General features: G+C 36.1%; 2 protein-coding genes across 6 annotated transcripts; both read left to right on the forward strand.

Moving 5' to 3' along the window:
* The first annotated feature begins 4813 nt into the window (after positions 1–4813).
* On the forward strand, positions 4814–25953 carry LOC148942656 (receptor expression-enhancing protein 5-like). Its single transcript, XM_089102142.1, has 4 exons — positions 4814–4987; positions 15358–15590; positions 20127–20283; positions 25692–25953. Exons 1-4 carry the CDS (start codon positions 4852–4854, stop codon positions 25733–25735), a joined length of 570 nt encoding a protein of 189 aa, XP_088958268.1. The 5' UTR covers positions 4814–4851; the 3' UTR covers positions 25736–25953.
* Positions 25954–123723: 97770 nt separating this feature from the next.
* On the forward strand, positions 123724–243478 carry LOC148942657 (peptidyl-glycine alpha-amidating monooxygenase B-like). Of its 5 annotated transcripts, none has more exons than XM_089102603.1 (16): positions 123735–123793; positions 146703–146741; positions 148661–148823; positions 182491–182648; positions 185766–185981; positions 189269–189336; positions 192641–192807; positions 196941–197043; positions 197579–197863; positions 205938–206184; positions 212079–212380; positions 219377–219580; positions 220918–221130; positions 223334–223422; positions 231057–231177; positions 240838–243478. In XM_089102603.1, the coding sequence occupies exons 3-16, from the start codon at positions 148668–148670 to the stop codon at positions 241008–241010; spliced, it is 2502 nt and encodes an 833-aa protein (XP_088958729.1). In that variant the 5' UTR covers positions 123735–123793; positions 146703–146741; positions 148661–148667; the 3' UTR covers positions 241011–243478. The 5 variants fall into 5 exon arrangements, with proteins under 5 accessions (XP_088958730.1, XP_088958729.1, XP_088958728.1 ...); XM_089102602.1 differs by lacking the exon at positions 146703–146741 and adding an exon at positions 137675–137813 and having other exon boundaries at positions 123762–123793; XM_089102605.1 differs by lacking the exon at positions 123735–123793 and adding an exon at positions 123880–123977.
* The last annotated feature ends 36213 nt before the right edge of the window (positions 243479–279691 follow it).

Consider the following 279691-nt stretch of genomic DNA (forward strand, 5'->3'; position numbering starts at 1 on the left):
GTTCAGTTTAATTTATCAGTTCTTTCTAAAGTTGTTCGAGACAAATATAGTTTCACTACAAACAAGAGTTTGGATACTGCCTTCTTCCTTAACTGTAAATAAAAACCAAAAACCTACTGTGTCATTGGCGCTTCACTGAAAACGAATTATATTACGAATATTTTCTTTTCCAGTTCTTACAGCATTGAAAATAAAAATAAAATTAGAGTGAAATAAATTCTTGTACTAATGGATCTTTCAACAACTAATATCATTATATATCAAATATTCAATTTGATGTATTTATACTTTCCAAGACTGTTCAAGACGCATATAGTTTCATTTGCATATTCAATTTAAGTTTCACTCGTTTTAAGATTTATTTATTCATTTAGATTAATATCTATTGTATGTTTGTTTGCATTGATTGTTTATTTAATTTTTGTTCGCTTTGAGTTTCATTTGTACTTCAATAGAAAAATATCTTTTTTAGTTTTAAGCTGGATTTTTATATTCAATCTAAGCGTTACTCGCTTTAAGGTCTATTTATTCATTTATATTATTACTTGTTGTGTGTTATTTCCTATGATTGTTTATTTAATTTCTGTTCGTTTTGGGTTTCATTTATTCTTTATTAGTAATTTTTGGTCGTTTTGAGTTTGAATTTTAACAGGTATTTTTATCTGCTGAGCTTAAGTTTAAAATGGGCTTTACTTTTCTTTGGAAAACTTATTTTTCGGAAAGTTTTTTTTTTAATTAATAATTATAGAAAACACAAGGAAAACAACTTAATACGAGGCAATTTCGGTAAGAATATGCCGTCAACTTTTGCTTGCATTGTAAGAGTACCCGTGAGCTGATACATAAAGCCACTATAATCAGAAATGATTTCCCTGAACGGAATGCTAAGAATTTCTGTATTTCCCCCTGAACGGTTACGTTTTTGTGTGTTTTATTATCATTTTTTTTGTTTCTAGGAGTGATTGTATTTATCTATTGTTCTCTTCGAAAAAGTTTTATTTTCATACAGTTATGAAGTATAAAGTTGTCAAATATATTGACTTTGGCATTCAAAATTAAATTAAAAATATTGAAAAATAATCTTAGTTTTGATGTTTTACTTTGAACAAACTATTTTGATAATGCGTTACTTTTTATAAACACTGAGTCTTAAGTCATTAAATATTTTGATGTTTAATAAGAAAGTTGAAAACTCTCGATATTGTTAAAAAATATCCGTTAAACGCTTCGGCATTGCTGAACAGAACTTAATGCTGGGATTTTGTATCTTTCTTTTTGTAAGTAGGCTATTGATTTCTGTATTTTTTGTAACTACTTACTTGTCTTCATTTTCAAATACTTTTACTTTGATTAGCATACTTCTTCCATTGCCTTTACAAAATTGTTTGTCTCTAAGCTTTATTAAATAAAGAAACTAAAACAAGTTTTTTCAACTGAAAGTAAGAGGCAACATCAAAACTTAAAAAGAACAGAAATTATTACGTATATGACGGTGGTTGCTCCCCTCCTTAGCACCTCACTCTTCAAACCATAGTTTTTCGGCACTCTAAATAAATTTACATACTATTCTGATTAAACGGCCCTGGTATTTTAGGAATTGTCTTCCAAAAATTGGGACAAAATATAAACTTGACCGCAAAGACCTAGATGTTAAATAGGGGGCAACCTCTCTCTTATGCGTAATAATTTATGTTTGTTTTAAGTTTTAATGTTGTTCCTTACTTCCAGTTGAAAAAAATTTGTTTTTTTTTTATTTCTGATTGTTTTTTAAATAACACCAGGATACATGGCTTCACCTCCACTGAAAAATCCCCCTCCCTACTGAAATATCCTCTAGACAATTCAACCCGGGCGAAAATTTACCCCGGACAATTACCCTTAACATCTTCACGCGTAAAATTAAATTGGTAAAGAGAAAACAAGACATATAAAGGCATTTCGTATATGAATTCTGGCAAATTCACTCAACATAAAATTTCCTTCTTAAAATTTCACCTCTGGAAACTATCCTCTCCATTGAAAATTCACCCAGCAGAAAATTCTTCTTCCCCTCCCCACCCGAAAAATGTATGTATACTTCCCAATAACAATTAAAACAAAGGGTGGTTTTAATAACTTATGAACCTTTCCCTAGGGGCTGTAGGGGGCCATTTTATATCCAAAGACATAGTTATTGGGCCTTTCAACTATGCTGAAGAAAAAAGCAATCTCAGAATTTTGATCGAACGATTTTGGGAAAAATGTGATGTGGGAGGGGGCCTAGTTGCCCTCCAATTTTGTTGGTCACTTAAAAAGGGCACAAGAACTTTTTATTTCCATAAAAATAAGCCCTATCCCAACGTTCTAGGCCCACTGTGCCGATACGATCACGCGGGAAAAAAAACACAAAAAAAAACAAATAAACACGCATTCGTGATTTATCTTCTGGTACAAATTTCAAAATTCTTCACTTTTGCAGATATGAGCTTGAAACATCTGCAGTAGGATTCTTTGATACGCTGAATCTGATGGCCTTATTTTCACTAAAAAGGGATGTCTTCAAGAGGGTCTTTCCCCCTTTTTTCAAAAATCAGTCAAATTTTCTCAGGCTTATAGCTTTTGATGGGTAAGACTAAACTTAATGAAAGTAATATATTTGGAATCAGCATAATAAGCCAATGTTTTTGATATTTCTATTGGTATCAAAATTCCGTCTTTTAGAGTTTTGGTTACTATTAAGCCAGGTCGCAGTAAGTAAGTTACAGTTCATTACCACTAACTGTTTGATTACCCATCAAAATCCAAACAGAGATCATTGAAATGTTGATCGTTTTTTCTGCGTTGCCAAAAGTATTGTATTCATAAAACTTTAGTTTTATGACATGTAATTAAACAAACAGAAAAGAGTTTTCAACTAAAGTAAGGAACAAGTTTGAAACTTAAAACAAACATAAATTACTCTGTATAGAAGGAGATTGCCCCCTTTTACACACCTTGCTCGATAAAAAAAAAGTTTTTCAGTGCTTTGAAATTTTTTTTCTTTTTTTCCAATTGCAAATTTTCTTTAAAAATTTGGAAAAAGCCAAATTTCACAGTAAAGATTAAGAAGCTAAGGAGGAGAATGCCCCCTTCATGCAAAGGATAATCTGTTAAAATAGTTTTCAAATATGTTCCTTGCTTTCAGTTGAAAAGCACTTTTTTTATTTAACTTGTGATTGTTTTCCTAATCATATACCCAGGCCTAACCAAGATATAATTTGAGGTACCGGACCCTTAAATCCCTTGTCAATTGCTTTTAAAATGTGTAAATCAATAATTGTATTTTGATTAGTACCGTTCTACATTTAAAATTGCAATTTCTATTTTGGATAAAATTTGAATATGCTTAAAAAATCGGCAATGAATAGTAATTTTGATGAAAAGTCGTTGTTAATATTAATACTAAAGAATTTTGGTTGGACGACAAGGAGGATTATTGTTTGTATGGATGGAAATTCTGTGAGACTTTTGATTTTCTACATAACTGAAGCTATCAAAACCTCTACAATAAAATTTTCTTATCGATAAATACGTTATATATATATTTATATATATATATATTTTGGATAATATTTGAATATATATATATATATATATATTAAATACATTGGAGTATTTCATATAAAGGAAAAAGGAAAATATTACCATTGAAAATTATTGAAAACTAAGTTTCTAGCGGTATTTGCCACCCCACAGAAATTTCATGGCGGGGCTGATGATGACCTGCCTTGCCTTTTCCACCTCTGTGCTGGTAGATGTGGGAATGTAGCATATTAGCTGTATAGAGAAACAAATTAATTAATTCTTACTCCCCCTTCCTCTCTCAACATTCATCTGAAGTCTCATGATGAGTAAGCAGTTTGGCCACAAAAATATATTTTTGTAGGAATCTATCCTACCCTTACCTAAACAATGACTCACACCCCCCTCATTATAGCTGATGCGCAATTACAGATCACCAAACGTGGCATAACTTCATTAAAAATAAAGCGAATCAACTTGGTCGAACCCAGTACTACCACCTTGTGGTATTAATTCTTTTGCAACTGGGAAGCCTAAAATATAGTTATTGATTTTAAATCAATTATCTTCTCAGGATTTCATCCTCTTTGGGATAAAGTCATAGTTTGGTGCCGTAAACCACCTAAACTGTCACCCAGCCACCACTGCTGTTTTGGCGTCTGCCCCCCCCTTCTGGAAAATTTTCTGCCAGCACCGTTGTTTTACATTAATCTTTTCCCGCATATTAACAAAATTTAGTACTTTTAAAAAAATACCATGAATGTATCAGTGTGACTTGATATTCATGGATTTTAAAGTCGTTTTTGTAAGAAACAGATCTGCGTTTAATTTAAGCCCTATTTTTATTTGATGTTCCATCAAATGTGGACAGCTAATCAGCCACAAAAAACAAAGTTTTTACCATGAAGATAATTTTCTATTCTAAATTGAATAGCATAAGTATTTTTTTCCTATTTTAATTGGGTCTATAGATGCCATGCGGGAATCTTTTTACAATGTCTTCTTCTCTCAAATTCTTGATATGACTTCTGAAACTTGGGCGTCTCTTTTTTTTATTTTACACATTTGAACATTTTCAAAAGAAGAGCCTTTAGATTCTACCACTGCAAGTTTTTTCTTACCCCAGAGTGCAAGATTTGAGATTTCATCATCTTCTATGACGCGAAAGTAGTTTAGAATTTGTTAGGTGCGGTTACATTGCGCTACCTATTTATTCATTTTTATTTACTTTTGCGAGTCTGTTCCTTGCATTTGTAGAAGAAGTAAATTATACTACGTCACTTATTTCTGAGTGGGGGTAGAATACTGAAGATGGATAAAATCGTTAACCTTGTTAAACCATATTATGACAAAGTTTTACATATCACTTATGAAAATAAGAAGGTGTCTTCATATTTTGAGCTAGTTGAACAGAAATCTGGGATCAACAGAGGCTTCATTATTGCAGGTGATGTAGGCCTAGGCTAGCTCAAAGAAGACCAATAGCCTAGATGTTCTCTTGAAATCTATTTTCAACTGAATGCAGTTAAATAGTATCCAATTAGGTAAAATTCCACTTTAGCTACTTTTGGCCATCTTGGAAAGGGGTTAGGTTAGGAAAATGAAACTTTCAGGGATGGGTGTACAGGCTAAAGTATGTTCTGGGAAGATATTTTGAAGTACCCATCTCCACTCCTTCTCCCTCTAGACGGATCCTGACCTTTGACTGACCTTGACAAATATGTGAGTTATAGAAGTGAAACCTAGACAAAACAACATCTTACTGCTTAATATGCAGTACAACAAAATTGTTTTCTCTAGCTTCACGACTTCTGAAACTGCAATCCCTGTTATTTGAGTAAGTGCTTTAAAGCCATATGCAATATAAATTTTCTAAATTTTGGAAATAAACTATTTGCATATCTCTTAAAATTCTGATCAAATCATTTGAAATTGCATTGTCAGAGCTGTAAGGCTAGAGAAACAGAAACTGATGAATTGAAAATTAAGGCAGAAGATGTTGTTTTGTCAAAATTTCAATGGGTATAAGACACTGATTATGTAAAGGTCATCAATTGTCATGACCCTCTAGAGCGAGAAGGAGTGGAGGTAGGTACTTCAAAATACCTTCCCGGGACATACTTTAGCCTGTAGACCCATCCCTGAAAGTCTCATTTTCTTAACCTAACCCTTCCCAAGATAGCCAAAAGTAGCTAAAGTAGAATTTTACCTCCAATTATTCTTAGTATCAAGCCCAACTATTCAACTAGACAAGTAAAGCTATTTGTTAGGTATATTAAGAACAATCTGTGGTCAATATCTACCAAATCATATTATTGAGTCAGGAATAAAGTGAATACACCATTTGATGCCTTTTTTATGCTGATTACAAATATAATAAGCATCTATTGGAAATGAATTTCCCCCCCCCCATATAGGCTATACCTAACCTAACCCTGAATTGGCATATATAGGGGGGGGGCTGAAATTAATTTCCAATAGAAATGCTTATTATATTCATAATCAGGATAAAAAAAGGCATAAAATGTTGTATTCACTTTAGGCCTAGTCCTAACTCAATAATATGATTTGGTAGATATTGACCCAATCTGCCTAGCTGGATAGGTTAGCCTAGGCTATTTGGGTAAAATTTGGACATCCACCATGTGGCTAATATGGGAGTAAATTTAATTTGTGATGCAAATGATTGTTAGGGTAAGACACCCAGTAGTCGGACACTTTAATCACTTTGAAAACTTTTTGACATTTAAACTATTCTAATTACTGTATTATACCACATAGAAACTAAATTTTTGTATCAAAAATTTCTGAAGAATTTCTGAACAGGTAGGTTACTAATTCAAATAGTTTCACTTGTACAGCGCCTCCTATTTTTGAATCTACTAACAAGTGACAATTCTGCCTAAACTCGGACATACAAACAGCTCATTGTAAATAGTGATTAAAATAGTATAAAAGATTATGTCCAAGAATAGGCAGGTGGCCGACTACTGGGTGTCTTACCCTAATTAGATTGAGGATGCAATTCTAGGTGTATATTTACACATTAGGGGGTGGGGTAGTCTATATATTCTGTGAATATATAGCCTAGGCTCTAAGAAATTCATGAATATCTTTGAAAAACTGAAAAAACAAGCAAAGAAGTGAAGATAAAGGCTCTCCCCCTGCAAAATGTGTTAACTAGGATTAGGCTATATTATGGAGTAAGAATTGTTTTTTTAATAGGCCTATGTTTCCTTTTGTCCAGCTGGACTCCTAGGCTTAAAATACTGGTTGGCTAATTTAAAAATTTATATATATATATCACTGTCAAATTAACCATCTGGTGGTAGGCTATCCTGTAGAATTTTACTTTAGCTACTTTTGGCTATCATGGAAAGGGATTAGGCTAGGAAAATGAAACTTTCAGCAATGGTTCTACAGGCTAAAGTACCTCTACTCCTTCCCCCTCTAGAGGGTCCTGACCTTTGATGACCATTAAAAATCTTTGCATTTTAAAAGTGAAATTTTTCAAAATAGATCTTCTGCTTAGATCAAGTACAACAAAATTGTTTTCAGCTTCACAACTTTGCTCAATCCAGTAAGTTAGTTATGCCCTGGGGGTATATAAGGTTTTAATAGAAAGTGTTGTTATAGAAACTTCAAAAAGAGCCCATTCAATTGGAAATTGAAAGGGCAACTAACCCCTTCTTGCACCCATCATTTCCCCAGACACATCCAATCAAAATTTTGAGATAGCCATTGTGCTCAACATAGCTGAAAGTTCTGGAAATTAGGTCTTTGAGGATGACAAACCCCCCACAGCCCTCAGGGCAAGGATTGTGTTATGCCCTGGGTGTATATAAGTTTTTTTTTTTATAGAAAGTGTTGTTGTAGGAACTTCAAAAAGGGCTCAGTTGATTGGAAATCAAAAGGGCTTGTGCCCTTTTTAATAGTCAAGTGATTAGAGGGCAACTGACCTCCCTCTCACACCCACCATTTCCCCAAACACATCCAATAAAAAATTTGAGATAACTATTTTGTTCATTCCAGAAATCAGGTCTTTGAGAATGACAACACCTCCCCTCCCCCCATAGCCCTCCCCCATTCAATTGGAAATTGAATGGTCATTTCCCCAGACACATCCAATCAAAATTTTGAGATAGCCATTTTTCTCAATGTAGTTGAAAGTTCTGGGAATTAGGTCTTTGAGGATGACAAACAGCCCTCAGGGCAAGGGTTGTAAGTTATGCCCTGGGGGCATAAAAGGTTTTTTTTATAGAAAGTGTTGTTGTAGGAACTTCGAAAAGGGCTCAGTTGATTGGAAATTGAAAGGGCTAGTGCCCGTTTTAATAGTCAAAAGTGATTGGAGGGCAACTAACCCCCTCTCCCATGCCCAGCATTTCCCCAAATATATTCAATCAAAATTTGGAGGTAGCCATTTTGTTGAACATTGTTGAAAGAACTAGAAATTATGTTTTTCATGATGACAAACATACACACCCCCCACTGCAAAGATTGTAAGTTATGCCCTGGGGGCATATAAGGTTTTATAGAAAGTGTTGTCTTAGAAACTTCAAAATGGGCTCATTCAATTGGGAACTGAGAGGGCTAGTGCCCTCATTAATAGTCAAAAGTGGCTGGGGGGCAAATGCCCATGCCCACCATTTCCCCAAACACTTCCAATCAACATTTATATATAGCCATTTTGTTGAACATAGTTCAAGGGTCTGGGAATTATGTCTTTGAGTATGACAACCACCTCACAGCCCTCAGGGCTAAGGTTATTAGTTATGCCCTGGGGGCATACAAGGTTTTTATGGAAAGTATTGTCATAAAAACTAAAAAAAAGGCTCATTCAATTGGAAATTGAGAGGACTATTCCCATTTTTAATAGTCAAAAGTATTTAGAGGGAGAATCACCCCCTCCCACACCCATTGTTTTCCTAAACATTTTGATATGGGCATTTTATTTGATTTAGTTGAAAGGTCTGAAAATGATTGTCTTTGAGGATGACCCCTCCCCCCCCCCCATAGCCCTCAGGACAAGGGTTGTAAGTTATTCCCATGGGGCATATAAGGTTTTTATATAGTTTTTTTTTTTGTAGAAGCTTCAAAAGGTGCTCATTTGATTGGAAATTGAGAGGGCAAATGCCCCCCCCCCCCCTATGCCCATCATTTCCCAAACACTTTCAATCAAAATTTTGAGATAGCCATTTTGTTCAACATATTTGAAAGGCCTGGAAATTATGTCCCCCCCCCCCCCTACACATACATTGTATTGTCCCAAAATACATCTACTAGAAAGTTTGATATAGCCATTCGGTTCAAAATAGTCTAAATATCATATAACAAGGCTTTTGAACCAATCCTTTCACCAAATGCATCTGATTGAAATTATGAGATAGTAATTTATTTCAAAATAGTCCAAAGAGCATATAATAATGTCTCTAGGGATGACATAACCTCCAGCATCCTGGGGATAGGGTTGTAAGTTATTTAAGAAGGCATATAAGGTTTTTTTGAATGGGCAGTTATATAAACATCAGATGGGGCTTATTTGATTTGAAATTGGAAGTTATAGTGCCCTTTTCAAGAGTCAAAGTGATTTGAGAGAAAACAGTCCCCTCATCCATGCTCTGCATTTGTCTTAACACCTCCAATCAATTTTTGGAAATAACAATTTTATTCATTGTAGTTGAAGGTTTTGGAAATTATGAGTGTGAGGAAGACAACCCCCCTACAGCTCTCAGGAAAAGGGTTGTAAGTTATGCCCTTGGGGCATATAAGGCTCTTATAAAATGGGTGGTCATATATGCATTGGATTGGTAATCATAAGTTCTAGTGCCCTTTTTAAGTGTCAGTGATCAGAGCTCAGCTGCCCCCCCCCCCCCCTCCCACACACACACAAACACATTGTGAAAAAATTCTTTTAAATGTTTTCTCTTTTATAACTTTAAGAAATCAAAAATTAATATAGATTTTAAGGAATAAATATGAGCATGTGTATGTTAAACAGACAATGCACCTTCATTTGAATTTTTTTCAATAAAGTACAAATTATATTCTGGCTTTTAGAAAGCATAGGGGTTTTCAACCCTACTCATATTAGTTTCTGCTTGTTTTGAGTTTGACTCAAAACTTAATTTCTGTTCATTTTGGACTTCATTTATTTATTGATACTAATTTGTGGTAGTTGTATGCTTGGTAGATTATTTGATTCTATTTTTGTTCATTTTTGGATTAATGGAGTTCTTTACTTTTTTTTGAAAAACTCATTTTGTAGAAAAAGTTTTTTTAATGAATAACATAATAAACCCACTATGCTTCTTACAATATCTTAAAAAATCAACACCATAAAAGCAATTTGACACCAATCACATAATGGTTAGATAACAGCTTCTTGTTCTAAGGATTCAATTCAAAAATTTATAGTTTGGTGATATTGAATATCAAAATTGATGTATCTATATATCAGACTTAAAATCAAAATTGAATATTAAAACATAAATATCAATATTATAAATAATATTTGGAAATGTTTGTTTATTTCCAGCTTTTCAACCATCTACCAGTAAACGTCCAACAGAAAAATTAACATACAAAAAGTCATTGTTAATATCTATTGTAAATTTGAAATTCTATAGGGGGGGGGGCAGCTGCCCCCTTCTGTCCCCCCTTCCTGATGTCCATGTTTCTTGGGATTCAACTTACTATGGTCTGCAAGTCTTGTCTCAAAATTTTGTTACAGTTGTTTTAGAGGTTTTTTTTTTTTAACTTATTTCAGGCTTTGGAATATTTTTCATAGCAACCTGGTTTTTCTTTCTATTTTCAATTTTGTTTTTCTTATGCTAGCCATCAAATATGGCAAGGTCATTAGTATATCGTGTTCCATTTCTGAGTTTCTATGACTATAGTCCAGAATTTTTCCCACTGCTAATTGATCCACCTTGGAGTATTGACTCATAGTTGATTTGCCTCAATTCAACCTTAACAGCCTCATAATCTTTATTTTTTTTGTATCTAGTTCTTGCTTTGTGTCTTAGGGTGACTATTTTTATGACAAGGTGGCCATTTTTACCAATTGGCAGGAGATCATTTAGGCTATCCCTTGGATTTGTTCTGTGTTGTTTATAGAAAATAGATTAAGTATTATTGGTCACTATATAGTTTGGGCAAAAATGTGTGGCGTGGTCAATAGCTAGAAAGATGGAAAGATTATGAATGCAATCAAAAAGGCTTAGTGGTTGTAGAACTATAAACAGCAGGACTATATGGGAATCCCTTCCTCCACAAAAACAACAGGGAAATTAAATCTATGCAAGACTACCACCAATTGAACTTAAGCTTTAAGCATTTGCTGAATTGATTAGTTCAAGTAAACTGTCAATTTTGCACTGCTGAATGGAAAAGTTGGGAAGTTCTTCCTATAATACAACTGAATGGTGATTGTTCATTGATAGCTCAAAGCAAAGCTTAAACTGTGTCTTCCTACAATGGGAATGGATTTGGTTCAATTCCATTGACCAGTTTATCATCAGTTTTAACCTTAAAATAGTATAATTCCTCTTTAGTTAGCAACAGGATATATAATTCCCATGTTTCTGCGTATGTATTACAGCAAAGCTCATGAGAAGTATTTGGTTATGTTAAATTTGCCACCAAGATCTGACCTGGAACCTAGTGATCCAAACATTCTACATCAGCCTTCTTCTTCTGATGAAAAACAACATCTGGAATCCAAAATAAACACCTTTTAGCTTCTAACAGGTTTTTTTTCTGATGCTTCCACCACTAATACAACCTTTATATAAACCTTACACTAACCTTGCTCTTTATGCTAAAGTTTTTATTGATTTGAAAAGTAGAGTTGTGACAAAGACAAAGTTATGTCAAACTTTAGCATAAAGAGGGAGGCGTTGAGGAGGGGACAGCCCCTTTCATATATAGAATAATTTCTGTTCATTTTAAGTTTTAATGTCACTCCTTAATTTCAGTTAAAAAAAACTCATTTTTTAAATTTAAATTCTGAACATTTTTCAACTAATGCAGGTTCGAATTTGGCTCACCATGCATGAAGAATCAAAACGAAATTTGCATATTAATTTTGGCAGATTTTTTCCATATATGAAGGGTTGCCCCTCCTCAATACCTTGCTCTTTACGCTAAAGCTGTTAGCACTTTTATAAAAGCTTCCTGTTCTAATTAAACAGCCCCTGTGTTTCAGTAGCCACCTTAAAAAATTGGGACAAACAGTCAAACTTTAGTGTAAAGAGCAAGGTATTGAGCTGGGGAAAACCCTTAATATATGAAATAATTTCTGTTTGTTTTTTAAATAATGCCAGTAAATCTGGCTTCTTTTTTTTTACTGCTCCTAATTTTTTTAAATGCTCCCAAAACTGGGCCCAGTTGCCCTCCAATATTTTTGGCCACTTAAAAAGTTCACTAGAACTTTTAATTTCCATTTGAATGCACCCTCTCCCAATCTTATAGGACCAGTGTTTCAATATGATCACCCCTGGGGAAAAAAAATGAACATACATCCAAGATCTGTCTTCCAGTAAAAATAGCAAAAATTCCACATTTTTGCAGATAGGAGCTTGAAACTTCTACAGCATGGTTTTCTGATATGCTGAATATGATGACTTGATTTTAATCTAGATTCCTTGAATTTTAGGGGTGTTTCCCCCCTATTTCAAAAATCAGGCAAATTTACTCTGACTCTAAACTTTTAATGGTTAAGACTAAAGTTGATGAATATTGTATATTTGGAATCAGCATGATAAACTGATTCTATTGATGTATCTATTGATATTAAAATTCCATTTTTTATAATTTTGGTCACTATTGAGCCAAGTCACTCCTTACTTACAGTTTGTTTCCACAAACTGTTTGAAATCGGACTTTAACTAGCTCCTCAATATTGTGATTTATCTTTTATAGGTAATGAATGTGAACCAGCTGAAATTATCGAATCTTGTAAGGGGAAGTACTAAACCAATGCAATTCAATACTGGGATGGGCCTAATGATCAAATTCTACAAGTTTAGTTATGGATCAGATAGGAGCCAAGAAAAAAACTTTGACAAATTTAGTGACAGACCAGGACAAGTAGAACAACCGAATATGGTTGTTTATAAACTGCCTACAATAACAAAATTTGCGTATGTTTAATGAATTGCAATAGGAGTCCAATGGATTGTAATGAACATGTCAAATTACCCAATTTGCAAATGAGCAGAACTAGCGTGATAGAACTAATAAATTCACCAAATTCGTTCTATAGTAGCAAAAGGGAACCAAATGAACACATTAAATCACTGAATTTACAAATAGGCGGAACTAGTGCAATAGAGCTACCAAATCAGCTTGTTAAATTACTAAATTTGCAAATGAGTGGAACTACTATGATACAACTACCGAATTCAGCAAATTCGATATTGAATGAGAACCAAATGAACATGTTAAATCACAGAATTTTCAATTAGGTGGAACTAGTTTGATAAAACTACCAGATCCACATAAATTGGGTTGCAAATTGGAATCAAATACATACGTTAAATCATGCTGTATGAAAATAAATGAAAAAGAAATATTAGAAATAGGCACCATGCCATGATGCCTGCCCATTTGTGCTGAAATTTTCGCCTTTGGTTAAAATTTTACCAAATATCAAAAAAGTAGGGGTGCTGCCCCCCCCCCCCCTCGGGACGCCCCTGGTTGCAAAGCATCTGGCACATTCAAATAAAACCTACAATATGGGCTGTCCCTTTTTTCCCCTGATATTCTTCCTTTTTTAGAATCAGAGAGTTAATAAAGTATGTTAACTTCCTCCAAGAAAGAGTCAGAATAGAAGGTGCAATCTATTTCTGAGGTATTCTGTATTGTTTTGTGCTGTGAAGAGTGTGAGACCTGGCATTGAAAAAAATGGGTATCAGCCCCTTATCAGCAGAAAGAATGTTAAATGCCACCTATGTATGGAAAACTTTGTCTTGTAAAAGATCTGTTGAAGGAGACTAAATCTAATATGTGATTTTGGCATTTACTAGGCTGTCATTTAAGAAGATACAAGCAGCTGTGTGTTTCAATAATTTCTTCCACTGTATTGTCTGTTCATTTTCTCTTTAAACAAAATAAAAATTTGAAAAATTGGCAAAAACCTATAATAAGGCATCAAACTTTGGAAGAAGAAAACAAAAAAATTGTGCAAATGATAGGAAAAGTCAGAGGGTTTTGACTTTGCACCTGGTAACCTTTATCAACAGGAAAAAGTGGAAGAAAGAAACAAAACTTGATTAACAAATTAACCCATGCATAAAGAGATGAGAAAAGAAATTACTATACAACAAAAGAAGAAACTCACATTCCATTAACTATTGTTGTTGTTTTAAACAAGTCTAATATGACAATATACACCACAAACCACAAGGCAGGGTGAAGTCTAAGTTCTGCTGAACTTATCAAACGTACACAATGTATTTTATTATCTTATAGACACACAATGTATTATTTTCTTTCTGAAACATGCAAAATACAATTTCAGTGAAAGTTATTGAGCTCTTGTATGTTTTGAAAATTATAAAACAAAACACATCTCTTCAGAATCTCTCAAAATCCTTGCCTCAAAGTAACTCTCCTATCTAGTTTAAACATAAAGAATGACAAATAAAATCTCTTTTAAGTTCTCCCCACAAAGAAGATTCTTCAGATATAAGACAAGTTTCTTTACCCCTGAACTTTCGTTAAGCATAGTTGATACCAAAATAAGGAAAAATGATCAAAAGTTGGGCTTACAAATAACTTCCACATAAAGAGTTAGATCTTGGGATGAAATTTGTAAAACATGCTTTTATAAATGATTTCTGGTGAATTGTGTTAAGGAGTGTTTCTGAATTTTGCCTACTCAGTCCCAAACCAGTTGAATATGACAACTATGTCTATGATGCAATCAATGCTCAAAATAGACTGATGATCAATATGATAATTAAACTTGGGAGACAATTTATGCAATCCAAAATTATCCAGAAAATACTCCTTGGGGGGCTGAGGTTCCTGATGATAGCTAAAACAATGCTGAAGGGATCCATAACTGTTGAATCTATGTATACTAGAATCAGGATGAACAAGATATAAAAACCACTCCCCAAAACTGGAGTTATGTTTTCCTTGGGGGGGGGGGTAAATGTAGACTTTGCTGCCCCCTGCTGCACCATCAGTACTGTAAATTTTACATTTTTTGCACAAGAATATTACAATTTAAGCCTGTTTTGCTGCCCAGGGCGCTTGCCCCCTCTAGCCTCCCCCTTGATCTAGCCCTCCCCCCCCCATCACACATTCTGAAATAAAAATGTCGCATACATAGTTAAACATGCAATTCTGGGTGCATTGACTACCTGAAAACATTTTATTTTTTGGAGCAGTCAAATTGTTACAGACAAATAAATCAAATGACAATTGTTAATAAAGAAATAAAATAGTATTGGACTAATACTTCTACATTGAAGAACGCCTCTTAGTATAGGTTCATTTGTTCATAAAGTATTCCTCAGCTATAACCGATTTGACCTTTGAGTGAGAAGAAATTGCTTAAACAAGCAAATATACTTATGTCAACAAAATCTATAATTGATTTTTTTTTTTGTTTACATTAAGTTTAGTTTATCTTGTATCCATAGAATTTGTATTTGTTTTTTTTATAATTTACCATCATCTAGGACATTTCTGTTTCAGATGTAATACTATGTGGTTTTTGAATTATAGCCTTCTTGTTATCTAATGCATTTTTCTTCTAGATATCAAGCTGTCATCCTGTGCTAACTAATATAACTATTATTTTAGGTTTCTTTGCAATTCTTGCCATTTACCTAATTTTTGGTTATGCTGCCCAACTAGTCTGTAATGTTATTGCATTTGTTTATCCAGCCTATGCATCAGTTAAAGCACTAGAATCACACAGGAAAGATGATGATACTCGATGGTTGACTTACTGGGTTGTCTTTGCCCTTTTTAGCACTGCTGAGTTTTTTACTGACATTCTTCTGTCCTGGTTTCCGTTTTATTGGCTTGCCAAGGTGAGATTTTTATATCTCGTTATTCTTTTTATATTTTAAATTTTTAGTTAATTTTATTGACTAAAATATTGTCTTATTTTATTTAAATTTTGTTTTGTTTTATCATCAAACTTGGCCAAAGAAAAGTAGAATTTTAGAAACAGATCAATAGTTAGGGCACAAGATCAATTAAACTGAAGTTTAATTGGTATATTTTCATTTTCATTATTACCTTAAAATAGACTTCTTTGTTTTTGCTTTGTAAGAACAATAGGAAATATCTTTGAAGGATATTGAAGCAGGGTTGCCACTCTTATATTGAAACTCACCATTTTATCAGCCAAAAGGCATTATCAGAGGAAAAATAATTTCGTCTTCAAAAATTTCTCCACCTTTTGTACTTTATACAATGAACACATTACCAACCACTAGTATTATTCTCGTCATATAATCTCCTGATATATACTTAAATTTTCTTCATGTGTACTTTGTGACCTGGATGGTCAGTAACTTTATTGCTATCTTTACTAAAGAAGCCTAGAATTATAACAGTCATTTTGGTATTAAGGGATAGCAAAATGATAAAAGTCTTCCTTCCACACATACCTTTGAAGTTTAAAATTGGATATTTTAGACAAAGGAGATACACAATGGACTAGGACCCCAGGACACTTACTCTCTCCCCCACTTACCTTTTAATTCACTATTTGGAAAGACGTAATAGAAATAATTCAAAAATACTGCATAGTTAATACTGATAGTGAATACTTCTTTAAAGCATTACAAAGGAGATTCGGGTTCAGTAGGAATTGACCCATTTCTGAGATGATATAATTTCTGTTTGACTCTTTCTGTCTTTACTTCAGTTAATTTATTAAATTGAAATAATGATAAAACAAATGGTAATATAGAGCATGTATAAATAAAAATAAACATGCTTGATTTAACCATTCAAATGGATCATGCAATGTAAGGCATCGCCCATCAAAGGCTTTGATTGCCTAGCCAAAAACTTACCAGAAGACTACAAAAAAAGAAGTTTTGATAATGTCGAGCCAAGTTTAATTTTTCAACTACTTCCTTTGGCAAGTTGTTCTATTTCATTTTCAACTTGTAAGTGAAGGAGTGCAGCAAGGCAGTACCCAGAGGGGGTGTTAGGAGGGTTTTGACCCCCCCCCCGAAATGTTTGTCAGGCTCGTAAAAACGTAACAAAAATGAATATAAACAAATTTTGTATGCGCTTTTGTGTACCCCCCCCCCATTCAACATGGTTCTGTGGTTTTGACAGACGCTTTATTTACTTAATACAATATTTGGGCTATAGTTTGAAGGTCATTATGTACAAGTGGTATTTAACTTCTTAATTATCCTAGAGAATGTAGAATTGTTTAGAATTTGCCTCCAGATCTTGAAATCCAATGTAAATCCACTACATATGCTGGCTGGGAACCATTCAACATGGAAAGATACAAGTGATGACCATAACAATGTAAAAGAAAAACAAGAGTTGCGTGGTAATAATTGGTGCTTTTTTTTCCAAGAAGGGTGACAACCAATTGCTGGAGAATTATCAAGTTAGAGTGTTGGTGGTTCAGTTAAACCATCATGGAGATGACAGGTCATATTAGGAATGTTTTTAATGGCATATGCTTTATTGGTAAAGCACATGAGGGTTCTGTGGTTTTGACAGACGCTTTATTTACTTAGTGCTCTTGAAAAAAAATCTTTATTTCAGCCAATCTCATCCATGTGTTTTTTAATACTGTTAGTCCTAACTTGTCCTTTATGTGTCCTTACACATATACATATATATATATATATATATATATATATATATATATATATATATATATATATATATATATATATATATATATATATATATATATATATATATATATATATATATATATATATATATATATATATATATATATATATATATATATATATATATATATATATATATATATATTTGATGAATTTGGTGAAATGACAGTCTTAAATAATGGCCAGTGAATGATTTATTCATTCCGTCAAGTTAATTTTTTACTTTTTAGCCAGTTTTAAGTGTATTGTTGTTTTTGGACCCCGAAATACGAATTCGGCCCTTCAGGGCTTGTGGTAGCAGTTTTTTTTTCAAATAAATATCGTATCTTTTCTCCTAATGATTAACCCTTTGGTAGCACAGTGGATTGATGCCCTTCTTGCTAATAAAGGTCCCAGAGGTTGGTCCCACCTGCAGCAAGGCTGGTCGGCAGGCTTGCTATTTGTCCCTGTTAAAAAGATCCAGCATATGAAACGTCAATTCGATGTCCCATGCTTTAGCGATGGCCCGTGTGGATCTTCGTCCGACTCCTATCTCCTATGGTTATCTCAATAGATGGTGATCCATAAATAACTTAGTAATTGCTGTTTTTCTAGAACATTTGTTTTTATTGACAGCACATATTCAATACTGTCTAAGGCCAACCTCATTATTTAAGATAAAGAAAATGGTTGTTAAGCTCACCATAGCTATGTAAGCTTTACAATTCGAATTGTAATCAATAATTTTGATGGGACCTGTATGACATCATCCTCAGACTTGTTTAGATTTGAAAATTTGTGCCAACTAGGTAGATGAAAGTGGACCAAATGAAACCTAGCTCAACACATCTTTGATTATCCTTCACAGGCTATTTTCTTTAACCAGTCAAGACTTCTGGCTTTTATTATGAAACAAAATTCTAAAATCCATAGAGGTTGCCATAAGCGACCAGAATCTTAACAGAGACTATGGTGAGGTGAAAATGATTAAGATATTTGACCCTGTGTCAATGAAAAGGGCAAAGCAAATGCGGCCGCTGTTGTACCCCTCTTATTGACGAACATAATCAAAAGAATCCCTGTGGGCTCGTGAATACTGTCAGCAGAAATTACAGCAATATTTGAAGCCCTGGGGCATATCGAGCAGATCAATCCCCCAAGATCGTTGTATTTAATGATTCTAAATCAGCTCTCAAACTGATAAATGAATCTATTTTGAAGTACTTGCATCGAAATTGTCTTTCTTAGATGCATACCACCCCATCTCCAATAGAAATAGAAGAAGATCCGCTTCAAGTGCATCCCGTCAAGGAATCAGAGACAATGGTGAAGGTGACTCTCTTCCCTAAAAGGCAATAAAGATCATTCAGCTGACTCAGAACAGACCAACAACATTTAGAGAGTGTTTGGGAGGAAGACATCCAAAATCAGTTAAGTCTCTTCAGCTCCTATTTCACAAAAGGCAAGATTACCCCTTGCACCATAGACTTAAATGTCATGCAGTTTTCATACGGAGTATGGAATTCAAAAAAGTGTAACACCTTCAGCTAAATGTACTGCAGATGGAATTTTGCAAAATCACGTGTTTGAGTGCAAGGTAACTCAGAAAACTGCTAATCTCCTAAGAGAATCTAAATAAGATTGATATAGCTCAAAAATTTAGGTCAACAACATCTATGGCATCCATTGACAATCTGTTGACCAATAGAAACACATTTTTTGACAGACAAATTTTAAGAGTCCTCTGGGGTGATAAAATTGAGAGAAGAAGGACTTGTGGCACAAGTCCAGCCAAAATTATTGCTTACAAATCATATCATAGAGCTTGAAGTTGTATAGCTAAGGTAAACCTGAACACTAGCTTTTGTATACTGTAAATATTCTTAGGATTAAATCTAGATAATAATTTAAAACAAATTTTCTCCTTTTTATCTGTCCTGCATTTTTCTGAAATTCTCCCCTACAGGACCACCGTTGGGAGCACGCCAGGAGGAGGAGATTAGACCTCCTCAAGTTAATCAAAAACAGAACAAACAATAACATGTAAGCCACGTAGCCAGAGTTTCTTGGACCAGAAATTGGATGACTTCCTGTCATAGCACACGCCCCCCTCCTTCTGGAATAATATAAGACAAGCAACTCCTTGCGTGAATTTAGTAAAGCTCTCAAACCCTTGCTCTCCCACTCCAAGTTTAATTATCCCAAAACAATTCCCCTCTGAGTCTGTCTCAGCCTGTATATTACCTCTGTTAAAATATGTTTGCCTGCTCTGATGTCTGAAAAGGTGCTGAGAGATTCGAAACAATCGTTACTATTGTTTATTTTTACTCTATATATTATAGTGTTTTAATTTTGCAATGTTTTTGTTAAGATCTCAAAATTTAGTGTTGATTTATATGTATTGAATCATAGGTAAACACAGATTCGGCCCTTAGTGAGTGTGGTTTTGGAGGTTGTTTTTTCCTGGGTCTTTGGCATGGGGTGGTCGAGTAAAAGACACTTTTTTTCCGTTAGTTTTTTTGGTGAAGGGATATTTGAACAAATAGATTAAATCCTCCTTTCAATACCATTGTGCTCGGGTATACTTGTGATATATTTTGTCCTTTACATTATTCTTTTTCCGCTTAAGGTTTCAAAATAACAACTTTAAAGCTCTCTTTTGGAATAATATAGAAGCCGCAGAGTAACTTTTGCTAACCTTTCTGCTTATCTACAAAAGGAATTAATTTAACTTTATGCAACTTTCAGTGTGTTTTCTTAATCTGGTGTTTCTTGCCCGTTCCATGGAATGGATCCACTTTTATATATTCAAGACTTGTTCGACCCTATTTTTTGAAGAATCAAAAACAAATTGATGCAACAATATCAAATGTGAAGGATTCCTTGGACGAAGTTGCCACAAAAGGTAGTTCACAGATTATTTGCTTATATGTACTGCGTGATAATTTTGTATTCGATAGATATATATTATTTTGTGGCCAAAGAAGTGATGACGTATTTGTCTTTAGTGTGTCATCAATACAGATTTATTGATTTACATTTTCGAGCCATTCAACGAAACTTGACGGAATTGACAGCCATCCAACAGACTTGACGGAAATATGGATGAAGGTCGGTTTATAGAAACTGAGTTATTCTTTTTTATGGTGGATAGTCATTGAAATTAGTTCACTAGATTTTTACCTTCTGTGAACGTAAAGTTCACATTTAGACATTGGTAACAAATCCATAACGTTAATATTCAAGTGTGCCTTGTTGTGGGCGTAATCTGATTTTAGCTTTTTTTTTGGGGGGGGGGATTCCGTTTTTCAGAAGGAATGAATTTTTCACAATGCATATAATTTTTCCAAATTTAAAAGAATTTTTGGTATATACTTGCCTATAAATGTATCTGATGTTAATATGATTACTTTCCAAAACATTTATTTTTGTATTTAAATGCTCAAATACTTAGTTGTCGAATAGTTTCTGATCAATAGTAGCGCATCTGAGGCCGCCCTTCTGCGCAATTCTAGGTAAAAGCCGAGTTTCAGTAGCTACACATTTTAAGGAATTCCAACGAATCAAAGTAAAACTGGGGACTTTTCAATTTTTCTTTACCGGGGCTATTGAGTCGGAGTTTTAGTAAATTTTTGCTGAATAGAGTCAGATTCGGAGTAACAGAAATAATGTAAGAGCCTTAGGAATCGGAGTTATGGACACATAAAGGCATTTTTTTTTTCATAAATTTGTGCTTTTATACTATTATAAAATTTATAGCATAAATATTAGTTATTAACAGGGTTATTAAAATTATTTTTAGAGAAGAATTTGATAAAACTATGTACTTGTTTATGAAAAGGGAAGAAAAGGAACCTTTACGAAAGGGAAGTATTACAGCTTGGAGTTGGAGCTGAAGTCGGAGCAATTATGTTTTGAAGTTTCGGGAGTCGAAGTCAGAGTTGTAGTTAGTATATTGAAAATATCCGGTGTCGGAGTTCGAGTCGGTATAACTTAAAACCGACTCCAAAGCCCTAGTTTTTACTCAAATTTGTTAAAATCCGAGGATAATTTCTAGGATTTACAACAAGAATTTCTTGCAGAACCGTTTCATGGGGACGCTATTCAGTCAATTGTTTTCAGACGTTTTTTTCAGTTACAGGGTGACAATGATCAGTGAAGGTGCATATTAAATAGACCAATGTTTATATATTCACCTATATCCGCTTGCTATTTGCTTTTAAAACAAAAAAACATTAAAAATTTCTGTAAAACCTGGCAAAATTCTTTAATGCTTAGTGAATGTAACACCTAAACTAGAGAATGGTGTGTAAATAAATTATGTGGCCCCTTATATCCTGGGAAAACCCAAGAGTATTTAGCTATTTAGCTTTTCAAATAATTTTTTGCATGGTTTAAGCAAAAATTCATCAAAGAATCCAAATAAAATTTGTTTAAAATGGATCGAGTAACTTTCTTAATTGATATCAGTATTTGTCCACCGACTCGCTTAATTTAATACATCGCTTTTAGTTATATTTACTTATGACTCATGTTTTCCAATTGACATTTCAGAGGTGCAAGATAAGTTTCTAAGCAAACTTAATGTTATCTTTTTGTAGTTATTTATCACTGATTGAATCCTCTCTGTATCACTCCATCATTATGGGTGATAAATATTACAGGCCAATAGCGATAATAGAAATAGTTATTACGTAGTTATTACGTTCGTGAATAGCAATAAAGCATAAAATTGCTCTGATGGCATAGCTAGCCTTCCCTTAATAAATAAAAACACAAAAAAACACACACACACACACACAAAAACAACTCCTGCACTCGTTGGAAAGGTTTCATGTCAGTCAATGTACTTTGGCGGAATTTGAAGAGCTTCGTAAGAAATCCACTCTAGTAGTGGGAATTGCTGTTGGCTAGTTGTCATATTGTTTCTTTTTAGAGGTAGATATGCTACATTGATTCTTGTCCTCGGTATTTTCTTACACACGATAAGCTTCTTGAGTTCAGGGACCGGGCTTATGTGTATGCTAGCTGTTGTATGCCATTAATAGTTTAAAAAAATATGCAATCAATTTTTGAAATGTCAGCTAGGGATATACCCAATATATTTTTCGGGGGGGGGGGGGGGCTATCTTTGTATTCGACAACCCAACGTATTCTTTGGGGGGGAGGGGATTTTGAATAAAAAAAAATAAACGAATTGCATATAAGGAACTACAGAAAAGTTTAAAAACTCTCCAGATTTCGAGGGGACATAGACTCGAAGCCCCTCACTGTGTACGTGACTGCTATACGGAAGACTATTCATGTATACAATAAAATGCACCAACTCAGGCTGGAGCCTACCTTCATACTCCCTAATTCTACTGAATTTGAAATGTCGAATATCTGGGGAAAAGTGTATGACCTTCTTTCTGTTTTGTTTTGTATAATGTAATTGGTGACTCGGGATATCGACCGCCAGAGATGACACTTTTGGGTATTTTTCTACTAATTTTTGAAGAAGGTTAAAATGGTTCTATCTCTGATATGGTCTTGTTTCTGTTTGGTGGATAAACATATTGTAAAGAAAGTGGTGTTGTCTTCAAACATGGCCGAAATGATGTTTTATTCAAAATAACATCTTTCTCCATTATTGCAAAATTTTTCACAATTAGCATATTTTGTTGGTTTTTTTTTGGGGGGGGGAGTGCGCATACTTAGATTGTTGTTCGATAAAAGAAGCCAGTAGGATTACAACCTTTTTTATAGTGAGAAGAGTTCAATGAAAACTGTCTCAGGCTGAGCTGTGAGTCAACTTTCATGCAGGCCTTTAAATCTCTCAGTATTGTAACATGCAAGACATTTTTCAGGTGAGACAGCCTGTGATCCTTTACGAAGTATCACAGGTTAGCGAGCGATTATACATACTTTATACGATTATACATACATACTTTACGAGCGATTATACAAACTTTCTGGAATTTCTATGTTTACATCTCCCTCTTTGCCTCAATTGAAAAAGCTAACTTTTTTCATGTAGCAAAATCTTTAGACTTAAATTTTTTGTAGACTCAAGTAATGGTCCATAATGCCGAATTCGACAAATATTTGTAGGTAGTAATTATCCCAACCTACAAAAGAAAGTTCAAAGTAGGTATTTTGTTGATTTACCATCCGAGTTGCAGCGGTAGCTACCAACCTAGTAAGAAAAGATCACGTCCAATACTAAGAAATGTAATAGCCCATAACTCCTGAAAATAGCGTCAGATCAAAACAAGAAGTACACTATTAGAACCGCCTTGTCCGAAACCCTTATACAGGAAACTTTCCGTCCCTTGGCTTGAATAACGAGGAAAATATATTGACTAAAAAAAACAAGATAAGTTGCTTGAACTAATATTCTGCTTATAAGGCATTTTTTTTCCTCAGATAGCTTTGCACTGGAACATCATAGAGAGTTGTTTAATGGCTCAGTTTAAAGGAAATTGATATTGTGAAAAACTTTTTGTAATTGACAAAAATAATTTTTAAAATGTAATCGATTTCTTACCAAAAACTGCATTATTCATGTACAAGATTGATCAATGACGTCATAATTGTAGGTTGTAGCCAGGTTGTCTCTTATTATTCGAATTAAGTAAAAGCCATAGGCTTTATCCTGTTCGTAATTTTTATAATAATGAATGGACTATATCCGATATTAATTGAAGTAATTAGATAAATCATCCGGGTTGCAGTGGTAGCTAGAAACCTAGTAATAGACTATCACGTCCCATGCTAAGAAATACAATAACCCATAACTCCTAAAAACAGTGTCAGATCGAAACACAAAGAACACTATTAGAGCCCCCTTGTCCAAAACTCCTATATAGGAAACTTAGAGTCTCTTGGCATGAACAACAAAGAAAGTATGTTGGCTTGAGAAACAAGAAAAGTTGCTTGAACTGTGATATTTTGTATCGACGGGATCTTTTTTTCTACATTTAAGAGTCGAGAAACCTACAAGAGTGGAAACTGGCTCTAGTCTAGAAAAAAAAAACCTGCGCCATCTAATGCTGGGTGTTTCTTGGTAATTTTTCCGTGTACTATTAAAGGAAAATTAGTGTAATGAATGTAATTCGCAAAATTAGTGTAGCAGTAAGTGTCTGATCTCCGTTTCTTAAAAAAATACTATTACGAAGTTTGAAAAAAAATGCCAAGAAACATCAAACGCAACAATTAGTTGATGACTTTCTCTGTCGACACTAACTCCATTTTCAACTCCTGTAAGTTGCCTGTACTCTTTGGTCTACGTTACACTGTAAATAAACTTAAAATGTATTTTCAAAATTCGATTCTAATTTCCCCAAACTGTAAATATTAACTTTTACTTCTAATATCTATGAGTTCGGTTTGATCATTGTCATGCTGAGGGCATGAAAAAAAAAACAATGAATAAGAAAAAGAATAGAACTTTTAGGTATTTAGTTATACGTCAACTATAAACCTCCTTCTGACTCATAAAGCTTTTAATGTTTATTTAGTGAAAATCTCAATAGGATAATGGACGAATCTCATTTTTTTAAAAATATTTTAACTCAAAAAAGTACAATTTAAAAAATTTTGGTTTTATTTTTGTTTGTTCCAAAACTAAAGTTGATCTATGAATACCAAATTCGGCTCCAAGATTGTCACGATGCATGGATGATGATTATTATTATTATCACTTTGCAAATAGTGAATCAAAAAGAGAAGACTTGGTGATGTAAATAATTAAAAATGGTTTGTTCTGAACTTAATAGACTCAGGATATAGGCTGCATAGCTGCTTACAGGGGAACCTCACCCGAGATCAGAATGAATGGCTGCATTCCTTAAAAATGTTGCCCTAAAATGAACCTGTTTCCCCATCTCATGTCCCCCTTGGGGTATCCTTCAATACCACCTCCCCAAGATTCTGGCCCATGTGCAACTATGAGCATCCATGCTCTCCACAAATGACAGGCTGGAAGATTTTCCAGATTTGTCCCCAAAGGATGCCCATCCTCAGTACCGTTCTGGAAAAATTGTGACCTAATTGAACTTGTTCATGTTATCGGCCTCCCTCCATCCCAGGTAATATCCTCTGATGATCTCATGCCTACATACATGTGCATTAATGCTTTTGATAACGTAATTGTGGTGGGGAATCATACTTCTATGCTTAAACATTGCATGTTTGAGAAATTGGGTGGGGGAGGGAGTTGTGAGTCATAGAATAAGTATTCAACTGAGGGCATAATATAGTTGTGTGATTAATGTAAATTTGTCTAGTCGGACGGAACATTTATTAATACAGTTTTTCCCTTTTTTCTAGCGCCAAAATTCATCAATTATGAAGGTTCCAATATGTCGAACTAATGCTATACTGCCTCAACAGTCGTGCAGAACAGAAGTTGTTTGATAATAAAAGTTTTAATATTGGAATGTTGGACTGTCTTATTCAAATTATTTTAAATGAAGTTTTTATTTCCCCGTTTATTTAAGATTTTGAAATCATCTTTTATTTGGTGACTGCTGTACTTTTCTATGTGTTTATCCACCACACGCAAGTTCCTCAAAATAAATTATCAAATCAATTTATTTATTGTTAAAGCTTTAGAACTGGGATGGCTACCTGTCGTAATGCTACCGCCTAATTAAATTTTATCTGCCACTAATGTACCCTTTTCGCCCAAAAACATTCCATACACTGAAATAGAAGTTTAGTTTGTAGTCTCAAACAAAAATATACGTCTAGCTCCATAAAAAAAGCAAAGTTTTTTAGAGTAAAATATGCACAAGTTTCATTGTTGAGAAGATATTACTTAAGAGCCATACTGAGGCATTAGGGTTGAACGCATTAGGGTCCCAATAATTCAAAATTTGTCTTCAGACAAATTTTAAGTTATTGGGAGTAAATGTTTGTCACAATTCAGAAACTACTACACAAGCAATCAATTTTAAGTTAAGAATTATTTATCTTGCTTTGCAGAACAGTTGTTTCAGGGAAAAATCTTTTATTATTATTTTTTTTATTCCTAAATTTGCAGCGCCAGGTATAATCTCTTCTTTTGAAAAGGTCAATATAGAAACTTTTAGAAATAATTTTGTCGGGAAAATCATTGCAGATCAAGGTGCAACGTCAAATGAAGCTGTTCTTCAAGCACTCTGTACTTGGCTTGCTAGTTTCAGGATAATTGGGTCCTAGCTGTATGCCTTCTTGTCAGTCTTGTCAGTTGGACATTTGAGGGTACAATGCCAGAAGGTTCTAGAGAAGGAGGTGAACTTAAGTACTTGTAGAAAACAGCCATCGATGCTACATCAAATCTCACTAACAGACTGAAGAGAATCTTGGTCGCGGCGGTGGGCGATAGATACCTCCAACAAAGATTTTGGATCACCCGCCCCCGCGGTTGTCGATGGTTCAACATGTTTCCTTAAAAAATTCCAGTTTCAATTATGAAAGATTTATATTCACTCCAGCGGGAGCCATTTAAAAAATGCATGGATATACAAAAAACAAGAACATTGCATTTTATTGTTTGGTTATCCCTGAGTCTTTTGTCTTGATATCTTCGAAATTGCTTCAACCTCGAATGCTAAACAAAAAAAGTAGGAGCTTAAAAACGACACACATTGTGTGACCGGGCCTTAAACTTGCTCACGTGCTTCTATCTCCGTAGCTTTCCAATGAAACGTACTACAAACTAAAATTACACACACACACACACACATATATATATATATATATATATATATATATATATATATATATATATATATATGTGTGTGTGTGTGTGTGTGTGTAATTTTAGTTTGTAGTACGTTTCATTGGAAAGCTATGGAGATAGAAGCATGTGAGCAAGTTTAATGCCCGGTCAAACGTGCATTTTATATCAACTTTTTTAATTTTCTAGGGGACCTATCAAAAAAACATTCCTAAGTGGATTTCCCTCCTTTTGTGTATACGAATTTTTGCATAGAAAGTGTAATTAGTAGTCAAGAAAGTTTCAAGTTCTAGAAGGGAGACAAGCCAAGATATCCCCCGCGGACAACTGGTCGAGTGAATTAAAGAGGCAGGAGGCAACGGGAAATGAGTGTGTATTTGAAGATAATTGGAAGAAGAGTATCACAAGATCAAGTTTATGACCCTATGAAGGAGAAGATGCTTTAATCGAGCCAGTTAGGGTAGAAGAAGCATGGAAAAGTTTAAAAGAGATGAAGGGGTGTTCAGCACCTGGTCCTGATGGTATTCCAGCAGCTCTATGGAAGTATTGTAGAGGCGTAACATTGTATATTATTTCTTTGAAATTTACAGCAGTTCTTCGAACTGGAATTTGGCCTAGTGAATGGAACCTGGCAGTAGGAGTGCCGATTTTTAAGAAAGGGAATAGGAAACTACATGAAAATTATAGATGTATACATTTAGGTTACACACTAGGAAAGCTAATGGCGAAGGTAATAGACAACAGACTTAGAAGTTGGCTCCAGAAAACTGAAGGCTAGCCGCGGAGCAGTCAGGATTCACAAAGGGACATAGTACGATTGATCAAATTTTTACATTGAAGTGTTTAGTTGATAAGCTTATAAATAAGAAGGGAGGTAAATTGTATGTAGCTTTTTTGGATTTAAAACGGGCATGTAGGAGATTCAGTTTCAGTATTTTAAGAGAGTTTTAGGTCAGCATTTTTTAACGAATAGTTTAGTATTGAGAGGAGATCTAGGTTTATTGTCTTTAAGAAGTGATAGGCTAGTAGGATGATAAGACTATGGGAGAAAATCCTGAGTGTGCCCAGAGTAAGGATAACAAAAGCAGCATATTTAGAAGCTCTGAGGATCCCAAAGAGTGATACGGGGCCATCTCAAATAGAGAAGCTATTGGATGATTGTGGATTTTCAGAACTATGGAATGGTGGGCTAGGGATTGGATTAAAGGAAGGAGAAGTTGCAAGTAGGGTCAGGGAGAGGTTAAGGGACCATGAGATCCAGGTGTGGCATGCGCGAGTGAATGAGACCCGATCCCTGGAGTTATATGCAAAGGCTAAGGAGTAGTGGGGAGAAGAATTGTATTTTAAGGTGGGGCTTCAAAAGAGGCAGCTAAAGTTTATTATTTGTGTTAGGTCATATGGATTACCACTAGGTGAGAAAAGGAAGTATCTGGGAGGGGTTAGGCAAGCTTCTGGTCCTTACTTCTGTCCCATGTCTGCGGGAAAGAGGAAGATTTGGTTCATTTTGTGGGGAAGTGTAGTGAATTAATAGGTTTAAGGAAAGAATTGTTTGGGGTTGAGGTTTGGGAGAGAGATGAGATAACAAATTTATTAGCAAGGAAAGATATGGGAAGTATAAAGAGATTCGGAAGGTTCCTGACGATGGTATAGAGCATAGAGAAAGATTTTTTGAAGATTAGGGTGAGGGTTATATTTCACTAGCCTAGATTATACTTTTGTGCCAATTTATGTTTGTATGAAAGTGTCTGTTTTTGTGACCACGGCCCTTTGGGCTTTTGTGTCAATAAATTTTATTCTATTCTATGAGCGTGAATGTGTCCTGTATAATACAATTCAGCCAGGATTGAAGTAGTGTCACAAGGAAAAAATCAAGGAATATCTCTTCAATTTTTAATCCCAACTGCGGATCAACTCCCGAGTAAGTTCAGGTTAACTGTTTGTTATTAACCAGGCATAGGATATGTTAATTCTAGCTGAAATTTACTCTAAAAACATCTTGTAAGCTTGAAGAGTATCATATACCCATGCTAGTCTTTCAAATTGTAAGTACTGCTGTTAAAAACTAGAAGAGGGGTTGGCTGCTTATTTGCGCTCTGGTTACGACCAGACGCATACTGCTCTAAACAGGATCTTCTTCTCAATGACGAGGCCGGTTGTGAGTTTGATTTTAATTGACCCCAAATTGAATGTATTTGCTTCTGTATAACCGGCCTCCATTGAGAAGAAGATCTTGTTTAGAGCAGTATGTGTCAGCAGGAACCCTTTGTTTTCAATTACTAAGTTTAAAAATGCAATTGCAGACCTTTTTACCATGGCTGCAATAAGATATTACGGTAGAATGATCATTGCAGTGAATTTTATTTTCCTATCATAAAATGGTCTAAGGAACACCCGAGTAATCCTGTTTCAATGAAGAAATATATATCTGATGGTATCAAATACTATCGAAAAGAAATATTTAGTAAGTAGTCTGGAAGCCTACAAGAATTTGCCTGGAACATCAACTTTCGATTCAGTCCTTACGACCCTTAGAACGGTTACAGTAAAAGTCGATCGCCGTACAGGCTTCTATCAATAACACCACTCCGATGTTTGTGTGAAAGCAACATCAATAATACAAACAAGTAAATTGACGAATAAAATGAATCAAGCTCACTTTCTTCTAGATTTTTTAAGACTTGGAGCAAATTTGATAGTAAACTAAGCAACCCTGTAAAAAGTTTGACTTGAAATTTGCCCAACAGAGTAAAACTAAGTCTTAAATATCCGTTCATGTATATCCAGTAAAAACTATAACAGGATATCTTCCTCAAACTCTATGATTATTCAGAGGTGATAGGTCCTAATGGGGAATCCCTTCACCCTTTCTTATCAGGGTTGCAGAGGTATCTTTTTAAAAGTCTGAAGCATAACATTGTCTGTGCTACGTTATTTCCATAGCTCCTACACACAAAATAAGGGTCTGGGAAGGTGTTTTTGACGAGATGCTTCTACCCCCCCGTGCCTCTACGGCCTGGAAAAAAAAAAAAAAAAAAACGGGTCGAAACTACGAAAAAAGCCTAAAGGGTAAGATAAGCAGGCTAAGTTAAACATGAAAAAATGAAGACATTTTTCAAAGTTGAGATTTTTTTTCCATTCAGTAATATATCTTTGTGTCTCAGTAAGCAAGGAAGAAGGGAATGTAGGATTTTCAGAGGCAACGCTGTAGCGTTGCCTATAGTAAAGGCCATACGGATCCAGTGTTTTATTATTTTTTTCCCAGAGGCACTTCATACGGAAGGGGTCGTCGTAGAAACTTCAAAGGGGGCTCGGGCTAATTCGATTGGAAATCGAGAGTTCTAGTGCCCTTTTTAATATTCGAAAATTATTGGAGGGCAAATAGCCCCCCCACCCTCACACCCATTATTCTCCCAAATTTTGAGATTGCCATTTTGTTCAGCGTATTTCATTTCCAGATAGAAAATATGTTTTTGAGGAGGACACAACCCTCAGGGCAAGGGTTTTAAGTTATGCCCTGGGGGTATATAAGGTTTTTATAGAAGGCGTTGTCATAGAAACTTCAAAAAAGGCTCATTCGATTGGAAATTCAAAGGGCTAGTACCCTTTTTAATAGTCGAAAGTGATTGGAGGGCAGCTCGCCCCCCCCCCCCCACGCCCATCATTTCCCCAAACACAACCAATAAAAATTTTGAGATAGCCCTTTTGTTCAGCGCAGTTGATTTCCAGATAGAAAATATGCTTTTGAGGAGGACACTCCCCCTCAACCCTCAGGGCAAGGGTTTTAGGTTATGCCCTGGGGGCATATAAGGTTTTTATAGAAGGCGTTGACAAAGAAACTTCAAAGGGGGCACATTCGATTGGAAATCGAGAGTTCTAGTGCCATTTTGAATAGTCGAAAATGATTGGAGGGCAACTAGGCCCCCCCCCCAGGCCCATCATTCCCCCCAACACATCCAATCAAAATTTTGAGATAGCCATTTTGTTCAGCATAGTTGTTTTCCAGATAGAAAATATGTTTTTGAGGAGGACACTCCCCCACAACCTTCAGGGCAAGAGTTTTAAGCTATGCCCCGGGGGCATATAAAGTTTTTATAGAAGGCGTTGTCATAGAAACTTCAAAACAGGCTCATTCGATTGGAAATTCAAAGGGCTAGCGCCCTTTTTAATAGTCGAAAGTGATTGGAGGGCAACTAGCTCCCCGCCCCGCCCATCATTTCCCCAAACACATCCAATCAAAATTTTGAGATAGCCATTTTGTTCAGCGTAGTTGATTTCCAAATAGAATATATGTTTTGAGGAGGACAATCCCCCACAACCCTCAGGACAAGGGTTTTAAGTTATTCCCTGGGGGTATATGAGGTTTTTATAGAAGGCGTTGTCGTAGAAACTTCAAAAAAGGCTCATTTGATTTGAAAATCAAAGGGCTAGTGCTCTTTTTAATAGTCAAAAGTGATTGGAGGGCAACTATCCCCCCCCCCCGTGCCCATCATTCCCCCAAATACATTCAATCAAAATTTTGAGATAGCCATTTTGTTCAGCGTAGTTGATTTCCAGAGATAAAATATGTTTTTTAAGAGGACACTCCCCCAAAACCCTCAGGGCAAGGGTTTTTAGTTATGCCCTGGTGGTATATAAGGTCTTTATAGAAGGTGTTGTCGTAGAAACTTCAAAAAAGGCTCATTCGATTGGAAATTCAAAGGGCTAGTGTTCATTTTAATAGTCGAAAGTGATTGGAGGGCAACTAGCCCCCCCCCACGCCCATCATTCCCCCAAACACATCCAATAAAAATTTTTTAGATAGTCATTTTGTTCAGCGTAGTTGATTTTAAGGTAGAAAATATGTTTTTGAGGAGGACACTCCCCCACAACCCTCAAGGCAAGGTTTTAAGTTATACCCTGGGGGGCATATAAGGTTTTTACAGAAGGTGATGTCGTAGAAACTTCAAAAAAGGCTCATTCGATTGGACATCCATTTTATTAAACGTAGTTTTAAGTTCTGGAAATTAAGTCTTTGAGGATGACAACTCCCCCACAGCCCTTAGGGGGAGGGTTGTAATTAAAGGATTCTCCGAATCCTTCCCATTATTTCTTATGGAAGGGATGCTCGTATAAACTTTAGAGAGGGCTCTTTTGACTGAAAATTGAAAGTTCTTGTTCACTTTTTAAGAGTCAAAAGAGATTGGTGGGTAAATAGCCCCCCCCCCCCGTCCTCCACACCCTAAATACATCGGATAAAAATTTTGAGATAGACATTTTGTTAAAATAGTTCAAAGTTCTGATAACAAAAAACTCCGGTGTCGACACAGCCCACCAGGGCCCGGAGGTAGGCGTTGTAAGTTATGCCCTGGGGGCATATAAACAATCATTAAATAAACAATCAATGCAAACAAATATACAATATATATTAATGTAAATTAATAGATAAATTTAGTGCTGATATTAATGTAAATTAATAAATAAATTTCTGTTGGGTGGAATTTAACGCGGGGGAATTATCAGCAGGAACAGAAAATGTTCTTTGGGGGGGGGAAAGAATTTCCCCGGGGTGGGTTTTCAATTGTGAATTATTCAGGGTGGGGACGACTAAACCCATTCGATAATATTCTAAATTTTACATCTGAAAGTAACGGGAATAAAGAATCAACGGAAATGTCAGAGGTAGCACTTCAGGTTCCTGTAGACGATTTTGTTCATGTCTTGAAAAAAGACATTTTAAAAAGACAGATTATTTTCATTTGTATTACTTTCTCTGTGGCTGCTCAATTATGCATGTGAAGGGGGAAACTTCCCCCCACCTGTGTCTGCGCTAAGGTTTCAGTTTTTATCTCAAGGCTTAAAAATGAACGCAATGCGATAAAAGTATAACTCAAAATAACATATATAGAATAATATATGCACATAACGCGGAACAATTAAGCAAAATTGCATATTATGAGTTGAGGCTCACCCAAATGATGGCCCAGGGGGCTCACCATTCAACAATCTATGAAATCAATCCTGCAATAACTGAAAATATAAAGTATTTTTGAGTAGTTTAACGTTTTCCACAACTCAAACGGTCCAACATTCTACTGCCCAATGAGTCTGTCTAATTTCCTAAATCTGGAACGGAGAAGATAAGTGAAGTTCCGCCTCGTATTGGATGAATCTCCAACCTCACCCTCCCCCTCTCCTATTGTCTGCGCTAAAGTTTTTTTCTTTGTGCCAAGAACGCCGCCCCACCCCAAAGACTTTAATAAGGTAAAGTTTTGTATGGGAAGAACACTTAGTAAATCTATTATAATTATCTAATTATAAGGTTGAAATACATACTCTGTGATAGATGCAAAATTGCTTTGGCACACAAAATGATATTAAGGTCAATTCCAAATAGTCGTGATCCCTTTGTGTAAGCAAGTGAAATGGTCTAAACCCCCTTATTGTAGATATTTTTTCAATCCATTCATTTTTGTCAATCGCTCTCCACAAGTTATGCAAGCTGTCTATTGTTCATATATAAGGTTTTTATCAAAGAGGTAATTGTATAGACTTCGAAAAAAGCCTCATTCAATTTAAATTGAAAGTTCTAGATCCGTTTTTTTAAGTCAAGAATAATCGGAAAGTAAGCACCGTCCCCCCCCCATGCCATAAAAATTTTTAACTTTTTGCAATCAAAAAAGAACAAAAAATAATTAAAAAAAAACTTTCCGAAAAATAAGTTTTTCAAAGAAAAGTAGAGGCCATTTTAAACTTAAGCTCAGTAGATAAAATACCTTTTAAATTCAACCTCAGCACGACCAGAAATTACTATTAAATAATCAATGAAACCCAAAACAAACAGAAATAAGATAATCAATCGTAGCAAAAACATACAACAAGTAATAATATAAATGAATAAATATATCTTAAAGTGAGTAATGCTTAGATTGAATATGAAAATCAACTTAAAACGAAAAAAATTTTTTTTATTAAAGTATAACTGAAACTTAAAACGAACAGAAATTAAATAAACAATCAATGTGAAGAAACATACAATATATATTAATGTAAATGAATAAATAAATCTTAAAACGAGTGAAATTAAATTGAATATGCAAATATAGTTTGAATCGAATAAAAATAACTACAAACAAGAGTTTGGGTATCGCCTCACTGCAGAAGCCTAAAACCTACTGCGTCATTGGCGCTTTACTGAAAACGAATTATACTAAAAATGTTTTATTTTGTATTTAATTTTGAAAATAAATATTAAAATTACAGTAAAATTTTAAACTGATGAGCTTTCAGCAATTAATATCATTATACATCAAATATTCAGTTTAATTTACTAGTTCTTTTCAAGATTGGTCAAGACAAATATAGTTTCACTACAAACAAAATTTGGATACTACTCCCTTCTTTAACTGTAAAAACCTAAAGCCTTCTGCGTCATTGGCGCTGCACTGAAAACGAATTACTCGTATATTATAAATTTATTCTTTTCCAGTTCTTACAGCATTGAAAATGAAAACAAAAATTACAGTGAAAAAAAAACCTTGAACTGATTGATCTTTCAACAGTTAATATCACTATATATCTAATATTCAATTTTATTTTTTTTTTTATACTTTCCAAGACTGTTCAAGACTCATATAGTTTTCAGTAAGGCGCCAATGACGCAGTAGGTTTTAGGCTTCTGCAGTTGTAGCGATAAAAGAAATGTCTGAGGCAAATGTGGCAATAAATATTGACCACGTCAAATGTAATTTTATGCTTAAAAGCCGTGAACTTACACCTTATAAGTTCTCCGATAGCGCCGCTTATAGCGCTAAAGATTGTGCCATCAAGACCTGCGCCACAGCAATGGGGATTGAAGTAAATTTACGACCGCGCCACCCTCAATTATTGAGAGAAAATAAAATGTGCAGCCATATAATTGTAACCTCTTTTCCTCGAGCTATCTGGAGATCAGATTCCCTGGGAACGTACCTTGGAGACATACGACCTAATAACATGTCGTGTGACTAGATAGACATATAAAATAAAATAAACACAAAATATAAAAGCAGTGGTTTTATAGAGACCTAAATTCTCAGCTGTTGTGCTATATGTCACTTCAAACGACGGCAAATAATCACCAAATCTCTATAATAACCGCATAATAATTTGAATTGGAATGTCTGAATGTCAATATAATTCTGTCCACAATAATGAGAGCACGGAAAATACTTTTCTTCACTATATCGTAAGTCCTGATCAAGTGTTGTGGGAGCTTCCCATGATTGACCTAATTCCTGAGGTGGCCCAAACCCTCCGTCCAATAATCTGTCTTAAATATTTCCGATGATTCAAACGTTCACACCGCTCTTATAATTTAAACTTCCTTAGAAATATTGTGTGTAGCATCTTTTTTATTCCTCACTATCTTAGCGAAATCCAAAGCTGGATAGCGCCGTTCTTTGTCTGAGGCTAACTGCAATTTTTCTCTTTGCTGATTAAGGACTTTTCTTTTTTTTGAAACTTTATTTAAACTTAATTAGATGAAGTCGGAATCATCTTTAGAAAGAAGGAACTTCATTTTTGTATTTTAAATATATCGCATTTTACTCACGGTACATATTACCCTTCCCATTATTTAATGACGTCCCGTCATTAGGACTTGCTTGCCTTTGGTCTTTAGAAATGTTCGCAATTTATTAACTATTTATCCTACATAATTTTGATTGGCATTGTATTATTTCATATTTTTATTTTGGCTTAATCTGGAGTGCTAAAAATTTCCTCTATTAATTTTCTTATTTTATTCTACATCCCTATCTAAAATTCATCTACCGGATTAAGATTATTCATGGTTCTAGACTAGCTACTATACTAAAGATTTTTTTTTTGATTTTGCTGTCTATAGGGCACACTTTTTTTTATCTACGCTACATTAAATGAATAGCACGACAACGCTACACATAACTCTATCTGAACATCTAACACTACATATAAGAACGATTTAAAACACACAACATTGGGTTTACCATGTTCACTGGTAACATTAGAACACTTTCACTGGGAATATTCGCTACGCAACGTTAATGATAGGATATTGGGATTTTTGAGTTATCAAAGTTATTAGGAAGTAACATATGTAAATTCACATCTATTTCATCACCATTCATGTCCGTTTAGCGTACTCAATCCTTCTGTTGTAAATTGTGGTCCTTCACTCCTTTTTTCTTGGCAAAATTTTTAAAGCACTTACAATATAGTTTCTTCATGGAACAGTTTGACCATGATTGTGTTCACACGACAAGCTTTCTTTAATTGTCAAATGGGAAATGATACTTCCAACTACAGGTGTGGGGATATGCTATCAGAGTTCATTTTCACCTGCTTTTTGAAAGTTCATATGGAGCCTTATCATTAAGGGTCGAATACTGGGAGTGCGTACATTTTCTTCTCAGCATATTAATTTTTGGGATATTTTAAGGCACATAGAGAATGTATTTCTCGAATAAAATTGTTCATCTGTGCACTTAGGGATCACAGTTCTCTTATAAAATTGTAAGATCATGGCTTGCGTCTATTAACCTTTGCGGTGATTCCTAGGTTAATCACAGGGGAATTGAAGTTTGGATTTGGAATAGGTCGACATCAAACTATAGTGACTCCTTCAACATATTGTCTTTAACTTGTGGGAGGGGTATACTGTCACTGAGAGTTAGTCACTGGGGTTAATTTTGGTTTCTGTAATTCAATGGTGGGTTTCCAGGTCCATTTCTCAGAAATTATCTCGTAATATTATGGGATAACAGAGATATGAAATTTCCACACAGGGGGGATAGGATGGGTTCCGAGAGATGGTCGAAAGGGATTCGACGGGTGAATCTACGTCATATAAATAATTTTTGGGATCATCAAATATCATAACTATACAGTCAAATGGTTCATGTGTCCATAAGGATTATCATGGGTGATATCTAGGTACTTATATCTTGTACTGGTCGATGGGGTTCTCAGGATTTATGTGATTAATATAGTTCGATAATGCACTGGATACTGAGATTCAAATATAATGTTACCTGATACGTAATATGGTTCATGGTCGAGGAAACAACGATCAAAAGGTAACTGTAATTTTCTTAGACGTAGCTGGAATGAAAATTGGCTAGAGTCTATGGTGAATACTCTTCGTTGGTTGAGGTATGATGAAAATAGATGCTACTAGGTTGTATCTGCACTGGACAACTCAATGTAATGATCGATATCCAATATGTCATTCCACGTCCTTTTAAAAAAATAACGAGGCAGAATCACACGTTCTTTAAAATCAAGTAGTCTTAATACAAAATAAACAATACGATTAGGTGCATTTTAGGATGAAGATTACCTTACAAGATAATATAAAAAGATACAGTGATATTACTCCATAACGTTGGTTATAATAAAACGACATTATTGTCATGTTGGTTTCATGTGCATATAATTCCTATTGGGAAATCTAAAACAGAGATGTCTTCAAATTTGTTTTGAGAAAGGAAACAACGATAAAAGGCTTATTTAATTCTTCAATACTTATTTAATTCTCCCTTAGATTTAAAACAATCCTTTAAGCATAAAATACTTTACATTATTTAGTTTGAGGTCTAATTTTAAAACATATATATGCCTGGATTGTTCACGCAAATCCGTGATGTTTAAGAAACGCATGTTGGAGTGTCGTAACCGCAAGGTTTTACGTAAACGACTCGAAAATGAGAGAACAGGACATATCAAGGATGAGTGGAGACCTATATACCCACTCGTTTTTTAATGTCTTCCCTTTTTCTTGGCTTTGACGTTCTCATGGGGTTCCGGGTTTAACTTCTGCATTTCAGCCGGTTCCCCGTGTTCTTCTCTTGGTTTTCGCCTTCTTAGTCTCAGGATTTTTATATAATTATAAGTCAGTAAGAATCTCATGGTCAGGGAAATCGCGAACACGAAACATACGGTCAGTAGTATGTTCCACCAGAAATTGGTTGAGAATAATCCGTATCTATCATCCACATACGTTAATCTTTGGTCTTCATTTGTAAATAGGGGAATCTGGGAGTCTAATACTTCTCTTATTTTTGTAAGCTTTAATGTCCCTTTATTTTTTTCTATTTTGGACCATATTGAGGTTTTCATTTCCTCATTTTCTATATTGGGAATAGTGTACGACAGGTTAATTGCCATGAAATTGATTATTTTGGGACTTATTATCTTTGTGCTCGTAGTAATTAACGGCGTTCGAACAGTTGGCTCTCTAGTTACAAGTCGACATCCTTGTTTTATGGTTATCGTACCCACATCTTGGAACAGTAATTCTGTTTTGTAACTTGGGTCTATTCTTTCTGTATTATTGTAACAAGACATTGTTCCAACAGTTTCTCTTGGAACAGAAAATAACCAAAGATCTTTTCTAAGGTGTATGAATATTTCTCGCTTAGTACTTCCTATTACGACTTCTTTCAGTTAGACTGGATGCATCGTAGTAGAATGGTACAGATAGACATTTTATATTAAAGGAAATTATTCGAATTAATTATAAACAACTTTTTAATTAGAATTTGTTTTCGGGAACTGATACATGTTGAACAGACGGTATCAGACGGTTTTGATTCATGCGAAGCCATGATATATGTTGAAAAAAAATTTCTACAGCATTTTTTATAATTGTATGATTTTTACTCGTAGATTAAAAGTTTTTTAAATTATTATTCCTTTATGACGCCTATCCATTAAAATCTTTTAATCCTATACTGATTAAGTGTAATTCCATCTATCGGGTTTTTTAACCGTTCTACCCGATTGCGTCGTTACTTTCTCCTTGACTTCTTGTAGGTTTTTCTTTTTCGGTTCTGATAGCGAAATAAGATAAAACTTTTTGTATTGTTTTTTTCAAAAGTACTTGCCCTTTTAATTTCGTATGTTTCGCGTGTGAGGTGGCTAAAATCGGTTCTGATTTTTCTATTTCTTTAATTAACCTATGGTCTGATTCGCCATTAGACTTTTTGGAACTAGTTTCTGACCAGTCCGGATTAGAAGTTTAAGAGGTAGCACTTTTTGAGGTATCACCTACCCTTCCTTCGTAAATTTCTACTCCTCCGGAAGTAGAAGGTTTATTCTCTAAGTCCTCGCTTTGAGTTTTCAACTCGGGAGATTTGAAAGATTCTTGAGAGCTTTGAGAGGAATCAAGAGTTTTTGCGGGGTTCCTCCACTGTTTAAATGCCATGTCTTCAGGGGGATGGGGCATTCTTTGCACTAGAGTTTCCCTCCATGAATTCCATTGTTTAGGCTTGACCTTGGACACAGTTATATCATGAGATTGTCCTTGCCGGTCATCCTCGGGAGTTTTATTTTTAGGCAATGTACTTTGATTCTTTTTTATTGGGAAATTTATTAAATCCATAGCTTCTCGCAGATTTGTTTTAGTTGAATCTTTTGGAGGAGTTTTCTTTACATTAATACCCGGAGTTTCTACCGCTCTGTTCAATTCCTCCTGTAATGACAGGGGCCTTTCTATTGGTGTTGCAGGGGAAACCATATCGTCTGCAATTTTTTTGGGGGGACAAGGGGTCGAAATTCTGTCAGGGAAAAATTGGGTTTTTGGAAATATCGTATAATCTAGTTCTCCTGCACTCGCCGATGAAAAATTTTTCTGATCTTTTGGTGTTTTTGTTTCAGGGAAAAATCCTTGTATTAGGGATTGTTTCTTAGGAATAAATTGATTTTTCATTGGTAAAAATTATTCAAAGTTTTCTTCATCACTGTCATCTTCAAAATAATCTTGTTTAAAATTAAAAGGTTTTAGCTCTGCCAATCTTGATTTAGGGGGCTCATTTTCCAAATCTGACGAATCAGTAGAGGAGGGATGTGATACCCATCTTTCCGAAAATTTGGCTCTTTTTATTCTGCTAACATGTGCCTTGTAAGTTCTTCTGCTATAGGGGTTCTCCATTTTAAAATTATAATCGTTATCGTACTTTTTGACTATTCTGTACGGTCCAGAGTATTTGTTGGAAAGGTTTTTGCTTTCTGTTTTTGCTTCAATCTTTAGGTAGACGCAGTCTCCTTTTTGAAATCTATGCTCCCCTTGACTTTGGGTTGGTTTCTTAGCTCTTGGTTTATTTTACATTTTTCCAACTCTTCCTTAACTATTTTATAAGTTTTTTTCAACCTATTGATGAATTCTTGTTTGTAATCCTCAGAGTTATTATAATACTGCCGAGTTTCAATAATCTCTTTATACGGGATTCTAAAATCACGACCAAAAAGTAAAGAAAATGGATTATCTTTAGTTGTTTCTGAATAAGCAGCATTGATTACGTTAGTTAAATAAGGTAAGAATTGATCCCAATCATTCCTATTGTCTTTTGTATAAATGCTTAATACGTTCGAAAAAATTTCATGCCTATTTTCTACTTTACCATTAGCTTATTGGTGATACGGAGTTGTCACTGTTTTCTCTATATTAAGAAAACTCATTAAATCTTTTGTTACATTTGAAACAAAATTGCTTCCGTTTTCACTTAAAACCTTATTTAGAATGCAAAATTTTAAAAATAATTTCGCTAACGCCTTACTTGTGGCGTAAGCGCCTTGATTCTTTAATGCTTTTGCAAAAGTAAAACCAGAAAAATGGTCTATAACTGAAATAATACAAGTATGGCCTCTATTGGAAACAGGCAAGCCTCCACTTGTTCCATATAGGTCAAATGAGACAATATCGAAGGGGAATCTGGCTACCAGGACTCTTCCCATTGGAGGATTAGGATAAGCTTGGGGTTTTTTTCTTAAGTTACACGCTTCGCATGCACTTACAAATTCTTCAAGTTTTGTTATTCCCGACGGCACGTAAAAATATTGTTTTAATTTATGGAAAGTTTTCGTTACTCCTAAGTATCCACCTATATCTGAATGAAAATATTCAAAGGCAGTTATTATTAAGTTTTGTGTTAATACAGGTATAATTGAGGTTTGGTTTCTATTTGTCTCAGCAGTCACGATTCTACATAGTATTTCTTTATCATGATCATAGTAAAAATTTTCTATCTCTTTTATAATACTTTTTAATTTATCTGGTAGCGCATCGTCATTCACAAAATAATTAATTAGTTCTACACACATTTAGTCCTTTTTTTGCTTTCAGTTAATATTTTATAAGGATAAGGGACAATAGTTAGCCTTATATTCTTTTTCCGTGTGTTTGACTTTGTTTTTCTTAAATTCACGCTGGCTCTTAGCATTAATAGCGTTCACTTAATTTTCCTCATCCTCCAACGGAATATTTTCTGGGTATCTACTCAAAAAGTCGTAAGCTGCGTTTTGTTTACCTTTTAAATGTTCAAATTCGTTATCTAGGTCTTGGATTTTCATAATCCATCTAGCTAGAATGCCCGTGGGGTTTTTAAATGTGCGCAGGTATTGCAAGCTTTTATGGTCTGATCGTAGTACAAATTTTCTAGCAATTAAATAGTGTCTAAATTTGTCCAAGTGGTGGATTATAGATAATAATTCTAAGTTTGTGGCGGAATAATTACTTTGGCCTTTTGATAAAGTACTAACCGAATAGCATATAACATTTTCTATTTGTTTTTGTTTAGGCGTTCCCTCTAGAGGATTAGGGTTTTCTACCGGGATTACTTGCGAAAGGATAGCGCCAATGCCCTTTGAACTAGCATCGGTTGTGACCACAAATTGACCGTTTTCAAAATCGGGAAGTGATAATATTGGTTCAGAAGTGAGTACCTTTTTGAGACGGTCTAGGAAGGATTGAGCTTTTTGGGACCAGGTAACATTACGGCATTTCCCTTTAGTGGATTCCGTGATGGGTTTCGCAATTTGGGCGTAATAACGCAAGAATTTTCTAAAGTAGCCAGTAAGACCTAAAATTCCCCTTAATTCTTTCATAGTTCTGGGGGGTTTGAGGTTTTTAACGCATTTTATTTTATCAGGGTCTGGGGATATCTCTCCTTGTGTTACTTCTACTCCTAAAAATTTAATTCTAGGTTGAAATAAATTTACTTTTTCAGGCCGACGTTTTAAATTGCCCCGTCTGAACTTCTCGAATACCTTAGCTATTGTTGCTAAGTGTTGTCCAGTATTTTCTCCCACGCATACGACATCATCAACAAAATGAATGATATTCTTTAATCCTCTTAACAGGTGTAATAGGGGTCTACATCGCGCGCGCGAACTTCTTTTAAGTCCGATGGATACTCCTACGCGTTCATACGAACCGAGTTCAGCTGGAGGAAACACTGTTTTTTAGACATCTTTTTTGGGTATATTCACCTGATGATAACCATGGGTAACATCAAAAGGAGTAAAATCTTTTTTGTTACTTGAGATAGAGTCAAGAATTTCATATATTCTTGGTAAAGGAAATTTATTGGTAACTACTTGTTTGTTGAGGGCTCTTTAATCTACAACAAGTCTAAGATCACCATTCTATTTTGGTACCAAGACCACTGGTGCACTATACGGACTTATACTTGGGCGTATAATTTCATTTTTTCTAATTCATGGATATTATTTTTAAACCATTCTTTGTGCTTATACGGCACACGATATGGCTGTTTTGCTACGGGATTACCAGTCGTTAAAATTGAGTGTTCATGAAAAGGCATCAGTCCGATGTCATATTCAGATGCGGAAAATACATCTTTAAAATTCCATAATAATTCGCATAATTTTTTCTTAAGTTCCAAGTCCGTAATATGATCCATATTAAATTTGTTTAAGAATTGCGATTTAGTTAGAGGGTATTTGTTAATGATGCTCGTCCGGAGTTAGTTCCCATGCAAATTGGCGCATGAAGAACGACCTCCACGTGCCTCTGGATACCTGGCTAGCCACCAGAGAACCAAATGCATCTAGGGACGGTTGGGTTGGCAGCCCTCCTCCTGAAACTCCTATTGCTACGAATGGAACCAGAAATTCAGCCTCGGATATATCATCTCAAACCCCGTATCGACCTCGGACCGCCCAAGGAAAATCCCCTCTGAACATCGTTGACCAAGGTGGCACCAGTGTGGCCACCTGGACCGTCCTGACGCTGAACCACCCCGGTTTGAAGCATCTTTTAGCAAAAGAACTAAAAAAATATAATGTCACAATAGCTGGAGTCACCGAAACACACCTCCCTGGAAATGGTGAAGAGGACATAGGTGAAGGACGCACATTGTTGTGGACTGGCGGTAGCCAAAGAAGAGGAGGCGTTGCCCTAGTACTGAACAGTGCTGCACGTAGGGCCCTCCTGTCATTCAAACCAGAATTGCCTAGACTCCTGACTGCAAGACTGGATGGGAAGCACGGCAAAATAACTGTCATTACGTGCTATGCCCCCACAAACGACGCTGATGAAAAAGACAAAGACGATTTCTATAGCCTGCTTAGTTCTGAACTATCTTCTGTACCTCCCCATGACTACCTCCTCCTCCTAGGAGACATGAATGCAAGTGTTTCAAACGAATCAGGCCTGTGGGATCTCGCTGTTGAACCTGTTACAGTGGATTGCCTAAACAAGAAAGGAGAGAGGCTGCCGAATTATTATGCGGCCAACAATCTAAGGATTGTAAACACATGGGCACAGCGAACAAATCGAACCGAGTGCACCTGGTATAGCAATAACGGATTAACAAAGGATACGCTTGACTACATAATCTTACGTTGACAAGGGTTGTTGTCATCCTAGAATATCCGCACCTACCATGATACTAATCTCGGGACCACCAACCACTGGCTGGTAGCAGCCAATATTAAGCTCCGTCTCTAAGCTATGAAGAACAGCCAGTCTTCTCGGAAAATTGATGCCGGTCGCATCCAACAGGACCCCGCTCTAGCTGATCGGTACCATGTGGAGATATCCAACTGATTTGAGGCCCTTGGCCAATGCCATGATAGCGAAGTTGCATGGAAGTCCTTCAAAGAGAACAGTCTTGCGGTAGCAACTTACGTTGTTGGAATGAGGCAACGGAAGAAAAAGGACTGGATCAGTAATCACTCCCTTGCCATCATAGATCTCTGGCGAGAAGCACGTCTTGGCGGGGACATGGCTACATACAGACTGCTAAACAAAGAGCACAATTTCATGTTGCATAAAGACCGCAAGGCTTTTATTGACAGCAAGGCATCCGAACTGCAAGAGGCCGCCAAGAAAAAGGACAGTGAAGCCACCTACAAGATTCTTCGTGAGCTGTCAGGTCAGCACACTCAAACTACGCCATACCTTCGAAGCGCTATCGGTGAGAATATCTACGACCAATCACAATGCCTCCGCCAGTGGGAGGACCACTTTGAGAAACTGCTTAACTCAGATCCACCAGACCAGACGGACCATGAGCTAGCAGCTGCTGCGGCTAATACCATACCTGCTCCTGATGGTCCTGAATTTACAGCGGAGGAGATAAAAGCTGCCACCCGCAAGCTAAAGAATAATAAAGCGCCAGGAATATGTGGCCTAACATCGGAATTACTTAAAAATGGGGGTCCAGCCATGATGCTCTGGCTACAAATGCTGTTTAACCTTGTGTGGCACTCTGAAAAAATCCCCTCAGACTGGAAGAAGGGCCTACTTGTACCAATCTACAAGAGGAAAGGGAGCAAAGCAGAATGTATCAATTATCGTGGCATAGCTTTACTCTCAGTTCCTGGAAAGCTCTTCGCTATGCTGCTTCTCAAACGGGCAACAAGATACCTCCATGCCCTGCGTCGCCCCCAGCAAGCTGGCTTCATGCCAGGCAGGTCCACCACCGAGCAAATCCATACGATTAGACAGCTAGTAGAGAAAACTCTTGAATATAAGAGGAAGGCGTACATTGCCTTTGTCGATTTTCGATCTGCCTTCGACACTGTCGATAGGCAGTCACTATGGCTAATCCTCCAGTCTGCTGGCGTACCCACGAAAATCGTCCGTCTCCTCGAAGAGCTGTATAATAACACTGAAAGTGCGGTGATCGTAAATGCCTTCTGGATATTTCAAAATAAAAAACAGTGTCCAGTAAGAACGTGCCATTGCATCTGAGCTTCTGAACTATGTAAATAGACCATATTCTGAATTAAACGCAGCATGTGCAGTCATGTTGTCTAGACTGTTCTGGAATAGTTCTTTAATAAATCACCTTTGTCGACGACGTGGCGCTAATATGCGAAAAAATTAGTGATCTCAAAACTACACTGGAAACACTGGCCTCTGCCGCTGAGAATTTCGGTCTGAAAATAAATTGGTCGAAGACCAAGATAATGCCCGTTGAGAAAACGTCGTCCAACCCCCTGTCATCTGTGGAAATTTGTGGCCAGACTGTAGAGGTAGTCAAGCAGTTTACCTACCTTGGTTCAATTGTCTGCTCAAACGGAAACCTAGATGCCGAAATATCAGCAAGAGCGGCAAAAGCAAACTCTGTCTTCGGTCGCCTTCTAAAAACAATCTTCCATAAACCCAAGATCAGCCGTCACACAAAAGCACGAATATATTCTGCTTTGGTTGCCAGCGTTATGCTCTATTCTGCCGAGACTTGGTCGCTAACTCAGACACAGACGCTGAAGGTAGATGCCATCCAGACGAAACACCTCCGAAAAATCGAACGCTCCCGATTGCCCGACAGGGTACAAAATTCGGAAATCCTCCGGTCCTTCAAACTCCCACCCCTGTCCGAGCAGCTTAAGTTTGGCTCGCTGCGTTGGTATGGTCATCTGCTCCGTCTGCCTTCCCCAACATCCGCCCGGCTCATCTTCAATTTCGACCCAGCTGCAAACGGCTGGAGGCGTCCTAGGGGAAGACCACGCACCAGATGGGCGGACGTCATCCGTGATCGGCTCGCCTCCAGAAACATCAACCCGGCTGAAGTGACAACCCTCGCCCTGAACCGACCACTCTGGAGAAGACTGACGGCGCTGACGACTGGTTCCCTCTACGCTGGCGACGCTGCCGAGCAAGAGCTTTAAGTAAGTAAAGTAAAAAAAAGTAAGTATTTGTTAATTGAGGTTTTAATGCCGTTAACAAGGTTTCTTTTGGAATTCTCCCATCTATTTAAATCATTCTGCAATAAAACTTGGATTTGAACTAAACACGTCCAGTTTTTTATTGAAATTGTATCATTTTCGTGGTTATTAGCTGCCCAAATAAAACCTTCTCCTTCTTCGTAAGATATAATCTATTCCTCGCATCATATACTTTCGTGAATTTCATTTGACGGGGTCGAAAACCATATTTCGGATATGCTAACCACTGGTTCAATCATCTGTGATATTTGAATTTTTTGCATCGATTTGGGAGGGACTTTTGTTTTCCTTATCGCGAATCCGTAATATTTCTTTTTATTTTCATTGTCTATTAGATTCATACTGGCGCTGTGTTGTTCCAATGCGGTATCTTGTGGTGTCAAGTTGGGTTTTAGTATGTTTTTCCATAATTCGGCTTTTTTCTTAATTTCGTTTGATCTATACTGCCGCATATCTCTAATTTTTATTTTCGCACATTCAATACCCTTATTTTCTAAATTTACTTTATCTCTGCAATGTCTTTCAGAATAATTGGACAAGTTTCTGATTATTCTTTTTCCTCCTTGCAAGACATGAGGTTCAAAAGATTGCGACATTATACCGCCAGAAATTTTATTTATTGTTACGTTGTCTTCGTAACCTCTGTTACGATTTCTTAAGGAACAAATTTCTTCCCCTAACTTAGCCGGGTAGAAAAATGTTTCGTTCGCTACGTCTAATAGTACGCTATTAGACCTTAAAAAAATTGCGCCTATAATTGCTTCATACGGAAAATTATCGTATATTATAAAATTTGTCGAAAATATTCTATTATCCCTTTTTATGTCTAGGTGAATTGAAGCTCTTGCATCCAATTTATGCCCTGTCCCACTAGTTAGATTGGGATTATTAAATATTTTTTGTTGTCTAAAATGAGAAGGCAACACATTGAATACGCATGAGTTTATGATGTTAACCGTGGCACCGTTGTCAATAAAAGCCTTAAAGTAAACGTTCTCTACACAAAAATCATTAAATATAGGTAACTTGTTAATACTATCACTACAAGACGGTACTACTATGAGTTTGGACCTATTAAATATTCTGGGCACCCTCTGGGTCCAATTTATATTTCTGAGGGGCCTGAAACGTTTCCCTGAGGATTTATTTCATGCGTCGGTGCCTGTAATAGATATTCAGACATATGAGACTCCGTAGGCATATCTAATTGATTTACATCTGTCTGCCTTTGCCATATATTATTATGGTAACTTGGATGTCTTGCGTCGGTGTTCCTTGCTGGAGCTGACTGCCAATGCCGATGGATTGCAAAATTTTTATTTCTCGTCGGCAAATTTTCGTGATTTCTATATAGCTTTCTCGCATTATATTGTCTTTGGCGATTATTTGGGTTTTCAAATCGGTAATTTATTTGTCTATTAGGGAGAGGGGTATAAAAATTTGGTTGGTACGCGTTGTAAGGTACTGATTGGCGCAATCTTCCCTGGCTATAGCCTAGTGCACCACCGGCGCTAAAATTTGTTCTTCCGAACAAATGGTTGCCATAATTTTGCGTACTACCGACAGCAATTCTTGGTATGCGATTGGGGACATAACGGCATTCTCTCGCGATATGCCCAACACGATTACAAATATAGCATCTTATTATTGTAGGGTTATTTTCATAACTGGATTGTTTGACTGGCTGAAAACGTACTGTTTTCTGCCTAGTGGGTTCTTGTGTTTTATTTCTTTGTGGCACTGGGGAGTTATCCCTTGAAAAGAAATTGCGAAACGCCTGATCGCTCTTGAAGATTATGGTCATATTTGAGTCGGATAAGTTATTTATTTTTGCTTTACTGTTATTTGCGACCATCGTATCGACTTCGATTAATTGCTCTACCTCCTGAACTGCAAGATACAACTTATGAATGATTTTTGATATTTCCAGTTTATATAGTTTTTTGATTAGCCCATGCAAAAAGGAATTTTGTATGAAATTTTAATACAGTTCTCCATAACCTGTTCCGTATTCAGCCTGTAATAAAATGTGTATATTATCAAAACGTCCCCTTATGTTTTGTGTATAATCGAAGCATACAATTCCATGTTTTAATTTATTTATATAACTGATTTCGGTAAATCTATCTTTAAATGCCGTTAATAATTTGTCCACCGTATTTATTGGCAAGCTGGCATCGTCACCTATGGTATGTTCAATCTGCTTTAGAAAGGTTAAGGCCTGGTCTTTTAATCATAATAGAAGCATGTCGACTAACGTTTCTAGCTCTGTTTTTGTTAGTTCTACAAACTGGGCCAATTGGACATTAAATTCTTCAATATCTGATTGACCACTGTTCTGTAGGATAGACTTTGCTATTTCTATATTTTTCGCGACGAACTTTTGCGCCATTAATTGCTCTTCTAAATCCTCTGACATTTTTTTTTCTTTTGAATAATTCAAAATAAATTTATTGTTTTTTCATTTTACCTATTTCGGGGGAAGCTATTCTCTCCAATGAGATATTTTAAAGTGTTTCCTGCAGCAGCTTAGCGGTTATAGGCCTAATCACTTTACTTATATGTCTGTATCTCTCCAATAATTAAATTTAAATTACAAAGTTTGTAGCGTAATTAGTTCGCATGATTTTCTCCAATTTCCGACGTGACATTTGTAGCGATAAAAGAAATGACTGCGGCAATTGTGGTCATAAATATTGACAGCGTCAAATGTAATATTATGCTTAAAAGCCGTGAACTTACACCTTATAAGTTCTCCGATAGCGCCACTTATAGCGCTAAAGATTGTGCCATCAAGGCCTGCGCCACAGCAATGGGTAGTGAAGTAAATTTATGACCGCGCCACTCTCAATTGTTGAGAGAAAATAAAATGTGTAGCTATATAAATGTAACCTCTTTTCCTCGAGCTATCTGGAGATCAGATTCACTGGGAACGTAACTTGGAGACATACGAACTAATTACCTGTCGTGTGACTAGATCCAGACATATAAAATAAAATAAACACAAAATAGAAAAACAATGGTTTTATTGAGACTTACATGTTTAGTTGTACAGCAATGGGTCACTTCAAATGACGGCAAATAATAACCAAGGCTCTACAATAACTGCATAATAATTTGAATCGCAATGCCTGAATGCTAATATAATTCTGTCGACAATAATGAGAGCACGAAAAACACTTTTCTTCACTATATATCGTAAGTCCTGATCAAGTGCCGTGGGAGCTACCCATGATTGACCTAATTCCTGAGGCGGAGTGATCCCTCCATCCAATAATCGGTCTTAATTATTTCTGATGATTCAAACGTTCACACGGCTCCTCTAATTTAATCTTCCTTAGAAATAATGTGTGCATCATCTTTTTTATTGCCTACTATCATAGCAAAATCCAAAGCTGAATAGTGATGTTCTTTGTCTGAGGCTAACTGCAATTTTTCTCTTTGCTGATTAAGGACTTTTCTTTTTTTTGAAACTAGATTTAAACTTAATTAGAGGAAGTCGGAATTATCTTTAGAAAGAAGGAACTTTAGTTTTGTATTTTAAATATATCACATTTTACTCACGGTACACAGTGAGGCGATACCCAAACTCTTGTTTGTAGTTATTTTTATTCGATTCAAACTTGATTTTCATATTCAATTTCAGTTTCACTCGTTTTAAGATTTATTTATTCATTTACAATAATATATATTGTATGTTGATTCGCATTGATTGTTTATTTAATTTCTGTTCGTTTTAAGTTTCATTTATGCTTTAATTACAAAATATTTTTTTCGTTTTAAGCTTGATTTTCATATTCAATCCAAGCATTACTTGCTTAAGATCTATTTATTCATTTATATTATTACTTGTTGTATTTTTTTGCTATGATTGTTTATTTAATTTCTGTTCGTTTTGGGTTTCATTTATTCTTTAATAGTAATATCTGGTCGTTTTGAATTTGAATTTTAACAGGTGTTTGTATCTCCTGAGCTTAAGTTTAAAATGGCCTTTTATTTTCATTTAAAAAATTATTTTTCGGAAATTTTTTCATTGATTTTGAAAGAAAAACCTTCCTGGGTCCGTCATTACGATTTAACCAATTGCTAAACGTATCATTTGCGTAGCAAAACAATTTTGGAGCTAACAGTAAGCCTTTACATTAAAAAAAAAACAAAAACAACGCGTATGAGGGTCCTTATTTGGGGGTTACACTTATTTTGAAAATGAACCGCACCTGAATTATTTGTAAATTTCCCTTGAATTTAGCATATCTGCTCTGAATATTACAAGTTTGTAGCTTATGAGTCTTCCAGGAGGGAAAGTGTACCCCAATAGGCGAACTATGTAGTAAAACATGTAGGCGCAATGGAAGAAATATGCGATTTTTATTAGGGGATTTTAATGCCCAGATTGGCAGAAATAGGGATAGATGGTACCCTAGCCTCTGTAAATTTAGTACAGAAAAAGAAAACAGTAATGGTTACAGACTGCTGCAATTTTGTTGGTATAAAACATTATGAGGTAATAAAATGGGCCATAAATTAACATGGTATTCAGATGATGGTAAGACAGCTAACCTAATTGATTATGTTATAGTAAACAAAGACCGGCAGGATCGATCTAAGATACTAGTGTGTATAGGAGTTTTTTTACTGATGTTAAAAGTAAAGATCACCTCCAGTAGCGTCCAGGGTTAATTTAAAGCTGAACTTTAGGAAGGATAACTAACTTCTGGGAAGTTATGTCGTTGGTAGACTCCAGGATGATTGAAAGACAAATTACAAGAGCAATTGAATACTCAACAGGTGAGCTTAAAATTTGACAATGTAGAAGATGGATGGAATAATTTTAGAAAAATAGTTTGTGAAGTCGCTTGTGGTGTCTTAAGGAAGAAAGTTAGAAGCGCAGCTGGGGTTATTATTGAAAATGCTTTATGTTTAATAGAGAGAAGAAGAAGCTTGTACAAGCATTATTTGAGTGATGTATCATATGAAAATAATGTGTACAAATTAGAGAAAGCATTAAAATATTAATTAAGGAAGTCTGAAGGAATTGTCGAAGATCTGGAAAAAATTGTGTGAAAGATGTGTGACCATGGAAAAAATTGTCGAAGATCTGGAAGATGCAGTCAAACAGCAAAATAGTAAAATATTGTATTGGCACGTTAATAAATTGAGAGGGGATAGTCAATCTGGACTCGTTCCCAGTCAAAGATAGGAACGGGCCACAATTAGTGATAAGGAAAGAGTTACGAGAGATGGGCAAAACATTTTAAGAATGTGTTAAACTGGTATAGAATACAGGAAAAGATTTAGAAAACAAATAAAAAAGTTTGTGACACTTTGGGTGTGAATGAAGATTTATTTTGTGAGGAAGAATGAGTTACAGTACTAAAAGGATCAAAAACAATAAGGCCCTAGGTGCTGATAGTGTGGTAAATGAGTGTTTTAAATATGACGGTTTTTAGGTTAGAAATAAGTTACTGAAGATTATGACTGATTGTTGAAAAGGGGGAAGTACCTAGTGATTTTAGGAGAACTCGAATTCATCCCCTCCATAAGAGAGGTGATAAGAGTGAGTATGGTAATTATAGTCATTAGCCTGGTTTCTGTATGAAGCAAATTACTTGTTATGATGATAATTTTTAGACTTGGAGATGCTGTAGATAAAGTTTTATGGGAAGAACAGTGTGGTTTTAGAAAGGGTAGAGTATGTGAGTATGTGTCGACCAAATTTTCATTCTTAGATCCCTTTAGTCCTCAGTTTTATAGATTATGAGCAAGTGTCTGATTCAGCCGATAAAATTGCTTTAGGAATAATCCTATCCTTGTATTGTATGCTAGATAAATACATTAAAATAATTCCTGCTATGTACGAGAAAAAGATTGCCATGGTTAAGGTAGGAAATGAGGTTAGTAGTTAGTTTTGTATTAAATAAGGAGTTAAGCAAGGTTGCGTTCAAGTTTCTGCCTATGCAATGTTATAACTGTCAAGAATTCGGTCACGTCGCGAAATTGTGTAAGAATCCTCATAAATGTGCAAGATGCTCTGGTGATCATCCAAAATCTAAAGACAATCCGTGCAAGAAACGTATGAAATGCGGCCTATGTGGCTCAGCTGACCACCCTTCATACGCGTTTAAGTGTCCAGTCGCAGAGGCTATAATTAATAAATGACTGATTCTACGATCCGAATTTTTTTTCCTGAGCCATAATGGTAGTGTTTTAACGAAGCTACCTCTTCTAGAAAACTTCATTCAACATGAAATTAGTTTTAAGCTTTTTTTGTTCTATGTTCTATCGTTGTTTGTTCTATTCTGTTTTGTTTGTTTGAAAAATGGGGCTATTCCAAGCTGGGGGGGGGGGGTACTTGGTGAATCCTAGTTCGAAGGTAATTTGAATTTGCCCGACTCTCCGGTGAATTCCTCTTCTTGGATGAGCGACTACTTCAGCTTTAAAGTAATCCAATTGATGTTCTTAGTTTCATAAATAATTCAATAGGTCAGTATAATAAATTTACATCAAATCAACATTCTTCAACTGCTAGTAAGTATATTTCGGGTTTAGACCTAGTTTCCAAACGAGGTGGTAGTTTTTCTGTGCTTCAGCTAAATGTTTAAGGTCTTGTTCTCATTTAATGAGTTAAAACAAATAGTACGTGATGGCCACCCCGATTTTATTGGTCTTTGTGAGACTTTCCTCGCTTCGAAAACTAAATCTCTATTGCATCTCCCTTGGTATAAGATGGAATAATTGAACCGTGGTAGGGTGGCTAAAGGTGGCCTTGCTGTTTATGTTTTAGAATATCTTCAGTACTCTGTAAGACATGACCTGTCAAGAAATGAAGAAGGGATCTTCGAACCCTTGTTTATTGAGATTAAAATCGAAACTAAACTTCTGATTGTCGGTAATATCTACCGGTCTCCTGGTGGGTCTGTTCCCTCTTTCTTTCAGATTCTTGATGAGGTTTTGGAAGAAATCCTTTAAAATTCATGTGAACTTGTCATCATGAGTGACTTCAATATTAATTTTTGTGACCGGAGGTCATCTTCTTCCATGGATTTTCTCTTATCTATGCTTGCTTATGGCACATTACCTTCAGCATGTACTTCGACTCGCTTAACTGAACCTACTGCTTCTTCGCTTGATAATGTTTTTTCATCGTTGACTTTGGTGCACAATTCTGTATTGATGAGTGGTATCTCAAACCATTTACCTGTTTTTTCCGTGTAAGATTCTTCTGACTCCTTACCTAGGAGACACCAGGGAGCTGATTTCTCATCTTTAAAATTTAATGATTGGAAGTTGCCTGTTCTCAGATCGTGGTTGGCAGGTCATTGGTCGGGTATTTTTGAAAATAAATCTGATGTAGATTCACTTTTAATTTTTCTATGACTCTTTGAAAGAAATTAATTAAAAGAACTTTTTCCACAAAATAAGTTTTTCAAAGAAAAGTAAAGAACTCCATTAAACCAAAAATGAGCAAAATGAAATCAAATAATCTACCAAACGTGAAACTACCCCAAATCAGCATCGATAGATAAATGAAACTCAAAACGAACAGAAATTAACATGAGTAGGGCTCAAAACCCCTACGCCTTCCCAAAGCGAGAACATAATTTGCACTTTACTGAACAAATATAAAAGTTTTTACTTTTATAACTTTAATGAATCAAATAATATTCACATTTTGATTACTAAGTATCAGTATATTGAACTGACAATGCACATTCTTTAGTATTTTACGTCGTACATCTTTTGTACGTCGAACAAACGGCGATCTCAAAATTTAGATTGGATGTGTTTGGGGAAATGGTGGATGTGAGAGGGGTGTTAGTGATACTCTAATCACTTTCGAATATTAAAAATGGCACAAGCCCTTCTAATTTCCAATCGAATGGGCCCTTTTTGAAGTTTCTACAACATCACTATCTATAAAAACCTTATATGCCCCAAGGGCACAACTTACACCCCTTGCCCCGATGGCTCTGAGGGGGTTATAATCCTCAAAGACCTAATTTCTAAAACTTTTTACTACGTTGAACAAAATGGCAATCTAAAAAATTTGATTGGATGTGTTTGGGGGAGAGGTGGGCTTGAGAGGGGGTATGTTGCCCTCAAATCATTTACGACTATCAAAAAGGGCACTAGCCCTTTGAATTTCCAATCGAATGAGCCCTTTTTCAAGTTTCTACGACAAAGCTTTCAATAAAAACCTTATATGCCCCATGGGCATAACTTACAACCCTTACCCTGAGGGCTGTGTGGGGGGGAGTGTCATCCTCTTACATATAATTTCCGGACCTTTCAACTACTTTGAACAAAATGGTTATATCAATATTTCGATTGCATGTGTTTGGATAAATGGTGGGCTTGGAAGGGGTGTTAGTTGCCTTCCAATCACTTTTGACTATTAAAAAGGGCACTAGCCATTTTAATTTCCAATCAAATGAGTCCTTTTTGAAGTTCCTACCACAACGCGTTCTATAAAAACCTTATATGCCCCCTGTGCATAACTTACAACCCTTGCCCTGAGGGTTGTGGAGGGGAGGGGGGGGGTTGTGTCATCCTCAAAGACCTAATTTCCAGAACTTTCAACTACGTTGAACAAAATGTCTATCTCAAAATTTTGATTGGATTTGTTTGGGGAAAAACTGGGCGTGAGAAGGGGGCTAGTTGCCCTCCAATCACTTTCGACTATTAAAAAGGGCACTAGCCCTTTGAATTTCCAATCGAACGAGCCTTTTTTGAAGTTTTTAAGACAACGCTTTCTATAAAAACTGTATATGCCCCAAGGGTATAACTTACAACCCTTGCCCTGAAGGCTGTGGGGCAGTGTTCTCCTCAAAAACATAATTTCTATCAGGAAATCATCTATAATGAACAAGCCGGCAACTTCAAAATTTTGTTTAGATGTGTTTTAGGCATCGCTGGGCGCAGAAGGGATATTAGTTGCCTTCCCGACACTATACTAGTAAAAAGGGCACAAGCCACTCCAAATTTTAATCTATTGAATCTTTTTCAAAGTTTCTACGAAAACTCCTTCGATATGAACTGCCCTGGTTTAAGACCAAGAAACCAAAAAAAAAAAAAAAAAAATAAATAATAAATTCTGCCAACATCGTTCTTTACTTAGGCAGCGCTATTGCGCTGCGTAAGATTAAATTGGATACTTGTTATGCTTCCCAGTTGAATCCTGGGTTGAAGAGAACAACCCATTTGAATCCTTGTATGACTCCTTAAAAGCTGGAGGCAAAAAAAAATCTTTGGAAGGCCTACAGGTCCTCTAAGCCTTCTTCGCGTGATTATGGACTTCAAATTTTTTACGATAGTAAATTCTCTGTGTGCGGTAAAGACATTAGAAAACATGGCAAACAATCAATTCTGTTATCAGGCCATCTTGTCAGCCCCCTTCTGTCCCTTCAAGTGTTTTGATTGATGGTAAAATCGTAGTGTGAGCTGAAAGTGCAAGATGTACTTACTTTGCTAATATCTGGAAAACTACAGCCCCTTTTGTGAGTCCTTCTTTTTCTCCAAATGATTTTAGGTCTTATCTTGGACCTCTTTGTCTTAAATCAATGGCTTTGGAGCCTATCTATGAAACTGAAATTGCCAGAATTGTTAATGGTCTGAAGGGTTCTTCATCTTCTGGCCCAGACCTTATTTCTACTAAGGTTGTCAAGTTCATTCTTCCTGTCATCTTATCTATTCTTACGAGACTTGTCAATATGTCTTTTGAAAATGGTCTCTTCCCAAGTGATTTACAGCGTGCTCGTTTTATTATACTTTTTAAAGGTGGTTTACAGAATGATCCTGCTAGTTATATCTCTCTTATAAGTGTTTAGTAAAACTTTTGAAAAAGCTATGCTTTCTTCACTTCTTAATTTTCTTAATTCTAAACATTTTTTTCATTATTCCCAGCTTGGTTTCAGGGCCAAGCACTCAACTGAGCATGCAAGTGCAAATCTATTGAATTATATACATATATCTATTGACTCTGGTCTGATACCTGCTGCTCTTTTTCTCGATGTACAAAAAAACATTTGATTCAATAACACAAATAGGATAGTTTTTTGGAAACTATCCTGTATTGGAATACAAGAGAGTACTTATTCTTGGTTTCTATCATATTTATCTGGTCGAGATACCTCGATTGATCCGCTCTTTTCCAACCCCTCTGAAATAGAGTTTGGTGTTCCACAAGGATCCGTGATTGGGCCGATACTGTTTTTAATGTATGTTAATGACTTCATAAATGCGGTTAGAATCTAAAACCTACCACTTGCTGTCGTCTTTGTCAACCTTTGTCACTAATTTTAACAAGAGTCCGCCCTTCTCCGATACACTTACAGCTTTTGCGGATGACAGCACTCTTGGAACAGCCGGTAGAACTGAGCCTGATCTCAGTTCAAACATGGTTGCCCTTTCTGAAAGAGTTACTCGGTGTTTTGATGTTAATTGTCTTGCCTTAAATGTTGGAAAGTCATATTTTCACAAGAGTTTCAAGGGCTTGTTCTGGTTCAAATGAAATACCTATATCGAGGGGTTCCCTTAATAGGCCTAAGGATCATTACGTTCGATTCCTAGGCGTCTTGCTTGATGTAAATCTCTCCTTCTAGCATCATATTGACCTTATTAAAGTGAATGTCTCCAGAAGCCTCAGGATCCTTAAAAAATTTAAATACGTTTTGCCAGGGTCAATTTTTAGACTCCTATTCTACAGCCAAGTTCTTCTTACTGTTCTATTATTATGTTGTCAACTTTTCCCTCATTCACTGAAGCCACTTTCAAAATATGATAAAGCAAGGACTCTTATATGGTATTCTAACTGTTCCCTACTTAAACTCTTGCTTGACTTGAGATCTCTCAACTTTCTGTCTTGTGCTTCTTTTAATTTTTTGAGGTTTCATGGCCAGCTTCCTACTGCCCTATGTAATAATTTTTTTTTTTCTGAGCAATCGACTTATTTCCGCGCTTCCAATAATTTACAGATACCTTACACTCCGTCAATACGGTCTGAATTCAATTCTCTGATAGCTTGTAACACTCCCGGAGTCTACACGGGGCCGCCACTCGTTTGGTATCTTCAAAAAGTATGCTAGAGATCTTGCTAATAATTAATTTTTTCCCGGTTCTCCAATGAGTTGATGTCTCTGGATTGGATATGCAGTTTATTTGTGTGGGTGGAATCATGTATTACTCCCTTTCCTAGCTTTGATTTTTTTTTGGGGGGGGGATTATTGTTTGGTTTAGCGATGTGAATTTTATTATTTAAAAAATGTTTTGATGAATGTATTTGTTTAATTTTTTGTTTGTTTCTCCCCTGTTTTCTCCTGGCCGTAGAGCCTTGCGGAGGAGACTATGTTGAAGTTTGTGACACACTGTGTGTAATTTACCGTTGATCTTGCTATTCAGCGATATATTTCTTGTTTTGTCTTTTTTCAATAAATTCAATTCAATTTTGATGGACTTTGTCCTAAGGAGCACAGCAAAGGAAATGGGAGAACACGGAATCAAATGAGGAAATGACCTCCTAGACTTATATTATGCTGATGATCTAGGCATCTTAGATGAAAATGTTAGCAAAATGAATGAATTTTTAAAGGCTTTGCGAGTTCAGGGTGCAAGAATAAATTTACAAATTAATGTTAAGAAGACTAAGTCATTAAGACTAGGAATAAGTGAAGCTGAAGAGGTGATGTTAGGTAACGAGAAGGTCGATCAAATGGATAGCTTCACTTACTTAGACATTATCAGAGGCAACGCTGTAGCGTTGCCTAAAGTAAAGGCCATACGGCTCCAATGTTTTATTATTTTTTCCCGGAGGCACTTCATATGGAAGGGGTCGTCGTAGAAACTTCAAAGGGGGATCATTCGATTGGAAATCGAGAGTTCTAGTGCCCTTTTTAAGTCGAAAATGATTGGCGGGCAACTATCCCCCCCCCCCCCCCCGACACCCACCATTCCCCCAAACACATCCAATCAAAATTTTGAAATAGCCATTTTGTTCAGCGTAGTTGATTTCCAGATAGAAAATATATTTTTGAGGAGGACACTCCCCCACAACCCTCAGGGCAAGGGTTTAAAGTTATGCCCTGGGGGCATATAAGGTTTTTATAGAAGGCGTTGTTGTAGAAACTTCAAAACAGGCTCAATCAATTGGACATTAAAGGGCTAGTGCCCTTTTTAATAGTCGAAAGTGATTGGAGTGTAACTAGCCCCCCTCCCCCCCCCCATCATTTCCCCAAACACATCCCATCAAAATTTTGAGATATCTATTTTGTTCAGCGTAGTTGATTTCCAGATAGAAAATATATTTTTGAGGAGGATACTCCCCCAGAACCCTCAGGGCAAGGGTTTTAAGTTATGCCCTGGGGTCATATAAGGTTTTTATAGAAGGTGTTGTCGTAGAAACTTCAAAAAAGGCTCATTCGATTGGAAATTCAAAAAGCTAGTGCCCTTTTTAATAGTCGAAAGTGATTGGAGGGCAACTAGCCCCCCCCCCACGCCCATCATTCCCCCAAACACATCCAATAAAAATTTTGAGATTGTCATTTTGTTCAGAGGAGTTGTTTTCCAGATAGAAATTGTTTTTGAGGAGGAAAATCCCCCACAACCCTCAGGGCCAGTGTTTTAAGTTATGCCCTGGGGGCATATAAGGTGTTCATAGAAGGCGCTGTCGTAAAAACTTCAAAACAGGCTCGTTTGATTGAAAATTAAAGTGCTAGTACCTTTTTTAATGTCAAAAGTTATTGGAGGGCAACTAGCCCCCCACCACGGCCATCATTTCCCCACACACATCCAATCCAAATATTGAGATAGCCATTTTGTTCAGCATAGTTTATTTCCAGATAGAAAATATATTTTTTAGGAGGAGGATCCCCCAACGCCCTCAGGGCTTATTTTGTAAGTGTTTCCCTGCGAGTATATAATGTGTTGAGTGAAGGCGTTGTCTTAGAAACTTCAAAACATGCTCAATTGAGTATAAATTGAAGAGATAGTTCCCTGCTTAATAGTCAAAACTGATTGGAGGGCAACTAGCCCCCTCCACCCCCCCACGCCCATCCTTTGCCCAAACACATCCAATCGAAATATTCAGATAACCATTTTGTGTCAGCGTAGTTGATTTTCAGATCGAAAATATGTTTTTGAGGAGGACACTCCCCCACAACCCTCAGGGCAAGGGTTTTAAGTTATGCCCTGGAGACATAAAAGTTTTTTATAAAAGGCGTTGTCGTATAAATTTCAAGAAAGGCTCATTTGATTGGAAATTTAAGGGCTAGTGCCCTTTTTAATAGTCGAAAGTGATTGGAGTGTAACTAGCCCCCTTCCCCCCCACCCCCATCATTTCCCCAAACACATCCAATAAGAATTGTCAGATAGCCATTTTGTTCAGCGTAGTTGATTCCAGAAATAAAATATATTTTTGAGAAGGAAACTCTCCCCCAACCCTCTGAGCAAGGGTTTTAAGTTATGCCCTGGGGGCATAAAAGGTTTTTATTGAAGGTGTTGTCGTAGAAACTTCAAAACAGGTTCATTCGATTGAAAATTAATGGGCTAGTGCCCTTTTTAAATATTCGAAAGTGATTGGAGTGCAACTAGCCCCCCCCCCCGCCCATCATTTCCTCAAACACATCCAATCAAAATTGGAGATGGCCATTTTGTTCAGCGTAGTTGATTTCCACCAGATAGAAAATATTTTTTTGAGGAGGACACTCCCCCAGAACCTTCAGGGCAAGGGTTTTAAGATATGCCCTGGGGGCGTATAAGGTTTTTATAGAAGGCGTTGTCGTAGAAACTTCAAAAAAGGCTCATTCGATTTGAAATTCAAAGGGATAGTGCCCTTTTTAATAGTCGAAAGTGATTGGAGGGCAAATAGCCCCCCCCCATCCCCATCATTCCCCCAAACACATCCACTCAAAATTTTGGGGTAGTCATTTTATTCAGCGTAGTTGATTTCCAGATAGAAAACATGTTTTTGAGGAGGACACTCCCCCAGAACCCTCAGGGTAAGGGTTTTAAGTTATGCCCTGGGAGCATATAAGGTTTTTTATTGAAGGCGTTCTCATAGAAACTTCAAAAAAGGCTCATTCGATCGGAAATTCAAAGGGATAGCTCCCTTTTTAATAGTCAAAAGTGATTGGAGGGCGACTAGCCCCCCCCCTACCCCCATCATTCCCCTAAACACATCTAATCAAACTTTTGAGATAGCCATTTTGTTCAGTGTAGTTGAATTCCAAATAGAAAATATGTTTTTGAGGAGGACACTCCCCCACAACCCTCAGGGCAAGAGTTTTAAGTTATGCCCTGGGGGCATATAAGGTTTTTATAGAAGGCGGTGACGTAGAAACTTCAAAACAAGCTCATTCAAATGGAAGTTCAAAGGGCTAGTCCCCTTTTTAATAGTCAAAAATAAGTGGAGGGCACCTAGCCCCCCCCCCAAGCCCCTCATTCCCCACCACACAACCCATAAAAATTTTTAGAGAGCCATTTTGTTCAGCGGAGTTGATTTCCAGATAGAAATTGTTTTTGAGGAGGACACTCCCCCACAACCCTCAGGGCAAGAGTTTTAAGTTATGCCCTGGGGGCATATAAGGTTTTTATAGAAGGCGTTGTCGTAGAAACTTCAAAACAGGCTCATTCGATTGGAAATTAAAGGGCTAGTTCCCTTTTTAATAGTCGAAAGTGATTGGAGTGCAACTAGCCCCCCCCCACGCCCATCATTTCCCCAAACACATCCAATCAAAATTTTGAGATAGCCATTTTGTTCAGCATAGTTGATTTCCAAAAAGAAAATATATTTTTTAGGAGGATTATCCCCCACAACCCTCAAGGCAAGGGTTGTAAGTTATGCCCTGGGGGCATATAAGGTTTTTATAGAAGGTGTTGTCTTAGAAACTTCAAAACAGGCTCATTCGATTGGAAATTAAAGAGCTAGTGCCTTTTTAATAGTCAAAAGTGATTGGAGTGTAACTAGCCCCCTTCACCCCCCCACGCCCATCAGTTCCCCAAACACATCCAATCACAATTTTAAGAGAGCCAATTTTTTCAGCGTAGTTGTTTTGCAGTTAGTAAAGATGTTTTAGAGGGGGTCACTCCCCCAGAACCCTCAGGGCAAGCGTTTTAAGTTATGACCCGGGGGCATATAAGGTTTTTATAAAAGGCGTTGTCGTAGAAACTTTAAAACAGGCTCATTCGATTGGAAATTTAAGGGCTAGTGCCCTTTTTAATAGTCAAAAGTGATTGGAGTGTCACTAGCCCCCTTACCCCCATCATTTCCCGAAACACTTCCAATCAAAATTTTCAGATAGCCATTTTGTTCAGCGTAGTTGATTTCCAGAAAGAAAATATGTTTTTGAGGAGGACACTCTCCCCCAACCCTCTGAGCAAGGGTTTTAAGTTATGCCCTGGGGGCATATAAGGTTTTTATAGAAGGCGTTGTCGTAGAAACTTCAAAACAGGTTCATTCGATTGAAAATTAATGGGCTAGTGCCCTTTTTAAATAGTCGAAAGTGATTGGAGTGCAACTAGCCCCCCCCCCCCCCCGCCCATCATTTCCTCAAACACATCCAATCAAAATTGGAGATGGCCATTTTGTTCAGCGTAGTTGATTTCCACCAGATAGAAAATATATTTTTGAGGAGGACACTCCCCCAGAACCTTCAGGGCAAGGGTTTTAAGTTATGCCCTGGGGGCGTATAAGGTTTTTATAGAAGGCGTAGTCGTAGAAACTTCAAAAAAGACTCATTCGATTGGAAATTCAAAGAGCTAGTGCCCTTTTTAATAGTCGAAAGTAATTGGAGGGCCCATACCCCTCCCCCCACGCCCCTTATCCCCCCAAACACAGCCAATCAAAATTTTGAGATAGCTCTTTTGTTCAGCGTAGTTGATTTTCAGATAGAAAATATGATTTTGAGGAGGACAATCCCCCAGAACCCTCAGGGTAAGGGTTTTAAGTTATGCCCTGGGAGCATATAAGGTTTTTTATTGAAGGCGTTCTCATAGAAACTTCAAAAAAGGCTCATTCGATCGGAAATTCAAAGGGATAGCTCCCTTTTTAATAGTCAAAAGTGATTGGAGGGCGACTAGCCCCCCCCCCTACCCCCATCATTCCCCTAAACACATCTAATCAAACTTTTGAGATAGCCATTTTGTTCAGTGTAGTTGAATTCCAAATAGAAAATATGTTTTTGAGGAGGACACTCCCCCACAACCCTCAGGGCAAGAGTTTTAAGTTATGCCCTGGGGGCATATAAGGTTTTTATAGAAGGCTTTTTCGTAGATACTTCAAAACAGGCACATTAAATTGTAAATTCAAAGGGCCCGGACACTTTTTTATAGTCTAATTTGTTTGGAGGGCACCTAGCCCCCCCCCCACCCCCATCCTTCCCCGCCATAAATCCCAACAAAATGTTTGTCGAGTCATTTTGTACAGCGTAGTTGTTTTCCAGATAGAAAATGTTTTGAGGAGGACAATCCCCCAAAACCCTCAGGGCAAGGGTTTTAAGTTATGCCCTGGGGGTATAGTTTTTATAGAAGGTGGTGTCGTAGAAACTTCAAAAAAGGCTCATTCGATTGGAAATTCCGAGGGCTAGTGCCTTTTGCAGTAGTCGAAAGTGATTTGAGGGCAACTAACCCCCCTCTGACGCCCACCTTTTCAACAAACACATCCAATCAAAATTTTAAAGACAGCCATTTTATTAAATGTAGTTTTAAGTTCTGGAAATTAGGTCTTTGAGGATTACAACTCCCCCAAAGCCCTCAGGGCAAGGGTTGCAATTTAAGGATTCTCCAAATCCTTCATATTATTTCTTATGGAAGGGTTGCTCGTATAAACTTTAGAGAGGGCTCATTTGATTGAAAATTGAAAGTTCTTGTTCACTTTTTAAGAGTCAAAAGAGATTTAAGGGCAACTAACCCCTCTCCCTCCTCCACGCCCTAAATGCACCGATAAAAATTTTGAGATAGACATTTTGTTAAAATAGTTCAAAGTTCTGGTAACAAAAAACTCCGTTGTCGAAACAGCCCACCAGGGCCCATGGGTAGGCGTTGTAAATTATGCCCTGGGGCACAACTTATTAAAGGGGGTTTATAACTTACTGGAAGGGGTTTTGTACGGGAAGAACATATAGGAAATATATTATAATTATCCAATGATATGGTTAAAATACATACTCTGTGATAGGTACAAAATTGTTTTGGCACACAAATTCCTATTAAGGTCAATTCCAAACAGTCGTGATCCCTTTGTGTAAGCAAGTGAAATGGTCTAAACCCCCTTATTGGAGCTATTTTTTCAATCCATTCATTGTTGTCAATCGCTGTCCACAAGTTAGGCAAGCTGTCTATTGTTCATATATAAGGTTTTTATCAAAGAGGTAATCGTATAGACTTTGAAAAAAGCCTCATTGATTTAAGTTGGAAGTTCTAGATCCGTTTTTTAACTTCAAGAATAATCGGACATTAAGCCCCCCCCCCCCCCCATGTCATAAAAACTTGAAACTTTTTGCAATCAAAAACGAACAAAAATTAATTAAAAAAACTTTCCGAAAACTAAGTTTTTCGAAGAAAAGTAAAGGCCGTTTTAAACTTAGGTTCAGGAGATACAAATACATTGTAAAATTTAAACTCAAAACGACCAGAAATTGCTATTCAAGAATAAATGAAACCCAAAAGGAACAGAAATTAAATAAACAATCATAGCAAAAAACATACAATAAGTAATAATATAAATGAATAAATAGACTTTAAAGCGAGTAATGCTTAGATATGAATATGAAAATCAAGCTTAAAACAAAAACAAATATTTTGCTATTAAAGTATAAATGAAACTTAAAACAAACAGAAATTAAATAACAATCAATGCGAACAAACATACAATATATATTAATGTAAATGAGTAAATAAATCTTAAAACGAGCGAAACTTAAATTGAATATACAAATCAAGTTTGAATCGAATAAAAATAACTACAAACAAGAGTTTGGGTATCGTCTCACTGCAGAACCTAAAACCTACAGCCTCATTGGCGCTTTACAGAAAACGAATTATATTACAAATGTTTTCTTTTGTACTTAATATTGAAAATAAATATAAAAATTACAGTAAAATTTTGGACTGATGAGCTTTTTAGCAATTAATATCATTATGCATCAAATATTCAGTTTAATTTATTAGTTGTTTTCAAGATTGGTCAAGACAAATATAGTTTCACTACAAGCAAAATTTGGATACTGCCCCCTTCTTTATTTGTAAAAACCTAAAGCCTTCTGCGTCATGGGTGCTTCACTGAAAACGAATTACTCGTATATTACAAATTTATTATTTTCCAGTTCTTACAGCATTGAAAATGAAAATAAAAATTACCGTGAAAAAAAATCTTGAACTGATGGATCTTTCAACAATTAATATCATTATATATCTAATATTCAATTTGATTTTGTTTATACTTTCCAAGACTGTTCAAGACTCATATAGTTTGCCATTTTTTTTAACTCTGCCATTTTTTGTAACTAATCGTGTTAGTTTGTTACGAAAACATTCTATGGCTTCTAGGCATTTCTATTTGAGCGGAAAACTGCACCTCAAACTATGTGGAACATGCATTTTCTTGCATGAAACACCAAAATATAATAAAATGTCAAGTTGGTTTTCAACACTTGGCGTCCGGACTATCAATATAATCTACCAAGCATACAACTACCCCAAATCAGTATCAATAAATAAATGAAACCCAAAACGAACAAAAATTAAAATAAGTATTAGTCAAACTCAAAACGAGCATAAATTAATGTAAGTAGGGTTCAAAACTCCTATGCTTTCTAAAAGCCAGAATATAATTTGTACTTTACTGAAAAAAATTCAATTGAAAAAAAAATGTGCATTGTCAATTTAATATACCTATGCTGATATTTATTCCCTAAAATCTTAATTAAATTTTTATTTCTTAAAGTTACAAAAGTGAAAATATTTCAAAGAATTGTTTTCAGTAAAGCGCCAATGACGCAGTAGGTTTTAGGCTTCTGCAGTGAGACGATACCCAAACTCTTGTTTGTAGTTATTTTTATTCGCTTCAAACTTGATTTGTATATTCAATTTAAGTTTCACGCGTTTTAAAATTTATTTATTCATTTACATTAATATATATTGTATGTTTGTTCGCATTGATTGTTATTTAATTTCTGTTCGTTTTAAGTTTCATTTATACTTTAATAGCAAAATATTTGTTTTCGTTTTAAGCTTGATTTTCATATTCAATCTAAGCATTAATCGCTTTTTGATCTATTTATTCATTTATATTATTACTTGTTGTATGTTTTTTGCTATGATTGTTTATTTAATTTCTGTTCGTTTTGGGTTTCATTTATTCTTTAATAGTAATTTCTGGTCGTTTTTATTGTGAATTTTAAAATGTATTTGTACCTACTGACCTTAAGTTTAAAATTGCCTTTACTTTTCTTTGAAAAAATTATTTTTAGGAAAGTTTTTTTTAATTAATTATTAGTAAAGGCGGTAAGTGTAGTGAAGATGTTCAAAGTAGAATAGCCAAGACCCAGGTTTTTTTTTTCACAGTTGAAAAAAAAGTTTGGAAAAATAGGGAGATAAGTTTACGAACCAAGATTAGAATATTGGAAGCTAGTGTTGAAGTACGGTTCTGAAGCGTGGGCGCTCCGAAAAATCCAGGAGGATTTGCTAAATGCTTTCCAGAGAAATTGCCTACGCATTGTTTTGGGCACCCGACTGACTGAACCAATCTCAAACAGTAAGATCTACGGAAAATTTGGTCCTATCCCGCTTTCTAGGGTTGTGATGAGAGGATGAGATGGCTGGGAGACGTCTGACGGATGACAGATTTCCAAAAATTGTGCTTGTTTACCGAACGAAAAGCAGGTCGTTCCTGAATGACGTGGGAATCTATCGCAAGGAAAGATTTAAGAGAAATGGAAACTTCTTGGTAAGGTGTAAAGAGGGAGGCTTTAAATAGATTGTGATGTAGGAGGAGCTTGCACAGCTGTGTTGGCCCCAGTTGCTTGGTGCTGCAGTGAGTTATTAGTAACAGTTGTAGTAGTGGTAATGACGCATCAAAAAGCCATATCACAAATTGATTTTGTTTGAAAATTAACATGAAATTCAAACGAACAAAATACAATTTAACATTGTGAGCTGCGGCATAGAAAATTCCAATATGATAATTATAAATAAGCATCTACTAAAATATATTATGTGATTCTTGTGATCTTTAATTTGGCACATTACAATAATCAAAAAGAAAAAAGGTCAATTGGAGACTTTCCACATGTAAAATGCTTATTCTTAGGACTCGAATAACCATCTAACACTACACTTTTGATAAATTTATTGCATCTAATGAATTTATTATTGGTTAGATATTTTGTAGTTGTACTTCATATTATTTACCCATCCAAATCCCCTAAATAAATATTCTTCCCACCAAAATTAAAGAAAAACTTTGATGTCACTAAAACCTAAACATCTTAAGCTTCAAAACATCAAAACCTCAATTTGGGCACTCCGTTCTTTCGAGTGATAAACACCGATCCCTACTACCCCCGCCGCCACAGTCAACAGAAACACACGCCACATGAATAAGCTGGAACCAGTACGCTGCAGGACAAATCGTCTCAGCAATTCATTTCTGTTTTTACTAGTGTTATTAATCTTACTGATAATATATATATATATATATATATATATATATATATATATATATATATATATATATATATATATATATATATGTGTGTGTGTGTATGTGTATGTATGTGTATGTGTGTGTGTGTGTAAGACTTTTCTTTTAGTTGGTAAGCTATTTTAACCCTTTACCTCTTTCATTTAATCCGTAACTAGGCGTGGGAGTTACCATTCCCTCAGACTTACCTGAATGTAAAGATACACTACTTTATTACAGGCAATTATTGCAGATACATTAACTTATTACAGGCACTATAAAATTATAATTCAATCAAAGAGAACGAAATCCTTCAATCCTCGACTGGTCCAGCCCATCCTAGAATGAAAACATATTACCAAGGAGCGAATATGAAATTTGGAATTTACCGATAAAAAAAAATAGCACAAGAAAACGAATTGTAAGTTTAATTTTTTTTTATTAATGCATAACCCGTTGGACATTGGGACTCAAATTCATGTAATTTTCAAGTACAAATTGCAAAATGTCGTGAGAAAACATACTATCAGCGTACATATCATACAAAAACATCCTTTATCATTTATGGAAATCCGAAAATCAGTCTCGATCTTGCTTGTCAACCTGAAAGCAGAGATAGACTTGACACGCTCCGCAGAACACTTTCGTTCGCATCCAGGCATCTGGAATCAAGCCTAATTTTTCAGCGTTGTGTCAAAGCGATAACGATGCTTTGCATTTGATTTCCTTTCCGATCCAGATGGCACAGGGCATCTGTTTCTTCTTCTAGCCGACTGCTCCAGTTTATCTTCATTATTATTGTCTTCACGTTCGCTAAAGTCGCCCTCGGTTGATTGCCAAAGATCTTCAACTAAATATTCAGCTACCTGAAATCTGAAGTGGATCAGCTGATCGTTGGGCTTGTTCCCTTTGATTTAATCCTGCCTTTAGAGTAACCAGGCATTCGAAAGAGTCAAATCAATGAAATGGTGAAGAACTCGAACTTACCACTTCTTTGTCCTAATGCTGAATCTGTAATAACTCACCATGCGGTCACAGAGATCGACTCCACCCAAGTTCTTGTTATACTCTGTTACCCCAAGGCTTTCTAGATCGGTCTAATCTGAATGACATCTCAGTCTTATTCGACGAAGAAAATGACGACATTCCACTAACTCGGTATATTCCAGCATTCAAAACGGATTCCGTACCAAAAGTCGCTCAGGAAAAAATTAACCGCCCCAGTGGAACAGTTTAGATACCTTGAACGAGCCTCATTCATACATTCCCTAGTACTCAGATTCAAGTCAACGAGAAAGCTGGAGGCCACTTTAATACTTTTTGAAGTACTTTCTGAATCATTTTTTGAGACAATGGCTTTCACACTGAATTGTCATTACCAGAAGGCCACAAAAAAAATCTTTGCTCGCTCAGAAGGCTCGCTAAGTATTCTGGCATTTCGATCGTAATGAGAAACCTGAATTTTCCTCGTTTTCGACTGGTTTGGAGCACGAAATTTCGAGTCCCTATCATCTGCGAGAAAATGCCTCAAGATCGGTTTTTCAAGTTTAAACAGAATGTGAAGGTCCTTTTGTATGGCCAGGTTGACGAGGATACCAAAAAAAGGTATAGTCTTTTGGAAGTGTGCCCCTTGCTGAATTTTGTGCGAGATGAGTGTCTAAGGCTTGAGCGAGAACAATTCGTTTGTATTGACGAGAAAATTATTCCCTTTGCTGAGCGATGCAGCCAGAAGCAGTATGTACCAAATAAGCCAAATCCTCTTGGCTTGAAGAACTTTGTTTTAGCAGGCTCTTCAGGTTTGGTGTATGATTTCGTAATTTATAAATGAAAGACAACCTTGTCAAGCAACCTATCAAGGAAAGGTCTCAGTAGTGCCCCTGTGCTACACCTATGCCAAGATCTAAGTAAAGGTTCATATTTTTTCTTCGATGGGTACTTCACTAGCATATCTTTGCTCGAAAAATTATCTGAAAAGCGAATAAATACAACAGGCACATTCATGAAAAATCGACTTGAAGGTCAACCTTTTAAGATCGATCGTGAACTAAAGAGAACTGGACGTAGGACATCCTTTACGTACACGCGAAAAGATCGAGTTTTAGCCGTTGTAGCCCCTCTTTGCTTTCCGCTCTTTGAAAGAAAAAAAAAAGAAAAAAAAAGAACAGAACAGAAAACGGTGAAAAAGAAAACAAAAAACAAACAGTACCAGTCCCTAGTTGGAAACCTTCAGGGTTATATGTATTCACTGTGGAGCACTCCATTTTCCCGAGGAAAGAGTAGCCAATAAAGGTGACTCATTTAAAGATGGCGCACCCATCACAAGTATATATATATATATATATATATATATATATATATATATATATATATATATATATATATATATATATATATATATATATATATATATATATATATATATAACTGAAAGCAAAGAGCGACATTAAAACTTAAAACGAACAGAAATTATTCCATGTAGGAAAGAGGCTGCCCCCTCCTCAATCCCTCACTCTTTACGCTAAAATTTTTTATTGTTTTAAAAAACAAAGTTGCGAGACACAGTCAAACTTTAGCGTAAAGAGCGAAGGTTTGAGGAGGGGGACGCCCCTTTCCTACATGGAATAATTTCTGTTCGTTTTAAGTTTTAACGTCGTTATTTGCTTTCAGTTTAAAAAAAAAACATTTTTTTTTAATTCAATTTCTGAATCTTTTTGAGTTAATACTGTTTTTATTTTGGCTCACCGTACGTGAATAATAAAAAGAAATTTTTTACATTAGTTTTACTCTTTTTCGCTAAATGGCTTTCTCGAAATTTTGTTCAGACGTAACTTACGACTTAACTTATTTAACGAAGTTCTATATTCATATATTTTTATTACGTATATTAGGGGGCTTCACACACTAGTCAATACTTCGCTCTTTACGCTAAGTTCAAATTTTTTTTCAATTCTTTAAGTATGACCCCTTAATCACAAAAGGCCGTTAATTAGAATAAATAGCTCTGATGAAAGTACAAATAAACTTTAGCGTATAGAGCGAGGTAATGAGTAGAGGGTGAACCCAATCATATACGTCTCAATTTCTGTTCGTTTTAAATTTTGATGTTACTCCATACTCTCAGTTGAGAAAATTGTTTTTTTATTATTTAATTTCTGATGTTTTTTTTAAATACTGCTGGGAAATCCAGTGTCCCCTTCATAGCAGTTTCTCTTCCCCATGAAGATTTCCTCCATGGAAAGATCCTTTCATGTAACAACCGACACATCCCAAACCCTTAACTACAAAAAAAAATCACCCCTGAAAACTTCTGTATGCTTCCCAATAACCATAAATATATGTAAATATTGGGCAAAGTTCATAAATTGCAGCACTCCCCCGGGGAATGTAAGTTATCCTCAAAGAGATAGTTATTTTATTTTTCGACCATGTTGAAAAAAATGGCTATCTCAAAATTTTGTACTTACTTTTGGACCTCAAGTCGCAATCTGAGGTCCATCGTGAAAAACTCCTTTATTTTTTTACCTGCAATCTAAAAAAGAACACAAAAAATTCATTCAGAGATCATTAAAAAGTAACATCTTTTATTCTTTAGGGTACAAATGGGCTTACCCAGAATACCTCCTACACATAGGAACTAAGTAATGTAAAACCAATGTCTCATTGTATGGAGTTAAAATTTCCGTGATTTAATGAGAAGGATGTTCTACTGACCAAAAGGAAATTTGTGAATATTACAGTCATACTAGTCAAACGAAAACTCAGAGAAGAGAGAAAATAACAAAATGAAAAATAAAGTCAAAAAGGGTGAAAAAACGAGGATTTTAGAGCCAGCGAACCATGAAGATGACAAAATATAAGCAAATATTTCGACAAGGACCTCCGCCAAGTCGTCTAGTGCCAAACAAAAATAAAAAGAGAAAAAAAAAAACAAAAAAAAACGAGAATCTAACCTTTTGAAGTTTCCTGTACAGAGACAAGATAGACACTATCTTGTGTCTATCTTGTCTATGTACAGGAAAATTCAAACGGTTATTTTATCTTTTTTTTTTGTTTTTTTTTTCTCTTTTTGTTTTTTGTTTTCAAATATGAATTATTTTCGGTTGTAATTTTAGAAAAATTTTATTATATTTTTTCATATTAATTGTTAGCTTGCTAACAAAAAAATAGTTTTTTAAACCGTTTTGACTTTATTTTTCATTTTGTTATTTTCTCTCTTCTCTGAGTTTTCGTTTGTCATGTATAGCCAGTGTGGTCTAAGAATGTATTTGAGTCATACTAGTCGACCTAATTTTCACTCTTAGGCTAATATTTGAGAATAGCCTGAGTTGTCTAACACCTTTGGTCCTCAGTTTTATAAATTATAAGGAAGTGTTCAATTCTGTTGATAGAAGGGCTTTAGCAAAGGTTTTATCCTTATTTGGTATACCAGACAAATACATTAAAGTGATTAGTGCTATGTACAAGAAAAACACTGCTACGGTTAAGGTAGGAAATGAGGTAAACAGCTGGTTTTGTATTGAATCAGGAATTAAGCAGGGTTGTGTTCTATCCCCCTTTATATGGATTATTTTGATGGACTTAGTCTGAAGGAGCACAGAAAAGGCAATGGGAGACCACGGAATCAAATGGGGAGGAAAGTCTCCTGGACTTAGACTATGCTGATGATTTAAGCCATGTAGATGAGAGTGTGAGCAAAATGAATGAAGTTTTTGAGGTTTTGCGAGTTCAGGGTGCTAGAATAGGTTTGAAAATTAATGTTAAAAAGACCAAGTCATTGAGGCTAGGACTAGGTGAAGATGAAAAGGTGAAGTTGGGTAATTAAAAGATTGATCAGATGGACAGCTTCACTTACCTTGGTAGTATTATTAGTAAAGATGGTTGGAGCAGTGAAGATGTCAAAAGTAGAATAGCCGTCCAGGGTGTTTTTTCACAGTTAAAAAAAAGTTTGGAAAAATAGGAAGATAAGTATAGAAGATTAGAGGCTACAGAGATGACAACGGTCAAATATGGCTCTGAAGCATGGGCGCTCCGAAACGCGGATTTTACGCTCCAAAAAGCGGAAAATTTGCTACATATTTTCCATAGAAATTGCTTAAAGATTGTTCTGGGTATACGGCTGACTGATCATATTTCAAACAATAGGATATACGAAATATGTGGTTCAAGACCCCTTTCGGGGGCTAGAAGGAAATACAGCTTGAGGTGGATAGGGCACGTTGTGCGGATGAAGGATGACAGATTGCTGAAGATTGTTCTTTTCGGCCAACTGTCTAGGGCTAAACAGAAAGCAGGTCGTCCCCGTCTGGGGTTGAAGGACTTCATAAAGAAAGATTCAAAGGACATGGGAACGTCATGGGTGGGCGTAAAAAGGACGGCTTTGAATAGATTGGGATGGAGGAGGAGCGTGCGTAGCTGTGTTGGCCTCAGGCGGCTTGGTGCTGCGATGAGTTGTTAGTAGTATATATATATATATATATATATATATATATATATATATATATATATATATATATATATATATATATATATACATATATATACATATATACATATATATACATATACATATATATACATATATATATATATATACATACATATATATATACATACATATATATATATATATATATATATATATATATATATATATATATATATATATATATATATATATATATATATATATATATATATATATATATATATATCACATGCATTAAACTTGCCATGGCACAGCAGAAGGACTAATAGGTTGGTGTCATTCCCAATCAAAATGGTTAACAAAATTTTTGCCAAATTGACTACAGTGTGTGTAGCTAAGAAATCGGCGTAATGCTGAGCATGTCAAACTTTGTTTACTAAATTTGCCACCCACTCAGTAAGAAAGTCGATGAAGCATTGATTATTTTTGGGATTGCTTAAAGATTTGGTTCTCTTCAACTGTAATCATTTGTCCCTGTTCTCTCAACTTGTGAGTCAAAACTACCAAAAATGCCTGACCTAAATGTCTTGTGAAATAACCTACGTTAGATCCTGCCAACTCAGTGTGTGGATCCAGTAGTCCAAGGAACTTTGTGGACTAGCCCACCACCGTCCAAAGACTCTGGGAGATTGGTAATATACCTGGACAATAGAACCCCTCAATTTTCATTAGTGCATTTGTTAGAGAAGTTTTGTTGGCTGTCCTCATTACCCCAGACGAGCCAAAGAGTGATGGTGTAGTACAGAGCTCGAACGACGGAACCTCAATCAAATTGGAACCACTGGTGCTAGCCACTGCGGCTGGGCGTTTAAATATTAGAACTAGGCCGACCATTCCTTTCTCGCTGTGTAATAACAGATGACTTCTCAGCCATAGTTGCAGCTTTCTCCTCGAAATATATTTGTCAATCCTTCACTTCATTATCCTTCAGAACCGTTTCTCTCAGATTTAGCATCGCTTGCATTTACAGAGGATGAAGCACAGAGATCAGTTACCACTATCACTACCCATGAATCCTGCGTGAAGGGTTCTATGGACTCAATATATTGAAATTTCTTTCGATATCCGTCAGATAAATATCCCTCCTCAAAGATGTTTCTTTTGGGTGCTTTTCATAGTCAACGCCTAGAGGCCATTCAGGTTCTACACGCATTCGTTAATGAGAACCAAAGTAGAAACAGCAGATATCCAAATTGTTTGCTAGAATTTAGTCATATTTCAACCTCTCGTCAGGCAACCATTCGTTTTCATACTTCTCATTAACTTAGGATCAAGCACCAAACACGAAAAAGTACTACCCAGTAAAAGTCAGTTCTTCGGAGGCAGGTACTATTAATGATAATATTTTATTAATGACACAAATATGAACATTATAAATGACACCGCGGAGTAATTTAAAATATAAAAGAAAAAATAACAGCATCATTAAAAAATATAACAACAAAAAAAATACAACTAACCATATAAAATTAATAAAAAAACCAACTAAGTGTTCATTGAAGTAAGCAATATTACCATTAGTAAGATTAATCTAGTAAGACACACTGGCAAGTCGCAAGAAAGAATAAATTGAACCATACCGGAAAACAATGTGACTATTTTTAAAAAGGCCGGGTAAATACATCAAATATTTACAATATCTAAAGTAACCACTTCTAAGTCTCCGTAAATCTTTTTTCCTCAGCAAGTGGTTGTATTCAGATAGAAAATTTACTCCGTGAGAGCAAAATCTATTCTACCTCTGAGCTATTACATCACGATGAGAAAATCCTCTATTTGTAGATATATGAAAAGCATCCCCGCATATATTTTTTATTTAAAGAGGAACACAATAATATTATGTGTTTTAATTGTACTGCCGACAATATCTACCTAGACCCTTGATTTCATCAAAACAGGGAAATGAAATCGAACCGAGGTTTTTGGAGATACAGAAATGCTACTATTAAAACACATAAACTCACACTTTCCCATATTAACAGATAGGCCAATATCACTAAGTAGAGAAGACAGCTTACTGAAGTTCTGAGCCAGCCGTCGACGAGAAAAACTACCTAAATGGACATCGTCGGCATATGCAATATAACTTACACCAATATCACGAAAAAACACAGTAGGAGATAGATGTTTTAAACAAGTAGAGAGGACAAATTTAAATATATAAGGAGATAAAACTCCTCCCTGTCTAACGCCTTTCCTAACAGCTACCGAATCAGAAGTATTTGACAGCCACTTAATACGCACATAAGAATTATCATACCAATATCGCAATGTAGAAATAACTGAATAATTGACTCCGGAACAAGCAAGGGAATGCAAGGCCAGGGCGTGAACAACATTATCAAAAGCCCTGCAATGTCTACTGTATTTTGGATTTCCGTACTACCCTAGGTTGTCTTTCCTGTAAGAAACGTATCATATAGATCCCACAACCTAGGGGGGAAAGGAAGTATTAAATACTGGTTTTAAAATAAAATTTACGAACATCCAAGTACAAGGTGCAGTTCCTACTTTTTTAAGAAATGAAGAATCAAACGTGACCTGATTAAAATAACTAGTTCATCTAGGTCAGCTTTCACAACTATTTGAGGTAAGATGAGGAACATGACAACCTGAAATCAAAATTTTAAATTAATTTTTGAATTCACTACCTATAGTTTCATAGGAAACAACCAACAGTTAAACAACGTCTTAGCTTAGTTATACCCGTCCCCCATCGTTTTAGGGTTGAAGTGTGAAATAGGGTAAGAAAAAATTTAAATCTGAATTCAGATTTGCAGTCTAAATGCTTGATTTTTTACAACACAAGTATTTAAACTTTAAAATATTAATGAACATCAAAAACACGTCCCCCTTATCTTTCCTTCACTAATACACAGCCTCCCTAAAAAAACCTACCTGAAAAATTTCTCTTTTTTCTTAAATGCATATACATTCAGTTTAATAAAAAATCATAAATTGTCTCATCTTACTGAGTCATCTTCTGAGTAACGGCCTCCCCCGTGCCACTCAATGTGCCCCCATCTAATGGATAGGAAAACACTACATATATGTAGGAGACCTCAAAAGAAGGCGCGCAAAAAGGAGTATCTCGCCCGGGTTATAAGCACAGGAATACAAGAAGTAAGTCCCTTAGACGTATACACTATAAGGACATAGGACGTGTGGACACCTGGTTGTTACAAACCTTCCCAGCACTCATCAAATGTATCGATGCTGCTGAACGGTGCTGCTGAACAATCAGGGGGAAGATCAAGACATAGTCGATCTACTGTGAATTGCATAGTAAAAAAAAATATAGTAAGGTTCCAATTAATATTTTATTCCTTACCGAACTTCAAATATTCTTAAAAAATAGACACGAAACTCCGAATCATTTATATTATCAGTAAAGAGCACAAAATAAAAAAACTATAAGGTTAAAGAATCAGGTGCAACCAATAGATTGTTGCGACAGTAAATATAATCAATTTATAAATAGTAAAAATGATGATATGGTTGATGATAATTAGACTATAAGCAACCCAGCTTCCTTTAAATAAAATAGAAACCATAAACGGCATCACCCTCATACCTCGGGACGAAGCGATAATGTTCACCGTCAAGGTGTTGGTTTTCTGCTTTCGAAACAGGCTCAAAATTTCTACTAGCATAAATCCACTCTCTGAGCGCATCATCACCGTCTGTGTTAAAGGATCTATTGCTAACATGTCCATCATCCAAGTTTATGCCCCCGGCTCATTCTGGAGTGACCAAGATGCAGGAGACTTCTACACCCAGTTCCGAAAAACCGTAGGCTAGATGCCTAAGAAAGATGTTTTGTTCATGATTGGAGGCCCTATAGCCATAGTTGAATAACTAGATACAGGTTTCAAGGACTTAAAGGACTAGTTCGGACACGGGCGACAAAACCGTATCAGGAGAATGCTCATAGATTTCAATTATGACAACAAGCTTTTCATTACTAACACAAATGTTTCGACACAGAGAACACAGATTTCAATTGGAGATACCTAGACGGCCAAACCTTAATATAATTGACCTCATACTGGTCCGCAGGCGTTTGAAGCCGTCAGTACTGAACAGAGCATCTTTAACCAGTGGTGATTATGACTCGGACCATGTTCTAGTCGTGTCAGAACTCCATATGAGCCTCCCAATGCCCTTGCCCCCCATGAAAAACTACCCAAAATATTGTGCCGATCTGCTGTAAAACATCCAAACAAGGAACAAGCATAAAACCGCACTCTCAAATAAGCGGTCAAGCCTCCAACTCACGGGAGTCCTAACCACAGAGGCAATCAATCGTCTGGTTGATGATAGGCTCTCAGTCACCATCGAACCGGCAAATAGTACCTTAAGAGTACAATACCGCTCTGTTAAACAGTGTTTACGTATGCAGAAGACTAAAACCTCCATTAGAGAAAAACAATACGGCAGGCTTTGCGTAAATACGTCAACGACAAAGGTCACGAATGCAAAGACAGATTTAAAAAAGTGACAGTCACTACATGTACAAAAAAAGTAAGAGAATTGTCGAAAAAGAAACCAGAGTCAGAAACAACTCTGTTTGATAAACATGGAAAATCATCACAGATTCTGAGGAGGAGCAAGAACGCAGGAAGCAACACTTCTGCTGGACACTGACTCCCAAATTAATCCCTGAACCATCTATCTTACTGTCTTTTCAACAACCCAGGACCCAGTGGATCGACGGAAAAAATCAAAGCCACTGACCCGGATGGTATCCAGTCAAAACTACTTAATTTGAGCAAAGAAGAACTGGTAAACAACTACCATAAAGCCACAGCAGGAACCTGAGAAACAGCCCTTTTTTTACAATATCCTGTATTAAAGCCATTATTGTATCACTGTAAAACAAGAAAAAAAAGAAAATTTGAGCACCTACAAACCCATCATCATGACAAGCCAACAGGCAAAAATACTCGCAAGAATCCTATTTGACTGACTAAAATTACAGAGACCTCACTTTAGAGGACTAAGAAACGGACTTTCGAAGAGATTGATCTACTATATATTAAACATTTTTCACTCGGCAACTGATAGAGAAGTTGCTCTTATTTTTCCTGACTTTAAACAGGCTTTTGATTCAATATGGACCAACGGACCTTAGCAGATACTTCTGCACTATCCTCGAAAGCGTGTTAACGTCGATCAGAGACATGTATTTGAATTTTGGTAACCTAGCTCCACACACTAAAGGGATTAACAGAATATTTCCGGACTTCAACAGGGGTTCTTCAGGGCTGCCTCCTATCCCCTCCTCTGTTTAGTCTGTTTCTATATGCAGTTTTATCACTAGCGAAAGCTACAGATTTTTCCTCCCGGTGAGGGACCCGTCGACAAATGTTCTTGCTCATACTGCCTCATGAACATCAAAATTCATGAACATCTCAAACTAGACACAAACCAGACAGTTTCAGCACCTTGAGCCCTTGGGATGGTAGTCAACAAAACCAAAACGAATAATGAAGGTATCTAGAGACTCAGCACCCCGAGCCATATAGCTAACCACAAAGGGAAAGCAAGCTGAAAATGCAGAATCTCTGGTTTAATTCGGTTGTCTTTTGACTTACAATGACGGTTGGTCAAAATCGAGGAGGTGTAGATGTGATAATACGTGTGCAAATAAAAGGGGGGGGGTGGATTAGTTTTTTATTACTAGACCACTTTGAAAAAGAAGTCCTAGGTCAATTTAATATTTAACAAACACGGTAGTAAAATACAAACAATAAAGAGTAAAGTATAAATATCTTACCATTGCAGCCTTCCTTTTTCTTCGTGAGCAACCGTCTCCTTAAAAGAAATTAAAATTTAATAAACGTATCAAACTAGGACTTAATATTAAATTTATTCAATATAAACTTATGGTTAATGAAAAATGTTAATTTTCGTCAGTCACAAACAACCGAGTCACTACTATCTGATTATTAACCTTCAGAGTAAGTTTAATAAAATATGTCTAAGTCTATGTTTTACTACGGGCGGCCCTGCAATGATACTTTGGCTGCAGAAGGTGTTCAGCATAATATGACACATTGAAGTTAGACCGTCAGACTTGAAGAGAGTACTCATCCGGCCCGTGTTTAATCGCAAGGGCAACAAGATGGAGTGCAGCAACTCTCGTGGTATCACCATACTCTCTGTTACTTTAGAGCTGATTTTATTAATCTTGTCGTATCGTTTACTTGTGTCCACCATTGGATGCGCCGCCCCCACCCCGCTGGATTCTTGACAGGAAAATCGCCACCTGACCAGATTCAGACGGGCAGACAAATCTGTGAGAAAATACTTTAAGTCAACAAGAAATCTTACAAAGATTTCATTGACTTTCGGTATTACTTTGACATTGTTGAGAGACATGCCCATCTGTCAATCTAGAAAGCAGCTTGACTACTACCTAAAATAGTCAGACTCTTCAAATATCTATAAAACATAAAAGAAAGCGCCATCCTTGTTAACGGAAAGCTCTCTTATTCATTCCCCATCAAAAATGGTGTATGGAATGGTTGTGCTACTGTATTTGAGCTGTTTAACTGGGTCATCGACCGCATTTTGAACCACACACCGTGTCCAACTTTTTGGCATAAATTATGCCGAGAGGACTTTGTCTGATGTTGACTTTGCTGACAATTTAGCCGTCTTTAGCAAAAATCTCGACCAACTAAAGTCTGCACTCGAAATGCTCTCCTCCACTGCCTCCGGAGTGGCAAATGTAACGGCTGCAAATGTAAACGAAGATTATGCCCATAGAAAAGACCGAATCGGCATCACCCTTAACTGCTGCGATCAACAGCCATGCTGTTGACGCGGCAAGGCAGTTCACTTATCTCGGATCAATTATATCATCAAATGTCGCAAGCGCGCCAACCTCTCAGAAAGATCAGCCAAGGCAAAATATGTATTGGGACGGATCCTGAAATCAGTCTTCCAGGAAATGCAAATTAGTCACAATACAACATCCCGTATCTACAAAGCCACAGTTTTAAGAATTATGCTGTACTCTTCTCAGACATGGTCGACAACCCAGACACCACTAAGAAAGGTTGATGCCATTCAAACTAGACACCTGTGTCGAGTTGAAGGATACAAATGGTATGACAGATATGCACTTATGAGATCATGAGGACCTTCAAGTTAGCAAACCTCTCCACCCCAGTTGAAGCTCGTTCTCTAAGAAGGTCCGTTCACTTATTCTACCTCCCACTACCTACCCCTGCAAGAATCATATCAAGCTTCAGTCCGTTGATTTTCTGGAAATGTCCTCGAGGGATACCGCGCGCCAGATAATCTGATGGTATAAATCAACACCTCTTAAACCGCAACCTCAACCCAAATGAGACCCCATCATTACCTTATTACATGGCTGCTGGAGAAGGATAACAGCAATGTCAACCAGTTCCCTCGACGCTGGTGACCATGTTGAGCAGCAGATTTAATACACTTAACACACAGAGAATCTGTGATGAGTCATTCTTCATATCTCTCCAAAACATTTCAACTAGCATGTCCCAAAAACCCCTCGCTGTGGAGGGTGATTTTTATAATAAAAAAACATTAGTGGTATTCGATTTCCAAGAGTTTGTTTTGAACCATATTTACTAGATATTTTGGTATTTTACATTTAATCTCTTAGCAATTTCTATTAAATAACGATTGAGGAAGTCCAATAATCGCATAACCTTTGCGTCTTCTACAAATAAAAGAAACAAGAAAGCAGTAAGAGTTTTCAGGTGTGGCATGCACTTAAAACATGTATAACAGACTAAAAAGAATCGTGACTTATTCAGTATTAAAAAGTGTGGTCATCTACAGAGCCAGTGCAAAGTTATGTTCTGGTGATCAGTTTATTAATTTGGTATTTGAAGTTCCTTGATAAAAATCAAACACGGTTTAAATTTCTTAAAATGCAGATCATATTAACAATTTTAAAATACTTATTGTGCAAGCGAACTTTAGATTTCCTTATGTTTTTTTCATGAAATATCTTTATCCTCTTGTTTCTTTTTTGTTATTATTTTTAAAAAAATAGTTTTGATTTAAACGAGGGCAAAAAAAAAAATAAAAACAAAATAACTACTTAAAAAAAAACAGGGAAAAATGACACATTGAAAAGACAATAATAAAATGGTACTAAATCGGTGATGAAATAATTAAAAACAAGTTACTCGGACTCAAATTGGAATATCCAGGGTCACAGATAATTTCCCTAGCTTTCTCTAAGACTTGGAGTGCATGCTGTGTCAAGACCTTTGAGCACTTTTGCCAATATTGATGTTAAATAACCTTAAATGTTTCTCTAAAAAAAAAAAAAAAAAAAATTATATTTTTTAAACATTTAAAGAAATTCTTTTTATAATTTAAAAAGACAAATAACCAGTAATGAATATGAAAAAAAAAATATTAAGCCTTCCTTATAATTTTAATATAGTGTGATTTATATGGACCTAGAAATTTTGATTCATCAAGCCTGAGACAGAAAAAATTAAATAGATTTTGGTTAAACTAATAGGCTACAAATCTGTAGTTTTTCATTTAACACGGTAAATAGTTTTTTTTTATTCAGGAAGTAGTTGATTAGCACAGTAATAACATCATTCTCCTTCAACTGTCTTATTCGGTGGCCGTTTTTATGAGGAGTTTCTTACATAGAATAGTCTGGATTTAGAACAATAGTTCTCTTCATCGACGATGAGATCGTCTTCAGACAGCTCCCACAAAACTGACACCAATCAAAACTTTGCAAGAATATGTATTCCTATAGTGAAAGAATTGACAATCCATCCTAGTGTGATAACTTGTATCACAGAAGAAGTTTTCTTCTATACCCTTGTCTACTTACTCTCTTCGACATTTTTTATTATAAAGCTTTCTATATAACATGGCTTTTATACAAGGGTCTAAGAGACAAAAGTTAAAGGAATGAACTTGTTGTTTTGTATTTTTATAGTTAGGTTCCTTTTAATGTAAATAAAGGATAAGTTGATAATTATTTAATAGTCCTTGTATTATAAGTTTTATTTTCTTATCATAAATTATATTTTAAATAATAAAATTAAGATAAAGGGATAAAAATTTTCGCGAGTGCCATCATTTTTATTGTGCAAGACGGAAACTGTTTGGAGTGTGGCTTTCTTCGTCGTCAGACATTTTGAAATTGTGAAATTCTTATCACTGACTCTGTAAGTTTAGTATAATAATAAATATTTATCTCTATGCTTCTCTGTTATGTTTTAGGTTAAGTCTGAGTGCCATAATAAAAACATTCACACAAGAAAGGAGTTTGTCAACTGCAAATTCAATTACTGCAAGGACTAAGGTCTCATTTATTCGTCGATGACCAAAACTAAGGACTAGTAACAATGAGAGTTAATAAAATAAAAATATTTTAAGCTTTTTACCTTAAAATAAGGTTGAAATCTGAAAAGTGTGCTTTTTTATTGTTGCTACTTTGCGATTTTTTCTGATGGTCCTTCAGACTCAGCTCAGTAGAAGGGAGGGGGACTTCTAAAATATCTCCCTTTGCGCTGGTTGAAGTATAGACACTGTGTTTAAATAGCTACTATAATATACTTTAGAAAGTTGCTTTGTTTTATTCCCAAAATAAACTGGACCCTTTACTAAATGTTCACCTCCACTACAGCCTTGTGGGGAATCAATAGATGACAACTACAAGACATCTATAAAAAAGCACAATACATAATTATTTTGTTTTAATTATATTAGTAAAGATTAATATTCTTAACTACCATTAATTACCACTATAAACATAATATGCTGTCATTTTAAAACCCCAATATACATGTAATAATTTACTGTTTTTTTTTTGTTTTTTTTTTTAATTTAAAAAAACTGAATCTCAATATCATTACCGATAGTTAAAATCTAAAATTCGGTAATTATAAACATCATAGAGAGGTAACAACATAGTACATAATACTAGTACCCTGGATGAATACCCTGAATGCCCTCTAGAAATACCTTGGATGAGCAGAGCCCATGCTTGCTGCAATATCACCTTAAAATATTCTCTGTTTTAAATTAAATTGACCAACGCTTAAATATTTATGACGTTAGTGTCTTTGAATCCTATTATAGATTTGAACCATTTGGAAGTCAAATTGACATAAGTTGTTACAACAGACAAGCAATAATTCCCAATAGAATTCCTTAACGGTTTCCATTTTAAGACCCACCAATCCTCTTTTTTTTTGCATTTTGTATTTTTGTGTAGACAGTCAAAATGCCTTCTAAGTACATTATTCATTGTTAGTTTTTTTAAATATAGCTTATTGTCTTTGTTTTTTAACTAATAATTATTACTTTTAGGAAATACCAAGAAAATTTACATTACTTAATTCTTATTACCGTAGAAGTTTGATTGATATATCCTTCTTGTTTACATCAAAGCTGGTTTCCCAGTCTAGCATGGCCCATCTGTGAAAAATTCTGTCGAGCTTAATGTATATATCAACACTTCCACTTGACTTTGAATCAACCTAGAAGATATTTAAGCTTAATCTCAAAGGCAAATCTGAAAACTTCTTGCAAAAAGAACTCAGTTTCAAGAATTCATTCCTTTTCGAGGTACAATTTATCAACAACAAAAAAACTTCTTTGGTCATATAAAAGGTAACAAAACTGGTGATAATCCAGATTTAGGAGTGCACGAATCGAAACAAATGAACGTTTAGACTACAAAATAAAAATTTAAAAATAAATAAAAATAAAAAAGTAATATATTAAATAAAAAGAGAAAAAAACGAAATTTCGTAATATTAAATCAAAATACAACACACAAAACAATAAAGGGAAACGTCTCTAATAAACGCCAACATTACTTAAATACAGAAGCAATTTCAAGGAATATTATTAAAGCATTCTCTATATTTTCGGAATCTTGTCAATAATTCGCCAACTTTCGATTAAAATCAAACACTGTGAGTTTGTGTGGATTATAAGGCTTTTAATCATGCTAAAAAACTTCCAAACCTCCATAAAAAAAATATATGGGGCACATATTAAAATGCAATACAATGCTTTTTACAAACATTACAATAATATTATTGAGGAATAAACAAAAGAAAAGAAAAACACAAAAAAAAATACAACATATGAAATAAAAAGGAAACAAAACTGAAATTGCATAATATTCAAACAAATACAACGTACGAAAAAAAAAAAAAATAGAGCGAGAATTTTTTAACTAATAATCACAACACAACAGCAACCTTTATAAGAAAATCGAAATATATTTTCTTGTGATTATTATCTCTTCTAATCAGCAGTTGTACTAAACCAATTCTGCTCAAGTCATCCTCAGGGCTATACTGTGGTGTTTATCCTCCCCATAGTATAGTGCAGACGGTTTGATATCATCTATTTTCCCTTCTTGTTTTAGTTTTATTTTTGTGTTTAAAGCTTTTTCCAATAGGCAATGATTAGAAGTCCTCCAAAAAAAAAGTCCCCCCAGATCCCAAATCAAATTCCAGTGAAAGTGTCATAGTGAAAGATACCCATCCTGGCTGGTCAAGCACCCTATCTCAAAGTTCTAATGATAGCTCCAATTCGGAGAATAGGACAATGATAACTGTAGGGGCTAATGCAACCATAAATGATGATAATGGGTTTCAAGAGGTCCTCTCTAAAAGCTCTAAAAAAAGGAAAAAAAATCTCCTCAATTAAAAGCATTTCCCCTCTCCCTGCCCAAGATCCTCCCTCCAAAAAATTAGGAATTTACCTTAAAATTACTCCCACTACCCCCTTTGAAATAAAAATGATCACTGCAATAAGAGTTGCAATTTTAAATTGCTAAAATCAATGTTCTCTCTTAACATTAAACGTGATGGATCTCTGCTAATAGCTTTAGAAGATCAGAAATCAGCAGATACAATAATTAACCTAAAATCCCTTCTGAATACCCCAATTATTGCATCTAATTGGAACCCAAAACAATCACCAACAAAAATAGTAGTTTATTATGTTCCCCCAGAGATATCTACTCAGGAGTTAAAATAAGGCCTCTCAGATAGGGATGGAAACACAATCCCGGTTGAGGATGTTACCCAACTAGGAAAATCTAACTCAAATGGCCTAAAAAATAGTAGATCCTTCTTATTCACACTAAAGGATAAAATTGATATCCCAGAAAAATTATTCCTATTTGGGCAAATCAAACCACACAAGGAATACAAACCTAAGCCTATTCAGTGTCAGAAGTGTTTCAAACTGGGACACACGACAAACAAATGCAATGAAATTCTCCAAGAGTGTAGTAATTGTAAATCTTTCCATCCTAAAGAGCTGACAACTTGCAACAACACTCAGCCTACATGCATCAATTGCAAAGGCCCACATGAATCTACAAATAAATCATTATGCCCTGCATACAAAAAAAAGAGCTCTAACACTCCAAATATCAACAGAGAAGGCCATCCTATACCCCTTTGCAGCAATGGAAGCAAATGCTGCCCAACAATACCATATAAAGCCTGTAATGAAACCAACCAGAACCCCAAAGTCAACCGCTCCCCATGCATCAAGCACCTCAGATACAACACCAGCTTCTAAGCCCCCTAGCTCAAATCCCTATCAGAAGCAATCACCAAGCCAACAAGCCTCCTTGTCCGGTGAGATGAGGCCAGCCTGACCCTCCCTCCCAAGAAGAAACAAACCAGAAACACTACCAGGAATTAATCATATAACCAACAAACAGGATGCACTACCAAAAATACAATCCCCAAATATATGCTTATTCATTCTAAACTGTAATGCAGTTCAGGCCATGAACATACATCAACTACAGAAAACAAATATTATTGCAGAATTGGCAAAAATTTACATCCCAGATGATATGCTCATTCAAGCAAAAAAAGATCTTGCTTTACTCTTAACAAAGCTGAAGATTGATACACATTCATATGAAGAATAAATCAACAACACAACATTTATCAATACTCCAATGGAATGTAAGATCACTCACAGAAAATAAGCTAAATGAACTAACATCATTTATGAATAATAATTCAATTAATATTGCTTGCCTCCAAGAAACTCATTTAACCCAAAATCAACAAATTAAGTCTCTGGGATCTACTATCCTGAGAAAGGATAGATCTTCAGAGAGAAAAGGAGGTGGTGTAGCTTTATTAGTTAATAATAATATAAAATTTTGTGGCATCAATTTTCCAGATTTTGAAAATGATGTTGATGTAATTGGTATAAGTGTTTGGCTGAATAATTTAAAAACCTACATAATAAGCTTTTATAACCCTAATGGCCAAACTACAGATGCCAAGGATTTCTTTAATTATGTAAATAATTCTAATATGTTAAAAAATATCATTATTTGTGGAGATTTCAATGCCCACAGCCTTTTGTGGGGGAATAAACCAGCAAATAAAGCTGGTAAATTTATTGAGCATATGACTTCAAATAATAATGAATTAGTTGTTGCTACCCCTCCAAACCTGAATACTTATTTCAACCCCAAAAGTGGCAATTTCTCCACAATTGACCTACAAATTGTGTCTTTAAATTTTTTGAACAAAATTTACATAAATAAAATTGATAGTCTATGTACAGACCACTTTGCTATAGTTTGCTCCCTAAATGAACCTGCTGAAACTTTATCTCATACATCCAAATATATCAACACTAAAGCAAATTGGTCTATTTTCCAAAATAAGCTAAATGATGAAATTACAAGTTTCACCCAAAGTTCATGCATTTCTAACACAACAGTTGACACACATGCTGAAGCATTGACATCTTTATTAATAAATACAGCTAATCATGCTATCCCCAGGACAACACCTAAGAAAACATTCCCTAAACAAATTCCTAAAGCATGGTGGACAAATGAGTGCCTAAATAAATGGAGGATAAAAAAGGCAGCTAGGACAGAATTCATAAAAAAACCAACACCTACTACATATTTAAAAAAATTACAAGCAGAATCTAATCTAAAAAGGACTATAATAGATGCTAAATATAAATACTGGAATAATTTTGCAAATAATCTCTCCAGAGAAACAAATGAGCCAATTATACATAAAGTCATAAGCCACATGTGTGGGAAAAAGACTTCTCCCAACCCACTCCTGTATGAGCTTATACATAATAATACCCATTATGACAATGATAATGAAAAGGCTAACCTATTTGCAACTCTTTTTGTTAATAAGCTAACATCAAATTATCAAAGCAAGCTGTCCACAATTCCTATGAACCCTAGTTACCAACCACCCCCAGGTTCCGAGTACATAACTAATCCATTTTCAATCCAGGAATTGAATAATGCAATACATCATATTAGGTCCAAAACTAGCAGTAGCTATGACAATATACACCCTATATGGATAAAGAATCTCACACCTTCATACAAATAAGAACTGCTAAATTGTTATAATCATCCTTGGGTATCTTTTAGGTTCCCCAATATATGGAAATGTTCGTCCCTCTTACCAATCCTAAAGAAAAATAAACCAAAAGATAACCCTGAGTCATATAGGCCCATAATGATTACACCTGTGATGGGGAAAATAATGGAGAAAATGATTTATCACAGACTCCTCTGGTTTGTTGAGAAAAATAACATGATCCCACACACTCAAACTGGATTCAGGAAATACCACTCCTCAACAGATGCTTTCATTTTGCTAACAAATGCAATAAATGAATCTTTCTAAAAAAATAATATCCTAGTGGCAGCTTTCCTAGATTTTGAAGGAGCTTATGACAATGTGAACCACCAAATCCTTTTAAATAAACTTGCAAACCTTGGAGTACCTCCTAAGTTAGTATCCTTTATTAAATCCTTCATAGAAGTGCGAAGTTTCATTGTTTGTGTTGGTTCAGCCTCTTCACCCCAAAATACAATATCCAAAGGCCTACCTCAGGGAGCAGTCCTCAGTTGCCTCCTTTTTGACCTATATCTCTGGGACATGAACCTACCCCACACGAATCTACAATATGCTGATGATCTGGTGCTATGGTCTTCTGGCAACACCTTTCAGATACCACAGTCAAATCTGCAAAAGTCACTTTTCCAGTTTGAAAAATTCTCTCAACATTCAGATTTACCCATTGCACCCATCAAGTCAAAAATAATCCAATTTCACCGGAAGCGAATCCATGTTAATGCAAAACTAACTCTAAATAAAACAACTATTCCAGAAGATAATAATATTAATTACCTAGGTCTCATGCTTGAGCAAAAACTTAATTTCCACCTCCACATTTCAAACACAATAAAAAAATGTTATAGAAAAGCAAATATACTAAAAAGACTTCTTTCCACACCCTGGGGTTGTAAGGAGAAAACCTTACTCCAGTTTTATAAATCACATATAAGACCCCATATTGACTATGGGCTCATTGTCTATGGTGCATGTGCAAAGACCCAGATGCAAAAAATTGAAACAACACAAAATGATATAATACGTCTCATATTTGGTATTAGGAAACCCACAAGCACCAAGTTTCTGCTTATGGAGAGTGGATTAACAACAATAAGTGAGAGACGTAAGTTTCTCTTGATAAAACATCTTACAAAAATTGAATCAAATAGCTCACACATATTACATAATTGGTTAAGAAATCCAGCCATGTATAGAGGTATTGCAGATGAGTATGCCAATATTCAAAAGAAGTTCCCTGTACCAGCAAAGTCTATTGCACCTACTTTCCCCCAATCCCCTCCATGGACTTGGTCATTTCCCATAATAAATACTGAATTTTCAAAATGGAATAAAGATTTAACCCCCATTGCTTTTGTCCAGAAAAAATTTGCAGAATTTAATACAATTACCTATAAAAATCACTTCCAAATATTTGTTGATGGGTCAATAATGGATGAGAAGGTTGCAAGTGGTGTTTTCCTTCCTCACCTGAAAATTGCAATGGGCGAGAGATTATTTAATAATTTATCTACAATGTCTGCTGAGTTAAATGCCATAATCATGGCATTAGAACACCTTAAGCAAAACCAACCTTTGATTGAAAATTCGAATAATATTATCATCTATTCCGACTCTTTATCAAGCCTTGAGTTGCTGGCCTCAGCTCCTCAATATAAGTTGGATATTGACACTTATCATTGTCTCAGTATTATTGATAATCTTGCTTCAAGTGGCATAAAAACTTACTTTCAGTACATTCCTAGCCACTCTGGAATAAGTGGTAATCATCAGGTTGATGAAATAGCAAAAAATGCTATAAATATTGACCAGCCAAGTGGGAGACCAATCCCAATTAGAGATATTTACCGATGGAGGCTATCAGATATTAATTTTAATAAGATTAATCCTATCCTTTCCCCCTTTCCCAATAAGTATCTTTCTAAAATTTATCATAGAACTCGTTCTTGAACAAATGGACTAAATTTCCTTGCATTCTCTTATAAGCTTTCTAATTCAAGTGGCTCAATTCCCCTGTCCCCTCTTTGCAGGCATTGTAATATGAATAATGAAACAATTGACCATTGCCTATTTGAATGTAATATGCTGACATCTGCACAACATACCTTGCTTTCTAAACTGTTAAAATACTTCAAACACCACAAAATCCCACTATCAGCCAAGAGCCTAGCCAACTATACCTGCACACAGAGCATAGAAATCGACATCTATCAACTTATATTTGAACTCCTAGAGTCTAAAGATCTGCTGAAAGATATCTGAATATATATAATAAATATGAGGCAATCAAGCCAGTAGCTCTGTAGCCCACAGAGTGAAGCAAAAGGAAAAGGGCTAAATAGTTTTACTGAAAAGCCCGCCTGCTGTTAAATAGAAGAAGAAGAAGTACATTATTCATTGTTAGTTTTTTAAATATAGCTTATTTTCTTTGTTTTTTAACTAATAATTATTACTTTTAGGAAATACCAAGAAAATTTACATTACTTAATTCTTATTACCGTAGAAGTTTGATTGATATATCCTTCTTGTTTACATCAAAGCTGGTTTCCAAGTCTAGCATGGCCCATCTGTGAAAAATTCTGTCGAGCTTAAAGTATATATCAACACTTCCACTTGACTTTGAATCAACCTATAAGATATTAAGCTTAATCTCAAAGGCAAATCTTAAAAATTCTTGCAAAAATAACTCAGTTTAAATAATTAATTCATTTTCAAGTTACAATTTATTAACAAAAAAAAACTTATTTGGTCATATAAAAGGTAAAAAAACTGGTGATAATCCAGATTTAGGAGTGCACGAATCGAAACAAATGAACGTTTAGCCTACACAAAAAAAATTTAAAAATAAATAAAAATAAAAAAGTAATATATGAAAAAAAGAGAGAAAATAACTAATTTTCGTAATATTCAATCCAAACACAACACAGAAAACAAGAAAGGCACACGTCTCTAATAAACGCCAACATTACTTAAATACAGAAGCAATTTCAAGGAATATTATTAAAGCATTCTCTATATTTTCGGAATCTTGTCAATAATTCGCCCACTTTCGATTAATATCAAACACTCTGAGTTTGTGTGGATTATAAGGCTTTTAATCATGCTAAAAAACTTCCAAACCTCCATAAAAAAAATATATGGGGCACATATTAAAATGCACTACAATGCTTTTTACAAAAATTACAATAATATTATTGAAGAATAAACAAAGGAAAAGGAAACACACAAAAAAATACAACATATGAAATAAAAAGGAAACAAAACTGAAATTGCATAATATTCAAACAAATAAAACGTATGAAAAAAAAAAAAATAGAGCGAGAAGAGGGCACAGCACAGCTTTTTTAGCATTTGCAAAGCAAAAGCACAGCTTTTTTAGCATTAGATCATGCTGATTTCAAAATCCTTGCTGGATTCTGGATCAAAAGCATTGTTGGAGGGGCATAACCCTACTTCGATTTTTATTTGTGCCCGTTAAAAACTTTGAAATATTCTGGTTTAAACACCACGCAGCAGGACGATCGGTGTGTTTGAAAATTCAGAGATTAGATGACCGAATAACTGTGTAACAAATCTCCCACCCTATGATTTTCTAGTTATAACAAGAGAAAACTCTCACAACGTTGGATATCAAGTAAGATGCAACATCCCTCACTTTTCTGCTGAGAAGTTGGCAACAGGAAGGACAGGGGATGTCAGCATGTCAGACGCCCAAATTGGTCTTCCAGTCATACAGATTAAAAGTTCTTGCATGACTCTGGTTCAAAACAGCAAGCAAATCTGGCAATATTAGCATTGGCTTTTATTGCAGATTTTGTTACATAAAAATTAGATGTCAAGAAATCTTAGGCAGCACAATAGTGCTGGCTAAGTAAAGAACAATGTTGGCACAATGTATTACCATATTTATCTATTTTTTGGTTATAGACCAGGGTGCTTTGTACTGAAGGAGGTGTCGTAGAAACTTCGAAAAGGGCTCCTTCAATTTAAAATTGAAGGGGCTAGTGATTAGAGCCCTTTTCAAAAGTGATTAGAGGACAACCAACACCCTCCCACGTCCAACATTTTCTCAAACACTTAGTCAAAATTTTAAGATAGCCATTTTGTTCAACATAGTTTAAAAGTCCAGAAATTATGTCTTTGAGGATGACACCCTCCCCCCAGAGCCCTCAGAGCAAGGGTTGTAAGTTATACCCTTGGGAAAAGAAAGGGTTTTTATAAAAAAAAGTGGTCATATAGGCTTCAGAGGGAACCCATTAGATCGGTAATCAGAGGTTCTAGTGCCCTTTTTAAGAGTCAAAGTGATTGAACAGTAAATGCCACCCCCATCCCTTGTATGTTCCCGAAATGTATTTGACAGACATTCGGATATATCAATTTTATTCAAATTAGTCCAAATAGCATAACACGGCTTTTGGTGTTGAAAAAAATTCACAGATACTTGGGGCAAGATTTGTAGCTATGCCCCGGGTGCATTTAAGAATTTTATGAAACGGGATGGTTGTACAAACATTAGATAAGTCTCATTTGATTACAAATTGGAAGTTTTAGTTCCATTTTATGAGTCAATAGTGATGGAGGCCAACTATCCGCCGTCCTTGACTAACACTCTTGTCACACAAAAACTCTACCTGACATCTTTCGATGGCTAGCAAGATTTAAAACAACAGATACCCCGGCATAGCGGGTTTGCAAAACCCCACCGCCCCTGGGTACTCGGTGGTTTATTTCTGGCCTGGGGGACAAAAAGAAGTTTTTTTTTTAAGAATGGGCGGTTTTATAAAGTTCAGATTGGGGTCAGTTGGGTTGACATTGAAATTTTTAGTGACCTTTTTTGCATAGTGCATCTTTTATTCTTTGAGGCTTTTGTTAGGGCACTAATGGGCTTACCCAGAATACTTCCTACAAATATGAATTAAGCAATGTAAAACCAATGGCTAATTGTATGGAGTTAAAATTGCCGGGATTTAATGAGAAGGATGTTCTACTGACCAACAGGAAATATGTGAATACTACAGTCATACTAGTTAACCTAATTTTCACTCTTACACTAATGTTTGAGAATCCCCTGAGTTGTCAAACACCTTTGTTCTTCAGTTTTATAAATTATAAGGAAGTGTTTGATTCTGTTGATAGAAGAGCTTTAGTAAAGGTTTTATCCTTGTATGGTGTACCAGACAAATACATTAAAGTGATTAGTGCTATGTATGAACATTACTGCGGTCAAGGTAGGAAAAGAGGCAAATAGCTGGTTTTGTATTGAATCATGAGTTAAGCAGGGTTGTGTTCTCCCCCCATTTATTTGGATTATTTTGATGGATTTAGTCTTAAGAAGCATAGGAAAGGCAATGGGAGACCACGGAATCAAATGGGGAGGAAAGTCTCCTGGACTTAGACTATGCTGATGATTTAAGCATCCTAGATGAAAGTGTGAGCAAAATGAATGAAGTTATTGAGGTTTTGCGAGTTCAGGGTGCTAGAATAGGTTTGAAAATTAATGTTAAAAAGACCAAGTCATTGAGGCTAGGACTAGGTGAAGATGAAAAGGTGAAGTTGGGTAATTAAAAGATTGATCAGGTGGACAGCTTCACTTACCTTGGTAGTATTATTAGTAAAGATGGTTGGAGCAGTGAAGACGTCAAAAGTAGAATAGCCAAGGCTCAGGGTGTTTTTTCACAGTTAAAAAAAAGTTTGGAAAAATAGGAATATAAGTATAGAATATTAGAGGCTACAGTGATGACAACGGTCAAATATGGCTCTGAAGCATGGGTGCTCCAAAAAGTGGATTTTCCGCTCCGAAAAGCGGAAGATTTGCTAGATGTTTTCCAGAGAAATTGCTTAAGGATTGTTCTGGGTACACAGCTGACTGATCATATATATATATATATATATATATATATATATATATATATATATATATATATATATATATATATATATATATATATATATATATCTGTGGGGGAGTGTCCTCCTCAAAAACATAATTTTTTATCTGAAAAGCAACTATGCTGAACAAAATGGCTATCTCAAAATTGTGTTAGTTATCATCCAATCACTTTTGACTATTAAAAAGGGCTAGGCAGATAAGTGTATTCTCTAAGCAGCTTGGGGTCAATATCCAACTAGCCAGATAATTCATTTCTCTTACACACAGCATGAACATCTAACTAGGTGGATAATACTTAAGTCTTAACCCTCCTGATCTATATACAATTAGGTAGATATTCTGCATATTACAGACAGTGAAATATTTAGCTAGGTAGGTAATGGTGTAAGATTCTTAGAAATATTATTAGCTGTCTAGCTTTATATTTATCTTGATACTAGGTGTTGTTAGATATTATTATAGAATATAAATTTTCAAGAATATCCATTTGGCAGCTTCCCTGATCAAAATAGCCTACTCAGGTAATGTAGTCCAATTCCCCCAAGGGTTTCTTGCCTGAGAGTCTTGTTTTCTATGATAGGGTCTTTTTACAGTAGAAACTTTATCAGAGGAACTAAGGGCCAAGGTATTGAAAGAGTATGTTCACTCTTTGGTCATTAGGCATCTGAAAAGATGAAGGTTGATGGGTATGTTTTTACTCCCTCATCTGGCCTCCCAGTGTTTATTTCTATTCTGGGAATTGAAAAAAAGGTCAAGACCTATATTGCCCATGTCAGGATCTGCAACCTCTGCCAAAGGCATGGCCACACTGCAAAAGTATACTGCAGCAACCCTAGATGATCAATATGTGCCAATAGCTATCTACCATAATCTTCCAAATTAATAGAGAAAATAAATCACTATTTAAGTGCCCTAATTGTCTTGACAACCATCATCCTAAAGACAAAGCATGTCCCATAACAAAGAATATTGAAAAGGTTATCAATAAGGCAATAGAAGAAAAAATCCCCATTGGTGCTGCAAAAAAGTATCCAGATATACTTAAATCAGGAATACAATTGGAAGTCTTGGCTCCAGTTCTCTCTAATGAAGAATTCTCATCCCTTCCAACCACTGAAAATCCTTATCTAAGCCCCAACTTGTCAATACAACAGGCAGGCTTAGAACCACTAATTAAGAAAAAAATCAATGACATTTTAACAGTTAAAATTCCTGAAATGAGCAATTAATTTCTATCCTCAAAATTTAAACAAATTGAATATTCAATCTCAGGTCATTTGGAAAAAATGTTTCAGGATTTTTGCATCTCCGTCACACCATTCAATAAGACAATTATAGATACCACTCTAAATAATTCTATGTCTGAGGATGACTTGGAATCTATTGACTCCATTTCTAATATTTCTTTGTTCTTCAGTGTTTTTTTTTTTAACTCATTGTCATTGGTACAAGCTCTGCTTATCTTTTTACATTTTTCAACATGTATTATTTTTAATTTATTGGTATTTTTAGGTTTTAGTTTTAAAAGGTTTCTTTATTATACTCTTAATGTGAAAGATGTATCTCAATAATTTGTAAAAAAAAAAAAAAAAAAAAAAAAAAAAAAAAAAAAAAATTCTTGTTTCCAAGACTTACAAACGGAATTGTTTAAAAAAATTTCAATTCCAAAACTTTTTTTCAAGCCACAATAATCAGATAATTTTGTATAAATATTCAGACCAAATAACTCTGACCAAAGGGAAAAAGATGGAAATTACTATAAATTTTGTAAACTATAAAGCAAGATTTAATACTAATAAATATGAGTCCCCCCCCCTGGAAAATTTCACTTCAGAGCCCCCCCCCCTTTATGAGTGGAATGACCAGGAGTTGGTTGCAAAATTGGATACTGTATTTTCTTATGTCCTTGATTGGCATTCATTAAATTTTATTCTTCTGAATATTTTTAAGTAAGACTTAAAATACAAAGGTCATTGATTTTTAATCAAAAATATTTTAAAAAACTTTAGACTTTGGTCAAAAGAGCAAGGGTTTGAGGATAGGCACCCCACTCATATACAGAATAATTTCTGCCTGTTTTAAGTTTTAATGTTGCTGCTCAATTTTTGTTAAAAAAATGTTTTGTTTTTTTTATTTAACACCCCACCCGCTCTCGACAACTTATTCAAATTTTAAAAGAATCGCACATTTATTTTGGCTATAAAATAGCTGATGGTACAAATTTCAACCCCAGAGAGGTCACTGATACAATATTAAATAGAACAGTATTAATTACATTACATGTCTCAAATGCTCTTGATTTCAAACCAGCATTCTAGAATATCCCTCCCCTCCAGTCTATGGTTTCTAGTCTCTAGTGTGATTCTTTAGGTGATCTAATCAGTGGGGCCATCTACCATAGTACTAGCTAGATGACTGGGTTCAAGAGTAACAACCATGCAGACCACAGGGTTTAATGTCTCCAGTACAAATAGGATTGGCTTTGCAGCTACATCAACATTTTTCATCCTGATTTTTAATTGACACACTTCCCAATCTTTGCTTCTGCCCTTTGTACTTAGAGGTACCGTAAAAGAAATTTGAGAGATGTGCAGCATTGCATCAAACCTTATTGGAAGAGCCCAAAGAGAAAGAAAATTTTTTCAGTATATAGAAGACAACATTAATCATGATATTGCTACTACTGACAGCCTGAATACCTTTCATGATTTCGAACTTATTGAAGTGTCTACACTTGAGTTTCTGGCAACAGAGCTTTCACTGCTAAGAAAATAAGTATGTAAAGATGAGATAATATTCGTTTTTTCCCAATGATAAATTACAACCCAAGCAATATCTCCTGTGTTTATTCTACACTTATACATTATAACAAGCATGCTAGTTGGGCTGAAAAAACTCTAGTTGTTACCATTGACCAACTGCTTTACAGGAAGGATAATTGTATTGTCACTGCAGGTCCTGTCCCATGTGTTTTAAGAAAATATGTCCCATATTATTGATAATCTTGCTTCAAGTGGCATAAAAACTTATTTTCAGTATATTCCTAGCCACTCTGGCATAAGTGGTAATCATCAGGTTGATGAAATAGCTAAAAATGCTATAAATATTGACCAGCCAAGTGGGAGACCAATCCCAATTAGAGATATTTTCCGATGGAGGCTATCAGATATTCATTTTAATAAGATTAATCCTATCCTTTCCCCCTTTTGCAATAAGTAACTTTCAAAAATTTATCATAGAATTTGTTCTGGAACAAATGGACTAAATTTCCTTGCATTCTCATATAAGCTTTCTAATTCAAGTGGTTCAATTCCCCTGTCCCCTCTTTGCAGGCATTGTAATATGAATAATGAAACAATTGACCATCGCCTATTTGAATGTAATATGCTGACGTCTGCACAACATACCTTGCTCTGTAAACTGTTAAAATACTTCAAACACCACAAAATCTAACTATCAGCCAAGAGCCTAGCCAACTATACCTGCACACAGAGCACAGAAATCAATATCTATCATATTATATTTGAACTCCTTGAGTCAAAAGATCTACTGAAAGATATCTGAGAATATCTAAAAAATAAGAGACAACCAAGACAGTAGCTCTGTAGCCCACAGATTGAAGCAAAAAGAAGAGGGCTAAATAGTACCAACTGAATAGCCCGCCTGCTGTGAATTAGAAGAAGAAAGAAGAAATGCTATTGTTGTCCTAGGTGTATTTCACACACACACACACAAGATTTTCCTACAAGCATTTGGCTTCCTTATGGCTGTCTTGGGGCTTTTGGAAATCATACATAAAGCATATTTGCCTAACACTATCAATACTATCATCAGAACTGAAAAACAGAGCATTTGATGGCTCTGACATACTACCAGAAACCCTTGAAAAAGCAAAATAGGCATACAAGTTGCTCCTTGAAGGATATACCATCAACAAAGCACATGTGTCAGAAACAGTGAAATATATTGCTTTTGCTTGCTTGCTTTTAAGTGCTTGTTTTGCTTTTGCTTATGTGCTTCATTTACATGGTGTCAGAATTATGATTATGATCATAATGATTTTGGAAACAGTTCAGATGAAATGGTGAGATAGATTGGCATTTGGTGGGCAGAGTGACAGGATAAGAGAAAGACTGTTAAGTGAAGGTGGAATACTGACACTAATAAAAGCTATTGAAACAAGTCAAGCAATTAAAACAGTAGTGGAGACCCATGCACAAATGAAAAATGAACCAAATAACACTCCTATAAAACAAGAAGTGGAAGCCATTCACAAATAAAAGGTGTTACAAAAGACAATGACATCAAGCAGTTACTTCTGTGGGAATGTATACTCTCGTGAACACAAATGCCCTGCAAAAGGGAAAATCTGTGCCAAATGTCAGAAGCCAAACCATTTTGCAAAGGTTTGCAAAAGCAGGTCAGTCAATGAAATTGAAGATTTTTCTACTGAGAATAAAAAATATAACAACTACTTCATTGAGTCTTTTGACTCTAGAATTGATTCAGTGCAAAAGCCTACCTGAATACCACCAAGACATAAACTTCAAAATTGATACAGGAGCTGATGCAAACATTCTCCCAGCAAACAAATTTAGTTCATTGAAATCAAGGCCTACTTTGCTTGCCAGTAAGGATATCCTAACAAGCTATAGTGGATGCAGCCTAAAGGTACTCAGAACTGCACAAATGGTGATTCAGTATAAGGCCAATAACCACAGACTCATGCATTTCATTTTGAGGAAACCAATAAACATCCAATACTTGGACAAACAAGTGAACAGAGGAACTTGATAAAATTTGTGCTCAGCCTATGATGTATTCCATGGTATTGGCAGATTGCCTGGAAAGTGACCTATTTACTTGAAGGAAGGATCAGTACCAACTGTCCAGCCACCTAAATAAGTTCCCTATGCCCTTCAACCAAAATTAAAAGAAGAACTTGACAGACTAGAAAGCCTTAGCATCACTGGGAAGGTGGAGAAACCAACAGACTGGGTCAATTCCATTGTTCTGGTGAAGAAACCAGATGGTATAATACAGATTTGCCTAGATCCAATAGATTTGAATAAATATCCACATCACCCCATTCCTAGTTTTAATGATATTACAGTAAAATGTGCAGGAGCAAAGCAATTTTTCAAGAGATGCTAGAAATGGCAACTGGTCAATGGTATTGAATGAGGAGTCTGCCAATTTAACCACTTTCAGTACCACACTTGGAAGATATAGATGTAAGAGATATCCTTTTGGGCTCATATCAGCTCAGGATGAGTACCAAAAGCAGATAGAAAAGGCATTTGAAGATATTGATATTGGACTGATTGTTGACAATGTTGCTTGAGTGGCTAGTAGTACAAAAGAGCATGAAAGCAATAGCAAACAAGCAAAGCAATTGCAATAGCAAACAAACAAGAGGCCGAATTGGTACCAGCGGGATTTTAATCCTTAAACTGCTGGGAATAGGTGATTTGAGTGTTGCACTTCCCACATTCTGTCTACCTCGAATATTGTCAAGGCAAACCCATATATTTTGAGAGGCCGGTATTTTATTCAGATTTACAGGATAAATTCTCAATATTATCTAATTCGGTGTTGTTATTACAATTTCCTGTTGGTGGAAAATTTGTTCGTGCCCGAAATGCCGCCAAAATCGAAACGTCTCAGAGAGAGCCCCCCAAAAAATGTGGACAGATGCCTGTTATGTACTTCAGACCTAGAAGAGGACTCTAAAGCATTACTTTGTGATGGGTGTGGGAAATGGATGTGTTGTGACTGCCTGAAAATATCCGATTCAGAGTATGAACTTCTTGTGAAAATGCAGGAGAAAAATGGTTTCAATTGGGACTGTGCTTGGTGCAAATCAAATGTGACCACCCCTAGATCCATTATCCCTCCCCAACCCGCAGCTACTATCCAAGATATTACTACTGTGATCACGCAAGCAATAGGAAACCTTCAGAGTAGTCTCTCCAATACCATTGCGCAAACTGAGAGTGCACTTAGAGCTGAGCTAGGTTTTATAAAAGACAAAGTAAATAGTGTGGAAGTGGCCCTATCCTCAAAATGTATCATAGATAAGACGAAGCAAATTGTGCTAGCAGAAGTCCAAGCACATAGTGGCAACTCTCAGCAGTCGTAACAATCCAAAGTACGACAGATCATCCATGATGAAAAAGACCAAGAGTCACGGAAAAACAACATTGTTGTATACGGTATCGACGCTTCCATTGATGACACTAACGCTCTCAAGCAGTTTTTATCAACCAAGTACGGAATCAGTTGTAGTCCCTTAAATAATGTTCGTTGCCTAAAGCAGAATATTCGGGCTAGCGATCCATCCCAGAATGCGGCACCGCCCCTTTTGTTTACTGTGTCATCCTTTCAAATTAAAAAAACATATCTTGAAAGAGTCTCTCTCAAGGAAAGGAGCAGTACAGTTCCGCCATGATCGATCGAAACAAGATCAAGAGAGATATAAAGCACTTGTTGCAGAGCTTAAGGACAGAATAGCTGGTGGTGAACAAAACCTCGCAAACTATGACCTTCGTAGTGCGTCTAAAAACGCGCACCGCGGAGAAGTCTCTCCTCCAAACCCGATGCAGATGTAGAATTACAAGTTATGAACTGTGTAAATAATGTAAATATGGGTGTTACAGAACATGTTAGTGCTTTTTCTACGAAAAGACTCTCATCCATGACTAGTGACAGCTCATTGGAGAGCAAAACAAGCTCTGGAAGCTACTACACTGCTAACTCGAAGGCACCAGCAACCACTTTAGTCAAAACAGATGAGGACTCGGATCAACCGGGCAACAGGAACAACAACCAAAGTAAGCAACACCAAAAACGAGTAAGTACAGATTTTTATGCTCTAATTACTAATGTCGACCAACTTTCTAACAAATTAAACAAGCTGAAATCCGTGATTTATTCCAAAAATTATGATCTGGTCCTATTGACTGAGGTTTGTCCCAAGTTCAGCAGAAACAGGCTCGAAGATTCCCATGTTAAGATTCCAGGGTATGGCGTCATGTCAAACCTACAGTCTTTAGAATGCAGGCATGGTCCGTTGGCGCTATTCAAGACTTGTTATAGTATACGATGATTGTGTCTCCCAGGTAACTCACAATTTGTTGAATCTGTATGGTTCGACCTATGTGATGACAGCGGTGGAGTAATAACCAGAGTAGGCTGTATTTACAGAAGCCCATCTGCCCCTGATTGCCAAGAAACCGAGCGGACAATAGCAACAATGCTGCATAAAGCAACTATGAATTACACGGGGAACCTTTTTATAGCTGGTGATTTCAACTTCCCTGACCTCATATGGAAGGATGGATATCCGTATATACCTTTACTTACGAACAGAAGCAGAAGCACGAATCTATTCACAGACTGCCTTCACGACCTTAATCTCTACCAGATTGTCAAACAAGCTACTAGAGGCCGACTTTTCCAGAGACCGACTCTACTTGACCTAGTGTTCTTACGGGATAAAGGCCAGCTTCAGAACATAAATTACTTACCTACTGGAGGAAATAGTAATCATATAATCCTGGAAGTGAATGTGTCATTTTGTAAGATAAAAATTATTACAAGCAGAAAACTTATGCAGACTACGGGGTAATCGGAAGAGAGCTGGAAGACGTAGTTTGGTCACCTTTACTTCAAGAGGATGTCAACCAACAATGGGCTAACCTAAAGGACGAGCTACTTACACTTAAAAAAAAACACACATCAGTAAAACTCACGCCAAAGCCCAAAACACTGCCTTTCATGACCCCTGAGATACGCAAGGAAAGAAACAGGAGGGGACGGTACTGGAGAAAGTACAATAAAGGAGGCAAGGAAGAACACTACCAAAAGTTTGCGAAAGCTCGAAACAAACTAAGAAGCCTAACCAAACAACTTTATGTACGGTACAAGTCCACGCTAGCTGATGATAGTAAGAATAACCCGAAGAAGTTCTGGAAGTATGTATCAAGTAAGGACCATAGCAGACGGTCAGTTAAAGCACTCAGTACAGATGATAGCAAGGAAGTGGCCAACTTGAAGGACATCACGAAACTCCTCAACAGGCTGTTTGCGTCGGTCTTCACCAATGAACCCGAGGGTCCTTTTCCTCATCGTCCACCATACAACATCCCTACCCAAAGACCACCTATTCTACTCTCCCCCCCTGTCGTCAAAAAGTAACTTGAAGCACTAGACGTCCATAAGTCCGCTGGTCCTGATAATTTGCACCCAAGACTATTGAAGGAGCTTGCCAAAGAAATTGCACAACTACTATGCAATATATTCCAACCGTCACTTGACTAAAAAAAGGTACCCAAAGACTGGAAGCTGACCCATGTCACTCCAATATTCAAGAAAGGTGACCGCACCAAAGCCAAAAACTACAGACCCATCAGTCTGACCTCAGCGGTGGCAAAAACCCTTGAGCGGTTGGTGAATGCTGATATTTTGACACATCTCTGTAATAATAATATACTTTCCCCCGACCAGCACGGATTTCTGCCAGGAAAATCGGTTGAGACCAATCTCCTTGAGACATACAGCACCATAACAGATTACCTGGAGAAAAGAACCCCTGTGGACCTGATTTTACTGGACCTAGCCAAGGCTTTCGGCAAGGTACCACACAACCGTCTCAGATTGAAACTTTCAGCAGCAGGTACCCACTCGGATGTGGTCGATTGGGTCATGGACTTTCTGACTGGTCGGAGTCAGTAGGTTCCACTCTTCACAAATAATAGTGATAAGGTCTTCTCCGAACCATGTGATGTTGTAAGCGGAGTCCCCCAAGGTACTGTCTTGGGCCCTTCCCTATTCCTTATATACATCAATGATATGATGAATGGCACAGAAAACAACATCACTCTCTATGCCGATGACTCCAAGTTGTTTGGGCCTGCAAACCAACAAAGTCTGCAGCGTGACCTTCATAAAATCCAAATGTGGGCACAAGACTGGCTACTTGAATTCAACACATCGAAGTGCAGTGTCCTTCCCAGTAACAACCTCCGTCACCAGTATAGCATGTCCGATCCCAATTCACTGGCTAGCTTAGTACTAAAGACAAGTCCCAAAGAAAGAGGTCTAGGAGTGCTGATAGATGAACAACTGAACGTCCATAGCCACTGGCAACAAGCAGTTTCAAAAGCAAAGTCAAGTCTTGGTCTCCTCAAATGCACTATAACCAGTCGCTCTCATAAAGTCTTTCTAATGCTCTAGTTAGACCCGTTTTGGATTTTGGTACGTGTCTCACCTCCCCTTCTTATCAGAATGACACCAGTCTAATCAAAGGAGTCCAGAGACGTGCCATGAAATGCATAGCTGGCCTATGAGATCTCCCATACAACAAGAGACTGGAATGCATGCAGCTGCCAACACTCGTCTTCAGACACCGCCGTGATGATATAATGCTGACCAACAAGTATAACACACAACCAAATACCCCCCTGTTTACCAAACATTCAAGTCAGCACCAGACAAGAGGACACTCACATAAGCTGTCAAAACGTTTTGTTAAAACACAAACACTGCAACACTTCTTTTCTGAGCGTGTTGTCAACAATTGGAATAGCCTTCAAGCTGAAACGGCGACTGCACCTACGGCTGCGTCCTTCAAGTCCAGACTTGACAAGGAATGGAATAACAAGCCATGTAAATATGAGTGAGACTGTCCGTCCCACTCAACTACTGACTGATGCCAACTTTATCAGCATGAGTGTCTTGCTAGGAGGCTGATGCTACTTGTCATACCCAAGCATCTCGCAGACTCGATCTGAAGTTGCTGTTGTGCGGTGGTGTCAGCTCTATACAACTGAGAATGGTATTTATAAGTCATACTAACCTTGTGGCCACTGCGCCCGAGTGGGCTCAAAGTGCATATCTCCAGCAAACATCTCCTATGGTGTGTCACTGGGCCCGAACACAGTGACAAATTTCTGCCATCATTGACCCAGAGCACAACAGATACACTATGGACCTTAATTTGCTCCGAAGTGCGAATTAAGGTAATTAAGGTAAAGGAAGCTGAGGAAAGTTCTGGAAAGGCATCAAGTTCACTAAAGAAAAGTGTCTCTGATGCTGAAGCTATTCCTAATTTTGGTCATATACTGACAAAAGGAGGTATGAAGCCTGATCCTTCCAAACTTAGAGCAATCAGGGAAATGCCAGCCCCAAAAAGCAAAGATGAGTTGCACTCTCCTAGCCATGTTTAACTATTTTTCATGATATTTTCCTGCCCTCTCTATCTCAAACCAACCACTTTGGGAATTAGCAAAGGCCAAGGAGTTTAAATAGAAAGCAGTACACAACCAGGCCAGAGCCAGAATCCAGGAAGCCATTTGCAACAATCTTGTATATTTTTATACACAAAGCACTGTGGTAAAAGTGATAACAGATGCATCATAGCATGGACTTGGTGCTCAGCTGATTGCAGATCACACAACAGTAGCCTTTGCTTTCAGGTCTCTGAGTGATACTGAAAAGCAGTACAGTACTCTCAAATTGAAAAGGAACTGCTAGGCATTGTATTTGCCTGCTTATGAGAAACATATAACTTCTATAACAACACATATAACACATAACTTCTATATGACAATTGAAGGATAAGGATTCATCCCAAAGGTTTGTCTAAAACCCTTCAATGAAATTTCAGGGATCTAAACCAAAACATGTGCTTGCTCTAGGTGTCAACAATAAATAGAACAAGTATATTTATTTCTTCCTGGAACTAAAGAAAAGTAAAGTGTAATCCACTTTGGTAATCATAACACACATCAGCAATACCATCTCCAAGGTAACCCCCTTTCTGCAGTCTCTGAAGAAAGAGATCTTGGAGTCATTGTTGATCATCAACTACAGTTCAGCACCCATGCAAAATCTGTATCATCATCTGCCCTCCAATCTCTTGGAATGATCAAAAGAACTATCTCTAGCAGATGCTCAAGTGTGTTTATGAAGCTCTACAAGGCACTAGTTTGCCTGCAACTAGAGGTTGGAATGCCCCTGGCATCACCCTATTTCAAGAAGTACAAAGAAATTCTAGAAAGAGTTCAACAAAGAGCAACCAAAGTGGTCAAAGGCCTCAAACAAATGCCATACAAAGTGTTTATGTCACTTGAAACTTCTTACTCTTGCATACAGGAGGAAACGTGGTGATATGATAATGACCCACAAAATTATTTCCAAAAATGTTCTCCCTTGTCTCCTTACCCCTCTCCCAGAACATTCTGTGACTAGAGGTCATTCCAAAAAGATCTTCAAGCAACACTCCTTAGTCTCATAAAGGGGCCATTTTTTCAGCCAATGAGTAACAAACTTGTGGAATCTACTCTCTGAAAATACAGTGGCTGCTGATTCAACAGGTACATTCAAGAAATATTTGGACAAAGAATGGCTACAGCCAGAGTTCCTGTACAACTGGGAAGCTGCTGAGTCTTCAACCAAAATTTAGTCCTCAACCTCAAACCCATTGAAGTCATAACAGAGCATTACAAGGATGAAAATCCTTAATTTTGCTCCAAGCTGTAATTTAAGGTAAAGCCATTCAATAATTAATCAGAAATACAGAGGATACATAATCTTCATATAAAATTTTGACAAAACAACATTTTACCTTAACTTTCAGTTATCAGTTTCTTTTTCTTGGGCTTTAATCAAGAATGCAATTCCTGTTATTAGAGTTGAATTTTAAGCCATATCAATGCCTTTTTATCAAAATTTAGGAAAGTATTTGTATATCTTTAAAACCTTATAAATTGGAATTGAGAAAAAGTTGTGCAGTGCCCTTTAAAGGGAGAAGGAGTGGAGGTGTGTACTTCAAAATACCTTCCCAGGACATACTGTATCTTGTAGACCCATCCCTGAAAGTTTCATTTACCTAACCTAACCCCTTTCCCAGATAGCCAAAAGTAGCATAGTAGATTTTTACCATTGTTTTTTTTTTTTAACATATTTCCCTACGTGGGCTAGTGCTGGTCTTGTAGGTTTACACCCTTTTTAACCCTTTTTGCCCTTTTTATTTTTGATTTTCATTGACTCGCTGCTCTTCATTTTTATTTTGACTCACTCACTTGTTTTAACCCTTTTTATACAAAAAAAAAACACAGAAATTATCATTTTCAAGGGTCCAGAAAGGGCTGAAAACTGAATTTGCGAGAAATGTGATTATTATTTTCAGATAAAGCACAGAAAATAGTATCTAGTCACGTTTGCTTCATTTGCAGGTTCATAATATGAGCTGCTCAATTTTTACCTGCCAAGAATCCATGTTAACCCTTTTCTGATTCCTAAGTCTTACAAATTAGCCTAGGCTACTTGACAAGTCTATCAATACCTATTGAAATTTTGGCAACGCAACATTTTATTGTTTTCAAGAGAGTAGTAGGCTTAACTCTAAATAGAAAAGGGGAATCAAAAATTCAACTTACAAAACAGGATTATAAACGATACTGCCTTCCCTCCCTCCCTATTTTTCTCTGCCAAGAACAAAATGCTGAAGTTGTCAATTATTTGATTAAAATGAAACAGTACATTAAAAATTCTTGAAAAAAAAACAGCTGAAAAATCATCCGAATATTATGGAAAGAAGCAGATTCAAATAGATTATTAAATAAACGTATATTATATCTTATATCTCAGTGAGCTGGCTACTAAGTGATATTCTGAAAAACTAAAAGTAAAACGCTAAAATTTTCTTTCGTATTCTCTGGGATCCAGAAATTTAAATAGAAAATTTTTTTAGTCTTTGTAGTTTCTAAAAGAGATTTTTGACATTTTCGATAGTCTTGGCTTAATCTTGAACATCCAAGGTTTTCGAAAATGGTGATGTTTTACATTTATTAGTGTTTCCTGGTAGTTAGTAAAGCTATTTTAGTACGTTAATCTTTTACTGAATGTTATTTTTTTTTACAGCACAAGTTCAATCAATCATTTTATTAATACTAATAGACCCCGCAGCCGTGCCGAAAAGTCGGCGGCGCGCCGCCGAAAAAAACGGCGGCGTGCCACTGAGCTTGCATCAGCGCGCTGACGCCGCCGCTGATTCTATCGGCGGCGGCGTCACTAATACGCCGCCGTTTTTTTTTCTCTCTCTTTTTTGCTTATCGATATCGACCTCCGGGCTTCAACGGCTAATCTGTTTCTTAAAGATAAATACTGTCATCTTGGGCTCGCCATGTATATCGGTTCGTAGGAAGGAGAAGAAGAAATTTTTCTTGAAACAAAATTCTACCTTCCACTTTAAAATTCTGTTCATTTTTCTTTCTGATTTTTCGGATGAAAAGAGGTAGGTAAAAGAGCATTAGACAATTCAAGATGTTATCATAGGCAACGCAATTGCGCTGCCTAAGTAAAGAACAATGTTGGCACAAATTATTATTTTTTTTCCATACCAGGCCAGTTTGTATCGAAGGAGTTGTCGTAGAAACTTCGAAGAGGGCTCATTCGATTGGAATTTGGAATAGCTAGTGCCCTTTTTAATAGTCGAAAGTGATTGGAAGGCAGCTAACATACAAAATTGTCTCTGTGCGTGTGTCGTCTCTCTGTGTGTGTCGTCTATGTGTGTTTGTCGTCTCTGTGTTTGTGTCGTCTCGATATGAGTATCGTCTCGCTGTGTGTGTCGTCTCTGTTCATGTGTCATCTCTATGTGTTTTTCGTTTCTGTGTTTGTCGTCTATGTGTGTGTGTCGTTTCTGTGTGTGTGACGTCTCTGTGCATGTGTCGTCTCTATGTGTGAGTGGTCTCTATGTGTGTGATGTCTCTGTGTGTGTATCGTCTCTGCGTGTGTTTCGTCTCTGTTTGTGTGTCGTCTCTGTGTGTGTGTCGTCTGTGTGTGTGTGTCGTCTAGTGTGTGTGTCATCTCTGTGTGTGTTTCGTCTCTGTGTTTGAGTCGTCTCTATGCTTTTGTTGTCTCTATGTGTGTTTCGTCTCAGTGCGTGTGTCGTCTCTATGTGTGTGTCATCTCTATGTTTGTGTCGTCTGATTATTTTTGTCGTATCATTTAGTGTGTCATCTCTGTGTGTGTGTCTTCTCTCTGTTTGTGTAGTCTCTGTGTGCGGTTCGTCTCTCTGTGTGTGTGTAGTCTCTATGTGTGTGTCGTCTGTGTGTGTGTTGTCCCTGTAAGTGTGTCGTCTCTCTGTGTGTGTTGTCTCTGTGTGTGTGCCATCTCTGTGTGTGTGTCGTCTCTGTGTGTGTGTCGTCTCTGTGTGTGTGTCGTCTCTGTGTGTATGTCGTCTCTATGTGTTTTTTGTCTATGTGTGTGTGTCGTCTCTTTATGTTTGTCCTCTCTGTGTGTATGTCGTCTCTGTTGGCGTGTTGTATCTATGTGTGTGTCATCTCTATGTGTGTGTCATCTCTGTGTTTGTGTCATCTCGGTGCGTGTGTGGTGTCTATTTGTTTGTCGTCTCTGTTTGTGTTTCGTCTCTGTGTTTGTGTCGTCTCTCTGTGTGTGTCGTCTTTATGCCTGTGTCGTCTCTCTGTGTGTGACGTCTCTGTGTTTGTTTCGTCTCTGTTTGTGTGTCGTCTCTGTGTTTGTGTCGTCTCTGTGCGTATCTCGTCTCTAGGTGTGTGTCGTCTCTGTGTATGTGTCGTCTCTCTGTTTGTGTCGTCTCTGTGTGTTTGTCATCTCTGTGTCCGTGTGTCGTCTGTGTGTGTGTGTGTGTGTTGTGTCTTTGTGTTTGTCGTCTCTGTACTTTTGTTCTCTCTATGTGCGGTTTGTTTATGTGTCTGTGACTTCTATTTGCGTGTGTCGCCTCTGTGTTTGCTTTGTCTACGTTTGTGTGTCGTCTCTGTGTGTGTGTCTTCTCTGTGTGTGTTTCTTCTCTGTGTGTCTACTCTATGGGTTTGTCGTCTCTGTGTGTGTGTCGTTTGTGTGTGTGTGTCGTTTCTGTGTTTGTGTCGTCCCTGTGTGTGTCGTCATCTCTGTGATTGTGTCGGCTCTGTGCGTGATCCGGTCTATGTGTGTGTCGTCTCTTTGTGTGTCGTCTCTGTGTGTGTCGTCTCTCTGCGTTTGTCGTCTTTATGTGTGTGTTGTCTCTGTGTGTGTGTTTACTCTGTTTGTGTGTCTTCTCTTTGTTTGCGTCGTCTGTGTGTTTGTGTGTCGTGTCTGTGTGTGTGTGTCGTCTGTTTGTGTTTGTCAAGTATGTGTTTGTGTCGTCTATTTGTGTGTGTCGTCTCTGTGTGTGTCGTCTCTGTCTGTGAGTCGTCTCTGTTTGTTGTCCTTCTGTGTGTGTGTCGTCTCCGTGTGTTTGTCATCTCTGTGTCTGTATCGTCTCTGTGTGTGTCGTTTCTTTGTGTGTGTCGTCTCTGTGTGTGTGTCATCTCTGTGTGTGTTTCGTCTTTTTGTGTTTATCATATCTGCGTGTGTGTCATCTGTGTGTGTGTATCGTGTCTCTGTTTGTGTCGTCTCTGTGTGTGTATCATCCCTGTCTGTGTCGTCTTTGTGTGTGTGTCGCCTCTGTTTGTGGGCCGTCTCTATGTGTTTGTCGTCTCTGTGTGTGTGTCGTTTCTGTGTGTGTCGTCTGTGTGCGTTTGTCATCTCTATGAGTGTGTCGTCTATGTGTGTGTGTCGTCTCTGTGGGTGTGTCGTCTCTTAGTTTGTGTCGTTTCTGTATGAATGTGTCGTCTGTGTGTGTGTGTTGTTTCTGTTTGTTTTTCGTCTCTGTGTGTGTGTCGTCTCTGTTTGTGTGTCGACTATGTGTGTGTGTCATCTCTCTTTGCGTGTCGCCTCTGTGTGTGTATCGTCTCTCTGTGTTTGTCATCTCTGTGGTGGTATCGTCCGTGTGTGTGTGTCGTCTTTGTATGTTGGATGGCTCTGTGTGTGTGTCTTCTCTGTTAGTGTTCCGTCTGTGTTTGTGTGTGGTCTCTGTGTGTGTGTCTCCTCTGTGTGTTTGTCGTCCCTGTGTGTATGACGTCTGTGTGCGTGTGTCATCTCTGTGTGTTTGTCGTCTCTGTGTGTGTCTTCTCTGTGTGTGTGTCGTCTCTATCTGTGTTTCGTCTCTGTGTGTTTGTCTTCTCTATATTTTGTCATCTCTGTTTGTATGTCATCTCTGTGTTAGTCATCTCTGTGCGTGTTTCGTCTCTTTGTGTGTATCGTCTCTGTGTGTATGTCGTCTCCGAAAGTGTATCGTCTTTGTGTTTGTTTCGTCTCTGTGTGTTTGTCGTCTCTGTGTGTGTGTCTTCTCTACGTGTGTGTCGTTTCCGTGTTTGTGTCATCTGTGTTTGTGTCGTCTCTGTGTGTGTGTCGTCTATATGTGTGTCACGTCTCTGTGTTTGTGTCGTCTCTGTGTGTGTATCGTCTCTTTGCGTGCGTCGTCTCTATGTGTGTTTCGTCTCTGTGTGTTCGTCGTCTGTGTGTGTGTGTCGTCTCTGTGTGTCTGTCGTCTCTGTGTCTGTGTCGTCTCTGTGTGTGTGTGTGTCGTCTCTGTGTGTTTGTCGTTTCTGTGTATGTTTCGTATCTGTGTCTGTGTCGTCTCTGTTTGTGTTTTGTCTCTATGTGTGTGTTATCTCTGTGTGTGTGTCGTCTCTGTGTGTGTGTCATCTTTTTGTGTGTGTCGTCTGTGTTTGTATCCTCTCTGTGTGTGTCGTCTCTGTGTCTGTGTCTTCTCTATGTGTGTGTCGTCTCTGTGCCTCTGTCGTCTCTATGTGTTTGTCCACTCTATGTATTTGTCGTCTCTGTGTGTGTGTTGTCTCTATGTTTGTGTCGTCTCTATATGTGTGCCGTCTCTGTGTACGTTTCGTCTCTGTGTTTGTGTCGTCTGTCTGTGTGTGTCCCCTTTGTGTGTGTGTCGTCTCTATGTGTGTGTCATCTCTATGTGTGTGGCGTCTGTGGACGTATATCTTTTCTGTGTTTTTGTCGTCTCTGTGTGTATGTCGTCTCTATGTTTGTGTTGTGTTTTTGTGTGAGTCATCCCTCCTTGTTCGTCGTCTCTGTGTGTGTGTCGTCTCTGTGTGTTTGTCGTCTCTGTGTGTGTGTCGTCTCTTTGTTTGTGTCGTCTCTGTGTTTGTGTCCTCCCTGTTTGTTTGTCACCTCTTTGTGTGTGTCGTCTCTGTGTTTTTGTCGTCTCTGTCTTTTTGTCGTCTGTGTGTTTGTGTTGTCTTTGTGTGTGTGTCGTCTCTGTATGAGTGTTGTCTCTGTATGTGTCGTCTCTGTGTGTGTGGTGTCTCTGTGTGTGTGTCGTCTGTGTATGTGTGCCGTCTTTGTGTTTGTGTCCTCCCTGTGTGTTAGGCACCTCTGTGTGCGTATAGTATCTGTTCGTTTGTCTTCTCTATGTGTGTGTCGTCTCTGGTTGTGTGTCCTCAATTTGTGTGTATGTGTCGTCTATGTGTGTATGTTTTCTCTTGGCGTGTGTCGTTCTTATTTGTGAGTCTCCTGTTGTTTCCTGTCATCTCTGTTTTTGTGACGTATCTGTGTGTGTGTCTTCTCTGTGCGTTTGTGTCATCTCTCTGTGTGTGCGTCGTCTCTCTGTGTGTGTTGTCTCTGATTGTGTTTGTCGTCTCTGTTTGTATGTCGTCTCTGTGCTTGTCATCTCTATGTGTGTGTCGTCTCTGTGTGTGTGTGTCGTCTATATTTGTGTGTGTCGTTTTTGTGTGTGTGTCATCTCTGTGTGTGTGTTTCGTCTCTGTGAATGTGTCGTCTCTATGTGTGTGGCGTCTCTGTGTGTGTGTCGTCTCTCTGTGTGTGTCGTCTCTGCGTGTGTGTCATCTCTGTGTGTGTCATCTCTATGTGTGTCGTCTCTATGTGTTTGTCATCTCTGTGTGTGTGTCGTCTCAGTGTGTGTGTCGTCTCTGTTTGTGTGTCATCTCTGTGTGTGTATCGTCTCTGTGTGCGTGTTGTCTCTGTGTGTGTGTCGTATATGTGTGTGTATCGTCCCTGTGTGTGTGTAGTCTCTGTGTGTGTGTCGTCTCTGTGTGTGTCTCGTCTCTGTGTGTTTATCGTCCCTTGGTCTGTGTCGTCTCTTTGTGTGTGTCGTCTCTGTGTGTGTGTCGTCTTTGTGTGTTTATCGTCCCTGTGTGTGTGTTGTCTCTGATTGTGTGTCGTCTCTGTGTGTTTATCGTCCCTGTGTGTGTGTCGTCTCTTTGTGAGTATCGTCTCTGTGTGTGTTTCGTCTCTGTGTGCTTATTGTCGCTGTGTGTGCGTCGTCTCTGTGTGTGTCGTCTCTGTGTTTATGTCGTCTCTGTGTGTGTGTTGTCTCTGTTTGTTTGTCGTCTCTATGTGTGTGTCGTCTTTGTGTGTGTGTTTTTTCTGTGTGTTAGTCGTCTCTGTGTGTGTGTCGTCTCGGTGTGTCTGTCGTCTCTGTGTGTGTGTCATCTCTACATGTTTTTCGTCTCTATGTGTGTGTCGTCTCTGTGTGTGTATCGTATCTGTGCGTGTTTGTCATTTCTCTGTGTGTGTCGTCTCTTTGCGTGTGTCGTCTCTATGTGTGAGTCGTCTCTTTGTGTGAGTTATCTCTGTGGTTGTGTCATCTCTGTGTGTGTGTCGTCTCTGTGTGTGTTTTTTTTCTCTGTTTGAGTGTCGTCACTGTGTGTGTGTCACCTCTATGTGTGTGTCGTCTTTCTGTGTGTGTGTCATCTCTGTGTGCTTATCGTCCCTGTGTGTGTGTCATCTCTATATGTGTGTCGTTTCTGTTTGTTTGTCGTCTCTGTGTGTGTCGTCTCTGTTGTGTGTCGTCTCTATATGTGAGTCGTCTCTGAATGTGTGTTGTCTCTGTGTGTGTGTCGGCTTTGTTTGTGTGTCGTCTCTATATGTTTGTCATCTCTTTGTGTGTGTCGTCTCTTTGTGTGTCGTCTCTGCGTGTGGGTCATCTCTGTGTGTTTTTGATCTCTATGTGTATTTCGTCTCTGTGTGTGTTTCGTCTATGTCTTTTGGGTCGTCTCTGTGTTTGCTTCGTTTCTGTGGTTGTGTCGTCTCTATGTGTGTTTCTTCTCTATGTGTTTTTCGTCTCTGTGTTTGTGACGTCTGTCTTAGTGTGTGTATTCTGTGTGTGTATCGTCTCTGTGGGTGTGTCGTCTGTGTGTGTGTGTCGTCTTTGTGTGTGTCTTTTTTGTGTTTGTGTCGTGTCTGTGTGTTTGTCGTCTATGAGTGTTTGTCGTCTCTGTGTGTGTGTCGTCTGTGTGTGTGTGTGTGTTGTATATGATTGTGTCTGTCGTCTTTGTGTGTGTGTTGTCTCTGTGTGTTTTGTATCTGTATGTGTGACGTTTCTGTGTGTGTGTGTCGTCTCTCTGCGTGTGTCGACTCTATGTGTGTTTTGTTTCTGGGTGTTTGTGTTGTTTCTATGGTTGTGTCTTCTCGGTGTCTTTGTCGTCTCTATGTGTGTGTCGTCTCTGTGTGTGTCGTCTCTTTGTTTGTGTCGATTCTCTATTTTTGTCGGCTCTGTCTTTTTGTCGTCTGTGTGTGTGTGTTGTCTTTGTTTGTGTGTCGTCTCTGTATGAGTGTCGTCTCTGTGTGTGTCGTCTCTCTGTGTGTGGTGTCTCTGTGTGTGTGTCGTTTGTGTATGTGTGCCGTCTTTGTGTTTGTGTCCTCCCTGTGTGTTAGGCACCTCTGTGTGTGTATAGTATCTGTTCGTTTGTCTTCTCTATGAGTGTGCCGTCTCTGTGTGTGTGTCGTCTCTGAGTTTGTGTTGTCTCTGTGTGTGTGTTGTCTCTTTGAGTGTGTCGTCTATATTTTTGAGTAGTCTCTCTGTGTGTTTCGTCTCTCTGTGTGTGTCGTCTCTGTTTGTGTGTCGTCTCTGTGTGTGTGTTGTCTCTGTTTGTGTGTGTCGTCTCTGTTTGTATGTCGTCTCTGTGCGTGTCATCTGTGTGTGTGTGTCGTCTCTGTGTGTGTATCGTCTCTGCGCTTGTGTCTTCTCTATTTGTGTGTCGTCTCTGTGTGTGTGTCGTCTCTATGTCTCTGTCGTTTCTGTGTGTGTATCATCTCTGTGTGTGTGTTGTCTCTGTGTGTGTGTCGTCTCTCTGTGTGTGCCGTCTCTATGTGTAACTCGTCTCTCTGTGTGTGTCGTCTCTGTGTGTGTGCCGTCTCTGTTTGTGTTGTCTCTTGTGTGTGTCGTCTCTATGTGTGTGTCGTCTCTGTGTGTGTGTCGTCTCTTTGTGTGTGTCGTCTCTGTGTTTGTGTTGTCTCTGTGTGTTTATCTTCCCTGTGTGTGTGTCGTCTCTGTGTGTGTGTCGTCTCTGTGTGTGTATCGTCTCTGTGTTTATCTCGTCCCTGTGTGTGTGTCGTCTCTGTGTGTGTGTTGTCTCTGTGTGTGTCTTCTCTGTGTGTTTATCGTCCCTGTGTGTGTGTTGTCTCTGTGGGGGTGTTGTCTCTGAGTGTTTATCGTCCCTGTGTCTGTGTCATCTCTTTGTGTGTTTCGTCTTTGTGTGTGTGTCATCTCTGTGTGTTTATCGTCCCTGTGAGTGTCGTCTCTGTGTGTGTCGTCTCTGTGTGTGTGTCGGATCTCTGTTTGTGTTGTCTCTGTGTTTCTGTCGTCTCTGTATGTGTGTCGTCTTTGTGTGTGTCTTATCTGTGTGTTTGTCGTATATCTGTGTGTGTCGTCGCTGTTTGTGTATCGTGTCTGTGTGTGTGTCGTCTCTACATGTTTTTCCTCTCTATGTTTGTGTCGTCTCTGTGTGTGTATCGTATCTGTGTGTGTTTGTCGTTTCTGTTTGTGTGTCGTATCTGTGTGTGTGTCGTCTCTTTGTGTCTGTCGCCTTTGCGTGTTTGTCATCTCTGTGTGTGTCGTCTCTGTGTGTTTGTTGTCTCTGTCTGTGTGTCGTCTCTATGAGTGTGTTGTCTCTTTGTGTTTGTCGTCTCTGTGTGTGTGTTGTCTCCGTGCGTGTGTCGTCTCTGCGTGTGCGTCGTCTCGGTGTGTGTGTCGTCTCTGTGTGTCTGTCGTCTCTGTGTGTGTTTCGTCTCTGTGTATCGTCTCTGTGTCTGTGTTGTCTCTGTGTGGGTGTCGTCTCTGTTTGTGTGCCGTCTCTATGTGTGTGACGTCTTTGTGTGTGTGTAGTCTCTGTGTGTTCATCGTCCCTGTATGTGTGTCGTCTCTATGTGTGTGTCGTCTCTGTGTGTTTGTCGTCTCTGTGTGTTTCGTCTCTGGTGTGTGTCGTCTCTTTATGTGTGTCGTCTCTGTGTGTGTATCGTCTTTTTTTGTGTGTCGTCTCTATCTGTTTGTCATCTCTTTGTGTGTTTTGTCTCTGTGTGTTTAATCTCTGTTCGTTTGTCGTCTCTATTTGTGTTTCGTCTCTCTGTGTATGTCGTCTCTCTGTGTGTGTCGTCTCTGTGTTTGTGACGTCTGTCTTAGTGTGTGTAGTCTGTGTGTGTTTCATCTCTGTGGGTTTGTCATCTTTGTGTGTGTGTCGTCTCTGTGTGTGTGTTGTCTCTGGTTGTGTGTGTCGTCTCTGTGTGTGTGTAGTCTCTGTGTGTGTTGTCTCTCTGCTTGTGTCGTATGTGTCTTTGTGTTGTCTCTGTGTGTGTGTCGTCTTTATGTGTGTGTCGCCTCTGTGTGTATTTCGTCTCCGTATGTGTGTTATTTCAGTGTGTGTGTCGTCTCAGTGTGTCTCAGTCAGTGTGTCGTTTCTGTGTGTGTTTTCTCTATGTGTATGTCGTCTCTTTGTGTGTTTTGTTTCTGTGTTTGTGTCGTTTCTGTGTGCGTGTTTCTTCTGTGTGTTTTTGTCGGCTCTGTGTTTGTGTCGTCTGTGTGTGTGTGTCGTCTATATGTGTGTCACGTCTCTGTGTTTGTGTCATCTCTGTGTGTGTGTCGTCTCTTTGCGTGCGTCGTCTCTATGTGTGTTTCGTGTCTTTGTGTTCGTCGTCTGTGTGTGTGTGTCGTCTCTGTGTGTCTGTCGTCTCTGCGTATGTGTCGTCTACGTGTTTGTGTCGTTTCTGTGTGTTTGTCGTTTCTGTGTCTGTTTAGTATCTGTGTCTGTGTCGTCTCTGTGTGTGTTTTCTCTCTGTGTGTTTATCATCTCTGTTTGTGTGTCTTCTCTGTGTGGTTGTCTTCTCTATGTGTGTGTCGTCTCTGTGCGTAAGTCGTCTCTATGTATGTGTTGCCTCTGTGTGTTTGTCGTATCTTTGTGTATGTCGTCTCTGTGTGTGTGTCGTCTCTGTGTGTGTGTCCACTCTGTGTTTGTGGCGTCTCTATTTGTGTGTCGTCTCTATGTGTGTGTTGTCTCTGTGTGTCTGTCGTCTCTGTGTGTGTGTCGTCTCTGTGTGTGTGTCCTCTCTCTGTGTGTGTCCACTCTGTGTTTGTGTCGTCTCTCTGTGTTTGTCATCTCTATGTGTGTGGCGTCTGTGGACGTATATCGTTTCTGTGTTTTTGTCGTCTCTGTGTGTTTGTTATCCTTGTCTGTGGGTGTCGTCTCTGTGTGTGTGTCATCTAAGTGTGTTTGTCGTACCTGTGTGTGTGTCGTCTCTGTGTTTGTGTCGTCTCTGTGTTTGTGTCCTCCCTGTTTGTTTGTCACCTCTTTGTGTGTGTCGTCTCTGTGTTTGTGTCGTCTCTGTCTTTTTGTCGTCTGTGTGTTTGTGTTGTCTTTGTTTGTGTGTCGTCTCTGTATGAGTGTCGTCTCTGTATGTGTCGTCTCTGTGTGTGTAGTGTCTCTGTGTGTGTGTCGTCTGTGTATGTGTGCCGTCTTTGTGTTTGTTTCCTCCCTGTGTGTTAGGCACCTCTGTGTGTGTATAGTATCTGTTCGTTTGTCTTCTCTATGAGTGTGCCGTCTCTGTGTGTGTGTCGTCTCTGTGTGTGTGTCGTCTCTGTGTGTATGTCGTCTCTGTGCGTGTGTCATCCTTTTGGGTTTTGTCGTCTCTGTGTGTGTTTCGTCTTTCTCCGTGTGTTGTCTCTGTTTGTGTGTTTTTTCTGTGTGTGTGTGTGTGTGTTTCTCATCTCTCTGTGTGTGTAGTCTCTCTGTGTGTGTTGTCTCTGATTGTGTTTGTCGTCTCTGTTTGTATGTCGTCTCTGTGCTTGTCATCTCTATGTGTGTGTCTTCTCTGTGTCTTTGTCGTCTCTGTGCGTCTGTCGTTTCTGTGTGTTTGTCGTCTCCTTGTCTTTGTTTTCTGTTTGTGTTTGTGTGTGTCACCTGTGTGTCTGTATAGTTTATGTGTGTGTCTCATCCCTATGTGTGTTTCTTCTCTATTTGTTTTTAATCTCTGTGTGTGTGTTGTCTCTGTGTGTTTATCGTCGCTTTGTGTGTGTCGTCTCTTTGTGTTTGTCGTCTCTGTGTCTGTGTCGTCTTTGTGTGTTTGTCGTCCCTGTGTGTGTGTTGTCTCTGTGCGTGTGTCGTCTCTGAGTGTTTATCGTCCCTGTGTGTGTGTCGTCTCTTTGTGTGTATCGTCTCTGTGTGTGTGTCGTCTCTGTGTGATTATTGTCGCTGTGTGTGCGTCGTCTCTGTGTGTCTCGTCTCTATGTGTGTGTCGTCTCTGTGTGTGTGTTGTCTCTGTTTGTTTGTCGTCTCTATGTGTGTGTCGTCTTTGTGTGCGTGTTTTATCTGTGTGTTAGTCGTCTCTGTGTGTGTGTCGTCTCGGTGTGTGTGTCGTCTGTGTGTGTGTGTCATCTCTAGATGTTTTTCGTCTCTATGTGTGTGTCGTCTCTGTGTGTGTATCGTATCTGTGTGTGTTTGTCATTTCTCTGTGTATGTTGTCTCTTTGCGTGTGTCGTCTCTATGTGTGAGTCGTCTCTTTGTGTGAGTTATCTCTGTGGTTGTGTCATCTCTGTGTGTGCGTCGTCTCTGTGTGTGTTTTTTTTCTCTGTTTGAGTGTCGTCACTGTGTGTGTGTCATCTCTCTGTGTGTGTTGTCTCTGTGTGTGTGTCGTCTCTGTGTGTTTATCGTCCCTGTGTGTGTTTCGTCTCTATATCTGTGTCGTCTCTGTTTGTTTGTCGTCTCTGTGTGTGTCGTTTTTGTTGTGTGTCGTCTCTATATGAGTGTCGTCTCTGTGTGTGTGTCGTGTCTGTGTTTGTGTCGTCTCTATTTGTTTTTCTTCTCTATTTTTGTGTCGTCTCATTGAGTGTGTCTTCTCTTTGTGTGTCGTCTCTGTGCGTGTGTCGTCTCTGTATGTGTGTCGTTTCTGTGTGTGTGTCGTTTTTCTGCGTGTGCCGCCTCTGTGTTTTTATCGTTTCTTTTTTTGTGTTGTCTCTGTTTGTGTGTCGTCTCTGTGAGTGTGTCTTCTTCATGTGTGTTTCGTCTCTGTGTTTGTGACGTCTGTCTTAGTGTGTGTAGTCTGTGTGTGTATCGTCTCTGTGGGTGTGTCGTCTCTGTGTGTGTGTGTCGTCTGTGTGTGTGTCGTCTGTGTGTTTGTGTCTTCTATGTGTGTGTGTCGTCTATATGTGTTTGTCGTCTCTGTGTGTTTATCGTCCCTGTGTGTGTCATCTCTATATGTGTGTCGTTTTTGTTTGTTTGTCGTCTCTGTGTGTGTCGTCTCTGTTGTGTGTCGTCTCTATATGTGTGTCGTCTCTGAATGTGTGTTGTCTCTGTGTGTGTGTCGTCTTTGTTTGTGTGTCGTCTCTATTTGTTTGTCCTCTCTTTGTGTGTGTCGTCTCTGTGTGTTTAGTCTCTGTGCGTTTGTCGTCTCTTTTTGTGTGTCGTCTCTGTGTGTATGTCGTCTCTCTGTGTGTTTCATCTCTGTGTTTGTGTCGTCTTTGTGTTTGTGTCGTCTCTGTGGGTTTTTCGTCTCTCTGTGTGTTTCTTCTCTATGTGTGTTTCGTCTCTGTGTTTGTGACGTCTGTCTTAGTGTGTGTAGTCTATGTGTTTCTCTTCTCTGTGTGTGTGTCGTCTCTGTGTGTGTGTGTGTCGTCTCTGTGTGTGTGTGTGTCGTCTTTGTGTGTGTCGTCTGTGTGTTTGTGTCTTCTCTGTGTGTCTGTCGTCTATATGTGTGTGTCGTCTCTGTGTGTGTCGTCGTCTGTGTGTGTGTGTGTGTGTGTCTCTTATTGTGTTTGTCGTCTCTGTGTGTATGTCGTCTCTGTGTGTGTAATATCTGTATATGTCTCGTCTCTGTGTTTGTTTGTCGTCTCTCTGCATGTGTCGTGGCTCTGTGTGTGTTGTGTGTGTGTGTGTCGTCTGTGTGTGTTGGTTTCCCCTCATGTCTGTGTTTGTCGTCTCTGTGTCTGTGTCGTTTCTGTGTGTGTTTCGTGTCTGTGTGTGTGTCGTCTGTGTGTGTGTGTCGTCTCTATGTGTGTGTCGTCTTTCTGTGTGTGTGTCATCTCTGTGTGCTTATCGTCCCTGTGTGTGTGTCATCTCTATATGTGTGTCGTTTCTGTTTGTTTGTCGTCTCTGTGTGTGTCGTCTCTGTGTGTATGTCGTCTCTCTGTGTGTGTCTTCTCTGTGTTTGTGTCGTCTTTGTGTTTGTGTCGTCTCTGTGGGTTTTTTGTCTCTCTTTGTGTTTCTTCTCTATGTGTGTTTCGTCTCTGTGTTTGTGTCGTCTGTCTTAGTGTGTGTAGTCTGTGTGTGTATCGTCTCTGTGGGTGTGTCGTCTGTGTGTGTGTGTCGTTTGTGTGTTTGTGTCGTGTCTGTGTGTCTGTCGTCTATATGTGTGTGTCGTCTCTGTGTGTGTGTCGTCTCTGTGTGTGTGTGTTGTCTCTGATTGTGTTTTTCGTCTCTGTGTGTATGTCGTCTCTGTGTGTGTGGTCTCTGTGTGTGTGTCGTCTCTGTGTGTGTGTGTGTGGTCTGTGTGCGTTTGTCGTCTCTATGTGTGTGTCTTCTCTGTGTGTGTGTCGTCTCTGTGTGTGTGTGTAGTCTCTGTGTGTGTGTCGTCTCTGTGTGTATATCGTCCCTGTGTCTGTGTAGTCTCTGTGTGTGTGTTGTCTCTGTGTGTGTCCTCTCTGTGTGTTTATCGTCTCTGTGTGTGTGTTGTCTCTGTGTGGGTGTTGTCTCTGAGTGTTTATCGTCCCCGTGTCTGTGTCATCTCTGTGTGTGTTTCGTCTTTGTGTGTGTGTCGTCTCTGTGTGTTTGTCGTCCCTGTGTGAGTGTCGTCTCTGTGTGTGTCGTCTCTATGTGTGTGTCGTCTCTATGTGTGTGTCGTCTCTGTTTTTTTGTCGTCTCTTTGTGTGTGTCGTCTTTGTGTTCGTGTTTTATCTGTGTGTTAGTCGTCTCTGTGTGTGTGTCGTCTCGGTATGTGTGTCGTCTCTGTGTGTGTGTCATCTCTACATGTTTTTCCTCTCTATGTTTGATTTGTCTCTGTGTGTGTATCGTATCTGTGTGTGTTTGTCGTTTCTCTTTGTATGTCGTATCTGTGCGTGTGTCGTCTTTATGTGTGAGGCGTCTCTTTTTGTGAGTCATCTCTGTGTTTGTGTCGTCTCTGTGTGTGCGTTGTCTCTGTGTGTGCGTTGTCTGTGTTCGGTGTGAGTGTCGTCTCTATGTGTGTGTCGTCTCTCTGTTTGTGTTGTTTCTGTGTGTGTGTCGTCTCTGTGTGTTTGTCGTCCCTGTATGTGTGTCGTCTCTATATGTGTGTCGTCTCTGTTTGTTTGTCGTTTCTGTGTGTGTCGTCTCTGTTGTGTGTCGTCTCTATATGTGTGCCGTCTCTGACTTTGTGTCGTCTCTGTGCGTGTGTCGTCTTTTTTTGTGTGTCGTCTCTATATGTTTGTCGTGTGTCTTCTCTGTGTGTGTGTCCTCTCTGTGTGTGTATCGTCTCTGTGTGTGTGTCGTCTCTTTGTTTGTGTCGTCTCTGTGTTTTTGTCGTCTCTGTCTTTTTGTCGTCTGTATGTGTGTGTCGTCTTTGTTTGTGTGTCGTCTCTGTATGAGTGTCGTCTCTGTGTGCGTCGTCTCTGTGTGTGTGGTGTCTGTGTGTGTGTGTCGTCTGTGTATGTGTGCCGTCTTTGTGTTTGTGTCTTCCCTGTGTGTTAGGCGCCTCTGTGTGTGTATAGTATCTGTTCGTGTGTCTTCTCTATGTGTGTGCCGTCTCTGTGTGTGTGTCGTCTCTGAGTTTGTGTCGTCTCTGTGTGTATGTCGTCTCTGTGCGTGTGTCTTCTTTATGTTTGTGACGTCTCTCTGTGTGTGTCGTCTCTGTGTGTGTGTCATCTCTGTGTGTGTGTCGTCTCTGTGTGTGTGTCGTCTCTGTGTGTGTGTCGTCTCTGTTTGTATGTCGTCTCTGTGGGTGTCATCTGTGTGTTTGTGTCGTCTCTGTTTGTGTATCGTCTCTGTGCAAGTGTCATCTCTATGTGTGTGTCGTCTCTGTGTGTGTCGTCTATATGTGTGTGTCGTTTCTGTGTCTGTATCATCTCTGTGTGTGTGTTGTCTCTGTGTGTGTGTCGTCTCTCTGTGTGTGTCGTCTCTATGTGTGTTTCGTCTCTCTGTGTGTGTCGTCTCTGTGTGTGTGACGTCTCTCTTTTTGTCGTCTCTTTTGTTCATTGTCTCTGTTTGTTTGTTGTCTCTGTGTGTTTGTCAGTTCTGTGTTTGTGTAGTATTGCTGGTTGTATCGTCTCTCTGTGTGTGTCGTCTTTGTGTGTTTATTATCTGCCTACGTTTATTGTCTCTGTGTGTGTGTCGTCTCCGTGTTTGTATCGTCTCTCTTTGAGTGTCATCTCTATGTTTGTTACGTATCTCTGTGTGTGTCGTCTCCGTACGTTTTACGTATGTTTGTGTGAGTTTTCTGTGTGTACCTCGTCTCTCTGTGTGTTTCGTCACTGAGTGTGTGTCGTCTCTGTGTGGGTGTTGTCTCTGAGTGTTTATCGTCCCCGTGTCTGTGTCATCTCTGTGTGTGTATCGTCTCTGTGTGTGTGTCGTCTCTGTGTGTGTATCGTTCCTGTGTGTGAGTGTCGTCTCTGTGTGTGTTTCGTCTCTCTGTGTGTGTCGTCTCTCTGTGTGTGTCGTCTCTGTGTGTTTTTTGTCTCTATGTGTGTGTCGTCTCTGTGTTCGTGTTTTCTCTGTGTGTTAGTCGTCTCTGTGTGTGTGTCGTATCGGTATGTGTGTCGTCTCTGTGTGTGTGTCATCTCTACATGTTTTTCCTCTCTATGTTTGTGTTGTCTCTGTATGTGTATCGTATCTGTGTGTGTTTGTCGTTTCTCTTTGTATGTCGTATCTGTGCGTGTGTCGTCTCTATGTGTGAGGCGTCTCTTTTTGTGAGTCATCTCTGTGTTTGTGTCGTCTCTGTGTGTGCGTTGTCTCTGTGTTTGTGTTTTGTCTCGGTGTGAGTGTCGTCTCTGTGTGTGTCGTCTCTGTGTGTGTGTTGTCTCTGTGTGTGTGTCGTCTCTCTGTGTTTATCGTCCCTGTATGTGTGTCGTCTCTATATGTGTGTCGTCTCTGTTTGTTTGTCGTTTCTGTGTGTGTCGTCTCTGTTGTGTGTCGTCTCTATATGTGTGCCGTCTCTGACTGTGTGTCGTCTCTGTGCGTGTGTCGTCTTTTTGTGTGTGTCGTCTCTATATGTTTGTCATCTCTTTGTGTGTTTTGTCTCTGTGCGTTTGTCGTCTCTATGTGTGTGTCGTCTCTGTGTGTATGTCGTCTCTCTGTGTGTGTCATCTTTGTGTTTGTGTCGTCTTTGTGCTTTTGTCGTCTCTGTGTGTTTTTCGTCTCTGTGTGTGTGTCTTCTCTATTTTTGTGTCGTCTCTGTGTTTGTGACGTCTGTCTTAGTGTGTGTAGTCTATGTGTGTATCGTCTCTGTGTGTGTGTCGTCTCTGTGTCTGTGTCATCTCTGTGTTTGTGTCGTCTTTGTGCTTGTGTTGTCTCTGTGTTTGTTTCGTCTCTGTGTGTGTGTCTTCTCTATTTGTTTGTCGTCTCTGTGTTTGTGACGTCTGTCTTAGTGTGTGTAGTCTATGTGTTTATCGTCTCTGTGGGTGTGTCGTCTGTGTGTGTGTGTGTGTGTTTGTGTGTGTGTGTGTGTGTGTGTGTATGTGTGTGTGTGTGTGGTGTGTGTGTGTGTGTGTAAAGGGTAGTGTAATTTAGTTGCGGTGTTAGCCGTAACTACGACAGCTGTTTTTATTCAGGGAATCTTGAATCTTTGAGCATTGCAACATATGAGGGGAAGTTCTGAGGTAGGTAACGCATTATAGCATTCAAGTGCTAAAGGCTGTTTTACCAACAATTAATATAAACAATAAAAGGGATATGTTCATGTACATGCATTCTTTTTTAAGGAGAAAATCAGCCTTTTTCTTTTTTTTTTTTTTTTTTTTTACTGTGGAAACAAAGAATTTCTGGGTTTTAATGCTCTCAGGGCACGATTCAGTCCAAAATAATGTTTCGTTGATCTAGATCTAAAATTTACAGACGTGTTCTATTTGAACGACTAGTGATTCAGGTATGCCCAACATTTATTACATGACTGAAATAGTAAAGATTCATGGCAGCACTAATAAAAGTTCACGAAAACATAGCAAAACCTGTTACCTTGGCAAGCCCGTTTTAACGTTTCAGTACAGGGACCTTTCCCACTGACAAGCTGAATCAAAGCAAGATTCAGAATTACTAGTGGAGCAAAAAAGTTTACATAACTTTTTTTTTTAATTTGATTGATAAATTACATGCCGAGGAGTAATAAAATTTATGAACACACATGTAAAAACACAACCTTGCTTTTCAGCAAGAAGAAGAAGCAAGATTGTAGGATTCTAGATCTAGATCATAACGCACGACCCCAAATGTTTTAACGCATCATTCTTATGATCTAGAAAGTAAGTGGAACTGCTTGTTTTACAATCCAGATTATAAATTTGCAATCTGATTTGAGACTTTTTCCGTAGTAATTTGGATTTTTGATTGACAATAAAAATTGTAAAATTGTGCTTTCCGTGACAATTTCGATGGTATTATTTGTTCTAAAATCCGAATAGTAACTTGGATAAGTAAAACAAGAATCGAGGTTGAGGACAAAATTCACGATAGACATTGCAAAACCAGCAACAAAAAAAAATTCGCTATTGATTATGATAAAACCTTTAGAACTTGTTATATTTAAAAATATGCTCCATATATGGGTAAAATGGTTTCAGTGTTGAAATGTATATAGGAAAAGATCAGTGGCTATATCAATAACATTGTGATAGTTTTGAGATTTGTGCCATTTTTACTATTCAAATGATATTCCATTTGACTGCAGCAAAATTGATACTCTTCAATCTAGGTTGAAATTTCTTTGTTTTCGGTAATGAATCCTCAAATCAAGGTTGGGATTACAGATTGCTACGAAAACATACTTTTGTACTGCAGAAAATGCCTCAGAACGTAACCAAATAATACGCCTTTTCTGGTGACATTGTTGATTGTTGATCAACAATTTGTTTTGGCAAGATTTTGTTGACTTAAATTTGTGTTCTAACGACCAATAGAGATTTTGTTGATCGATATTGGGGGGGGGGGGGGGAAATTACCCACAATTGAAATCTTGCTTCTCAGACTTGTTGGTGAAATTTAAGCTGGAAATTTTAGGGATTGATATCACGAGGAAAAATTTTTTTGTTCTTACAATTTTAGAAAAAAATATTAATTTTCACTAAAGATTCTTATATCTATTGTTGACTTGTTCGGGTGACTTTGGGAAAAAGGGACGTAGGAGGGGGCTAGCTGCGCTCCAATTTTTTTTCACTTAGAAAGGGCACTAGAACTTTTTATTTCCGATCAAATGAGCCCTATCCCGATCATCACGGATCAGTGGTTTGATACAATCACCCCGGAAAAAAAAAAAAAAAAAAAAAAAAACAAACAATAAATATTCTCCTTCTTGCAAAAAATTCAAGATTCCACATTTTTGTTTATCACATGAATTTTGGGGGGTGTTTCCCCCCTATTTGAAAAATTGGGCAAGTTTTCTCGGGTTCGTAACTTTTGATGAGTGACATAAAAATTGATGAATTTTATATAGTTAGAATAAGCATCAAAACTTGATTCTTTTGATGTATCTATTGTTATCAAGACTATATTTTGTAGAGTTTGGTTACTATTGGGCCGCATTGCTCCTTCCTTACAGTTCGTTACCACGAACTATTTGATAGTTAAACAATGTACAATTGATTTTGAAAATATTGACGTTTATTTCCAACAATAATAAAAAATTTGTTTTCTTGCAACAATTATTGTTGAACCAAAATCGTTGATAAACAAATGTGTTCTCACAATTGTTGGTCAACATTGTTTAGCAATAATTTGTTTTCTAGAAAAAACCTAAAGGCCGTTGGTCAGTTTTTAATCCTTTTGCTCCATACATTTCTAGATGTCTCTGTTGAGATGATATGCTCTGTATCTTCATTGACGTTGACCATTTTCATAACAAGACGAAGATTGTCATGAACTAAAACAGATAAAATAAACTGGAATATTACGGTCTGATTAACAGTATTTCAGTTAAAGGTACCATACCCTTAACGTTAAATTTATATAGTAATCAGTCTACTTCTTATGGTATTATGTTTCTCAAGTTGTAGCCTTGGAAACCAGAATTTGGCCTACAGGCTATTCTTTGTAATAGGCTTGGCTAAAAAATTGTATTTCTTGCTGACAGCTAAACAAATGGATGGCAATACTAGAGTGTGAGGTAAATACATACCATATTCCATATTGGAGGTAGAGACAAGGTGAACATACTAGGCTAGTCTAGGCCTATTTGATTCCTTTTTTATTTTATTTTTAATATAAAAATTGTTTCACTTACAAATGCAACACTCCCCCTTGTGGTCCCATATATAGTCCTTGGATATGGGTTTAGACAAGGCTATAAACTAAAATTCTTACTTTATGATAGGGTAAAAAAACAGTAGGCTATCCAATTGAGTGAAATTATGTAAAACTAAAACCTTCACATTTGGTTACCAAAGAGGAATTCAGAAGAATTGTATATATCAAATAACATTTCTTGCATGAGCTTACAGGGTGAAAATGAACAGATCTGTGTTTGTTGATGGTGGTTTAAATAGACATTTGAAAATGAAGGAGAACTGGGATTTTTGATTTGAAACCTAATTAATGCTCTTCAAAAATTTTGCTACATGCTCATATTTTTTCAGGTCCAACCTTTTTCCAGGTTCAAGGGTTCTTCAAATTGGAAAGTTTGGCCTAATCTACAGCATTGTAGAGAACAAAAGCTTAAAAAGCCCTGATTTGGGCATTTAAAGATTTTTTGCAGGTTTTCTTATTTAGACAGCAGTGTTCTATTGAATATTAATAATTTCAATACCTATCTTTTTGAAATCATAATGTACATTAAATGATGAAGACATTTTGAAACAAACACAGCCTATCTTATCCATATTGTTGTCGTTGTTTGGGGTTTGACACATTTGACCAATAGGTCATATGTGGGTAAATATCTACCAAATCATATTATTGAGTTAGGACTAAAGTGAATACACCATTTGATGCCTTTTTTTATGCTGATTATTACCTTAAATCGCATCTTCTAGCGACTAAGGTTGCAGGAACCTGTAGATGTCGCCAGGTAGTATTGACAGGAGTTCGTTGCACAATTCATTAATGGATCATCACATCCTACACGTATACAGGACAGTTGAATATCACACACTAATAGACCCTAGTGGTGGATGCAGGCTCATCCCACTGCGTCCTCCATGGCTTGTTCCTCCAGTCATGGTCAACGCCAGTCTTGAAGCTGTTAACTGAAGCTGCGGAAACAGTTGAATCGCTCAGTGAATTCCACAACGGAACAACGCGATTGGTGAAGAAGTTGTATTTCTCACGCTTTCTGCTGAATCTTTGGCGGAGTTTTATGGGGTTACCTCGCGCTCTGCTAGACTGGTCCTGTTCGAGAATGGGCTTGATAACACTGCTGTTCATCAACTTATATGCCAAAATTACGTCCCCCTTTTTCTACGGTAGGTCAGAGTTTGCAAATCAAGCTTTTCTAGGCGTTGCTCAAATGGGATTTGTTGGTTGGCAAATGGGAGCCTAGTAGCTCTTCTCTGGACTTTTTCAAGCAACTCTGCATTGCATTTAAAGTGGGGGTTTGCAACTGCCATCCCAAACTCAAGATGAGGGCGGACAAGGGCTGTGTAAAGCTTCTTAATGACCCTGGGGTGGCGACTAGTCACTGATCGCTTGATTAGGCCTAGGATCTTGTTTGCCTTTGCGGCTTGAGTTCGGCAGTGACTATGGAACTTCAGCTTATTATCTATGATTACCCCGAGATCACGTTCTTCCTCTGCGCTTTGGATGGGTGTTATAGCACCAGTAGAGTCCAACATATGGTAGCTATGGCAAGGGTTGTTCAGTCCAAGATGTAAAACTTTACATTTGCTTGGGTTAAACTCTAGTGTCCAAGTTGAGGCCCATTGGCAGAGGTTTGTTAAGTCTTGTTGCAGGGCATTGCAGTCTTCGTCAGAAGCGGCAGGTCCAAAGAGTTTGGAATCGTCTGCATATAGTTCCAGCAGATTCTGGACAACCTCAGGAGCATCATTAATGTAGAGGTTGAATAAAGTCGGGCCCAACTTAGTTCCCTGTGGCACACCACTTCTGACATTTACTGGTGCCGAGTACACGAGGTTTCCGTTGTGGTCGTAGACTGCAGCAATCTGGATTCTATCAGACAGAAAGCTATGGATCCACTGGGCTACGTCTACATCAATGTGATATGCTGACAGTTTAATCATCAGGTACCGGTGGGACATTTTATCGAAGGCTTTTGCCTGGTCCAGTAGGAACACGTCTACAGGGGATCCCGATTCGATAACCTCAGTGATTGATTCATAAGCTTGGATCAGGTTCGTTTCAATGGACATTCCTTTTCTAAAGCCATGTTGGCCGCTGTAAAGGAGACCATTCCTTGTCATATGAGCTATAACGGCATCATTGACAATTCCTTCAATCAGCTTAGCAACGACTGAGGTAAGGCTTATGGGCCGGTAGTTCTCTGGCTGGCTTCTGGAACCTTTCTTAAATATTGGAGTTATTGTTGCTGTACGCCAATCAGGTGGTAGTTTCTTTGTCTTCAAAGACAGATTATACAAGGAGCAGAGCGGTTCGGTGACTATATCAGAGATTTCTTTGAGCAGCCTGGGATGGATGCCGTCTGGTCCTTTGGCTTTGTTAGGGTCCAGCTTTGATAGTCTTTTCTTAACCTCTTCAGTCGTGATGATGAGTTTCGGCATAAGATGTTTGATATGTCTGGGGTCAGGACATGAGGGTTCAGCTGATGAGTCTGAGGAGAAGTTCGAAGTGAAGGTAGTGTTAAGCAAGTTTGCTATAGCTTCTGGGTCTTCCAACTTTTTCCCTTCAGCGTTGAATAAGAATGGTATTGATCGCCTGTTCTTATCTTTCTTGGACACATACCTCCAAAATCGTTTAGGGTTTTCCTTTATACTAAAGGCTATCTTCTCCTCATATTCTGCCATAAAATGCCTAGTTAGATGTCTCAACTTATTCCTGGCTCTGGCATAATGCTCCCAGTGTCGTGTGCATACACACTTCTTGTACTTCGAAAGTGCCTTTTTCTTCCTGTTCATGGCTCTTTTAATGGGTCGATCTATGTGAGGCAGTGTTCTAGGTGCCTTGACAAAAGACGTTGAAGTACAAAGCTGCTCAACATGGAGGACGGCGTTCTTGAAATTTAGCCAGGCTTGCTCTATATCATCACTGTTAGTCACTTGATCCCATGCAACCGCCTGTAGTATTTCCCTGATCCTGCTGTAGTCGGTATACGTTCGTTTGGTGCAGTTGTTTGGTGGTTGACTTATTAGCAAGTCATGGGAAATACAGAGGTGATCGCTAGCGCCAAGGGGGGGCAGGTAATCAGTATTCACTAGCAGTCCTGGGTTGTTAGTGATTGTCAAGTCTAGTAGAGATGGTATCTGGTTGTTTTTGTAACGGGTTGGCTGATCAATTAATTGGTACAGATTATTGTTGCCTAAATATTCCACAAACGGGTTAGTTGCAGTTGAACTTTGATGGTAACCTGCTCCATCCACCCACAAAATATCAGGCATATTTAGATCTCCAATTAAAATAAAATCTTGGTTACAGTGCTTAGATGCATGATCAGCTAATTGAGTAAGAGCCCCATACGAGGCAGCGGCATCTGGGCTGCTTGGGCTTCTATAAACGCATCCTATTAGAAGTGGCTTCCCCCCAATAACAATATTAACAAAAACACTCTCAACCCCTGGGGAATAATCATGATTCAAAGTCAAATCTCTGACCTGTAATACATCCTTCACATAAACAGCAACGCCTCTTCTGGGGTGAGTTGAGAGATTCGAGAACAGGCGATATCCGGGGATCATGATATGATCATCTTCCAGTGGGGTAGTAGAGTTCTTGGGGGTCAGCTCGCAGATACACAACACATCGTATTCTTCAGCAGTAGTTGTAAGTTTTAGTTCAGGAAGCTTATTTGTCACTGTATCAATGTTCGTGTAAAAAAGCTTCAATAATTTATTTTGACTAGTCTGTGGAGTGTTACTATAATGAATCACTTTTTGCAAACTCTTGAAACTAATGTATGATGAGCTAGGGCTCGAGCATGAATGGAAAGCACAACTATTATTGCCACTCTTAAATGAATCACTATCATCAACACTACTACAACTGTGGAAACTATTTACATATGGGCTATCCTCAGCAGGCAGTGGGCACTTTAGTGCTCCGTCGCTGCCCCGTTTTTTGAAGTTTGGATTTGTTTTCGTTTCTCCCTTTCCGCCTTTGTGCGGTCAAAGTGAAACTGCACAGCACCCTTCAGCTCCCTCGACTTAGTCACAATCTCCTTTTTTATCTTGGAGTTATCAGTGAGGAAGAGGACAGGTCTAGGTCGGTCACCTGGTTTCGGTGGATTGTTCCCGAGCCGCTGCGGCTTCAAGATTTTGACAGAGTGCAGATTGTATGACTGGGCAAGATGATCCTGAATAAACATCAGAATATCAGCTGCCTCTTCACATGATTCAGGAACTCCGTAAACTACGATGTTGAGCTGCCTTTTCTGTCTCTCTCTGTCCTCACGGATGATCCGTCTAACATAACTTTCAAAGTTCTTGGTAGTATCGCTCTGACACCGGTTCAGCCTGCTAGTAACTATATCTTCTAATTTGGATTCAACTTCTGCTAGGGTGCACTTGCCTGCGATCTCACTTTCCAAGTTAGAGATTTTGCTGTTAATGTTCCCCAGTTCTTGTTTAAGATCTTGCAGAAACTGATCCAGAGAAGAGGTCACAGCTTTTGAAACGGTAGCTTCGATAAGCTTTTGTGTAGCATTTGAGCCAAGGCTGCTATTCCCAGTAACCCTACACACAGGACAGAACCACTCACAGGTGAGGCTGTCAGTCATTTTGCAAAATAGTTGGTATTCTGATTTTGAGATTCCAACGCAATCTATGCACAGCCACTTATCACAACCATCACAAGACAAAGCTTGGGACTGTTCATCAAGTTCGCGTCTACAGCTACCACACTCATCTTCATTTTTCTTTGGGCTTACCCGGGTTCTCTTGTTTGTTGACACTTTCGGCGGCATTTTCTTCTATTTCTTCGCTGAGAACTCGGCTGAGAACAAAACCACAGTACAACGCCAAGCGATCAAAACTTGGCGCCCGGGTTAAAATTTAAAAAGGCACGTGGGCGGGCGGTCACGTAGGCACTTTTATCGCGAGCTTAAATTCGATAATTGCACAGGATTCGATGAAAAGAATAGTCAAAACTGATCAGCAAGTATATAAAATAGTCTATGTCCTATTTATTTTTCCAAAAAAACTGTTCTAAGATTTCACTTGATCCACTCTCAAGGACGCCAAGGTCAACACAAAGGATGTAATTTCTACAAGTTACACACCTTCGTATTCTGTGGTCCTGGCGAATATTTACGAATATAATAAGCATTTCTATTGGAAATGAATTTCAGCCCCCCCCCCTATATATATGCAAATTCAGGGTTAGGTTAGGTATATATAGGGGGGGGGGCTGAAATTCATTTCTGATAGAAATGGTTATTATATTTGTAATCAGCATAAAAAAGGCATCAAATGGTGTATTCACTTTATTCCTAACTCAATAATATGATTTGGTAGATATTTACCCATATGTGTTTGTATCACTCAATTGTTCTGTGACTTCTGTAATCATTAGCTTGCTTGGGTGTCACTTTGGTCAATATTCACAGAACCTGATCATGCATCACTTATCTTGCTATTGGTAGGGGATAATTCACTTGCTGGAACTGCCTTCATTGAAGAACAAGAACCAAAATGATGCAACTGTGCTTAGTCATACAACAATTAAAATACCTATACAACACAATTATAATAAATAATACACTTGTACATTATACCCTATTACATACCTCCATATATAGAAATTTAACCAGATAAAATATGAAAAGATAGATAAGGATAATGAAACTAATAAAATAGAAAAAAGATAACTCTAAAATAAAAAATTATAAGAGGGGCATCAAGGCCAGCAAGATTAAAATAATATAGAACATCTGCCATTTATCTTGCTTATTTTAGGGGTTAATCCCCATCAGCATATTTATCCATGTTAAAGAAAATTTCTTCTTCTATTTCAACAAGCAAGCTTTTCAGTTGATACTATTTAGCCCTTTTCCTTTTGCTTCACTCTGTGGGCTACTGAGCTAGTGGCTTGGTTGCTTCTTATTTATGAGATATCTTTCAGTAGATCTTTTGACTCAAGGATTTCAAATATAAGATGATAGATATCGATTTCTGGGCTCTGTGTGCATGTATAGTCAGCTAGGCTCTTGGCTGATAGTGAGATTTTGTGGTGTTTGAAGCACTTTACAGTGCTTACAATGCAACAATGCAAGGTATGCTGTGCAGACGTCAGCATATTACATTCAAATAGGCAGTGGCCAATTGTTTCATTTTTTTTATTACAATACCTGCAAAGAGGGGACAAGGGAACTGAACCACTTGAATTAGGAAACTGGTAGGAGAATGCAAGGAAATTTAGTCCATTTGTTCCAGAACAAATTCTATGATAAATTTTAGAAAAATTTGCTGAAAGATTAAATTTGATAATCTTCTTGTTCTTTCATTATCAAAAATGGAAATGCATTATCTTATACTAAATAATGCACTTCAATACCAGTGTACTATTTAACCCCAAGACAAATTACCTGCCCCCCTTCCCTTGCCTTAAAAAAATTTAAATCATAATTTACACCTTAAACAAATCTTACTACAACTATTCCAGGGCTATATGTTCCAGAGATTTTAGACCCTTTTTCAAATCACCCTGATAAAAATTTTTGAGTTGGGGAGAGGCAATGCTCAATACTTATGGTGTAAATCAAAGGAATGACATGTTTTCCCCTTTCAATATCCCAATCAGGATGCATCAATCTTTTACAAGCTTCCATGTACATAGATAAAAACATTTTTTTTTGGGGGGGAGTGCTTACCACAAATGCAACCAATTTTCCTCCCAATCTCTACACAGTGGGCTACTCTAAGTACCTGTCTTCATTCTAACCCTTCTCAAATATCTTATTTATCCCACAACTGGGATTAAATTACCTGAACAAGAAATTACCCAGGTAATACCCTCCTTAGATAGCACAGCTTTAAAACATACCTCCTCTCTCCATGCCTCTTTTACTCTAGAATGCCAACCAAGAAAGGCAGATGCTCTCATCTGGCACCCAGACTTTTAACTACAACTAACTAAAAAGACAGACTAACTAAAATAGAATATAATTGTTTATATACCTCTTGTACTTGCTAACCCCTACCAAGTACTCTATTACATTTACCCAACATTCCACCCAAATCCAAAATTACCTTAATCTACCCCATCCACAAACACATTCTGCTGTCTTACAAAGACTCTACCAGGGGATGATGCAGGATTTTGTTTTGAGGGGGGGGGTGCATATATATATATATATATATATATATATATATATATATATATATATATATATATATATATATATATATATATATATATATAAATAAAGCTTCTGCTTCGAAATCACAACATATATAATTAATTCATGAAGAAAAAGAAAATTCATTAAACTGCAGATCTAATTTGAATCTGTAGATACACACTTCAATGCTACAGTAATCAGGTAAGAACCAAAATCTTGGTTCTTATCTGATGAGTTCTATCTCCTGATCTTCCATTAAACTTGTCTACTTAACACCATAAACTGTCATTGGTGTCAAATTACAATTGAAAAGTTTATGATCAACTCATTATTTTAATTTTCAGTGCGAGGGCCTTGTCTAATTGGCTTATAGTCTACAAACATGTGTCCATGTGTTAATAAAAAAGAGAAAACCTTGAATTTGTTTATTTTAGTTTTACTCCATTCAAGGCTGTATCCAGGATTCTGTTTGGGGGGGGGGAGGTTGCAAAAAAAACATATCAAAATGTGTGTTTATGCATCTTTAATACATCTTTCTGTGTCAAAGAAATATTTTTTTTCGGGGGGGGGGGTGGAGGGGCGGGGTTCAATCCCCTAATCCTGCTTCCTGGCTACAGTCTTGCTATCATTAATATCTTTTTTATATTAATCCTAAAATTACCAATAACATTAAAGAAAAATTTGGAGATCCAACATAACATTTTACTGGTGGCAAATGTATATAATTTAGATATGGCCTATACAACCAGTCTTATGAAACAGTTTGTTGCAATGAAGTGTTAGTAAGGAGCTACCCAGCTCAATACTAGCCGAAACTCTAAAAAACAGAATTTTGATACCAATAGATATATCAAAAGAATTGGATTTTTATGCTGATTCCAAATATATAAGTTTTAATAAGTTTAGTCTTACCCATCAAAGGTTACGAGCCTAAGAAAATTTGCCTGATTTTCATAAATAGGTGGAAGTCCCTGAAAAGTCTTATCTTATTGAAATCTTAATGAAATCACACCATCAGATTCAGCATATCTGAGAACCCTACTATAGAGGTTTCAAGCTCCTCTCTGCAAAAATGTGGAATTTTGTATTTTTTGCCAGAAGAAAGATCACTGAGGTGTGTTTATTTGTTGTTGTTTTGTCCCAGGGGTGATTAAATCAACCCAGTGGTCCTAGAATATTGGGAGAGGGCTCATTTGAATGGATATTAAAAGTGCTAGTGCCCTTTTTAAGTGACCAAAAAAATTGGAGAGCAACTGCATCCTCTCCAACACTCATTTTTCCCCCAAAATTATATGATCAAACTTTTTAGATAGCCATTTTGTTTAGTATAGTTGAAAGATCTAATAATTATGTCTTTAGGTAAAACGACCCCCTACAGTCTGTGGGGAGAGGCCTGTGAAATTTGCCCATTGTTTATGTGTAGCATTTGTTATTGGGAATTAAACACTTTTTTGGGGGGGGGGTTGTGCTTGGGGTAGATTTTTGTGAGGAGCGAAATTTCTGGAATGTGAATATTCCAGGGGAAATTTTACACTGGGGGATTTGACAGAATTACTATACAAAATTCTTTTTAATTGTCTGACAATCTTTTTGCCAAATTTTTCATGTAGAGATGTTTGAGGGGAATTATCCAGAGGCTTTTTTCCATGTGTTTTGATTTCTGGGAAATAATTTCCATGGAAGGGGGCATTTCTGGAGTGATCAAGAAACCGATTTGTGGTTAAAGCCTTATTCAAATGAAAGAATGCAAAGAAGAATCTTTTAGGCTGAATCATCCACATGCAATTTTACAGAGATGGGGGATTCTCAGTGAAGATGAAACTGTCTGGAGAGAATTTGACAGGGGGGGGGCGGGTGCACTTCATGTTGGATAAAATTCCCATGGAGGAGTTTCCCATGAGCAGGAGGGGTTTTATTTCATAGAGGGTGAGCCAGATTTACTGGCATTATTTGAAAAACAAATGGACATTATTCCATATATGAGAGGGTGGCCCTCCTCAATACCTTGCCCTTTACACTAAAGTTTGACTGTTTAAAACTGAAACACAAGGGCCATTTAATTAGAATAGGAAGCTTTTTTAAAACTGCTAACAGCTTTAGCATAAAGAGCAATGTATTGAGGAAGAGGCAATGCTTCATATACAGAATAAATATGCCAAAAAAGGTTTTTTAACTGAAAGTAAGGAGCAACATTAAAATTTAAAACAAGTAGAAATCATTCCAGATATGAAAGGGGTTGTCCCCTCCTCAGTATCTTGCTCCTTATGCTAAAGTTTTTATTGTTTTAAAAAGTAGAGTTGCTACAAAGAGTCGAAATTTAGTGTAAAGAGAGAGGCATTAAGGAGGCAACAGCCCCTTTCATATACCAAATAATTTCTGTTCATTTTAAGTTATAATGTTGCTCCTTACTTTCAGTTTAAAAAAGTTGTTTTTTTTTAATTTAATTCTATAGATTAAAACTTAACTTTCCATGCTTTTCTCCAAGAAAATTTCTTTTAATGTCTTCTTTGGGGAATTTCTGTAAGGGCAAGAATTTCCAAGGTAGATGTTCTCATTGGAGCAATTTTCCATTCCATCACAGAGGAAGGGGAAATTTGGATAAATTTTCCCTTGGAGTTTTTTTTTTGTAAGATTGAAGAAAGCATCAAAATTCAATAAAAAGTAAGGCTTTTTTCAAATGGAAATAAGGAAAATTTTCTGTAAAAAATTTTCACCAAGGGAAAAATTAAATGGGGGAATTTTTTGGGTGCAGAGGTATTTATCTTTATTTTTCTGTTGAGAAATTTTGAATGGCTCTAGAGGGAAATTTTGTGCAGAGTGGAAGCACATTTCTTGGCAATATTTGAAAAACAATTCGAAATTGAATAAAAACAACTAGTTTTACAACTGAATGCAAAGAGCAGTATTAAACTTAAATCAACCAAAAATTATTCTTTATATGAGGAGGAACCAGCCTTTCCTTAATATACCACCCTTTTCTCAATACATTGCTTTTTACACATAAGTTTGACTTTAGCCCCAAAACTTTAAGAATAACTCCTGAAACACAAGTGCCATTAGCCTAAGTTGCAAAATGAAGGCCTTTTTACAGTTCTAAAATATTAGCATAAACATTAAAAGATTTAGGATGGAGCAGCCCAATCCCTCTTATGCAGAATATATCTGTAAGGCAGTCAATGGCCCATCACAGATGGAAAATTGAAATTAATTTTTTTGGACTATTTGATTGTATGAGAAAATTTTGCTACCTTTTTTTTTAGCAAGTAGCCTACCTTGTTTTTTTTTTTTTTTTTTTTGGGGGGGGGATGGCATCTGGATTAAAATATAGCATAGGCTACAAAAAGTGACTTACATGCAAGCCCCCCTTAAAAACCCGTACCTAGGGAAAGATCACTTTGGGTTGGAGGGAGACTAGTAAAATTTGTCTGTGTTGTTCCATGTTATTATACTGGCTTTTTGGCGCAAAAGTACTGTAATTCTGTATTTAGCTCATTAGAAGAAAATTCCTTTTTGTATACAATTGTTTGTTTCTTTGAAAACACTGTCAAACTTATAAATCTAAACAAAAACAGATACATGCTTAACTTTGTTTCTGTAATGTCAGGTTGTAACTCGCCTTGAACATTATTTGCATTGCCACTTACCCATATTTTTGTTTTTATTTCCAATTAGCTTGAATAGCCTAGGCTATTTTTGTACCCAGTTTCTTTCATGACGTCTTTTGCCAAGAAGGCGGATAAAAGGCGGGATCTTGTTACTCACTTGTATTGCATCATGCAGTTGTAAAATAGGGGTGGTCCGAAAACCCGTCTCTGTTTTTTCGAGAATGTTAAAGATAAGGGGTACTTTCTGAAAAGAGGTCTTCTACCCTGTCTGACAGGAAGGCCTGCTAACTCTGCTGGAAGTTAAGGATATTCTTGCTTATGGCTACCAACAAGGAAGAAAAGATAAAGGCCTTCTGTTGGTATGATCAACCATTAAGAACTGGGGATTTTTATCAGATTTACCCTACTGTTTGACTTCCCTGATTCACCTTATCTGTTATCTAGGTGTAAGATTCTTTTTCTGAACTAAGTATTGCTGCGGTTACAAAAATTAGTTATACCATTTTATTTCCCATTCAGCAATCTTTCCCTAGTCCTATATGATACTATAATAATTTTGTTCCTATATTCCCATTCTGAAGTAGAATATTGAACAGGGAGACAAATGGTATTCCTATTTTTTTATTAAATTGTTTCCTTCAGGAATAGGAATCTCAATACAGATTACCAATATTTGTTACCATGACAGTCATGGGTAAAGTTTAGTAAATTTATGGTTGTAAAGTTTGGCTAAAGGAATATAACATCTGATCTGATGAATCTTTTTTTGGTAATTGCCCGTGGAGAGACTTGGGCATTGTGGGCCCCTTTTCACAGGGTTGCAAATAACTTTTTAGCAGGATCCATTTTCCCACATCCAACCATACTAGCATTAACTTCATTAGGTTGGCTTTATTTGAGCATGCATAACACACTTGTATCTGTTACTTGACTCCCATAGTGAGCAATCTACAAAAGGCAACAAAAGTATACATGCACCTGGAATGCTGGGGTATAATAATAATAATAGTTTATTTTTAACCCACTACAAAACAACAAAACACAAGCGGAGTACTTATAAAAAAGGAACATAAAGAAACTTCAATATACACAAATATAATGCACAATCATCTACAGCAAAACAATCTAATTAACAGGTGGAAACAACCCTGAGAAAAAATAGTATTATCAGCTAAAACAGTATTTTATCTTTTGAATGACCCAGAAATATCTTTAACATTGTATTTACTAACAATGGCATGATTACAGTAAGAACAAGGCAAATAAAGTAGGTACTTCAGGTACCAAAAGTACATCATTCAAATTGTTTTTAGTTGCTTCTTCTGGAGCAGTGGATACATAACAGATATAAATAAAACAGAGTGGTCACAAAATGTACTATAAAGGCAGGTGAGTGCTCAATGTGAGTAACAACTGCAATTAGTAACAATTTTCCCATAGCCTATCTGAAGCTTTTGTTTAATGTCAACAAGAACTTTTGCATGGAGCCCAGAGAGTGTACTGCAAATATGGATACCAAGCCACTGCACATCGAATTGAAGAAGATCCACATGGCAGTGCAAAAACCATAGCTGGGGATTTTACATTGAATGCCAGATACTCACATTTATCAACATTCAAGGTTAATCAAATATTAGAAAAAGATGAGAAACAAGATTGAGTGATCTTGTTCTGCTAATCAACAATATATTATCTGCATAAGCAATGTAGGAGATATTAGTGTTGCCTAGAAACAGGTAGATTTGATATTATTCAACACATGATTAATGCACATCTTGAATAAATATGGTGATAAAACTCCACCTTGGTTAATGCCTGACCTAACAGGAATATTTCCAAAAAGACGTGACTTCATCTTCAATCTAACATAAGAATCATCATACCAAAAACGTAGCAATAAAATAATTGACAAATTAACTCCTGATACAGCAAGAGAATGCCAAAGCTGGGTGCAGCAAACAGAATCAAATGCCTTAGCTAAGTCAAGTATACAAATGTAAAGTTCATGACTGTTGGTATGAGCATCCTGTAATAGAGTAGCTTGTGCATGATGAGAGTGTTGACAGCCGAAATATGATTTCAATCCAAACTGATTCACATCAAGCTCACAGTTTGTACTGATATGTGGCAGAAGAATATATTAAAATACCTTGCTTAGATTGCAGGCAACTGTAATTGGTCTCTAAGAATTGCAATTCAAGGGGTCTCTTCTGCATTTCAAAATAGAAGTGACAGTTCTGCATAAAAATGAACATGGAACAAGGGAAGATGATAAACACATCTGGAAAAATAATTGTAAATGTGAAATCAAAGTAACAGACTCTAAGTTCAACTGATTCACACAAAAACCATCAGAGTTCATGCTTTTTTATTTAAGTTGCTTTACATCATTTAGAACAGTTGCAAGGGAAACAGGAATAACATGTTTTTGTTGGAGATTTGTGGGCAAAGGTTTAGAGCAAAGATCTGTGAAAAAGCAATGCACATTATAATTAATTACATCAAAAATCCCTTTATAATGATTCAGCCAAGCATCACCTGAAATATTGGCATTTGGCACTTTCAGCAGACCAATTCATCTTGGTTGAATTGATAACATGCCTCCATTGAGCTGCATCTTTAGGAAACTGAGAGCTGCTATAGCAAACACTGCATAAATACCATTTAAAATTGGGCTTAGACCTTTTTTTTAAATCAAATACTTGTCCTCTCTTTGGTTGGCCACAGGCAATCCACATCTTCAGCCACAATTTAGCACAGTTCTTGACAGCTTTTAATTCAGGATCTTCCTTCCAGATAAAAATACGGGTATTAGAATGCACTTGGATTAGCGGCACAGCAACGTCTTCAGCACGTTTTAAGCCTTCAACAATATGGTGATAATCGACATTCAAATCCAAAAAGCTAGAGATGAGAACGCACCACTACGTAGCAGGTAGAATGGGACTCGGACATTAGTAAGGAGTCCAGCTAGAATAGTAATATATAAAACGTTATTAGCATTCGACTAATCCCTTTGATAATACTACTTCATTGCACTTGGGCCTACTAAATTACAGCTAGTCTGATTCACAGAAAGGGTAATGGCTGGGGTTAAGTGGTCATAATTAGGTTAAATGGTCACTTGATAGGGCTAACTTGGACACTGATGTCCATTATATCCTATGTTGATAAAATCAGAAATTACCTAAATTTGCACTTTGGAGGGGAATAAGGTTCATTGTTGGATCTGTTTGGCTCTGTTGTTGAGATGGCAGCTAAAACACTTTACACAAAATAAAAAAAATTAGGGTTATGACTGTGTTTACAGCCTAGTGATACACCTTCCAACTAAGAGTGCACTGGGATGGATGCAATTTAATCCCACTTGGTAACAGTGACAATAGATAGGTATGATCAAGGGTACCATTCTTCTCTAGTTTAGAGTAGACACCACTGCACAATGTCAATTTCTGATTGACATTGGCATGACAAGAAGCATCAGTATCCTAGCTCAACTCTTTTATATATACATACGTATTAATTACTATTTGTGAGACCCAGATGATGAGCAGCTTGAGTTGTATCTTGAAGGTTTGCTTTCCCATTCTTTGCCAAGTCTCCTTTTAAGAACCTCATCTTATGTTGAAGACACCCCTTTGTACCCTCCTTTGTACACCTTCAATCAAATACATATCAAATACAAATACAATACATTTGTAAAAAGGACCAGCAAGACAGGTTCCAAAGTCAAGAACTGATCTCACAATCACCTTGTATAGCTTCAAGAAGATCCATGTGATCAGGTAGTAAGCGTTCTTTTAAGAAAAAACAACCCGGAGTCACCTGGAGTGAGGGCTGTATCCAGGATTTTCTTTCAAGGGGTGTTTTGCTCAAGAATTTTTAGGTGGGGGGAGGGGGGTACACAAAAAAGCTAAAAAATGCATACAAAATTTGTTCATATCCATTTTTGTTACGTTTTCACTAGTCAGACAAACATTTCAGGGGGGGGTTCAAACCCCCTAACTCCCCCTGGATACAGCCTTGCCTGGAATGCATGGGAATTGGATGTTCACATCACCCAAGTGTCCTTATTGCCCTGGTCTCCTTTATTTGATATTATGGACTAATTGTTGCTGAAAAAAAACAGTGCAAACTCACAAAATCATTGAACTACATTAGCTAGGGCTTATCTGGCTCAATTAAGAGAGGAGGTGTCTGATGCAATTCCTCTGTCATGGATTATTTATTTTGAAAAGATCTTTAAATTTGCCTGTAGTTCTAGATGAAGGGTTTTGTTATCTTAGATAGTAGTTGAGCTAGATGAATGAAACTTCAAGGAATGGTCCAAATCCTAAATTATGCCTTAGCATTGTCTTTTGAATTATCCACCTCTACCCCTTTTCCTCCAAAGGGCATTGACCTTTGCTGAACTTGGATAAGCTTTGTGGTGTAATTATGAAACTTTCTAAAATAACTTTGTTCTGCAGCATAAATAAGGCCCAAAGAAAGCGTTTTCAGCCTCATAACTTTGCTAAATTGGTAAATTTTGGTACAAGAAAGAAAACAGATGAAAAATAAAGAAGAAATATACCTTTCGATTTCCCCTTTTAATGGCCTTTTCAAATATTGACAAAAAAAAAATAGAGCATTTTCTTACAGAAATAGAAAGCAAATTTGATGCTTGAAATCAATCATAATTATTGCTTCACAGATTATGCAAGATATACCTACACAATAAGCTCTTATAAACTGACCTGTGATACTTTCCTATACTTGTAGAATTCTAAAAACTAGCACTTTACTGAAAGTGCAATAGTGATGCATAAAAGTATGTTATCACCTTAAAATTACCTTAAATCACATTGTCCAGCAAAATCAGGATTAAATCCTGTAGAATCGCTTTTTAGTGATGGTGATGATTGGACGTCTCAACGGCATCCCACTCAGTTCGACATGGCTTTGTTGACCATTCTCCATCAACGGCTCTTTTAAAGGCAGCAGTACTGGGGGTAGTGACCACTTCTTTGGTGAGCAAAGTCCACTAACTCACTATTCTATAAGTGAAGAAATTATTGCGTAGTCTAGTGGCAGCTTTCTTCTGATATTGTTTCCGACTTTTAATATTGATATTAGTAATGTACATAGTAGGGTGGTCCTTATTTTTTCACTTCAGAATTATAAACCTCCCACCCTGCCATTTTTGTCTACACCATAAGTTAACAACATGGGCAAAAAATTTTCCAAATTGGTCAATATTTAGGGTATGCTCAATTCAAGTGAAGTTTAGCATACAATCGCTATACTTCTCCTTGGACAATGTTTAATGCAATTTTGGATGCACTTAGGAAATTTATTCAGCAAAACACAATTCAATGAGGGCATATTAGATACAATCAATACTAAACTCATCCAATCATTAGTTTGTTAAAACAATCATAATGACTGGTTAAAATATGTCACTGGCATAGCAAATATCAAACGTATCTTTCGGTAATTGATAAAAATTACACACTACAAAGTCATGCTGGGCCTGGGCTGTCAGAGGTTGTGGCATGCCCTTGAAGGACTGTTGACTTGCTAGAATCAGAAAAACATTTGCAATGCTCTTTAACTACTTTCAGAGTAAACTGCATCTTGTCTTCATTATATGTTAGCAACTAATTGTAGTCCTGCATAGGGGTAACTCCACCTTTGACTGTGTCAACCACTATTTGTAGTTCTCTGATGATTGTTACAGCCTTCAAATAGGATTCCTTATCCACACAGGTCTCAGGATCTGTAGACAAGAAACTATCTTGAATGTAAAGGATATGGAAGAAGTTCCTTGTATTATGTGTAACAAAGTCCTGTAGATTCTTGTTGGTGACTGTAGTTTTGTCCACAGTGATGCGCTTCGGTGGGCCTTCCATTCCTTCATGGCAGAGTGCTTTGACCATTGCTCTTTTTTCAGTTGCATCAACACCCCTGTCAAAAAATGCCAATCCTATCAGTTCTTCGCTAAGATACCACAGCTGCCCACACAGTTTCTTCAGTGCAACAGTTGCTGCTGGTGATCCACAAATGAGGAGACTCTTCAGAAGTATTAAATCATTGGCTGGTACTGCTGTAGGCAAAGGAAAAAGGAACCAAGATTTAACATAACTTCCTACACCAAAAGCACAGAGGTTGGCCAGACCAGTCATTTCACAATCTGTCAGCTTGAAGCCAGAATCTCTGAACATGTATATTTTCAATGCATAAATCAGTCATGCCATGAAACGAGCACAATGAAGGGCTCCTGGTTTCCTGAACATCACACCACGAGCTGGAAGGCCACCAATGAACAGCAGGGAAAGCTTGAGGAGCTCACGGTAGTCTTCAAGTTGGTTACAAATACCCAGCTGATCAGTCAGAAAGGTCTTCGTATCATCCAGAGCATCAACCAGAGCTGCAGCAATGACCGGAACCTCAACACCAGGCTTGTAATCGGCATATACAATGTTTGGCCAAGAGGCTTTGAACTGTTTGAACAGCTGGATGTCTGGGCCACTCGAAGGTCCCATTGTGATGCTGAATGCCTCTTCCAGCATTAATTCATGGATGTGGTGTCTGAATGGAAGATGCAGAACACTTCTACCAAGATGCTGTTCAAACAGAGTACAGGCACCATTCATTCAGCCGGTGTTGCTTGATGTTGTATCAAAGCTGAGAGCCTTGATGCTGTCTACAATGCCCCAGTCAGACACTGTCCATCATTGCATCTGCCATGGCTTTACCAGTACCTGAAGCCAGCTTTTGGATACAAAGCAGTTGTTCTCTTCCAGGTCCAAAAACAATTATTAGCAGTCGGTCGACTTTTTCATCTACAGTGGTGTCTTCCATAAGCTTTCCATCCCAGTGAAGAACCATTGGCTTCTGGGGATTGAAATCAGACTTCAACTGAGATGAAAATATGACACAATGCTTCTGACGGTAACGTCTTATAGATGATCTGTTGTTACTGAAATCCGGAACATTGTGACCTTTCGCTTGAATTATTGGGGCAATGATCTGAACTGCTTGCCTGTCACTTGTCTTTGTGCGGTCTAGGGATGACAGGAGTGCAGGAGTTAAAATGTTAGTTCTTCCACGTTTTCGTTTTGGTGTACATGGTTGTTCGGTGGCTTCACTGCCGATTCTTTGTAATACTTCCATGTCTGCATCATCATTACTAGAAGACGAATCAGAAGACGAATCAGAAGACTCCAACAACACAGTTCGATCCAGATTTGCTGTGTCAAGTTGCTGTTTCGTCTTCAAGTGAAACTGGCTTTTTTGTTTATTTTCCTGTACTTCCTCCTTTTTTGTAAGTGACATGTCAACCCCTGCCATAACCCCTCGCCTTCCTTTTTCCCGCTTGGCCAACAAGAATTGCTTGTCTTCCTCAATTTTGATGAGCTGTAACACTTCCTGGTGAGCTCCGGCGCATGGGTATTCTGGCTTTCTCCCAGAACATTTGAACGTCCTTAATTACTGATACTGCTGCCTCATGTTTAGTCTTGGCTACTTTCAGCTTTGTGGCATAGAGCCTGAGAACATCACCAATCGATGGCAATTTTGAACCATATAGATCTTCCAAAGCTGAACCAAGCAGGTACACTTCCTGTTTACTGCGTGTGGATGTGGAAATCGCCATGACTGACTGTAAAACAAAACATTTTATGTGTACTTTAACAATTGTCCAATCTGTCAGAAAATTACATAGCAGACAGCATTGAATCAAAAATAGTATTGTTATAAGAGCAAATTAATAACAAGTCAATTTCAAATATGAATTTATTATAAATTGATATATTCAGTAATTCACCTGATATGTCTTATCAGCTTGGTATCCTATGTATTTATAATCAATCTTTATCTGAGAAATAAAAACTAAACAATACTAAAGATGTCTGCTGCAAGAATATTTAATCAAATGTAATAATAAACCATTGATTGATTCAGTAAGTAAATGTTGAAGTTAATTTTAAATAGTGACATAAACTTCTTTAGTTTTACATGAATATATCTGCTAGATTTGCAAGAAAATGCACAGACACCTAATTGATTATTAATATATTACCCTGAATCCCTTCAGTTATCTCTTTATATAACACATAACACCTGTTTTGTGTTAGAATTCACAATAAATACACAATTAACTAATAAATATATGCCCTGAACCAATGATTTTCTTTATATACACCCAATTTCTATAACATTCGAGTATAATCAAAATTCGGGTGCCTTGAGCATACCCCAAACATGAAGTTATCCTAAAAATAAATGACACTTTTTTTTATATCATAGAAGAATAGTTTAGGATGGTGGGAGGCAGGAAAAACAAAAAATATTTTTTTTATATATACATAAGGACCACCCTAGTACATAGGGATGTGAATTCAATGCTTTCAAATAATGTTACCGTTGATTTTCTAATGATTTGTATGTCCGCGGGTTTGCTTCTAACATGCTGGATCCCGACGAGAATCATGGAGTCGCCAGCGTCGTTAATTGACAATATGTTTAAAAATCTCGAGACACTGGGTTGTAACGTTATAGTTGGTGATACTTCTGACCATTTTATGATCCTGTGCGACCTTCAAACGGGACCCTCCCCTAAACCCTCTTCATTGAGGTGAAGAAGACTGGACGCTGCTTCGATTGATAAACTGAAAAGTTTACTGTCCCAAGTCGACTGGTCTCCCTGCTTAGAATGTGACGACGTGGACAAAGGTCTTAAGTACTTCATCAACCAGTTCGAAATAGTACTTAATAAGGCATGTTCTTTATCAAGCCGGCAAGCTAGGCGTTATATTAAACCAAAGAGACCATGGATTACAGCTGCTCTTCTGTCCTCTATCCATACCAAAAATAACCTCTTCAAGAAATTCATGGCAGATCCTACACATAAAATCAGGCCAAATTTCAATAATACAGAAATTGTCTGACAAAGTTACTGCGACAAGCAAAGCAGTCATACTATCTTCATGAATTTCAAAAGGCTGAAGGGTTCCTAAAAAAAGACTTGGTTGATTATTAATGAATGCCTTGGGAAAAACAAAATGAAAAACCTTCCCGACGAGATATTATCACCAAAAGACAAGAAAATTGTTAAAGGAAAGCGAAATGTTGTTCGTGTCCTAAATGAGCACTTCGCAAATATTGGTCGCGTAACATCGCTTGAGGCACCAACTCGAAGTTTACCCGATTCAGCATATTCTACTTACATGCCGCCTCAATTGGATTGCTCTCTTTTCCTAACGCTGGTGTCAGCGGACGAATTACTGCAAGTTATATACCAACGGAAAAATGGGTCGTCGGAAGGTACGGATGGCTCGTCAACAAGCCTATTAAAACGGATAATGCCTAATGTTACAGAATTTTGGGTTCATGTTATCAACTTATGTTTTTCAAGTGGACGTTTCCCAGCTTGCTTAAAGTCTGCACATGTTTTAGCCCTGCATAAGGGTGATGACGTGAAAGATCCAACAAACTACAGGCCAATCTCGATCCTATCTTCATTCGCAAAAGTAATTGAACGTTGTCTTTACAACCACATAGTGAAGTTTTTTGATAAGAGTGGATGTTTTAATGACCTTCAGTTTGGGTTTAGGAAGGGTCATAGCTCTGAACATGCGATTCTGACACTCGCACAGTTTATACACAACACTTTGGATAAAAAAGAAATTCCAGATATTATATTTATAGATATAAAAAAAAGCGTTCAATACTATTTGTCAATCAATTTTGCTTCGTAAACTGGAAAATTATAGTATACGTGGACCTAAAAATTCTCTGATTGACTCATATTTAACTGGGCGCAGTCAGTTTGTGGATGGTGGAAATTCTACCTCTTCACTACTTGGTATCACTGGTCAAGTCGGTGTTCCTCAAGGGTCCAAACTTGGACCTCTACTCTTTCGTATTTATGTTAACGACATCAACAGGGCGCTGGATGATCTCGGGCTAAATGTCATATTCGCTGATGATACGGCCTGCACAGTGAGCGGTGCTGATGAAATGTCGCTTAAGAAGAATATATTGGCAGCTTTCGAGAGGATAGAAACTTGGTTTAGTGCAAATAAATTATCTGTTAATATGTCAAAAACCAAGTTCATGATTTTCTCTCGTACTGACCAGTCTTTACCTGAACTTAGTAGACTACCCATTGATGAATATACTTATTTAGAGCATGTATCTACTATAAGATATTTAGGTGTGCTAGTTGATCAGAAATTGAGTTGGAAAGAACACATTGCTAAATTGCGGATGAAGTTGGGAAGGAATTTTGGAATAATGCGGCATTTGAAATTTATTCTACCTTTTCATGCAATGAGATTGGTATATTTAGCCCTGCATAAGGGTGATGACATGAAAGATCCAACAAACTACAGGCCAATCTCGATCCTATCTTCATTTGCAAAAGTAATTGAACATTGTCTTTACAACTACATAGTGAAGTTTTTTGATAAGAGGGGATGTTTTAATGACCTTCAGTTTGGGTTTAGGAAGGGTCATAGCTCTGAACATACGATTCTAACACTCACACAGTTTATACACAACACTTTGGATGAAAAAGAAATTTCAGCTACTATATTTATAGATATAAAAAAAAGCGTTCGATACTATTTGTCAATCAATTTTGCTTCGTAAACTGGAAAATTATGGTATACCTGGACCTACAAATTCTCTGATTGACTCATATTAAACTGGGCGCAGTCAGTTTGTGGATGGTGGAAATGCTACCTCTTCACTACTTGCTATCACTGGTCAAGTCGGTGTTCCTCAAGGGTCCAAACTTGGACCTCTACTCTTTCTTATTTATATAAACAATATCAACAGGGCGCTGGAAGATCTCGGGCTAAATGTCCTATTCGCTGAAGATACGACCTGCACAGTGAGCGGTGCCAATGAAATGTCGCTTAAGAAGAATATATCGGCAGCTTTCGAGAGGATAGAAACTTGGTTTAGAGCATATAAATTATCTGTTAATATGTCAGAAACCAAGTTCATGATTTTCTCTCGTACTGACCAGTCATTACCTGAACTTAGTAGATTACCCATTGATGAATCTACTTATTTAGAGCGTGTATCTACTATGAGATATTTAGGTGTGCTAGTTGATCAGAATATGAGTTGGAAGGAACACATTGCTAAATTGCAGATGAAGATGGGAAAGAATTTTGGAATATTGCGGCATTTGAAATTTATTCTATCTTTTCATGCAATGAGATCGGTATATTTTGCCCTAGTCCATTCTTATCTGAGTTATTGTCCCCTGATTTTTCTGAATACATTTAAAACTCATATAAAACCACTTCAAAGGCAGCAAAGTAAAGCACTGCGTATCCGGAAAACTTTCATCCCCTCCCCAATACCATCAAAATCACCAAATAAAAGTATGTATTCTTTCCTTATTATATATACCAGTGGAATTATTATTATCTTTTCATGGATTGATGTTTTGTGTTAAGTATTTTGCTAAAATTCTACCGAAAATTTTCTACGCTATGAATCTTTAACCAATGTGAGCACGATTATGGAACGAGGGGATATTCTAAGTATGTTAAATCCCGAGTGTGCACTGAGAGATCAAGGTTCTCACTCAGGCACTGCATAACCAAACTTTGGAATGTGCATGGGTCGGATCTTAATATTTTTCTTTCTGTTGGTACACTGCAGGGTCAATTAAAAACTCTTACTAACCCTCTGATCATTTTAAATTTTTTTTTTTTTTTTTTTTTTTTTTTTTTTTAATTCAGTTATGGTCTTCCCGCTGGCACATTCTATTGGTAGGGTTTCCCCACGGCTTCACTTCACTATTTTTGGTGTTTTGTTTTAGTTTGTTCTCCATTTGGCTGCTGGCTTGGGGTGATGCTTGGTAAGTCATACATTTTTCTTTCTTTTTTATCTATTTACAAAAGAGTGTGATTATGTACAAATGCAGTTATATATTACGTTTTTGTTGTTTTTATTTGTTATCGGTTGCCTGGTAATACGAGCTAGACTCTCAGCCAGGCATACCCATATTGTAGTTGTATTTAGTTTATAAATAAAAAAAAGAACCTAAACCTGACTGTGCCCCCTAGTTCTGGCAGATTGGTCAAGTTGAAATGGCTTATTTAATGGAGAGTTAGAATTCAGGAGCTCGTGCATCATAATAATATCACCCCTTTTACGTCTATAGACAAGAGTGAGGAGTTTCGTTCTCTTCAGACAGGATGAATAGTTTAAATTTTTGCATCTGTCAATTGCTTTTGTAGCCCATCTCTAAACTGAATCTAACTTCTGCTGGTCACCTTTGTTGAGGGCACTAGTAACAGACATGCCAAACTCCAAATTGGGCCTGACCAATGCCTTATATAATTCAGTCATCACCATAGGTGACCTACTAGTGATTGTTCTTTTTATAATGCCAAGGAGCAGAAAAGTCACCAAGTAGCCTGTATAAAATAAAAGACTTATCTATAATGTTCTCAGTAGATGTTCATCAGCCATTATATCAATAAGTTTTGATCTGCAATTATAATTCTCTAAAAAAAACTCCAAGTTGAGTTTACTGAAACTTAATGAAAACTCAGTTTTCAGGAAAGCACTAGTTTTTATAATTCCTCGAATGTCACGACTCAGTTTATTTGATCTATTTTTGCAAAAAAATCTTGTATTATCTGCCAAGCTGTAGTTTTGTTTGTCTTAAGTTTCAAATTTTCTCTTTACTGCCATAATTTTTTGGGTTTTTAGAATTATTTTTAAATATTCACAATAGACCTTATTAAAAGGTCTTTATCTCACTTATGAGATGCCATAAAAGAAGTCAACATGAGTTATTTGTGCAGACAATGAAAATTTCTAGAATGGATTATATGCATTTCAAGTTAAGTAAGGAGAAAGTATTTTCAACACTGTACATCAAATGTTCTCCTTTTATAAAGGTTCTCATCTTGGGCCAATATTGCAAAGGAGAGTCAAGGGGGAAAATGTAGCAATAAACAACAAAGGAAGTTTTAGGTATGAAAAAATCTCTCACAATGCAAGGCTTGCAGCCCTGAGATCCTTGACCTACTGCCAGCATAGGAGAGATCAGATTCAAATATATAAAGTCAAAAGTGGTCTTCATAAGACTATATTTGAGGCATATTATTCAACCCTTAAATACCCATCAACCAGATGACACTCTGCCAATATTTAAAACAAGTCAGACATTAGAAACGCAGTTGCTCCATATTGAAGAATTGACACATAGTTTATAGATTTATGCAGATATATGACTTATGACTGGAAATCTGAGAATGCCCTGCAAGGATAAGCACCAAGAAAAGGCACTGTTTCTGAGAGTTAAAATGTGAGTTATGACATGTTATTGGGTAATAGGTGCTAATTTTAGAAGAAAAATATGGTGCAGATTTATGTTTAAATCATGAGAATTGCCTTGAAAAATGGTAAATTCTTGAAATGCAGACTTGAACCCAAACAATTGTTTTCAGTTAAGATTTGTCACCAGAGCCTTTTAAGTAGGGAATGATAGAGGTGATAATTTAGAGACATCTTTTAGGCATTCCTTTGTATTGTACATTTACTCCAGGAAGTTCTCTTTACTCAGTAGAAATTTTCAAGTTGAAAAAAGGCATTTTACTCAACTTTCATCCCCAAAAGTTTTCTCCAAGGAACTGCATATGAATACTAAATTTATTAAAAAGGGGAATTGGAGATGGGTACATAAAGATGAGTGTACTGTGTATGTTTAGCCCTGAGCTGTGATGAATAAAAAGTCATCATACTTGCTATTCTTTTGCTTTTTAGGCAACCAATGCCCAAAATGATGAAGCTGGTGGTGGCTTTTACCTTTTTTGTGCTGATTTGGGGCTATGAAGCCAATTCATTGTCAAGGTTGCGTCATAGCAGTAAAGCAAGATCAAAGTCTGAGCTCCTGAGTGTAAGAATGCCAGATGTAGTCCCTAAAATGGTGAGTTTTAATTTGATTGTCTGCTGCAGTCACAAGTGGTGTTCCTCAGGGTAAAAGTTTTGACTCTGATGTGTTTTCTACATATATTAACCACCTACCCTTTGTGTATATTGATTAAAAAAAATCACTTGTGGAAGTACAGAATGAAGTTGAAACTTAATGAACAAGAAATATCTACAAAATTAGCTCAAATAAACTGACTCGAGATATTTTCCAGTAACTGTATAATTAAAGAAAATAGCACTGCTGAAAAACATAAAACCAATCAGAGGCAACGCTATAGCGTTGCCTGTAGTAAAGGCCATACGGCTCCAATGTTTTATTATTTTTTTATATTTTTTTCCCAGAGGCACTTCATGTGGAAGGGGTCGTTGTATAAACTTCAAAGGGGGCTCATTCGATTAGAAATCGAGAGTTCTAGTGCCCATTTTAAGGGTCAATAGTGATTGGAAGGCAACTAACACCCCTTCCATGCCCACCATTTCTCCAAACACATCCAATCAAAATTTTGAGATAGCCATTTTGTTCTTCGTAGTTGATTTCCAGATAGAAATTATGTTTTCGAGGAGGATACTCCCCTCATAGCCCTCAGGGCAAGGGTTGTAAGTTACGCCCTGGGGACATATAAGCTTTTTATAGAAAGCTTTGTAGTAGAAACTTCAAAAAGGGCTCATTCGATTGGAAATTTAAATGGCTAGTGTCCTTTTTAATAGTCGAAAGTGATTGGAAGGCAACTAACACCCCTTCCACGCCCATCATTTCCCCAAATACATTCAATCAAAATTTTGAGATAGCTATTTTGTTAAAAATTATTCAAAGATCGTATAATAAAAACTCTGGTGTCGACACCCCCCCCCCTAAGGGCCCGAGGCAGGTGGTGTTAGTTATGCCCTGGGGGCATATAAGGCTCTTATGGAAGTGGTACTCGTATAAACTTCAAAGAGGGCTCATTTGATTAGAAATCGAAAGATCTACTCCACTTTTTAAGAGTCAAAAGAGTTTGGAGGGCACCTCCCCCCCCCTCCACGCCCTTTTTCTCAAACCCATCTGATAAGAACTTTTTTTAAAAATAGTTCAAAGACCATATAAAGAAAACTCTGGGGTCGACACAGCCCCCCAGGGACCGAGGGCAGGGGTTGTAAGTTATGCCCTGGGGGAAAATATAGTTCTTATGAAAGGGATGCTCGTAAAAACTTCAGAGAGGGCTCATTTGATTGGAAATTGAAAGTTCTAGTTCAGTTTTTGAAAGTCAAAAGAGATTGGAGAGCAGCCAGCCTCCCCCTCCATGCCTCTTTTTTCCCAAATGCATCAGATAAAAATTTTGAGATAGCCATTAAGTTTAAAATTGTTCAAAAGTAAAATAACAAAACTCAGGGTCGACACAACTCCCCAGGGCCCGGGAGCAGGCGTTGGACGTTTGGCCCTGGCGCATATATGGTTCTTATGAAAGGGATGCTCGTACAAATTTCAGAGAGGGCTCATTTGATTGGAAATTGAAAGTTCGAGTTCACTTTTTAATAATCAAAAGAGATCCGAGGGCAACTAGCCCCCCCCCTCCCCCGGCTGAAAATTTTGATATTGACATTTAGTTTAAAAAAATAGTTCAAAAGTCAGTAAGAAAAACTCCGGTGTCAATACAACCCCCCAGGGCCCGGGGGAAGTTGTTCTAAGTTATGTGCCCTAAAGGCATGTATGGTTCTTTTGAAAGGATTGCCTGTATAAACTTCATAGACGGCTCATTTGATTGGAAATTGAAAGTTCTAGCTCACTTTTTAAGAGTCAAGAGATTTAAGGGCAACTAACACTACAAAACATTACTGAAATATTCCAACTTTTGCATTTCAACGAATCAAATTCAAAATGAACTTTGGAAAATAAAGAGAATGTATCTCTGACAAGGTAAACCATGACAAAACACTACTGAAATATTCCAACTCTTGCATTTCAACGAAAAGAAATTCAAAATGAACTTTGAAAAATTAAGAGAATGTAACTGTGACAAGGTAAACCATGACACAACACTACTGAAATATTCCAACTCTTGCATTTCAAAGAAAGAAATCCAAAATGAACTTTTAAAAATTAATATAATGTAACTGTGACAATGTAAAACACGACAAAACACTACTGAAATATTCCAACTCTTGCATTTCAATGAAAGAAATTCAAAATAAACTTTGAAAAATCAAGAGAATTTAACTGTGACAAGGTAAGCCATGACAAAACACTACTGAAATATTCCAACTCTTGCATTTCAACGAAAGAAATTCAAAAAGAAACTTTGAAAAATCAAGAAAATGTAACTCTGATAAGGTGAACCACAACAGAACACTACTGAAATATTCCAACTCTTGCATTTCAACGAAAGAAATCCAAAATGAACTTTGAAAATTAAGAGAATGTAACTGTGACTAGGTAAACCACGACAAAACACTTGAAATATTCCAACTCTTGCATTTCATCGAAAGAAATCCAAAATGAACTTTCAAAAATTAAGAGAATGTAAGTGTGACATCGTAAACCACAACAAAACACTACTGAAATATTCTAACTCTTGCATTTCAACGAAATAAAACCAAAATGAACTTTGAAAAATCAAGAGAATGTAACTGTGACAAGGTCAACCACATCAAAACACTACTGAAATATTCCAACTCTTGCATTTCAACGAAATAAATCCAAAATGAACTTTGAAAAATTAAGAGAATGTAAGTGTGACATGGTAAACTACAACAAAACACTACTGAAATATTCTATCTCTTCCATTTCACAGAAATAAAACCAAAAAGAACTTTGAAAAATTAAGAGAATGTAAGTATGCCAAGGTAAACCATGACAAAACACTATTGAAATATTCCAACTCTTTCATTTCATCGAAAGAAATTCAAAATGAACTTTGAAAAATTAAGAGAATGTAATTGTGACAAGGTAAACCATGACAAAACACTACTGAAATAGTCCAACTCTTGCATTTCAACGATAGAAATTCAAATGAACTTTTAAAAATTAAGAGAATGTAAGTGTGACAAGTTAAACCATGATAAACCAATACTGAAATAATCCAACTCTTGCATTTCAATGAAATAAATTCAAAATATACTTTGAAAAATTAAGAGAATGTAACTATGACTAGGTAAACGGTGACAAAAAACTACTGACATATTCGAACACTTTCATTTCAACGAAAGAAAATTAAATTTAACATTGAAAAATCAATAAAATGTAAATGTGATAAGGTAAGTCACGACGAAACACTATTTAAATAATCAAACTCTCGCATTTCTTCGAAAAAAATTCAAAAAATGAACTTTGAAAAATCAAGAGAATGTAAATGTGACAAGGTGTACCACGACAAAACACTACTGAAATATTCCAACTCTTGCATTTCAACGAAAGAAATACAAAATGAACTATGAAAAATCAAGAGAATGTAACTCTGACTATGTAAACCACGAAAAAACACTTGAAATATTCTAACTCTTGCATTTCATCGAAAGAAATCCAAAATGAACTTTCAAAAATTAAGAGAATGTAAGTGTGACATCGTAAACTACAACAAAACACTACTGAAATATTCTAACTCTTGCATTTCACAGAAATAAAACCAAAAAGAACTTTGAAAAATTAAGAGAATGTAAGTATGCCAAGGTAAACCATGACAAAACACTATTGAAATATTCCAACTCTTTCATTTCATCGAAAGAAATTCAAAATGAACTTTGAAAAATTAAGAGAATGTAACTGTGACTAGGTAAACCATGACAAAACACTACTTAAATATTCCAACTCTTGCATTTCAATGATGGAAATTCAAAATGAACTTTGAAAAATTAAGAGAATGTAACTGTGACAAGGTAAACCGTAACAAAACACTACTGAAATATTCCAACTCTTGCATTTCAACGAAAGAAATTCAAAATGAACTTTGAAAAATCAAGAGAATGTAACTGTGACATGGTAAACCTTGACAAAACACTAGTGAAATAATCCAACTCTTGCATTTCATTGAAACAAATTCAAAATGATCTTTGAAAAATCAAGAGAATGTAACTGTAACAAGGTAAACCATATCAAAACACTACTGAAATATTCCAACTCTTGCATTTCGCCGAAAGAAATTCAAAATGAACCTTGAAAAACCAAGAAAAATGTAAGTGTGACAAGGTAAACCAAAACAAAACGCTACTGAAATATTCCAACTATTGTATTTCAACGAAATAAATTAAAAATGAACTTTGAAAAATTTAGAGAATGTAACTGTAACAAGGTAAAGCACAACAAAACACTACTGAAATAATCCAACTCTTGCATTACAATGTAAGAAATTCAAATGAACTCTGAAAAATCAAGAGAATGTAACTTTGACAAGGTAAACCACGACAAAACACTACAGACATATTCCAACTCTTGCATTTCATCGAAAGAAATTCAAAATGAACTTTGAAAAATTAAGAGAATATAACTGTGACAGGGTAAACCACGACAAAACACTACTGAAATATTCCAACTCTTGCATTTCAACGAAAGAATTGCAAAATGAACTTTGACAAATTAAGAGAGTGTAGCTTTGACAAGGTAAAATACAACAAGACACTACTGAAATATTCCAACTCTTTCATTTCAACGAAAGAAGTCCGAAATGAACTTTTAAAAATTAAGATAATATAGCAGTGACAATGTAAACCACAACAAAACACTACTGAAATATTCAAACTATTGCATTTCAATGAAAAAAATTCAAAATGAACTTTGAAAAATAAAAAGAATGTAACTGTGACAAGGTTAAGCACAACAAAACACTACTGAAATAATCCAACTCTTGAATTTCAATTAAATAAATTCAAATGAACTTTGAAAAATAAAGAGAATGTAACTGTGACTTGGTAAAAATTGGCAAAATTCTTCGTAAATGTGTTAAAACTTTTTTGAACCCGAAATATATCCGATGAGAACATGGAAAATCTCAGAAAATGTTAATGTCATAAGGTAAACCACGACTAACCATTACTAAAATAATCCCGATCTCGTATTGCAATGTTAGAAATTAAAAATTAACTTAGAAAAATCAAGAGAATGTAACTATGAGAAGGTAAACTATGACAAAACACTATTGAAATAATCCAACTCTTGCATTTCAACGAAAGAAGTCCAAAATGAACTTTGAAAAATTAATAGAATGTAACAGTGACTAGGTAAAGCACAACAAAGCATTATTGAAATATTCCAACTCTTGCATTTCATCGAATGAAATCCAAAATGAACTTTGAAGAATTAAGAGAATGTAAGTGTGACAAGGTAAACCACAACAAAACACTTCTGAAATATTCCAACTCTTGCATTTCAACGAAAGAAAACCAACATGAACTTTTAAAAATCAAGAAAATGTAACTGTGACATGATAAACCACGTCAAAACACTACTGAAATATTCCAATTCTTGCATTTCAATGATAGAAATTAAAAATGAACTTTGAAAAATTAAGAGAATGTAACTGTGACAAGGTAAACCGCAACAAAACACTACCGAAATAATAAAACTCTTGCATTACAATTAATGAAATTAAAATGAACTTTGAAAAATCAAGAGAATGTATCTGTGACAAGGTAAACCATGACAAAACACTACTGAAATATTCCAACTCTTTCATTTCAACGAAAGAAATTCAAAATGAACTTTGAAAAATCATGGCAGGAGGTCATGACGGGGGTCCATATATGGGCATAGAATGACGTAATCGACTAGGACAGTTGGAATATTGCAGTAGTGGTTTGTCGTGGCTTACCATTTCACAGTTACATTCTCTTTACCATGTCACAGATACATCTGTAACATGGTAAATTGAAAGTTAGATTGGAAATTGAAAGTTCTAGTTCAGTTTTTGAAAGTCAAAAGAGATTGGAGAGCACCTAGCCTCCCCCCCCCATGCCTCTTTTTTCCCAAATGCATCAGATAAAAATTTTGAGATAGCCATTAAGTTTAAAATTGTTCAAAAGTAAAATAACAAAACTCAGGGTCGACACAACTCCCCAGGGCCCGGGGGCAGGCGTTGTAAGTTAGGCCCTGGGGGATATATGGTTCTTATGAAAGGGATGCTCGTATAAACTTCAGAGATGGGTCATTTGATCGGAAATTGAAAGTTCGAGCTCACTTTTTAATAGTCAAAAGAGATTTGAGGGCAACTAGCCCCCCTCCACCTGATGAAAATTTTGATATTGACATTTAGTTTAAAAAAATAGTTCAAAAGTCAGTAAGAAAAACTCCGGTGTCAATACAACCCCCCAGGGCCCGGGGGAAGTTGTTCTAAGTTATGTGCCCTAAAGGCATGTATGGTTCTTTTGAAAGGATTGCCCGTATAAACTTCATAGACGGCTCATTTGATTGGAAATTGAAAGTTCTAGCTCACTTTTTAAGAGTCAAGAGATTTAAGGGCAACTAACACTACAAAACACTACTGAAATATTCCAACTCTTGCATTTCAACAAATGAAATTCAAAATGAACTTTGGAAAATCAAGAGAATGTAACTGTGACAAAGTAAACCATGACAAAACACTACTGAAATATTACAACTCTTGCATTTCAATGAAAAGAAATTAAAAATGAACTTTGAAAAATCAAGATAATTTAACTGCGACAAGCTAAACCATGACAAGACACTACTGAAATATTCCAACTCTTTTATTTCAACGAAAGAAATTCACAATGAACTTTGAAAAATCAAGAGAATGTAACTGTTACATGGTAAACAGTGACAAAACAAAATTGAACTAATACAACTGTTACACTACAACGGAGGAAATTAAAAATGAGCTTTGAAAAATTAAGAGATTGTAAATGTGGAAAAGCGAACCCTGATAAAACACTACTACAATAGCCCAATTGTTTTAGTTCCTTGAAAGAAATTAAAAATGAAGTTGGAAAAATAAATAGAATGTAACTGTGATAAGGTGAACCACAACAGAACACTACTGAAATATTCCAACGCTTGCATTTCAACGAAAGAAATCCAAAATGAACTTTGAAAAATTAAGAGAATGTAACTCTGACTAGGTAAACCACGACAAAACACTTGAAATATTCCAACTCATGCATTTCATCGAAAGAAATCCAAAATGAACTTTCAAAAATTAAGAGAATGTAAGTGTGACATCGTAAACCACAACAAAACACTGCTGAAATATTCCAACTATTGCATTTCAATGAAATAAATCCAAAATGAACTTTGAAAAATCAAGAGAATGTAACTGTGACAAGGTAAACCTCATCAAAACGCTACTGAAATATTCCAACTCCTGCATTTCAACGAAAGAAATACAAAATGAACTTTGAAAAATTAAGAGAATGTAACTGTGACAAGGTAAACTACAACAAAACACTACTGAAATATTCTATCTCTTCCATTTCACCGAAATAAAACCAAAATGAACTTTGAAAAATTAAGAGAATGTAAGTATGACAAGGTAAACCATTACAAAATACTATTTAAATATTGCAACTCTTCCATTTCATCGAAAGAAATTCAAAATGAACTTTGAAAAATTAGGAAAATGTAACTGTGACAAGGTAAACCATGACAAAACACTACTGAAATATTCCAACTCTTGCATTTCAATGATAGAAATTCAAAATGAACTTTGAAAAATTAAGAGAATGTAGCTGTGACAAGGTAAACCGTAACAAAACACTACTGAAATATTCCAACTCTTGCATTTCAATGAAAGAAATTCAAATGAACTTTGAAAAATCAAGAGAGTGTAACTGTGACAAGGTAAACCACGACAAAACACTAGTGAAATAATGCAACTCTTGCATTTCAATGAAACAAATTCAAAATGAAGTTTGAAAAATCAAGAGAATGTAACTGTAACAAGGTAAACCATATCAAAACACTACTGAAATATTCCAAATCTTGCGTTTCGCCGACAAAAATTCAAAATGAACTTTGAAAAATCAAGAGAATATAACTGTGACAAGGTAAACCACAACAAAACACTACTGAAATATTCCAACTCTTGCATTTCAACGATAGAAATTCAAAATGAACTTTGAAAAATTAAGAGAATGTAACTGTGACTAGGTAAAGCACAACAAAACACTACTGAAATAATCCAACTCTTGCATTACAATGTAAGAAATTCAAACGAACTTTGAAAAATCAAGAGAATGTAACTTTGACAAGGTAAACCAAGACAAAACACTACAGACATATTCCAACTCTTGCATTTCATCGAAAGAAATTCAAAATGAACTTTGAAAAATTAAGAGAATATAACTGTGACAAGATAAAGCACAACAAAACACTACTGACATAATCCAACTCTTGCATTTCAATGAAAGAAATTCAAATGAACTTTGAAAAATCGAGAGATTGTAACTATGACAGGGTAAACCATGACAAAACACTACAGAAATAACCCAACCTCTTGCTTTTCAATGAAAGATATTCAAATGAATTTTGAAAAATCGACATAAAGTAACTATTACAATGTAAACTACAACAAAACACCACTGAAATATTCCAACTCTTGCATTTCATCGAAAGAAATCCAAAATGAGCTTTGAAAAATTAACAGAATGTAGCTGTGACAAGGTAAACCATGACAAAACACTAGTGAAATAATCCAACTCTTGCATTTCAACGAAAGAAATCCAAAATGAACTTTGAAAAATCAAGAGATTGTAACTGTGAAAAGTTAAACCATTACAAAACACTACTGAAATATCCCAACTCTTGTATTTAAATTAAAGAAATTCAAATGAAGTTTGAAAAATCAAGAGAAAGTAACTGTGACTAGGTATACCACAACAAAACACTACTGAATTATTCCAACTCTTGCATTTCAACGAAAGAAATCAAAAATGAGCTTTGAAAAATCAAGAGAATGTAACTGTGACAAATTAAACCATGACAAAACACTACTGAAATATTCCAACTCTTGCATTTCAATGAAAGAAATCCAAACTGGAATTTGAAAAATCAAGAGAATGTAACTGTGATAAGGTAAACCATTTCAAAACACTACTGAAATATTCCAACTCTTGCATTTCAACGAAAAAAATTCAGAATGATCTTTGAAAAATGAAGAGAATGTAACTGTGACAAGGTAAACCACAACAAAACACTACTGAAATATTCCAACTCTTGCATTTCAATGATAGAAATTCAAAAGAACTTTGAAAAATCAATAGAATATATCTGTGACAAGGTAAACCATGACGAAACCCTACTGAAATATTCCAACTCTTGCATTTCAACGAAAGAAATACAAAATGAACTTTTAAAAATGAATAGAATGTAACTGTGACAAGGTAAACCATGACAAAACACTACTGAAATATTCCAACTCTTGCATTGCAAAGAAAGAAATTCAAAAATAACTTTGAAAAATCAAGAGAATGTAACTGTGACAAGGTAAACCATGACAAAACACTACTGAAAAATTCCAACTCTTGCATTTCAACGAAAGAAATTCAAAATGAACTTTGAAAAATTAAGATAATGTAACTGTAACTAGTTAAACCACAACAAAACAATATTGAAATATTCCAACTCTTGCATTTCATCGAATGAAATCCAAAATGAACTTTGAAAAATCAAGAGAATGTAAGTGTGACAAGGTAAACCACAACAAAACACTACTGAAATATTCCAACTCTTGCATTTCAAATAAAGAAAACCAAAATGAACTTTGAAAAATCAATATAATGTAACTGTTACAAGGTAAACCACGACAAAACACTACTGAAATATACCAATTCTTGCATTTCAATGATAGAAATTAAAAATGAACTTTGAAAAATAAAAAGAATGTAAGTGTGACATGGTAAACCGCACCAAAACACTACTGAAATATTCAAACCCTTGCATTTCAACTTAAGAAATTCAAATGAACTTTGAAAAATCAAGAGAATGTATATGTGACAAGGTAAACCATGATAAAACACTACTGAAATATTCCAACTCGTGAATTTCAACGAAAGAAATCCAGAATGAACTTTGAAAAATTAAGAGAATGTAACTGTGACAAGGTAAACCATGAGAAAACACAAGTGAAATAATCCAGCTCTTGCATTTCAATGAAATAAAAACAAAATGAACTTTGAAAAATAGAGAGAATGTAAATGTGACAAGGTAAAACAAGACAAAACACTACTGAAATAATCCAACTCTTGCATTTCAATGAAAGAAATTCAAATGAACTTTGAAAAATTAAGAGAATGTAACTGTGAGAAGGTAAACCATGACAAAACACTACTGAAATATGCCAACTCTTTTATTTCAATGAAAGAAATTCAAAATGAACTTTGAAAAATCAAGAGAATGTAACTGTGACAAGATAAACCAAAACAAAACACTACTGAAATAGTCCAGCTCTTGCATTTCAACGAAAGAAATTCAAAATGAACTTTGAAAAATCAAGAAAGTGTAACTGTGACAAGGTAAACCACAACAAAACACTACTGAAATATTCCAACTCTCGCATTTCAACGAAAGAAAACCAAAATGATCTTTGAAAAATCAAGAGATTTTAATTTTTACAATGTAAATCATTACAAAACACTACTGAAATATTCCAACTCTTGCATTTCAACGAAAGAAATTCAAAATGAACTTTAAAAAATCAAGAAAATGTAACTGTGACAAGGTAGACCACAACAAAACACTACTGAAATAATCCAACTATTGCATTTCACCGAAAGAAATTCAAAATGAACTTTGAAAAATCAAGAAAATGTAACTGTGACAAGGTAAACCACAACAAAACACTACTGAAATATTCCAACTCTTTCATTTCAACGAAAGAAATCCAAAATGAACTTTAAAAAATCAAGAGAATGTAGCTGTGACATGGTAAACCACGACAAAACACTAATGAAATAATCCAACTCTTGCATTTCAATGAAAACCACAACAAAACACTACTGAAATATTCCAACTCTTGAATTTAAATGAAAGAAATCCAAAATGAACTTTGAAAAATCAAGAGAATGTAACTGTGAAAAGGTAAAACATGACCTTAGACTGCTTGAATAATCCAATTCATTCATTTCAATGAAATAAATAAAAAATGAACTTTGAAAAATCAAGTGAATTTACCAGTGATAAAGTAAGGCACGAGAAAACACTACTGAAATATTCCGACCCTTGCATTTCAATGAAAGAAATTCAAAATGAACTTTGAAAAATTAAGAGAATGTAACTGTGACAAAGTAAACCACGACAAAACACTACTGAAATAATCCACCTCTTGCATTTCAATTTAAGAAATTCAAAATGAACTTTGAAAAATCATGAGAATTTATCTGTGACAAGGTAAACCATAACAAAACACTACTGAAATATTCCAAATCTTGCATTTCAAGGATAGAAATTCAAAATGAACTTTGAAAATTAAAGAGAATGTAAGTTTGACAAGATAAACAATGACAAAACACTACTGAAATATTCCAACTCTTGCATTTCAATGAAAGAAATACAAAATGAAATTTGAAAAATCAAGAGAATGTATTTGTGATAAGGTAAAACATGATAAAATACTACTGAAATAATCAAATTCTTTCATTTCAATTAAATAAATTCAAAGGAACTTTGAAATATCAACAAAGTGTAACTGGGACAAGGTAAACCACGACAGAAGACCACTTAAATATGTCAACTCTTTCATTTCAATTAAAGAAATTCGAAATGAGCTTTGAAAAATCAAGAGAATGTAAGTGTTACAATGTAAACCACAACAAAACAGTACTGAAATTTTCCAGCTTTTGCATTTCAAACAAAGAAATCCAAAATGAACCTTGATAAAATCAAGAAAGTGTAACTGTGACAAGGTAAACCACAACAAAACACTACTGAAATATTCCAACTCTCGCATTTTAAAGAAAGAAAAACAAGATTAACTTTGAAAAACTAAAAGAATGTAGGTATGACAAGGTAAATCATGACAAAACACTACTGAAATTTTCCAACTATTGCATTTCAATTACAGAAACTCTAAATCAACTTCGAATATTATGAAAATTAAAATGTGACAAGGTAAACCACGGCAAAACACTACTGAAATAATCCAACTATTTCATTTCACCGAAAGAAATTCAAAATGAACTTTGAAAAAATCAAGAAAATGTAACTGTGACAAGGTAAACCACAATAAAACACTACTGAAATATTCCAACTCTTGCATTTCAATGAAAGAAATCCAAAATGAACTTTGAAAAATCAAGAGAATGTAACTGTGACATGGTAAACCACGACAAAACACTAGTGAAATAATACAAATCTTGCATTTCAATGAAAACCAAAACAAAACACTACTGAAATATTCCAACTCTTGCATTACAATTAAAGAAATTCAAAATGAAATTTTAAAAATCTAGAGATTGTAACTGTGACAAGGTAAAAAACAACAAAACACTACTGAAATATTCAAGCTATTGCATTTCAATGAAAGAAATTCAAAATGAACTTTGAAAAATCGAGAGAATGTAAGTGTGACAAGGTAAACCACGAGAAAACACTACTGAAATATTCCAAATCTTGCATTTCAATGAAATAAATTCATAATGATCTTTGAAAAATTAAGAAAATGTAACTGTGAGAAGGTAAACAACGACAAAATACTACTGAAATATTCCAACTGTCACATTTCCATGAAAAAAAATCAAAACGAACATTAAAAAATTAACAGAATGTAACTGTGACAAGGCAAACCATGACAAAACACTACTGAAATATTCCAACTCTTGCATTTCAACGAAAGAAATCGAAAATGAACTTCGAAAAATCAAGAGAATGTAACTGTGAAATGGTAAGCCACGACAAACCACTACTGCAATATTCCAACTGTCCTAGTCGATTATGTCATTCTATGCCCATATATGGACCCCCGTCATGACCTCCTGATAGGGTTCTACCGATTATGTAATCAATTTTCTCAGAAATCCATTTGTCCTAGTCGATTACGTCATTCTATGCCCATATATGGACTCCCGTCACGAGCTCCTGATAGGGTTCTACCGATTATGTAATCAATTTCTCAGAAATCCATTGTGTGTCTGTGTCATGTGTCGTGTCATGTGTCATTCGCCCCGGAGACAATGCGCTTGGAAACAATAAATAAATCGACCTTGAAAACACATCAAAGTGAGAAAAATCCTGTTTTTTCATTCTCAGTGAGAAAAACCATAAAAACATCCATAAATTGACCAACACATAATCATCCATGAAACATCCATCAAAGTGAGAAAAATCCTGTTTTTTCATTCTCGTACATGATAATGGTAATAAGCTTACCTAAGCTATGAATGTCAGGTATTGTGTTATCTTGGAACGATAATTTCGACAGGACCTGTGCCTGTCATCATCAGGTTCAAATTCAAGACTCTTGCCAGAATATAAAATCACTAAATAAAATAAAACTAAAATCACTAAACAACACTAATAATAAGCCGAACCTGGAATTATTGTTGTAATATGGCCCGGATTTTGGTAGAGGCATTGATGGCCGCTATGCTATTAGGTCTCAAAAAGTCTGGGTCTTTAGAAGCAGGGTGGAGTTTTCTGTGAGGTCTTAGCCTATGGGTAATTGGTTCCAAAATTTCACTGAGGCGAAACTTTCCATTGTCCTTATTAATTGCTGGCTTGTTTTGAGCACTTTCCATAGCTTCTCTGATTTTCTGCTTTAAGAGTTGTGGAACAATAGCAATAAGTTGAGCCTGATCAAAATCAACGGAGTGAGAAGGGTTTTCGAAAATGTGATGGGCCAGTGCAGAAAAACTATCTTCCTCCTTAAGCTTTGTCTTTTTAAGGCAGACATCAATGGAATCAGCATGTTTTTTAAATCGGTGATGTAGAGATCTCATGGTACGACCTATATAGGTATCACCACAACTGCAAGGAATCTCATATACTCCTGGTGGATCTGAAGTGATCTTATCTTTGCCTTTGTTTAAGAAGGAGGAGACGGTCATTCCAGAAGGAAAAAAACACCTTAAAGCCTAGCTTAGTGAGTTTGGAGCTTAAAATGTAACAAAAACCAAGAGCCCCCCTAAGACTGAAGAAGATAAACCCTTTTTGTCATTGCCTTATATTAAGGGGATTATTGACATTTTAAGCTCCAAACTCACTAAGCTAGGCTTTAAGGTGCTTTTTCCTTCTGGAATGACCGTCTCCTCCTTCTTAAACAAAGGCAAAGATAAGATCACTTCAGATCCACCAGGGGTATATGAGATTCCTTGCAGTTGTGGTGATACCTATATAGGTCGTACCATGAGATCTCTACATCACCGATTAAAAGAACATGCTGATTCCATTGATGCCTGCCTTAAAAAGACAAAGCTTAAGGAGGAAGATACTTTTTCTGCACTGGCCCATCATATTTTCGAAAACCCTTCTCACTCCGTTGATTTTGATCAGGCTCAACTTATTGCTATTGTTCCACAACTCTTAAAGCAGAAAATCAGAGAAGCTCTGGAAATTGCTAAAAACAAACCAGCCATTAATAAAGACAATGGAGAGTTCCGGATCAGTGAAATTTGGGAACCCATTACCCATAGGCTAAGAACTCGCAAAAAACTCCACCCTGCTTCTATAGACCCAACCTTTTTTAGATCTACTAGGATAGCGGCCATCAATGCCTCTACCAAAATCCGGCCCATATTACAACAATAATTCCAGGTTCGACTTATTATTAGTGTTGTTTAGTGATTTTAATTTTATTTTATTTAGTGATTTTATATTCTGGCAAGAGTCTTGAATTTGAACCTGATGATGACAGGCACAGGTCCTGTCGAAATTATCGTTCCAAGATAACACAATACCTGACATCCATAGCTTAGGTAAGCTTATTACCATTATCATGTACAAGAGTCAGGTTGGCCTCAGAGAATATATTTTTCATTCTCACTGACAAAAACCATAAAAACATCCCTAAATTGACCAACACCCATAACCATCCATGAAACATCCATCAAAGTGAGAAAAATCATGTTTTTTTTACCATAAAAACATCCATAAATTGACCAACACCCATAACCATCCATGAAACATCCATCAAAGTGAGAAAAATCCTGTTTTTTCATTCTCACTGACAAAAACCATAAAAACATCCATAAAATGTCCAACACACATAATCATCCATGAAACATCCATCAAAGTGAGAAAAATCCTGTTTTTTCATTCTCACTAACAAAACCCATAAAAACATCCATAAATTGACCAACACCCATAACCATCCGTGAAACATCCATCAAAGTGAGAAAAATCCTGTTTTTTCATTCTCACTGACAAAAACCATAAAAAAAATCCATAAAAGTGAGAAAAATCATGTTTTTTCATTCTCTCTGACAAAAACCATAAAAACATCCATAAACTGACCAACGCACATAACCATCCATGAAACATCCATCAAAGTGAGAAAAATCCTGTTTTTTCATTCTCACTAACAAAAACCATAAAAACATCCATAAATTGACCAACATCAATCAAAGTGAGAAAAATCCTGTTTTTTCATTCTCACTGACAAAAACCATAAAAACATCCATAAATTGACCAACACACATAACCATCCATGAAACATCCATCAAAGTGAGAAAAATCTTGTTTTTTTCATTCTCACTGACAAAAACCATAAAAACATCCATAAATTGACCAACACATAACCATCGATGAAACATCCATCAAAGTGAGAAAAATCCTGTTTGTTTCATTCTCACTGACAAAAACCATAAAAACATCCATAAATTGACCAACACACATAACCATCCATGAAACATCCATCAAAGTGAGACAAATCCTGTTTTTTCATTCTCACTAACAAAAACCATAAAAGCATCCATAAATTGTCCAACACACATAACCATCCATGAAACATCCATCAAAGTGAGAAAAATCCTGTTTTTCAAGTGAGAAAAATCCTGTTTTTTCATTCTCACTGACAAAAACCATAAAAACATCCATAAATTGACCAACACACATAAACATCAAATAAACATGCAACAAAGTGATAAAAATCTTGTTTTTTTCATTCTCACTGACAAAAACCATAAAAATATTCATAAATTGACCAACACACATAACCATCCATGAAACATCCATCAAAGTGAGAAAAATCCTGTTTTTTCATTCTCACTGACAAAAACCATAAAAACATCCATAAATTGTCCAACACACATAACCATCCAAGAAACATCCATAAAAGTGAGAAAAATCCTGTTTTCAAGTGAGAAAAATTCTGTTTTATCATTCTCAGTGAGAAAAACCATAAATTATGTACTGTCAACGTTAAACTAAATTGTAGATGTCAGCAGGGGTGACTCGTGGGAGTCGGACCCCCCTCTCTACTAATAGATGCCTCACTGCTTCAAGACACCTAACGAATTATGACCCAGTGCTTAATTACTTTTCACTTAATGCTTCTGTCTAGGATGATCTGTAGAGGGGAGGGGTTGAAATAAAATCAGCCAACAGATAAAAGCTTTTATTTCATCTAGAGGTGCAGTTATTGCCTTCAATAGTAACAAGAGGGCTTTTAAATGTTTTACTTTTTTACTGCTGATAAATCTATGGTGCAACCATTATAAGAATGCTATACACCAATATTGAAACACTTGAATGAAGCTGACCTGCTTTATGTGGAAAGGTGTCAAGCAACAAGGTTGATCCCAAATTTTAATTTGAAGTAAAGTAAGAGATTAAACAACTGAAATATATAGAATGCGACTCTGTTGTGATTGTAGTGATTCCTCTATGAATTAAATAAAAAAACAAGTTTTTTAAACTGAAAGTAAGGAGCGACATTAAAACTTAAAACGAACAGAAATTATTCCGTATATGAAAGAGACTGTCCCCTCCTCAACGCCGCGCTCTTTACGCTAAAGTTTTTATTGTTTTAAAAAATAAAGTTGTGAGACAGAGTCAAACTTTAGCGTAGAGAGCGAGGCGTTGAGGAGGGGACAGCCCCTTTCATATACGGAATAATTTCTTTTCGTTTTAAGTTTTAATGTCGCTCCTTACTTTCAGTTTAAAAAACTTTTTTTTATTTAATTTCTGATCGTTTTTTAGTTAATGCAGCTTTTATTTTGGCTCACCGTCATTGAATAAGTAAACAAATTCGCATAAAAATTTTACTTTTCTTATGCTAAATGGATGTCTCTAAATTTGGTTATGACGTAATTTACAAATTAACTTACGTAACTAACTTCTATATTCGTATATTTTTCTTCTGGCAAAAAATACGTTGCAGATATAGTTGCAGATTTTTGCAGATATGAGCTTGAAACTTATGTAATAGGGTTTTGTGATACGCTGAATCTGACGGTGGGATTTTCATTAAAATTCTTTCCCTTGTAGGGGATGTTTCCCCCCTCTTTAAAAAATCGGGTAAATTTTCTCAGGCTCGTAGCTTTTGATGAGTAATACTAAACTTAATAAAATTTATATATTTAGAATCAGCATTATAAACAAATTCTTTTGATACATTTATTGACATCAAAATTCTGTTTATAAAAGTTTCGATTACTATTGAGCCGCATCGCTTGTTTTTTTTTATTGTTTTTTTATTACGTATATGTTATTACGTATATGAGGGGGTTCTCCCCTTAGTCAATACCCCGCTCTTTACGTTAAAAGTTAAAAAAAAATTTGATTAACAAACCCCTGAATCACAAAGGTCGTTTAATTAGAATAGATAGCCCTTTTGAAATCACTAAAAAAAAGTGTCGCGTAACGCGCGTGTTTTTGCCTGGGGGCAGAACCCCCTCATATACGTTATAATTTCTGTTCGTTTTAAGTTCTAATGTTGCTTCTTACTTTCAGTTGAAAAAACTTGTTTTTTTTTTATTTAATTTCTGATCGTTTTTTAAATAATGCTTGGAATTCCGGCGCCCCTTCATAGAAATGTCCCTTACCCCAAAGAAACACCCTCGACGGAAATATTCTCCAGAGTAACCCCCTCCCTTAGGCCCCCCCCCTCCAGAAAAAAATCCTTCCTGAAAATGTCTGTATACTTCTCAATAACCAATAAATAATGCTGGCAAGTCCGGCGCCACCTTCATGGCAATTTCCCTTCCCCCATGAAAACTTCCTTCATGGAAAGATCCTCCAACATAACCCCTGACCCCCCCCCCCCCACTACCAGAAAAAAACCCTCCTGAAAACTTCTGTATACTTCCCAATAGCCAATACTATATGTTAAACATTGGGTAAAGTTCATAACTTTTAGCCCTCCCCCTGGGGACTTCGTGGCATTAAGTCATCCTAAAAGACATATTTATCATATTTTGGACCATGCTGAACAAAATGGCTATCTCAAAATTTTGATCGGGTGACTTTGGGAAAAAAATAAGCGTGGGAGGGGGCCTTGTTGCCCTCTATTTTTTTTTGGTCACTTAAAAAGGGCACTAGAACTTTTAATTTCCGTTCCAATGAGCCCTCCCACGATATTCTAGGACCACTGGGTCGATACGACCCCCCCTGGGGAAAAAAACAAATAAACACGCATCCGTGATCTTTCTTCTGGCAAAAAATGCAAAATTCCACATTTTTCTAGATAGGAGCTTGAAACCTCTACAGTAGGGTTCTCTGATACGCTGAATATGATGGTGTGCTTTTCATTAAGGTTCTATAACTTTTAGGGGGTCTTTCCCCCTTTTTTTGAAAATCAGCCAAATTTTCTCAGGCGCGTAGCTTTTGATGGGTACTAAACTTGATGAAAGTTATATATTTGAAATCAGCATTGAAATCTGATTCTTTTGATGTATCTATTGGTATCAAAAACCCGTTTTCTAGAGTTTCGGTTACCATTGAGCCGGGTCGCTCCTTACTTACAGTTCGTTACCACGAACTGTTTGATACTGTATTGTACACAAAATAGACAATTGTAATGTGTATCATTTTTTGACTTCCCTATTCACAAACCAAAATGAATAAACGTGAAAAAGCGTAAAAATGGCTTATTTTATTTTGCATGAATCTGTAGACCTCGGAATGAGTTGAACGCATCTACATCTACAGTAAGTGTCAAAAATATCTTGGTGAAAAGGATGCACTTGGCCAAGTCAAAGTTTTGTAAGAAGAAATTTAGTGTGATTTATTTATGATTTGTGGTATTAATTTTCCTATTTTGGTTGTTTGATTTGTCTTCCTATTTAATTTTGTTTATTGTTTCTGAACTTTACGTTCCAGTAACAATAAATACACAGATGAGTGCACACCACTAAATTATTCACTTAGCTTAAAATCATTTCTTACTATAAGCTTTGTTTGATTCTAGCTTTGTCTTTTGACATTTTCAAGATATGGTGTTCGCCTCATTGTTTTTGTCAAAAAGGATGTTGACAGAGAAAAGATGACGACAGAGAAGTGAACCATTCATCTGATCAAAAAATGATTTTATGTCAACAGAGATTGAACCAAATGCTGTACTTTTTATAAAAATCTGAATCAAATCAACAAATGTTCTCTTCTGTTGACAGGCTACGTAAAATGAGAATGGCTGAAGTAACTGAGAACTGCGGAACTTGAAAATCCAATGACCCAATGTGACCCTAAGCTTGGCTCCTTATAAGAGATAAGGAACCTCAGTTTTGGACTTCCTAATTTTAGATAAGAGGACTCAGTTTTGATCCTCATTGCCTCAGGCTCCAATGAAGATTTATGAAGACCAGAGGGCTAGTATTAAGACGAGCGTTTTATATTATGTGGTAAATGATAGTCAAGCTTCTATCCCAGTTATAAAATTCCCTTCAAATTCATAGCTATTTGCAAGTAAGCTAAAAAAGAACAACAAAGAACTTCTGGATTATTGCCTTTTGTATACTGATATCAGCTAGGCAAAATTTATTTAAGTTCGCAGTTGATTTAAATTTAAACCTGGGTTTTTTCCTTGTAAGGCTAGTATTTTTCTCAGAAGTACACAATTCACTTAGTTAAGCATAACTAATGTAAAAAAGTTTAGAGCAAGAAAATTTAGTGCGCTGAAATATTTGTTCTGTGCATGTGATAGGATTGCTTGCATACGAATATGTTAGCAACGTGGCCTCGAAACCTTTTTATGCCTCTATGCATCTGGTAGAGGTTGATTTAAGGATTCCCATTAGCAGCTAATCGTTATCATTCTTTAAAAACATCCCCTAAGTTATCGTATTTACGCACTTAGAAAGAAAACATGCAATCTATCCTCCAAACTGCCGTGTATTGGGCACGTTCCTAGTGTATTTGGAAAATCCCAATCCTTCCAATTTGATAGTAGTGGTAAACAGTTGGCACGCACCTAAATAAAAATTTGAATGCACTTAACATGTAATTTTAACTTAAATAAAATATGTTCTTCTCCAAAACTCTCTTTAATTATTTAATGGAAAAATAAACTAGTCGAGGCACTCGTGTCGAAAAAAAATGAAGTAATTTTTTTTGTTGACCGTGAGACAAAAATATGGATTGGTACATAGGTATGAAACAGAATCATGTGAATTCCTGGGGGGTAGGTGTCCTGATCTTGAAAATACAAGGTGTAATTTCAAAGTGTAAATAATAATCACTGTAAGCATCAGTAGTATGTTAACTTATACTTTGCTTGCTTTATGTTCCATCCTGTTTTATTTGCGGCCTTTACGTTCCTTCTTGTTTTTCTGGTAGGTAATTTTATTTTATAGGAGCATTGCACTCTTTCTTTGCCAATTTACATAGTACCTGGCAAATGATTAATGAAACTAATTTCTACCGTATATTTAGATTTAATTATATAAAAGTTTTTTTTTTATGTTTAATCAGTGGTCATTCATCCGGAAGTTTATTGGTAGTTTTTTTTTTTTTTTAAACTTGAATATTATTTTAAAGGGTTTCATTACTATAACTACTAATGTTTTTGAAAATGGTAATTACTTCTTTAGTTTACGAGATTTGCGAATTTTTTGTCAAAAGGTATTTGCCTAAAGGTATTGTGATGGTTAAGAATACCTCACGGGTGAAACTCAGAATTGATAGGAGGCAAGATAAAAAAAAAGGGTCATTAGTAATTGGAAATTTTTTTAATGCTTTTACAATCGGAGATGTTTGTTTAACATTTGCAAAAAAGGGGTAATCGAATTTGCGAATTGGAGGAGATGTTGTGATTATGTACTGTATAATACACAAGTGATGTTTTGGAGAGTATTGTCAATTTAACGAAGAAAAGACTGAAAAGTGTTACTGTGATCTGATTGAATTGTCGCCTTCAATGAGATTTAATAGCTGCTAAGCCAATTGTTATTGCGAAAGGGATTACTCGATCTACTTCTTAGTGTTAAATGACATATTTCCAAAGACGGTCATTTTGAAAAGCAGACAAAAAAATTAGTTTGGCCCCTTATTTCTGTAGGGCAGGAGATAACTTAATTTATTTAGACAATGAACAATATTAATTAGTGATTGATTGTATCAGTGGAGAAAAAAAGGATTAAACTGATTAACAGTTAAGGTAACCCCAAAGGAGCTGTTAACTGAGGTAATTTGTTATAAATTTGAAAAATACCTAACGACGAATCGGAAATGGTTGATTAACATTTGCAAAAAAAAGGGGTAATGGGATTTGCGAATTGGAGGAGATGGGGGGGTTATGCACTGTATAATACACAAGTGATGTTTTGGAAAGTATTGTCAATTTAAATAGGATCTAACGTTCCCCGAGGGGTTTAGTTAAATTGGGTTGAGTTGCACGAAGGTTCAGTAGTACGAGAGTTCAGTAGCACGGGGGTTCAGTTGTAGAGGGTTTCGGTTATACAGGGGTTTAGTTACATGGAGGGATTCAGTTGAACAAGGGGGACTTTGGGCAGTGTGTGTCATTTTAGGCTGTGTGTCTCTTTGGGAAGTTTGAATCTTTATGGTCTGTGTGTGCCTCTTTTGGCTGTTTGTGTCGTTTTGGGCTTTGCGTCTCTCTTTGGTCTCTATGGTGTCTCTTTTGGCTGTTTGAGTCTTTTATGTCTGTGTTTGTCTCTTTGAGTTGTTTTTATCTTTGGCCTGTCTGTGTCTCTTTGATCTGTTTTTGTCTCTTTAGACTGTGTGTGTATCTTTGGGCTGTGTGTCTCTTTGAGCTGTTTGAGTCTCTTTCGGTCTATTTGTGTGTCTCTTTGGGCTGTTTGAGTCTTTTTGGTCTGTGTTTGTATCTTTGAACTGTTTGTGTCTCTTTGGGCTGTGTGTATGTCTTTGGGCTCTGTGAGTCTCTTTGGGCTGTTTGTCTCTGTGGTCTATTTTAGTCGTTTTTTTCTGTTGGTGTCTCTTTTTGATGTCTGAGTCTTTTTGGGGTTGTGCTTGTCTCTATTGGCTACTGTCTCTTTGGAATGTTTGGGTGTCTTTGGGCTATGTGGGTCTCTTTGGGCTGTTTGAGTCATTTTGGTCTGTTTGTCTTTCTGTTGGCTGTTTGTGTCTCTTAGGAGTCGTATGTGACTCTGTGGGGTTTGTGTGTGTATTTGGTGTGTTTGAATCTATTTGTATGTATGTGTCTGTATGAGCGTGTTTTTGTCTCTGTGTGTTTAGTTTTGCTATTTGTGTATATTATAGGCCATGTGTCTATATTTTTGCAAAGTGTGTCTCTTTTGAGAGATTTTAATATTTTTCGGATTTATGTTTCTGTATGGGTGTTTTTTGTCTATTTTAGCTGTGGGTGTGTCTCTTCGAACTGTGTGTATGTCTCTTTAGCCTGTGTGTGTGTCTCTTTGGGCTGTGTGTGTCTCTTTAGGCTGTATGTCTCTTTGGGCAGTTTGAATCTTTATGGTCTGTGTGTGCCTCTTTTGGCTGTGTGTGTCTCTTCGGGCTTTGTGTCTCTCTTTTTGATGTGTGCCTCTCTGGTCTCTTGGGGCTGTGTTTCTTTTTGAGCTGTTTGAGTCTTTTTGGTCTATTTGTGTGTCTCTTTGAGCTGTTTGAGTCTTTTTGATCTGTGTTTTGTCTCTTTGGTCTGTTTTTGTGTCTCTTTGGGCTGTGTGTGTTTCTTTTGGCTTTGCGTGTCTCTTCGAACAGTGTGCATGTCTCTTTAGCCTGTGTGTGTCTCTCTGGGCTGTGTGTATCTCTTTAGGCTGTATGTCTCTTTGGGCAGTTTGAATATTTATGGTCTGTGTGAGCGTCTTTTGGCTGTTTGTGTCTCTTCGGGCATTGTGTCTCTCTGTTGGATGTGTGCGTCTCTTGTCTCTTTGGGCTGCGTGTCTCTTTGAGCTGTTGGAGTCTTTTTGGTCTGTTTGTGTGTCTCTTTGAGCTGTTTGAGTCTTTTTGATCTGTTTGTGTCTCTTTGTGCTGCTTGAGTCTTTTTTTGGCTTTGATTGTATCTTTGGTCGTATGTCTATTTTTGTTGTTTGTGTTTATTTTTGCTATTTTTATATCTGTTGGCGGTTTAAGTCTTTTTTTTATGTGATTAATTATTTTTTATGATTGGGTATATTAGTGATAGTGTATTACTCTTTTGTATTTGTGTGTCTCTTTGGGACGTTTTGAATCTTTTGGTCTGTATTTGTCTGTATGGGTGTTGTTTTTTTTTTGGTCTGTGTGTGTTACTTTGGGCTTTGTGCGTCTCTTTGGGCTGTGTGTCTCGTTGGACTGTTTGAGTCTTTTTTATCTGTTTGTTTATCTTTGAGCTGTTTGAGTATTTTTTGGGCTGTGTTTGTCTCTTTTGGATTCTGTTTCTTTGATCTATGTGTGTTTATTTGGGATGTTTGAGTCATTTTGGTCTGTGTGTGTGTCTCTTTAGGTTGTATGTCTCTTTGTGATGTTTGAATATTTTTGTTGTGTGTGTGTGTTTCTTTGTTCTGTGTGTGTCTCTTTGAGGACATGTGTGTCTCTTTGGGCACTGTGTGTCTCTTTGGAGGTTTTGAATCTTTTTGGTCTGTATGTGTTTGTATGGGCGTTTTTTGTCTCTTTGGGCTGTGTGTGTGTGTCTCTTTGTGCTTTGCCTGTATCTTCTGACTGTGTGTATGTCTCTTTATCCTGTGTGTGTCTCTTTGGGCTGTTTGAATCCTTATGGTCTGTGTGTGCCTCTTTTAGCTGTTTGTGTCGTTTTGGGCTTTGTGTCTCTCTGTTGGATGTGTGCATCTCTTTGGGTCGTGTACATCTCTTTGACCTGTATGTGTCTTTTTGGGCTGTGGGTGTCTCTTTGTGATGTGTGTGTCCCTTTTTGCTGTGTGTGTCTCGTTGGACTGTGTGTCTTTTTGGGGTGTGTGAGTCTTTTTGGTCTATGATTGTCTCTTAGTGCTGTTTGTGTCTATTTGGGCTGTGTATCTTTCTTTGGGCTTTGTGTTTCTCTTTGAGCTATGTGTCAATACGTTTAAGCAATAAATATCTTTAAGCTTAATCCGTATATATTCTTTAGAATAGTTATATTGTAAGCAAGTAACAAACTCTTTCCTGAAGTCACCTCTTGTATACACAATGCAGAAACTTCATTTAAGAAACTATGAAAAAATTGTAAGTAAGTAACAAATTCTTTATTGAGGTCACCTCTTGGATATACAATACAGAAATTTAAGTCAATAAATTATTAAAAAATTTTAAGTAAATATAAAATTATTTATTTAATTCATCATCTTGATAAACAAAAAGACATTTCGTTAAAGAAATTATGACAAAGTTCTAAGTAAGCAACAAACTCTTTTTCTTGAAGTTAGCTCATGGATACACAATGAAAAAATTTTATTTAGGAAATTATGATAAGTTTTTAAGCAAGTAACAAATTCTTTCCTTAAGTCACCTCATGTATATGAAAAATTTCTAGTAATTAGCAAATTCTTTTTTGAATTCACCTGCTGGATAAACAAAAAAAGACATTTTGTTCAAGAAACTATGACAAAATTCCAAGTACGTAACAAACTCGTTATTGTTTTCATGACTTATATACATGATGTAGAAATTTAATTCGAGAAATTATGAAAAAATTCTCAGCAAGTAACAATTTCCTTCTTGAAGTCAACTCTTGTGTATAAATTTAATTCAAGAAATTATGAAAAAATTCTCAGTAAGTAACAATTTCTTTCTTGAAGTCAACTCCTATATTTTCATTCAAGAAATTATTACAAAATTCTAATTAAGTAACAAACTCTTTATTGTTTTCACTATTTAGATATACGATGTAGAAATATAATTCAAGAAATTATGAAAAATTATAAGTCTAATCAGCGAATTCTTTCTTGAATTCACCTGTTGGATAAACAAAAATACATTTCGTTCAAGTGATTTTGACAAAAATCTTATTATGGAACAAAATCTTTGTGGGTTTCGAGATGAGTATATAATATTTATAAATTATTTTAATGAAATCATGAATAAATTAAAAATAAGTAGCCATATATGTCCTGGACAAAAATTATGAAACAATATAATTCATTAAGTCAAAACTTGGATACGTAATAATTGAATTTCATTCAAGAAATTATGAAAAAATTGTAACTAAGTAGCAAATTCTTTCTTGAATTCACTTGTTGAATAAACAAAAAGACATTTCATTCAAGAAATTAAGACAAAATTCTAAAAGTAAGTAACAAACTCTTTATTGTTTTCATAAGTTAGATATACGATGTAGAAATTAAATTCAAGAAATTATGAAAAAATTCTCAGTCTAAGTATCAAATTATTTCTTGAATTAACCTGTTTTATAAACAAAAAGACATTTCGTTCAATAAATTATGACAAAATTCCAATTAAGTAACAAACTCTTTATTGTTTTCACAAGTTAGATAAACGGTGTAGAAATTAATTTCAATAAATTATGAAAAAATTCTCAGTAAGTAACCATTTCTTTCTTGAAGTCAACTCTTGGATACACAGTATGGAAATTTGATTCAAGAAATTATGAAAAGATTTGTAAGTAAAAAACTCTTTATTTATTCCACCTCTTGGATGTACATTATAGATACTTCATTCAAGATATTATGAAAAAATTGCAAGTAAGTAACTTTTTTTTTCTCTTTATCATAAACAATTTTCACTTAGCTACATGATGTAGAAATTTAATTCAAGAAATTATGAAAAAATTCTCAGTAAGTAACAATTTCTTTCTTGAAGTCAACTCTTAGATAGACAATACCGAAATTTCATTCAAGAAATTATGAAAGTATTTGTAAGTAAGTAAGTAACAATCTCTTTATTGATTTTCCCTATTGAATATTCAGTAGAGAGGCGTAGATCAAGAAACATGATTAATCATTATTCTTAACTACGGACCGTGATAACTTTATTGCTTACAACCAATTAGCCACAGCATAGATTACTCATGTTTTTTTAGACCCCGCGCCCATATAGAACTAGTACCACATAACGAGTTCAACCGGATTGTTTTTAGACAACACACCCACAGAGATGACACACACACATAGAGACGAGACACGCACAGACACGACACACAAACAGAGTCATAGTGAGAGAGATATCCAAAAGTTGGGTTGATCTAGGTTCACTTAGAGTGGCGCGCCACTCTAAGTGAACCTAGATCAACCCAACTTTTGGATATCTCTCTCACTATGACTCTGTTTGTGTGTCGTGTCTGTGCGTGTCTCGTCTCTATGTGTGTGTGTCATCTCTGTGGGTGTGTTGTCTAAAAACCAGTCTGGTTGAAAACGTGGAGTTTTCGTACTGCTCACTTTTTGCAATGTGTAGGAAGCAGTGGGGAATCCCCGCTCATTTGGAAAGGTGCCAATGAAAGGCATGCAAATAGTATGTAGTTTCAAAACGTGTTTAATCACGTTTCTTGAATGAAGTATTTGTTGTGTATATTCAAGAGGTGAAATCAATAAAGAGATTGTTACTTACTTACTTACAAATACTTTCATAATTTCTTGAATCAAATTTACGTATTGTGTATCTAAGAGTTGACTTCAAGAAAGAAATTGTTAATTAATGAGAATTTTTTCACAATTTCTTGAAATGAATTTCTACATCGTTTAGGTAAGGGAAAATTATTTGTGATAAAGAGAAAAAAAATTACTTACTTGCGATTTTTTTCACAATTCCTTGAATGAGGTATAGGTTATATATATCCGAGAGGTGAAATCAAAAAAGAGTTTGTTACTTACAAATATTTTCATAATTTTTTGAATGAAATTTCCGCATTGTGTATCCAAGAGTTGACTACGAGAAAGAAATTGTTACTTACTGAGAATTGTTTAATAATTTATTGAAATTAATTTCTACATAGTTTATATAACTCGTGAAAACAATAAAGAGTTTGTTACTTACTTAGAATTGTGTCATAATTTATTGAACGAAATGTCTTTTTGTTTATCCACCAGGTGAATTCAAGAAAGAATTTGCTACTTAGACTGAGAATTTTTTAATAATTTCTTTAATTTAATTTCTACATCGTTTATCTAACTCGTGAAAACAATAAAGAGTTTGTTACTTACTTAGAATTTTGTCATAATTTCTTGAATGAAATGTCTTTTATTTATTCAACAAGTGAATTCAAGAAAGAATTTGCTAATTAGTTACAATTTTTTCATAATTTCTTGAATGAAATTCCCGTATTGTGTATCCAAGAGTTGAGTTCAAGAAAGAAATTGTTGCTTACTCCAAATGTTTTTATAGTTTCTTGAATTCAATTTCTACATCGTGTAGCTAAGTGAAAATTGTTTTTGATAGAGAGAAAACAAGTTATTTACTTGCGATTTTTTCATAACTTCTTGAATGACGAATTTGTACTGTATATCCCAGAGGTGGAATCAATACAGAGTTTGTTACTTACTTACAAATATGTTCATAATTTCTTGAATGAAATGTCCGTATTGTGTATCCAAGAGTTGACTTCAAGAAAGAAATGGTTACTTACTTAGAATTTTTTCCTAATTTCTTGAAATTAATTTCTACATCGTTTATCTAACTCGTGAAAACAATAAAAGAGTTTGTTAATTACTTAGAATTTTGTCATAATCTCTTGAACGAAATGTCTTTTTGTTTATCCAACAGGTGAATTCAAGAAAGAATTTGCTACTTAGACTGAGAATTTTTTCATAATTTCTTGAATTTAATTTCTACATCGTATATCTAACTCGTGAAAACAATAAAGAGTTTGTTACTTACTTAGAATTTTTTCATAATTTCTTGAATGAAATGTCTTTTTGCTTATTCAACAAGTTAATTCAATAAATAATTTGCTACTTAGTTATAATTTTTTCATAATTTCTTGAATGAAATTACCGTATTTCGTATTCAAGAGTTGACTTAAAGAATGAAATTCTTACTTACGATTTGACTTCAATAAAGAAATAGTTACTTACTGATAATTTTTTCATAATTTCTTTAATTTAAATTTATAAATCGTATATATATATCTTTATAACAATAATTAGTCTTTTACTTACTTTTATTTTTTTAATAATTTATTCAAATAAATGTCTTTTTGTTTATCCAACATGTTAATTCAAGAAAGAATTTTATACTTAGACTGAGAATTTTTTCATAATTTATTGAATTAAATTTCTACATCTTTCATCTAAATCTTGAAAACAATAAAGATTTTGTTACTTACTTAGAATTTTTTCATAATTTCTTGAATGAAAACCTAGGAGTTGACCTCAAGAAAGACATTGTTAATTAATGAGAATTTTGTAATAATTTATTGAATTATATTTCTGAATACGTGTTGACTTAAAGAAGGAAATTGTTACTTGCTGAGAATTTTTTCATAATTCATCGAATTAAATTTCTACATCGTGTATCTAAGTCATGAAAATAATAACGAGTATTTTACGTACTTGGAATTTTGCCATAGTTTCTTGAACGAAATGTCTTTTTTTTGTTTATCAAGCAGGTGAATTCAAAAAAGAATTTGCTAATTAATAACAATTTTTTCATATCCACGAGGTGAATTCAAGAGAGAGTTTGTAATTTAATTCCAAACATTTATGGGTTTCTTTTCAGAAGTTTTTTCAGTTTTCGTCAATGAGCTAGCTTCAAGAAAGTTTGTTACTTAATGAGAATTTTGCCATAATTTATTTAACGAAATGTCTGTTTGCTTCGAAAGCTTGAGAATTCGATACAGTCGTAGATCCTTAATTAAAATTTTTTAATAATTTCTTTAATGAAATTTCTGCGTTGTGTATCAAAGAGGTGACCTCAAGAAAGAATTTGTTACTTACTTACAATTTTTTAATAGTTTTTTAAATGAAGTTTTTGCATTGTGTATTCAAGAGGCGACTTCAGGAAAGAGTTTGTTGCTTGCTTACAATAGCACTATTCTAAAGAATAAAGACGTGTTAAGCTTAAAGATATTTATTGCTTAAACGTATTGACACATAGCTCAAAGAGACACACAAAGCCCAAAGAAACATACAGTGCCCAAAGAGACACAAACAGCCCAAAGAGACAAACATAGACCAAAAAAGACTCAAACACCCCAAAAAGACACACAGTCCAACGAGACACACACAGCCTAAAGAGACACAAACATCACAAAGAGACACCCACAGCCCAAAGAGAGACATACAGGTCAAAGAGACGTACACAGCCCAAAGAGAAGCACACATCCAACAGAGAGACACAAAGCCCAAAACGACACAAACAGCCAAAAGAGGCACACACAGACCATAAAGATTCAAACTGCCCAAAGAGATATACAGCCTATAGAGACACACACTGCCCAAAGAGAGACACACACAGGCTAAAGAGACATACACACAGTCCGAGTAGAAACAAAACCCCAAAATAGAAACACACACAGATCAAAGAGACAAAAAAAAACGCCAATACATAGACATACGTACCAAAAAGATTCAAACCCTCCAAAGAGACACACATTGTCCCAAAGAGACACACATGTCCTCTAAGAGACACAAACAGCCCAAAGAAACACACACACAGACCAAAAAGATTCAAACTGCCCAAAGAGACATACAGCCTAAAGAGAAACACACAGACCAAAATGACTCAAACAGCCCAAAGAGACACACATAGCCCAAAGAAACACAAACAGTCCAAAGAGACAGAAGCCTAAAGAGACAAACACAAACAAAAAAAGAAACAAACTCCTCAAAGAGATATAAACATAGAAAAAAGACAAAAACATAAAAAAGAGAAACACCGCCAAAATAGACGCAAACTCCCAAACGAGAAATGAACAGACCAAAAAAAAAACGCATCTACAAACCCATACCCCCCCAATGATTCAAAACGTCCCAAAGAGACACGCATAGCCGAAAGAGGCACACACGACCCCTAAGAGACACAAACAGCCAAAAGAATGACACACAGACAAAAATGACTCAAACAGCACAAATAGATACACATAGCCCAAAGAAACACAAACAGCCAAAAGAGACAGAAGCCCAAAGAGACAAACACAGTAAAAGAAAAGACTCAAACAGCCCAAAGAGACACAAAAAGATCAAAAAGACTCAAACAGGTCAAAGAGACACACAAACAGACCAAAAAGACTCAAACAGCTCAAAGCCCAAAGAAACACACACAGCCCAAAGAGACACAAACAGCCCAAAGAGACAAAACACAGATCAAAAAGACTCAAACAGCTTAAAGAGACACAGAAACAGACCAAAAAGACTCAAACAGCTCAAAGAGAGACACAGCCCAAAGAGACAAGAGAGACGCACACATCCAACAGAGAGACACAAAGCCCGAAGAGACACATACAGCCAAAAGAGGCACACACAGACCATAAAGATTCAAACTGCCCATAGAGGCATACACCCTAAAGAGACACACACATCCCAAAGAGACACACACACACAGTCTAAATAGACATACACACAGTTCTAAGAGACACGCAAAGCCCAAATACACACACACACAGCCCAAAGACACAAAAAACGCCCATACAGACACATACATACCAAAAAGATTCAAATCCCTCCAAAGAGACACACATAGCCCAAAGAGACAAAAATGGCCTATAATATACACAAATAGCAAAAGTAAACACACAAAGACCAAAAAACGCCCATACAGACACATACATACCAAAAAGATTCAAACTCTCCAAAGAGACACACATAGCCCAAAGAGGCACATACGACTCCTAAGAGACACAAAAAGCCAAAAGAAAGACACACAGACCAAAATGACTCAAACAGCCCAAAGAGACACACAAAGCACAAACACACACACACAGTACAAAGAGACAGACACCAAAAGAGAGAAACACATCCACAACACGACACAAACAGCACAAAGAGACACAAACACAAAAAAACAACTCTAATAGTCCACAGAGACACACAACCCAAAGAGACGCACAAAGCCCAATGAAATACACACAGCCCAAAGAGACACAAACATCTCAAAGATACAAACACAGACCAAAAAGACTCAAACAGCCCAAACAGACACACAAACAGAACAAAAAAAACACAAACAGCTAAAAGAGACACACAGCCCAAAGATACACACACAGACTCAAGAGACAAAAACAGCTCAAAGAGACACAGACAGGCAAAAGATAAACACAACACAAATATAAAAACACACACCAAAAGACTAAAACAGCCAAAAGATACACACACATAAAGACAAAAGAGAGACTCAAATCCAAACACGACAAAAACAGTCAAAAGATTCACACACAGACCATAAAGATTCAAACTTCCCAAAGAGACACACAGCCTAAAGAGACACACACTGCCCAAAGTCCCCCTTGTTCAACTGAATCCCTCCATGTAACTAAACCCCTGTATAACCGAAACCCTGTACAACTTAACCCCCCGTGCTACTGAACTCTCGTACTACTGAACCTTCGTGCAACTCAACCCACTTTAATTACACCCTCCGGAGAATTTTAGATCCTTTGTAAATTGGCAAGATTTTCCAAGACATCACGTGTGTATTATACAGTGCATAGACACTCCATCTTCTCTACTTCGACGATCCCATTACCCCTTTTTTTTGCAAATGTTAACCAACCATTTACAAGTTGTTGTTAGGTATTTTTAAAATTTATAACAAATTACCTCAGTTAACAGCTCCTTTGGGGTTACCTTAACTGTTAATCAGTTTAATCCTTTTTTTCTCCACTGATACAATCAATCACTAATTAATATCGTTCATTGTCTAAGTAAATTAAGTTATCTCCTGCCCTACAGAAATGAGGGAACAAACCAATTTTTTTGTCGGCTTTTCAAAATGATCGTATTTGGAAATCTGTCATTTAACACTAAGAAGTAAATTGAGTAATCCCTTTCGCAATAACAATAGGCTTAGCAGCGATTAAATCTCATTGTCGGCGACAATTCTATCAGGTCACAGTAACACTTTTCAGTCATTTCTCGTTAAATTGACAATACTCTCCAAAACATCACTTGTGTATTATACAGTACATAATCACGACATCTCATCAATTCTGAGTTTCACCCGTGAGGCATTCTTAACCATCGCAATACCTTTACGCAAATACCAGTTTGACAAAAAATTCGCAAATCTCGTAAACTAAAGAAGTAATTACCCTTTTCAAAAACATCAGTCGTTCTATTAATGAAACCCATGAAACGAATAGCCAAGTTTAAAAAAAAAACAACCTGCTAATCAACTTACAAATGAATGAACACGGATTTAACCTAAAAAAAAAACTTGTATATCTTGAACTAGAAATATACGTCAGAAAATCGTTTCCTTAATAGGACCGGTATTGTGTAAATTGACAAAGAAAGAGTGTAATGCTCCTATAGAATAGGACTACCAGAAAAACCGGAAGGAACGTAAAGGCCGCAAATAAAACAGGATGGAACATAAGGCAAGCAAAGTATAAGTTAACATACTACTAGCATCTTTATACTTGGATCCTACAAAACAAATGAGACTCATTTTGTATGTAATTTTTTCGTTTTCGAAGAATGCTTAGAACTTTTGCCAAATGTGTAGGACCCTTGTGGGCTATATTTTTTTCAACATGTAACAAAAATCTATGGCAGATTATTTGTTGGTAGAAATTTAGCGTTAGTGCGCCTAATTAGTTTCCCTAGGTCGATGCAAATATGGCTTATTTTCTTCTTAACTGGAAATTTCCTAATAATAATTCCAATACGCCATATCTAAGGTATTGGTGTCTTGTTCAAAATCACATAGTTCGTGGTGACGAACTACAAGCAAGGAGCAAAACAGATTTACAGTAACCGAAAAACTGTAAAAAGATGGAGCAAGGTGTTGAGGAGGAGACCTTACCTTAGACCTTAGATCTTCCTGTGCCTCCAGAGGCGCTTAGGGCATCCAAGATGAGTCGCCTGTCCTCTCTCATCGCTGCGGCCGCCCAGACATCTGCCCATTCAGGTTGAATTGAGGCATTGAGGTTTGCGAGTTCAGCCCGGTAGCTGCGTCATAGGGTATTTTTGGGGCGTCCTTTTCTTCTGGTACCACGTGGCTGCCACTGAAGGACGACCTTCGGTAGTCAAGTTTTGGATATGCGGATCACATGGTCGAGGTATTTCCACTTCCTATATTTGATCACTTTGGTTACCAGTGGCTGAGATGTCTTCTGTCGTATAGTAGCGTTTGTTGCTTTTTGGGACCAGTGGATATTTAGAATGCGCCTTAAGCACATGTTTTTGAACGCGAGGAGTATTCGAACGCGGAACGTGAGGAGGAGGCAACTACCATAATATGCGGTATAATTTATGTTCTTGTTTTAATGTCGCTCTTCACCTTTATCTGAAAAGAACTTACTTTTTATTTAGTTTAAAAATAAGAGGTGAAAGCTATTTCCTTATCTTCTGGTGTTTTCTAGGACGATGATTATTGGTGTACATATCACGACCTCGATTCAGTTGCAAATACTGTCTATATAACTCAATTTGAAGCAGCAGCTAATGGAAGCATTGCTCATCACATTATTTTATTTGGATGCTCTGATTTGTCAGATGACATGATTGAGGCAAGAGCATGGTAATTCTCTTCCTTTGCTATCTTATTTACTTTGTTCTTTAGATGTTGTCATGGATAAGGGTATGGAAGTGTCTCACACTTTTCTAAGAGAAGGTGAAAAAGATTCATGTGGTGGATCTTTGCCCACTAGTTGCGTTTGCGGAGTCTTCTTTGCATTGCAGAAGGGGGGGGGGGGGTTGTGATTGGGGTTAATAATCTATCTGTACTCCAGATGGTTTCTGACTACATATATAAAGAAAAGCGTTGTAGGTGTTTTATTAAACGTCGCAGCCCCATCTCATTAGGTTCGAGAATGTCTCTGATTTCTAGGAGAAAATTTTCAGGGAAACAATTGAAATTAAGAAAGTTTTATTCAAACACCTAGCTTTGAATACAGATGTGAGTGAATTTTACTTAACTTCAATTTTGATAATTTACTACGGTCAGATAAAGTAAAGTTCATTTCTCCCAATGCTTTTGACCTCTGCCTACCTGATAATGAACCTTTTCATTCAAATCAAGCTAATGAACCGGAAACTGGGAAATCAAGGAAATTTGCTTCCGTAATTGCGTTGAAAAAGGTAAGAGCACTAAATAATATATAATTATTTGTTTTATATGTATATCGTTGTTTTAACTGTATTATTTCTAGCTTATCTGCTAAAGACTGTCACTGTGTATGTGACCGAAAATATCCGGAGATTTTGTCATTGTTTTTACGGTCTAATCAAAGGATTTATCCCTATTAAACTGTTATATGTACTTAAAAAAAACGTGCCGTATACTCTGTTGAGAGGACAAAAGAAAAAAAATTTGCCCTTTTCCGCCAAAACAAAGTTCGAACCACCCCCCCCCCCCCAAAAAAAAATCAAGAAAAAAACAAAACATCCTGAAAGTTTCAACTCGATCCCTAAGCCATGAGACACAACAGGTTAGAAACTTTTTTTTTTTTTTTTGTGAGCTTATTTTTATTATTTTATGTTTTTATATTAAAAAAGATGTCGGTTACGAAACCATAGAAAAAAACGTAATCAAACTTCATTACTATTTTTAGAGCAAAAAAAAAAAAAAACATCCCTTGTGTTCCCATAATCATTGTGAAGATCCTGAAAATAAAATTTGTTTAATTAATTTAAAATATTCAAATTAAAGCCTTTTTTTGTGAGAAATTCAGAAGCCTTATTCGTGCTCTTCTATAAAATAATTGAAATGTGATTCACTCCTTCTCGTTTTGGACATGACAATGTTCCAACAACTGTAAAATTTACTCAGTTGAAATTATCTTCGCGTTATTAAAAAAGTTGATGTTATTTATTATTAGTTTGAAAATACTATGTTGTTGTTTTTTTGTATAAATTAAGGGAAAAATACATTCAAACACTATAACTGTAAAGGATTTAACAAGGTTGCTGATTTTTAGCGCTTATTACAACTCCTGGAATTTTAAAATTTGCAGATCTGACTCTCACTCTTTTTGTAATCTTAGGTAACCCGTTTCCAAGTCTTTTATGTTTTGAAGTGACGCAATCACTGGCTTTGAAGTTTGAGGAGCCAAACTTTAACTCATGGTTTTTAGTGTTAATTTGTAACACTCCTAATGTTAGTCTAAAGGAATGTTTTATCAGTTGGAGTCTTTAGGAATGGGTATGGTATTTTGTCGATCAAAGATCTCTTCTCTGGGGTGGGGGGGGGCTGATCAAAACAAAAAATATATGATATACCACGATTTTCTAGGGGGATAGTAGTGTATATCAGATTTGTTTCAGAGGGACCCCTCCTTCAACGTGTACGTGCCCCATCGATCAGAATAGGAGTATGCTTATGCTAACTGAGCGTACGAAGTCACTGGCTCATACATGTCCGATCCTTGTGCCTGGGAGGGGTAGCGAATCAAAGATTTTTTTCATGAGGGAAGGGGTCAGAAAACAAAATAACTTTACTTTTATACCAACTTGTTGAGAGGGGGGGTGTCTATTGGACCTGTTTTTGGAGGAGGGTGATCCGCTTGTGGTGGTGGATATGGTTCTATATTTCAGCAACATTACAGGTGCACAAAGGTTCCACTCATGGGAAGGATTGAAATATTTTTATTAAGGAGAAGGGGATAGAGGTTCAGAGTATGGAAAAGTTCATTTCAAACTTTTGTGGAGGAATCGTTCAGACCAATCCCCCTCCCCACACCTTGCTTCATCCTATGTATAGACATGCTGAGAACCTCATCTTCAGGCGGGGATATATTTAAAGTATATTTTTTTTAGTGTTTCAGATATTCTTCTTGATTTTATATTTGATCAAGTCAGTTCTTTTCATCATTTTAAGCTTGGTAGACTAAATGATACCTATATGCAAAGGGTTTCTTGCCGAGTATTCATCTGGAAAAATCAAAATATTCAAAAGTTCAGATTCTTATGAAAAGATACTTTTTTAGCATCAGATCTCTCTACTCTTCAAGGACTCTACTGGGAAAGTCCCTCCCCTCCCACTACCGAAAAATTTGATTATGGCTGAATATAAAAAAAAAACATTTAATGAATATTAAGGGATAAGCAGGTCCGTAAAAGTTCATCTCCTGAAGAAGGGGGGGGGGAGAATCAAATATTGGCAAATTGGATAGAAAATATATACAACTTGGAGAAAAATATAAAAGTTTAAACATTTTGAGGGGAGGTGTATCCTTAAAAAAAAACTTCACATTGCCTCCAAAAAAATCAGAGAACCATTCTGATTTGCAAACTTATCAAGAAAACTTGGTATCAAAAACATAAATCGTGAGTTTTTAACGCAGCTGTCTCCTTATGGGGCGAAATTCCTTGGAGCCGGTTTTTCTGAGGCAAAAAGGTGTTTGGCTGAGGTTCTAGATCGGCGAAAATAAAGCTATTGTATGCATACGCTGGGCTTTACAGTTTTATTAAATGGGGATAAAATTAACCAACTGTTGAAGAATGTAAATTGTATGAAGAAAGGTTACATACCCCATTGTTCTAAGATCTTGAACCAGAAGGTTGGCTGACAGGTGGGTAAGGTCAGCCGTTTGTCATAAAACTGTATTCACAAGTTTCCTTATTTTTCTTGGATATCCTGCTATTTTCTTGATTAAACTAACAATGTGGGCTATTAATATTAGAGTTTACATTGCAGGAGGTGCTTGAAAGGGAATATGTGCACTGGTCAGGAAAGTATTCTCTTTGCATGGGCAAAAAATGCGGATCCAACCCGGCTTCCTCCGCAAGTTGGTTTTGATGTTGGACGTGGAGTTGATAAGAGGTATCTTGTTATGCAGGTTCACTATGCCCACAAAGGAAATGAGCATACGAAAGATTCTTCAGGTTTGAATTTGGCTGTGACAGCATTACCGTAAGTAGAAAGTCTGTTGAAATACAATAATCTTGTGCAAAGATTGTATTAAAATAAGAGATCGGATAAGCTTTGTTCCCCAAAAATTTGCAATTACAAGCTTAGATGGGCCAAATTTTTACTAAACTTATGTAACAAGATGCGCTAGTGCCTATGCCTCAGTGACACAAAAAAAACAATAAAAAAAATTAGAGATTCAGTGTAAAGCTTAAGAGCTGTTCTGCCAATGTATTTACATGAAGGTTGTGATAAAAATAAATTTAATATACATAAATGCTTAAGATGTTGGACGTTATAAAAAATTTTTAAAGACCTTACAGTCAGAATGTACCAGAATACAATATCAGAAAAAAGTATTAGAGTTTTTTGTTTCTATATATATTAGGGGTTGGAGCATCCAAAAATTCAATTTACTCCTCAAAGTGTAGTTTTGTTGATTTTGTGTTCGGTGTACATAGAATCAATGTCCTTTTTTTGGAACTGGCATTTTGGAACTGTGACATCACACTCGTAATCGGATTTAATTACTTGTATTTGCTAAAGCTTGTTTTTACTAAAGCGAATGCGTTTATGAAACCAAATTGTTTGCTAGTATGTGGTCCTCACTTTTTCTTCTATTTCTGTTCTTTTTACCTACGTAGCTATTATACTAATTTAATGCTAAATCTAGTCCTGAATGACAGACAATCCAGTTTTTAACTTGAGCTTTTATCTCATTACATAGATTATTGAATATTTTGGTTGTTCATAACGAGTGATAAATTACTTGGCGTAAGTCTTGAAGTTATTTTTCTTATTTTACCGATGTTGCTGGTGTAATCGGTTAATCGCTGTGATTAATCTTTATGTCGTTTGTGTTTGCTGTACGATACGTTGATCATTATCAAACTTATAGTCATGTTTATCCCAAACGGGGGGGGGGAGTCAAAATTTGTCAAATGTAATCTAGAGTTTTGCTAAGGCAGTATACAGAGATCTGAGTCAATAATCCATCAGAACTTTGCTCAAGTAATCTATCGGAATTTTGCCAGTTATATGAAATATAAAGGAATGAAATAGAAATTGAATCAAGGAATCTACCAAAATTTTTCTCAATTTGTCTACCAGAAGGTGACGAAAGAAGGAGAAAGAAAATCTATCTGAACTTATCGCAGGGATGCTTCTACAACTGGAATCCAATTTAAAGACTCAAAATAACTCAGCTCCCATGGCTAGCTTTTGGAATTAAATCCTCCAAGATGAGGGAAGTCACCTCGTTGATGGCCGTGGATCGAAAATTAACTATGAACTAGAAAAACCAACAAAAATTGCTTACGGTTGAGTATCTCGTTGAAGCCGACTCATCTAACACTGAAGCATTGCTCAGACACAATTTCAGAAGTTCCCCATATCGACCTTATGCACCGTCTTGATCATCATCATTGATTCGGTTTTATGATGCGTACTTTAGGGTCGATCGGACAGTCTCAGTTTTATTTTGAGAGAAAGCCACTCCCGTACAATGGCTGGAGCAAAAATGAAGAATTATCTATATTTAAATGTAAGAACATGATTGGTTCTCCGAGAAAAAAAAATATATATTTCTCCAATTTTTCATTGTCCGGTTAGCTTATAGTGAATATTTTGAATATATATAAGGCGGTTTTGTTTTTCTAATAGTTGTCAAAATATTCTATTGCAACTAATTATCTGGAATGGCCTAAATGTAACTGGATGCATAACATGTAAATGCCTGTTTCCGTGTGAAAACACAGCTGTCCGGATTTGACTTGACAACAACGTTAGAAAAAAACAAGGAACAACAACAACAACCTCTACTATTGAATAACTGAAATGTCTTGTCTTGAGACACTTTTTCTGTAGATTCTCTCCTATATCGTAATCTATTTCGAGTTTTAAATTCAGTAAGAAAATTTAAAGGTATAAATGTAATAAACACAAAATCAGATAAAGATTATTTGTGCTCTGACTCATAGGTATCCAAGCTAGCTTGGAAATAAATTAATCAGCATTAAGAAATTTTTTTGAGTAAACAGTTCTGGCGTTAATTTATCCAGCTGATGAAAGAAAATACACTTTTATTCTGATAAAAAAGGAAATGGTTTTTAAATGCGGTTTTTGTATGTTGCCTTACTTAGCATAAAAGACCTGATTTTTATGTGTATTTTTTTCCTGATTAACCTCACTTTGGAAAAATCCAAAATTAATAACCAAACCAGAAGAATCATAAGTTGTTGCAGCAGCTGTTTTGATTGAAATACTCATTGCCCAGTTAAGATTTATTGGAATTTGCTTTTTAGGCCTAGGAAGGTGTAGTTGGACATTGACGATAGCCTGACAAACCGTGTTTTAATTAGATGCAATAGCAATAGGCTTCCTTAAAATATTTATTAACAAATATTTTTAAGACGTAGCTCAAAATCATCTAAAAATGAAAAATATCTTGTCGGTTAGAACTAGGATGTTACAAGTTAGGATAATATTTTCATTTTACTGGCAAATGTTTTTCGCCTTTTTAATCAAATTCTTGTCATTCTAAAGCAGCAAGGGCAGTGAAAATAAAACCTGACTGTTTGACGTGGTTAAGTGGAAACTAACACAACCATGTATATTTTGAAAAATTTGAAAAAATTAGGACTTTAATTTTTAATGGAAAATACTCTCCCTCCATATGTAATTATGCAGTTTTTAGTGGTAGGGGGGCACAACATTAAAAAACGTGAATAAAAAATAACCTGAAAACTATATGCCACCAAAAATTTCCTTTGAAGGTGTAACTGTTATGAGAGTAAACAGTTGTTAATGTTTATATTTTTAAGGACAAAAAGTAACGTCATTAGTTTTCGGATTTATTTTCACGGTTCAACGGGACACCACTGACGAAAATTTAATACCGCCTTAAAAACAAAAACTAATAACCAATAAACAACCATTAAACAACCAATTAAAAACAATAAACAGCCAACAGTAAAACGTTAAAAATTATGGTTTTCAGTTATAAATGGTTTATAAATGGTTTTCAGAAAAAATATGGTTTTCAGTTTTCAGTTATAAATATATGTAAGGTGGGTCTGGTGGGAAAATGTTTTAATTCAATGTCATTAGTACTTTGAATTCAAGTACTGGACTACATTTCTAATAAAAAGGCGAAAAAATGATTTCGTTACGAAAAAAACTCACTGTATGTGCTTGCTTGTTGTAGACGCTTATATTTAATTGCTGTGCCCTAAACAGAATGTTTTTGACGTCTAATAACAAGTAGGCTAAATGTTTCTCTTTGATTCTAGGCCCAAATATTCTGCAGGAATTTATATTATGCTTGCTGGAGACGACATAATACCACCGGAAACCCCTGGTTTGTTTTCTTCTTTCTTATTCTAAAATGCGGCTGTTGATGCTAATAAAAAACTTAAAGTTTCAGAACATAAAGTCTTCAAACCGATGCGCAACAAGGTTCGAATCACTATTTCTATAGTAAAATGTTCACTGTGGGTAGGGAGTTGTTTTTATTCTTTTACTAAGTAAGGGGAATGACTACAAAAATTAGCAAAGGGAAATCAGCACTGTCGGCTTATACTGTGAAATTTGTTGCTGTATTTTTTGCCTTTTCTTTCTAATGATTCTAAAAAAACATGTTCAATTCAGCGGCGGATCCAGGGCGAGGGGGCGCGCGCCCCTTAACGTAGTTTAATGTAGTGTAATTTACTTAAGTAACGCAAGTTTGCGTTAATTAAACTTGCTCCTAACGCAAGTTTATCGGATCAGCCTATTTTGCCCCCCCCTAAAAAAATCCTGGATCCGCCCCTGGTTCAATTAAAAGAAATTTAAAAACATTAATGAACTGCTCAAAGTGGAATTGAATAATTCCACTTTTCTAACACTATCTCTGGTTAAGAACTTGATTATTCAGAGTACTTGATTATTTCTTGGCTTCACCTGGGAAAATAAATATCCACAGAGAAATGAGAATTAAAAGCTCACTAAAGGCATTATGTGTCTGCATTATGGAAAATGTTGATAGTTCAAGCTGTTTCTCTCCATTTAGCTTTAGTTGAATGGTTCCTGAGAAACTTGCACCGGAATATTTTTGTTGGGGTTATTTTCAAATCAATTATGTGCACTCTGTGATTCCTCCAACCGCACCGATCCCCAAACTCACCAGGCATCAGAGCAGACTACAACCCGTCAAGTGCCGAAAGAACAGATTTGCAAATTCCTTCGTACCATATTTTGTTAGTGTATTAAATGAGTGATTTTTTTCTTAAATGATTGTAAAAATAGTATAATTTAGCGTTCAGTTTTGTTTGCTACGAAAGCTATTTGATTAAACGAATACGAAATATGAATATGTATAGTAATAAACATTTTCATTGCTCTAAGCCGTAGTAATACAAAATAAACAATTCGGTTTTAGTTAATTCACACTGCACAAATATAACCATCACAAATTACAAAATACCACTTCAGTGCTCCATTGCCAGCCCAAAAAATCATCCTAACTTTTCAGTACTTACAAAACACTTATCACTCAGTGTGTTCAACACATTGTGCTCACTTACCACTCAATGTGCTCACTCAATACCATCTTTCATAAAACCTATACTTTCCATACACTTCTTTTCGCAACTCACTCAATCTTTACACTAGCACATGACCCATATTTTCATCCATGTCTCTACACATAGAGCAAGAGTAAGGACTATTCTGCCCTTGCCTCCTCCTTAAGCAGTTTCTTCTTGATGAAAGTGGTAAGCTATTTGCCCTAAGTTTAATAATATACTTTAACTTCTCCTTTCTTAAAAACATCTAAAAAAATATTAATGTGTACAAGAATTCTGGATTGGATTATTGGAGGGCAAAACAAAATACAACATTTTGAACAATGTAAATATGCATTTTAAGTTTTGATATTATATTTTATCGTTGAAAACCGTCTATGGTTTGAAACCATACGTATTTTAACTTGTTTGCTCTTATTGTATTATAGTGGAAAGTGGTCAGTTTTAAAATGGAAATCGATTTTTAATTTGGAATCCTACGGAATTGAATTTACCCATAAGCTTCGTAAGTTTTTGCTTTGCATAGACTCCAATGGACATGTACATGAATATAGTATAGGATATCATCTTAAAGTGACAAGAAGTGAAATGCTATGTGAAATGAGATAGAAACATTTTCTGTTGCCATCGAATGTTAAATCTTTTTTTTAGAAACCGATACGACTAAGTCTATACAAAATGTACTTGAGGATATTTGCCATGCTGAGTTCTATAAGCAAGGGCCAGTCAATCCTATATATTTTTCTCATCAGGTTTTATTACATGAAAATCCAAGCTAACAATCTCCTTTTTTAATTTCTCTGTTGTTGGTTTAAGGGGCGGTATTGACTTGGCTTATGAACAGTTCATGTCAACCCTATTGCAGATAAAAGCTTGGTTAATGTGCACTGTAATATCTGCAGAATGGGTAGAACAATGCAGTAACAATTAAAGCTCATACCAAATCACAAGGATTTTTATCTTTGAAAATCGATTTGCAAAATGGAGACCAATGATCATTCTATGAGTTTTTTTCCCCTTTACAGATCCTGTAAAATATCAGTTTTGTCTTCGGTAAAACTCTTGATTGAGTATGATTACCGAAGTTAAACCCAGAAACCGTCCTCTAGAGGCATAAATTGAGCAGCTTTTTCAAATCACAGATTCTAAAAGAGATGCTTGGTAACAGGCAGTTTGAAATAGTTGATCTGATGCTGTTCTGTTTTTACCCCCCCCCCCATAAAAACAAAGATATCTCTGTGTACGTATCTACTGGATTGCCTTAAAAGACCCCTCCACTGGCCGAAGATTTTGTTCCTCTTTCAACCTTGCATACCTCTATTTCGATGTTGTTCTAAATCTTGACACAATAATATAGGCATTCTCACAGAGTATAAAGGTTTTGGCCTTGGTGAGGGTTGTCGTCCCTGACAATTTATGGTCAGCTTTAATGGATTTCACCCCCAATTTATTTCGTAGAAATTTTTAGTGATATTTATAAACATTTTCTTGGCCCTGTGAATTTTTTCCGCAATCTCTAATTTGTATATAGTGTAACTGTCAAAATAATTACATTTCAAATCGCTTCAAAAGAAAATAGTAAAACTTTTGCGTTTTAAAAAGCTGAAAATCGATTTGTTGGGCATAGCAAGCAAAGCCTTTGAAACTGTGACTTAGGGCGCCTTAAACTTTTGCTTAAATTTTGTCAAGTCAAATGGTTCTAGGCGTAATGTCTATTGCTACTTTCACCGATTAATGGCCGGTTTTGGATCCATAATTTAAGAATATTTTCTTCTTTTTCTTATTCCAAGACATAACGTCGATGTTAACTGCTGTTATGATCAAGATTCTTCCATGTATATATTTGCCTCTCGTGTCCATGCTCATTCTTTGGGTGTTGTTATTGCTGGAAATTCGAGCTTCTTTAGATTCTTGCCCCATACAAGAGGGGATTCCCCGGATGCCAAAACATTCATTGAGACGCTTTTGAGAAAATTATCGGTTTCCGAGACTAATAAGCCATCATGTTCCTTCTTTTTACAGTTTGAGATAGGATAGTAACTGGTTTCCATGTTTTTGGATCCACAATTTAAGAATTGTTTCTTCTTTTTCTTGTTTCAGTGCATCACGTTGATATTAACTGCAGATATGAGCAAAAATCACCCATGCATGTATTTGCCTCTCGCGTCCATGCTCATTCTCTGGGTGTTGTTATTGCTGGATACCGTTTCTCAAATGATTTAAAGACTGTGACACAAATAGCTAAAGGAAACCCTAACTGGCCACAGGTTTGTTTTATGGTTGTGTATGTTTTTATATTGGCGAGTAGAAAGTGCTTTTGTTACAAAATGGATCAACCATGAACGAAAAAGGCTGCTGTTCCTCATCCCCCTAAGTAAACTGTATCATAGGGAAACTAGACATATTGAAACACAAAAAAAAACATAAAGCAATAATAATAAATAAATACAAGTAAAATCAGGAAAAAGAGTCCTCTTTAAGACAATAAACGTACAAAAGAAAAATTTTGATTAATATGCGTTCGAGACATTTGAACCGGTCTGAATTTATTTTATTTGTGCTTATTTTTGTTATTATTGAATATTTTCTAGGTATTTTTCCCCCTATGCGTTGATTCTCTTCTGGTCGACTCTTTTTCTTGTTTCTTACTTGGATTGGTCTATTACTTTATGGGTTGTTTTTTGTTGTTACGATTAAAAGGAAAAAAACAACTAAAAAATAAAACTAAAAAAAAACTAACTAGATAAACACATGAAAAATCACGCTAAAATAAGGAAAGGGGGAGAGGATCCATATAAAAGTAGTATACAGAAGAGTGCGAGAGAGAGGGAGAGGGGGCACACTCTGCTCTATAGATTTACACTGAATTTAGATTATTCTTGTTTTCGATTAAATTAGTTCTAGCAGAGATGATTTGGACAACTAAATGTGATATGTTTTGTGATTTCGATACGCCACTGTAAACTAAGCACACTTGTCTATCCATTGGTCAAATTTTTTTTTTTTTTTGGATCTTTTTTGTCCTAAGATGAATCTAGTTAAGAATTTCATCGAAGTATATTATATCTCTTTTTGGCTTGATAAATTAGTAATAATTCGTTTTCTTATATCACAGTGGGTCTTCTTTCTTTTTTTTTTTGAAATGTGAAAAAATATTATTCTCTCAAAAATGAAAAGAAAAACATGACGGGACTAACCATTTTTTGTATTCAATTAGAGGATTGAGCCATTATAATGTCATTTAATAACCTGAAAATATATTTACTGCTAAAGTCATCTTTGAAAGCTCTAAAACTAGGGATGCCGCCCATCTGTGATTTTTGCCGATTTAACCTACATAGGAGCATGGCCAAGACTGGATTTCCTCTAGATTTTAGCAAAATGAATCTTGATAGAAAAATGATATTTATTGCGCTTTCTATCTAAGAGTGCAATGCACCCACGGGTGCGAGAAAGGTATTCTGAGGCTTACTTTTCCAACACTTCTTGTAATACGATCTTTTATTTAACGGGTATACCTATTTTAAAAGGGTTACGAGATTGTTTTATGTAATTCAAAGGAGCTAGGGCATAAAGAATATTGGAGGAACTACAGAATATTTCATGGTGCTAGTCTAGTGTTAACCAAAAATAATAAATGGCCCTAAAGTTTTTTTCTACTTTAACACGTAAACTCTCTTCCCTTTCAGTCAGTACCGCAACGCCTAATCCCAATTGCTAACCCAGTCTCACCGTAAAGGTCATTGATCTAATAATATTCTTTTTTTATCGTTCTCTCATCAATTCCTTCTTTAATACCTTTTCTGCCAACATTTGACCTTTAATGTTTTTATGTAGTTCCTTAGTTTTATAATTAGGGTCAGTAATACCATTTGACTTGCTTATCATTACTTTTTGTTTAGTGTGTATTATGACCCTGAAGGTGAGGACGTGAAGTCCTCACCTTCAGGTGTGGACTGAAGGTGACAACTTCAGGTGTCACCTTAAGTTGAGGACTTCACGTCCTCACCTTCAGGGTCATACTACACACTGAGCAAAAAGTAATGATAAGCAAGTCAAATGGTAAGCAAAGATAAGCAAGTCAATTTTCTTCTTTGTTTTTGAACAACTTCAAGCGTTGTTCAAAAACAAAGAAGAAAATTTTGTTTTTCTTAAAGACTTCTACCAGAAAGGATCGTTGACTATTGATTAATGCTGGTGGAAAGTAAGAGCTAGTGTCCTGATTATGTACTTCTGGAATCAGAACCCTGCCTGGCCTCTGTGATTGATGGAAAGAAGATGACAACCTTAAATTGTTGTCGTTAGGTTATCTAACTGTAGGGGTTGTTGGATATCAACTAAACTCAGTGAAAACTAAGAGCAAGTGCTCATGTTTTACTCTTTGGAGTCTCGGTTCTGTTCTATAGTTTGGAGGGGATGGGGATAAATCTTTTGCCATCATAATATCTGGCCAAAAGACTCGTATCTCAGTCAAACTTTTTTAGAAGTACTATTAAATATCCCAGTTGAATTTCGAGGCTTAATCAATATTCTTCGAGGAGAGGATGGGCTTTAAATTTGCGTCATTAGGAAATCTACCAACAAAGATGGTCTGATCAAACCCAAAATTTATGGGAAGTAAGGACTATTTCCTAGTTATGTCCTTTGGAGAGTTGAATTATTGTAGCCCTTCTAGCGAAGGAGTCTCTAAATTTTTTTCATCATAGTATCTCGTAAAACTCATTGTTTTATTTGAAATAAACTTAGTTTTAAGTAAGAGTAAGTTTCAATCTTTTTGGACGCTGTATCTTTTGGGGTTCCGTATAAGTTCTGAGCTTTTATGGAGGGAAGGGATCCCTGCATTATTGTCACCGCAAGATGTACCATGATGGGCTGTTGAATATCAGCCAGGTAAGAGTAACTGTTCTAGGTGTGTCTTTTGCGAGCTTGTACCCGATCCAGCCTACGTATGTGTGCGTGTCAAAGAGAGGGAGTGGGGACTAATAAGTTTTTATCATCTGGGCATTTACTATAAAGCTAATCAAACCTAAATTAAGCGTGGTGGAATGTACAAGCAATGCAATAGTTATGCTTATCAGAGATCAGGATCTGATTTGACCTTTGTACCGGAAAGAGATTGGTTTGTTGCAATATATAGTAGTTTTTCTTTTTCGGCGTTAGAACTTGAAATGAATATAGTAGGAAGGGAAAAGGGAGGGGCAGATGGATTCTCGTCATAAGGACATCTAGGAGAAGGAGTTACAGGATTTCCGCCAAACTCGGGTAGAAGTATGGTTAAGCGCGGTATCCATTTTGACCTATATAGGCATATGCTGTCCTAAAATTCGAGTGCGATATCTACAAGAAGTGGTCGTCGAATCCTTCTGGAAGTTGGTACCTGGTCTAACTTACGGTGGAAAGTGAGTGCTTGAATTTTTTCCATTAGTTCACTTACCTGAAGAGGGTTGTTGGATTATACTAAATTTGATAGCCAAAATTTTAGCTTTGGGAGTACCAGGACCCAGATTGAATTCTTTTGGGAGGGAAATGCAATTCTTTGGAGGGAAATCCTTAAATGCATGTGATCAGAGTAAAAATCAGAAGGGTTTGTCAGATCTCAACAAAGCTTAATAAGTTACAATTGGTTTATTGTTCCAGCTTACTTTAAGGCAGGGAGCTATTTGACTTCTTTGAGGAGAAGGATGTGTAACCCAAATCTCTTTCTTTCAGAATATTCGTTCTTCCTAATTTTTTCTCTTTTTAATACGTGTAAAGTGGTCGTTGGTTCTCCGTCAAAGTCAGTAAGGAGTAGTGGCTGGTGTCATTATTGTGTCTGAATTTGGTCCAGAATTGTTTCGACCTATGTAGGGGGAGGGGTTCCCGAATTCTAGTTGCCAGCACATCTGCTAGAAGGGGGAATGCGATCTCAATAAAATAACTTGGAAATTGATGTCCTAGTTGTAATTTTTTGATATCTGGACCTAGTCTGATCTTCTCAAAAGGGATAAATTTAATTATGATCTTTAAGATTCTGTGACTCATCAGTAATCACTCCCTCATAACAAGTGTTTGCGCTATGTTTAATTCTCTTGCTACCGACATTATGTCACCTGTCCACAGTACAGAATAACATTAGTACTTCTTCTATATTTCATAAAACGAGATTTATTATCGCTCAGTTTCAGTTTGTTGTGATGATACGCTGAATTTTCTCGCGCATAAAATCTATTAATTCAACTTTGGCCTTAGCAGCAACTGTCACAGGAGAGTATATCTGCATAAATCGCATCCGAGCTAGTTAGGCCCAAACCTGTTGAGAAAATTTAGAAAAAAGTTCACATTTTACAACTTGATTTATTTTAGTTTTATTTTGTTTTTTATTAAACTCAAAAGAGAAGTGTCTATTTTGAATTTATTTTAGGCATTTTATCCAGAAAAAGAAGTAATTTCAATACAACCATTGGATTTCCTTGCTGCACGTTGTACTTACAATTCCACCGGAAGACAAAGATCTACTGAAATTGGTAAGTAATCAACGCGTTCTAAGCATCAAATTATGCCTAGATGTAAGGGCAACATGGCTGAAAATGATATTAGAAAGTGATGACTCAAGGAACCTGTGACGTAGAACAATGAACAGTGAAGCAGCTGTATATTCTGAATTGCTTCAAAGGATTTTTGGGAGGAGGGTTTATTCGTCGGCAATTAAGTCAGGAAGGTGGCTATGGATCTCTAGACTAACTACCCCCTCCTCTTTTTTAATTTGCCCAATATAGGACCAGGGACTGTCTAAAGGACCCCCACTCGGGAAAAAATTCAGCTTGAAGATTGAATTCATGCGTATTTTACCCTCCCCCTCCCACATATACACACACCAAGAAAAATCCTCTTGATACCCTACCGCATAGGGTGCTGAATTTTTTTTAACTATGGTCCCTGGTTTTACTCGCCCATAATTTAAACTATAGAAGAGAAAAACAGTGCTTCTTTCGTTTTCTTTTACTCCATTTGCTGCTCAGCCTGTAGAAATTCAACTAATTTTGGTTCTTTAAATTGCAGGCTCAACTGCGGCAGATGAAATGTGCAATTTATACCTTATGTATTACGCGGAGAGAAACTCGCTACCATCTTATCTACAATGCTATGGGCAAAATATTGCTGGCCTTGTTGATATACTTCCTAAATATTCTGATAAACCATTACCACGGAATCCATTGCTTGAAGAAATGGCTCATTCTGGTCATCATGATGATTCTAAGCATGGAAAAGCTCAGCATGCAGGAAAAATTCATGAAGGATCAGTGAATGGTGAACAAACTGGAGATGACTACCCTAATCTTGATGGTTAGTCGAATATTTGATTTCATCTTCATTAATTGTTTTCCAGGAACAATACTTCGTTCTATCCTTTTTTTTTTTTTTTTTTTGCATTTTTCCCTATGCTGCCGATTTGGTGTGTTGTGAGGAAATGGTAAGGCTTTAACCTCTGTTGTTCTTATGGCATAGATGGACCTAAAGCCTGATTGATGAATGTTACTTTAAATTTAAGAAACCTGTGAATGATTCTTGCCTTGGGCCCAAAAAATGAGGGTTTTCGCTTGTCCATGAGCCAGAGCCTACTGGCAGAATTGAAGTTTCAAGGATTATCTGAAGTGTTCCGCCCAACTTTCGTAATTTATGCTTTCGAATGGACAGCTCTGCTCTAGCTGGTAGCGGGCAGGCACCAGTTTCAAATTGGAGCTGGACTAAAATCGGAGAGTGCTTAAGGTGTACTGTTACCTGTCACCAAATCATTTTGTTAAGGTGGGAAGAGGTCATGAGAAAAAAAATAAGGAAAGTCGAAACACCATAGAGGGGAATAAAGAGTGAAGCTTTGAAAATATTGGGTTGGAGGAGGCGCGGGCAAGTTGTGTTAGTCTTAGGTGGGAGTTTATAGAAATATGATAAGTAATAATAATATAATAAGTAATAAGAATAATAAAAATTATAACTATAATAATAATAATATCACTAGCAATAATATAATAGTTATTTGAAAGCTGTTTAGCAACGTTTAAAACCAGCGACAGTAAACGAGTAATAAAATATACGCTGAATATAAATAAAAATATATTGGAATTTTTTTTTCTACTTTTTTTTATTTTGAGTATGAAATTTGCAATATGAGATATAGATGTCATGGGTGACAGAAGTAGCTGAATCTTTCTATTCAATAAATGCCTCCCCCCAATAAAAGAAATATCATTGCACCTGAATAAAGAACATGGCATAGGTGCTCATCACCAGATACGGAATATGAAGATCTTTGGTAGCTGAAAGTTACCAAAGATTTGGTAACTGCCCAGATTTTGTCTATTGCTGAAATCAAAATGTGCTACATCGGTTACCCCGTAGCAGGTGCTCACATTAATAGTATATTCTTAGTATTATAATGATGATGTAATTAATGTATTTTTTCTGCATTATTGTTATTAGGACTATTATTGTTATTATGACTTCATTAGTATTATTATTATTGTGAAATTATATTATTACTAGCCTATTGTTATACTATCGTCATTATTATTGTTGTTGTTATTTTTATGGTTGTAAACAGATGGGGGGCCTCTTTTTCTTTGTCATTTCCAAATTGTCGTGCGTTGCTGCTCATTTTCAAAAAGGGCCAAGTTTTTTCAATATCTATACCATTGTACACCCTTTCAATTGTTGTTCAGCCCTTAGCCCTCATAAGCCTCATTTATCCCATTTATTCACTTTTCTTTCTTTGAAGAACAATGTCAAATTACCTTTGGCAGAGAATGAAACAAAAACTATTTGAAGTTATGTAACCAATGATCTCTGTCACAGCTTATACCAGGGGGTGGACTACCCGTTCAGTACCAATACCGAAATCCCAGTCAATGGGCTTACACAAACCTTCTTCTGAATTCTGTATCGTATCGTTTAGTATTGGGCAATGTCATAATGAACATAAGAAAAATTAAAAATGAGTCAAATGGTTTAGTGCTAAAGTAGAAAGAATATAATCTTATTACTGGTAAATTTTCGGTTACTATGGCCTAGAGTTCGTTCTTTACTAGGTTGCGGCAAATCCTGCAACCATGAGAATTACACGGCAAGGAATTAAAACAAATTCTCATAAGCTTAATAGCCACTAAAGGCATAAGACAAATAGAAAAAGAACATCCAACATTCCTCATGAAAACTGTAAATCTAAGACAAGAATATAGGCATAGGGCGGAAGGGAGTCTAAGAAAAATAATGAGCATCATGATGAACAGATTACCACGATATGGAATAAAACAAAAAGAATGAATTAGAAAACTTACATCAATCGTTACAATCACAAAAGTTTGAGACAAAAGCGAAATATAGGGGGACAAAGATGATACATTTAAAGGAGGAAAAAAACTTAAGAATGTACCGTTAGAATAGGAAGCGACAAAGAAAAAAAAAAGAGAGAATGCTTATAACGAAATACATTTAATAAAGACAAGTAACAATAAAAGAAAATCCATATAATGGATAAAGGTACTCTGCAGTAGCCTACATATATATTTCTTTTTAATTTTTTTTTCGTAGTTTTCTTTTACATCTGTTAGTAAATATCCAAGAACCCTTCTCAGGTCCTCTTAGAAAATGTTTCGCAGCCTGGTCATGTATTCTTTAATATTCGACTAAGAATTTTCTAGTTTATATTTTCTTTCATCAGAATGCATTTTCTATTTTCTGCATCAATGCATCAATTTTCTAGAATATATTTTCTTTCATCCTAAGTTTTGGTTAAAAGTTTTGAATGAATGTGATAGACCGTCCTGTGGTATTGTTTCTGACCTTAAGCGTAAGACCCGCAGGGAATATAAAAAATTTCTTAAGTCTATGCGTTATCGTGGTATGGATTTTCCAGTGTCAAAGAGAGAATGGCGAAAAGTTATTAATTCTGAGTCGATTAGAAGTGATGTACCAAATAGTGATTGTCTTCCTGCATTTGCTTGGCATGACCATTACTCGTCTATTTTTTCTAATGTTAATTACCGTGTGCATTCTTTGTATTCTCATTCTCTTTCTGCTATTTTTAGTACCCCTCTATCTCAGCGTCTCTGTGTTCCTATTTCTCTTTCATCCGTAATTGAAGCAATTAAGAAACTTAAATCAGATAATGTTGATAATGATGGTATATCTAGATTTCACCTTTTATTAGATTGCTCCCCCTTATTAACCATATACACCTACTTCTCCAGATGTGTATTTGTACTTCTAAGTGTACCGGAGAGTTTTTTGTGTGGTACTGTCTCTTCAATTTTAAAGAAGGGGAATTCTCCTTTTATTTGCTCTTCTTACCGACCTATTACTGTCTCTCGCACTTTTAGTAAAGTTCTTGAGCATGTTTTAATACCTTTTGTGACTAATAACATGCTTGAGAGAGATAAACAGTTTGGATTTAAGCCCGGAGTAGGTTGTCAACACGTACATCGTGTATTATCTTCTTTGCTCCTTGAAAATTCTTCTAAGGGAAGGAGTATATATCTTTGTACTTTAGATCTATCAAAAGCTTTTGATAGTGTATGTCATAGTCAGCTTTTTTCTGCTCTTCGTGTTTGCGGTGTCAATCTATCGGTTATTTTGCTTCTTCGGTACTAGTACTCTAATTCTTTTCTTCGGCTGAAATCTGTGCCTGCATCTAATATTAAATTGAAAAGAGGTTTAAGGCAAGGTGGAGTTTTATCTCCGACCCTTTTTAATTTGTGTATTTCAGGAGTTCTGGCAAAGATTTTGGCTACCTATCTCTCCGGTTATTCTGATGTTTCCTACCTGGCTTATGCTGATGATCTGCTTCTTATAAGCCGTACTAAAACTGGTTTATCTAACATGGTTTCTCGTGTTGCTACTTCTTTTTCAGACATAGGCCTTTCTCTTAATGTAGATAAATGCAAATTTCTATCTTTTAATAATATTTCTAGTACTTCCCTTCGCTGTAGTGGCTTTACTATCCCTCTCGTAGATTCTCTTCGATGGCTCGGTATTTCTATTACTAAGAGTCTTCCGAGCTTGCGCCAGCGCACAGTCTCAGATATTAACATGAAAATTCAAGTAGGATATGCTAAGATTGTTTCCAATAGACGTAAATATAATAAACTCGCGTTAGCCAAGCTCTACTCAACTTTTTGTGACCATTCAATTCTTTTTGCTTCTGGAATTTTTTTCCTTCTGAAGAAAACTGAGTTAAAAAGAATCCGGATTAATTATTTTAGATTTTGTAAATTTTTGTTGTTTCTTCCACCTTGGACGGACCAAAAACCGGGTAATTATTAATAAATTTCTTATTCCTAATATTACTGAAAAACTGGAAGCACTACACAGAAAACTTTCAAATACTGCTTGTATCCGTTTTTCTCCGCACCATCACCTTATCAAGTTTTTTCAGTCGTAAGTTATTTTTCTTTTATTTGTTTAGTTGTTTTTCTCTGTTTGGTCATTCTACAATTTAGATTTGTAAAGAGTGAGTAAAAATCCAATAATGATAATATTAATGCCTGCTTATTAGATTCTGCAAGTTGTCAGTTTTGTTTTATTTTTCTTTCTTTTCCTCTTTTCCCCCTCCTTTCACGTTATTTTTTTTTGCTCTCGTTTCTTTTAAATTATTATGTGTTACACTGTAATTTGGTAATTTTTGATTTATATATTGTCTTGTGTCGCATTTTTTGTGTTTTTCCTCGTGATACTCCACGTATTATACCTCTGTATAGTGTGGGTTAAAAATAAATAATAATAATAATAATGCAAGCTAGATCAGACACCATTCTATTTTAAGGTGTTTTTGCACCGCACCTGAAAACAGATGCCTGAAGTTATAATACTTTGAGTACTTCCATTGTAAACGTCTCTTTATCCGGGTCTATCCCCAACAAGCTAGGGGGAGTCATTGCGCTTGTTTCTTAAATAAGTATTAATACTAGTCAATTTAGAAAAAGTTTAGTAACGTGATGTTACGCTATGGGAAGAAACAACTGAATGGATAGGTTTACCTACTGAGATTGCACTGAACTGGATAAGTGTGCTGCTACATGTGCTGCTACAGTGTGCTGCTCATTACTAAGAGTGTGAACGATAATCAGGTTAAGCGCGGTTGTGATTATCAAAAGAAACGAAGACAATAATTTTGTTTATAGGTGAAAGTCCCCCCTGGCGTTCGTCATTAGTTCTACGATCAGCCGTAGGTGGTGTTAGTGTAATCGAGTTAGCCTAGAAGACTCCAACGGTTAAAAAAGAGAGAAAAACATCCCCCGTTGTTAATACTATCAAGACAAGGCTACGGTTAAAAGTGATTGATGAGTTGTCAGATAAAAGAGACGCGAGATGCTCCACCGAACCTGTTCGAAGTTAATAAATAACTTAGAAGTAAATAGGATGTATATATAATAGTTTAGAAACAAATTTGGGCCATATATTTGCACATTAGGTGGGGGGGGGTTAGGGGCAAAACATAGCATATATTAAATACCTAACCTAACCTAGGTACCTTTCCGTTTTTAAGAGTCAAAAGTAATCCAATGACAACTAAGCCCCGCCCCTCCCCACCAATCCTCTTCTCCCCAAATGCGTATTTAAAACCTGAAGAGAAAATGACTGATTATTTTTTTTCTACGAAATAGAAAAAATCCATGCTCAATCCATTTGCAATATATGACGCGACTCGTTCATGAGGATCAAAGGCCCAATATTATTTGCATTATTGCCTGAGCAGAGTGAGGGCAATCAAAAAGTACAAAGCTGACTTTTTTCTAGATGAAGATCCCACAAAGTTACCTCTTTTATCTATTATCTATATAAATACATATGTCTATGTATCACGTCTGTATATCATATGTAGTTGCTCCGCACCTGAAAACAGATGCCTGAAGTTATAATACTTTGAGTACTTTCATAGTAAACGTCTCTTTATCCGGGTCTATCCCCAACAAGCTCCTATCCCAACTATCCCCAACAAGCTGGGGGGAGTCGTTGCGCTTGTTTCTTCTATCCTCATTCTTGTCTCCCTGCTTTTTATATTTAAACATAAGTTCCGAGGCCTGTAATTTTATTCTATCGCCCCTAATATATAACCAGATACAAAAAGTCTGAGAATGAGGCTTACAATACCAGGCAAAAGAGAGTAGGGGAGAGTGTTGTACCTTTGAGTATTTTTTACAAAAATTTCTTTTATGACAATTGTGTTTCAATATGGAACGATTTATTAGATGTATAACAGACTTTAGTTATTAAGACACACATTTAATCTCTGGAACATGTGCTGTATTAATTTTTTTTAGATAAATTAAGGTCACAAAAATATACGTGAACTGGTCAGTGGTACAGCATAGGTGATGTGCCTTTGACCACTCTATTTTGTAACTTTGACTACTTTCATAAATAAGTAATAAAGCCAACATGAACACATTTAATACTTGTTCTTTAGTAAGTATCAGCTATTCTAAGTTAAATATTGACAAATCAATTTTAAATCGCAGATGCTCCATTTGATGAGCAGTCCCACAGGTTTTCACTGGGACTGGAAGTTTCAATAAAATATCTGATTGATCAAAGTGAAACTTTTTGATCAGTCCTTACAAATCTAAAGGAGTTGGTATCACCTAGTTTCTTTATATATTTAATTTTCAAATACCTTTCATCTAAGTCTATTACTTCTGCAAAAAAAATGTTTCACATTCCTTTTGCCAGCCAACTTTACAACAAAAAATCGCCTTTAGAAATTTTATTTCTTTAAACATTTTCTTGATCTTCCAAATCTGCCAAACCAGCAAAATCTGTGTCATAATCTTCATTATCATCAATCACTAAATCAAGTATCTGTGTCAGAATTACATGTTGATTATTTTATCAACCTAAAATAATTGTTTGACTGTTTTTTTTCTCTCAGCCTACCTGACTCACTTTTCTTCCTATTCTGTTTCTCAATTTATTCCTTTTTCAGAGAGTCAATCAATATTCTTGGCTTACCTCTCTGCCTCTCTTAGGCAACATCTTTCCTAGGTCCTGCCTTTGGATGAGGTCTAATCATCCATGGTGAAATGACTTCAGTAGCATTTCTGGATGAAAAATCAGTGTTTCAAGGTTTTCTCACTATTCTGATTCAAATTTTTAGCAACAAGTGGTCTGTCTGTTACAGTTGAAGATGAAAATTCATCTTCCGTGAAAATATTTTCATTGAGTGACACTAATCCAGCTACCTTAAAACAATTTACAATGCTAGTAAGGCAGAAGGCCTTCGAATATGCCAATCCAACTAGAGAAGCGACATCATATATTGTGATAGGCTTGTCAGAATTACCTGGTGTCAACAACCAATCATTTACTGCCACGTTCTAAAAGGTGTTGATAGGCCCAAAAATAGACCTTTCTAGTGGCTGTATTTTGTGACTGGTATGGGGATGAAATGTTAATACATATATCCCAGAAGATTTTGCCAAAGTGATCACTGGTGTGGTCAAATGCCTCTTGTGGGTGTCCATCAGAAGAATTACTGGTGTAGCAGCTGTTGGCTTAATATGCTTAATGCAGTGTTCCAGAAACTACAGATTTTTTTTTTATTGAACCATCCTGACTGATTTGCTGCTCCAATAGTGCCTGATGGTGCACATATCAACACAAAATCTTTAAAATTGACCCTGGGAAATATTAGCATTGATGGAATGCTGGTGCCAGCAACATTTATAGCGCAAAAACCACTTCGAGCTTTTTTTACTGGGTGATTTCTTGGGTCTGAGCTAAATGTCCTTGCCGATTTGTTTCAAGGTCATCTAGGCTGCTCAGACAAAATAAAAAGAGAAAGGAGAGGCATTCTAAATATTAATCGTCTAAATGATGCTAAATAATTCACGTTTTTTATTTACTAATGCTTTTTTTTTCATCATATAATAGCATGTTGTACCATTGACCGGTCAAAGATACACTATTTATTGCGGTCAAAGGTACAACACAAAACCATTATTTATTAAATGCATTCATTCAGTTATAGGTTACGAATTAAATATTGAAATACTATGCTTTTTATTTACTCCAAAGATATAACTACAGTGTAAAACAGTGAAAAGTAAAGCCTTATTAATATAAAAAGAGTATAATAAAGAAATCAGTACATGAAAATACTTAGTTTTAGATATGGGAATGGATAAATCTTTTTTGAAAATCCTGCAAGCGTGTGTTGATCTTCATAACATGTATAGCAGCGCTCCTAAGAGCTAGTGCTTGTAACGGCATATTTAACTGCCAAAAAATATATAAGATGGCAGCACAAAACAAGGTGGTCAAAGATGCATGCAGGTCAGAGGTACAATACTTACCCCTACTTAGAAAATGCTTCCGACCTCACTCCAAATAACTAAATTCTCTATTTGTGTTTATTAAACTGGCAATTCAGTTTCAGGATTTGAATTTGTCAGGAATTGGCCTGAAACCGATCTCAGAATGGGTCAACCAACATCTGTATTCCTTACAACTGACGGAACCTTGATGATATTTCATCGTGGTGATAGGGAATGGGGACCATTAGATTTCAGGTCTGATAACATTTATCAGCGTAAGAAGGATGGACCTATACCAATTGATACAGTTGTTGAAATGGTCCCCGAGTCAGGAAAAATTACTAGAACATGGGGAAGAAACATGTAAGGCATCATATTTATTATTTATTCTTATATTTTTATATTGTTATATCTTTGTTTATTTATTATTTTATTGTATTTACTATTCACTCTTATATTTATTTATTATTTATTTTATATTTATATATTATTATTTTATTATTTAGCCCTTTTTTTGCTGGTGTAATTATTTTTCACATGGATACTTTCCTCGGTCAATCTCCAGTATAAACTGAAAAAAAAAAATGTTGAAAATAATTCTGGTGGATCAGGACATTTTTCGCATATCAGATACTTTTAGAGGCCTTACTTAAGATCTTGACTATAGCTCGAATTGGAACTTTATACCAATCCCCTCCCCCCTGGGAGGGTTGGGCACAGTTACGAACGCATATGGACCCTTAAAAGCCAAAACCAAGACATTTAATTGTACTTCTTCTGAGTTTCGTTGAGATCCGACAACCTTTTTGCAGGCTTTACAAGGACAAGAGGCTTGGGAACCCGTCCCCCACAGAGGTCGGATTGGGTAAGGGTTTATAGACGACATAGCTAGGGCTCTTAGTGTTTAATTTAGGGCTCTTAGTGCTTAAGTCTTACCAAGTTAAACTAATTCGGTAGATATCCTGATGAAAAGAAATTAATGACCTCTCCCCTTCTCCATTGAGGTCAGGTGAACCTTTCCTCAATTTTGGGTAAATTCGACAACCCATTCCGGTAAATGTAGTGAGAACAAGAATTTTTGAAGTAGCTTTACTAAATCCCCATAAAAATCGGAATGATGTCGAACACCATTAAGGCATTAAGAAAATATTAGCGCCTGCTTTACAACAGGTTTTATTGGAATCTAATAACCTCTTTCTGGACATTCTACCCCACAGAGGTCTAGCATAACTAGGATTAAGTGCAGAAATGGACTTTTCCGAAACCTTGTGATTGAACACATCCACCAGAGACAATTTTTATATCTCAAAGGAACCTGACGGAAATAATAGTTAGTGTCCTAATTTTGCTTTTTGAGTGTCTGGACATAATCTAACCTCTGTGTAAAGAAGAACTGTCTTTCATCAGAACGTCTGCCAGAAGATGTTGTTACAACTTGATTAAACTTGGTGGGAAGTAGAGCTATGTGTATGGGAAGTCTCAAGAGCTATGTCTGATGGTCAATCTCCAGTATAAACTGAAAAAAAATAACGCTGGAAATAATTCTGGTGGATCAGGACATTTTTCGCATATCAGATACTTTTAGAGGCCTTACTTAAGATCTTGACTATAGCTCGAATTGGAACTTTATACCGATCCCCCCCCCCCCCCTGGGAGGGGTGGGCACAGTTACGAACGCATATGGACCCTTAAAAGCCAAAACCAAGACATTTAATTGTACTTCCGCTGAGTTTTGTTGAGATCTGACAACCTTCTTGCCGGCTTTACAACGACAAGAGGCTTGGGAACCCGTCCCCTACAGAGGTCGGATTGGGTAAGGGTTTATAGACGACATAGCTGGGGCTCTTAGTGTTTAATTTAGGGCTGGTAGTGCTTAAGTCTTACCAAGTTAAATTAATTCGGTAGATATCCTGATGAAAAGAAATTAATGACCTCCCCTCCCCATTGAGGTCAGGTGAACCTTTCCTCAATTTTGGTTAGAATTCGACAACCCATTCCGGTAAATGTAGTGAGAACAAGAATTTTTGAAGTAGCTTTACTAAATCCCCATAAAAATCGGAATGATGTCGAACACCATTAAGGCATTAAGAAAATATTAGCGCCTACTTTACAACAGGTTTTATTGGAATCTAATAACCTCTTTCTGGACATTCTACCCCACAGAGGTCTAGCATAACTAGGATTAAGTGGAGAAATGGACTTTTCCGAAACCTTGTGATTGAACACATCCGCCAGAGACAATTTTCATATCTCAATGGAACCTGAAGGAAATAATAGTTAGTGTCCTAATTTTGCTTTTTGAATGTCTGGACATAATCTAACCTCTGTGTAAAGAAGAAATGTCTTTCATCAGAACTTCTGCCAGAAGATGTTGTTACAACTTGATTAAACTTGGTGGAAAGTAAGAGCTATGTGTATGGGAAGTGTCAAGAGCTATGTCCGATGAGGGTCATCGCATGAACAGAGCTTTTTGCTGAAAAGGAGATGAAAAGAGAATTCTTAAAGCCATTATCATCATTAGATCTAACTGTAAAAGCTATCAGATTCCAAACAATTTTGGTAGAAAGTAAGGGTAAATTCCTAGATGCTGCTTTGGAGAGTCTATACCCGATTTGGTATCTGAGGGAGGGTGTAAGGGTCGCTAAATTCTTGTTTTTGGGCTATCTAGCAGAGCAGGTTGTTGGTCAAAGTCGAACTTGTTGGTAGTGTGTGTTGGTTTCCTAGACGTGTCTTTTGTAGGTCCTTATTTCAACTCAGCGTTTATCAGAATGGGCTATCAGATTCCTATAAAACCTGGTGGAAAGTGAGTGCAACTTTTCCCTTTGTTCCTTGTCTGAGTCTGACCCAGTCCGGCCTCTTTGGGGGTGGGCGAGTAGTAGGGAAGGTGGTTTCTTAATTCTTGTCAAATCAAGGCGGGTTTCGACATTTGTAAAATACCTCACAGCCTAGCTAAAGCTTAATAAATTTCGATACATTCATGAACTACTGCCTGAGTTACGCTATTTGATGACGAAGCCCTTATCCAAACTTCAGGGAGTGGTAAAGTTAAGGAAAGTTCTAAAATTCGTGCCATTAGGACATCTACCAAAAGAGATTTTGACAGCTTCCTACCAAACTTTGCCAAACTTATCATTTGATATGCAAACTCTCTCTTTTTGGAGCCAGGAACCGTTTTACTTATGTGGTGGAAAAGATAGGGAGACCCTAGTTTCTTCTCGTCAAACCAGCTTCTAAAACATGGTTATCCGATCTAAACCAAAAATTTGGAAGTAATAGCTAATGTCAAAATTGTGTATTTCAGGGCCAAGTTTCTCCTCTGTGGCAAAGAAATTCTTAAGTTTGTATTGCTGCAGCCCATCAGTCAAAAGGAGATATCACAACCAATCGAGTTACCGCAAACAAACTCGTCGGAATGTAAGAATGGGTGTCTGCGCTGTGTCCTTTGGATGTCCAGAGACAATACAACCTCTGCAGGGGAAGGGTTGCCTCCATTCTTTATACTTAGGACATTTGCCACGAAACTAGGTGGAAAATACGATTAAATGTCATAGTTGAGCTTTCGGTATATCTTTGCCATTTGCCTGACCATACTTTTTGAGATAGGGACCCTCCATCCTTGCCATCCTGGTGGCACACTGATCTGGCTGTCAGATATAAATCTAACTTGATGTTGAGTGAGATTTTGTGTCCTATTTTACGGTTTTAGGGTTTAAACCCCGTCCAGTCTCTGAGAAATTGGCAAGAGATTCTAAACACATGGAAACAGTTCACCTATTGGAATGGGCTATGGGATTATTTATCTTTTTATGAGCAAATTTCCATGTTTCATCTGTTCAGACTCTTGATGAGAACTGATATTCGCACGAGGAGAGGTCCTAAATCCTTGTCGTCGGTACATATGGTAATAGAGGTTGTTCTGTCTCAGCCAGATGGGATTAAGGGTATCGGCAACTGCCCTAGTTGTATATTTTAGGATATGTGCTAATCTGGCCTCTGTGGGAGGGCGGATGGGGAGTAACTATGCTCCTATAATGAGGATAGATACCGGAAGTGGATGTATTATAACCACCATAGTCGTGCGTTTTAGAGTCTCCGCCTCATTTGGCCCCTGAGGAAAGGGGAATAGTGGATCTAAAATCTCTTTGATTTTCTTTTCACCCACCACACAACTTAAGAAGTGGGGTATCAAACTAAAAGTAACAGAAAAACGAAAAACAAATACGGTACACACGAATTAAACCAAAATCAGTAAAAATCTATTGCGCTATGATGTCTACCTGAGTAATTGGCATATTAATGCCCAGTGTAGCGTAAAAATAAGCTCTAGCGTTGAGCCTTGGCTGGGACAACTAACGCCAGCCGCAAATAGAACTGCGTGATTGCAAAATGAAGCCAGTGATCTGCAAATGTTCATCCCAAGCCACTGGATAGTATCAACACCATTCCCAGAAAATAACTGAAACTAATTTGAAGTCAATCACAACCAAGTGAGTTTATCCGACAGTTTGAGTTCAATGGTAAATACTTGCACCTTTCGATGTTGAAACTTAAACCAATTCCTGCAATGAGAAAAATTTAACCGACAAAGGCTCATTGGAATGCGTGAGACAACATGCATCTGAAAAACTTGAAGATGGGATCTGGTTCAGCATATTAAATAGACAAGCTTTTAAAATTTGCGGAGAGGCACAACTCCTTTGCGAACTCCTGATCTAACAGGAATCTTGCCAAAAATTCGTGATCCCATCTTCAGACGAACAAAAGAAATTTGATGCCAATACCTTAAGACATGTAATTCAGAATTTTTGAAACCAAATTGTGCTAGAGAAAACCATGCCTGGGTATAGCAAATACCCTCAAAAGCTTTAGATAAATCAGGAGCAGATAAATGAACTTCAGTCTCTTTCGTTCTTGCAACACAGTAGCAACTATCAGATGTGAATGTTCAGAACCAACACGCAATTTAAAGTGAGCTTCGTAATTCACCTCATCTTGAATAAAAGGAGAAGAAAATATTCAAATAGTTTACTAATGCTGCAAGCGTGATAGGGTCGTAAGATTCATAAGGTCATCTTCCTCATCCCTTAAGGCCGAAATGACAGCATCGCATTAAAAAGAATCGGGCCCGGGTGAGCTACTAAGGCACGTCTGAAAAGGCAGCTGTGAGTGGCAAATTAACTCAGGATAATCAACTCTCAAGTGAATAACACTAATCCCATCCAAAAATATGTGCTTAGACTTTAATCTTTTAATACTTTTCATCACAGACGCGGCACTAACCAGAATTATGTCTTTGTCGTACTTTTGCCAGGATTACTGCAATAAATATCTTGGGAAAGTGAGAATTTGCAGTGCAAGTAACCTGACTGAAGATTTTTTATTAATGATTACGCTGTGCATTGAACACATATTCAGAATGTGGGTGCCCACAAGCGTTCCATATCCGAAGTACATCATTGTCCTATTCTTTATTTTTAGATGAGGGTCTTCTTTCCACAGAGAATTCCACATTTTTGAACGAGTCTGTGAAACAAGGACTGAAACGAACTCAGTTTGTTTAAGACAAGCAATGACATCAACTTCGTAGGAATTGTTATATACGTTAGTTAAGGTGTCTTCACATCCCTATATTTACCATTTCATAGACGGTCCGTAACCACACGTTCAGGGCCGTCATATAGGTGATCAAAACACAGCCTCGTGATCTTTAAAACCTTTTCTCAGCTTTTAGTGCAGCATCTTATCGTTACATCGTACGCGTGAGACTTATTGACTCCATTAAGAAAGAGTTTACTTCTTTCTGTATAATGCTGTCCAGATTATTCTTATTGTCTGAGATAATTTTAAGATGGATGATTTTTTTATTGGCATAAACATCCTACATCTAGGCCCGCTATTGTGTTTTCGGTAAGCATAACTGACCACAGTATATTTAGTATATGCAACAAGGCCTGTGAGTTCCAGCTAATTTCTCAAGTTATCATGAGTGGGGAAGATGTATACAAAAATGATTTGTGGTGGAAGTTCGGTATTGGGGGGAGGGGGTGTATATCAGATTGTTTCGCTGCGATGTTATCCTCTCTAAGTATGGTATCATAGCCCAGCAACACACCTGCTTAGTATGCAAGAGATTGTGAGCTCCGGTCCCACTGATGACATACTTGTCGTAGCAGATTTTAATTATTGTAATTGCCAATCAGTTTATGTGTGAAAATGGTGGATGCTGTTATCATTTATTTATATAAAATCTATTTTAGTTTTTATCTCCCACATGGTATTACTGTTGACAATTTGAGCAACACGTGGCTAACAGACGTTGCGACTCACCAAGTGTTCAAATTCACTCAAAATGACTTGAAAACTCCAAGTTTGGTTCTGGGGGAAGCTTTCAAACCTGGAAGTGATGAAAAGCATTTTTGTAAGCCGACGTCAGTAGCTGTATCTTCTCAAGATGGTAGTATTTTTATCGCTGATGGCTATTGCAATTCAAGGATAGTTAAGTTTGACAGTCAAGGCAACTTTGTCGCTCAATGGGGAACAAGTAGCAACATGGCTCAAGGTTGGTTTCTATATTTCTTTTATTTTTCATCTATTTTTCTTTCTTTTTCATTAGGTTCTGTTTACTTCTTTTTAACCCTAAGCTCCTGCATCTTTGCTATAAAACAAAGAAGAAAAACAATCACAAATTGACGTTTCTACATTTTGAGTCACATATAATCGTTTTTTTTAAAGTTCGTGCCTTATACCAACTCACGGGCAGCGCTAAAATAATTGAATTGAGCCTTTGGAAATCATATCTGTTTGTTTGCTTTTTCTTTTCTTTTTTCTATTACAACTGGCTAAACCAAAAATGATAATTTTATTTCAACTAATTTTATTTCCAAGAAGGCTGTATTGATATCTATTGCAAAAATAATATTCCTGACTTCTCTTGTAGATAAAAACCAAAGCTAAGACTTTTTGCCTTCTTTAGACTCAATCTAATAGGCTTTTTCTGCTTGTATTTTAACGGATTCTGTGTTATGTGTGAGTCATTTTCTCTCAGGAAAACAGAAATATAGTCAAGGACCCACGATAAAGAAAGATCTTTAGAAAATAGTTACCAGGCTTCAATGAGCTAAAGAAGGCTTGAATATGGAACCTAGGGCAGAAATAAGCGCTGAAAACGAATATCTGGTGGCGCATTCAATATTCCTTGCGCCCAATGGCAAAAAGTTGTATCTGCAGAAATAGGGAAAAAAAAACTAAGATTGGGTAAATTTTTATTCTGGGGAGCGTTTTTGAGTACTTTGTCCGGTAGAATATTTCTCAATGAGTGCAATTTCAGATCCAATTCCACTAATGAGGGATTTCGAGAGTAAAGGGGGAGTATTATCTTCTCACTCTACTTTTCACATTAACCTTGCCTTGATTTGCACTTGCAAGCATTGAGAATTTGCGGGTTCTTCAACTGATCGACATTAGCGTGGAAAAGCTATACTCTGTGCAATACTAAGTTTTTCGCAAGTTTTCTCCTCTCCGCCGCCCTAACTCCCCCGATGTGACCCAGATCTTTCCACGCTCGGACACCCTTTTTGCGCTACACTTATGCACCTAGCGGAATTTTTACTGGAGCGCTACCTAGTAATGCGATCTCATTGCACGACCGTCAGTGTCATCACTTTGTGAATAATCGAGGATTTTAAAGCCAACAAAGGACTGACTAACTGTCACAAACAAGAAGTATGTAATACAGACGTCTATATTGAAATATCAACTGAAATAATTTTATGGTACCAAGAATTTAGTGCTTGTGCTTGTCTATCCTCAATTTCTTCCTAAAAATGTTTTAATAAAGGTTGCCTAGTTAAAGCAGGGTTATTCAAATATTTATTATTACTGAAAAAGTTGAAAGAATTAATTTTAATTTGATTATCATTTATCATTAGATAAATTATCATTTGAGTATCATTTGAGCTTTTTGTGCCGTTGGACAAAGCGCAGTTTTTCGACCTTATGACAATGAAGAAAATCCTATGTGAGATAGATTCCAGCACTAAAAGTGGACTGAAACAGCTTACAAATATTCTGAGCTTTGAACTCGTTTCATATGCTTTTCGGTTTTTGATCTCAGGGATTCTTCAGCTTCGAAATGGTGTTAAGTCTACCGTGTTAGACTTTCTGAGAGAGGCCAGTGGCTTGCGTGAATGGCCTGAAAACCCGTAATTTGAAGAGGAACGTTGCTTGTATGGGCGTGAAGTCTTTGTTATCGACTTCATGCCACTGGTTCACCAAAAGCCACCAGCTGAACATGAAACCATCGAAATTTATGCCATGTCGTTGCTTAAAGCCGTGTTGAAAGGGACACCTGAAACAGCAAGTGAAATTCATATCGTGGGAGACAGGTATGAGAGACTGTTTGGTCACACTGATCCAAATGGTGGCAGTATATCTCTGAAGGACCGCAATGGGTGTCATTAGTTACGTGGCCGCTGCTCGACAGTCTGCTCCTTCTTGACGAACTCGAAAATTAGAAACTGGACAAAGATTGTTACAAATACAAAGAGCATTGTTACTAAGTAAAGAACGATGATGACACAATGTATTATTTATTTTTTTTGTTTTTTTTTTCATACCAGGGCACTTCGTATCGAGGGAGTTGTCGTAGAAACATCGAGCAGTTAGAAAGGGCCCGTTCGATTGGAAATTGGAGGGGCTAGTGCCCTTTTCAATAGTCGAAAGTGATCGGAGCGAAAATAGCCCCCCCCCCACCGCCCATCACTCTCGCAAACACATCCAATCAAAATTTTGAGATGGCAATTTTGTTCAGAGTATTTAATATCCAGATAGAAAATATGTTTTTGAGGAGGACACTCCCTCACAACCCTCAAGGCAAGGGTTTTAAATTATGCCCTGGGGGCATATAAGAACGATGTTGGCAGAATGTATTATTTTTTTCCTTTAGAGCAGGGCCCTTCGTGTCGTAAAAACTTGGAAAAGGGCTCATTCAATTAGAAATTGGAGTGGCTTGTGCCTTTTTTAATAGTCAAAAGTGATTCGAAGGCAACTAACACCCCTTCCACGCCAACCATTACCCAAAACACATCCAATCAAAATTTTGAGATTGCCATTCTGTTCAGCGTAGTTGATTTCAAGATAGAAATTATGTTTTTGCGGAGGACACTCCCCCACAGCCTTCAGGGCAACGGTTGTAAGTTATGCCCTGGGGGCGTATAAGGTTTTTATAGAAGGCGTTGTCGTAAAAACTTCAAAAAGGCTCATTCGATTAGAAATTCAAAGGACTAGGGCTATTTTTAATAGCCGAAAGAGATTGGAGGGCAACTAACCCCCCTCTCACGCCCACCTTTTCTCCAAACACATCCAATCAAAATTTTCAGATCGCCTTTTTGTTCAACGTAGTATAAAGTTCTGTAAATTAGGTATTTGAGGATTAACCCCCCCACACATCCCTAATGGGAAGGGTTGTAAGTTATGCCCTGGGGGCATATAAGGTTTTATAGAACGAGTTGTCGTTACAAACTTCAAAAAGGGCTCATTCGATTGGCAATTGAAATGGCTATTATAATTAAAAAAAAAAAAAATACAAAGAGCAAAGCAAATTTGATGAAAGCAACTTATGAAACATGAAAAGCAAATGGATTTGACTATATAAGCAGCTTAAGTACTACCGGCAGATTGCGTGTATGGCTGTCTGGAGGATTTGAAGACAGGATGAGAGCTGTATGTTTAAGTCATGATGTTTATTCGCTCAGTTTCGAGGAATTTCTGTGTAGCACATATGAGGAAGCGGACACCAGAATGGCTCTGCATGTTGCCTTTTGCTTCAGAAACGGCTTTGAAAGGGTGACAGTGCTAATGATACTGATGTAGCTGTGATACTACTTGGCCAATTCCCTCGTCTCCTTAACATTTTTCCTGGGGAGAATGTTGTGCCTCAACTCCTCGTGAAGTTTCCAAATTATTATGTCCCCATTGATCTTTTGTTCCAGAGAACGGAGAAGCAAATCTTGAACTCCCTGGCGTTCATTCACAGCATTTCGGGGTGTGACACAACGAGATACTTTTTCTCCAAAGGAAAACGAACATTCTTAGCGTCCGCCAAGAAGAGCAGTCTGTACATGGAGATTCAGTGTGTAATACAAAAGTTGAGAGATGAAACCTTCACGGAAGCCAGTATATTCTCCTTCCAAGATGTTGCAAGAAAGCTGATAATCAGCGCTTATGGAAGGGATCCTAATTAGCTTTCCCTCAGCGATTTACGAGTACACTTGTACCATCTTAAGAAGGAGCTGAAAGCGTTGTCTCCTATAGAGGGGGCGTTTGGTGGAACATTTAAGCCTTCTAACTATCAGCTTGCAATCTGGAATCCCTTATTGATTGCAAGACCATATCTGCCAAGCCCTTTGAGCTATGGACGGCAATTTTTTGGACAAGATGTTGTTCCCGTTGTTTTGAGCACTTCGTAGCTTCCGTCGGGATATTCACAACTCTTTTGTGTGTAACAAAAAGTGCACCAAGAACTGTTAATGCCTTCCTCGATTTTGTGATGTTTTCTGTACTTGTGCCGGAAAGTATGATAATTCGCCCGAAGAAGTATAACATATGCGTAATTTGTGGTCATTCTCTTTAGATTTTTTTTTCTTTCTCTTTTTTTCAGTAAAAGCTCTATTTCTGCAGCAAATTTTTTTTATTTTGGACGTATTTCTGTCGAGGCTAGGATTCAATATCTGTGCACTTTAATTTGTTCGAGGTGGCTTCTGTTTTGACGCCACTAACGGAATGGAGTTGCAAAGCTGTTGTCCCCTTCCTGTGCAGCCCCAATTGCTTCCCCTTCCTGTGCAGCCCCAATTGCTTTGCTGCTCCCCTTTGGAGATAACTCTAATGCAAGTAGAGGAACATTGGTTTGTGGTGTCACTAACTTAGGTATGTTTTGATAATGTGCAGTTAGGACGCTAGATCTGATTGTGCTCATCATTTTTTCTTTTCTCTCTCGGTACCTTATTATGTTTCACATTCTAAGTTCAAACCTCTCATCTAGGTCGAAAAACGAAAATATAGCTGACGACGTCAACGATTATGCAAATTAGGTAATATCTCCCTTGGCACACAGAATTTTCGTTGCGCCCGCCTATATTCGTCTTCAGCAACCAATTCTGCCCCCGATAAATTTCTTAAACCTTCTTTAGCTCGTTGATGACTGGGATGTTAGTATTTCGTTGGCTGGGTTGCTGACTAATAGCCGTATAGTTTATGTGAACCCATTGTACAGGCTATTTTTACTTCTAGCAAAACTAGAAAGTTTATGTGTCTTCCTGAAGGACACGTTGCCCTTGACCGTACATTTGATGCGAATGTACTTATCTCCTAGTTATCTGTAACAAAACATGATTTGTTTTTAATCTGACTACTTGAAATGAAGACTGAGAAAAACTATCCCTAATTAAATTAGTTAGGTTAATTAGATTAAATGAATTCCTGATTTGAATAATTAGTTTCAAAATAGATAAAAGCTTTTTTGTTTACATTGATGCCTCGTTGCTTGAGTCACCTTAGGGCCCTTGGAATCACATGTTTTTCCTTTTACCATCTCTTCTATGGCTTTTTCCCCCACGAAGTAACCTGTATTAAATAATAATCTAGTTATATATCATAGTCCATAAAGCTTTTTATGTTTCTCTGCTCTAATTGAGATAGTTATTATAGCGGTGCTCCTGCTTTTTTATTCCCTTTTATAAAATTGTGCTGACTGAGACTTCAGTTGTGCCTGGCTCTATCTGCAAATCGTCGTCGTAGCATCGTGTTATGAGCCCCATATCTTCATATCTCCTTTTCTTAACTCTCTTCATGTCTCTAAGCAATAATTGCTAGGCCTCGTCTATGAAAATCTGCTAAAAACGCAGACTCCTTCTCCGTCGAAAGCTGTCATCAGGGTCATCCTTTTGTTAAATTTAGTTGTCAACGTTAACAGCATCTTGAAAGTTTTGCAGAAAGTAAATGGCTTAATCCCCACCTCTCGAGTCTCTATCAAAATGCAAGTAAAAATTTCTTGTACGACAATATTTCATGAGAAGGTATCATGATGCCCATTGGGGAGGAGAGGCTGGAGGACTGCTATCTCTTAGAATTTTTGCTCTCTTCTCCCCAAATTTTACAAAATACAATGTTTTGGGTGTTTTCATTAAACAGTACTTTTTGGCACTTTCATAGGAAAATAAAAAAAAACGGAGCACCCACTTTCCAAGATTTTGAAAGATATGTTTTTGCCCCCCACCCCTCCCTACACACACACCACTTTGTTTTCATGAATCAATGTCCCTGGGAGGCATGAATAAGCTGACAGATCTTTTAAATGTTACTGAAGGACTAGGCGTATTCCATCTCACCTGACATCTGACAATTCATATGGTGCTGTTTTACCGCAATAAAACGATCTGTTTTACCGCAATAAGCTGACGGAATCTTATTATAAATGTGTCAATTTTAATCGTGACATCGCATGCTTCGTTCTCTCTCTTTTTATGATTTTTGGAAAAATCAAGGTTCTTTCGGGATACCTCGAGGTTCTTCTTTGACCTCTCCGTGGTTTTATTTTTTGTCAAGCTTTTCTTTTATTATCCGCACACTCAATTGTTTAAATATGAACCTTTACAGACCTATTAATTGATCATGCATCGACCTTCACGCTGATTCTAAATGGTTCATATAAACTTATGAAACATTAAGAAAGGAAACAGCTATGGCTTTGTCCTTTCGAGGGGCAACATCCTGAAACAAATAATATTTTGAGTCCTAGGTAAAAAAAAGAGAAAAAAAAGAAGTTTTCCAGTTTTTGAGCCACTCGAAAGCGAAATCAGTTGCTTGTACGTGCTCCTTACTCTTAAAAATTTGCTTAGCTTTCTCTATACGTAAACAGATGAAAAAAAGTTAGTGTACCTTTCGAAGTTTTTATCTACAAGATTTAGGTCTTTCCTCACGAGCACATTGTTGATGAATAATGTTGATCAACAAGAAGAGCTTTAGTGATCACCAATTGTGAACTAACAAAAATTTTTGCGAGAATTTATATTTTATTATTGTTGGAAATAAATGGCAATATTTTAAAAGCCAACTGAACCTGGTTTTAGTATTATTAATTAGACTCATGTTTACTCAACTGCCTGAAAGTTTTGGTTTTATGACACAAATTTTTGTCCAAGTTCATCAAAGGTTCATCATTACATTGCATTGGAAAGGGGTAGATACTACCAGAGAAAAACCTCCCCATGTTTTACTTTAGGTGAAAGCTCACTAGCAATAAATATAACAACCTTCATAGCAAATTAACCGTTTTTTTCTTTTAAAACTGTGCACAAAATAAATTTTTCCCGTTGATAGTCTTCTTCGAAATTTCCCACTTATTTGACCAGTAAGTTTGACAAACAGTGATTTTAATTATGGGTCGTTTTCCTCCGCAATATTGATCAACAAAAACCTTTGTTGATGGCTAGAATATGATTTTTGATCAGTTATATCTCGCCAAAACAACTCTAGTATTAACCTGTATGTGTTTTTTTAGTTTTATCGACGGAGCGGAATCCTGGAACATGGTTGATACCTCATAGTATCTTATTGATAGAAGATAGAAAAATAGCTTGTGCTGCTGATCGTGAGAATGCTCGAGTACAGTGTCTGGATGTAGTCACTGGGGATATTAAATCTCTCTTTTATTTACCGAACAAGGATGCTGGGGCTTATGCCATTGCCTATACTCCTGAGAATGGTAAGAAAGAAACTCATTTTTCCTTATTAAATTAACCATTTAGATATTTACTTTCTCTTTTTCTTCTATATTGTATTTTTATTCTACTTTCTTGTTCTGTGTTTTGTAATCTTATTTCATATTGAACTTTTACAGTTTTATAAAATTTTCTTTTAAACAGTTATATTTAAAAAGTGTGCCTGTCACAATTGTCTCGGGCTCACAAATTAACGTTTAGATTTTTGTGAAGTTGATTTTGTGCATTCTGCTTTTTTTTCTTTTTTTTTCTTTTATTTGTACAACAATTTGAGAACCTTTTTCCCTTCCCTCTCCCAATTAGCGTCTTGATCTCCTAAAAGCATAACTGTGAAACTAGCTCTTATTTCTTTCCCCTTCTTTGACATTCGGCTAACCCTTTTGGTAGATATTTTGGTTGAATTTAGTTAAAGGATTAAGATAGGATAAAGATCCTCCAGAATTATTGATGGCCATAGGGTGTCGAATCGACCAGAGCCCTTGTGTTCGGACATCACAAAGTGTAACTTGGACGGTAGATTTTATTTAGTACCAATTTTAATCAAGAGATGTCTAGCCCTTTCTAAAGTTGTCGTGATGACAAAAATTAAGGGACACCCCTTTGCCCCACCCCTGCACCCCACTCCCCTTCCCAGTAAAGGTTGAATTACGTCTGGAGAGCCAAAAGACACAGCTATAAAACCAGCTTTTACTTACTATTAAGTTTGGTTGAGATGTTACATCATCTTCTGGTGGTTATGCAAACGGCCAAGATTCCGAAAACCGCATTGTTTCAGGCTACTTCTGAGACCGAGCCTTACATGCATACGAAATTTTGGAAAATTCTAATAAAATCGATCTTTTTTTTTAAACCAGAATTTAGGATTCTCAAATTGACTCCCAGTGTTGTATCTTAGAGATCTAAAAGAGATACGGAATTTTTGATCGGAGGGTTTGAACACAATTCTTTGCTCTTCACGAGTCCGACATTAAATACTCCTTGATAACTTGACTGTTGGGGTTAGGACTGTCTTGTTATGTTTCTTGTTTATACTATTTAGTAGGCTAGAAAAAATTATTTTTTGAGGGACATTATCGGAAATTTAATACCTTCAAAGAAAATTTGCTTCTCCCTTTCATGATCCTTTCACCAAACAAAATTATTAAATTTTTACATCTTATCGCTACCGAGCTACAGACAGCTGATCACGAGAACAAAACCAATGAAAACTTAGTTTTTCTTACTTTTTAAGCCATAACGCACAACCTGCCGGCATTCTAGGTATATTCTGGGTATAAATGTTGGTATTGCAAATTTATGTTTTATTCTTTATTATTCACAGATGGAAGATTGTGGGTAGCCACTGCTTATCCAAGTACTCAGCAGACATGGAATGGAGGTGTTACAGTTTTTGATATGCACACTATGAATCCGATCGGCCAATTTGGCACAAAGGATTTAAATCGACCTCACGACCTGGCTGTTGATCCAAAAAGTGGTAATTTATACGTAGCTGATCTCATTAAACCATATACGATCAAACGATTTTATAATGGTAAGTTGAAACAAACTATTACATGCAACAACAGTTAAACAGCTCAGTTCTAAAGTTGCACTAATTTCTTTTTTGATATTTTCAAAGCTCTGATGTTCTAATATTGCTCAAAATCAAGGTTTGGCGTATTTATTAATTAGTCTTAAATTTAGGACTTGGGAGGAGTATTTCAGCAGCAGCTAAAGTGCTTTGAAGATATATGATTTTAGTTCGCAGCTACAGTGGGTCAAAACAACCCAAACTCATCAGACTTTTTTTGCTTATTCTTCTTAGCTCCTACCTATAATTTTTTTTAATTAGACATTATTTGCCTGATCTTAAAACACATTAATGAAATTCATTAGGGATTCGTTTCTAGTCATTTTATTTCGGATGCCTATTTCTTATGAATTGGTATTTTAGGTTGAGTCCGTTTCAGTAATGAATTGGCTTCAAATTAATTGAATTTGAACTCAATTTCAAATTAATTGAATCTGACTTTCAATTTCAAATTAATGAAACAAACTAATTGAATTCAATAATGAATTTCAAACACTGAACAAAACCATTAAAAGACGCAATAGTCTGCACTTTATCTCCATCCACCCAAAAATCAAGACAACTCAAAGACAAGTAAACTTGTTATTAACTAAAAGTCCACTTTTTATCTTTCAAGTTTTACGCCTTTTGTTTGTTATGTCCATGTGTTGTACCAGATGTATAGATACGCTGTTCCAGTATTCTTTTGAATAGGATATTGGAACTAGTCTCAGTAAAATAGTTTTATTTATATATTTATCTCTCGATTTTACATCAGTGATTTGTTGTTGCAAACTTTTAAGCTAGTTTTTGGAATAGCTTATTTGTGGTAAAGGTTTCCATTATTACTGATATGGTTTCTTATCATTTCTTTAGTGTACGGATTAACCAAATTCTTGTTAGAAGAAGTAGACCAGCCCAAAGTAGGAGAATTGGAGCTCCCGTGAGGGTTTTAGGTAAACAGTTTGGTTTGGTTGAGGAAAAAGTGGCCCAGGAGGATGGCTTTTAAAGTAACTTGTCTGATCAACTTGAATATTTTATGGAACTGTTCCTTAAATCATGGGGACTTAGAAATTGCATATTGAGAGAATTTTGTTGAGGGATGGGGCAGGGAAAGATGTTATAAGTTTCGGCAAATTTTTGTCTCCGATTGACCTGACAGAATAAAGCCTTAACCAAGGAAATACCAATGTGCCGAAAAGAAAATAATAATAATAAAAAAAACGGAAGGGAGAGCGCTCGAAATCTATAAAAACAAATATACGTCTTTTTGTCCTTTGCAAAAAGGAAAATTGAACATACGCAGAAGAAAGCTTGACAACAAGCAACAAGTAATCTCTAATTTTTTCTCTCCGTAGAAAAGAATATCTCTATTCACTAAAACATCTTGAGCAAACAATAACAAGTAAGTAACAATAGACGTGTAAATAGTAGGTATTGCCTTAAAACAACTTTTAATAAAACAAACTTTGACTTTATAAGATATCAAGGTCAAAGATTATAATTAATTACAAACTATGCCTTCGATTATGGAACTGTTACATAACATGGAATTATTGTATTATTCTATACTTAATATATTTTCTTCTTGTAGAAGTTTATCAGTAGGCTATGTCTTTTTTTAATTCAGCTGTCATATGTAAGTGACTTATCTTAGTGTTTTGTACTGATCAATCAACCCGTGATCTATTTCAAAGGGGTAAGGTTTCTGGGGTGGGGGGTTAAAAGGGCAAAAGCTGGCAGTTCATCACAAAACTTATGAAAAGTATCATAAAAATAGTGACATTTCAGGTTAGGGATCCCGTCCCCTGCCTCTCGGTAACCCAGCTAATCTCCCGTTCATGATCCCTAGCTTAGAGAATAATAGAAGGTACTTGTTCGTCATATAGGACATGGAGAAAATATATGGCTAATTAACACCGTTACAGTTTTTTGGTTATTTTTTCTTTCTGTATCTTAACTTCTCGAAAAAAATGTGTTTTGTGAAAATCTTCAAAACCCTTTTTACAATCCCGAAAAATTGTTAGAATGCCATTCATATTTTGCTTTTGCACATGTCAGTACTCTGCAAATAGCTTCGAACTGTCTAAAATAAGATCCAAGTGTGTATGATACCGAAACACAGCGCCGTTAGTAAGGGGACATGTCTTGGAGTACCTGTTAATGTTAGTGCTTTCTTTTGTAGGTAATTATTCATACACCAAAAAAGATGAAGTTATTGGACCAAAAGAAGAACCGTTGACTATTGGAAATTTACCAAACAGTATCAAGCAGGTGAATGTTTAGATTACGTAACCCTTCTTTTTACGGAGCCAAGAAAAGTAAAAAAAAGTCGTGAAATGTATTCTAACTTTTTTTTTTTACTATTAATATTGTCTTTGCTTTGTCTCTGTACAAACGAATTTCAAAGTGTGAAAATAAATAAATAAAGAAATTAAACTTCAGGATGGTTCTTTAGTTTATTTTTTGGATTTATTTAAAAAAACTGACTATTTAATTAATAAAACCTCCCATTTCTTTGGGAGGATCCCAAATGAAAGAAGCAGAGTTCAGATTCACCTGATCTCGAATAACATTTGCGATACCATATCTCTCTATAGCCTTTCAGTAACCCGCTAGTAATGGGATCAATTAAAAGAAAAAGAAACGAGACACCGCTGCCATTAATGCTAAAAAAAAAACGATTCCTGGTTTTCAAGATGGTAAATTGCAAACCTCCAGTTTTGATTTTTTGACGATGGTGATTTCAACAGTTCACATGGTTGATTCTGAGCATGACATTCAAAAGTTTGAGATATGAAAACAAGTTTCCGCCAAATATAATAAAACTTTCAAAAAGTATCTTGCTATGGAGGATAATTCCAAAACCAACGGCATAAAAGTTCATCTTTGTGTCTTGACAGCCATAAAACTTAGGTGTATACTTTTTGTGTTGAAAAAGTAAAAACGACTTTTACTGATTACCAAAATGTTAATTGGAAATATTTACTCTTTTTTCATGAATGCTGAAAAACCGTGACAAATATTTCAATATGTACCTATCACTTAAATCTGAATATATAAAAGTTTATAAGGAACATTAGTCAAAACTTTTCATTTCAAACATATAAAACAAATAAAACAAAAAATTAATAGACAGAATGAAAGAGCACAGGAAAAATTTCCTGAACATAAATCTAATGAAAATCATTCCGAATTTGATAAGTATCATATTTATCTGGTAAGTCGTACTAGAGAAACTGTTTTAAATCATGAGAAAACGTTTATTGGTGATATGAAATTGTGGCGTAGTTCTGGAAGTATGTCTCGGCTAAAATTGACTATTTATTGATCAATAGTCCTAGATTATAATGCAACCATTGCTGATCCTGTTTGTTTTAAACCATTGATTTGAATCACACCGTATATATATCATAAAGAAAGAAAAACGAGCAAAAATGGGGTTTTTATAGGCCAAATGAAGATACTGAAAAAAAGAAGCGAGAAAAACGCATATCTTCTTTAGTGCTAAACAAAACGATTTATCAATAAAAGAAAAAAATTAAAAGAATTAAAAACAACTACCTAACAACCATAAAAGCGAGTTATTCGCCAATATCCGCGATTTGCGTAAAATCCAAAAGAAAATATGACCTGCCATCGACGAATACTAGCGAACAACTAACAAAGACAAGGAAACAATTTATTCACTCAAAAAACAAAACGAACCGTCCATGCAATAAGTTTAAAAACTGTGCCAGTGGGTTTCTTATTTTACTGGTTAAATTTCTCACAGAAACCCTGCGATAAATAGGGAGGTGTTTTCAGGTTTGAGTAGAATACAGGGAAAGCGGTTCATGTTTTATTACATGGGCTACTAAAGTATTGGCTTCTCTTTTGAGACAACCGAAATATGACTCGTTTTTTCTTAAATCACCGGAATCTCTGTTTGAAGCTAGACCTAAATGTTGGTATTTATAAATTTCAACAGCTTCCCTGTAGTGCTGGACAATACCTTTATCATGCGAAATAAGACTAGCTTGATTAGACAAAATAGTATGATCTGGTTTTTCAAAAATGTGCTCGAAGGGGTTATCGAAAATTTCAATCCTTTCGACAGAACCTGATTTTGCTCTGTTATAAGGGGCGTGGAGCTGAGATTTATCACAGCAATACCAGGATACTCTCTAATAATCCACCTTTTGTCCCAAATGCGTATCCTGGTCCTGCTGTGATAAATCTCAGCTCCACGCCCCTTACAACAGAGCAAAATCAGGTTCTGTCGAAAGGATTGAAATTTTCGATAAACCCTTCGAAAATACCTTATAGTGAAATTATCGCGAACACAGAGGGGGCTTTTCATGACTCTCGTGCGGATATTGAAGGAATTCCTGAGGTTAGAGCACAATTTGTTGAAACTTTTTTGGATAAGCCTTCTGTTAATAATCGAAATTTTAAAAATTTTAGTAAAAAAGAACACTTGGTCTTACGAGCACTTCATAAAGATCATTCCAGGATTATTACGAAAGCCGATAAAGGCAATACTGTTGTTGTATTAGATTCATATGATTACGACAAAAAAGTCCGAGAAATTATAAATGATTCTAAGACATATGAACAATTAGCTACCGATCCCTCAGAAAAATTTGTACAGGAAGTCCGAAAAGAGCTTTCTTATCTAAAAGGAAAAGGTGAAATTACAGATCAGCTGTACAAAAGGTTTTACCCACGCGGATGCACGTCCCCTCGCTTTTATGGTCTTTCTAAAGTTCATAAGCTGGGTAATCCACTTCGACCCATTGTTTCTTCTTTTAATTCTCCTACAGCAAAAATAGGGAAATTCTTATCAGTGATATTTCGCCCACTAATTCAGGCTCAAAAATCCTATATTAAAAATTCTGCTGATTTTGTTTCCAAGGTAAAGCAAGTTTCGGTTAAACCAAATACAAGAATTGGCAGTTTTGATGCAGATTCAATGTATATCAATTGTGATCCTCAAAAGACCGAACTGATTTTGGAGCAAAAACTTAATTCTAACCCATCTATATCAGAAAAATCTACTCTTTCAAATCAGACACTTCTTTCGCTTACAGCCCTTTGTAACAGAACTTATTTTTACTTTCATTATAGAGGCATTTTTTATATACAGAAATATGGGCTCTCCATGGGTGCCCCCCTTTCTCCAATACAGGCTGATATTTTCATGGAAGACCTTGAAGAAAGGGCTATTTTGCAAAGTTCTTGTAAACCTGAATTTTTGGTTCGTTTTAAAAATGACATTTTTTATTTATGGGAGCATGGTGACGAGTCTCTAGGTTCTTTTCTTCACTTGCTCAACTCCTTGGATTCAAAACTGAAATTTACTCAGGAATCAGAGATACAGAGGCGTCTTCCTTTCTTAGATGTTCTGGTGCACCGAAAAGATTCATGTTTTGAGTTTAGTGTCTATAGAAAGCCCACACATAATGACTGTTACTTAAGTTAGTCCTCTAATCATTCTCCTGCTGTGAAAAGAGGAGTTGTCACTTCTCTAGTTGATAGAGCATTGAAAGTTTGTTCAACACGTTTCTTGGATTTAGAGCTCAACCACCTTAGAGATATTTTATTTGGGAATGGTTATCCAATTAGTTTAATAAATTCTGTAATTGCAAAACGCATAAAAAGATTATCAGATAATTACATAGAAAACACAAATCAAAGGGAAAATTCAGTTTATCTTGGTCTCTCATACGTTAAAGAGATTTCAGACCACATTTAAAAAAATCTAAGGAAAAATAACATTTACACTTATTATAGACCCAGAAAAACTATCAGGTCCCAAATTTATCAAGGTAAAGACCCTATCCCGATAGGTGAAAACTCCGGTGTCTACAGAATTCCTTGCTCTTGTGGTCTTTGGTATATCGGAAGAACTGATCAGCGACTAACGGATAGATTAACTCAGCACTCTAGTTCAATTAATGATACACTTAAAAAGCGGAAAAAACCAGAAAATTTTGACTCTGCCCTTGCAGAGCACATTTTTGATAAACCAGACCATACTATTTTGTTTAATCAAGCTAGTCTTATTTCGCATGATAAAGGTATTGTCCAGCACTACAGGGAAGCTGTTGAAATTTATAAATACCAACATTTAGGTCTAGCTTTAAACAGAGATTCCGGTGATTTAAGAATAAACGAGTCATATTTCGGTTTTCTCAAAAGAGAAGCCGATACTTTTGTAATCCCTGAAATAAACCTTGAACCACTTTTCCAGTCTTCTAATCAAATCCGTGAACAAACCCCTATGTCTCAAAGGGTGTCTGTAAGAAATTCATTAATTAAAATCAGAAATCAAATGACATAGTTCTTCAATTTATTGAATTGATGGTTCATTTTGTTTTTCGTGTGAATGAATTGTTTCCTTGTCTTTGTCAGTTGTTCGCTAGTATCTATCGATGGCAGTTCATATTTTTTTTGTATTTTGTGCAAATAGCGGATATTAGGAAATAACTCGTTTTTATGGTTGTTAGTTATTTGGTTTTAAGTCATTTAATTTTTGGCTTTTATTGATATATCGTTTCATTTCGCGCTGAAGAAGAGGGCGTTTGTCCTCTAAAAAAATTCGCTTTGTTTTTTCAGTATCTTCATTTGACCTTTCAAAACCCCATTTTTGCTAGTTTGTCTTTCCTTATGTGATGTCAGCCCAATGTGGTTTAAGAAATTATCTTTGTATATATATATATATATATATATATATATATATATATATATATATATATATATATATATATATATATATATATATATATATATATATATATATATATATATATATATATATATATATATATATATATATATATATATATATAAATATATTTGAAAAAAACTACGTTTTCTAAAGAGTTAAAGAGGCTGAGTTACAAGGTCGAACCTTAAAACGTACAGGGATTAGGAGGCACAGTTGGGGGGCTACCACCCCCAAACCCCCCTTTCGCAGCCTTTAAATATAAAAAAAAATTCTTTAAACTGAAAGTAAGGAGCGACATTAAAACTTAAAACGAACAGAAATTATTCCGTATATGAAAGAGGCTGTGCCCTCCTCAACCCCTCGCCCTTTACGCTAAAGTTTGACTTTCTCACAACTCTTTTTTTAAACAATAAAAACTTTAGCGTAAAGAGCGAGGCGTTGAGGAGGGCACAGCCTCTTTCATATACGGAATAATTTCTGTTCGTTTTAAGTTTTAATGTCGCTCCTTACTTTCAGTTTAAAGAATTTTTTTTTATATTTAAAGGCTGCGAAAGTGGGGGTTTGAGGGTGGTAGCCCCAACTGTGCCTCCTAATCCTGTACGTTTTAAGGTTCGACCTTGTAACTCAGCCTCTTTAACTCTTTAGAAAACGTAGTTTTTTCAAATAATTTCTGCACGTTTTTGTACAGTTTATTACTTATTATTGCTTGACTAACTGTTAGCTGATCGTGTCAGGAGTTAAAGTTGGGGGCTGCCGCCCCCAGACCCCCGCTCTTGAACATTCTTGTGTTAAGGCTTTTAATTCTTGAATACTCAAATCACGTCGTACATGGTGCCTCGTAATCCCTCTACGTTTTAAGGTTCGAACTTGTGACTCAGCCTCTTTAACAGCCCCCCAACTGTGCATCCTAATCCCTGTGCGTTTTAAGGGTCGACCTTGTAACTCAGCCTCTTAAACTCTTTAGAAAACCTAATTTTTTTCAAATAATTTAAAAAAGAAACTGAGTTTCTTTTCAAAGTATATAAAAAAGTTGCTCTGATGGTGAATCGAACCCGGGTTTTCCGCCTGAAAGTCGTGAGTATCAGCCGCTGGACTATACAAACACAATAGTAATTGTTGTTTAGCCAATTTAAGCTATTGTCGACGCAAGCAAATTCCCAAAAATCTTGATATGTGGTTTTTGGAAAACAGGGAAGGAGTGATCAGATTGAGCTGAAATTTCGAAGATAAGCTCCCAGGCCCCAGGAAAGCTTATTCTCTAAATTTCAGCCCGATCAGACAACGTTAAAGGGGGGGTTGTGGTGGGAAAAATTAACATGGGCTAATATAGGAAAACGAGGTTTTTCGTAAATGTAAATTCGGGGGATAATTTTTTCGGTCTGAAAATATCAAAAGGCCCTAACAGGTCGAATTCTGCTTCGAATGAGTCCTCATTCAACCGGATCCGTTGCCAACTGTGGCCTGTGGGCGTGGCTAAGAAAAAAAAAAGAGATGATGATGAATTTTAAGTGGCTATATTTGGTTTTTTGAAAACTGGGCAGGAGTGATCGGAGTGCGCTGAAATGTCGCGCATACGCGCCCGGGCCCTCGGACAGCTTAACCTCTAAATTTCAGCCTAATCGGACAACGTTACAGGGGGGCTGTGGTGGGAGGGTCGAAACTTCCGGCCCAGTTTACCCCATGAAGATAAAGTCGGAGGAGGATGAAATTTTGCAAGTTTCTTAGTTTGAGCTTGGGCTACAAAATGCGATTACCGCCGTCTCTCTGCGACCTCTAGGACCTGAAATCGCTTAACATTGTGGTGGGTCGCCTCTTTATAGAGGCACAAGTGTGCCTCCTTGATATATATAGAGAGAGAGAGAGAGAGAGAGAGAGAGAGAGAGAGAGAGAGAGAGAGAGAGAGAGAGAGAGATTTATATATATTACTACTACTACTACTACTAACAACTCACTGCAGCACCAAGCTGCCTGAGACCAACACGGCTACGCTCGCTCCTCCTCTATCCCAATCTATTAAAAGCTTCCCTTTTACACCCTCCCAGAAAGTTCCCAATTACCTTAAATATTTTTTTATTTCGTTCTACCCATTCAGGGATGACCTGCTTTTCGTGTTTTTCTTATTATTTCCTTATGGATAATATTATTTTGTTTTTTCTTTTTTTTACTCCGTATCTATTTTATATTGCGGGTTATAAATAAACTTACTTACTTACTAGAGATGTCTCTGGCCCCCAACAAGTTCTTATTAGATTTTTTCGTAGGCACTAGACTGTCACTTATATTATTTACCCGTATTAAACTGTTTCTCTTGAAGTAAAATCCAGCGATCTATTTATGTGTTCATGCAATTCCATGCTTCTTAGCTCAGTTGCTACTATTAAACAATCATCAATTCTTCAAAATATCTTAGATTACTTTGTTAAATTGACCAAGGATTAGAATTTTCACTTTTATTGTCCAAATGCAGTTTTTTCTTTTGGGTCCAATAATACCTGCTCTCATTACTTATGATGGATACATCGAGACTGTGTTAAGTTAGGATATGCAAAGTAAGAAAGAGATCTTGCTTTCAGTTCACATTTAGAGAAGCAAGTAGACATAGCGAAACAGTCATTTTCGTCGCTTAGATGTGCAATACTTTACAGTAAAGCAAATGCAATTCGTTAAATTTGTGTCAGTTAAACTCCTTCATGAATCTGTTCTCTCATTTTTAATCATTGTAATCATGTTTTTTTTTGCGTATCTATGCTTGCGGGATTTTCCTGAGTGAATGCAATCATTTTGAATTCAACCTGACCATTGACGTTTGCGCGTAAAACTTGCAAAAAACTTAAGAACTAAACTTAGTCAATTGGTCATCTTCTCTCCCCATCATTTGCACCACAATTAGATTTTTCACGGCTAATGGACAACGCGACTACCTTTTCCTCTTTTGAACTTGTAATGAGCTTGTTTTGTACGTTATCTTAGCCTTCATTGGGCTCTATTTTGCCTTTTTTTATTTCCTCTAACTGTATTTCTTAGTGTCTTTCTTTCTCTCTCAGTCTTTCTCCCCCTCCCCGCCCCCTCTCTTTTTCGTTTTTTTTTCTCCGTTGTAAAGTCTAAGTGTTTGTGTACCATCATGTTTTAGAAACGGATAGAATATTTCTGTTTTCAGTTGTTGCTTCCTTCACTTCAATTTATTTCTTTGTTTTAGTTGTTGAATTCCAGTGTTTTGGATACGTTCACGCCTGTGCTCATTGCATCTCTCTTAGCTGCCCCAGTATTAGCTATACTTTCGGTAACATTGTGTATCAAGCTAAGAAGGAAAAAGTATTGTAAGTAATCTCTGAAAAAATCAAATTTTTGTACCTTTTTTCTTTTTGTTTCTTAGTTGTCTTTTGCTTCTCTTCTTTTTTGTTTTTAGCTGTTTTATGATCATTGGTTTATTTTAGTATTTAATGCATTTCACTTTCCATTTTGTTTTCCAATTCATAACCCTGATTTCATCACGGAATATATTCTTCGTCTACTTAGTAAGGAGCAAACAATAGTTCACAGAAGCCAAAACTTAAAAACCAGTTCTTAATGAGACTATCTAGTAATAGATTTTTTCCATGTAACACTAATTTGAAAATAACAATTTTCATTTAGATTAAGCTGAACGGTAATTTAGAAATCAAGAAATTTTGTTTCAGACATTTAAAAAAAGAGGATGAATCCCTCAAAACGATGTCCTATTGGAATAAAATGTACACCATTGAAATCAAGATTTTCGAACATCCTTTACCGAAGATATGCAGTTTTCCACCTTGAACAACAAGGAAAATCACATTTTTGTATCACATTGTTTGTATCACATTATATCACATTGTATCACATGTCTCCTGTCTTTTTTTTCTCCCGGGTGGTCGTATCGAGTGTAATTTCATCTTGACTTTAAATTTTAGCTTTTATTTGATTTTGATCCCTTTTGTGCTAACTGAGTTTGTAAAATTTTTATCCAATTCACACATAAACAAGGTGCTAAAGCTCTATTAAACGAATAAGTATCAGACTAAATTATACCATTTCAAATTAAAACGCTTGTGATCATTGATTTGTATAAGAAAATTTCAGATGCTATTCTTGTGTGGCACCTTGTTGTGGTTTTGAGCTTTCATCGTCAATGCACTCGTGGCATCGTCGATAAACTCGTGGCATCGTCCATTCTCAAGGATATTCCCTAAAAATAAAGATTCTCAGAAAAATAAAATGAACAACAGTAAAGTATATGTTGAAGTTATAGGCTAATAACCTTAGCTCCTATATTTAGCAAAAACTTAGAGAAAATTTTAGACTGCCGGTTAAATGATTGGCTACAGGGTTTAGGAGCTATAAAAGAAGAACAGGGGGTTTTTAGAAAAGGTAATAGTACTACGGATAGAGCGTTTATTTTAATTGGGTTAATTGAAAAGTATGGATCAGGAAAAGGTAAGATATACGTTGCATTTTTGGACAAAAAAAAACGGTTGATATTGTTAGTAGAGTTCTGCTTAAAAAAGGCTCGAAGATATGGGGTACGTCCTTGTTTCATTCGTTTGGTTGTAAATATGTGTTTTGAGGCTAATGCGACTAAAACTAAGTTAAGAAAGCAGTAAAGCAAGGATATGCCTTGTCACCTTGACTTTTTGGTCCTTTTATTACTGACATTGTTGAATTTTTAGAAAAAAAATGGGCTTCAGCAGTGAAATTAGATAAGAAAACTTCTCGGTTTTGTTGTTTGTGGATGACACTGCTCTAGTGGCGAATTTGGCACATGATTTACAGAAGTTACTAGACCTAACAGAAGATTATCTAAAGATGATATTTGGGAAAAATGAGTATCAAAAATAATATAACTGATGAAGTAATGGAGGCTCCCCCTCCCGTACTCTTGTATAGCATCAAAATCTGCATAAAACAGAGATTTAAAAAAAAGAAAATGAAAGATTTTGGACCAAAAAAGTAGGATTTTTATCTGACGTAACTGGTTTCCTCGAAAATGTCCATTACCTGAATTTAGTATCAGTATCAACATTTTGATACTAGAACAGTTTTGATACTAAAAACTGAAGCGGCAACGGCTCGTTGCCAAAAGCCTTCATCGAGTTTAATGCCCATTCTACATTACGGAGCAGAGACTTTTGGGAATGAAAAAACGCTTCAGCTAGAGTGTGTTCAATTTAATACTTTTAGAGATTGTATCGGCTGCATAGAATGACTCATTCCCAGATTTTACATGGTGATCTAGGTCTATGGCCACTAAATAATTACAGACTAGTCTCAATGATTAAATTTTGGTTTAGAGTTGTTCAGTTACCGAGTGACAGGTTGGTTAAGGCAGTTTATGAAGATTTACTCTCGCAAGGGAAAAAAGATCATAGCCACTAAAAATACAAGACATTTTAGACCAAACAGGATTTTCTTTTGTGTAGAATGAAGGAAGAGGACTAATGGATATAAATGCACTTCGGGAGAATGAAATTAAGATAGTACTAGAAAATCAAATAATCCAGAAATGCAGTGAGGAGGTAAAGAAACCAGAAACATTAAAGTTTTATAAAGATGTTAAGGTAGTTTATAGACAGGAGTTCTAGGATAAGCTGAATTTAGCAGCTGGAGATATTTGACTTATGGATGCAGCTCAGGGCTAATTGCCTTCCAATTAGCGCAAGATTTAAAGGATACTCAAAAGAAACATATTGCAATGAAGACAGGTATACTTGCCCCGTCTGCAAAGTTAAAGAGGGTGATTTGGTGAATTGCTTGAGCCGGTGCCAGGGGCTCTACGATAAGGAAATGAATATTTGGAAAAAGTGAGTTAATACCTCCGGATGTCATAATAAGTTCGTTGCCTCAGTTTATTTGTAGAATAGCGAAATATCCGGAGATTATGTTCACAGAAAAAAATCCTAGCATTAAGTAAGCGTAGTGTTTCATTTAAGTGTTTTATGATACATTATGATAAAATCCTAGCATTAAGTAAACGTAGTGTTTCATTTAAGTGTTTTATGATACATTATGATAAAATCCTAGCATTAAGTAAACGTAGTGTTTCATCTAAGTGTTTTATGATAAATTATGATAAAATCCTAGCATTAAGTTGACGTAGTGTTTTATTTAAGTGTTTTATAATAATTTAATAAAAAAAAACTTTTTCCACAAAATAAGTTTTTCAAAGAAAAGTAAAGAACTCCATTAAACAAAAAAATGAGCAGAAATAAAGTCAACTAATCTACCAAGCGTGAAACTACCACAAATCAGCATCGATAAATAAATGAAACCCAAAACGAACAGAAATTACAACAAATAACCGAGTCAAACTCAAAACGAGCAGAAATTAACATAATTTGGGCGCAAAACCCCTATGCTTTCCCAAGGCCAGAATAAAATTTCCACTTCACTGAAAACTTTATTGTTAGGCCTGCTATTTGTATGCTGGAGAAAAATTTTCAGCAATTTTTAACAACACACACTCTCTTAAAAATCTGGACACAAATAGTAGTGTTTAATTTAGTTTCATACTTCCTCTAGTTGACCTGAAATGGAAAACGTGATACCATTCGCAAAAAAGCTGTTTACTTTCTTTGATAGCTTGGATACTCTTACGCTATTTTGATATGGTTAAATTTTAAAAGCAGAAGTAGCCCCCAAAGTTTTGAACATAATACCCTCAGTAATTCTTGGGATACTGCTGAGATGCCCTATTGGGAATTAGCATTAACATAGTGCATTTTGATTTATTATTAAGAGAACATTTAGTTTTTAAAAAAAGTGGGAGAATAAGTGGGTGGGCGTGGGAGGGGGATTAGTTTCCCTCCAATCACTTTCGACTATCAAAAAGGGCATCAGCCCTTTCTATTTTCAATCGATTGAGCCCTTTTTGAAGTTCCCACGACAACTCCTTCGGTACGAAGTGCCCTGGTCTAAACAACAACAAAATAATACATTATACCCACATCGATGTTTACTATAAAAATATCAAGCCTTCCAATCACTCTCGACTATTAAAAACGGCACTAGGCCTTTCGATTTTCAATCGAATGAGCCCTTTTTGAACGACAACGCTTTCTATAAACACCTTATAGGCCCCCAGGGTATAAATTACAACCCTTACCCTAAGGGATATTAGTGTGGTTGTCATCCTCTAAGACCTAATTTCGAGAACTTTCAAATACGTTAAACAAAAAGGCTATCTCAAAATGTTGATTGGATGTGTTTGGGAAATTGGTGGGTGTGAGAAGGGCATTAGTCCCTCTCCAATCAATTTCAACTATTAAAAATGGCACTAACCCTTTCAATTTCCATTCAAATGAGCGCTTTTGAAGTTTCTACGGCAAGACTATCAATTAAAATCTTATCTGCCCCCGTGGCATAACTTACAATCTTTTGCCCTGAGGGCTGAGGGGGGGGGGTGTCATTCTCAAAGATCTAATTTCCATAACTTTCTACTACTTTGAGCAAAATGGCTATCTGAAAATTTTGATTGGGTGTGTTTGGAGGAGTGGTGGGCCTGAGAGGGGGGTTAGTTACCCTCCAGTCACTTTCGACTATTAAAAAGGGCACTAGCCCTCTCAATTTCCAGTTAATGAGTCGGTTTTGAAGTTCTTACGACAACCCTATCAATACAAACCTTATATGCACCCAGGGCATAAACTTACAAACTTGACTCTAAGGGCTCTGGGGAGTTTTTCATCCTTAAATACATAATTTCCAGAACTTCCAACTACGTTGAACAAAATTTCTATCTCTAAACTTTGATTGAATGTTTTTGGGGAAATGGTGGGCGTAAGACGGGGGTTAATAACTCTCCACTCACTTTCGACTATTAAAAAGGGCAATTTCAATTTTCAAAAACCTTATATGCTCCCAGGGCATAACTTGCAACCCTTGCACTGAGGGTTCTGAGGGGGGTTATCATCCTAAAACCGTTGAACAAAATGGATATCTCAAAATTTTGATTGGGTGCGTTTGGGAAAATGGTGGGTGTGAGAGGGGCGTTAGACGCTCTCCAATCACTTTCAACTATTAAATAAGGCGCTAGCCCTTTCAATTTCCAATTGAATGAACCCTTTTGAAGTTTCTACGACAACGCTTTCAATAAAAACCTTATATGCCCCCAGGGCATAACTTGCTACCCTTGCCCTTAGGGCTCTGGTGAGGAGGGGTTGTAATCCTTAAAGATCTGATTGCCAAATCTTTCCACTACGTTGAATGAAATGGCTATCTAAAAATTTGATTGAATATCTTTGGGGCAAAGGTGGGCGTGAGAGGGGGTTAGTTGCCCTCAAATCACTTACGACTATTAAAAAGGGCACTAGCCCATTGAATTTCCAATCGAAGGAGCCCTTTTTCAAGTTTCTACGACAAAGACTTCAATAAAACCTTAAATGCACCCAGGGTATAACTTATAACCCTTGCCCTGAAGACTGTAGGAGGAGTGTCCTGCTCAAAGGTATAATTTCCTGAACTTTGAACTGCTTGGCACAAAAAGGCACTAGCCATTTCAATTTCCAATGGAATGAACCCTTTTTCAAGTTTATACGACAACGCGTTATTTAAAAACCTTATTTGCTCCCAGGGCATAACTTACAACCCTTGCCCTGAGGGCTCTGGGGTGGGGTGGGGTTTCATCCTCAAAGACCCAATTTCCAGACCTCACAACTACGTTGAATAAAATTGCGATCTTAAAATTTTGATTGGATGTGTTTGGGGAAACGGTGGGCATGAGAGGGGGGGTTAATTGCGCTCCAATCACTTTCAACTAACAAAAAGGGCACTAGCCCATTGAATTTCCAATCGAATGAGCTATTTTTGAAGTTTCTACGACAACTTCTTCGATACGAAGTGCCCTGCTCTAAAGAAAAAAAAAATATAAATCATACATAGTGCCAACATCGTTCTTATATGCCCCCAGGGCATAACTTAAAACCTTTGCCCTGAGGGTAGTGGGGGAGTGTCCTCCTCAAAAACATATTTTCTATCTGGAAATCAACTCCGCTGAACAAAATGGCTATCTCAAAATTTTGATTGGATGTGTTTCGAGGAATGATGGGCGTGGGGGGGGGGGTTAAATTGCCCTCCAATCACTTTTGACTATGAAAAAGGGCACTAGCCATTCCAATTTCCAATCGAATGAGCCCTTTTCGAAGTTTCTACGACAACTCCTTCGATACGAAGTGCCCTGATATGGATAAAAAAATAAATAATACATTGTTCCAACATCCTTCTTTACTTAGGCAGCGCGATTGCGCTGCCTATGATTTCTACAACAACTTTCTATGTAAACCTTATATGCCCCCAGGGCATAACTTACAACCCTTGCACTAAGGGGTCTGACGGGGTTATCATCCTAAAAAACCCAATTTCCAGAACTTTCAACTACGTTGAACAAAATGGATATCTCAAAATTTTGGTTGGATGTGTTTGGGAAAATGGTGGGCGTTAGAGGGGCGTTAGTCGCTATCTAATCACTTTCAACTATTAAAAAAGACACTAGCCCTTTCAATTTCCAATTAAATGAGCCCTTTTGAAGTTTCTACAACAACGCTTTCAATAAAAACCTTATATGCTCCCAGGGCATAACTCACAATCCTTGCCCTGAGGGCTGTGGGGGGGGTGTCATCCTTAAAGACCTAATTTCCAAAACTTTGAACGACGTTGAATGAAATGGCTATCTAAAAATTTTGATTGGATGTGTTTTTGGAAAAGGTGGGCGTGATAGGGAGGTTAGTTGCCCTCAAACCACTTTCGACTATTAAAAAGGGCACTAGCCCTTTGAATTTTCAATCGAATGAGCCGTTTTTCAAGTTTCTACAACAAAGATTTCAATAAAACCCTTATATGTCCCCAGGCCATAACTTATAACCCTTGCCCTGAAGACTGTTGGGGAAGTGTCCGGCCCAAAGGTATAATTTCCTGAACTTTAAACTGCGTGAAACAAAATGGCTATCTCAAAATTTTGATTGGATGTGTTTGGGGAAATTGTGGGCGTGGAAGGGGCGTTAGTTGCCTTCCAATCACTTTCGACTATTAAAAAAGGCACTAGTCATTTCAATTTCCAATCGAATGAGCCTTTTTTGAAGTTTTTACGACAACGCGTTCTATAAAAACCTTATATGCCGCAGGGCATAACTTACAACCCTTGCCCTGAGGGCTGTGGGGGAGTGTCCTCCTCAATAACATAATTTCTATCTGGAAATCAACTACGCTGAACAAAATGGCTGTCTCAAAATTTGATCGGATGTGTTTCAGGAAATTGTGGGCGTGTAAGGGGTATTGGTTGCCTTCCAATCACTTTCGACTATTAAAAAGGGCACAAGCCATTCCAATTTCCAATTGAATGAGCCCTTTTCGAAGTTTGTACGACAACTTCTTCGATACGAAGTGCCCTGCTCTAAAGAAAAAATAATAATAAATAATACATAGTGCCAACATCGTTTTATATGCCCCCAGGGCATAACTTAAAACCCGTGCCCTGAGGGTTGTGGGGGAGGTTCCTCCTCAAAAACATATTTTCTATACGGAAATCAACTACGCTGAACAAAATGGCTATCTCAAAATTTTGATTCGATGTTTTTCGGGGAATGATGGGCGTGGGGGGGGGGTAGTTGCCCTCCAATCACTTTCGACTATTAAAGGGCACTAGCCATTCTAATTTCCAATCGAATTAGCCCTTTTCGAAGTTTTTACGACAACTCCTTCGATATGAAGTGCCCTGGTATGGAAAAAGAAAACAAAAAAAAATAATACATTGTGCCAATATCGTTCTTTACTTAGGCAGCGCAATTGCGCTGTCTATGATTTCTACAAAAACTTTCTATATAAGCCTTATATGTCCCCAGGGCATAACTTACAACCCTTGCAATGAGGGCTCTGAAGGGGTTATCATCTTAAAAGACCTAATTTCTAGAACTTTCAACTACGTTGAACAAAATGGATATCTTAAAATTTTGATTAGATGTTTTTCGGGGAATGATGGGCCTGGGGGGGGGGGGGCTAGTTGCCCTCCAATCACTTTCGACTATTAAAGGGCACTAGCCAATCCAATTTCCAATCGAATGAGCCCTTTTCGAAGTGTCTACGACAACACCTTCGATACGAAGTGCCCTGGTATGGAAAAAATAAATAAATAATACATTGTGCCAACATCGTTCTTTACTTATGCATCGCAATTGCGCTGCCTATGATTTATATAACAATTCTCTATATAAACCTTATATGCCCTCAGGCCATAACTTACAAACTTTGCACTGAGGGCTCTGAGGGGGTTATCATCCTAAAAGACCTAATTTCCAAAACTTTCAACTACGTTGAACAAAATGGATATCTCAAAATTTTGATTCGATGTTTTTCGGGGAATGATGGGCCTGGGGGGGGGCTAGTTGCCCTCCAATCACTTTCGACTATTAAAGGGCACTAGCCAATCCAATTTCCAATCGAATTAGCCCTTTTCGAAGTGTCTACGACAACACCTTCGATACGAAGTGCCCTGGTATGGAAAAAATAAATAAATAATACATTGTGCCAGCATCGTTCTTTACTTAGGCAGCGCGATTGCGCTGCCTAAAATTTTTGATTGGATGTGTTTGGGAAAATGGTGGGCGTGAGAGGGCCGTTAGTCGCTCTCCAATCACTTTCAACTATTAAAAAAGGCACTAGCCCTTTAAATTTCCAATTGAATGAGCCCTTTTGAAGTTTCTACGACAATGCTTTCAATTCAAACCTTATATGCCCCCAGGGCATAACTTACAACCCTTGCCCTGAGGGCTGTGGGAGTGGGCGGTTGTCATCCTTAAAGACCTAATTTCCCAAACTTTCAACTACGTTGAATATAATGGCTATCTATAAATTTTGATTAGATGTGTTTGGGGAAAAGGTGGGCGTGATAGGGAGGTTAGTTGCCCTCAAACCACTTTCGGCTATTAAAAAGGGCACTAGCCCTTTGAATTTCCAATCGAATGAGCCCTTGCCCTGAAGACTTTTGGGGAAGTGTCCTGCTCAAAGGTATAATTTCCTGACCTTTAAACTGCGTGGAACAAAATGGCTATCTCAAAATTTTGATTGGATGTGTATGGGAAATGGTCGGCGTTGAAGAGGTGTTAGCTGCCTTCCGATCACTTTCAGCTATTAAAAAGGGCACTAGCCACTCCAATTTCCAATCGAATGAGCCCTTTTCGAAGTTTCTACCACAACTCCTTCGATACGAAGTGCCCTGGTATGGGTAAAAAAAATAATACATTGTGCCAACATCGTTCTTTACCTAGGCAGCGCGATTGCGCTGCCTATGATTAGGATAAAATCTTAGCATTAAGTAAACGTAGTGTTTCACTTAAGTGTTTCGTGATAAATTATGATAAAATCCTAGCATTAAGTAAACGTATTGTTTGATTTAAGTGTTTTACGATAATCGCCGATGCAAGTTTATGATATTTGTGCCTTTTTTGTGGTCTTGGCAGTATTTTCGGCTTTAAAATACACTTAACTATCTATCTATTTGCAATAGTTTCAAATAAATCTTTCTACGACGTTTAAAAAGAAAATTGATTTACGAAGTCATAAAAGTATTGGTTCTTTTCGTTGGCTCCTTAAAAAGACGGGGAAAGGGCACAAAGTAAGCGGACAACTCATATTAAATGCAAGTTTTTAATATTCTATGAATTTTTTTTTACAATAAGTACCTGATTTTTAAGCCCTCCCCCCCCTTCCCCCCCCGGGAACATTTCTTCCCATAGTTTAAATGTTAATACTTTTCATGTTATTTACCGTTTTTAAACTTCCATTCTTTTTTAGTTTTGGTTAGTATCGACGAGGATTGAATAGTTGACTTACTTGATCACTTTTTTTATGATTAATTTTTGAATTTCCATTTCGTCTCATCTTACTATGTGTGATATTTTTGTTTACATGTCTTTGTGACTTTATAAGACTCTAATAACACTTGTCTCCCACTCAAACCCTTTTTTCCTTTTTTTCAGCTCCTGAGCCTCCAGCTGTATGGTGGAGAAATAAACGAAACCGTACTGGGTTTAAAAGGGTGCGACAAGACGACACTCTTCCGCTGGATAGCGAAGAAGAGACGACAGACAGTGAAGATGACGATGTGTTATATACAGCAATTGCAAATAGTAAGAAAAACGCAAAATGTTGAAGAGTGAACTATGCTTAGAATTTAATTTTAAGAGGATTTTTATTGCTATTTTTTGCTGTGCTACAGAAAAAGGACTGCAAACGAACAATTCTAAAGCAGAGGTAAATAATCAAAACTTAAGTAGCGTTTATATTTCACCATTATGACGTCAGGTGTATCCCTCTTGCTCTCAATTGGTCAGTATGCAAAGTTAACTTTTACCATATAAACCAAATTCTTGTGATTTGTGATGAAATTTCGCAAATTCCTTGAGAAATTTTCAATTGAAAATTTAATATATATATTCCGAAGCAGATTTGGAATTTGGGTAGTTTTCTGATAGTTCTGAACGATAGTATTCTGTGATCCTTTACAGTAATACTTGTAATTTTGATGGAGTCTATTAAGCTTTGAGTTTTATTTTTAAAAAAACGCTCTCATTACAAAATCTATGAAACACTAACTAATTGTACAACTTTAAAAAATGTCAGAGTTCAGTGTAAATAATGAAAATCTCTTTCCATTTAAAATTTGCTCATATACAACATGCTCACTTGCAACATGGCTGTTGACATTATTTTCATTGTGTTTTGTGAGATTTGGAATCGAATCATTTACCCTGTTGCTCTGATATTGCTTTTCCTTTTGATAGAAAATAAATTGTAACATATTATTTATTTATTCTTATTCATAGCTAAATTGGCAAGTCTTTATTCTGGTATATTTACATTGTAGGCGGTGGCGCCAATTGGGAGAGGGAATCTCCACTATATTTTTTTGCTCCTTCCTACCCCCTAGATATGAAAAACACGTTTGTTTTATATTTTCAATGAAAAAATATTCCGTTTTTTGTATTTTCATTGGAAAAAAGAGAGAAAATATAAAGAGTATCCCCTGCCACCTAAATTTTGATACAATATTTTTCCCTCCCCCCCCCCACCCCCCTACTCGAAATTTTCATGAATTGATGCCACTGACTGTAGGTTTTGTCCTTGTTTCCAACCCGTTAAAATTCCCTCTTCACATCACAGTGTCAATTTTTAAAGTATTTTTTGACAACACAAAATACATACTTTTTCATAAAAATGACTTTACGGGACTTCTTTTATTCATAAATTATTTTAGACGTTATACGTACATACTTCATACGTACTAGTTCTTGCTTGTTTTTCGTTCTAGGCTTCCTCAAAACATTTTGTTTATACATTTATCTAGTTTAACAGTTTATCTAGTTTATCTAGTTTAAATAGTTTAACATTTATCTAGTTTAACACTCGTATTCCTTTTGATTAATTATCTTACAAATTCAAAATTTTGTATTTGTAACATGCCAGTATTTTCTAGTTAATGTTATTTGGTACCATAAAAGTGGTATTGTTGAAGAAATTATTTTAACAACCCTCTTAAAATTTTCCTCTGCTATTATTATTCACTAATTTTGCTTACCTGAAATTTTTGTCTAGTGTCTGGTGGTACCTGTTTTAACTTTGATTATTACGGAATTTGTCATGTCAGCTTTTTTCCTCTTCTTTTGTAACATCAGAGTGAGTTTTAGTTAATGTTGATTTAGTTAAACTGATTTTGTATATATTCTGCATATCGTTTCTAGCCTGAGTTTTTAGTCTTCATGTTAATGGAATTTATGTGAAACAGTCGACTTGTCACCATTAGATGTAGATTCATATATTTTCCATCTTGAATTACGTAATCTCAGGTCTTATGAGCTTTTGTGTTCTCTCTCTCTCTCTTTCTCTCTCTGTCTGTCTATCAACCCTCCTCTCCTTTCGCTTCTTCTATATCTTTCCTGGCCTTTCTTCATTGCACAGTTTATGGCACAGTAGATGTAAAAGTAAGAAACATTGTCCTATGTTGATTTTGTTTTTCATACGTTGGTTTTGGATTCGAATGGAATGACTAGATTCTACCTCTACTAATAGTTAGAGAAAAAAAAATGAATCATTTAGTATGCTTCAAATGGACCGAAATTGTAAAATTTACAAAATTTGCAAATTTCCAGCAATATTTCTACTCTAGCTGGTATATGGAAGAAATTTGCAAACTCGGCCTATTGAAAATTGTTAGAAAAAAGTAAGCAAGTAAGAAGTGAATTTCTGTTTTGTAGATTTTAATTTTGTTTAAAATGGGTACAAGGCTTCTTTTTATGTATAACTTCTTTTTTTTCACCATCCTTGGCTTTTACGAGGGGCTTCAAATTTTCTATATACATAAAAACCGGTCCAGAGATTACGATTGCTATTGTCCACGCGACTTCTTTCGAATGGTATTGGATGGGTACTCTTGTGAACCTGTTAACTATTTAAAATTAATTTGCTTTTTTTGTTGTCACTTATTTCCCTTTCTTTTTTATTTCCAAGGGTATTAAGATTCTGGTCAACTTTGGTTGTGGTCATTCCTTGTTTAGGTCTTGTACATTCCTGTATTTTAATTTGTGTATACTGTCCAATTGAAATAAAAGTTTATTTTTTCAATTGACTTTTTTTTCTTTTTTTGCTATGCATAGAATATGTAATTAGTTGCGCAAATTGTGTAATTAGGCGTAATTACGCAACTAGTGTAATTAGGCAAATGTACAGACGAAGTGAGGACCAATTTCTCTGACCTGAGTGATTATGCTTTTCTTTAAACTCAAAAGTTGACATGTAATGGAATAATAGAATTGAAAACACCAGAAAGTGTATTAACTTGAGTTCGACACAGGTGGGCTGATTGTAAACAAACAGTCTCAGACTTTTTTTTCTAAAACTTATTGTTGGTGGATAGAAAACTATAATCGGTTTTATGGAAATTTCAGTATAGAGTTATTTGTTATTCATATAACGTTTATGTATAATATGTTCATCAATTCATACAATAAAACAAAGTAATTAAAGAAATTGTTATATACACATAAAGGAAGAGGAACAAGCTTGAGGAAAAATTCAGAAAGAAAGAAGAACAGATTTTTCATTCTAAGATCTATTCACTCTAAAATTGTTTAATACATGTTTTTTTATACTGATAACAGGTATAAACCAAATTTAACCGAAATTAATTTGACAGCTGGATAGTAATTATAATTTAGTTTTTATTTCGCTTTTTTAGTTTTTTTTAGTTTTTATTTAGTTTTCATCAATTCATACAATAAAACAAAGTAATTAAAGAAATTGTTATATACACATAAAGGAAGAGGAACAAGCTAGAGGAAAAATTCAGAAAGAAAGAAGAACAGATTTTTCATTCTAAAATCTATTTACTCTAAAATTGGTTATTACATGTTTTTTATACTGATAACAGGTATAAATCAAATTTAACCGAAATTAATTTGACAGCTGGATAGTAATTATAATTTAGTTTTTATTTCGCTTTTTTAGTTTTCATCAATTCATACAATAAAACAAAGTAATTAAAGAAATTGTTATATACACATAAAGGAAGAGGAACAAGCTAGAGGAAAAATTCAGAAAGAAAGAAGAACAGATTTTTAATTCTAAAATCTATCCACCCTAAAATAGTAATTTTAAATTTTAAATTTAGTTTTTCTTTCGCTATTCTGTTTTTTTATGTCTGAATATATAAGGGATTTAAGTTCGAGGGTTCATCTTCCTTTATGTCTATATAACAATTTCTTTAATTACTTTATTTTATTATATGAATTAATGAAAATATTATACATAAACGTTAAAAGAATAATAAATAACTCTATACTGAAATGTTTTTTATACATGTTTTTTGTTCCTAAGAACAAATGGCTAGTTTTCATCTATCATAGTGAAATAAACAAAGTAGTTCTTTCATAGGATTTCACTTTCTTAGAGATGCCGCCGATTTTATTGAATTTGTAGAGTAAGAGGCGTACTGAAATAGAATTGTCCTTTCTGGGCATAAAACAGATCCATTTAGTCTCAGTACTTTTTGTGAATTGACGGTGCACAGATGAATAATGTAGCTTTGTTTTAATGTAAATTCTTTATTACTACGTCTGGTATTTTAGGCACTAGATGTACTGAAATCACCAAGGGTGCCGGCAGAAAATTTTCCAGGGGGGGGGGCAAACGCCAAAACATCAGTGGTTTTTCGGTGACAGGGAATATATTTCAGGAATTTTTTTTTGTAGGAATAAGTATATTTTTAAATACTTTTAGGAAAAAACTCTCAAATACAAAGATTAATTAAATTGCATGCAAAATAAAACAAATTACAGTAAATTTTAAACGACAAGGATTCCTAGCAAAGGGATCAATTTATTTAATCAATAATATATTTGATTATTATGCATTTAATCTTAAAATAAAATCAAACTCAAACCAAAATTACAGAAAGATTTATTGCTTTCGTAGATTATAACAGATGTAGAATTGTCTTTATGCGATTTCCTACGCCTTAGAATAGTTTACAGAAGGAGTAAAGATGCTTAAAAATCATCCTGCCTGCATAGATACCATGTTTTGATTTTATAACGGTCATGTAAAATGTACCTCTTTCATAACAGGACAATTGTTCCTCCCTCGAACTTAAGTCCCTTATATATTCAGACATTAAAAAAATAGAATAGCGAAAGAAAAACTAAATTTAAAATTACTATCCAGCTGTCAAATTAACCCTCTTTCTTTTTAGTGTCATATTCAACTAAATAAAATAAATAGGTTAAAAAAAATCGTCACAATAGAAACTTATCAAATAGTTTTTGATAAAAAAAAAGCTAGGAGTAAAAAACAAATTGGACCAATATTCACCAAAACTATAAATGGAATTCTTATGACAATTATTACACCGGCAGTATTGGCTTTTTATGCTGATTCCAAATATATAAAATTCTTTCAGTTTATTGTTCCCAACCCAAACCCAAAAAATGTGAGAAAATTTGCCTGATTTTCGAAAAAAGGTAAAACACCCCCAAAAAAGCAAGCGATCTTATTGAAAATCCCTTTAATAGATACATCATATCAGAGAACCCTACCATAAGGCTTTCAAACTCCAATTTTCAAAATGTGAAATTTCGCTTTTTTCCAGAAGAAACATCGTCGATGCATGTTTACGGTGGCAGTACTGGATTCAACCAAATTGATTCGCTTTATTTATAATGAAAATAGGCTAACGTTTGGTGATCTATAAGTGTGTATCAGCTATAATGAGGGGGGTGAGTCATTTTTAAGGTGGGGATAGGGTAGATTCCTAAAAAAGTACATTCTAATGGACAAACTGCTTCCTCTTCATGAGGCTTCAGATAAATGTTGAAATAGGTAGGGGGAAGTAGGAATTATTAAATTGTTTCTCTATTCAGCTAATATGTTACATTCTCATATCTACCAGCACAGAGGTGGAAAATTCAAGGCAGGTCATCATCAGGCAGGTCAGAAAATACAAGGCAGGTCAGCAGCCCCGCCAGGAAATTTCTTTGGGTGGCAAATACTGCTAGGAACTTAGTTTTCATCAATTTTAAATGGTGTTATTTTCTTTTTCTATTTATACGAAGTACTTTAAAGTACCTTACTCTAGTTGAAAACCTTTCTCTATTTGTTTAATTGCATTTCATGAAACTGTAAAGTTTTATGAATATAATACTTTTGAACACAGAAAAAACGATCAATATTTCAATGCCATTCACTACCATTTTTTTCATTTATTTCATTTCATTTATTGTCATTGTTTCACTGCCATTTTTCTGTGCCATTAGTAAAGATATTCAACTATTCCCAGTTGATAAATACCAGTGAAAGGGTCTTAAGAGTCACATGCCTCCTTTTGTTATGGGAAAGATGAAATGGTGTTTAGTGTTATAGATTTTGATCAGGAACCTCTCGAATTATAAGCAGAATTTTTTTTCATAGAGTAATATCAAAGTTTGGGAGCACTCAGTAACGAACAATGTGGTCACTAGTTATTTTTTTACACCAACCGTATAGAAGGGGTGGCCGTAGAAACTCAAAAGAGGGCTTATTTGACTGAAATTGATAGTTTTAGCTCCCTTTTAAAGTGTTGAAAGTGATTAGATTAAAGTTAATGCTTTTTTTAACAACTGCAGTAATTAAAGAGTAACAATACACACACAAAAAAAGTTCACAAATTGAGCCGATTCCTGGTACTTAGACAACGGTATCTTGATCCGGCAGGACAGTGACAAAGACTCAAAACCAGCCAAAAGGATGTATATTGAATTTGAATCCGAACTTGCCTATGTTTGGCTTCAATTTGGAGCAACTCTAGGCCGAATCACAAGTTGGTAGTAAGGCCAGAGTCAAAGACTGAGCAACGTTTAGGAGAATATGTTACGTATGGAAGAAGCATATTTTTAGTAACTGGGCTGTGTCACTAGTGGTAGCTAAGGATCGAAATGTGCTTAATATTGGAAATAAATACTAATTGAGCATGAAATATAAAATTAAACCGAATATTATAGGAATTTGCCAATTATTTGAATTTCATTTGTATTTGCTGCTGTAAAACAAAAACTGACAAATCTCTGAAATTTGAGTGAATTCATGATAGTGAGATAGTGGGTGACAATTTTCTTATGATTTTGGTTCTCTTAAAAATAATGAAATTCATGAAACCACTCTAGCCATCTGCTTCATTCAGACTGCAAAAATCAACTAGGATGTCTAAGACAAGCATTTAAAGATATTGCAGCTTTGACGTACAAGAATTGTATGACGGGTAAGTTAAATTTTTAAGGGGGTGTTAAAAATAGCTTTGACTGCATGCCTTTTAGAATAGAATTGTTGTTTTTATTTTACTTTTTAGAGGGAGAATTATAAAAAACTTATTTATTCTGTGCAAATAAAAGACGTGGCAGAAAGAACTTCATCAAAAGCTCATGAGAAGTCGTTTCTGGTAAATTCAGCTGTTGAGGTTTTTCACATAGCATTCAACGTGTACCGGTTGCTATTCCAAAATGTAAGATTACTTATGATAAAACTTATTTTCAGAGTTGTTTTTTTTTATTATTATTAAATGACATCGCAGATTGCAAGGGCTTCTATCCTGGGCTCTGTAAATAAATAAATAAAAAAAACAAGTTTTTTAAACTGAAAGTAAGGAGCGACATTAAAACTTAAAACGAACAGAAATTATTCCGTATATGAAAGGGGCTGTCCCCTCCTCAACGCCTCGCTCTTTACGCTAAAGTTTGACTCTGTCTCACAACTTTATTTTTTAAAACAATAAAAAACTTTAGCGTAAAGAGCGAGGCGTTGAGGAGGGGACAGCCCCTTTCATATACGGAATAATTTCTGTTCGTTTTAAGTTTTAATGTCGCTCCTTACTTTCAGTTTAAAAAACTTGTTTTTTTTATTTAATTTCTGATCGTTTTTTAGTTAATGCAGCTTTTATTTGCATAAAAATTTTACTTTTCTTTTGCTAAATGAATGTCTTTACAAAGTAACTTACGTAACTAACTTCTATATTCGTATATTATTCTTCTGGCAAAAATTCAAAGTTGCAGATTTTTGCAGATATGAGCATGAAACCTATGTAATAGGGTTTTCTGATACGCTGAATCTGACGTTGTGATTTTCATTAAAATTCTTCCACTTGTAGGGGATGTTTCCCCCTCTTTAAAAAATCGAGTAAATTTCCTCAGGCTTGTTGCCTTTGATGAGTAATACTAAACTTAATAAAATTTATATATTTAGAATCAGCATTATAAACACATTCTTTTGATACATTTATTGACATCAAAATTCCGTTTTTAAAAGTTTCGATTACTATTGAGCCGTATCGCTTGTTTTTTTATTGTTTTTTTTTATTACGTATATGTTATTACGTATATGAGGGGGTTCTGCCCTTAGTCAATACCAAGCTCTTTACGTTAAAAGTTAAAAAAAATTTGATTCACAAACCCCTGAATCACAAAGGCCGTTTAATTAGAATAGATAGCTCTTTTGAAAGCACTAAAAAAAAACTGTAGCTTAAAGAGCGAGGTATTGACTTGGAGGAGAACCCCCTCACATACGTTATAATTTCTGTTCGTTTTAAGTTCTAATATTCCTTCTTACATTTCAGTTGAAAAAACTTGTTTTTTTTTTATTTAATTTCTGATCGTTTTTTAAATAATGCTTGGAAATCCGGCGCCCCCTTCATAGAAATGTCCCTTACCCCAAAGAAACATCCTCCACGGAAATATTCTCCAGAGTAACTCCCTCCTCTAGCCCCCCTCCAGAAAAAATCCTTCCTGAAAATGGTTGTATACTTCCCAATAACCAATAAATAATGCTGGCAAGTCCGGCGCCCCCTTCATGGCGATTTCCCTTCCCCCATGAAAACTTCCTTCATGAACAGATCCTCCAACATACCCCCCGACCCACCCTTCCCTCCCACTACCAGAAAAAAAACCTCCTGAAAACTTCTGTATACTTCCGAATAACCAATACTATATGTTAACATTGGGTAAAGTTCATATCTTTTAGCCCTCCCTCTGGGTACTTCGGGGGATTAAGTCATCCCAAAAGACATATTTATCATATTTTCGACCATGCTGAACAAAATGGTTATCTCAAAATTTTGATCGGGTGACTTTGGTAAAAAAATAAGCGTGGGAGGGGGCCTAGTTGCCCTCAATTTTTTTTGGTCACTTAAAAAGGGCAATAGAACGTTTAATTTCCGTTCCAATGAGCCCTCCCACGATATTCTAGGACGACTGGGTCGATACGATCACCCATGGGGAAAAAAAAAAAAACAAAAAAAAACAAACAAAAACACAAATAAACCCGCATCCATGATCTTTCTTCGGGCAAAAAATGCAAAAGTCCACATTTTTGTAGATAGGAGCTTGAAACCTCGACAGTAGGGTTCTCTGATACGCTGAATATGATGGTGTGATTTTCATTAAGGTTCTATAACTTTTAGGGGGTCTTTCCCCCTTTTTTTGAAAATCAGCCAAATTTTCTCAGGCGCGTAACTTTTGATGGGTAGCTCTAAACTTGATGAAAGTTATATATTTGAAATCAGCATTGAAATCTGATTCTTTTGATATATCTATTGGCATCAAAAACCCGTTTTCTAGAGTTTCGGTTACCATTGAGCCGGGTCGCTCCTTACTTACAGTTCGGTACCACGAACTGTTTGATGCCAAGGTCACTAGCTGTAATAAACCGGTTTCCATTGTCCTAAGGAGCAAAACCTAACTCGAACCTTTTATCCAATCACTCAGTTTTCTAGAGACCTGAACTATCCCACAATTGCTTTAGAGTCCGTATTTTTGCTCTATAACAAAGCATTTAATGTTGTGTTCCACAGAGGAGGGTGAAACGCACCCTTCATATGGAAGGTGATATTGTAGTTTCCTCGAAAACAGTATAAAAAGTAATTTATGACTCTGACAATTGGCTGGAGAGCTACCAAGACTCTCCTTTACATTCCATGGTCGTCAAAACCGCAAGATCACTGCTTATTGCATTTTGTCAATAATTGAATTGATGAATATGGAAATAGAAAAGCTATGTTGTATTTTGTATATTATTGCTTATAATATTATTCTTCCTGATGTACCGATCTCAAACCGTGTACGTTACTAAATCCGTTGAATATAACAACCCAGTTTTCTGATGAGACACTAGACGGCAGTAGAACTTCTTGACATACAATTTGGTTGAGTTGCTCCTTTTTTTATGTCAGGGTTGCAGCGGCAGCTGCAACCTAGTAAAGAGCGAACCACAGCCCATAGTAATCAAAAGTTATAAACATGTTTAAAAAAAACTCTAGTGAGAAAAAATTGCCATCTGACAATGAATCAGGAATGGTAACTATTGTTTCGATTAATCTTAGAAGTTAAAGTTTATTCCGAAAAGAAATTTATGGTGATTTCAAAAAAGAGCCCGAAACCCCTTGAAAATGGCGTCAAATCGAAATGAAACGTGCACCATTGGAATCAGCATGGTCCAAACCTTTTGTAGGATAGTTACAGTCCCCAACCTTGAACACCAAGGAAAATGACTTTTTTGCACGTGTAGCACTGGTTTGTCTCCCTTTTGTCTTTTCTTTTTTTCTAGAAGGGCTAGGGGGTGGCCAGAGCATCATAGAGAGGTGTGTAATAGCTCATTCGAAAGAGAATGAAATTTGTAAGTGCCCTTTTTGAGTGACCAAAAAGATTGGAGGGCAAATAGCCCCCTTCCTAGAGGCCCCCTTCCCCAAACTAGTCGTATAAAAATTTTGAGATAGCCATTTTTTTTAACATAGTTCAAAGGTCCAATATATATGGTTTTGATGATGATATGGCCCTCTCTAGTCCCTGGGGAAGGGTTGTATGTGGTATCGATATCGCGCATATCATGGGGCAAGGAATCATGGTTGCAGCGGCAGCTGCAACCTAGTAAAGAGGGAACCACAGCCCATAGTAACCAAAAGTTTAAAAAAGCGTTTTGAATAAAAACTGGCTAGTGAAAAACAATTCCCATCTGATACTGACTTAGGAACGTTAACTATTATTTCCGTTCGTCTTAAAAGTAAAAGTTTATTGCGAAAAGAAATTTATGGTGACTTCCAAAAAAAGCCTCAGATCCCTCAAAAATGGCCTCAGATCAAAATGAAAAGTGAACCATTGGAATCAACATGGTCAAAACCTTTTACAGGGAAGTTACAGTCCCCCTCCCTGAACCACAAGGAAAATCACTTTTTTGCATCGGTAGCACTGATCTGTCTCCTGTTTTTTTTTTTTTTTTTTTTTTTTTCCTTTTTTTTCAACAGATCTAACGGGCTATCAGAACATCATAGAAAGATTCTTAATGGCTCATTCAAAAGCTATTTCTCATATCTACCTGCTTTTTATAAATTCTGCCATCTGCAATTGGCATATGGCACTAAAATGGCACTTTATGTGCCATTTCTCAGGGGATGGCACTAACAGGCTACCAAAATATTATTAACAGGCATTTTATAACTAATATAAAAGATATTGCACGTGTCTATACCTTTCGTATATGATACACCATTATAAAGCTCAAATGGCAATAAAAACAGTACTGCTGGTGACGTCTCTCAAGTGGAAAAGCTGCACTGTAAAAAAAAAAATTTGATTTCCAACAAAATGTTTTGCTCAAATTCAAACAAGTCAAAAAAAATCCAATTTTTTGGTTGGAATTGCGACTCGCCTATTGAATTCAAACAAGTAAAAAAATCCAATTTTTCTGTTGAAACTGTGACTTGCTTATTGAATTCTAACAAACTATTGGAATTATTAAGATTTATGTACTTTTCAGTAGAAAAAATGCAATAGTCACCGTAAATAAGTTATATCAATCAACACGGTTTGAACTTCAACAGTAGTTTGAAGTTTCTTGAATATCATTTTAAATTTGACTATAGGACCATTGAAAGTAATATGTTCAGTATAATTTCAATTCAAATATATCAATTATAGCAGAAAAAGGGGAATATTAATCGAATTTTGAGTATAAAAAGATGATTATAAAAATAAGGGAATATATTTTTCTTTGAAATAAGTTGAGCTTTCTTGTCTGCAAGATGAACACGCAGAAATTTATGTACAAAAATTATCTTTTAACTTTCACAATCGCTTTTTCTAAATAAATTTTTTGTGAGTTTCTGTAGGTAGAAAATTTCTTAAAATGCTACCCTAACCTTAACAGTACTAACTGTGAAAATAAATTGCTATCTGAATCCAATTTTTTCTAATTAACAACGAAAATCCTTTTGTGGGAACAACTTATGTTTTTGCAATGAACGTTATTTTTGTAATGCGACCAAAAAAGCGTTTAAAAAAAGTCTTCCCTGGATTTGCCATAAATTTGCTGCTTACGCTGAATAACCAAGTAAGCAAATATATCGAAGAAAAGAAGACGCCTGTAAGGGTATTTCAGTCTTTTGCGTGCACGTAAAGTAACCAAAAGCTTCCCAGAAAAAGAGAATTTTCTAAAATAGTGTACATTTCAACTGGACTCAGAAATACTACACTTTAACAGCATGAATCGTGCTTCAATATCTCCGGTTTGCTACAGGATTAATTAAAAAATAGGACGTTAGCCCAATAAGTTTTATCAAACAGTTCATAGTGTTAAACTGTAATTAAGGAGCGACTCAGCTCAATTGTAACTGAAACTCAAAAATGGAATTTTGATAACAATCGATAAGAGTTGGGTTTTTGTGCAGATTGCGAATATATAAATTTCATTACGTTTAATATCTACCCACCAAAGGCTCCAATTCTCAGAAGAAAAAGCGATTTTGATGGATTAAGAGATTTTGAAAACAGGGAGCCTGATTTTTGAAAAAGGGAGATGCACCCCCCAAAAAGTCAATAAATCTTAATGTAAATAAGACCTTCAGATTCAGCGTATCAGGAAGTGTTATTGTGGGGGTTATGATCTCCTATCTGCATAAATGTGGACTTGTGCAGATTTCGGATACGTTTCTATTTGTTTTTTTTTTTTGTTACCGTGTCCTTTATGGAATACTGCAAAGATAGTAGGTAAACTAAGACTTATTTAATGACCAAATTCACTTCGTATTACTTTTCCGATTTTTATGATTTGAGATCAAATTGACAAACAAAAAAAATCCTTTCTTTCCACTGCCTACAAACATATAATACATATAATAGTTCAGAAACAAATTTCGGCTATATATTTGCACATTAGGGAGGGGGGGTAGGGGTAAAGCATACCATACATTAAATACCTAACCAAACCTAGGCACCTTTTTTTTCCCTAAACCGCATAGAACAATAGTTTAAATATTGTGAACCCAATAACAAACCACGCTTTACAATCCATTTCTCTATTGAAAGAAACCTGTTTCGAAAGAAACCCACATCTTCCCTATATAATATAGCGCATGTGTTCCAGAATCCAGATAGTACATAAGTATCGAAGTATGTCGCGGGAATATATTTTGAAGCGTCTACCTCCACTCCTTCTCCCTCTTGAGGGTCCTTAAATTTGCCTACATAGACAGGTCTATACTTAGTAAAATTTTGACAAAACATTACTTTACCTTAATTTTTCTGTTATCAGTTTCTTTTTCTCAAGGTTTAGTTCAAAAATGCAATTCCTGTTATTTGAGTAGAATTTTAAACCATATCAATGTTTTTTTTTCAAAATTTAGGAAATGTATTTGCATGTCTTTAAAACCTTATAAATTGGGATTGAGCAAAGTTGTGAAGCTGAAAACAATTTTGTTGTATTTCATCTCAGCAGAAGATCTATTTTGAAAGGTTTCAATTTTATAACACACAGATTTTATGAGGCGGCGAACAAGAGATTTGATGAGGTCTGATGAGAAAGTCAAAAGTATTCAGAAAAGACAGGATTCGAGGCATTATTATTGCAACCGTTCACCTCTGGAGGTAGAAAAAAGGGGGGAAGTCTTTCTTTTATTTGTGCCTCGATTTGATTTCATCTTCACTTCAGGTCCGAGTGTCACTGTTTTCCTGATTGGGAGATATTTCTTACTCAGTATCTTCTGTCGGCCTGCTACGCCATTGATTTACTTATTTCCGCCATGAAAAAATGCGGCCGTTAAGAGGTGTCATATTATCTGGGAGAAATTTTTGGTTGTAATTTTCTGTTCTTGTAAAAAAAAAATGAGATTGTTTTTTTTTGTATTTATTGTTGCTTCAGAAAGAAGAAATGGAAACTGATTCCTGAGAACTAGATATTAGACTGTAGACCAAGGAAATTGAACAACGCTTTTGATGGAAATCCAATAAAAGAACGCGAAATCCAGCAAACAAGATGGAAATCGAATAAGGATTTTAAATTCCAACATGTTGTTTTGTCAATAAACTGAAAGTTCAATTCGGATATGGGAATTCAACATTTTTGTTTCTCAACAAATTTGAAATTCAATAATGACCATGGAATTCCAAAATGGTCTCCAATATTCAATTTAAGCTGTTGAAATTCCAATTTTGTTGTTGATAAACATTACAAACAATTTTGTTGAATCTCAAACGATTTTTTTACAGTGTGAGTTTTACAACGAGTTTTAAACTATTGGGCTAGCAGAATTTTAAAAAGTGATGTTTAATGGCACTCATTTTAAGGCATATCCCGGGAAGGCAGATTTTAAACCTTTTACTCATATCCACGTTCTTGTTATCAATTTTACCATCCAAAATTGCCACATAGCACTGAAAAATGTACTTTTGGCTCCACTTCTTAAGTGGAAGAGTTCGGAAGTATAAAACTGTACCATTGCAATAATTATGGTCCAAAGCCCTTAACTGGAGGCTTATAAGATCTCCTCACATATACTCGCCATCCCGACCCTCTTAGTAAGTTTCATAAATCAAAAGTAAAAGATTATTGCGAAAGCAAATTAACTAAAACTAAAAACTTTTCAACTAAACATCTACCAAAAATTAAGCTTGATAGATCAACACTGCTGAATTGAACCTTCAAACTTCACTCTGTGATAAAGTCTGTGTGCTAGTTCTAGCGGCGGTAATTGAGGGGAAGGGACGTCCTTGCCCGCTTAGTTTTGCTCTTGCCTAGGTTTTGAAATCACCTTTTCTTGGTAATTTCATTGGAAAAGGCACTTGTTTCATTTAAAAAAGTTGGGGAAATAACCGAAAGTGCACGTTGTGGGAATGTGCTATCAAGTCAAATTTATAAAAAGTGATTAAGTATAAACATAAGCTTTTAAATAATCCCTTAAATAGCTTTCTTTTGTTGCAGAAGCCTTCTAGTTTCTGCTAGTCAGTAGGTGATTTATAAAGCCCTGTCTTCATTATGGCTTTTTCAGGCGAGATCGGCCGAGTAAAAACAGCTTTTTGTTCATCGAAAAACAAACTTTCCTGAAAAACATGTACTGTTTTGTGAAGTATGCATAATGAATTTTATGTTATAGAGTAAAAAATTTTCTTTGCTGTCAAGGTTGTTTGCAGTATTTTTCAAAGCTGTCTTATCTCCCCTAGATCGGTGATAATTAGAAATTATATTAAAAATAAATTTTTAACTGAAACTAAGAAGTGACGTTAAAACTTAAAACGAGTATACATTATTCCGTATAAATAAAAAAGATCAAGGCAGCATTAAATTTTAATTAAAAACGAACAAAGATTAATTTTAAAAAAACAAAGTTTTTCCGAGGCAAGTAAAGAGCGAATTTGAAACTTAAAACGGACAAAAATTACTACTTCACAGCCTATTTAATATATATTAATACTACTAGTACAAATAGACAAACTAATTATGTTTCCCTGTGCTTTTATGATTATAAAAAACTAGCGCTTTACTGAAAACACAAAAGTCAAGTATAAAAACAGGATTATTGATTTAAGAGTCAAAAGTGAGTAAGTAGCCCGACAACACTAAACGAATCTATAAAGCTTTTTATAGTGTTACACCAGTTGTAACATTAGTAACTTTCAGTATACAATTAAAATTATCTTAGAAGCATAAGCATAAAACTAAATATTTTTGAACAACCGCGAAGTAATTGAACAGCATACAAAAATATTGGACTGATTTATCAAGCAGCATTTTGCTCTCACCAGCTATAATACCAATAGTGGGTAATATACAGTCTTAAATTGTGAGAAATATGCTCTAGTATCACTTGAAATGAGGATCAAATAAGACATAATATGAACTCTAGTAATTCAATTTTTTCACTCTATGCACGAGTGAATTTCAAGCTACGATACGAATTCTAAGGCTAGTATGTACTCCTAATATTATTAAAATGGCTTTAATTCGAACTTGTGCATAAAATTATCATGACATATCTTTTTCAGAAGCTAACCAAGAGCCATTGATCGAATCAAGCCATTGTGCGGAAGTGCTACCAAATTAAACGCAAAAAAATAAAGGCAATCTTAAAATGGAATGTTGCTTTATTTTAAAAGGGATTGATGATATTTTGATTCTATATAAAGTGTTCTTAATTGGTTTGCTTTTACTGTACCAAAACTCCTAAATTATTTCGTGTCTTCAGTAAAGCGCTAGTTTTGTATAGTTATGAAAGCTTAGGGAAACATAATTAGTTAGTTTATTTGTACTAGTTATATTAATATATATTAAATAGGCTGTGAAGTAATAATTTTTGTCCGTTTTAAGTTTCAACTTCGTTCTTTACTTCCCTCGGAAAACTTTGTTTTTTTTTAAAATTAATTCTCAATATACTGCTGATATTGAAGTTACGCTATGTACACAAACTATTTCAATTTCTTGGGCGTTCTCATAGCTTTGAGATTCTTTGTCTGAAGTTAAAAGCATTTAGGGTATTGAAAAACCCAAGTGTATTTCCGACCATGTCATTTGGCTTATTGGACGGTTAGCCTATGTGTATAAATGTGAGGCGGATAAGAGTAGTGTGCATTTTTATGAATACATTCAGGTTGTTCCTAACATCCGCTTTGATTCTGACAATCAGCTATCTTTGAAAATATTTTGTTGATAAAGCACTATAACTAAAAGGTAATGAGTGAAAGTTTTCAGAACATTCGTCGCTGGTGATATCTGAATTTTAACGATAAATGAGCATTAATGTGTGAAAACTTGCTGACAAATAAAATTGCTACCCACAAATAAAATACAAATAAAAATTGCTACATAATTTTATACTACCCCATAAACAGGAGTGCACACATGCGATCTGACACGTACACATTAATGTATTCGGATTCGGGGGTTTGTTGGAACAGTGGCGTGAATTCAAGAAAATTTAAAAGGGACAAATGCATTTTTCAAAATCAAGGGGGAGGGAATTTGTCTTCAGTTCTTCCAATAAAAATACCCAAAAGGGACATTTTTCAATGAAAATACCACCAAAAATATATTTTCCGAAATCTAGGGGGGGGGCAAATTTGTTTGGTACTCTTCCATTAGCTGGACTCTTTTATATAGTGCTAGTTTGGTTAATGCTAATGAAATAAAATAAAATAGGAAATTGAGTGAGATGGCTCTGGTTTTTGCTAAAAGCAGTGGAGAATCCAAATTGATTGACTTTAGTCGACTTCTCAAGCTCTTGACATTTAGTTTTAAAACACTTTTTTGAATCTCGATTGTACAAACTTGCTTGGAAAATTCTCTGAAAACAGGGATAAACGGTCCAAAATACCCCAAAAAAATTTCCTTTGTGCCATTCGGTGTCTCAGGAATCAGCAGTAGTTCCTAGGCTACTAGTCTGTGTGAATGCCTCGTTGGGGGAAAAATGTCTGAAATCGCATGCAACTGAAAATCCGCAAGATTTGCGTCTATGACTTACCATCATTTTCATATACATGTTATCGTGAATGTCCGAAATCTAGTTATTGCCGACATTTGTTGGTGAATGTTCAAAATTCCCTTTCCTCTGCTTCGATTCAATTAGCTTTGTGAGTCAGCTTGTTCAGTCTTTTGCAACCTATAATGGTAAAGGTTAAAGTTAGGTTAGACTATGTTAGTTTAGATTAGGCTAGGTTAAATTTGCTTATAAATATCATAAATGCGTTTTAAAAACCTAACTTAAGCTAAACCAACCTAACCTCGTCTAACCATAACTAATCTAAACCTAATGTGTCATCCTCAAACCTTGAACTAAATTGAAAAAAAAATAACTGGCAACGCTGACTAAATCCAAGGAGAAGAAAAGGTGTTTCAGACATCCACCGGTGAATGTCGACATCACAGTAGCCTATAAAGATATAGTTTATACTGTACCTATATACCTATGTACCTTTGTACCTTTATACCTATAATTTATATACTGTGGTCGACATTAACAAATTTGCAGACATTCACGGTAACATACGCACTCACTAGGCTAAATTCGTTTCCACGACCAAATACGAAAACAGAGCGTATAAAAGGAGCATGTGACTCAAGGCCACACTTTATAGAATTAGCAGCATGATCATTCCCTATCTCACCCATTATAAAAACCCGGACCGGGGTGCGAGTGCTCCAGAGAACGTTTTTGCAGATATAAACATAAGCGGCATCAGATCTTTTCACGGTTAGACAAGTCAGATTTCTCTTGGACACAAAACTTGGCTTCAACGTTGGAACACTAATTTTGAAGAAACTAATTTTAAATTAATTTATTCCAAAACATACATGAAAATCGTTAGTTAGTAGTGTAATGTTATTATTAGATGTTTTTAGGAATTAAAAATAGGTTTCGAAGTCTCAAGTTGGTTTCAAAGGCATTTTGAGAAAGTTTCTGATTTACGACGATAATCAAGTAAAAAATAAGTTTTATTTGAACAATGCCATAAAGCGATGACATTTGATTATGATATTTGGTGCTTCGCATTGATATTTCAGTTTTAAAAGTTTTATCAATTTTTTCTCAAAGGGAAATTATGTGGTGGGCTTGAATGTAGACTTGCAGCTAAATTAAATATAGTCACTTCCACTTTTCATATCTGTTTATTGATATTGGTTTGATTTTTATTGTCTGTAGTACTGAGGAGTTCATTAAGGAGATAATCAAACACAAATTTTACCCCTTTGTTCAAAAAAAGAGATAATCAAATATTTAAACTACTAAAACTAAAATAATTACTTGCTAGTTTATTTTCCTTAATATGTACGTCTCTCGATTTCCCGATTCTTACATTTTACTTCGTAATATGCGCGTGTGCGCAAAAAAAAAATCTTATAAATTGTTCAAGGGGGAAGCCCTCGCAGCCAGTTTCCCAATTCAGGTCTTTGCACACAAGCCATATTCGATCGGTTATTCCCATTTTCCAGCAAGAATTTCTATAATGTTTGAGGAAAATGGATTCACAGTCTTGCAGAAACGAAACGACACCTAGCGAAGGAGCTGTAAGGTTGGATAAATTTAGGCTTGACTGGTCGTAGGCTTTTTCTGCCATAAAACAATAAATTTCGTCGAAAACTTTACTATCACCTTGAATAAACTTTGAAGAACACATCGGACACTTGTGGCAAGTCAGCAGCTTCTTAACAGCAAAACCGATGATATATGTAAACGTGTAAGTTTCTAGGCTGTCAGATAATTCATTGCAGTCTTCATTCTCTTCTTCCAACAGAAGTTTATTGCTTTGGTGAGCCGTGGTAAGCCCAGTCAGCTTCACCTGGGGTATGTCACTTTTTTTCTTTGAAAGGAAGTCGACCAAAATATTTCCCTGGTCAGGAATTGGCTCACAGTTGCCTGTATTTTTGCAGCTACTAACCAACAACTTTCATGTTGCCTGTTGATATGAATATGCAAACCTGTTGGATGTAGGTTTGTTGCAATACCCTCCACCTTGTCTTATTTGTCCATAGAAATGTTCCAAGTTGTCTTGGTTGAGCCGTCGTGGAAATACAAATTTTACACCTCTACCAAAAAGATCATCTGTTATAGAGAGGACTGAGTTGATAGTGAGGATCCACCCTCTCACACAGTGAATTATATTGTCAACAGCTTTCTTGTACTTCTATTTAAAAATTTAAGCTTTGTTAAAAAGTCAACTGAGTTTCTTAAAAAGTCGTACGATTGTGATTTCTCCGTAAGACCTCGTCGATGAGATTTTGGATCTAGAAAAGAACTTCCATTGACACTGTCAAACAGTTTGTCAAAAAAGGTGAAAATCTGTGCAACGCCTTTTGCCTTTGAAGGATTTGCATGTTTCTTGGCATAAAATCTAAGTGCAGAGCACACGGAATGGCTGAAAACCTGGGCTGCTAGTTTTACTTTCATTTTGTCAAAATGGGAAGGAAACACACGACACGTGCTTAGGCGCGGGGCAGCCCTGCTTCTATATCAGGAATCAATTTTAAAAAGATTGATAACGTCCACCCAAGACGCTTGGCCATCTTCAAACAAAATGTAATTTTTCAGTAGATTGTTTCTGACACTTTTCAATAAGTGGGGCGGATCATAAATATAATACACTTTTTCTCCACTAAAGTCAAAAAATGGTTTTTTCTCACTGACACCAAGATTCTTTAAAAGTCCTCTGAAGTTCTCCCCCTGATAAGAGATCAAAGCCTTGACTTGTAATCCAATATTTTCCCACTTCTGCACGCATTCTTTAACCATAGCCAGCAGCTGGTTACCTTTCGGCCCTTTCACAGTAAGAAAGTAACCAACCGGCTGCTTCCATTTATCTGTAATACCTTGGAGCATGAAAACAGTTGCAAATTTTACCAGCTTTCCATCAGTAGTACAGCTATAATATTAGGTACGAGGGTGGTACCCATATAGCTATAACGATTCCAAGCAGAGTGGCCCAAAGTCCTACCCCTATCCCTCAACCCTATCCATCCCTCCAACCCCTATCCCTCCACCCTTCCTCCAGCCCCCCAACCCCCCCAAACATTTTTTTTTTTTTTTTTTTTACATGTCTTGGAATGAGATGAAACATACTTAAATTCAGTAGTGTTTTGCCGTGGTTTACCTTGTCACAGTTACATTCACTTGATTTTCCAAAGTTCATTTTGAATTTCTTTCATTGAAATGCAAGAGTTGGAATATTTCAGTAGTGTTTTGTTGTGGTTTACCTTGTCACACTTACATTCTCTTGATTTTTCAAAGTTCATTTTCGATTTTTTTCATTGAAATGCAAGAGTTGGATTATTTCAGTAGTGTTTTGTCATGGTTTACCTTGTCACAGTTACATTCTCTTAATTTTTCAACGTTCATTTTGAATTTTTATCGTTGAAATGCAAGAGTTGGAATATTTCAGAAGTTTTTTGTTGTGCTTTACCTTATCACTGTTACATTCTCTTGATTTTTCAAAGTTCATTTTGAATTTCTTTCGTGAAATGCAAGAGTTGGAATATTTCAGTAGTGTTTTGTCAGGGTTTACCTTGTCACAGTTACATTCTCATGATTTTTCAAAGTTCATTTTGAATTTCTTTCATGAATTGCGAGAGTTGGAATATTTCAGTAGTGTTTTGGCATGGTTTACCTTGTCACAGTTATATTCTCTTGATTTTTCTAACTTCATTTTTAATTTCTTTCGTTGAAATGCAAGAGTTGGAATATTTCAGTAGTGTTTTGTCATGGTATACCTTGCCACAGTTACATTCTCTTGATTTTTCAAAGTTCATTTTGGATTTCTTTCGTTGAAATGCAAGAATTGGAATATTTCAGTAGTGTTTTGTCGTGGTTTACCTTGCCACAGTTACATTCTCTTGATTTTTCAAAGTTCATTTTGGATTTCTTTCGTGAAATGCAAGAGTTGGAATATTTCAGTAGTGTTTTGTCGTGGTTTACCATGTCAGAGTTACATTCTCTTGATTTTTCAAAGTTCATTTTGAATTTCTATCTTGAGATGCAAGAGTTGGAATATTTCAATAGTGTTTTATCGTGGTTTACCTTGTCACAGTTACATTATCTTGATTTTTCAAAGTTCATTTTTGGATTTTTTTCGTTGAAATGCAAGAGTTGGAATATGTCAGTAGTGTTTTGTAGTGGTTTACGTTGTAACAGTTACATTCTCTTGATTTTTCAAAGTTCATTTTGGATTTTTTTCCTTGAAATACAAGAGTTGGAATATTTCAGTAGTGTTTGTCGTGGTTTACCTTGTCACAGTTACATTCTCTTCATTTTTTAAATTTAAATTATGATTTCTACATTCTCGAGATTTTTTCATAGCACATTTTGAATTTCGTTTGATCAAATGCAAGAGTATAAAAATGTATATAGTGACTTGCCGTGGTTTTCCTGGCTAAAGTTACATTTTCTTAATTTTACGAAACACAGTTCGGTTTTCTTTCGTATAAATGACCAAGTTATAATATTTCAGTAGTGTTTTGTTGTGCTTTACCTTGTCACACTTACATTCTCATGCTTTTTCAAAGTTCATTTTGAATTTCTTTCATGAAAACCAAAAGTTGGAATATTTCAGCAGTGCTTTGGCATGGTTTACCATGCCACAGTTACATTTTCTTGATTTTTCATAGTTCATTTTGAATTTCTTACGTTGAAATGCAAGAGTTGGAATATTTCAGTAGTGTTTTGTTGTGCTTTACAATGTCACAGTTACATTCTCTTGATTTTTCAAAGTTCATTTTGAATTTCTTTCGTGAAATGCAGGAGTTGGAATATTTCAATAGTGTTTTGTCATGGTTACCATTTCATAGTTACATTCTCTTGATTTTTCAAAGTTCATTTTCGATTTTTTTTTTCATTGAAATGCAAGAATTGGATTATTTCAGTAGTGTTTTGTCATTTTTTACCTTGTCACAGTTACATTCTCTTAATTTTTAAAAGTTAATTTTGAATTTCTATCGTTGAAATGCAAGAGTTGGAATATTTCAGTAGTGTTTTGTTGTGCTTTACCTTATCACTGTTCCATTCGCTTGATTTTTCAAAGTTCATTTTGGATTTCTTTCGTGAAATGCAAGAGTTGGAATATTTCAGTAGTGTTTTGTCAGGGTTTACCTTGTCACAGTTACATTCTCTTGATTTTTCAAAGTTAATTTTGAATTTCTTTAATGAATTGCAAGATTCTAATTATTTCATTAGTGTTTTTGTTATGGTTTTACATTCCCAAGATACAATAGGTTGTTTTCTCATATTTTCTTTGGAACTTATTTCGTTGATATGCCAGAATTGATATCCATCAACAGTGTTTCGTGGGGGTATGCCAAGCAACTTTTACATTATCTTCAACTTTCAAAGTTTATTTTGGATTTCCTTCCTTGAAATGCAAGAGTTGGAATATTTCAGTAGTGTTTTGTCGTGATTTACCTTGCCACAGTTACATTCTCTTGATTTTTTCAAAGTTCATTTTGGATTTCTTTCCTTGAAATGCAAGAGTTGGAATATTTCAGTAGTGTTTTGTCGTGGATTACCATGTCAGAGTTACATTCTCTTGATTCTTCAAAGTTCATTTTGAATTTCTATCGTAAATGCAAGAGTTGGAATATTTCAATAGTGTTTTATCGTGGTTTACCTTGTCACAGTTACATTCTCTTGATTTTTCAAAGTTCATTTTTGGATTTCTTTCGTTGAAATGCAAGAGTTGGAATATGTCAGTAGTGTTTTGTAGTGGTTTACGTTGTAACAGTTACATTCTCTTGATTTTTCAAAGTTCATTTTGGATTTTTTTCCTTGAAATACAAGAGTTGGAATATTTCAGTAGTGTTTGTCGTGGTTTACCTTGTCACAGTTACATTCTCTTGATTTTTCAAAGTTCATTTTGGATTTTTACATTGTCTTGATTTTTCAAAGTTCATTTTGAATTTTTTTCTTTGAAATGCAAGAGTTGGAATATTTCAGTAGTGTCTTGTCGTGGTTTTCCTTGTCACAGTTAAATTATCTTAATTTTTAAAATGTTCATTTTGAAATTCTTTCGTTGAAATGCAAGAGCTGAAATATTACAGTAGTGTTTTGTTGTGGTTTACCTTTTCACAGTTACATTTCTTGATTTTACAAAGTTCATTTTGAATTTCTTTCATGAAAACCAAGAGTTGGAATATTTCAGTAGTGTTTTGTCGTGGTTTACCTTGTCACAGTTACATTCTCTTGATTTTTCAAAGTTCATCTTGAATTTTTTTCGTTGAAATGCAAGATTTGGAATATTTCAGTGGTGTTTTGTTGAGCTTTACAATGTCACAGTTACATTATCTTGATTTTTCAAAGTTCATTTTGAATTTCTTTCGTGAAATGCAAGAGTTGGAATATTTAAGTAGGGTTTTGTTGTGGCTTACCTTGTCATATTTACATTCTCATGATATTTCAATGTTCATTTTGAATGTCATTCGTTGAAATGCAAGAGTTGGAATATTTCAGTAGTGTTTTGTTGAGCTTTACAATGTCACAGTTACATTCTCTTGATTTTTGAAAGTTCTTTTTGAATTTCTTTCGTGAAATGCAAGAGTTGGAATATTTCAGTAGTGTTTTGTTGTCCTTTACCTTGTCACAGTTACATTCTATTGATTTTTTCAAAGTACATTTTCAATTTCTTTCGTTGAAATGAAAGAGTTTGAATATTTCAGTAGTGTTTTGTCGTGGTTTACCTTGTCACAGTTACATTCTCTTAATTTTTCAAAGTTCATTTTGAATTTCTTTTTTTGAGATGCAAGAGTTGGAATATTTCAGTAGTGTTTTGATATGCTTTACCTTGTCACTATTACATTCTCTTGATTATTCAAAGTTCATTTTGGATTTCTTTCCTTGAAATGAAAGAGTTGGATTATTTTAGTAGTGTTATTGTCGTGGTTTACCTTGTCACAGTTACATTCTCTCGATTTTTCAAAGTTCTTTTTGGATTTCTTTCGTTGAAATGCAAGAGTTGGAATATTTCAGTAGTGTCTTGTCGTGGTTTACCTTGTCACAGTTACATTCTCTAGATTTTTCAAAGTTCATTTTGAATTTCTTTCATTGAAATGCAAGAGTTGGAATATTTCAGTAGTGTTTTGTCGTGGTTTACAATCTCACAGTTACATTCTCTTGATTTTTCAAAGTTCATTTTGGATTTCTTTTGTTGAAATGCAAGAGTTAGAATATTTCAGTAGATGTCAATTGTCGTGGTTTACCTTGTCACAGTTACATTCTCTTAATTTTTCAAAGTTCATTTTGAATTTCTTTCGTTGAAATGCAAGAGTTGGAATATTTAAGTAGTGTTTTTGTCGTGGTTTACCTTTTCACAGTTACATTCTCTTGGTTTTTCAAAGTTCATTTTGAATTTCTTCCGTGAAATGCAAGAGTTTGATTATTTCAGTAGTGTTTTGTCGTGGTTTACCTTGTCACAGTTACATTCCCTTGATTTTTCAAAGTTCATTTTTAATTTCTTTCGTAAAATCCAAGAGTTGGAATACTTCAGTAGTGTCTTGTCGTGGTTTACCAAAGGGAAATTACGTGGTGGGCATGAATGTAGACTTGCAGCTAAATTAAATATAGTCACTTCCACTTTTCACATCTGTTTATTGATATTGGTTTGATTTTTATTGTCTGTAGTACTGAGGAGCTCATTAAGGAGATAATCAAACACAAATTTTAAAAAATTTTACCCCTTTGTTCAAAAAAAGAGATAATCAAATATTTAAACTACTAAAACTAAAATAATTACTTGCTAGTTTATTTTTCTTGATAGGTACGTCTCTCGATTTCCCGATTCTTAAATTTTACTTCGTAATATGCACGTGTGCGCAAAAAAAAAATCTTATAAATTATTCAAGGGGGAAGTCCTCGCAGCCAGTTTCCCAATTCAGGTCTTTGCACTCAAGCCATATTCGATTGGTTAGTCCCGGTTTCCAGCAAGAATTTCTATAATGTTTGAGGAAAATTGAGTCACAGTCTTGCAGAAACGAAACGACACCTAGCGAAGGAGCTGTAAGGCTGGATAAATTCAGGCTTGACTGCTCGTAGGCCTTTTCTGCCATAAAAGAATAAACTTCGTCAAAAACTTCACTATCACCTTGAATAAGCTTTGAAGCACACATCGGACACTTGTGGCAAGTCAGCAGCTTCTTAACACAAAAACCAACGATATATGTAAACTTGTAAGTTTCTAGGCTGTCAGATACTTCATTGAAGTCTTCATTCTCTTCTTCCAACAGAAACTTATTGCTTTGGTGAGCCGTGGTAAGCCCAGTCAGCTTCACCTGGGGTATGTCACTTTTTTTCTGTGAAAGGAAGTCGACCAAAATATTTCACTGGTCAGGAATTGGCTCACAGTTGCCTGTATTTTTGCAGCTACTAACCAACAACTTTCATGTTGCCTGTCGATATAGATATGCAAATCTGTTGGATGTAGGTTTGTTGCAATACCCTTCACCTTGTCTTATTTGTCCATAAAAATTTTCAAAGTTTTCTTGGTTAAGCCGTCGTGGAAATACAAATTTTACACCTCTACCAAGAAGATCATCTGTTATAGAGAGGACTGAGTTGATAGTGAGGATCCACCCTCTCACACAGTGAATTATATTGTCAACAGCTTTCTTGTACTTCTATTTAAAAATTTAAGCTTTGTTAAAAAGTCAACTGAGTTTCTTAAAAAGTGGTACGATTGTGATTTCTCCGTAAGACCTCGTCGATGAGATCTTGGATCTAGAATAGAACTTCCATTGACACTGTCAAACAGTTTGTCAAAAAGGTGCAAATCTGTGCAGTGCCTTCTGCCTTTGAAGGAATTGCATGTTTCTTGGCATAAAATCTAAGTGCAGAGCTCACGGAGTGGCTGAAAACCTGGGATGCTAGTTTTACTTTCATTTTGTCAAAATTGGAAGGAAACACATGACGCGTGCTTAGGTGCGGGGCAGCCCTGCTTCTATATCGGGAATCGATTTTAAAAGATTGATTATGTCGACCCAAGACGCTTTGCCATCTTCAAACAAAATGTCATTTTTCAGTAGATTGTTTCTGACACTTTTCAATAAGTGGGGCGGATCATAAATATAATACACTTTTTCTCCACTGAAGTCAAAAAATGTTTTTTTCTCGCTGACACCAAGGTTCTTTACAAGTCCTCTGAAGTTCCCCCCCTGATCAGAGATCAAAGCCGTGACTTGTAATCCAATATTTTTCCACTTCTGCACGCATTCTTTAACCATATCCAGCAGCTGGTTACCTTTCGGCCCTTTCACAGTAAGAAAGTAACCAACTGGCTGCTTCCATTTATCTGTAATACCTTGGAGCATGAAAACAGTTGCAAATTTTACCAGCTTTCCATCAGTAGTACAGCTATAATATTAGGTACGAGGGTGGTACCCATATAGCTATAACGATTCCAAGCAGAGTGGCCCAAAGTCCTACCCCTATCCCTTAACCCTATCCATCCCTCCAACCCCTATCCCTCCACCCTCCCTCCAACCCCCCCACCCCCAAACATTTTTCTTTTTTTACATGTCTTGGAATGAGATGAAACATACTTAAATTCAGTAGTGTTTTGCCGTGGTTTACCTTGTCACAGTTACATTCTCTTGATTTTTCAAAGTTCATTTTGTATTTCTTTCATTGAAATGCAAGAGTTGGAATATTTCAGTAGTGTTTTGTTGTGGTTTACCTTCTCACAGTTACATTTTCTTAATTTTTCAAAGTTCATTTTGAATTTCTTTCATTGAAATGCACGAGTTGGATTATTTCAGTAGTGTTTTGTCATGGCTTACCTTGTCACAGTAACATACTCTTAATTTTTCAAAGTTCATTTTGAATTTCTTTCGTTGAAATGCAAGAGTTGGAATATTTCAGTAGTGTTTTGTTGTGCTTTACCTTATCACTGTTACATTCGCTTGATTTTTCAAAGTTCATTTTGAATTTCTTTCGTGAAATGCAAGAGTTGGAATATTTCAGTAGTGTTTTGTCGTGGTTTACCTTGTCATAGTGACATTCTCATGATTTTTCTATGTTCATTTTGAATTTCTTTCATGAAATGCAAGAGTTGGAATATTTCAGTAGTGTTTTGTCGTGGTTTACCCTGTCACAGTTACATTCTATTAATTTTTGATAGTTTATTTTGGATTTCTTTCGTTGAAATGAAAGATTTGGAATATTTCAGTAGTGTTTTGTTATGGTATAACTTGTCACAGTTACATTCTCTTGATTTTTAAAAGATCATTTTGAATTTATATCGTTGAAACGCAAGAATTATAATATTTTAGTTGTGTTTTGTCATGGTTTACCTTGTCAAAGTTAAATTCTCATGATTTTTCAATGTTTATTTTGAATTTCTTTCGTGAAATTCAAGAGTTAGAATATTTCAGTTGTGTTTTGTCGTGGATTACCATGTCACAGTTACATTCTCTTGATTCTTGAAAGTTCATTTTGAATTTCTTTCGTGAAATGCAAGAGTTGGAATATTTCAGTAGTGTTTTATCGTGGTTTACCTTGTCACAGTTACATTCTCTTGATTTTTCAAAGTTCATTTTTGGATTTCTTTCGTTGAAATGCAAGAGTTGGAATTTGTCAGTAGTGTTTTGTCGTGGTTTACAGTTACATTCTCTTGATTTTTCAAAGTTCATTTTGGATTTTTTTCCTTGAAATACAAGAGTTGGAATATTTCAGTAGTGTTTGTCGTGGTTTACCTTGTCACAATTACATTCCCTTGATTTTTCAAAGTTCATTTTGGATTTTTACATTGTCTTGATTTTTCAAAGTTCATTTTGGATTTCTTTCGTTGAAATGCAAGAGTTGGAATATTTCAGTAGTGTTTTGTTGTGGTTTACATAATCATAGTTATATTCTCTTAATTTTTCAAAGTTCATTTTGAATTTCTTTCGTTGAAATGCAAGATTTAGAATGTTTCACTAGTGTCATGTCGTGCTTTAGTTTTTAACAGTTACATTTTCATAATTTTTTAAAGTTCATTGTGAATTTATTTCATGAAAACCAAGAGTCGGAATATTTAAATAGTGTCTTGGCGTGTTTTACCTTGTCACAGTTAAATTCTCTTAATTTTTAAAAGTTCATTTTGAATTTCTTTCGTTGAAATGCAAGAGTTGGAATATTTCAGTAGTGTTTTGTTGTGCTTTACAATGTCACAGTTACATTCTCTTGATTTTTCAAAGTTCATCTTGAATTTCTTTCGTGAAATGCACGAGTTGGAATATTTCAATAGTGTTTTATCGTGGTTTACCTTGTTCTGGCTAGGTGGCTAGCCGTTCTGGCTAGGTGGACGCGCGCTGGGCTGAGAATCCGTGAATTCGGGTTCGATCCCTGATGTGGTCAGTTTCTTAGTTTGGGACGCGGGTCAGTGGCGTGACCCTGTAAGCTTAGCCAGAGTCAACCCAGCTCTAAATGGGTACCTGGAGAAATCTGTGGAAGGTAAACAAGAAGGGTTTGCGAAAGCATAGGTTGGCTGGCCTCCAGCCCCCCATTGCACTTCCTGACTGAAGGGCCACGAAACGGAGATCAGGCACCGCCGGTTTGGACCTTAAGGGTCTAGTGCCGCATCCTTTACCTTTACCTCTTTTTACCTTACCTTGCCACAGTTACATTCTCTTGATTTTTCAAAGTTCATCTTGAATTTCTTACGTTGAAATGCAAGAGTTGGAATATTTCAGTAGTGTTTTGTTGAGCTTTACAATGTCACAGTTACATTCTTTTGATTTTTCAAAGTTCATTTTGGATTTCTTTCGTGAAATGCAAGAGTTGGAATATTTAAATCGTGTTTTGTTGTGCTTTACCTTGTCACAGTTACATTCTATTGATTTTTTCAAAGTTCTTTTTGAATTTCTTTCGTTGAAATGCAAGAGTTGGAATATTTCAGTAGTGTTTTGTCGTGGTTTAGCTTGTCACAGTTACATTCTCTGAATTTTTCAAAGTTCATTTTGGATTTCTTTCGTTGAAATGCAAGAGTTGGAATATTTCAGTAGCATTTCGTTGTGCTTTACCTTGTCACAGTTACATCCTCTTGATTTTTCAAAGTTCATTTTGGATTTCTTTCGTTGAAATGCAAGAGTTGGATTATTTTAGTAGTGTTATTGTCGTGGTTTACCTTGTCACAGTTACATTCTCTTGATTTTTTAAAGTTCATTTTGGATTTCTTTCGTTGAAATGCAAGAAATGGAATATTTCAGTAGTGTATTGTCGTGGTTTACCTTGTTACAGTTACATTCTCTTGATTTTTCAAAGTTCATTTTGAATTTCTTTCATTGAAATGCAAGAGTTGGAATATTTCAGTAGTGTTTTGTCGTGGTTTACAATCTCACAGTTACATTCTCTTGATTTTTCAAAGTTCATTTTGGATTTCTTTTGTTGAAATGCAAGAGTTGGAATATTTCAGTAGATTCAATTGTCGTGGTTTACCTTGTCACAGTTACATCTCTTGATTTTTTAAAGTTCATTTTGAATTTCTTTCGTTGAAATGCAAGAGTTGGAATATTTAAGTAGTGTTTTTGTCGTGGTTTACCTTTTCACAGTTACATTCTCTTGGTTTTTCAAAGTTCATTTTGAATTTCTTCCGTGAAATGCAAGAGTTTGATTATTTCAGTAGTGTCTTGCCGTCGTTTACATTGTCACAGTTACATTCCCTTGATTTTTCATAGTTCCTTTTTAATTTCTTTCGTGAAATGCAAGAGTTGGAATATTTTAGTAGTGTTTTGTCGTGGTTTACCTTGTCAAAGTTAAATTCTCTTGATTTTTCAAAGTTAATTTTTGATTTCTTTTATTGAAATGCATGAGTTGGAATATTTAAGTATTGTTATTGTCATGGTTTACCTTGTCACAGTTACATTCTCTTGATTTTTCAAAGTTCATTTTGGATGTCTTTCATTGAAATGCAGGAGTTGGAATATTTAAGTAGTGTTACTGTCGTGGTTTACCTTGTCACAGTTACATTCTCTTAATTTTCCAAAGTTGATTTTGAATTTCTTTCATTGAAATGCAAGAGTTGGAATATTATAGTAGTGTTTTGTCGTGGTTTACTTTGTCACAGTTACATTCTCTTGTTTTTTCAAAGTTCATTTTTAATTTCGTTCGTTGAAATGCAAGATTTGGAATATTTCAATAGCGTTTTGTCGTGGTTTACCTTGTCACATTTACATTCACATGATCTTTCAAAGTTCATTTTGAAATTCTTTCGTTGAAATGCAAGAGTTGGAATATTTCAGTAGTTTTTTTTGTGCTTTACCTTGTCATAGTTACATTTTCTTGATTTTTTCAAAGTTCTTTTTGAATTTCTTTCGTTGAAATGCAAGAGTTGGAATATTTCAGTAGTGTCTTTTTCATTGAAATGCAAGAGTTGGAATATTTTAGTAGTGTTTAGTCGTGGTTTACCATCTCACAGTTACATTCTCTTGATTTTTCAAAGTTAATTTTGGATTTCTGTCGTTGAAATGCAAGAGTTGGAATATTTCAGTAGTTTTTTTTGTGCTTTACCATGTCACAGTTACATTCTCTTGATTTTTTCAAAGTTCTTTTTGAATTTCTTTTGTTGAAATGCAAGAGTTGGAATATTTCAGTAGTGTCTTTTTCATTGAAATGCAAGAGTTGGAATATTTTAGTAGTGTTTAGTCGTGGTTTACCATCTCACAGTTACATTCTCTTGATTTTTCAAAGTTCATTTTGAATTTCTTTAGCGAAATGCAAGAGTTGGAATATTTTAGCAGTGTTTTGTCATGTTTTACCTTGTCACTGTTACATTCTCTTGATTTTTCAAAGTTCATTTTGGATTTCTGTCCTTGAAATGCAAGAGTTGGAACACACACACACAAACACACACACACAAACACACACACAAACATACATACACAAACATACAAATATGTTACCAAATTCCACATTATTGCACAGAAATACCAAAACCTTAGATTAGGTTAGGTTAGGTTAGCCTATATACGCGCGCGAATATAGGCTAAACTAACCTAACCTAACCTATGGTTTTGGTATTTCTGTGCAATAGTGTGGAATTTGGTAACATGTTTGTATGTTTGTGTGTGTGTGTTTGTGTGTGTGTGTTCCAACTCTTGCATTTCAAGGAAAGAAATCCAAAATGAACTTTGAAAAATCAAGAGAATGTAACTGTGACAAGGTAGAACATGACAAAACATTACTGAAATATTCCAACTCATGCGTTTCAATGAAAGAAATCCAAAATGAACTTTGAAAAATCAAGGGAATGTAACTGTGACAAGGTAAACCATGACAAAACACTACTGAAATATTTCCAACTCTTGCATTTCACGAAAGAAATCCAAAATGAACTTTGAAAAATCAAGAGAATGTAACTGTGAAATGATAAACCACAACAAACCACTACTGAAATAATCCAACTCTTGCATTTTACGAAAGAAATTAAAAATGAACTTTGAAAAATCAAGAGAATATAACTGTGACATGGTAAACCATGACGAAACACTAGTGAAAAATTCCAACTCTTGCATTTCAACTAAAGATATTCAAAATGAACTTTGAAAAATCAAGAGATTGTAATTCTGAGATGTTAAAACATGACTAGAAACTACTGAAGTATTCAAACTCTTGAATTTGAATGAAACAAATCCAGAATGTACGTTGAAAAAACAAGAGAATATAACTGTGACAAGGTAAAGCTAGACAAAACACTACAGAAATAATCCAACTCTTGCATTTCAAGGAAAGAAATTCCAAATGAACTTTGAAAAATCAAGAGAATGTAACTGTGACAAGGTAAACCACGACAAAACACTACTGAAATATTCCAACTCTTGCATTTCACGAAAGAAATTCAAAAAAGAACTTTGAAAAATCAAGAGAATGTAACTGTGACAAGGTAAACCACGACAAAAACACTACTTAAATATTCCAACTCTTGCATTTCAACGAAAGAAATCCAAAATGAACTTTGAAAAATCAAGAGAATGTAACTGTGCGAAGGTAAACCACGACAAGACACTACTGAAATCTTCCAACTCTTGAATTTCAACGAAAGAAATTCAAAATGAACTTTGAAAAATCAAGAGAGTGTAGCTGTGACAAGGTAAAGCACAACAAATCACTACTGAAATATTCCAACTCTTGCATTTCAACGAAAGAAATCCAAAATGAACTTTGAAAAATTAAGAGAATGTAACTGTGACAAGGTAAACCACGACAATAACACTACTTAAATATTCCAACTCATGCATTTCAATGAAAGAAATCTAAAATGAACTTTGAAAAATCAAGAGAATGTAACTATGACAAGGTAAACCATGACAATAACACTACTTAAATATTCCAACTCATGCATTTCAATGAAAGAAATCCATAATGAACTTAGAAAAATCAAGAGAATGTAACTGTGACAAGGTAAACCATGAGAAAACACTACTAAAATATTCCAACTCTTGCATTTCACGAAAAAAATTAAAAATGAACATTGAAAAATCAAGAGAATGTAACTTTGACAAGGTAAACGACGACAAGAAACAACTGAAATATTCCAACTCTTGGATTTTACGAAAGAAATTAAAAATGAAATTTGAAAAATCAAGAGAACATAACTGTGACAAGGTAAACCACGACAAAACACTACTGAAATATTCCAACTCTTGTATTTCACGAAAGAAATTCCAAATGAACTTTGAAAAATCACGAGAATGTAACTGTGACAAGGTAAACCACGACAAAAACACTACTTAAATACTCCAACTCTTGCATTTCAACGAAAGAAATCAAAAATGAACTTAAAAAAATCCAGATAATGTAACTGTGACAAGGTACACCACGACAATAGCACTACTGAAACACTCCAACTCTTGTGTTTCGACGAGAGAAATCCAAAATGAATTTTGAAAAATCAAAAAAAAGTAACTCCGAGAAGGAAAACCACGACAAAACACTACTAAAATATTCCAACTCTTGCATTTCAATGAAAGAAATTCAAAACGAACTTTGAAAAATCAAGAGAATGTAACTGTGACAAGGTAAAGCACAACAAAACACTACTGAAATATTCCAACTCTTGCATTTCAACGAAATAAATTCAATATAAACTTTGAAAAATCATGATAATGTAACTGTGAAAAGGTAAACCACGACAAAACACTACTGAAATATTCCAACTCTTGCATTTCACGAAAGAAATTTAAAAGGAACTTTGAAAAATCAAAAGAATGTAACTGTGACAAGGTAATCCACGACAAAAACACTACTTAAATATTCCAACTCTTGCATTTCAACGAAAGAAATTCAAAATGAACTTTGAAAAATAATAAGATTGTAACTGTGACAAGGTAAACCAAGACAAGACACTACTGAAATATTCCAATTCTTGCATTTCAACGATAGAAATTTAAAAATGAACTTTGAAAAATCAAGAGAATGTAACCGTGACAAGGTAAAGCACAACAAAACACTATTGAAATATTCCAACTCTTACATTTCAACGATAGAAATCCAAAATTAACTTTGGAAAATTAAGAGAATGTAACTGTGACAAGGTAAACCACGACAAGACACTACTGAAATATTCCAACTCTTGCATTTCAACGAAAGAATTTCAAAAAGAACTTTGAAAAAATCAATAGAATGTAACTGTGACAAGGTAAAGCACAACAAAACACTACTGAAATATTCCAACTCTTGCATTTCATGAAAGAAATAAAAAATGAACTTTGAAAAATCAAGAGAATGTAACTGTGGCAAGGTAAACCATGACAAAACACTGCTGAAATATTCCAACTGTTGCATTTCAACGAAAGAAATTAAAAATGAACTTATGAAAAATCAAGAGAATGTAACTGTGACAAGGTAAACCATGCCGAAACACTACTGAAATATTCAAACTTTTGGTTTTCATGAAAGAAATTCAAAATGAACATTGAAAAATCAAGAGAATGTAACTTTGACAAGGTAAACAACAACAAGACACTACTGAAATATTCCAACTCTTGCATTTCAACGAAAGAAATCCAAAATGAACTTTTAAAATTAAGAGAATATAACTGTGACAAGGTAAACCACGACAAGACACTACTGAAACATTGCAACTCTTGCATTTCAACGAAAGAAATTCAAAATGAACTTTGAAAAATCAAGAGAATGTAAAAATCCAAATGAACTTTGAAAAATCAAGAGAATGTAATTGTGACAAGCTAAACAACGACAAACACTACTGAAATATTCCAACTCTTGTATTTACAGGAAACAAATCCAAAATGAACTTTGAAAAATCAAGAGAATTTAACTGTGACAAGGCAAACCACGCCAAAAAACTACTGAAATATTCCAACTCTTGCATTTCAACGAAAAAAATCCAAAAATGAACTTCGAAAAATGAAGAGAATTTAACTGTGACAAGGTAAACCACGATAAAACACTATTGAAATGTTCCAACTCTTGCGTTTCAGGATAGAAATTCAAAATGAACTTTCAAAAATCAAGAGAATGTAACTGTGACATGGTAAACCACGAAAAAACACTACTGAAATATTCCAACTCTTGCATTTCACGAAAGAAATCCAAAATGAACTTTGAAAAATCAAGAGAATGTAACTGTGGCAAGGTAAACCATGACAAAACACTACTGAAATATTCAAACTCTTGCATTCCAAGGAAAGAAATTAAAAATGAACTTTCAAAAATCAAGAGAATGTAACTGTGACAAGGTAAACCATGCCAAAACACTACTGAAATATTCCAACTCTTGCATTTCATCGAAAGAAATTCAAAATGAACTTTGAAAAATTAAGAGAATGTAACTGTGACAAGATAAACCATGACAAAACACTACTGAAATATTCCAACTTTTGCATTTCACGAAAGAAATTCAAAATGAAATATGAAAAATCAAGCGAATGTAGCAGTGATAAGGTAAAGCACAACAAAAAACTACTGAAATATTCCAACTCTTGCATTTCAACGAAAGAAATTCAAAATGAACTTTGAAAAATTAAGAGTATTTAACTTTGACATGATAAACCACGACAAACCACTACTAAAATAATCCAACTCTTGCTTTTCAATGAAAGAAATTCAAAATGAACTTTGAAAAATTAAATGAACGTAAAAATCCAAAATGAACTTTGAAAAATCAAGAGAATGTAAGTTTGACAAGGTAAACCACGACAAAACACTACTGAAATATTCCAACTCTTGCATTTCACGGAAAGAAATCCAAATAAACTTTGAAAAATCATGAGAATGTAAGTTTGACAATGTAAACCACGACAAAACACTACTGAATTTAAGTATGTTTCATCTCATTCGAAGACATGTAAAAAAAAGTTAAAAAAAAATTAATGTAATTATGTAAATTAATTAATAATACATGTAAAAAAAAGAAAAATGTTGGGGGGGGGGTGGAGGGAGGATGGAGGTATAGGGGCTGGAGGGAGGGTGGATGGATAGGGTTGAGGGATAGGGGTAGTACTTGGGGCCCAAGTATCAGAAGAAATCGTTTGTCTAGTATGCATCTCAAATCATCGTGGTATGCATATTCTCATGTTGATGCCATAAAAATGCCCCGAAACAGGTCACTTTTAACAACTTTCAAAAATACACTTGATAAATCGAATGTGCTTGAACTTGTTCCAGTTCAATGGAATGAGCCTGTTACGATATTGTGACGCTTAACAACAGTTGGGCAATGTCCCAGAAACAATTCATTGGATGTATTTCTAAAATCATAATATATTCAATGGCTTGTTGGTTCAGTCGATTAACGTGTCGTTCTTTTACCTTAGGAAATAAAGAATTTCACAATTCACAAAGGAAACGAATCACTACCATGAAAACATCACGCACTTTGAACAGAGATCAGCACGAATTTTCACGGTAGTTGAATCTGGTCAATACACTGTTTGCTCGTATTGGCGGGAGACACTCTGCTACCTTATATTATAGCTATAGGGGGAGACACTCTGCTTGGAATCGTTATAGCTATATGGGTACCACCCTCGTACCTTATATTAACCTTATATTATAGCTATACTACTTCCATCACTATCAAGTCCGGTAACTACATCCTTAAACCGATCGTAAGTTAATCCAGGTTTCAGTGATATGTCATCCACAACTAATGTGCAAAATCTATCAGCTTGTTTCTCTAGTTTAGCTTCTAGCAATTGGAATACGTCGTCATCAAAGCCATCTCGCGCTTCGAGCGTTCTTAAGTACCTACGAATATTCGGAAGCGACGGCAACTGAAAAATACCAGCTTTCTTGATAGTCACATAAGAAGAGGGGAGGTGAAGTAGAGCGACAAAGCAATTTTTTCTCATCTTCTGTGTATGGTAGACGTTTTCTTCCTCTCCGAATTTCAGACTGGATCATCCTTAGTGTAAGACCACTAAGATGGGTGTTTGCTACATCAAGAATCCTTTTTTTTGCCAGTTTCAGAAAGCTCTTTCGGTTTTGCTTTCATTACACAATATCTAGCACGGCATCTCGATATCATTTTTTCTTGGTTTTTGATGATCTGTCTAAACCTCTTTTTACGAGGAGTATACCTGACTTGACTTAGTATCATTTTCTTTTTCGAGCTTGGAAACTGTTCCGTGCCCTCCTTTTCTACCCTCTCCCCCATCCCTAATTTTCCACCAGTTGAGTTCTGAGGCAGCTCGTCAGACAACCTTTTGACTTTTTTAGGTAAGGGGGAGTTTTGTTCGTCACGGGGTCTTCTCTTTTTTGGCGTTGTCAAGACGGATTTTTCACGGATATCTTTATTTTCATATTGTGGGGACTCTACGTTTCCTAGGAGTGAGTTGCATCAAACTGGTTATATGAGGCAAGAGCGTTTCTCTTGCCGTTACAAAAAAGCCTCTTTCTTCCCGGTCTAGCAAGGCCATCACTGATTTCGTGAGTTCTACCCAGTCCTGAAGAACGGCGTGCCCGGTTTGGTCCTTCGGGGAGACTTCTGGATTTAAATTACGAGTTGCGACGAAGGAACAGCTAGAAAGCGTCGGCAAATAACTATTTTGCTTAGAAGAATCAGTTATCTCTGAAGAATGGGACACATTTTCTTCTTCGTTAATGGTTTCTAAGGCAGGGACGAAAGTAAAATTAACTTCATTCAGCTTGTGACTTTTCGGAATTACAACCATAGCATCACTTAAGGTTACTTTGACACCTTCTTTTATTGTCTTAGACTCCTTCCTCGCAACACAGTCACTTGCAGAAACCAGCCTCTGGCCTTCGATAGTCTCTGGATTATTGGGTAAGAGCAGAGATGGTATAGCATTGAATTTAACTTTCCGACGTCTGCTGTGAAGACCCTCTTCCTCACAAACAAGGTCTGGTGGGCCAAAATGGCGGTTGCATACATTGGCATACTTCTTTATATAAAGTAGGTTTTCTCAAAATATCCTCCCGGCCACACACTGTTAGCCATTCTGTTGCCCTAGAAAATCAAACGTAAAATTTAGCGGCTGAAATCTTTGAAATGTATAGCTAAAAATGTATTATTTCTTATAGTTCCTCGTTAGAAAAAAGTCTTAGAAATATTTTGGAAATTGTGCCGTAAAAGGTCTAAGATTATACAGACTCAGCAGTAAGAAATCCATTTTATTTATTTTCTGGTAAACAAACTGGAAGAATATTCTATAATAGGAGCTTTTCTAGCGTAAAGCCCCGTAAAATTTTGGATCTGCCACTAAAATGTGTGATGTCCTTCAATTTTCTGAAAAGTCCCTAAGAATTTTACGAAAAACACTTTTTAACAGACATTTGGCATTTTTTTGGAAAGGGCTATTGTGCCAACTTTTACCACAGAAACCAATAATTAGAACCCAAGTCCTAAAATTGGTCTCAATCAGGAACCCTTATCGCTATCTAAATTCAGAAAGTGCAAAGATTTTCAAACAGAGGTGTTTATTGTTTAAAGTTCAGGAAAGGTCTTCCCATTTCATATGAAAACATTGATTGAAAACAAAACTAGTCTTATCTAGGCTCTCCGCCAAAATAAGGTAACTAGATTTTTCAAATATCACAGGAACTAAAAGATGAGAATACGAATATCACAACGTGAAAAAAAATGATAAACTATCCAGTTGCGGATCCAGAGGGGGGGGGCGAGGTTTACCCCTGTAAAGTAGTCAAAAGCAGTGTAATTTACCTAATTAACGCAAGTTTGCATTAATTAAACTTGCTCCTAATGTAAGTTTGTCGGATCAACCTATTTTGCGCCCCCTCCCCCAAAAAAATCCTGGATCCGCCCCTGAAACCATCACACCTATTCCACCAGTTATTAGAAGAAAAAAAATCCTTATTTTCACAAATTTCATCAACCCCCCCCCCACCTCCTTTTTTACAAAATCCTACATAGGCCAATCAGTTGAGTCCACTGTATGTAAATAATAGATTAAGTCATAATTTGTATATAAATTAAGTCATACCTGTGAGATGGGACACTTGCAAACCACTTGGCTGGCTCACCAAGTTTTTTTTCTGCTTTCGCAATTACGACTAATGCACTTTGTAACCATTTCTTATTGATTGACGAAAACACACTAACCCGCTAATGC

Source organism: Artemia sp. Qi Xiang Cuo, chromosome 16, assembly GCF_049724085.1.
Source record: "Artemia sp. Qi Xiang Cuo chromosome 16, ASM4972408v1, whole genome shotgun sequence".
NCBI classification, from domain to species: domain Eukaryota; kingdom Metazoa; phylum Arthropoda; class Branchiopoda; order Anostraca; family Artemiidae; genus Artemia; species Artemia sp. Qi Xiang Cuo.

What these genes read in the sequence shown, in the direction of transcription:
- LOC148942657 (XM_089102602.1), top strand. Translation starts at nt 137,752, where the DNA reads ATGGTGATAATCGACATTCAAATCCAAAAAGCTAGAGATGAGAACGCA. An exon ending in TACCAAACAGTATCAAGCAG is followed by an intron (nt 223,423 to 231,056) that starts GTGAATGTTTAG and finishes TCTTTGTTTTAG; the next exon opens with TTGTTGAATTCCAGTGTTTT. An exon ending in GCTAAGAAGGAAAAAGTATT is followed by an intron (nt 231,178 to 240,837) that starts GTAAGTAATCTC and finishes CCTTTTTTTCAG; the next exon opens with CTCCTGAGCCTCCAGCTGTA.
- LOC148942656 (XM_089102142.1), top strand. Translation starts at nt 4,852, where the DNA reads ATGGATAAAATCGTTAACCTTGTTAAACCATATTATGACAAAGTTTTA. An exon ending in CAGAGGCTTCATTATTGCAG is followed by an intron (nt 4,988 to 15,357) that starts GTGATGTAGGCC and finishes CTATTATTTTAG; the next exon opens with GTTTCTTTGCAATTCTTGCC. An exon ending in CGTTTTATTGGCTTGCCAAG is followed by an intron (nt 15,591 to 20,126) that starts GTGAGATTTTTA and finishes TGCAACTTTCAG; the next exon opens with TGTGTTTTCTTAATCTGGTG.